Source organism: Cupressus sempervirens, chromosome 8, assembly GCF_028749045.1.
Source record: "Cupressus sempervirens isolate cs-2001-9-10 chromosome 8, ASM2874904v1, whole genome shotgun sequence".
NCBI classification, from domain to species: domain Eukaryota; kingdom Viridiplantae; phylum Streptophyta; class Pinopsida; order Cupressales; family Cupressaceae; genus Cupressus; species Cupressus sempervirens.
Genome location: NC_143125.1, coordinates 396,745,745 through 397,034,102, shown reverse-complemented (window position 1 = coordinate 397,034,102; position 288,358 = coordinate 396,745,745). Strand labels below are relative to the sequence as shown.

Genomic DNA, 288,358 nt, shown 5'->3' with positions numbered 1-288,358 from the left:
GGTGTCAAGTGACAGTTTTTCTCAGCACAAGAGGATATTGGGTGATAGGCAGATGGTGTCGAGTGAACTCAGCACATGAAGAAGCTGAGAAAGCTTGATACTAAAGGTAACTCGACACAAGAGGATTTCAAGTGAGCTTAGTCACCAAAGGAGGTGGAGCTTGAGATAGTGGATGTCGACCAAGCTTGGTCAACAAAGGGAAGGTGGAGCTCAACAGAAACAAGTAATATGCAAACCCAAGTTGATAGAGGAAGAGCTCAATTAAGGAGTGAACCAAGTGATTTATCTACAGACTTTTTGTCTCAATATTTCCACCATTAACACATAGAGAAGATAACAATGAAACTTGAAAGTATGAATTTCACAAATACTAAGCATACAATAATGAATAGAAAGGAGACAACAAAGAACCAACACGTGGATCGATAAGTATACTTGCTTGCTTGCTTGCTTGCTTTCTATTCAACTAGGTTAAAACTATTACAAAATTTGGAAGCATTCAGCTTCAACAAAAAAAAAAATAAGAACTTCAACTAATAAAACTTAATCTTAAACTTACAACACTAAAGGTTGCATACAATGCACCTAGAGCAATCACTGCTTCTCAGGAAAAACCAAAATGAGCTTACAAAATGATAGAGAGATTCAACATATGTTGTGAAACTGAACCTTCCTTCTATCCTCTGAACTTTGCATATTTATCCTCAATTTTGATCTATTGATCTTCTTCCTTCTCTACTCTATGCTCTACAATCTTCTCCTATGTCTCAATCCTTCTAACTAATTGAATAAAAATGAGATTCATTCCTTTTGTCTGGCTTCAAAAATGTTTCCCTCTCTTTTCCAAATTTCAAACTCACCTATCGAGTTAATGAGAGTTAGGCAGGTAGGTTGGCGTTTGGCTCTTAGGGAAACCAACCATGTCACATCAAATTTTTGACACTCCCCCTTTGTCTCAAGTCAAAAAAATAAAGGATCATTCCTAATCTAAATTAATTACACCAAGACTCTTTCTTAGGTGCACAAAATTTGTTATGCCCAAAGGCTTAGTAAATATGTCTACTAGTTGTTGCTCAGACTTACAAAATTCTATTTTGATATCTTCATTCTCCACCAACTCTCTGATGAAGTGATATTTGATCTCAATGTGCTTTCTTCTCCCATGGAAAACTAGATTCTTAGATAGTGCAATTGAGGAAATGTTGTCACAAAAAATTGTGGTTCCATCCTGTTGCCTTTCATTCAAATTTTTCAAGATTCTCCTTAACCAAATAGCTTGACATGTTGTTTCATTTGCTACTATGTATTCAACCTCTATTGTAGATTTAGCAACAATAGGTTGCTTCTTGGATGCCCATGAAATTGCACCCGATCCCATATGGAACATGTATCTAGAAGTGCTCTTCCTATCATCTAAACTTCCATCCCAATTACTATCAGTGTAGCCAACCAACTTGAAATCATTATCTATAGTATACAAAATCCCAAATCCCTTGGTACCATTCATATAACTTATAATCCTCTTTCCCACTTGCCAACGGGAATCCTTTGATGTTTCCATAAATTTGAAAATAAAACTTAATGCATGCATCATGTCAATATGAGTTATTTTCAAATACATTAAACTTCCAACCATACTCTTGTATGGTGTTGGATTCACACTTTTTTTGCAATCTTCCTTGCTCAACTTTAGACCTATTGTTGTTGGTATTTGGGTTGCCTTGTTGTTCTCATTTTGAATCTCTCCAAAATCTTCCTTGCATACTTTTCTTGAGAGATGAGGATGTCATCTTGTATTTGTTTTACTTCTATGCCTAGAAAGTACTTCAAGAGACCTAGGTCTGTCATTTTAAATTCATTTATCATTGCCTCTTTGAACTCACCAATTAAGAAATTGTCATTTCCACTAAAGATTAAATCATCTACATACAAGACAACAAACAACACCTTACCATTTGTTTCCTTGATGTAAAGAGTGGGCTCACTATCACTTTTGCTAAAGCCATTTCTCATGAGATATAAGTCAATCCTACTATACCATGCTTGTGGAGCTTTCTTGAGCCCATATAGATCTCTCCTCAATCTATACACCTTGTGTTTTTCACCTAGGACTTCATGACCAAGTGGTTGCTCCACATAAACCTCTTCTTTCAATACACCATTCAAGAAGGAAGACTTCACATCCATTTGAAATACCTTCCATTTGTATTGGGCTACAATTTCTATGATAGCATGTATAGTTTCCATTCTTGCAACCAAGGCATATGTCTCATCATTATCTCTACCATATTTTTGCTTGTACTCCTTGACTACTAAACATGCCTTATGCTTATCTATTTTTTATTTAGCATTGCACTTGGTCTTGTAAATCCATTTCACTCCAATTACTTGCTTCTTGGGAGGCAAAGTAGTTAACTCCCATGTTCTATTTCTTTCAATAGCATCTATTTCCTCATCCATGGCATTACACCATTTCTTCTCTTTCACAGCTTCTTCAAAGTAAATTGGGTCACTATGAGAAAATAATACAAAATTAACACTCTCATCATAATCTTCCTCATAACTTTCTTCTTGATATATCTCCCTTAGACTCTTGGTCTTTGTTGGCAATAGGGATGTGAAAGTGGGATCTAAATTTTCATTATTTCTACTACTACTATTTTGCATATTAGCTCGTAGTTGCCTTGAACTACTTGGAGTTGAAACTCGACATGTAAGAGGCAGCTTGTCCTTTTTCCTTTGTCTACAATCCATGTTTGTTGTTCCATCATCTTATTGATAACCAATGTCTTCTTCTTCCTCACCAATGCTTGACACTTTGCTTGAATTGCTTGAAGATTCATCAACCAAGCCATCCCATGACTGATTTTCAAGAAATTCCACATCTCTTGAAATGGTGATCTTCTTGGTGATCAGATCATACAATCTATAAGCCTTTAATCTGAGCTATAACCTGTGAAGATATAGTTCACACCTTTTTAATCCAATTTTTTCCTTTGTTCCTTTGGCACATGTGCATATGTTACACATCCAAACACTCTCAAGTGCTCAACTATCCATCTATTCCTTGACCATGCCTCAAGAGGAATCTTGTCACAAACTAACTTTTTAAGACACCTGTTTATCAAATATATTGTTGCTATTATAGCCTCTCCCCAATATCCAGTTGGGAGCCCTTTTGCTTTCATCATCCTTCAAGCCATTTCAACAATGGTCGTGTTCTTCCTCTTAGCCACTCCATTTTGCTATGGAGTATAATTGGTTGTAAGCTCCTCCTTTATGTCATTCTTCATGCAAAAATTTACAAACAAAATAGAGGTATACTCCCCTCCTCTATTTGACCTAAGGACCTTTACATAATGTCCACATTCTTTTTTAGCCAGGGCTTTAAATTCAACAATTTTGTCAAATTCTTTGGATTTGTTCTTCAAGAAATACACCCATGTCCTATGACTGAAATCATCTATAAATGTCATAAAATATGTACTCCCCTCGATAGAAGTAGTTTTCATAGGGCCAACTAAATCAAAATGCACCAATTCTAATGGTGCTCTAGCCCTTCTAGAATTACTAGAATTAAAGGGAAGCCTATGTTGCTTACCCAAAATGCAAGCCTCGCACTTATCACATGAATCTACAATGTTTGGAAAATCATCTACCATTCGTTTCTTGGACAACAAATTTAAACTAGCAAAGCCAAGATGTCCATACCTGAGATGTCAAAGCTTGGAGGGGTCTTCAATCACACTCCTAAGAGCTGATTGCTAATGTACTGATGTACATGCTTTCTTGGGAGGTGCAACACTGACTTGAGAAGAGAAGCATATCACTATCCTCAATGGGAAAATCTGGTTCTTTGTCATTTGAAATATTGTAAGTAATCTATTACACCCATCCTTTTCATGAATGACACACTTGTCATTTTCCATCAGCACCTTGTATCCATTTTGAATGAATTGTCCAACACTCATGAAATTGTGTTTCATACTAGGGGAAAAATATACATTTTTTTATCTCCCTCCTCACCTTGCTTGGTGTGGACCATGATAGATCCTTTGCTCACTATGGGAATGGTTTCATTATTTCCCATTTTAGTTTTAGACTTGAAAGTCTTATCAATGAAAGAAAATAAACTTTCATTACCACTCATGTGGTTGTTGTAACTATTGGCTAGGTACCATACCTCAAGGATGCCTTCTTCACCAATGTTACACATGATGAATGCTATGGGATTGTTTTCATTTCCCATATTCATATCAGCCACATATCCATTATGTCTTGACTGATCACCTTGCTTATTCTAGCATTCTACATTGCTGTTATTGGAGTTGTAATTCTTCTTACCTCATCTAGAGTTGTTTTGAGAGATGCTTGCTCCCTCTTAGTTGCTTGCTTGTCCTGAGCTTTCTATACTAGCATTCCTTTGACCATTCCTTCCATGACCTCTACTTCTTGAGCCTCTACTAGAGCCATTTCTTCCTCTCCCCCTATCTCTTGAATTCTCTTGAGCCTTAAAAGACTGCTCTTGGGAAGTTGTTGCTGACCTATTTATCCAATTCTCATGGGTTTGAAGAGTTCCCACCAACTCATCCATGGTCAATGTGGTGAGATCCTTGACTTCCTCAATGGTCATCACAAAGTTGTCATATTTTTAAGGTAAACTCCTTAATATCTTCTCCATAGTCCTTTTCTCTTCATACTCTTCTCCATTTTATTTGAGTTGGTTTATCAAAGTGGAGATCTGTGAGCTGAACTCTGTAATAGGTTCATTGTCCTTCATTTGAAGGTTCTCAAACTCTCTTCTAATCATCTATAACTTTACTAATTTGACCTTATCATTCCCCTTGAAGTTCATCTCAAGGATATCCCATGCTTCCTTTGAGTAATTTTTTGTTGCAATCTTGGGAAAGACTGTCTTTGTCATTGTTGCCTCAATCAGACTTAATGCTTTGACATCATGTCTCCTTGACTCCTTCAACTGAGTCTTCTATGGGTTTTTGAGGGCAGCATGTAGTGTTGGAACTATAACATCATTAAACCCATTGATCACAAACTCCTAGAAATCATTAGCTCCCATTATGGTTCTCATCTTCTTCACCCATGTATCATGATTATATCCATTAAAGGATGGTGGTCGCTACTATGTCTTTCCAGCATCTCCTGCCAGTCAAATATACCCAAAAATAATTGCCCTAACTTAGTGTGGATGTGGGGCCTTAAAGCTCTGATACCATGTAAATAAATTCAACTTCACAACTAAAATTTTGCTCAACAGTAGAAGGTGTCGAGTGACAATTTTTCTTGGCACAAGAGGGTACCGAGTGACAAGAAAATGGTTTTGAGTGAGCTCAACACACAAAGAAGTTGAAAAATCTTGGCAGTAAAATCAACTTAGCACAAGAGGATATTGAGTGAGCTTGGTCACCAAAGGAGGTGGAGCTAGTCACAATGGATATTGAGTGAGCTAGGTCAACAAAGGGAAGGTGGAGCTTAGAAGAAACAAGTAATATACAAATTTGAGTTGATAGAGGAAGAGTTTGGTTAAGGAGTGAACCAAGTGATCTATCTATAGACTTTCTATCTGAATATTTCCACCATTAACACATATAGAAGTTAACAACAAAACTTCAAAGTATGAACTTCACAAATACTAAGCATGCAATAGAAAATAGAAATGACAACAAAGAACCAACACCTAGATCGATAAGTATGCTTTCTTGCTTTCTTTCTATTCAACTAGGTTAAAACTATTACAAAATTTAGAAGCATTCAACTTCAACCAGAAAAATATTCAACTAATAAAACTTAATCTTAAATTTGTAGCACTAAAGGCTACATAGAATATGCTTGGAGCAATCATTACCTCTTAGGACAAACCAAAATGAACTTACTAAATGGTAGAGAGATTCAACACGTGCTGTGAAATTGAACCTTTCTTTTGTCCTTTGAACTCTAAATATTCCTCCTTTGTTCTAATCTATTGATCTTCTTCCTTCTCTGTTCTATGCTCTGCAATCTTCTCCTATGTTTCAATCCTTCTAATTTATTGAATGAAAATGAGATTCATTCCTTTTTTCAAGCTTCAAAAATGTTTCCTTCTCTTTTCCAAAATTCAAACTCACCTACCGAGTTAATGAGTGTTAAGTGATTAGGTGGGCATTTGGCTCTAGGGACAACCGACCATGTCACATCAAATTTATGACAATGTGTGTGCCTTAAGTTCACCCCTACAACTACTACATCCATCAATATGCCCAAAGTTTTGAGAATTGTCTAGATTTGTAGTAGAAATCATCCTCGAGAGGATAGATAAGCAATGATTTAGGCACTCAAAAGCACACATTCATATGTGGTAGCAATGGCTTCCATGGTGTCAAAAGTATCCAGTCCAACAACATATTACCCCAATGGTAAAAATCAACCTCCTTTGCAATTCCATTCACACAGTGGAACTCTCAAGTGATGAACTATAATCTATTGACGTACTTCAATCTTGTTTTCTATCAACGAGAGTGATGGTATGCAGATCTCAGAGTCCTTTTATTTAGGATTCTTTATCTTTTGACCATAGAGGAAGCTTTCAAACCAATTTTCCTTTTGAGGACTAATGTATAAGTAGCAGCACTATATGCCTGGATGATGTAGGCATTCAATGGTTTGAACTCTAGATGTACAAGATTGAACTTCAAGGTGAAAAATGTTTGAGATTGTATCTCAAGAGAGAAACCTACTTGTGATCCTAATGTTAATGATTACTAAAATGAGGCTTTTGTAGATAAAAATAATGAAACCAAATGACATCATAGTGAATATATATAACATAATTGTAATTAACAAACTGAGAGTTGGTGTCCCCAAGAGAAAAAGATATACATTTCCCTAGACAAGGAAAATATCTCATGTTAAGAAACATGTCTATCCAATAACAAAGAAAGGGTCTTCTTGAGAGTGTGGCCTCATAAGAGCCCAATCCATTATGGAAATGGCTCTAAACTTGCACCTCAATTTGCTAGACAATTTGATATTTTGAAAAGGATATGACCAATTGCTTACCATTTATCTGTACTACCTAGTTTATCACGTATCTAGGATGTGTATCATATTTTTTGTACTGAATAAATATATATGATCAGTCTCACATTATAGAATGGGATGCCTTGAAATTGGAGATAGAAAAAATAGCTAGCATTGGAACCCATTCGCATCTTAACATGCAAAACATGGACACTTTGAGACCAGTAGCTAGACTAGGTTAAGGTCCAGTGGGATTGTTAGGATGAGGTTACAACTTCATAGGATGATGCATCATAGTTGATAGCACAGTACCCCTACCTCTTTAATAAAATCTAGGAGTTCAATGCCTAGGGGTAGGGTGTAAGGCCCCATCCCAAACCCATCATAGCATTTGGCACATGTTTTTTTTCTAGTATTTAATACATTGTGTTTATGTTTTATTGACTTAGACTACATTAACAAATAGTTATAGCCTAGGATTTGATGCTTTACATCTAGGATTTGATGCTTTACATTATGATTGTGTATTTAACTTATGTTGATGTTATCATCCATGCATCTTGATTTACTAGACATATTTGATGGTATGGTTATCCACTTAACCCTTTTGATATCTATCTCATGATGAGACTATTAGGAATTTACTTATGGTTATTGAGATGATATGATTATGATAAATATAATGGATATATGCGATGTTTATGAGATCATGATTTTAGTTAATGTGATAGGAATATAAATTTAATGTGGATCTTTTATGTTGTATATTGGAAAATATTTAATTTAATTGTTTAGTTGAATGGTATTTTGATTAATGTGATCTTATGAATTCTACACATTGTTATGTGTGTTTGCGTTTGTAATATCTTGGGTTACTAATATTTGAATTGAGATGTATGGAATTAAATTCAGAGAAATAGAACCAAATGTTTGAGAAATAGCCAATGAAGATTACATCTATTTAAGAGGCAAAACCTCATTTTTAATAGTGTTTTATTCCTGAATGTGATGTTGCATGTTGGTGTGATTGTCATTTGTTATTTGTAAATGTGTGATATCTAGGTGAATAATTCCATGTGTGTTGTGATGTGTATTTGTGGTGTCACTTGACACAAGTGATGTGTATATATGACATGTCCACTTAAGAAACATGTAAAGCCTACCTTGACCATAGTACTCTATGAGAATTCACTTGTGACCCACTTTTTGAGAGGCTTAATATAGCTCAAATCTCTTGGAACCTGTACATAAACTAAAGGTGGGTTTTTGGGGGGTCATATGAACACCTAGATTTGATTTAGGCCTCTTTTAGCAAGTCCACTTATTATACCTATGAGTAAGGGTCATTTTTAACCCTAGGAAAACCCATAGTTGACTTAGGAGGCCTTCCAAAAGTTGATTTTCCTAGATGGATGAAAATTAACTTTTGGAAGCATGACCTTGGATAGGCAACCTTCCATTTTTGTTCAAGAGGCCCTTTTCCCTTTTTTTAAAGCCACCTTTTTAGTTGCTAAACATAGAACTTGTAAGGGTTTGGGAAGAGTGACCAACAAGAATCTCATACTTTCCCCAAGGGGGTTGTAGAAAATGTGTAGAGCCTTTTTAGTGGTTTCCTCCATTATTGACAAAGTGTTCACCCACTCTCCAACTTTGGAGACATTCTAGATGTTAGTGAAATTTGGAGGTGGGTTCTTCATCAACTTCCTTTCCATATCTTGGACCAAGGTTGGTCTCCCTCTAACACTTTGCATGTTATAGTCTTGATGCTAGTAGTAGATGTCAAGTGTTCTATTGAGTTTACTTATCTTGAAAAAATTAAATGTGCAAAGATTTTTGTGAGTAATCTTGTTGTTGTAAATTTTCCTTTTTTGTATGTGTTGTTATGGGGGTATCAAAACTCATCTCTCTCTTGGGAGGTAGAGATAGCCTTCAAGGTGAATGAAAGTGACTCCTTTAAGTGTAGAGTCTCTCCTTAAGGAGGAGAGAGATGCAACAAGGATGTATGGTCCCCTTGGGCCACCTTAAAAATTGGGGGCATAACGGGATTTTGGGGATAGCTATAAGAATTTTGGGGATAGCTATGTGATAGCAACTTATATTTTCTTTTGTCTTGTGATTTCAAGTGTTCTTATTGATATATATAGCTTTGTCCTCATTGAGATGTCCACCTTCATGTCATTGTGACAATTGAAGGTCATTATAAATCTTGGAAAGGAACATGGTGTTTTATGTTTGGGCATGTGCACTAAGTTAGTTTACAAAAAAGTGAACACCCCATAAAAAAGAAAATCTACAATAACTTGATTGGGTTATGAAAAACCTAATCAGGTTATTTCGAACTTACAAAAGCAACAAAGCTTGGTAACCAAGCTTGGCCTTTTATCATTAAATAATAACCTGATTAGGTTATTAAAAATATTTAGTTAAAAAAAACTTGATCAAGTTTTTCAAAACTCCGGCCATCTCATTCTAACGCTACCAAAAATGCAAACAACAGCTTGAAGAGAAGGAGAAAATACTAACCTTGTTTGGTTTTGAAAGTTTTATTGCCATTTTGAGGCATGGGCCCCCATAAATGTGGTATTTTTGTAAGTGTTTCTTTGATTTATGGTTCTATTTGTTATTAAATTAAGGCTTCTAAATTTTTATTTTTTTATTTTTAAATTTCAATATCAAATGCATCAAAGAAAATAAGAAAATGAGCTAGAGATGAAAGACCGCCTCCTGCACAAACAACATAATCAACACCCAAAGCACTAAATCCTCCATTGACTATTGGACAACCACAAAACCCTCCACCCATTGTGACACATCCACAAAACACTCCACCCACTATGACAGAACCACAAAACCCTCCACCCACTATGACAAAAGCACAAAACCCTTCACTCAATGTTTCCCTTAAATAACCATGGTCACATGTAAACCCTCTACACATCCCATTAGATCATGTAAATACTATGAAGGAGGACCTCATCAAATGTATTACACAAAATTTCTCTCACATTTCCCAAATAGTTAAATAGGTTGAGGTCATCTAGTCTTGGTCACCACTCAACCTTGGCAAGTACACTAGAACAAATAGCCAAAAGTGCAAATGAGGTGTCTAGGGAGGTCATAAAATGAAGTTTATGGAGGGATAGGTATCATACATTTAATTTCAATTGGTTATCATATAAGCAAGTGAAAGATAAGGACATAAAGAAAGGTGATATATGTGTGCATTTCACTTATCCTAATTTTAGCATCTCCCTACTAGAAATAACCAAAAAAAATCCTATTAATTGGTGCACTCACACTAGTATAAGGTTATCTTAATGGGATAGGTGGTATATGGTATTTTACCTACCACCATGAAATAAGTATGAGCTGCCTTTATTTATTTTTTTAAATATATACTATGAGTTCATCCTTGGAAAGGAGCTAAATAAATTACTTTGACATTTGTGAGTTCCAGGGAAATGCTCTATAGACAATAGACTTGGGGCCTGTAGGGTGGTACCAACGCATGAGAGGAGACATACAACACAAAAAACCATGTCTCATGTTGTGGTCCCAATAGTCATAAAGAAGTCTATTAATTGATAAACCCTTTATGGAGCTGCATCATTGATCAATTGCATCATTTAGCATGACACACAACTAGTTGGTAGAGTGGATGAATCGTTGCCTATGACAACTCCACCATCATTAGATGTGTCATTAAGGTCATCACAACCTACGAAAACTCCTTCATCATCACCTATACCACCATTATCATCCTCACTTATGCTACCTACACTATCATCATATGCATCATTGGAGTTATTGGGGGCCCAATTAGCATGTGCATTTGAGTTGCCATCATCTATGTGATGCAATAAATACTGAGACAAGTGAGGGTGGATTTTCATCCAATCATGTATATATTGTGGGAAGACTTGTTATGCATCCAAAGATGGGGATTTTATGCTCATAGATGATTTGATGATGATGGTATTTGGTGGAGAGGAGACACAATTTTGTTTAATTGAGTTTTCACATGTTATTAATTAGTCATCTAAATATCATAAAAGTAAATTTTAAAAAAATATATAGAATAAACTAGATTGATATGTAAAAATATACAATGCAAGGTGTAGTAAGTGGTATAAGAACACCACATAGTACTCATTTTGCTAGAGGTACAAGGCCAAGAGCTAGAAAACCTGAGCTAAAGTTTTTAAAATATTCTTTAAAGTACAATATTACATTGGTTTTGAAATATTGTTTTTTAATTGCTATGACACTAGCAATACAAATTTTCCCTAAATATTATTTGTCAATTGTTATTACATTATCCAACCCTATTTGGTCAAAGGCTCCTTGTCAGGACCATTTGGAATTTGAAACCTTACATCATATCTATTATTGCAACATGACATTATTTTCCTTAAAATATTCCAATTGATTTTTCTTGAAGCCTTCCATCCATCATATGCCTTAAGATATTATTTTCCTTTATATAGATTCCACCATCTACATCTATCAATCCTCCACCCCATCCACTAACACCCAAGTCTCCAAGGAGTTTTACAAGGAAGCCAACAGAAAGTCCATCTCCCGAAGTTGATGAGTCATGTCATCTAATTACATCATGTGAAGTTGCTAGTGCTAAAACCTTTCCATCTCCCACACCTATCATTCATCTCCTATCTCCCATAACTATCATCCCTCTTTCCTCCATCCCACTTATAGATCCCCCTCCATTTCCTACCAATATTAAAAACCCCACTTAGAGATCCCCTTGCATCCCCTACCATCATTGAAACTCTCCCATTCATCCAACCCATCCAATTCCCATCCACATCTCCTGCTCCTAGCATTACCCAAACCCCATCTAATGAACCTCATGAGTCCATCCTCCATATACCCATCCCCATAGAAGAACCTACCATTTTTTCAATAACTCCATTTGATGAGACCATCAAAACATCTCCTATCACACCATCCACTCTAAATCAATCCTATCAAGATTTTTTCTAGGAGCATGTTGAAATATTCGTTGGCATAAATAAAGATCCTACCATTCTACCCACACCATCTTAAGATCCTACTATCCCACATATTCACAAACATGATCCACATCTACCATCCACTCCATCTAAAGAGTGATCATCGTCTTCTCCATATCAAAATCCTACCATTATTCCTACTCCATCTCAAGAGATGTTATCCTCCCTCCATCCAAATCAAGATCTTATCCTTCCATCTCCTCCATTTCATGTACTTTTTGTTGAAGTTAATGAAAGATCAACCCCACAATTCTCAAGAATCACCTGCATGCAAACACGTGCCATAGAAGAGAGAAGCAAAAAACTATAAAGGTAGGAATTACCAAATCCATAGACAAAACATTATTGATGAACAAAAAGATAAATTGTTATAATCAACAATGAAATTGTCTTAATTGAATTATTGTTTACAATGAGATATCATCCTTATAAAGGAGATTACAACCCTAAAAAGGTCTAACCTAGGTTGCATAATAATAATTAATAAAAGAATTAATTATTATATGCCTAAAGTTTAGCTTAAGCAAACTAGAGTTAATTAGAAAATATCTAATTACTCTAACACCCACCCTTAAGATAAGCTCAGGAAGTAGCTAAAAACCTAGAAACTACTACTAAAAGTAGATTTGGGTCCTAGCAAACAAGGCATGATGAGGTACCCAAGCACAACCAAATCTCTAAAAAGAGGAGAAATAGAAAAAACCACATGGGAAAAACCCTACTTCAAAAAGAGATGGAATAACATGTTGAAAGAAACTAATGAAGAACTAAAGAAGCCCCCAAACTAGGGAATGTCCTAGAAGATAGGAACAAAAGATGATCATGAAGAACACCACTAAAGCATGTAGAAGTTGCAAAGCTCTGTCAAAAGTAGTTGTTGATCTAAAGAACCTCCATTGAAATAGAACTTGACCAGGTAGAGAAGACCATAATATGCATTGAATTAGGAGGCACACAAAGGCAAACAACTAAACTCAAAGATACAAATGACATGAAACATCAAAACCTAAAGAGTTGATCAATCAAACCAAGGAAGCGTGAGAAATAATAGATGAACAACCCCCCCCGCCCCCCCCCCCCCAATGTAGTCAAGGGTGAGACTACAAATGTGTGTACTAAGGTGATCAATCTCAGACACATCATGAGGCTAATGTCACAGAAGGGACACTCACTGGAGAAAGGAAGATGGAAAACAAAGGCAAAACATCAACCCCCATGGCACTTTAATCATGAGTAGTGCATGTACAATAAGGCACAAGATATGGTGAATTCCAAGAATACAATAATCTCTATGAGTGTCCTCAGATGACACTACTCAAATCATAAGACAAAACAAATGAAAATAAAAATATAGATGCAATATGGCACTTTATCTCAGTGTGTTTGCAAGAATGCATACAAATGATGTCTAAAATAGACTAGAAGAGACATAAGACTAATACAATAGATGGTACAAGTCATGAAAAATCATCTGAAGCAACAAAATCAATCCTTAGACCTAAAACAACCAACATATCCACTAGAATGTAAAAATGCAAAAGGTTGAATAGAATGTGCCTAGAGAAGAATTTGGAAAAATATCTAGCATCACTGGAAAGAGCTCGAAAAGACCTTCCAATGATATAAATAATTTTCAAATCAAAGAGTGGATGCTCAAGATATGTCTCTCAAAGTGTAAAACTTTACCCCTGATATTGAAAGTAGAAAAACCCATTAAAAATGCATCAAAATTGAAAAACATTTGTATCACTCTGACAAGCTTGGAACCAACTTTCTAGTGATATCTTGTATGTAGAAAACAGAGTCTGTATGCTCAAGATGTGAGGGAAAAAGTGAAGGTAGGTCCAAACAAAGCCTAAAGAAGTGATAATTTCATTGATGCAGTATTGATGTGGTGCTGACGTTAGCAAATGATGAACCCAAATTTGATGGTCAAATGACCGTCGAGGCAAAAAAAAGCCAAAAAAATAACTCTTGATTTTGAAAAAAAAATAAGGATGTTAGAAACATCATTGTCGCCAAATCAAAGGGCTAGTGCCAAATTAAAAACTGGTGGCCAAAAAAAATATGTAGTTTTGCAAATACAGTAGCAATTTGAATCACCTATTTGGTTCCTCAAAAAACACCAAATATAAAACCCATGCAAATAAATATTCATAGTACCATGCATGGGAATGGGTCCAAAAAGTGCATGTCTCAACACAAAAAAAAAGAATATTAAGTTGACCTTCTTTGAAAATCAAATATTAGACCGAATTATATCTAGAAGACACAAGTGAAATATTTGCATTGGACCAAAATGCCACCGATGTTGCTACTTTTTGTAAGATTTATACAACTTTGGAAGTTTGCAAAGGAACTCAACATCATTTAGAAATAAAACTTCCATCCATTGAGGTGAGCATGCACAGCAATATCCATGTCCTCCATTGTAGTTCTTTCCAATTAGCCCAGTTGAGTGAGACCGCAGGTGCAATAGCAGAGGGTGTTCTGAGATCCCACCAGTGAAAAGAAATCCAAATCCCAAACAATCCTCTCTCACTCCTCTTCACTAACTAGAGGTATCGTGTTTGAATCTCAATCATGTGCATTCTCTAGAGAAATTATGTCCATTTCTCTTTCTTCTTCTTAGTCATGGCACTCCTTGTGGAGAAGATGTTGACAGGGAGGGAATACAAGGTTAAAGATTTGTCATAGGTTAACTTTGGCCGAATGGAGCTTGATCTAGCCAAAGCAAACTCATGGCTTGGAAGGTTGATGGTTCTGAGCATCAAATTGAAGATAGCGGTAGAGGTGCGATAGAGGTGGGCTACGGGAGGTAGGTCGGGCATGAGTGGCAATTAACCAACCAGTGAGAAGGGTCATGGGACATCAGATTCATGTGTAGAGGAGCTCCACTCATGTAGAGGATGGTAGCCATCCCAATCCAAACAAAAGCTCCAACCATGCATCGTTGATCACAAACATGACTAGCCAAGAAAGGCAGGCTTGTGCATGAAGAGGAGTTGGAAATTGTCGTGAAAGAGGAAACCATGCCTAACAACCTCTGAATGACCCTGTGCCTCCAAAATGATATCCTCCTCCTTAAAAACAACGCGATCTATGGGCAAAGACAACCAAAAAATTGGAAATAAAAATTACCACCTTGGCCAAGCAAGCACAACGACAAACCGAACATCATCAGTAGAGGCTAAAAAGTGGTAATCTAAACTCGAGCACTTCACAAGTATGACCAAGAAGAATCCCCACTCACGGATGTAATGATAGTTGCTTTGAAGCCCATGTCTTTAAGCAAGGCCATAGTTTGTACCAGCAACAAGCTCAAGAATGAAATGTTGTCTCCAAATCGGTTGGCAAGGGAGGTGGGTGCCAAAAGAGTTGAGTCTACCAATTGAAGGTAAACAACGATGAGCTACAGATCCAAAAACAAAACCACCATGACCATATCTCCCCAAAACTGCTACACATCCTCACTATGGCATCCGAAAAATAAATGCTTCATACTGCCCTCCAAAACTAAAAATAAACGTGCCAAAAAACATGCAATGATGTCAGTCTAAAACACCATTATCACTCACAAGTGAGAGTTGTAGAATGGTCATCCCTCTCAGCTCCAAAATCGCCAGTAAAAGGTGGCAAGAAAGGATTCCATGTGGTAATGTAAAAGGTGTGCGGTCGTAGTTGACGGGTGTTGAATCCAAGCATTAACCGCGAGAAAGCCAAGCTCCATAAACAAACAGATAGTCTCCAATGATGATGGCACAATCCAAGAATCAATTGCAGGCATGTAAAAAAAAAGTGCCTCCAACAGCGCATTATCATAGACATGAGAAAAATCATAGATCTCGAGTGGGGCAGGAACATGAACCCAAATGCCGCCACAGAAATGAGCAACGACAACCCCAGCTCACATACGAGCCATCCAAACCTAGAGTAAGAGCCGAAGCACAAAAGGTGGCGGTGCACTTCCAAAAATGTCCCCTAAATAACAAAACTTCCCATATAAGTTCCAAAATTTCTATTTTGGACAAAGAAGACGAGGGAGAGCACACGGTCATAGAGTAGAGGGTATGGAGGAGGTACTAGGTTGACTACACCACACATGCCGTTGTACCATCCAATCAAATGCTCACTAAGAACCTTTTCAAAAAATGTGTACAAGAGTTTTGTTTATAAGAAGAAAAAACACAAAAAAATCCTACAAATTATCTATTGGAAAAATAAGATAATACCTACCTCAATTTGTGTGCCTAGGTCAAAATGATCTAGGTGCAAAAACATTTTGTCTTAGATTTCAACATCGTCCAAACTGAACATATTTTATATGGAAATGAGGGTTTTCAATTGCTTTGAGCTCAATGATGATGTCTATTTGGATTTACAATGCTTCAAAAAGTAGGTCTCCCTAGATTCAATACAAAACACTTATGAAAACTGAAAGCCTCTAAAAGAGAAAACTCATATCTAAAAACTGATGCCAAATCTCTCGAGAATAGAACAAGGGCATGAAGATCTGGAGCTCTGATATCATGTTGAAGTTTATGAAAGATCAACCCCACAACTTTCAAGAATCACCTACATGCAAACACTTGCCATAGAAGAGAAGCAAAAAGCTATAGAGGTAGGAATTGCCAGATCCATAGATGGGGCATTCTTGATGAGCAAAAGATAAATTGCTATAATAAAAAATGAAATTGTCTCAATTGAATTATTGTTTACAATGAGAGATCATCCTTATAAAGGAGATCAAAACCCTAAAAAGGTCTAACCTAGGTTGCATAATAATAATTAATTATTATATGCCTAAAGTTTAGCTTAAGCAAACTAGAATTAATTAGAAAATATCTAATTACTCTAACACCTTTATTACCACCCGTCTAGACTATTCCACCACTTTCACTCTACCCCCTCCTTTTACTTACAATCACACATGGTGAACCACTTGCAATAGAAGAAATGAATTCCATATCTCCTATATGTAGCCCACCCAATAATGGGCTCTCATCTTTTTCTCAAAATAAGAAATATCGTAGCTTGTTTTGAATGCTCAAGAAATGGAAATATCAAGGTAAAGGTTAAGGAAAACATGAGAAAGGTAACATGGATCCCATCCATATAAAAGATCATCCATGATCTTATGGTCTTAGCTACACATCCAAAGGATCTTCATCGAGAAATGTTGGTACACTACATCCAAAATCCAATCATACATCCAAACCCACCATCTCATCTTCCCATCATTCCTCTAAGATATTTTATGCCATCCCCATCTTCAATCATTACAACCCAAAACAATCTATCATATTCTTCCTTCCTCCTTTAAGACTCTCTTTATCAAGATTAAGAAGACCAATTCACAATCTTCCCATTAAGGACATTCTACCAAGTTCCCAATGCAACTTCTTTCTTCCTTGTTCTCCTCTATGGCTTTCAAAAAACTCAATCTTAATATCACCTATTTCCTATCTCTATTTTCCTTCTCGATCTCTTTGCTTTCACATTTACACCTTGTAGCCTTTTTGAGCCCCAATTAGGCCTCTTATCTTATCTTTAAACTATCCTTCCAATATTTTTAACACCTTGTATAAGCTCCATTGGACATCCTAGAACCATTGGTTTGGTTCCTTTAATCACCCATTACAAGAATCAACTCACTATTATCAACTCTCTCATGCTAAGGTATACAAAATAGTGCTTATGATGAAGAATTATCAATAAACATTTAATGACATTCATGTCCTTCTTGTGACTTCTTGACCTCTTATGGCCTTCATATCCTTCTTATGTCTTCTTTCCATTTATAACATTTTCTCTTATTTCTCATAATGCTCTTTACTATTTTATAGGGCTTATCAGGGACTAAAATTTCTCAAGTTGTTCATGTCATGCTTTCTGCCATTAAATTTGGCCTTGAGAGCTATGTGGTGTCATATTTTTCACTCATATCAAGTTTACAATATTAATTGAACTCATTTTTTATCTTATTTGTTCCTCTTATGTAATTTTTTTTCTACATTAGGGTACCCCATATAGCTCGAGGTCAAGAGAAAAGTGAAATAAATTAGCGAGCATGCCCAAACACAATAAGGTATTAAATACAAGTTAATTTTATATTTTGAAATTTATTATGAATGAAAGTATATACATCTAGTCAATATTGATGAATATGTTTCCTTGTTTGTTAAATATATATAGAAACAATTGGATTTTATAGAATTGATGAGTGCACCTAACATTGTTGATGTTCAGGACATGGAAGAGATAAAATTTTCATATTTTCTTTTAAACGAATTTCATCATTGTGTCATAACATGTTATGTTTTTTTATTTAGGAAATTTTCAAAGCTACCTCATTAGTGGTGCTTCCTCCTACAAGTATAGGACCAGCATCTAAAGTTATGGTATGCATTTGTTCTATATACATATTAAACAATTGCATTTACAAATGAGTACATGTATTTTTTATTTTATAGTAATCATCAGCAATTTTAGGTTATTAACATGTGTTAATTATCTATTACCTATTACAATACCCTTTGTGACTTCCTTCAAATCCTTCATCATTTCATATTTTTAGGAGTCTCGATCATCAAATATGGGGTCAAACACTACAGGGGTTCGAGGTATACATGTAGATTCTTAGTTGAAGCCCTCTTGTGATCTCATTTTGGATTTCTTGTGAATATTATAGAAATCCCTAATACCTACATCTACAACTCTAACATTTTCATCACTTACCATGCAAGTTGTGTCTCATACCAACACATATTCATCATTAGTTGTGTTTCCTACTAGAATGGGAGATTGAGCTCAAGCTCTAGTATGTATTTGTTTTTCTACTCTATTTAGGAATACCTTACACATACATCTACAACTACAACATTTTATAAATTACCATACAACTTGTGCATCATACCAACACTATTTCATTAGTTTGTTGTGCCTCCCATCAACACTAATTCATCAGTAGTTATGCCCTCTATCAACATAGGACATCCATACAAGGCTATAATACATATTCCATTACTATTCCATACATTTTTGGTTTATTAGTATATGTTGACTTCTACAAAATTTGCATTCATTTTCTATTTCCTCTTACAAGCACCTTCAGGACTACCCATCGTCTCTCTACCTAATCATTTTGTTAGGACTCCTTGTCATCCATGAAGGAGCCCATTACCATTATCATTCAGTCCAAGTGTGGAACAAAGAGATTGGATAATCAACAAATCAACTACCAACAAAATATAGCCCAATATTTAGCTATTTTCATATTATTTGTAGACAAGATATTTGAGATAACATGTTAATTCTTCTTGTGCAAACACCTAGTAAGCCACACATTGTATCAAAGAGGCTCAATTTTAATGATCCAACCTAGTCATATACATTGATAGAGATATATATATATGTGTGTAATTGTGGTCATTACATGACATTTATATATATTCAACTTTTGTATTGCATATATTCAACATTTGTATTGTACACATTTGACATTTGTATTATATGCATTCGACATTTGTATTTGTATTATATACATCAACAATGATCTATGAGATGCCATATTTTTGTAACCTGTGACACTATATTATTCATTTTGATATCAATTAAACCTCAAGTTCAATCCAACTTGTTCGTTGTGCGCATGTAAAGTTTTATTTCATCTTACTTTCTTGAAATTAATCAAACACATGAATGTGCATTATTTAGTATAAAAAATATAACATGTTTTAATAAAGTTAGTGGCATATGAATAATGTAATGAAACTCATATGTAACCTATTTTGATGTAATAAGACATGAAAAGTAAAAATATGTAATAATTTTGCACATTTGTGTCAAATTATTAAAATTAGATAAGGTGATGCAGGGGAAAGCATGGAAGCACACCAAGAAGAAGAAATCCTCAACTCTCCAAGTGAATACAAGGAAGCATATGATGTTGATCAATTTGTGTTTGTTGTGTTTTGTAAATAAGGAGTGTGTTTGTTTTGTTTTGTAGTCAATAAGCCCTTAACTTGTGGTTTGACCCCCATTTGGCATGCCTATAAGCCAACCTGGAAAAGGATCGACCAAGGGAAATATGCGGTCTTATAATGTTGTTTATAATTTGTTTGTGTTTAGGTGTTATGTCCAAAATGTTTTATAAAAAAAATTTCAAACTTTTTCTGTTTGTCATCTTTTTGGCAAAAGTTGCAATAAAGCAACTTTACATCTTTTTCTTAAATAGTGGAAGGCCAAAAGTTTTTTGGTTGTGTGAGGATGTGAAAAGCCTCAAATCATATTTATATACCATGAAATGGTTGAATCAAATCAATTTTGGTGTTATTGAATCAATTTTTTTATGTTTAGAATATCAAAAGACTCAAAAACTCTATTTCTGTCTTGAAAATTTGTGTTCCTAGCCTTGGTATAGAGTTGTACAATACTTTCATAGCTTTAGACTAGTTGGAATGTGTAGAATATAACCCACATAAAGTTTTAGGTGGTTTGCATCATTAACACAATTAGCCTTAAAAAGTCACCAATGTTGTTTAGTGACCCTTAAGGACACTTCCATACAGTGTGCTCAATAACATTCAAGTGAGGGTAGCAATACCATTATCCCAACTAGCTAGAGAAGATGATTTAGTCCTAAGATTGGTTTAAAAGATACACAACCTTGCTAATTTGAATTGAGCAATACTACAACTTTTGACATTAGGAGAGAAAGGGATACTAAATCCAAACAAAGTTGGGCCTCCTAAAACTAAGATAGGTTATTGTAGGCCTTGACAACATGATTTTGTAGCACTTGACCATTCATCGATACCTTGCATGAGCTCTGATATATGTCTTCTCAAAGATCATTGCCCAATGTTGCTTAGTGACCCTGAGGGACACTTTGGTGTAATGTGCTTGATACTTTGTGGCCAAAATGAGGGTGCCACTACCATTATTCTAGCCAACTAGAGCTAATGGAGAAGATGATTCAATCCCAGGATTAGTTCAAAAGATACACAACCTTGCTAAATTGAACTGAGCAATACTAAAACTTTTGGCACTAGGAGAGAAAGGGATGTTGAATCCAAACAAAGTTGTGACTCCTAAAACTAAGATAGGTTATTGTAGGCCTTGAAAACATGATTTTGTGGCACTTGACCATTCGTCGATACCTTGCATGAGCTCTGATAAATGTCTTCTCAAAGATCATTGCCCAATGTTGCTTAGTGGTCCCTTAGGGACACTTTCATTCAATGTGCTTGATAATGTCTAGGGCACTCTTTGGCTTAAATGAGGTTGACACTAGAATTTACCCATCCAACCAAAGCTAATAGAGAAGATGATGTGGTCCCAAGATGAACAATTTGAAAGATACGCAACCTTCCTCATTTAAATTGCATAATACTCCAATTTTTGGAATTAGGAATTAAAGGGATGCCAAATCCAAACAAAGTTGGATCTCGTAAAAATGAGGTAGTTTATTGTAGGCCTCAAAAATGTGATCTTATAGCACCTAACCATTTCTTGATACCTTGCATGAGCTCTAAGATATGCCCACTCAAAGATCATTGCCAAATGTTGCTTGGTGATCCTTAGGGACACTTTTGTGCAACATGCTTGATGACTGTTGAGGGACTCTTTGGCTGAAAAGAGGTTGGCACTAGCATTTACCTAGCCAACTAGAGCTAATAGAGAATATGATTCACTCCCAGGGAAAATAGTTTGAAAGAGACACAACCTTTCGCATTTGAATTGAGCAACACTGCAACTTTTGACATTGGGCAAGAAAGGGATGCCAAATCCAAAAAAAAGTTGGATCTCCTAAAATTTATATAGGTTATTGTAGGAAGCAACAATATAATCCTGTAGCACCCGACTATTTGCCAATACCTGACATGAGCTCTGAGATGTGTCTTCTTAAAGATCACTACCCTATGTTGCTTAGTGACCCTTAGGGACACTTCCGAGCAATGTGCTTAATAATGTTTGTGGGACTATGTGGCCAAGAAAAGGTTGGCACTAAAATTTACCTTGCCAACTAGAGCTAATGAAGAACACACTATGCTCTCAGGATGAATGGTTTGAAAGAAACACAACCTTCCTCATTTGACTTGAGCAATACTTCAACTTTGGCATTAGGCGAGAAAGGGATGCCAAATCTAAAAAAAGTTGGTTCTCCTAAAACCAAGATAGGTTATTTTAGGACTTGAAAATGAAACCCTATAGCACCTAACCATTTTTTGATACCTCATACAAGCTGTAAGAAATGCCTAATTAAATATCATTGCCCAATGTTGCTTAGTGCCCCTTAATAAATAGTAACTAGCTAAGTCATTTCACGTTCTTGTCATTGTAGGCATGTAGTAACACTACCACCATATTCAATTGGGTAGGTTTACCCTAGTAATGGTAGCTCTTTGCCTCTAGCCACCCCAGAATGATTACTAACATACCCTACCAACAATGTCCCTTATGTTCTTTAAGGGCAAAAAATGCCAATCTTTTACATATTATTTCTTGCAAATTAAGGCACATGTATAGAATTTGTTTGAACGTATGGTTATGTTAGGGCCCTCTACAATATTCTAAGTCAACTTTTCACAAAACTCATTAGATGCACTTAGTAAATAGTGTCGAGATAAGTTATTTCATGTTCTTCTCATCATGAGGGGCATCAATGACACTTACACTATATCTAATTGGGTAGGTTTATCCTAGGCATTGTACCTCTTAACCTCTGTCCATCCTAGAATTCTTGTTGACATACCCTAGCAACAAATTGAATCACTTGTACATGATGTTGTACTATTCCCATACTTACCACAAACAAAAAAATTTCCCAGATAGAGAAATTCCTATACAATTTTATTCAAGTATGATTATTGATGACATATATTTAGAGCTAGTTATAGTGACATTGAATATCACACTGAAAGATAGTGATAAGATTGATTCTAGGAATCTTATGACCTAATTGATTAAGCATGCCTTAGAAATCTCTAATATTTATTTTGTCTTTGGTTTTGATTTGTGTCATCTTTATCAATTGTAAGACTAAACCTATTTGGTATATCTTGACATTGGTTCATTAATTCAGCATTATCAAGCTCATTTGTGGCAGTACAGTCTTCTTACATATCAAGGTCCATGTCTTGAACAACCAAATTTATAACCATATGTCTTTAACAATGATCATACCAATATATAACCATGAAATCAATGAAAAGGACAAAAATCTCATTGCAATTTGTCTTTGATTTTGATTTGCATCATCAATATCAATTGTAAAACTCAATCCATCTCGTATATCCAAACATTGGTTCATCAATTCAATAGTATCAAGCCCATTTGTGATAGTAATGCCTTCCTATATATTGAGGTCTATGTCTTGAACAACCAAATTTATAACCATATGTCTTCAATGTTGAGCATAAAAACATATAACCATGAAATCAACGAAAAAGAGAAAACGCATACAACAATTTGTCTTTGATTTTGATTTGTGTCATCAAGATTAGTTGTAAGACTAGATCCATCTAGTATATCCTAACATTGTTTCACCAATTCAACACTATCAAGCTCATTTGTGACAGTAAAGCCTTCCTAAAGATTGAGGTCTATATCTTGAACAACCAAATTCATGTTTGGTCCAAAGTGTGAAACTCAGGCTATAGACATTTTTTAGAGTTTCCTATTTGATCCAATCATTTATTTTGTGAAATCAATCTATTTTTGGGTAGTTACTAACTTATTACAATAAGATGGATTATAATTAACCTATATAATATGACTCTAACATAAAACATGCTAAAGAAAGTTAAATGCAGCTGATCACCAAGTAATTTGGAAGAGATACTCATGAAATGATATCTAAATATGCACATGTTACATCTCTTAGTTATTTTTTATACAAGATTTGGCATCTAAATATGCACATGTTACATCTCTTATCATTTTTTATACAAATTTTGACATCTAAATATGCACATATTACTTAGATCTTATCATTTTTTAATGCAAATTTTGGCATCTAAATATGCGGATAATTTTGAAGTTACAATGTTTTTTATGAGATATATACAAAATTATCAAAATTATTCTACCATATGTAGAATGATTAAGCTAGATACCCACAATCAATCACATGAACCTTCTGGATCATCTTTAACCCTTGTTTTATCAAGTATCACCTCATGATTAGATTCATGAACTTTCCACAACTTCTTGTTAAAAGGTCTACCATGCTATTGTATTAATTTAATATTTGTTGCAACAATAAGGTTAGAGTAATGAAGAATATGTCTGTGTCTTATATTCCTCAAACAACGAGGTGCTAGAATTCTCAATAGGGTACCTACATTTTACTATAAATATAATTTAAAGTCAAAATCGATACATTAAACATGATAAATTGACTTAAATATGTCTTTGTACCACTAGACGCAACTATACTACCTTATAAGCCATGTGGTTATTACATTGACATATCCTATTGGATACTCAATACCCTCACCATCAATGACTATAGCTATCAGTTTCTTTTTGGCCTCAATATAATGACATAAAAAGTAATCAGTTCCTTCTTTGTTATTCTCACCTCTAATAACTCCATCTACATGACCTTCATTATATGAAGTGATAAGTTAATGTGCCAAAATTGAAATGGATGTTAAACTAAAATGACACAAAAAATAATTTTAACCAAGTACTAAATTGATAAAGTACCTAGTTTAACTAGGTTAGATACATGGTCAAAATTTATTGATGCTTCAACTTGGTTCAATTGTAGTGTTGTATAGAGTTGATATGAATCAATTGGATGCAAAGGTCTAGAAGACCATTGGTCAACCCACTCTTTTGATTCACATTCATCCCATAAAAGATCCATACAACAAGAGCAAAAGCATGCAAACTTTCTAATATGAATAGCTAGTGGTAATGCATTTGAACTTCTAAATAAATACATGTCACTTGATCTTGTAAGTGTTCAACAATTTTGCAATTTTTCAATGTTAGGTTCATGTATCAACCAAAAATATCTAGAAACCATAGACTTACCTATATTACCTGGTCCCATCACAGAGTTACACCATTGCAAAATTATTTGTGCATTTTGTAACGTTGTGCCACCTTTGTACTTTAATTCTTATCTACTAAGATATCTTTTCACATATGCTTCAGCACCATCATGCTCTCCCTTTCCATGTTTCACCTCAGTGAAATTCTAAAAATGTTTCACTCCACTTGTCACATGCATCCTACTCAACTAATAGAAAATCCTTGTGTTCTTGAATTGTGCAGTACAACTATCTTACCATATTATTTGTCGATTCTATCTTACACCTCTTTTCCTTAAATTATCATAGAAAACTCTAAAATATCCTTGCACAAACTATGATGAATGATTTCAATCATCATTGATATAGAAGTGACACTCTTTTAAAATATTTATGTCCTTCTTTGTGCTATCATGTGCATGAATAAATGTTATGTGTACGAAAAATGACACTTCTATGGAGTGGTAATACATTTGTTGCACTTTATTTTGAGGTTTTAGTATATAGTTTTCAGCAAAGTCGACAATAGATACAATTGTACCAAGGAGGAAAGTGTCCTTACACAACTTTAATTTCTCATTAAACCATCCATCTCCATGTGTGTGACAAATGTACTCATAAACTATTTTCTCTTGAATTTTTTTTCATAAAATTAGCTACACATAGATCGTTTTTGACTAACTTGCTCCTTATTTAAAAAAATTCAGTCTTTAACACCAAATGTAACTAACTTGTACTTTCCAAGAGAAACTAGTGCCTAACCAATTTCATGTGTGCTATTTATATGTATGAATCTATAAAACTTTTGCAAACCACCTCATTCAAGGTAAAAACCTTTCAAACACATAGTTTTATAATAAATGCACCATCATCTCATTTGCATAGTACACTTGCAATAAATTCTCTCAATGACATAGGAGGTACTTATAAATCACATTCCTACAATATATCGTTAGTATGCAAAATACAACATATATAATGATAAACACCATAATGCATAGAAAACTCAACATAAACCCTACAATAACATGTAGAGCATATATGATTTATCTTAACGTAGAATAGTTTGATCATCTCAAAAAACTTGTGACTGATTTTAATTTGAGGAAATATTTGAAGAAACATTTCATAAATTTGTATTTGAGACATATCCTGATAATATTTTGCATGTGGCTCATAGTTTACTTTTCCAATTTTCCTTTTGACATAATCTCTTTTGTTTGGTGAAGCCCTTTTATTGTCACACCAAAAATTTTCAATTAATGTTATTAATTCATAAACAATGAGCTTATCCTTATATGAGAGCATGTCCTGGAATGACCAAAAAGAAGTATTATTAGGATTCTCAGGTTTCTCTCACCTCACTAAGATTTTGACTTAACATTGTTCTAGTTATCCTTAATGATTTACTTGTTTTTCTTAATATACGAGATTTTATCATTTCTTTTTTCCATTTTGGTTGATGTGAGGGCACATTGCTGACATTAGTATCAATAGTGTAGGATTTTGAACCAATAGATTGGTATGCATCGACAAGATTTTTGACAATGGTTCTTTTGCTACTATTTTTAGATGTTCTTAACCCCAAATTCTTATTGTCTCTCTAAATTTAAGTTTTTTAAGAATTTCAATAACAAGTTGGCATCTTCCACTTTGATTTAATTTTTCAAAATAGTTATTCCAAATAATATAAAAAATTCTTCTACAATTTCTTTCTGACTTTTTATCATGCATTGGCTTCAAAATATTTTCATGAATGTCAATAAGACTTTGGTTTTTAATGAATTATTCAGGGAGATGTTAATGTAGGTGCATGCTCAATATTTTCATTACTTACATGCATTCATCACGTCAAATTGAGATACTACATTAGGTGCATTAGGTAAAGTAGGTGTATTTTTCATAATCATTTCAAATGGGGTATGTTGAGCATTTTTGTTTGTCAAATTAGGTGTATTTGTCACATCAGTATCAATCAATGCATGCTCATGATTTTCATTTGCTACATTAGGTGCATTGATCATGTCAATTTGAAGTTTTATATATTTATCACTTACATTATGTACATTTGATGATGTACCTTGACATAATCTCCTCTACACTATCTTATTTATGTCTTTGTTGCCTAAATTGTAGATGTAAATTTCCTTACAAATATTAACATGAACACAATACACAATCAAATACAAATATTAACAAATTTATATCATTACTTTATACATTTAAGTAAAACAATATAGTAAAAAATAAGATAAACTTATAGTGAATGACAAGATACAAATGTAAAATAACATGGACATCACAAAATAGACCAAATATTTTCAAGCCTAAAAGAGTAAAAATATGCAGATCTATTGCAAGAAAACATGTGATGCAACTATGGGACCTCATGAGACACAATGAATTAGTCCATTTGTCATTGAAATGTTTATATATTGAAAATTTTCAATAACCCAATCGGGTTATTACTTCCTAATTACAATGTCCATAAGATCTCATAACCTAATTAGGTTTTACAAAACCTGATCAAGTTATGTAGAACTAGGAGAAAAGAGAGATGTGGGTTAGTGGAAGGGAGAGGGATTGAGAGTGAGGGAGGGAGGAGGGTTAGAAAGAGTTTGTGTCTATGTGTGTGTGTGTGAGAGAGAGAGAGAAGGGTAGGGATTAGATAGAGGTTAGGTGTTATGAGCTAGAGACAGAGATGAGGGTTAGGGGTGAGAGAGAGAGAGAGAGAGAGAGAGAGAGAGAGAGAGAGAGGTTAGGGAGGGGGGAGAGAAGGGTTAGGGAGGGAGGAGAAGAGATAGAGAGAGGGGTTGAGGATTAGGGGTTAGAGAGAGAAAGAGGTTTAGAAACAAAGAGAGGGAGAGAGAGAGAGAGGTAGGTTAGGGGTACTACAACATTTGGGGTCAAATAACAATGATGGTGTAATTTGTGGTGTTTTTTTTTTTTTTGCAATTGTCCCCGACACCATTATAATTGTGACACCCGCATGATTATAAACAAAAATAAATAAAATACAACATTAGTCATTCATCATTTGTTTTTATTATGGAGAGTTTCATGTAAAAGAGGGTGGAGAGCTCTAAACATTGTCATGCCCTTGTGATCTCTACATTTCATTGCGGTGCCCTTGCTCTATGATTTCATTGTCGTGCCCTTGCTCTGTGATTTCATTATCGTGTCATGCCCTTGCTTAATAATTTTGTTGTTGTATCATGCCCTTGCTCTTCTATTTCATTGGTGTCCCCTTGCTCTATGATTTTCTTCAAGGGATACATAAATGTTCCTTTCCTTTTCTTCTAAATAGGTATCTCTTTATATTTCCTTCTAAACATGTATATCTTGGAGATATTTTTAAGGTGCTTAGTACATGTTAGCACAAAAAAAAAAATGCATCCAACTACATACATATTCTAGAATCCAAATAATGAACAATAAAACTCACTCAAGCCGTGCTAAGTGACTTACCTCAAAATACTGCACAAAAATAATGTAGACCAAGAAAAATGGGTAGAGTTCATAAGAAATTTTACAAAAACATATCATAGCAAATATTTTTAGAAAGAAACAAGTCATAACCCAGTTAGATGGGTGTAGTTGTTGATTAGTTGGGTTGATTACAAATTCCTGTAGAACTGTCATCAGATTAGGTACAATATAATGAAAAATCAACTATTCCCAGCTAGCAGGATCAAATACAGTTTTCCAAGGTGATAAAATTGCATATGCAGATGTATGTATGTATGTATGTGTATATGTATGTATGTATGTGTATATGTATGTATGTATGTATATATGTATGTATGTGTATATATATATATATATATGTATATATATATATGTATATATGTGTATATATATATATATGTATATATGTATATATATGTATATGTATATATATATATATATATGTATATATATATATGTATATATGTATATATATATATATATGTGTGTGTATGTGTATATGTATATATGTATGTGTATATGTATGTATGTATATATATGTATGTGTGTGTGTGTATATATATATATATATATATGTATGTATATATGTATGTATGTATGTATGTATATACAAAGAGATCTTGTGGATTGTGGAGATCAGTGAAGATCTAAGATTTTGTTTTTGTGCCCTTATGATCACTGCATTTTGTTGTTGTACCCTTGTGATCTCTATATATGTATCTATGTATGTATATAAATAGAGAGATCTTTGTATACATACATACATACATGCATAGACACACACACACACACACACACACACACATGTGTGTGTGTGTGTGTGTGTGTGTGTGTGTGTGTGTGTGTATACATACATATACATAAAGAGAAGCTTCTCTAATCACCTATTGGCGGAAATATAAAGAAATGCATGTTTAGAAGGAAAAGAAAAGAACATTTACATAGGTACCTCTTCTCCCCTTAAAGAAAATTGCAAAGTAAGGGCATAGAGATCACAAGGGCGTGACAAGACAACAAAATTACAGAGCAAGGGCACATAGATCACAAAGGCACGACATGACAACAAAATTGTAGAGCAAGGGCACATAGATCACAAGGTCAAGACAACGAAATATAGAGATCACAAGGGTATGACAATGAAATGCAACGACAAGGGCACATAAATAAAATCTTAGATCTCCACTAATCTCCATCAATGAGATGACAGTTAAATGCAAAGATCAAAAGGGCATGACAATGAAATGGAGTGATTACAAGGGCACAACAATGAAATCTCCACCAATATTCAAAGCTCTCCACCCTTGTTCAAAGCTCTCCACGCTCTTTCACACGCAACTCTCCACAATTGATCAAAACAAATGGGGAATGATTTATGTCATGTTTTTTTTAATATACTCATGCGGATGTCACAATTGAGATGCAAACATTGGTATTGTGATGATGTCAAGGAAAATTGCAAAAAATAAAATAAAAATCCACAAATTACCCTGTTGTCACAAATTGTCATCATAATTTGACCCTAAATGTTGTAGTGAACTTAAGTGTTTTTAAAACTTTCACTTTGAAGATAGTTAAACCTATGGTTGAGGTTCTTACTATTAAAAGACAGTTATCTAATCTTGTGATTAAGAGCAAAGGAAGAAGAAATAAAATTTCTAATGAGATGAAGGCTTGCAACAAGTATGATTCATTTGATCCTAGTAGTTTTAGTAGCAAGAGAAGAGCTGATATTTCTAATGATACAGTTTGTTTTAGTAGTAAGTTTGGACAAACTTCTAGGATGATTGATGAAGAGGATTTGTAGATTAAGAATGCACATGAGATTTTATGTTTGAATTTCTTTAGATGTTAATAAGTCCTTATGGAACATCTTGTTTTTGAAACCTTGGGTGTCTAATGTAGGTGCATCCTTGGGCTATTGAAAATCTTGCATCCTTGGGCTATATTACCTCAAGCCCTTCTTATAGCATCCCCTTAGGAGAATTCATAGACTCATGGCTCACTATGATAAAGATTCCTCTTCTCCTCTCTTTAGGAACCTTAGTGATCCTATGATTTCTCTTGATCGTAATCCTTCTATGGAGCATGACTCTTCTCATTCATCTCATGATGAGGACAGGCTTTAAGGGTTCCTCTTGAACAAGTTCATAAGATTGCTACTGATATTGATAAAATACATGATTGACTCCTTTAAGAGAATCACAAAACCATTACTATGGTTACTTTTGATGCTCTTTAGAAAGTGATCTATAATGATGGACATGGATCTTTTGTGTGGTCTTGCCCACCTTTTCCACACTCACATTAAGCCTTTAACTCAAGCCACATCTAAAATAGGAATGGCTTCATGTATCACTAGTGTTGAGCTTACCTTGTCTCTTTCCAAACCTATCCCTAGAATTCCTTCTTATGTTGCTCCTATTGTGACTACTTATATTCAACCATTTAATCCTCCTATTAGTAGTCCTACTATTTCTTCTCTACCTATGAGTGTTCCACCTGCTTCATTTCCTATCTCACAACCTTCATACAATAGTGATCCTTACACTTATCCTAATCCTCCTACTATGGTTCCTAATGTCCCACCTATAGCACCTTCTATTCCAACTAATTTTTACACTCTTCCTAGTGTGTCAAATGTGTCATTGCCACCTATTTCCTCTATAAATTCTACTATCATGAGTATTGCTCAAATTATTCTTCCTTGCAAAAAAAACTTGCTTCCCTTACTCAATCCAAGTTTAATGTGCCTACATGTGATATGGGTAGTCCTATACAAAAATAATGCAAACTAGGAAAAATGGGTAGAGTTCACAAGAAATTTTACAAAAACATATCATAGCTGATACTTTTGGAAAGAAACAAGCCATAACATAGTTAAATTGGTCTACTTGTTGATTAGATGGGTTGATTACAAATTCCCATAGAACTATCATTAGATTAGGTACAATAAAATGAACAATTAGTTGTTCCCTGCTAGCAAGATCAAATATAGTTTTTCAAGGTGATAAAATTGCATATGCATCACTTGCATGCTAGGCATGAAGCACATTCCCCAATTTATAATGAATGGTTGGATATAAAGGCTCCATACACTTGCTCAATAATGGAAGCCAAGAATGTAACCATGTATGTATTGACACACTCTCCCTATGAGGATCCCAAGTATCTATTGTTATTGTTAATTTGGGCATCATTATATGATCTAGAATGTTATGAAGTACTGAAGCTGGTAGTAACTTCTCCCATGTCTCTAGAAAATGTAGTATATATTCGGGGTCCCTTGGCTCCCAAGAATTTGTAGAAGCTATTCTCATTGCTGGAAGAATAACTTAAGTGAAGAGTTGAGTGTAAAGAGTTGAAGAAGCCAATTTTGCTTCTATGTAAATGTTATAATCATGAGGCTCATTCCCTTGCAGAAGCCTCTACCACAATGACATTACCTCTAAACCATACAAAGGATGTTGAAGTGGTTCCCAACCTTGAAACACTCTTACAAGAAATGGCAAAGAAAATGTAGATGCAATACACATATTATAATTATGTATGTATGTGTGTGTGTGTGTGTGTGTGTGTGTGTGTGTGTGTGTGTACATACACACATATGTGTGTACCTATGTATGTATATATACAGAGAGATATTGGCACAACATAAAAATTGATCCAGCTGCAAACATATTCCAGAATCCAAATAATAAAACAATAAAACTCACTCAACCCTTGCTAAGTGACTTATCTCAATATCCTACACAAAAATAATGCAAACCAGGAAAAATGGGTTGAGCTAGCAAGAAATTTTACAAAAACATATCATAGTAGGAACAATCAGTTGTTCCTAACTAGCAGGATCAAATATAGTTTTCCAAGGTGATAAAATTGCATATGCAGATGTATGCATGTATGTATGTATGTGTATATGTGTATATGTGTATATGTGTATATATGTATTTATGTATATGTATGTATATATGCATGTATACATGAATGTATATATGTATGGATGCATGCATGTATGTATATATACATACATGTGTGTGTGTGTGTGTGTCTATGTATGTATGTATATATACAAAGAGATCTTGTGGATTGTGGAGATCAGTGGAGATCTAAGATTTCATTATTGTGCCCTTGCGATCATTGCATTTTTTTGTTATGCCCTTGTGATCTCTACATCTCGTTGTCATGCCCTTGTGTTCTCTATGTATGTATGTATGTATGTATGTATGAATATACATATATATGTGTATCTATTCATACATACACACACATATGTGTGTTTCTATGTATGTATGTATGTATGTATGGATATAAACATAGACATCTTGGCACAACAAAATAATAATAAAACTCACTCAACACACAACATGGTCATAGAGGTGATGGCAATGCCTATTGGTAAGTAGATTCCTCCTTTTCTCTGCCATTTTTCATGAGTTTATTTCACTTGAACTATTATTTATTAGGAAGAATTTTGTAATATTGGATTCATTTTATGTAGGATGCAATGAGGACATTCTTGGATGTACCTGTGTTAGATGTATGAGAATCACTAAAGAATTGTGATGAATTTCTTGTGAGCAATGAAGATGGACTTCCCCTGAGAGTAGCAAGAGGCAATAAGGACATTCCAGGTACTTTAAAGATTGATCCTTTCTTAAAGATTTTAGATGTTGATGAGGAATTTAGATTTTAGGGGGGGAGTGGGGCCAAATAAGCTTCCACCTTCATGTGGTTGGCCTTGATTAGTAGAGAATATTAAACTATTCTTGAAACCAAGTGAAGCTCAACATTAACCCATGATTTCATGACAAATAACTGTGTGAATCTCTTGGTTCCAAGCAATGTAGAAGGACTCCATAGTTCAATATGCAATCTCAATTCGAAAGCATATGACATCAGGTGGAGCTGAAAAATGCAACATGTTTGCATTTTTGTTAGAGGTCTTTAATTAGGTATTTTAAGTTATAGACGATCATTAACATTGTAACTTTGACTCTTATAGTCAAGGGTAATGTCCTCAACATGCAAGCAAATCAAGACTTTCTATGTGTTGGCTTGTTGAGGATATTCTCTTGGTCATAGCAGCTAGAGTTCTAATGTTCATGATGGTCTATAATTTTAAAAACTTAATAGACCTATTAAATAAATGAAATTGTGTTATGTTTTGTTAGCTCTGCCTATTGTCCATGCATATAAAACATAGTTGTATGTGCATTCTTGATTTAGAGTGGCAGAATCTTATTTTGGATATGATGGGAAAATGACATGCACCAAAAGATGGGAAAATGATGTGACTTTTGTAGGTTTGGAAACTTTTTTTGTACTTTAAAGATTGATCATTTCTTAAAGATTTTAAATGTTAATGGGGAATTGAGATGTTAGGGGGGTGGGGGGGGAAATGAGCTTCCACCTTCATGTGGTTGGCCCTGATTAGTAGAGAATATTAAACTATTTTTGAAACCAAGTGAAGCTCAACATTAATTTATGATTGCATGACAACTAGCTATGTGAATCTCTTGGTTTTAGGTAATGCAAAAGGACGCCATAGTTCAATATGCAATCTCAATTCATATGCATACGACATTAGGTGGAGCTAAAAAAACCCATTAGGTTTGCATTTTTGTTAGAGGCTTGCATAGACCTATTAAATAAATGTAAACATGGTGGGATTTTTCATCTCCACCTACTTTCTATGCATATAGAACACAACTACACTTGCATTCTCAATTCAGAGTAGCATTCACAAGTTTATCAAATAAATGGTATGATGTTAATGGGGAATTTATTAATGGAATGAATGAATTTTAGATGTTAATGGGGAATTTAGATGTTGGGGGGTGGGGGGGTTGGGCTAAATGAGCTTCCACCTTCATGTGGTTGGCCCTGATTAGTAGAGAATATTGAACTATTCTCAAAACCAAGTAAAGCTCAACATTAACTTATGATTACATGACAACTAATTGTGTGAATCTCTTGGTTTCAGGAATGTAGAAGGACACCATAGTTCAATATGCAATCTCAATTCATATGAATATGACATCAAGTGGAGCTAAAAAAAACCCAACAGGTTTACATTTTATTAGAGGTTTGCATAGACCTATTAAATAAATGTAAATGAGGTGGGTTTTTTCATCTCTACCTATTGTCCATGCATATAGAACGCAGTTGCATGTGCATTCTCGATTCAGAGTGGCATTCACAAGTTTATCAAATCAATGGGTATGATGTTAACAGGGAATTTATCAATAGAATGAATAAATTTTATTAATGAATGAATGGATTTTAGATGTTAACAGGGAATTTATATGTTGAGGGGGTGGGGGGTGGGGCCAAATAAGCTTCCACCTTCACATGGTTGGCCCTAATTAGTAGAGATTATCAAACTATTTTTGAAACTAAGTGAAGCTCAATATTAACCTATGATTGAATGACAACTAACTGTGTGAATCTCTTGGTTTTAGGAAATGCAGAAGGATGCCATAGTTCAATATGCAATCTCAATTCATATGCACACAACATCAGGTGGAGCTAGAAAAACCCAATAGGTTTGAATTTTTGCTAGAGGTTTGCATAGACCTATTAAATAAATGTAAATGTGGTGTGTGATTGTAGCTCCACTTATTGTCCATACATATAGAACATAGATACATGTGCATTCTTGGTTCAGAGTGGCATTCACAAGTTTATCAAATAAATGGTATGACATTAACGTGGAATTTATTAATAGAATGAATGAATTTTAGATGTTAATAGGGAATTTAGATGTTGGGGGGCGGGGGTGGGGGGGGGAGGGTGGCAAAATGAGTTTCCACCTTCACGTGGTTGGCCATGATTAGTAAAGAATAATAAACCACTCTCAAAACCAAATGAAACTCAACATTAACCTATGATTGCATGGCAACTAACTGTGTGAATCTATTGGTTTCATGAAATGTAGAAGGATGTCATAGTTCAACCTTTTGCCTATGGTCCAATGGTATTTTTTACATAGAACATCTGCCCACTTAATAAACAAGTCAATCATGTATAACTGATCTTCACTACTAAAAAAAAGAACTAATAATCCTCATTTGACAAGCAATTGATTTTTAAAAATATTTCAGCTACCAATCACAATTGTGATGGCTTGTTCTGATGGATAATTGTCTCTCCCACAACATAGTTGTCACATACCCATCACACTTGCGATGACCTTTTCTAATGAATAGCCATCACTTCTACAACACGACTATCACAAATCTATCGCAATTGTGATGGTATACTAAAAGCTTACACCATCGTAATTGCGACAGTCTACTGTCACAATTGGGATGACATGAAGATGAACTCTTGTCCATGCCCTTTTCCAAGTTATGTGGGTTTAATCTATTGCACTTGCGACAGACAAACATGCCATTGCAATTTGTGACAACAAAAGTCCAATGCCCATTCGACGAGAGCCAATTCATGGTACTATCACTTGGGCCATGGGTAGACATTGGAATTGCGATAGCCTGCCATTGCAATTTGGGCCCAAATGTAGTAGTGGGGCTAAGGATTAAGGGTCAATGAGAGAGGGGGATTTAGGGGTTAGGAGTTAGATAGAGATAGATAGAGGGGTCAGGGGTTTGAGAGGGAGAGATAGAGAGGGTGTATATATATATATATATATATATATATATATATATATATAGAGAGAGAGAGAGAGAGAGAGAGAGAGAGAGAGGTTAGTAGTCACTGATAAAGGGGGTTAGGATTTAGACATAGAGATGAGGGTTAGGAGTTCTACAAAGAGGTGAAATATCTATATACAAAGAGAGACAGGGTTAGGGGTTAGTCTAGAGAAAGAAGGGTTACAGGTTAGATGGAGTGGGTCTTGGGGGCTACTAAGAGAGTGAGGCAGAGAGGTTATGAATATATGTGATTGCATATACAAAAATAGAATAAAAAATTTAATCATATATAAATTTAGTTATATAGTTATAAACATATATAATATTTAACTATGTATTAATTTAGTTAAATATTTTATTTAATTATATATAGAGATAATATTTAACAATAACTATATGTAATATTTAATAATATATTAATTTAGTTAACTTATGATAGATATGACTTGATCGGGTTATCTAAACATGACAAAAGAAATTTTCTTTAAGAACCCCATTGGGTTATTTAAACATGGCAATGGAAAATTTCTTTAATAACTTTATCAAGTTATTTGAAAAGCTAAAACTCGATCAGTTTATAGCTTGGTAATACCCTTAGAACTTGACCCAAAGGCTTGGGAGCTCATTTTCCTGCCAATTTCAATTCTTTAGACATTTTTTCATCTTCTAAGATGAATTCTCATATTTGCCTTCATTAGGTTTTCAAACGATAAAATGGGAATCTCTAAAATCACTACCATGACCTCACATGTCTACTTAGCTTTTTAAATGTATGAATTCTTTCTTTTTTTGGACAACATTAACATTGCAAACTTTAAGTAGTTTTACCACCATCTTCATAGTCCTCATAGAAACGTGTCTAAATTGTTTCAATTATCTTTTATTATACTTAACCAAATGCAAAAAAATTACATGTTATTGTTCTACACTTGATTCTATACAAAAAATATATATATATTTAAAATTAATTCTTTTGATGCAAGATATGCCTTATACACGAACAAGTATCAATGGTATGATGTTAATGTGGAATCTATTAATGGAATGAGTGGATTTTAGATGTTAACGAGGAATTTAGATGCTGGGGGGGGGGGGGGGGGGGGGTTGGGTGCAATGAGTTTCCACCTTCACGTGGTTGGCCCTGATTAGTAGAGAATATTAAACTACTCTTGAAACCAAATGAAGCTCAACATTAAACTATGATTGCATGACAACTAACGGTGTGAATCTATTCACACCTGGGCAAAAGGGCTAATGAAGAAATCACTTCGGTTGAGGGTCCGAGCAAAAGAACAAGGCAGAGCTCGAGGAAGAGTGCAATGAAAGTCGTTGCTGCTTCGGCTGCTGATACCATTCAAGACTGCAGCAATTGGTAAGGAAGCTGCTAAAATGATCTTAGAGCTGCAATAGTGGCTCTGGGTTGGGTTCTCTGGTTTTGTTCCTGTCTGGTGTTGGTTATTGGTTGGGGTCTTTGGTCCTGGCTTTTGGTTTTTCTTGTTTAGACTGTTAGTGGTTCCAGGTCCCTGTAAAACCTGGTTTAGTTTGTTTTTGGACTTTTCTAGTGGTTTCAGGTCCCTGTAAAACCTGATTTTGATACTATTCTATAGTTTGTTGCAAGTTTCTTTTTCCTATTGGGCTGTAATGCTTTATCTTTCTGCTTTTTGTTAAAGGGTTTCGGGGTCCCTTCAAAACCTACTTTTACCGTAATCTAAAACTGTGTGAATCTATTGGTTTCAGGCAATGTAGAAGGATGTCATAGTTCAATATGCTACTATAATTCAAATAGCTTTAAAGTTTTGGCTCCTTTTGCCTATGGTCCCATGGTATTTGGTACATAGAACATCTACCCACTAAATATATAGGTCAATCATGTATAATTGATCTTCACTGCTGCAAAAAAGAACTGATAATCCTCGTTTGACAAGCAATAATTATTTTTAAAATATTTCAGCTACCCGTCACAATTGTGATGACTTGGTCTGATGGATAGCGATCTCTCCCACAACATAGTTGTCACATATCCATCGCACTTGTGATGACCTTTTCTAACAAATAGTCATCACTTTTACAACATGATTATCGTAAATCCATCACAATTATGATGGTATACTAAAAGCTTATGCCATCGTAATTGTGACGGTCTACTATCACAATTGGGATGATGTGAAGATGAACTCTTGCCCTTGCCCTTTTCCAAGTCATGATGGTTTAATCTATCACACTTGTGATGGATGCCTGTGTTGTTGCAATTTGCAATAAAAAAAAGTCCAATGCTTGTTTGATGAGAGCCAATTTGTGGTATTGTCGCTTGAGCGGCATGTAGACATCACAATTGTGATGGCCTGCCATTGCAATTCAGACACAATGTAGTAGTGAGGCTATGGGTTAGTGAGAGAGGTGGATTTAGGGGTTAGGAGTTAGGTAGAGATAGATGGAGGGGTCAGGGGTTTGAGAGGAAGAGATAGACAAGGTGTGTGTGTGTGTGTGTGTGTGTGTGTGTACAAAGAGAGAGAGAGAGGTGGGGGGTTAACTATCAATGATAGAGGGGGTTGGGAGTTATATAAAGAGATAAAGGGGCTAGGGGTTTGATGAGAGAGAGAGGGCTTAGGGTTAGTCTAGAGAAAGAAGGGTTACAGGTCAGAGGGAGTGGGTCTTGGGGGCTACTAAGAGAGTGAGATAGAGAGGTTATGAGTATATGTGATTGTATATAGTTATAAATATATATAATATTTAACTATATATTAATTTAGTTATATATTTTATTTAATTATCTATATATATAATATTTAATAATAAATTTATGCAATATTTAATTATATATTAATTTAGTTAACTTATGATATATATGACTTGATTGGGTTATTTAAACATGACAACACAAATTTTCTTTAATAACCCCATTGGGTTATTTAAACATGGCAATGGAAAATTTCTTTAATAACCCTATCAAGTTATTTGATAAGTTGAAACTCAATTAGTTTATAGCTCAGTAATACCCTTAGGACTTGAACCAAAGGCTCGAGAGCTCATTTCTCCTCCAATTTCAATTCTTTAGACATTTTTTCATCTTCTAAGATGAATTCTCATCTTTGCCTTCATTAGGTTTTCAAACAATAAAGTGGGTATCTCTCAAATCACTAATATAACCTCACATGTCTTCTTAGCTTTTTGAATGTATAAATTCTTTCTTTTTTTGGACAACATTAACATTGCAAACTTTAATTAGTTTTACCACTATCTTCACAATCCTCATAGAAATGTGTCTAAATTGTTTCAATTAACTTTTATTATACTTAACCAAATGTAAAAAAATTACATGTTATTGTTCAACACTTCATTCTATACAATTAAAAAAATACATTTTTAATTCTTTTGATGCAAGATATGCCAATAACTTTTAAAAAAATATTTTAGCTACTTGTCGCAATTGTTATGGCTTGTTCTAATGGATAGTTGTCTTTCCCACAATATAGTTGTCACATACCCATCACACTTGCGACAACCTTTTCTAACGAATAGTCGTCACTTCTACAACATGACTATGATAAATCCATCACAATTGCTATGGTATACTGAAAGCTTACGCCTTTGCAATTGTGATGGTCAACCGTCACAATTGGTATGACATGAAGATGAACTCTTGCCCTTCCCTCTTCCAAGTTATGATGGTTTAATCTGTCACACTTGTGACAGACACCCGTGTCATTGTAATTTGTGATAACAAAAGTCCAATGCCCGTTCAACGATAGCCAATTAGTGGTACAATCACTTGGGTGATGGGTAGACATTGTAATTGCAATGGCCTATCATCACAATTCGGGACCAAATGTAGTAGTGGGGCTAGGGGTTAGTGAGAAAGGATGATTCAAGGGTTAGGAGTTAGATAAAGATAGATAGAGGTGTCAAGGGTTTGAGAGGGAGAGATGGAGAAGGTGTGTGTGTGTGTGTGTATATATATATATATATATATATATATATATAGAGAGAGAGAGAGAGAGAGGTTAGCGGTCAATGATAGAGGGGGTTAGGAGATATACATAAAGATGAGGGTTAGGGGTTATGCAAGAGAAAGAAGGGTTACAGGTTAGAGGGAGTGGGTCTTGGGGGCTATTGAGAGAGTGAGATAAAGAGGTTATGAATATATGTGATTGTATATACAAAAATAGAATAGTTATTATTATTATATATAAATTTAGTTATATAGTTATAAATATATATAATATTTAACTATGTATTAATTTAGTTATATATTTTATTTTATTATATATATATATATATATATATATATATATATATGTAGATAATATTTAATAATAAATATATGTAATATTTAATTATATATTAATTTAGTTAACTTATGATCGTGTGTACAAAAAGTGTCACACTTCTATAGACCATTATTCTTGAGAATACCCATGAAAGATGGCATCTCCAAAGGCGGCTTATAGCTCTCTATCTATGACATGCAAAGGCTATGAGATGGTGGATCTCAAATGAACCTAGCTATAAAAACCCTTGCAAGGTGAACCATAGAATGAGAGATTCAAAGAGTAGAGGCAAGAATGCTAGCATCCAAGAATCTAGAATGAAATGCAAGCTAACAAAGAGAACTAATCTAAAGCATAAAGGAAACTAGTCTAAAAAGTATTGCATACTGCAAGTAGAATGAGAGCTAAGCTAAAATGCAAAAATGCAAGAATGCTCCAAGTCTCCAAAATCACCAAGAAAACTTGCAGCATAAAAATAGAATGAGAGACTAAGATTTTTGAATGAGGAGAGAGCCCTCCCTTTTAAAGAAAATTGGACGGTAGAGATTAAGAGGAAAAAGAGGCATAATCAAGGGAGGAGAATGCATCTTGAGTGATCCATGCACTCATGCATCTCAACCAATCACAATTAATGGTTGAATTTTGAGAGGGTTTGAAATGTGTGGAGGAGAATTAAAGTTATTTTTAAAATAGAAGATTCCTCTCACATAGAAAATTGTGCATTCGTGTGTAGATAAAAATGTTATTTTATTTTATTTCTAAAATAGGAATAATGCTTTATGTGTGCAGAATTAGGATAAGAGATGAGTGGGGAATTTTACTTAATTTAAAGGGGGACATGTTCTTTTAATTAAATATGAACTTGGGATAAAGTGGTCACACCATAGATTATAATTGAATAAACAGATTTTTGAGGATTTGATCAACGATAGCCAATGGATAAATTATGCAAAAATGGTAGAAAGGGGGCTCATAGTCTAGATGACCATTTTTGGGTTATTATATTTTCTCCTCTTTGACTAATGTGTGTTCAGTATGGGAACAAATTATGTCAAAGAATGAAGAAGCCAAGAGATAGAGAGATCTCACTCTGAAGAATGAAGCAAAAAGAGATAGCAAGTCCTAAATATATAGTCTGATAGTGATAGTATTAAATACTAGGACAAAGACAATATAAGAACTCAAGAAGAGTACTAACACCAAGAAAAGTAGATAGATCAACAGAAAATAGATAGTTGTAGAAGAAAGCAATTTGCGACAATGATAGAATATTCATGCCCCCTCAGGATTGAAATCAAAATGAGATGAGGAGATGCATAAATAAGATAGATTTGATCAAATTAGAACAAAGAAAATTTCATGATGATAGATAAGAGATTAAGACCAAAGAGTGACCACCAAGCAATTAAGTTATGCCCCAGTTTGACTAAGTTTGACCAAGAAAGATAAAGCACAAGAATGAGGTCAAAGAAAGAAGAAAAATGAAATGAGATGAAATATAAATGAAAGTAAAGAGTGGAAGAGAGTAGAAATGATTAAGAAATGATGATTTCCCCAAAAATATTCAAATATTAAGCCTCAATAGGTCAACCAACTACATAGAAGAAGGAAGAAATTTTGACTAGCAAGATGAACACAAATTTGGATTTCGATCCTAAAAATGGATCTAGGATGTCAAGATTAGAAAAGATAGGTCAAAAGCATAGATGTGATGGTAAGATAGAAAAGAAGAAAGAAATAGGAAAGAAGAGATAAGATAAGATCGAGAAGAGGAAAGAAAAGGATGAACGTAGTTAGATGACATGTCCATGAAAAATAAAAGAGAGAGCTCTCTCAACATGCAAAATGCAAAGCTAAGCTAGAATGAGCCCTAGAATGCAAACTAGTATGAAAAAGTGCAATTGCAAGGGTTACATAAGCAAGTCCTAGTTTTTATCATCGAGCCTTATTAGGGACATTGAAAGATCATACAATCATCACTAGCATAAACTATGATGAATGAACATGATCTATATCAGATAAAAATGTGGGAATCCAACCTATGCATCAAAGACATATAGGTCAAGATGACTAATGCAATTAGATTCCCTAAGTTAAGTATAACAAGATTGAACCTGTATCAAGGCATAAGCACTAGGATAACCCCCGAGTGTGGTTTTGCAAAAATAGTCAAGGATAATACATTGTAAGTCAAAGTATCAAGTAGGACAAGCATGAATTTTCTAAACACCTTAGACTAACAAAGTATACCCACAAGCAAAAAACAAGTAAAACATGCCTCATGTCCCCAGTCTTCTAGTCCATGACATCTCAATTGTTTAAATGTTTAAGTGTGCGTGTTTAAGTCACTTACTATCTGAAAAGTGTTGAGAAATGCTTGATGTTAAAGGAGGTAATGTTGAGAAACACTATTTTGTGAGTTGGTAAAGAAACCCTAATGCACAAGGAGAGCTCAATAGGCTAAGCACTTGTGCCCTTGAGACGAGGACAAGAAACAATTCCAAGCTAGGACATGTATTGTGGAGTGAGTGATTGAGACTAATAGACATAGATGCAAGGGTCTCAAGGAGTGCCCGTTTCTAGGTTTTCATCAAATTTTTAGAAATTTTTTCATTTTTTTTTTTGTATTTTTTGGTGATTCATCAAAGTTCCTATTGCTAGATTTTCACCAATATGATCATTTTATCAAGACATTTTATATTTTTTAGGATTTTTTCAGCATCATATATGATTTTTTTTTTTTGGATTTTTTAGATTGATTTAGAGATTACTAGTTCTCAAGCAAGATCACATAAAATGTCCCAATATCTAGCAAGGTGCAGAACAATGTAGCATCAAGCTGGTGGATAAGCAAATATGCATAAGAAAGGAGTATGTAGCAAGTGAAAGTGGTCCTTAAGGACTGACTCCTCAAGAGTACCCAAGCTAGGGAAAGATAGCCATATAAAGCAGGTTTTCGATAAGCAATGGAAGCTGAGAAAGGTAGCATGTAGGATAAGCAATGGAAGACAATTAGCTAGATAGCATGAAAGCATATAGTCCAAGAGAGTAGACATGTCAGGAGGCCTAAGAACCATTTTTTTCTTTATTGTGATAAAGACCAAGGGGTCAACTAGATAGGATATTGATTGGACAGAGCGATAAGAATAAAGCTCAAGATGGAGGCTATGAGTGAATGAGCAAGAACAATAGATAATCTCGTGGATAAGATAGCCAATACACAAGGATAGCTCAACATTTTCAAGATCAAAGAGAGAAGAGAGGATAGATTGATGATGGAAGAATTACGAATGATACCTATTTATTAGGTTTTCATCATGCTACTTATCCAAGGTGTTACAAGAAGTGGTTTTTACCATACAACATATTCATTTCTCTTTACTTTTGCTACTAGGGTGCAACAAGAAGTGGTTTTCACCAAGGCACTTTTTTTCTTTTTTTTTGGTTTTTTAGAAATAGGTCAAGATTTTTAAATTTAGATAGTACTCCTATAGGAAGGATAAGTCATGATAAGACAAGACCATAGAAAGGTATGCTCAAAGATGTTGATAGGGTGATGGAAGGGATACAATAGTAGGAAGAGTATATGGAGGACAAGAGTTCATGTATAGCAAGTGTAAGCTTTAGAGGATTTCATGGGGGTAGGTGAAAAAGTGGGAAAGATCAACATTGACACACACCTTGAAGGGTGTTGGAATGATGGAGGAATCATGGAGGAAATAGATTGAGGTTTAGATGTATGAGGTAGCAAATAATTTTTGGAAGAAGATGGACTAGTAGGCTTTGGAAGCCTTTTTATGAAGATGTTTGGAAGAAGATGGAGTGGAGGCCTTTGGAAGCTTGAATGCAAACTTTGATATATTCAAGTCATTCAAGAGAGACTTGGGAATCCATATAGCTTTAGATTTTTCTTTTTCTTTTTCTTTGGATGCTTGAGAGCACATATCTTCAATGATGGATTTAGGAACCCATATTTTCTTTGATTGAGTGGTCTCTTGAATGCTTTTTCTTTCTTAGCATTCACATGTTGATTAGATGGGACACAGTGATCTTCATTTTTCAATGGATTCTTATGTTTATTCTCACTTTCAAAAGACAAGGGATTTGTGGATGAATAAGGTTGATATGACTAGTTTAGATGGATAGATGGGTGGAAATTCATCAAGGATGAGTGTCTTTGTTGATCTTGAGGTGTGATGAGAGAGCTAGGAACGAAAAATGTAGAAGATGAAGGAACATATGGCCCCAATATGGAAGGAAGGTTTGAAGGTTCTAGCCTAGATGGATAAGGACCAAGGATAAATTTAGGAGATGCAAATGGATAGTGGAAAGGGATATCAACATCTTTAAAGTGAGCAACACGATCAAAGCCATCAATATATTCATGAGTAGATTTAATAAGAGAAATGCATTTGATAGGAGCATTTGGAGCTTGAGCCCAATTTTTTGAAGTGGATATGGCGAAGTAGAACATGAGGGGACACTTTGATCTTGACAAGTAACTTTTGATAGCATAGGAAGAGAACTTTTCTCATAATTTTCAATAAGCTCAATAGAAATAGTGGAAGTGATGTATTCATCATACTTAGGAGGTGGCAAGACATAGGATATAAAGGGGTGACATATTGAAGGAGATGATCTAGTGCTTGATCTTGATCTTTCTTGGCATTTATAGATTTTTCTTCTTGAGAATCCTCTTGACATGGAGCCACTTCTAAGAACAAGTAACAATATGAGGTTTGCATGATAGGATCTTCAAGAGGTAATGGTGGATTAGTTGAAGTAGAGATATTAGGCATAACATTGCATGCATGTTGAGGATTTTTAGCCTTAGTAGCATTTAAAAGCTTTTCAGCCAAGTGAAGGTTAGCTTGAGTTTCTTTTAGAGGTAGCCCTTGAGGATAGGCTTAGTGTGTGCAAAAAGCATTAGGTTCTTTATTTGATGGAGGCCTTTTGGAAAGCTTTGAAGTTTTGAGAGGTTCATGAGTGTTGGAAGAAGTGTAAGATGCAATGGAGCTACTACTACATAGGTTCATCAACATAATCTTGCTCAAGAGAAGTATCCTTGCCACATGAGTCACTGGAGGAACCAAGATCAACAATCTCATCATCAATGAGATCTTGCACTTTATGTTTCAGCTCTATAAAATCAATACTAGTGTGGTCATCAGATAGATGATAAGCACAATAATCATCCAAGAAAGGATTTCCATAGGAGCTAGACTTAGGCAACATGATGAGCTTGGTGCCATGAAGTGTTTGCAAAGTATCATCATAAGAATCTTCCAAGGAAGCAAAATTTCTATTAAAATTATGTCTAGGATCTTCTTGTTGCTTCTCGAATAAATAGCATGCATCCATACCTTCATCATTGTGTTGGTCGAAGATGGGTTTGTCATGGAAGTTTAGAATAGACTTCAAGGAGGTTTTACTTGCTAGCTCTCTAAAGAGGTCTTTAGATCCAAAAGATGAAGACATTAGATGTCTTGAGGTAGATCATGTAAACCTAGAAGAAAAGGATGACCTTTAAGAGGGTGGCTCCCATGTATGCAAAGGTCTTAAGAAAAATTCATGTAAGGATGAAATCTTCTTTTCTAACATTTTCTCAAATTTAGACTTCATTTCTATCATGCACTTAGAGAGATGAAAGTAAGAAAGATCATTTGTCTCTTCTAGATCTTTGTATCAAGCATATGGATCTTGAAACTCTTTAGTGGCATGGAGGATATCATGATCATCTAGATTTGGTTAAGGTTTGGTAGCACAAGGTTTGAATGTCATAGTGGTAGATAGATAATCAAGCATGAAGGAGACTAGAGGAAGATAATAAAGTGACACAAGATAACTTTGTGTCTGAATTAGAGAGGTAGAGTATTCACTTGCCGATATAGTAGAGAGAGATTCAAGTGACTTTTCAAGCAAGGTGTTCAAGAAACTTACAACACTAGTAACTCAAGTCAAGAGCTAGGCAAGAAGCCAAATAGCCAAATAGATAGAGCAAGTGGGGTGACAAGTGAACAACTTTCCCAACCCAAGAGTGTAGTCAAGAAATCAAGGTAACCATTTCAGCAAAAAGATACAAAGACCTACAACACTAAGACCAAAGAGTCACTTTAAGCATGTTCAAGCACTAGAGACATAGAAAATAAAAGTCAAATGATGAGACTCCCCTTAGCAAGCAACACAAGAAAATGTTAGCACTTGATGTTTTGACTTGGTTGACAAAGTTTAACAATAGTTGATAGCATAGCAACTTTGGTATTCAAAAGAAAGTTTTTTCCAAGCAAGATAGTGACACATGGAGTAGTCTTAAAACAATTAAGAAAGGGACAAAGAAACCTTGTACGATACAAGAATATGTGAGGTCTCAAAAGAAAGTCCTATAACTATCATCATGTGCATATTCAAAAGATTTCCACAGGTCTAGCACATTCAAGAACACATCAAGCAATATCTACCTAAAGGAAATAGTTCAATACTCAAGAACTTGGCCCATACTAAGTGCTCCTTCTCCTCACACCAAATGGTTTCCCACAAGATATATTGGCTTTGTCATGGAAATGCCATAAGCATAACCAAGGAAACATAGATGGCGAGTGTAAAATCTTGGGGTGATCTAGATAGTCCACTAGGAACAATCCTTGCACCAAGAAATTTAGTAGAAAAATAAGGTAGCTAATAACTTAGAGTGTTTAGAAAAGGTTTATATTCATAACACTCCTCTTGCTCATGATATAGGACACCTCACCTTGCAATGAGTAAACAGTCTCACGATCACAAGAGTACCTTAAGCATTCCTCCCTAGTGATCTCCTGATGGTTGCAATCCCACAAGCAATCACACTGGGTAAGACAAGTGCAACATCTACTAAGGTTTTGTGTCTTTAATAGCCTTGAGATTATAGTGGCTCAGAATAGCCAGGTTCGCTTGTCCCCACTTGGGTTGTTCCTCTTGATTGCTCAAGAGCAAGCCCATTAAAGGATTCTAACTACCACAGACTGGATCCACTTTCAAGAGTCAAGATTTATGATTCATCACATGGGTGAAGAGCATAGTCTCCTATCTTGATTATTTCCCTTAAACATGCCAAAAAATTTCAATTACCCCCTTGCTTTTGGAGTCCAAAGGTGAGTCAAGATTTCTAATTCACCACAAGAGTGAAGAGCATACTCTCCTATCACCAAGGGATTTCAATCACAAGTTTAGTGTGCCTATGAAAATGAAACAACTAGTAATATGTCACACATAAAATGAAAGAAATACAAGAAAGTGTTTGGTTTTTATGCATTAGGTAACCCTACAAGCAAATGTTAGTAGTAGCCTTTGTGCATTTGAAGCTTTGACATGTGTTCTTTTTAGCAATGAAATGAGAAACTCCCTACAAAACAACCAAGGTTAAGGAATAATAACCAAGTAAGACCTACAACACAAAGTGGTTAGTTTCCTCAAAGATCCAAGTTATCTTGCAACCAAGTGTATGTAAAGAAAGTGCAAGCTAATCACAAAATGATCTCTTTTTTACTCTTTGCTTTTGACCTAATCAACAAAATTGGACTTTTATGCTATCATTTTAGATCTAAAAATAGAAATGAAAAGAAGAGACCCCTACTAAAAACCATAGAGCTTTCCAAAAATATGAGAAATTCATAAATATCTCTTCATTTATGCCCTCAGGACCCATTTTGTCAAAATAGACCAAATTTTGTAAATCGAGTTATTGAGCCCTAATATGATCTCTAAATTTAAAATACAAAGAACTAACCCCCTATAAAATTTAGAGACCTTTCCAAAAATGTAAATACTTCTTAAAAAATCATTGATTTGTGACCAAAAACAACTTTTTATGAAAAAAATTGTACTAGATGCAAATCAACTCAAAATAATCTGAAAATTGGACTAAGACATTTTGGATGTATCCCCAACTTGAATTTTTTTAAAGATCCATACACAAAGTGGTTTGGAAGATATGCTCAAATCTTTCAAAACTAGTGTTTTGGCCTTCAAACAAATCTGCACAAGGTTAGCCTTAAAACCAAAGTAATAAACTTGGAAAACCACTTGAATAGATCCAAGAAGTTGCCATTAAAAACCAAAAAGGATAATGTAACCAAAATACCAGCAAGAAAATAGAGCTAGAAACTTAGTTTTAGCCCCATGATGGGCACCAAAAATGTGTGTACAAAAAGTGTCACACTTCTATAAACCATTATTCTTGAGAATACCCATGAAAAAGGGCATTTTAGGATGTGGCTTATAGCTCTCTATCTATGACATGCAAAGGCTATGAGATGGTGGCTCTCAAATGAACCTAGCTATTTAAACCCTTGCAAGGTGCACCATAGAACAAGAGATTCAAAGAGTAGAGGCAAGAACGCTAACATCCAATAATTTAGAATGAAATGCAATGCAAATGCAAGCTAACAAAGAGAACTAAGCTAAAGCATAAAGGAAAGTAATTTTAAAAGTATGCCATAATGTAAGTAGAATGAGAGCTAAGCTAAAATGCAAGAATGCTTCAAGTCTCTAAAATCACCAAGAAAACTTGCAACATAACAATAGAATGAGAGAATAATATTTTTTAATGAGGAGAGAGCCCTCCCTTTCAAAGAAAAATGGACAGTACAGATTAAGAGGAAAAAGAGACATAATCAAGGGAGGAGAATGCATCTTGAGCGATCCATGTGCACATGCCTCTCAACCAATCACAATTAATGGTTGAATTTTGAGAGGGTTTAAAATATGTGGAGGAGAACTAAAGTTATTTAAAAAATACAAGATTCCTCTCATATGGAAAATTGTGCATTCATGTGTAGACAAAATGTCTTTTATTTTATTTCTAAAATAGGAATAATGCTTTATGTGTGCACACTTATGGTAACAGATGAGTGAGAAATTTTATTTAATTAAAAAGGGGACATGTTCTTTTAATTAAATATGAACTTGGGATAACGTGGTCACAACATAGGTTATAATCTAATAAATAGATTTTTGAGGATTTGATCAAAGATAATCAATGGATAAATTATGAAAAAATGATAGGAAGGGGGCTCATAGTCTAGATGACCATTTTTTGGTTATTACAATGATATATATGACTTGATCGAGTTATTTAAATATGATAATGCAAATTTTCTTTAATAACCCCATTGGGTTATTTAAACATGGCAATGAAAAATTTCTTTAATAACCTAATCGAGTTATTTGAAAAGTTAAAATTTGATCAGTTTATAGCTTGGTAATACCCTTAGGACTTGACCAAAAGGGTTGGGAGCTCATTTATCCTCCAATCTCAATTCTTTAGACATTTTTTCATCTTCTAAGATGAACTCTTGTATTTGCCTTCAGTAGCTTTTCAAATGATAAAGTGGGCATCTCTAAAATCACTATCATAACTCACATGTCTTCTTAGCTTTTCAAATGTATAAATTCTTTCTTTTTTGGACAACATTAACATTGCAAACTTTAATTAGTTTTACCACTATCTTCACAGTCCTCATAGAAATGTGTCTAAATTGTTTTAATTAACTTTTATTATACTTAACCAAATGTAAAAAAAATTACCTGTTATTGTTCTACACTTCATTCTATACAATTAAAAAAATACATTTTTTATTCTTTTGATGCAAGATATGTCTTATACACGAATACATATCAATAGTATGATGTTAATGTGGAATTTAGTAATGGAATGAATGAATTTTAGGTGTTAATGGGGAATTTAGATGCTAGGGGGAGGGGGTGGGGCCAAATGAGTTTCCACCTTCACATGGTTGGCCATGATTAGTAGAGAATATTAAACTACTCTCGAAACCAAATGAAGCTCAACATTAAGCTATGATTGCATGACAATTAATTGTGTGAATCTATTGGTTTTAGGCAATGGAGAAGGACATCATAGTTCAATATGCTACTGTAATTCAAATAGCTTTAAAGTTTTGGCTCCTTTTGCCTATGGTCCCATGGTATTTTGTACATAGAACATTTGCCCACTAAATATACATGTCGATCATGTATAATTTATCTACCACTACTGCAAAAAAAAACCAATAATCCTCATTTGACAAGTAACAATTTTTTTTTAAATATTTCAGCTACCCATCACAATTGTGATGACTTGTTCTGACGGATAGTAATCTCTTCTACAACATAGCTGTCACATATCCATCGCACTTGCGACAACCTTTCCTGACATAGTCGTCACTTTTGTAATACAACTATCATAAATTCATCACAATTGTGATGGTATACTAAAAGCTTACACCATCGTAATTGTGATGGTCTATTATCACAATTGGGACAACATGAAGATGGAATCTTTCCCTTGCCCTCTTCCAAGTTATGATAGTTTAATTTGTCACACTTGCGACATTCACCCGTTCCATTGTAATTTGTGACAACAAAAGTCCAATGCACGTTCGATGAGAACCAATTCATGGTATTGTCACTTGGGTGATGGGTAGACATCGGAATTGTGATGGCATGCCATCACAATTCGAGCCCAAATGTAGTAGTGGGGCTAGGGGTTAAGGGTTAGTGAGAGAGGGGGATTTAAGGGTTAGGAGTTAGATAGAGATAGATAGAGGGGTTAGGGGTTTGAGAGGGAGAGATAAAGAGGGTATACATGTATGTATGTGTGTGTGTGTCTATATATATACATACATACATACATGCATATATATATATATATATATATAGATATATATATGTATATGTATGTATAGATACATATGTGTATGTATATATACATATGTGTATGTATATATACATATGTGTATGTATATATACATATGTGTATGTATATATACAATATGTATGTATATATACATATATGTGTATATATATATGTATATATATATATATATATATATATATATATATATATATATATATATATATATATATATATATATATATATATATATATATATATATATATATATATAGAGAGAGAGAGAGAGAGAGAGAGAGAGAGAGAGAGGTTAGCGATCAATGATAGAGGGGGTTAGGAGTTATACAAAGAGATGAAGGGGTTAGGGGTTTGATGGGAGAGAGAGAGAGGGTTAGGGGTTAGTCTAGAGAAAGAAGGGTTACATGTTAGAGGGAGTGGGTCTTGGGGGCTACGAGAGAGTGAGACAGAGAGGTGATGAATATATGTGATTGTATATACAAAAATAGAATAAATTTTTTTAATTATATATAAATTTAGTTATATAGTTATAAATATATATAATATTTAACTATATATTAATTTAGTTCTATATTTTATTTAATTATATATAGATAATATTTAATAATAAATGTATGTAATATTTAATTAGCCGATAGGCTTTATCCTTGAGGTTTCTTACAACTGGATACTGTCTCACATCTTAAAACAACTATCTGAATACCATTTACCAATTCAAAACCATAGTCAGAAAACCATTTGCTAATTATATATCAACATTAACTCTTCTTACCAATTACGTGCCACCAATCAAATTAAACAATTTGCTATTGTCTCGGCAACATCTCAAATTATGTCCATTATTTACTGTGCTCAACATGCATACTTCCACAAAGTTGGGGAATGCATTTAATACAAAAAAGCATCCACTTCAATTGGTACCAGCTCTTACTGCAGGGCCGTCCCTATCTCAATTTTTATTATCCCTCCCACCTAACTTGATGCCACCCGCTGCCTCATGAGAAGTGGGAGATGGGCATGATGTTATATCAAACCGCCTATTTGTTTGTTCATGAAACCATTAGCTATACCAATGTTTGCCAAGGATTTGGTGCCAGGTGTCCTCCATTCTTAGTGGTGTAATGAACCAAGAGCCGGCAGATCGGGAGGTATCCGATAAATAAATATCTTCCATACTGTTGCGTGGGCTGTTACATGGCAATTTACCCTCTTTTGACAATGTCAAGTCTTTTAACCACCCTCGCGAATAGTTGGGCCCAATAAAATTGATGTATTTATGTAGCGGCCTACATTTAAGTTATTTGCAATTATGATAACTGTGCAATTTTTGCCTTACATTTCCCACTGTCAGAGATGTTTTTGTTGACTTCTCTGCTTTGCATTGTCAATCGCTGGTGCATAATTAAACTTGTCTTCTTTAATGCAGTGTGGTTGGGTTCAACTTTAACTCTGTTATCTGAGTGTACATTTACACTACAGATGTCATGACAATGGTAGTCTGCATTCAAATATCAAGGGATGTATGACATGTTGACACTGGAAGTCTACAGAGTGGTAGAATAAAAAACCCTATCTTACTGTGGTATAGACGCAGCATTTTGTTGATCACACTATCTAGATTAGAAGCTATTCATTGTATTTCCCAAGTCATCTACATCCCCAAGTTCAATTAATTCTATTTTAACTTATTTTTTCTATAACTTCTACTTTCAAATAAATATTTTCCCTTGGCTTCACACTTTATTTGTTTCAGACTTTAAGTATGTCTTACAGATGTTTGTACTATGCCATATGTATCAGACTCGTGGAGAGGAGATACGTGGGAGCAAGTGGCAATTTTTGAAGTAAACAGAGGGAGATTTTAGGGGTTAAGCGAAGCAAAAAGGTATGTTGCCCCTATATGCATCCTTTTTTTAACTTATTGTTTTATATTTTTACTATGAAGGTATTTTTTACTGCATGTTTTACACTTTTACTTATTACAAATAAAAAATGAGATTAAATGGAAGTCTACCATGTTAAATGGAAGTCTCAGCATTAAACAGTAGAGTTCCATACACTTTGCTCTGCACCCTGTTCAATTGCTTCATTCCCTTAAATGCAGGCTCCGCCCAATCTGGCATGTCCCTTATCTTGACAATTTCTTCACCTTCTGCAAGGGGTTTTTCCTTCAAAGGGGGGACATGAACTTCCTTGTAACCTTTCTTTGTTATCCTAAGGAACCTAGAGGTAGCTCGCACCTTTTGTTTCTCATCAGCAACTCTCCTTAATGTAATGATATGCTATCGAGATCTAGCATTTGACATTGCCCTTTCAACCAACTATTCTCCATTTCTCTTTCTACCCACTATTTCCTTGTCCTCTCTCCATCTACGCTCTCATCTCTTAATTTCCTAGCTTCCTCGCGAATGCTTCACTCTAGATTCTTTTGCGGTTGCTTTGTAGCTAGCAGGTTTTATATTAAATTTTAAAACTATTTCAGTTTTGGTTGTATTTCACTCCCTCCTGCTTTTGTTTCCTGCGGTTTTATACTGCCCTCTCTCATCAATTTCTTTCTGGGTATTTTTTTCTCGCCATGATGTGTATGCATTTTTTTTTCAAATCCATTTACTAATGCGTGATCATAAAAGTATTTAGATGTATGGTGGATGGTCGTCTGTTTACCTTGAGACAAGAAGCCAACTTACCTTATTCTACACTCTGCTTGCCATGTTAACGTCAGAGCATCAAGGTTAACAGGGTTGCATCTTATGATAGATTCCTACAGGAATTATCTTTCCACATTGGCCATCCCAATTGGAACATAGTGCATTTGTTCTGACGTGGCATTGAAACTAGGAAGTAAACGATATGATCACTTTACGTGGCTGCAACACTATGGCTTGGAGCTCTAATTAAAATAATTGCTTACTTGTTTTTTCTACCATTGACATACATTAGTTCATTAAAATATTGTGAATAAAATATTATATCAATATATTTACGTACAACCTTCTTTTCTACTTATCATAATTGGTAAGCCAACACTTTTGTTTCTATAACAAAATTGTAACTTACTTAACCATTGAAACATCATATTTATTCATATCACTTTATTTGAGACATTTCATAAACATATTTCTTCATACTAACTTTGCAAAACATAGATATTAATAAAATAATACTATTTTGTTCATTTAATTTTTAATTATCTTAATTTAGTTTTGACTTACAACTTTAAATTTTCAATAGTTATATCAAATTTTTTTACTCAATAATCATTTTTTAGTCCTTTCGAAATATATATATATATATATATATATATATATATATATATATATATATATATATATATATATATATATATATATATATATATATAACATTATATAACATTACACTTGTAATCAATTTTCTTAATCTTTTTTGTTTTTAAGTGCACCTTTTAATTTTTAAATAAAGTTTATTATCTTAATACTCCTATTTAATTTTCCTAATCCTTCTTGTCTCTTAAGTTCAGATGAATACTAAAATTAAAAATGATCCTTAAGAGAACCAATTATATAATAATAAAACTTATATTAGAAAATTATCATATATTTTAAATGAAAATCTATATACTAATATATTACTATTTAACTGCAAATATAACTATGATACTAATTTAAACATTATTAATTCTTCAATTTAATGTTTTTTTTAATTCCTTTTTCAATATTGTTAAATTTATAATTATAATAATAAAAATTGTATTTACTAAAAAAGTTAACTATATTTATGATCATTCATAAAAAATTATTTAAACTTTTTTTTCTTTATAACTTTAATTTTGTAAGTAGAAGAAATTTTTTCCTTTATAACTTTAATTTGGTAAGTATAAGAAAGATTAGGGTCTATATGATGGTTAGTAGCATGATAGAGTTACTATTTTGATTGGGGTTACATTTTGGGTTAGGAGTAGGAGGATGATTAATTTTATGAGTATAGTTGTGTTGAAGTTTCCATAGTTGTTGTCATGGTTAGAGTTCAGGTTATTTGAGAGTTTTGGAATATGATATTGTTTAGAATTTTCAGATTTAGGCTTTATATCATGATTATAATTATGGTTATGGTTAGGTTTGTGATTAATATTAATATTTAGGGTTAATGTTTGTAAAGGATTAACATTTTTTGTGACTTATTTATTATTATAATATCACCTAATTATGTTATTTTATCAACTTACATGTGTTTGCTACTTATTCAAATGATATTACCCACTTATGTGTACATTTGTTTTTATTTGCAAAGTTTGAGCTTCAATTTACATTCACTTTTATTGACAAACACAAATGAAAATAATATCTAAACAAATATGACAATATCATTATGTTACTTTCTATAGTTTTTTATGCTTCTTGAATTACACAAACTCTAACTTTTAAACTGTCCAATTATGAATACTTCTTCTTATATATTATCATCATTTACATTTTACGTATAAGTGTTTGTTGGCTAGGTGCACCACAAATAGCATTCGAATTTTTATTTTAGTAATTATAAATCTCAATCCAACATTTCATTTTACTGTGCATTCATGCATTTAAACTTATCTTTCTTTATAAAAAAAAATCATGCAATTTACTTATAACATATGGATCAAATTATTGACCATTTAATAATTTAATCAAGTTGCTATTGATTATCTTTTTCAGCTATACCATTTGTTTCAGTTTTCATGATCATGGCAAATCCTCTCCAACCTCACCATGTAATAGACATATCGAGCAACACATCAGAGGTCAATAGTCCACAATCATCTATGGGATCTAATGCATCTGTCAATTGGAATGGGTATCCCCAAACTGAAATACAAAATCTTGCAAATTATGCTTCTCTAAATTGTGTTGAACTATATGCACAAATGAAAGTGGAAAGCATGCATACATGTGATGTTCAAGATTATGAGATCATTAGAGTTGAGGAAGTTTTGCAAGAAATCTATTGACAACAAGTCAACTTTTATAGTTATAGTACTTATCTGAGGAAGATTTATGCCGACGAGTATTACCAACAAGGGAATGCACCCATTATTCGTCGTGCATTTCAACGCTATCTTAATCATCCATAGAAAAAACTTCACTTGTGTTGTCATCTATTTGTGTTTATTAGTGTTCCTCTAGCATAACTCTTTTAAAATGAGGGTTTTGAAATTTATTCTATTACTGGTTTTTACGTTTCCACCTTATGTTCCTCCTCTATTATATCATATGTTGATTGAAGTTTAAGTTGTACAAACTTGGATATACTTTGAATACAACTATACCTTTCATATATCTCCAACTGTTATTGACTTTTCTTCTTCCTTTACCTTTCCATATTTTAGATTTATCAAAGAGATCCCAACTTGTTCAATTACATTAAGTAAGCTATAATGTCTAATAGACAACTCATATACATTTAATTGTAATGATTTTTTTTCATGGTACAATGTTGTATACCAAATTATGTTTACCATATCTTTCTCCATCTTTCTACAATCTTTCCTCTCTTTTTTTATGTTTGTCGTTATTATTTTTTGCAAATACATCAAATTTTACCCTCACTCTAAAAGGATATTATTCGTCGTTGCATTCAACACATAGATGAAACCTCCCTTAATACAATGATGTATATATATCTAAGTTTCTCCAACTATGCTTCCTTTTACTATGAAGTCATACTAATGTTACTTTTTTTTTTTTTTGTCTTATCTTTGTAGTAAGAGACCACTATAGGTACAATTTACTTTCCCTCCTACACTTCACCATAGATGTGCTTATAACCATGTCAAACAAATGTACAACTCCTCTTTTTCTACTTTGACACTACGTACCTCTGCAAAGTGATACCATTGTGTATTACTTAGATCCACCCTAATAATGTAATGTGGGCTATTAAGATATTGACAAACACATATTCTTGTAAATTTACCTTCTTATTATTTTGCGAGGATGCTTGTAATTCTAAACAAGATAATGATATCCCTGTCTCAATTTATAGGGAAAATACTATCACTCCAAGTTATGTCTCAAACACTAACGGAAGATGCAATCAGACTTATCAACAATGACAACCTACAAATGCAACCACATCTCCAAATATTTGGCATTGCAATGTTTGGACAAGGAACTCAAGCAAAAAATAGGTACAAGTTAGAACTCTCTGATGGACTTCACCTACAAAAAGAAACCTTGCCAAGAAAGTTTAATGAATTGATAACTTTAGATAAGGTCCAAAGAGGTTCTATAATATATGTTACGCACTATTCAATTCCAACCATTTGTGAGTCAAAGTAAGTAAACTTCTACTATGATTATTGTTAATGAAACCCTACCAGTTTTATGATGCAATTATGTAACTTTATTAATATTATTTCTTTACCTACATTTTTAGGTGGATTGTAATCTCCAACTTAGAGGTTCTATGCACGAAACATGATATCATTGGTGTTCCCATCTTCTTATTCAAGGAACTAGAGAAAAAGGTAAAATAGTCTTATGTTAGTCCATTGAAGATGGGGACAAATATTGAACACTTTGGCACATCAACACACATGACTCCTACTAAATTGATGTTTGGCCTTGATGCATCTCGACAAAAAAAATGTCGCACTTTAACAATCACTCCATTAAAAAGTCTGAACCCATATCAAACATTGTGGACTATTAAAGGTCGTGTGACTATGAAAAAGGAAAAATACCACTTCAAATCAAAGAATGGTAATGGTCATATGTTTAGTTTTGACATTATTGATACTGAAAAGATTGAAGTGCGGATAACTTGCTTCAATGTTGTTGCAGACGTACACTTTGAGAATGTCCAAGTTGGTAGTGTTTACAAATTGTCTGGTGGTACCATCAAATCTGCAAAAAAATTCTACAATAAGTTGAATAGTGATTTTGAAATTACTTTAAATGAAGATTCCCAACTTTCTCTATGTGAAGACTACATCTTAATTCCAACACTTCGATACACTTTTACACCCATTTAATAGATTCTGACTACAAATACTAATTCTACACTTGATCTTATTAGAATTGTCATTTATGTGGATCCTGCATCTACAATAAAAAGGCATGATGGAACTGAGGTTGTTAGAAGGAGTCTCAAGATGATTGACATTTCTACATCCACTATCAATGTAACTTTGTGGGGAAACGCAGCAATGAAAGAAGGTGCCCAACTACAAGAAATGTATCATCTCCAAAAGTCAACTATTCTTGTTGTAAAAAATGGTCATGCGGCAGAATACAATGGTAGGGTTGTAAGCACACTTGCCACTTCATAATTACTTATAAACCCTAATATTGAAGAATCCAACCAACTACAGTCTTGGTTTTTCGAACATGGCCATAACCGTATTACACCAACTCCCACTCTCCTAGATCTACCTCAAATTTTAGCACGAAAAACTATTACTATGATTGAAGAGAAATGTCTAAGTTCCTCAAAACCTCTCCAATGCATTATCAAAGCAACCCTTGTTTTTGTCGTAAGGAAGAAATTTTGTTATCCAACTTGTCCCCTTCTCATATTAGGGAAGCAGTGTAAGAAAAGGGTTGAACAAATTAGTGATAGCAAGTGGTCTTGCCCAAAGTGTCTCACAACATTTTTAGAATTTGATTATAGATATGTACTTCAAATCAAAATCGAAGACCATACTGGATCATTGTGGGAAACTGCTTTCAATGAAACTGCAACTAAACTCATTGGTATGCCTACAAAAGAGCTCTATATGCTACAATTCAATGAAGATGAACCTGAGCGTGCAGAGTTTGTTATACATACTGCTCAATACAATTAGTTCTTATTCACAGTTACAAGCAAAATGGAAACATATAATGGTGAATTGCATCTCAAATCAACAATTATAGAAGTTGCTAAGTTAGATTTCTTAATGAAGCCAACTTACTCTTCAATGAAATTATTCCTTCCATGTCAACATCCACTGAATAGATCCTGCATTACACATGAAGACACATAAGTAACATTTTTTTTAAAGTTCTAGCCATAAGTGCAAATAACCCTTTTGCAAAAGTATATTGTATTTGCATTACAATATTTTGTCACTCTTTACTATCCATTATCTATACTTACCATCTTCTCTCTTTTTTATTGACTACTATCCCCATTCTATCTACACGTTAATAGGGTTTGAAGTCCCCTTCAAAACTTTCCTTTTCCTCTTCTTGTAAATTGAATATATAGTTGTTGTTTGTTGCTCATATCTATAATGTTATGGTTTTTTACTGACATCTTTTTGTTTCCATAATTTTTTTTTTATGTGAAATCTTATACATGTTCTCTATGCTTGATTTATGGTTGCACACTAATATTATTATCTAATATATAATATGATTTATAATACTAGATACATTACAAAACAATAATCAACACTTTACTCCTGGAAATTTTAGGAATGACAAAAATAATCAAACAAACTACTACTAATACTTTTTACTCTACTTAAAATTTTCACCTATACAATTTGCTAGGGAGGACTGATACTCTTCTTTTAATATTGTATTTTATTTATATTTCCTTGCTTTTTATTTGGATAGTGGTAATAGAAATACATTGTTCTCATTATTATACAATTCAGGAAATGGCTCCTATTGCTCCTCATTCAAAAGAACAACCTATCCATACTAACAGTGTTGCTATGCATTCACGGAAGAGAAGTCGCTTGTATTATGCATGACATAGAGAATAAATTAGAGCACGTTGTTGCATTCAACGCTACCAACTTTTACAGTCAACACCAACCCAATCATTCCCCCACTACCCCCAAAGTTCACCAAGTTCACTTACTCCACAACCTTTTATTAATATAGCACCAAATCTTGTTGAGCATAATGCTCATTGTCAACAAACAACAACCCACATGGATTTCCACTTATCATATATATATATATATAGATGCATCACACAAATTTAGAACTAGGATAGATGCCCTCTCAAAACTACAAACATGTACTATCTGTAAGGAGTGCTACCCTGGTATGAATGTATGTACATCGAATGGACTTGTAACTTGTAAGAGATGTTTTTTCTAAGAGGGGTATACATCGCTTCTCAGAAACCAACAACATGGACCCCTCTGAGCAGCCAATTGTGTTGAAGGTTCTCACCCTTACTCCCGTATTGCAAGTAACACATGCTCATGGTGGGCAATACAAATATAGTGGCCACACAATTAGTTTCCCCCAAGATATACAAAAAATTACAAAATATTTACCACGTACAATTGACCAACTAGATGTGTTAGTTGTTCGAAGACTTAATTCAATTGGCAAGCATTATGATTGCTATGTTAGTAGAAGTCATGTTCACAATGCACTCATGTATAAGATCAAATTTGACCCTTATTACAAAGATGTACAAATTGAAAATTTGGCATTATCAATGCTCCCTAATTGCAACATAGATATTTCACCAATGCTACATACGATTGATGATTGTAGTGAACCTTTATATTCTACAGATGCACCAGTAGAAAATGTACAATGTGATATGGAATGTGACTCCCAAAATTCAACATCATTTATGATGAGCCTACCAAAAAAATGTCGTCAACTCCAAATCATTAAAGATTCTTTACAAATAGAACAAGATACAGACGACATGGCAGTTTGGCCACCCATAAACTCAACCCCTATTAATGAGTACAATACAGAGGGGTTGTTTGACATGGCCTTTCCCACACTTTTCCCAAATGGTACTGCACTACCCATGCAAACTCAAGCTAGAGAAGTGGAAATGCATGAATATGTAGTGCATCTTATCCATTACCATGATAATAGGTTTGGCCAACATCCACGCTTTACATACTTCCTATTGAATCTTATGATGCGTCATCATAGTCAGTCTACTGCATCTATTTTTATTAAACGTAAAGTTGAAGACAATACACCAACCATAATTGAAGACCGTCGCTCTCACTTGAATAATCTGCCTAACAATCAATTGGCAGAAGAACTGATGCACTTTGGTTCTACCTTACGAGGGACAAGAGCATTCTGGAATGCACATCACATAGAGTTGACAAGTTTAATTACCTAAATAGGCTCCCCAACATTTTTCTTTACGTTGAGTGCAGTAGACACTAAATGTCCTAATTTGAATAGTGTAATTTCCCCAAATATTCCATCTTCATTGCTTACCAACAAACAACGCATTGATAATGTGATTAATAACCCTCATACAACATCATTATATCTACACCAACGCTTCACAATTTTTCATGAAGAGATAATCGAGAAGCTCATGGATGCAACTAATTATTGGTATCGCTCAAAATGGCAGGGTAGAGGGTCTGCGCACGTACACGGTGTCATTTGGGTAAAAAATGCTCCAAATATGGACACACTTGATTGGGAAGATCTTGACGCAGTAGAACAAGTCAAATTTTTTTTTGAAAAATATGTCATTGCTATGAACCCTCGCTCAAAATATGAAATAGACAACATGCAAAATAGAGCTCCAACAGATGATCCATGCCTTCTAACTACAACTCAATTAACTTCTGTTGGTCCTTTCATTGATTACGAAGAACTAGTTAATTGTGTTCAAAGGCACACTCGATGTACTAAGAGAACGTGTTTACGTAAGAAAGGTAAAGACATGCAATGTAGATATAAAGCTCCATGGAAAGAATGTGAACAATCATCATTACACCTTAATGAATTAGGACACGTATGCTTTGAACCAGCTAGAAATGATGAGAGGTTGAACATTCATAGCCCAGAAATGTTATCAATATGAAGAGGGAATATAGATTGTCAACCTATTACATCTTGAGCATTAGTTCTAAGATACATTGCAAAGTATGCATCAAAAGTCGAAAAAGAATCTGAAAACTGTGTTCAAATGTTAGGCAGAATTTGTTCAAATTCAAATCTTAGCGACAATGCTGGCAAAGCATATCAAAAATTTTTGGTTGAAATTGTTGCTGAAAGAGACATTAGTGCACAAGAAACATGTCACATGCTTCAAAAATTACCTCTTGTAAATTGCAATCGCAAATTTATGACTTTGAATGTAGGGAGAAAAGTGTTGCACCGCCTAAAACAAACAAATGATGGTAGCAAAATAGAATCCAACTACATACAAGCCTACATGAAACGTCCAATTGACCTTGAACAACTTACACTTATTGAATCAGCCAGATCATATTCATATGCACCTTCTCGAAAAGGAACCAAATGGAGAATAAGAAAGGAAAAAGCAATAGTGCAAGTTTTTCCTAAATTTTTTTCAATTCCAAAAGAAGACTCTGAACATTTTGAAACATTTTGTTGGAGTGAATTGCTTTTGTACAAACACTTTCGTGAGATACACGTAGATATAGGTTTGGACAAAGATGACATTATTGGAAATTGGAATCTATTACACACAAAAACATATAAAGTTTGGCATGTCAATCGTACTGGTCTGGTTGAAGATGTCATGGAAGAGGATAATGAATCAGATTGCGATGTAGATATACATGCTTCATTACAAATGAATGAGTGGGAATTTTTGTCCCAATTGGGCCTTGCCAATAGTTCTAACTTAAATGCCCTGGACATGTTGGGAAAATGTGACTTTGACAAAAACCATCCATGGGAAAACCATAATATTCCCTTGAATTTGCATGATTGTTCCATTCAATTTATACATAGAAACAAGATGGTTGGTTTAATTCCCAACTCATCCACCTCTACCACTACCAACAGTTATGATTTATCATGTCAACAACAACTTGCACTTTCAATCATTATAGACCACTCCACATCAAATCTCTCCATGCAACCTTTATACATGGTCATACAAGGAACCACTGGAACTGGAAAATCATACCTTATTAGTTGCATAAGAAATGCACTACACAATTCAATGTTCAATGTAATAAACCCACTCCTTGTTCTTGCACCAACAAGTATTACAACTTTCAATATCCATGCATCAACCATACACGCAACCCTCAAAATTCCAATTCAAGAAATGAAATCACTGCAAGGACAAGCATTGACAAAATACCAAGAAGAGATGAAAAACATCCGTTACATTTTAATAGATGAGATGAGCTTCATAGGCCCCAAACTACTACTAAAAATTGATTCCAGACTACGTGAAGCTATACCCCAAAAACAACACCTTTGCTTCGGTGGCATGTCCATGATTCTTGTAGGAGACCTAGCCCAACTTCCACCTGTTATGGACAAACCAATCTATGCATCTCACAATAATGCAAAACACTTGTGGCACAATTTTAATATAGTTGTAACATTAAAAATGATATTTAGACAACAAGGTGATGATCCACTTCAAATATGATTTCGTCAAGCACTACAAAATATGCACAATGCAGAACCAAATTTACATGATTGGGAGTTGTTAATGACTTGCATAAATAAAAACCTCACTCCAACTGAACGTATTGACTTTGACCAAGCAACACATTTGTTTTCTACCAATGAACAAGTTTTGCTCCACAACAAAAAGATGTTAAAAGAACTAAATGTCCCTATTGCACTTTGCACTGCAATAAATGCACATTGTAGGCTTGAGGAATTTGCAGATGACAACCAACTACCTAGAGAAGTTTTACTATGTAAATTTCAACGTGTTATGCTTACAAGCAATCTTTGGATCGATGTTGGTCTTGTTAATGGATCTCTTGGAGAGGTCAAGGATATAGTGTATCCAATAGGCTCTAAACCCCCTCTATTGCCTTCATATGTTACTGTAGAGTTCAGTAGCTATACTAGTCCACCTTGGGATCCTAGAAACCTAAAAACTATTCCAATACAACCAATTTCCTGAGGGAGTCATACCCAAATACCCCTCACCACAGCTTGGTCTATAACTATACACAAATCACAAGGTCTTACCTTAGGTATGGCTACAATTGACATAGGTAAAACTAAAAGACAAGGCCTCACCTTTGCAGCAATCTCTAGAGTCAAATCCATCCATGGCCTTCGTGTAGAGCCTTCCTTCTCTTTTGAGCGCTTTTGTAAGATGCAAAAAAACCCATACAATATCATTAGAAAGAAAGAAGAAGCACGTTTGCACACAATGTCGCATACAAACCACTTCTATGAAGAAACTTCTACATTGAATGGTAATGTTTGGCATTCTAAATCTTTTTGTTTTAATTTTATTAGTTTCTTTTTCTAACTTCCTAAGAAATCCATTACACTTTGTACAGGTTGACATTTGTTGGATTCTAACAAGGAGTTCACACATATCAAATACTTAAGAAAATTTCAAGTTTGTCAACTTACTTTTGGATGATTTCAATTTTTCAATAATTTTGAATTTTTGATAATTTATTCATATGTAATTTTCTTATTTATTAATTCCATTTTCCTTTTATGTACAAGTCTTTCCCACCTCGTCAAAAATAGGACTCCATTTTCTTCTATATTTAGAATTGAAAAGATATTTCAACAAATGTACATTACAATTGTATATTCTATGTGAACCCTCTAAAGATGTTACTCATGTATATATGCCTTTGTTCTATATAAATCTACTCATATGTACTTTTCTTATTTATTAATTCCATTTTCCTTTTATGTACAGGTCTTTCCTGCCCCGTCACAAATAGGACTCCAGTTTCTTCTATATTTAGAATTGAAAAGATATTTCAACAAATGTACATTTCAATTTTATATTCTATGTGAAACCTTCAAAGATGTTACTCATGTATATATGCCTCTATTCTATATAAAATATCAATACTTTGCCTTCAGTTTGAAATCTTTTCTTAATTAGAAATTTGTTCAATTTTTCTTTTCTACTAAAACCTATCGGCGTACCCCTTGCACCTCTTTTGGTGCAAGTGCTAGTTATATATTAATTTAGTTAACTTATGATAGATATGACTTGATAAGGTTATTTAAACATGACAACACAATTTTTTTTAATAACCCCATTGGGTTATTTAAACATGGCAATGAAATTTTTTTTTAATAACTTGATTGAGTTATTTGAAAAGCTGAAACTCAATTAGTTTATAGCTCGGTAATACCCTTAGGACTTGACCCAAAGGCTTGGGAGCTCATTTTCCCTCCAATTTCAATTCTTTAGATGTTTTTTCATCTTCTAAGATGAATTCTTGTCTTTGCTTTCATTAGATTTTCAAATGATAAAGTGGGTATCTCTAAAATCCCTACCATAACCTCACATGTCTTCTTAGCTTTTTGAATGTATAAATTCTTTTTTTTTTTTTGGACAACATTAACATTGCAAACTTTAAGTAGTTTTACCACTATCGTCACAGTCCTCATAGAAATGTGTCTAAATTGTTTCAATTAACTTTTATTATGCTTAACCAAATGCAAAAAAAAATTACATGTTATTGTTCTACGCTTCATTCTATACAATTAAAAAAAATACATTTTAATTCTTTTGATGCAAGATATGCCTTATATACGAATAGGTACCAAAATTTTGGGATGTAGTCACTTCAATAATTCAAAAAAAAAAAACTCATAAGAAAATTACATGAAAAAACACTTCTTCTAGATAGTACTCTTAAGTATAATCCTACCAAAGGGATTTGGAAAATATTGAATATAACTAGGTCTTTTTGTTGCACATAGAAACATCTATGTTATGTTTAAAAAAAATTAGGATCTATTTTTCCTATGTGCAAGGTTTGACCCACCTAATCTTATTTGTTTTGTAAAAACTCCATTAGTTTAGAAAGTAGATACAAAGTACTACAATTTATATTTTTTATACATCTTGTCATTTTGAGTGGATGACACTAAAATGTCTTATCCATGTTAAGGTTTACCTAATTTCAGAAAAAAATGTATCCACTTATACCCCCTTTTTTTACACCTTCTTGGTGCACTTACCTAGTTTAATGGTTGCAAATTTGGAAGTTCTATGTTTTGTGTGTTAATAGTGTGTGTATTCTAGTTTGGTATCCAGTTCTCCTAGCTGGGGGAGGCCTTGTAAAGGCCTAGGATGGGAGGTGAGCTCTCCATGACATAACATTTTATGTCTTATTGCAACTTTATATGGACATTTGTCACGATTGGAGTGTGAAGTTGTTGTTTACATTTCCCCTTGTTTGGAAATGAATGCCATTTTGTAAATATAATGTGGGGGAGTCTCCCATCAATTTGTAATTTCAATTTTATCTATGATCTTGTCAAAGGAAAATGTCCTATTTCCACAGGTTGTTGTTAATAAAAAGGGAGAGTAATAGGCATAAATTTTCCTTTGTTTTATGTTTATGTCCATAAAAGAGAGGATTCCTATTTTTCTGCTTCAAAGTTAACATAGTGTAGTTATGAAAAGAAAAGGATATTATTTTCTGTTAAGTTATTGAAGTTTAAAGAAAAGACCATTATTTCTTGTTTTAGAAGACTTTAAAGTTCAATATTAAATATTGATTCTAAAAAAAAGAAATGAAAATTATTTTGATTTCTATTTTTTAAATATTCAATTTTTTTTCTGTGATTAACAAATGAAGGAAAAAATATTATCATTCTATTTTTTCAAAAATAGATATAAATTAAGGAAATGATTCAATGTGATAACCAAAATCTTAATGCGATTCTTTTCTTTTAAAATGTTATAGAATAAATTTCTAATTTATAGATTAAAGATTAAATTTAGTTTAATCTAGATAATGTCTTTATATAAATAAAAATAATAAAAGGAAAGAATCAACTACAAGACTTAATATCTTTTAAAAATAAAATAAAAAATAAAATAGTCATGTATAACCGCGTTATCTAAACTATCGCTGCAACTAAATGGATGGTAGAGTAGTTTTCAGGACACACATTTTTATAAAGAGACACGTGATAGCATAAATCCATTTCCACTTAGAAATGGTAACTTGATTAACATATCAATTCCTTTCTCTAGAATATTATGATTAAGTGACTTAATTAGTGGAGAGAGTAGGTATGTGATTTAAGATTTGTTTTTCTGTTGGACGCTTAATATTAACTATAAGCAATCATATTTATCCAAGCTGGTAGAGTTCACTTAATTAGTAATTTAACCATGGCGAGGAGATTGATATATAAAAATATATATTACTTAAGATGGTTTTATGCTAAAACTGTGATCTTTTTAATTATTTTAATTGTTAATGAGTAGAGTGTGATAATCAATTTTAACAATTTGAAGGGTTGATGTTGTGATTGTGGATATTACTTCTAAATAAAAATCAAATATGTTTAGAAGACTATTTATTGGAAAATTAAATTTTAGAATGAAAATAATTTAATGGAGCATACAAAAGAGTATAGTTTCATGAAATATTAAATGGTAAAATTGAATATTAAATATAAAAATACTTGGAGTAAGGAGGTTTATGGTTAAATGCTATTTTAATGGGATAATTTAGAAGCATAAGTTATCTTGATACCATAGTTCATGTTATTAAGTTAGAGCAAATATAGTAGACATATTGAACTCAATTAAGGAATTTATTATATGAGTTATTGAGGCATTAATAAGTCTGGTTGTACCTAACATCACTTGGCTAAGTGTAATCATTAGACATGAGAAAGATATAATGAGTATTTAATGCTTTAGGTATAATTGTCTAACTGAACTACTAGGACTTTATCCATCTCTCCCAAAACATAAATATGCATACTAATAGAGTTAGGACAACCCTAGAAGAAGGTTGACTATCTAAGTTGCAATGATAGAACAACCGTGCAAATATATAGCCATGGTGTATTAAGACATTTGTTCACAAACTTAATCTTAGAACATAGCATCAAACAAGCACTTTAAACTTTAGTGTTCATTTTGGACATGATAATAATTTCAATTTCTTTTTCTTTTTCTTTTTGGGTCCATTCGGTTCGTGGAATTTAAAAAATCAAGATTTTTACAAACTTTGGTTTAGCCAAATCAAGGTTTTGCAAATCTTCATTCTGATTTTTAGGATTTTACTTGAACTGTTTGTTTCACTCGAAAGATGCATGTGAAGACACGTTTTTATGCGTAAGCTTGGAGTTGAATGCAAATTTAAAAAAGTAGTCCAATCTATTGTTTTTACACTCCTTGAAAAACATAACTAGGTTTTGATTTTCAATTCCTACTTGCTAGTAGGAAATTGTAAAACCTTGGTTTGAGAGAAAATTGGAAGTCCAATATGCTAATTCCATTTTGTCAATTTTGAAACAAAGGAAAAATTTACAAATCTCATCTTATAAAACCAAACGGACCTTAAAATTATTATAGACGAGACCAAATTAAAATGAAGCGATACATAATTTGTGCCGTCTAGAGTAGCTGAACGATCTATGCAACCCAAGAGTAGAAAAGTCTGTAGCGAAATATTCCTGTCAAATTGGAGAATTCCATGACAACCAATTAAACTTGGAAGTAGTTGCACAGGAGACTGCGATTGTTTTTCAAAGCTCGAAGGCTGAAGGGGAGATATTCTATTGCCATGAAAATTTAATATCAAAAGATGGCGTTCTCGGCCAATCCTTTATCGTTAAGCCTTCCAGAGGGCGCTTTCGAAGCGTGGATTCGAGAAAGCGGATACCTGGAAAGGATTGATCAAGGGGAAATTGTGGATGGTGGAACTGGTAATAATTCGTGGAGTATAAACATCATAAACCCTTTTGGGATATTGACGGCAGAAGATTTCAACAGGGATGCAGTGCCGTGGGCTGCAGAGTTCTGGGGTACACCTCAAGCTTATTCACGCCCCACCAGCTTCATACACTTGAAGCTGCGAATGCAGGAGAATGTCAGGAAATATTTGCGCAATTACATTTATCTTTCCCTTTTCATCCTCGCCTCTTTCTTGTAAGTCTCTTTACCGTCTTATCTTTGTGCGCCATTCAATTGGTTTTATTTTGAATATGTACAAAGTGTAGAAATTACATAATATGGAAAACGCAGTGCTCCCTATCAGGCCGGACCTGGCAAAAACAATCTGAAAAAATTAAACTGACGAAATGTAATATAGATGGTACGGACACGTCAACACACAAAATCGTTTCACAATTGCAGAGTGAGCTGAAAATATAGAAGGTGTCTAAGAGATGGGTTAAGATTTGTAAAAGATGCATGCTTAGTGTTTTTGACTATGGCATAATCCTGCGATAAAGTAGTGAATAATATATTGGCAGGAGCTCAAGGATAAAATAATGTATACCACATTTTTCCTCGAAACTAACTGACTTCAAAGCAATGAAGAAATCTAGAGGATAAATTGCTTATACTTGGTGACTTCCAGGGAATAAAATGAATTCCGTTCACTCCTTATCATTGCAATGAAATCTTGGTCACCCACATTAGGGTCAAGGGGAGGCATGAGGGACAGCCCCAGCGTGTTGGAGAGTATAATTTGAAAACTCTTGACTTGGCAAAGCTTTATGGTACGAACCATTGCACCAAAACCCGGAGGTGCTAGTGAAGGCTGCCCACCAAGATCATAACATCCCACCATGCTCTGTAGTCCAGACTTTGGGCTGGATGTGCGCCCATACGGTGGGCCCTCCCCTAGTCATATGTGCCCCAGACGAACACTGCAATGCCGGCGTTGCCACCCTCTCTGAGACTCGAACATGGGTGGAGGCTTTGATACCACATGGTACAAACCATTGCACCAAAACCCCAAGGTGTTAGTGAAGGCCGCCCACCAAGATCATAACACTTTACAACTCAAATATGATTCCGATTTGTCAATTACTCAGCAAATTAATAAAAAAAATTTAAATTCTTTCAAAAACAAAAATTTATGCACAAATGAAATGATTCTATAAAACATTGGAAATTGTTTTTCTGTCCAATTTGAATGAAAAAGAGCACAATATTTCAACAACACACGAATGTTACAGCAGTAATATGGTATGTCTCATAATGATCAAAAGTCAGCGTAAAATATTACAATTCTATAAAGTGACAAGAATTTACAAAATTCTCTTCCCTGCATATAACCCTATGATAGATATTGATGGGGTATTTCTTATTTTTCTAGAAGGTGATGACTCCTCATGATCATCACCATCCTCAGCTATTGTGTCATCCAATCTAGTGCCTTTGCTTTAGCCTTTGCTAAAACCTCCTTTGCTTGTCTCTTATAAGTAACAGTCTTGTCTTTCGTAAGCACATGCTCCTCATCTTTGTATTTCAATTTTTAAACAAATCAATGTCATCGAAGTCAGTTGCCTCGTGACTATTTGGGCCATCTACCTTTTTTGAGCAAAGCATTTGGTTGCATTGTGTGAAGATGATGTCATTCAGGTGCTCTTGTGTCAATTTGTTGTGCTTCTTTGTGAATAACATCAAGTACCAAATGCGCTCATATGTAGAAGCCTTAAAAGGTTGGGACAAATTTTAGCAATGTTTAGCAATTTGCAGTCCCTTCAATCCTCTTCAGAAACAGAATGTGCTTGCCTCTGAAATCAGAAAATATGAAATTCTGAATGTTCTCATGTTCCAGCCGCCGGGAATGAGAAAATAGAAAGTTGAAACCTCACTGGTGGCTCACACAGAAGATTACAAATGTTTATGTTTTTCTTTTCAGGTATTTCAGGGTTGGATATGGGGCATACAAGAGATTCTGGGACCTCCATGCCTCTTTTAAAACCTTTGTTTCTTCATGAATTGATTTTTTTCCCCCAAAACATGCACATTTGTCATTTTATTTCCAACATGCCCAGAGGTTTAGGGCTACAATACTATTGTCAGCGTTTCTTTCCATTTTGAGTTGTTTGTAGGATGTTTTGGGTTTTTGAAAAAAATTGAGATAGCCAGGGAATGTCCCCTCCTGTCCTACCATTTCAGAAACTCAATGTGGGACAGGGATGTGTCCTGGTGGGATATCGAAATCTAACAAATTTGGTCATTTCTTGTCAAATATGGTTTATATAGATAAATTAGATGTTAAAGCATTATAAAAATGCTAATATAATTTTTTGTAAATAGAACTTAATTTTTTCATTTTTTATTTATTTTCACCTTCAAGGGTTGATATAGAAGACAATTGGTTGGCTCCAAAATATTAGGTTGCTCCTTCATGAAGCATGGCCTACCATTTTAGCGGCAGCTATGTGTTGTTTTCCTAAACCCTGGTTACTATATAGATTAAAAGAAATACCCTCCTTTTGGTTTAAAATTGAACTTCTAATAGAAATTTATTCAATGTAAAACATAAGAAAATTAAAAAATACCTGAAATGTTAACCCCCCAAAAAAGTGTAGTCCACCTTTGTTCTAAAAATTTCTGTCTCTGATTTTTGATTAATTTGACACGTGGAAGAATGCAGCACACAGAGGATTGGGAGGATGTTGTGTGCTAGGGGAAACCCTAGCCACAATTTTCAGACTGTTTTCATTGTCCTGAGCGGGCTTCTCTGGGGTGACTGCATGTGGACTTGGCTGAGGGTGTGAGCCGTGGGTATAAGGGCTCCTTTGGCAGTGTTTGAGGGAAGAAGAAGGAGTTTCTGCTGTTTGGGTTTGGGATTTAGCAGTGTTGGCTTGGCTTGGTGACAATATTTTTTTGTTTTTCTGGGAAGAATTCATTTCTCCATTGATTGTGTAGGGCTTATACCCTTGAGCTTGGTGGAATGGGCTTTCCTTATTTCTGCTCTCGATGTGGGTTTGAGGCCTCATGTTGTTAATGGAGGGGCAAGATGCATCTCCGAGTTTGGCAATCTCTGGTGCTGATGGTATTTCAAATCCATCTCTTTCTTTGCATGTGAATGTTGTGGCCCATTTGCGTAAGACTAAAATTGGTGATGGTTCCTCTTCTCCAAAGCGTGTTTCCAAAATTGAGAAAGTGAATGGGTGTTTCGAGAGATGCCAAGATTTACTAGTCTCATTGGCCTAGTTGGAGATAGTTTTAGAAGATGTCCCTTGAGCAATCATGCATTAATTTGCATGTTCATTAGTCTTCGTCTTTCATTGCTAGTTTTGGAGTATTGGGTTTGATGTACTTAGAACCCCGAAGGCAATATGGAGATAATAAGGATTGCTAACAATTACATCCTGATTGTGTTTTCATGCATGACAAATATGAATGAGGCTTTTGAAGGGGTCCTTATTTTTATAATCAGGTTGGTATTTTTATTAAATTGTGGCATGTGGGGTTCAACTCGACGGAGGAGCTTCCCTTGGAAAAATAGTGGTGTTTTTCATGCCTTGGAACTACAACTAGAGCCCCAAATAAGGGGCCTCCTAAGAAATCTTCTAAGGCGGGGCATAAAAAGACCAAGAGAAGGTGAAGTTAATTTGTGAGACTTCGCTGGAATTAGGGTTGGTAAAAACCAATGATTCCCATTTCTCTTAGTCTCATAAATGATTTTTCTTTCCTTGAATATGAGGGGTATGAATGGCACCCCTAGGCAAAAGGCTATTTGTGAGCTAATTGGTACATATTCTCTTTATATTATTTTTATTTAGGAAACTAATTGACAGCAGATGGGATGTTGAGTAGAGCCTTGTGGTTTATGTTAGTATGTCAAACTCCAAGGTAGCTCTAGGGGGTGGCTTGTGTGTGGTATCCAAGGAAGCTGGTTGTTGTTTGGTGGACATTTAGTTGCTCTTCTCTTTCATTTGTGGCTTCTAGTATGGAATTAGGGGAAACTTGTGTTTGTATGAATATTTATGCTCCTATTGATCTCTTGGGAAAATCTCAACTTTTGATCTCATGTTAGATATGTTCGACCCTTTTTGCCCCCTCTCCTTTGGATTATTGCTGGTGACTTTAATGTGATTTCTAGCCTGGAGGAAAATGAGGTGGCATAGACAGGTTGAATTCTTCTGCTAATATCCTTGGGGACAATATGGATCTCTTGAATTTAAATAAGGTGAAGATAAACAATGACATCTTGATTGGCAACAATAGGAGAAGTAGAGTAAATGCTATCTTAGAGAGGGTTGATAAATTCCTTGTTTCTTGTCTTTGGATTGGGGATAGTTGTACTACCAGTTGAAAGATCTTAGCTTGTAAGCTCAAGAAGTGGAATAGGTAGTGCTTTGCAAACCTCCATTTCAATAGAATGGAAATTGAGGCTTGTTTGGATATCATCATTCGCCAAATTTGGGACGAATGACTAACTTCTAATTCGAGTAGAGAGGAAACAATAGCTATTGAAGGGCTAGAGGAATAGGAGCTTCAAGAGGAGATTTTTTGGAAGCAAAAGTCTTTTATTGACTACCTTCAAGGAGACAAACATATTGCTTAGAAGTGGTGTAATGTTCTTCTTTGGGAGATATTTCTTGGGAGGCTTCTTAGTTCTTCTTAGCTCTATTTACTAGGGATGCCCCCCTTGCAAGTATTGATGAAAATCCTATTTTAAGATACATCTCTTCTTTAGTTTCTAATGAGAAGAATGAGGCTCTTATTTGGCCCATCTTGCTGCAAGAATTGGAAGAGATTGTGTTTGAAATGAGAAAAAGTAAAGCCATAGGCCTGGATGGCTTTCCAATGACTTATTTTAGAAGTTATGGGAGATTATTAAGCTAGATCTTTAAGAGGTAGTGCAAGAGTCTCAAAGAAATAAGCATATTCTGAAGTCCATGAATTCTACTTTTCTAGTGCTTATTTCAAAAAGGGAAGGAGCTAATAGTTTGGGTCATTGTATACCTTTTGCGCTTTGCAATATTGTTCACTAAATTATCACCAAGTTGATTACAGATATACTCAAACATTGGCTCAATATTTTGATATTTGATGAGCTTGGTCTTTTGTTGCTGGTTGACAAATTATTGATGGGATTGTGATGATTCTGAAGCCATTCACCCTATGAAAACTACTAAGGAGAAAGCCATGTTCATCAATCTTGATATGGCTAAAGCATAGGGTTAAATGGACCTTCTTGCTAAAGAATTCTTTTGGCTTTTCGATTTGGCAATGAGTAGATTAATTGGATTGTGAGTTCTGTTACCTATACTTCCTTCTCGGTTCTTATTAACAGAGAGCCTTTTGAGTTATTTTGAGATTCTAGGGGTTTTTTGTAATGTTTTGACCCGCTTAATGACTCTATTAATCTCTTTCTGTGATTCTGGAAGGTAGTACAGTGTGGAGTATGGATGTACGGGTGCCAATTGAAGGCCGTACGATGGCTAGATGATTGGACGTAGTGATAATTTGGAGGTGACCGTAAACCAAGGATGGACAAGTTCGTACAATAGGACGAGAGGGCCGTACGATAAGCCTAATTGATAGTATAGTGGGACTATGTGTTCGTACGGAGGGTGGGGGCTGAGTCCGTGTGATGTGAGGAAAATGGAAGGTGCTAAGAATGGCCGTACGGGGGTTGATTAGCAGAAGAGCCGTACGGAGAGTGGAGTGAGGAAACAAGATGGTACAAAGTGAGGAGGAAGATGTGTGGAAGAGTGAAGGGCATTGCCTGAAAGGGAGGCCGTATAGCGTACTGTGGGGACTGGAGATAGGCAGTCAGAATTCGTAGGTGATGGATAGAGAACTTTGCAGACTAACAGATTGTGTAAACAAATAACAAGAATTAATGTAGATGAATAACAATTGGAAATACATAGGACAAAAGAGTAGATCAAACCAACATAATGGATATTCTCAATATGATGGTGTTCTGACTTGCCAAATCCAAGCGAAGTGTTACAGGTGACAGAATAGGGTGAGGGTTGAATCCCATCGAAACCAGAACAAACCAAATAGGGAAGGTCTTTCACTTCCAAAATGGCCAACAATATAGAACTTTAATAGGAATTCGTAATACATAGAAAATAATCCAAATTGCATACCTAAAGACTACCTCTAAGCCATGCTTAAATACCCGTCGAGGAAAACTTTCTGAGGGTGTACAAAGATAGCCGAAGATGACACAAACTACGGATACAAAAATAAGAATGGGTCCGAGATACAAAAAATCAATCGGCTCGTTACAATAGTTTGATAAATGATTTATTTTATAACGAGAACATTACAGTCCTCCCGTCCCAAATTTTGTTTGTCCTCAAGCAAATGTAATGTCGGGTGCTGGAGAATGTGCTCACCTTCCCATGTCGCATTGTTCAATGGAAAGTGTTTCCAACGCACCAAATATTCTTTCACCGTGTGGTTGCGTAGAGTCTTCTCACGTACTTCGATGATCTCAACTGGTTCCAATATGAGCTTTCCTTCTTTATTGAGCGATGGAAGGTCTGTGGCTACTGTGACGTTCTGCCCTACAGCCTTCTTCAGGCATGAAACATGGAAAACGTTATGAATATGGCTTCCCTTTGGAAGTTCTAGTTTGTACGTGACTTCACTAACAATTTTTCCTTTCCCTTTTCCTTCAATGACAATTGTCGGTATGGCTGGAGCCGGAGATAGACCAAATCCCCTACTTCGAAACTCCTCTCCATCTTGTGTCTATTGGCGTACATCTTCTGTTGATTTTGTGGCTGCTGTAGGTTTTCCTTCAAGCATCTCAGTATGTCTTGTCCCTCCTAAAGCCAGTCCCTCGCTCTTGGTGCACGACTCTCACCTAGAACTGTGTCAATGAAGGAGAGGGGTTCGTACCAGTATAGAGCTTTGAATGGTGCCATTTTGATGGACTTGTGGTACGTGGTATTGTAGCAATACTCCCCTAGATGTATCCATTTGACCCACGCCCGTTGTTGTGTCGAAACGTAGTTCTGAAGGTAACCTTCGAGCCACTTGTTCACAATCACTGTTTGTCTGTCTGTTTGAGGGTGGGAACTAGTACTTGGTGACAATTCTATCCTTGCCAATAGAAATAGTTCGGTCCAGAAGATACTGATGAATCGCCCATCCTGATCATTGACAATGTTTCGGGGTAACCCATGCAGACAAAAACTTCTCTAAGAAGTAGATCGACAACTTGTGCAGATTGAAAATCTGAGGGGATGGCGAAGAAGTGTGCATACTTTGTCAATCTGTCAACCACCATGAAAATACAATCCTTTTTGTTCACCTTGGGAAGCCCTATTATGAAATCCATTGAGATACTTTCCCACTTATGTTCTAGAATTGGCAAAGGTTGTAGTAACCCGACAGGTAGAGTATGTTCGGATTTGTTCTGCTAGTAGACTGCACACTCTCTTACATACTGCAACACATCCCCTTTGAGTCCTTTCCATGAAAACCTCTCCCGGAGACTTCTGTAAGTTTTGAGGAAACCCGGGTGTCTTGCCAAGGGCGAGTCGTGTACTTCCTTCAAGATTTTCTGCTTCAATTTGGATTTTGGCACCAAAAATATTCGGTTCTTATAGTAGATGATGTCATCCACCACTCTGTACCAATCATCCTGAGTGTTGCCATCCATTAGTTCATAGGCAAATGTGTTTTTGGAGTATTCTACCAACAGATGTTCGTTCTAGTTAGCTGAAATCTAGTTTAGTGAGTAGATGGCGGGTTTCTTTGAGAAGGCATCTGCAACCACATTGTTCTTCCCTTTCATATATTCAATGTTAAAATCAAAAGCTTGAACTTTGCTTACCAATTTTTGTTGCTTTTCGTTCAAGTCCCGTTGCTCTAAGAAATATCTCAAACTGTTGTAATCTGTACGGACGACAAACTTAGCACCCACTAGATACTGCTGAAACTTGGTTAGTGCATGTACGATGGCCAACATTTCTTTGTCATAGATGGAATATAAGCGTTCTGCTTGTGTAAGCTTCCTGCTCTCATAAGCAATGGGGTGTCTATCTTGCATTAGTACTGCGCCAATGCCTTCTCCGGACGCGTCACACTTCAAATTGAATGGTTGGGTGAAATCGGGTAATGCAAGTACGGGACAAGTGTTCATTGCCTCTTTTAATTTATCAAAAGTGATTTGTGCCTTTTCGTTCCACTGGAAAGACCCCTTTCTTGTCAGATCCATTAAGGGTGTGCTGAGCTGAGAGAATCCTTTAATGAACCTCCGGTAATAACTGCATAGGTCGAAAAATCCTCGCAAATCCGTGAGTGGCTTTGGGGGAGGCCAATCAAGGATAGCTTGAATCTTCTCCTGATGAAGTTGGACTCCATATTTACTAACAACATACCCCAGGTACAATATTTTTGTCATACCAAATTCACACTTAGAGTGCTTGGCGAACAAAGACTGCTCCTCCATGATACTTAGGACTTCATTCAGATGCTTCAGGTGCTCCTCCCATGCCTTGTTATAAATAAAATCATCAAAAAACACTAATAAGTACTTACGCAATTGCTTGTTGAAGATGCAATTCATGCATGATTGGAATGTAGCAGGTGCATTTGTCAATCCGAATGGCATGACCAGAAACTCATAATGTTTGTATTGATAATGGAAGGCCGTTTTCTCTACATCTTCCTCCCTCATGCAAATCTGATGGTATCCGGAATGTAGATCTATTTTTAAAAAATAGACCGTGCCATGCAATTCATCCAGCAACTCATCTATCCTTGTAATAGAATATCTATTCTTTATTGTTTTTTTGTTCAACGCACGGTAGTCCACACACATGCACATCGTTCTGTCCTTTTTGACCAATACCATAGATGATGCGAAAGGGCTAGAACTGGGACGGATCCATCCTTTCTCTAGCAATTCTTGAATCGTCTTTTCGACCTCATCTTTGAATTTCTTGGGATGGTGGTATGGTGTGATTATGATCGGCTTGGCTCCTGCTTCCAACTCAATAGTATGTTCAAACCCTCGATGAGGTGGTATGCCAGGAGGAATGTCCATGAAAACTTTATCATATTTACTCAAAATATCTTGGAGTTCATCATCTTGTGGAGGTGTCCGTTGTCCTTTTATAGGTTCCGTTGAGATAAAACAGTGTGCCGCCCACGCGACGTCATCACGCTGAAAAATTGCCTCCATTCGACACGCAGAAATTTCCTTCAGACCTTCATTTGCCATTCCCTAGAGGACAACCTTCTTTCCATCGACAACAAAAGTGAAGTCCATCCGTTTGAAACTCTGAGTGTATTCATCAAGTGTTTGCATCAACTGTATACCTAGAATAACCTTGATGTCATCAAGGTCCACTATGAAGAAATCGTTAGTTACTGTGTGATTCGCCATTGTGATACTTAGCTGAGGAACAAGGTGCATGCAGGGAAGAAGAGTCCCTCCGACAACTTTGACTTGAAAGCTTGCGTGCATCTCCGTAGGTGGGCCTCTTCATTTCACCAGAGATGAGTTAATGAAGTTTAGAGTGGCTCCACTGTGAAGCATCACCATAACCCTTTGTCCTTGAAGGGTTTCTCGTACACACAAAATTATGCACCTCGGGCTACCGGCTAAGGCAATAGTTCCTCCGCGTCGTACCAAAGCTGCAATTCTTTCTGAATGATTTAAACCTAAGTCACAAGGTTCGAGTTCGAGTTCAAGTTCGCCAACTATAAAATTCGGATGAAGTTCGACAAGTGTGAAAAATTCAGAAAAAAATTCGACATCAAATTCACCTTACATAAATTTAGTGTTCAAAAATATAATAATATATCTATAAAAATATCAAAATAGTTTAAAATCTATAAAATATAAACCATACAAAATCATTTAATATAAAGAAACACATAATTTGTAAATCCTAAACATTTATAAATAATTTATTTAATTTAAATGAATTGTAATAAACTTAAAAATATTAATAACTTTTATTAAGTTAAAAAACTAATTAAAAGTTTAGATTTTTTAATTTTATATATTTTTAATTTAATATCTAAATTAAATATACTGAAATATTACATCTTGAATATCAAATATTTATGTTGAAAAGAAATAAAAAGTATTAAAGATAAAGCTAATAAAATTTAAACACTAAGTTCTAATAAGAATTTATAAAACTTAATTATATTTGATGTTTTATGAACACTATTACAAAAATTAGAAAAAAAACATCTTATAAACTTTTAAAAACAACATTCACTGTGATTAAATTCCTAAAGGGAATACTTGAAAAAAATGAAACTAAAAACATGTCGCTGCTTTTATGAGGACAAAGAGGCGGTCAATTCTTTGAGAAAATCTGCTGACGGGTCAAAGAATGGAGGCTTGTTTGCTGAAATTGCTCCTTTCACGACGCAGAAGAAAAACAAACTCAAAAATGAACAATCGGCTGTAAAAGAAAATTTTCCCTAGCTGCTAGTTTTTGTGGCTGAACAATCTCTCATTTCAGGCTTGTTTGGATTCGCAGACTCACGCTCTAGTGAACCAGTGGAATCAAAACCTAAACAAAAATGTTTAGAAAAATACTTCACGAAAAAACCAGCCGACTGCCATGCGAATTTGACACACATTTTTAACGAATTTTCTACCGCTTCAAGATGTTCGCCGAATTTCGAACTTAAAAGCAGAAATTCGTCGAACCTTGTGACATAGATTTAAACTGACCATTTTGGTGTCATTGTGAGGTTGGTTGTCTTTGGCCGACATTTCTTCCTCTTTGTCCTCATCATCGGATATGACCTTACTGTAATGAATCTTCCCTTTTATGAGGCATTTGTGGCCAGGCTCCCAAGGTCCCTTGCAATTAAAACACAGTTTCTTCCTCTGGTGTACCTGTCTGGTAGCCTCGTCCAATGACGGCTTCCTGGGTGGAGGTTTGTCCCTCGGAAACTCCGGTAGTTTGGAATGTAACTTCGAGAGGATGACGTCGATAAAGATGCCATACTCCGTGCTTTATTGATTGCCTCCGACAGGGTGGCAAGATTGAACCCCTTTACCCAACCTTTTAGAGGTTCTATCTGTTCGTCTATGAAGAGCACTACCTATCTTCTTTCGGAAATGTCTGTGACCAAAACAGAAAGTTTTTGAAATTCTGCAATGAACTGATCGACCGATCCAATTTGTCTCAGTTGTGCCAAATCTTTGAAATTGAGTTCTGGATCTTTACCATCAAATCGCTTTATCAATCTCTCCGTGAATTTTGCATAAGTATTTATTTGATCATGCCCTAAAGTGATGGTGCCATGATGCCACCATTCATGCACAACTCCCTCCAAGTGCAGCGCCACAAATTTGATTGCTTTTTTTGGCATAAGATTTAGTTCAGAGTAAGTATCGACCTTCATTACCCACACTTGTACAGATATGGAACCAGATCTGTCAAATGGAGACAGATTTATTTTACTCAACTTTCTTCTGAGATCATCATTAAAATATCCCCTATTTCCGCCTCCCTAATATCTCATTCTCAGATCCGCGTAATCTTTGTAGGATATATCTTCCTCAAGATTTGCATTCTTCCAGTCTTCTCTCAGTTGTTCTTGCATTTTTTCAAAAGTTGGTTGTTTCCCTCCATGCGGTGCCTCCGTCCGTGGGGGAAAAGACGGCATGGAAGGCCGAGAGCATGCTGGATGAGGGTTTGATTTACCCGACACTGAGTCCGCGCTATGACCATTTTGTTTTTTAGATATTTTATTGTCCGCCAACTTCTTGAGAGTCTCTTCTATGAGCTGTTGAGTATCAGTGATTTGTGCCTGATTCCTGGCAAGTTCCCTTAGTAGTGCCACGAGTTCGGCAGCTATCGGTTCTGGTTTGGCAGCCATTTTTGTAATGACCTTGCTCAAATCTGATCCCAAAATGCTGATAAAGGTTCAAGAAAACACTTTGCATACAAGGGTCATATGATAGATATAAAATTTCAGTTTGCTTTTATGGCTCTTTCCTTCACTTAGCATCAATAAGAATGCTTGCAAGAAGACTCTGAATTGACTAAACAATGACCTAACATGAATGTGCAATTAATTTTGGCAATATACAATGCATATATATGATCTAAACATGAGAAATGAACACTTACAGCCAACTGACATTTTTACAAACAGTTGGTATGCAAACTAACTAGCTGATAAATAATGATATTCAATTGCTCAAATGACACCAGCAACTATTATCTCCTTAATTGCAATGAAATTTCTAATACAATGCTCATGAAATATGGCCAAGACTTTTAGCATTTACATGGATTACAAAAATGATAATGTTGGTATAATGCACACCTACAGCTGAAACTTATAACACCTAAAAAGCAATGCTAACAAAGGAACCTGGTTGTAGATGGCTGTAATAATTTTCTCCAATGCTACCTTTTCTGCTTTGCTTTTTTCGATCTGTTTTTTTTTCACTTGCTTTTTCGGATTTGCTTTTTCGAACTGCTTTTTTTGGATCTGCTTTTTCGGATTGCTTTTTTCAGACCTGCTTTTTTGGACTGCTTTTTTGGAGTTGCTTTTTCGGACTGCTTCCAAAAACTCAAACCCTCAGGTAGTTTGTGTATACAAATTAAGCTCAATTTGAAATGGCTGAATACCACTTCCAAAGTGCAACCCTTCAGAAGGTCTTTCACTTCCTCAGTTATGCAATCTTTTGAGAGGTATTGTTCTTAAAGATTATGTTGAATATTTGCAGACTATCAAGCTCCACAAATGCTCATAGAAGATGTAGTTGAGTTAACCAAATCCTGTCTATCCAAATGGGAGCCTAAGCCCTCTATTTATCTACTCTCCTAAGAAGTTACTAAGAACTTCTAGAAACATCCCTTTCTAAGAAGTTACTAAGAACCTCTAGAAACATCCATTATAAAATCCCATTATAATGCATTTTTTTAATAAAGTAACTTTATAAAATAAAAAGTGCAACTCAACTTAGAATTATAACATGTAGGCCCAATATAAAAAGTAATGATAAAATATAAATAATATCTCCAAGAGCATAATAAACCATCCAATCCCCAAATAAATGACAGAATGACTCTCTCATCACAACCACCCGTCTACGAGAGTCCGTAATAGACTGATCCGGCACACAAAATGATGCCAGCCAAAATGGGGACATTACAGTCCGCCCTTCCTGAAATTGCTTGTCCCCAAGCAATGGCTGAACAACAAACCAATCAATCCACCTGGATCCCAAATGTAGTCATGAACCATACTATTGTTAGTCAACATAGGCTCCAGTGACAACCTCTAAAATATAACCGAGAGGAAACCATGAATAGATCGTGAACCACTACGCAACTGAACTCCAAATCCACTATTGCCATAGTCAGGAACCCACGAGGCACAAACTCTCGAAATATCAGACCCCAAGTAGAGTAGATCACCCAAACTGTCAACATAATAGACACCATCCACACAACCCATTGTGTTATGCGGAATGCACACTCCAACTCTGCTACAATGGTGACCACTACCACATGAAACTGCACCAAATACAGAGAATGCACACACTGTACATCTACTGCAGTTAACACAACTCTACAGATCACTGGTCACTGTCTCATAGTGCCACATGAAACTGCACCAAATACAGAGAATCCACACACTGTACATCTACTGTAGTTAACACAACTCTGCAGATCACTAGTCACTGTCTCATAGTGCCACATGAAATTGCACCAAATACAAAGAATCCACACACTGTACATCTACTGCAGTTAACACAACTCTGCAGATCACCGGTCACTATCTCATAACCATAACACCCATGCACTGCTGATGGTGAATAGTCATTACACGGTAGATAGCAAAAACGGGAGCCCAAACCAAACCTGTTTGCCATCAACTCCTCAACACATGGATCAAAAACAAACCGATGAACATATCCTACAGTATAATGTTGGTAAAAAGAACCAATCCCAGTCAAAGACTCATCCTGCAGACGTTATACGACCAACTGTGACTGATCATCGGCTAAGTCAGAGGATGATATAGCCAAGGGCGCAGAATCAACAACAACATCACTAGTCTCTGTGCCCTCCAAGTCAAACATACCACAATGCTCAGCTGCAGCGCTCAACTCAGCTGAACCTGCCTCAAGTGGAAACGAACCAAATATGCCAATACTAGTGTCGTGGACAGATATATCCTCATCTCCATTGCCTCTATCAACCTTGACCATGGACATCCTCGAATCACCAAACACCACAGTTTGTGACTGTACAAAATCTGGTAAAGATTGAAGTCGTTCTAACTCCATGGTCACCTCAGCTAAATGAAACTGTGGCTCCTCGAAAGCCAACTATGTACTCTCAAGAAACTCAGAAGTCACCTCGAGCTACTGAGTAAGCTCACTCACCTCATCTTCCTTGACCAATAATGCGTCATATGCTGTACTGCCCCACTCCATAAGATAATCTCTGTCAACTACCAATTGCATATAATTCTGTCTCAAAATCCAGATAGCCTCCCACAAAGAGTGGATCTCTGTCAAGGAAAGATAACTGCCTCCCTGCTCATCACTAGTAGGAGAACCCCATCCATAAACTGCTAACAACTGACGAGCAGCATCGAAATGCTCGCAAGCGATAAAAATGTCTCGCTCGCCAACTCTCAGCTTACTAGACATATGATTGTGTTGACTGGTCGAACTCCTATCCTCTATCCCTTGTACACTGTCCAAAGGAGTAACCTCAGAATAACTATCATTTGTAATATTGCCATCCAAATTCTGCAGACCAACTGCTGAACTCGTACCATCAAACGGAGTGACTGAAGCATCAACATCAAAAACCTCCGTATCAAAAGAAACTGCTGAGGAGACTAAGTCCTCAAAACTGTCCACAACATCCCCCTGGGTGTCATCTGTAATAATCAGATCCTGGGACTCTTCTGTAAACTCTATCATATTTGAGAGATCATCAACCCATTCCAACAAGAATGGTCGACTGGATACATGAACAATGCCCAACACAGGTGTGTAAAAACTAATTCGAGCATCAAACAAGCTACTGGCATGGATGAGAACTACACCTGGCAAACTACTAATCAAGTCCATGATGGTGCAACAGATACTACTACCAAAGAATGATAGATATCTCCGGTAAAAACGATCCCAAGTACTAAGATAAGGATCCCAACATCTAATCCATGAACGGAAACCAACTGGCAATTCAAGTAAACTTCTCACCTGAGTAAAGTGAACAATACCAACTGACTTCACGCACCTATCTACAATCTTTGAATCCGGAGTGTGAATGCTAGACATACTCATATCATCATTAACATGTGACCCGATTGTAAAAGAAAACTGAGTCCCTGCTATACGCGCTAACTCCCGAACTGAACTCAGCTCAAGACAAAGCTCGTCCACATGTCTCTCAGAATCCTGGGGAGCCAATTGAGTACACACCAAGGAATTTTGAGTATCTTCTAGCTCATGAGAAAGCCGGTCAACCTCCTCCTCCTTCTTCAATGCATCTAAATAGATCCTTGCAAGATTAAGGAGATGATTGCAATCTGAAAGTAGGTGTATGTAACTTACCTTCATTGCCTCCATGCCTTCCTTGATCTGCTGTAAGTTGTCACAAGAAGAACTTGTTGTGACTCCTTTTTGTCTCTCCTGTAGTTGAATCATCCAAATGTGATTCTCAATTAATCCATGCATCCTGTCATGATGAGATAAAGCCGCGACAATATCCTTGTCCCTTGTCCTTACCTGGCTTGCCAAACCAAGTGAAGAGCTACTAGCCTCTATCTCATGTGAAGAAGCATCCAACTGTGCCTGATACTCATTTTTTGCAAAGTCCTGAATGCTCACTTTTTGATCAATTGTACTATCCTCAAACATGACAGTATCCTCAACTGCTATAACTTCATCCAGCCCAACTGTACTGGAATCACTGTTTGTGTCAATCACGCAATCTAGTGTGCTTGTGATATCACCTTCCGATGCAACTGGCTCAAACTGCACAACATTTGTAACCCCTTCTGCCTGTGAAGATGATGTAGATAAACCATTACTTGAAGATGTGCTAATGTCTCCCTGTATTGAATCCGCATGTCTGTTAAACTCCTCATACAAGTTTCTGCCTGTCATAGGGAAGGTACGATCCTTAGGCCTATCAATCAGGCTCTTTAACCATGTACGTGCCATAGGTGACAAATTCCTCTCTTTTGTCCAAACATAGCATAAGTCTTCTGCCAAAAGTTTAGAAATTTCATCCTCCTCCTCAAACAGGATTGTGAACATGATGGAGTGCATTGATGCCAATACCCTGCTGGGATGAAACTCGTCCATAATATTCCAAATTGTATTAAACATCCTGCGAATGTCACCAATACAACCTATTGCCAGCATAATATTTTCAAATTTACACCTTGCAAATACTTTAAGTAATCTTGCCCTCATTGTGAAATAAGGGTCCCAGATGTTGTCCAACTTTTTGAAGCTTTTTACCATGGCATGAAGTACCTCTCTCATAATCTGATCGTCATAAGAATCAAGGCTAGCTATTATCCTCATGATTTCACTAATGCAAGAGAGAGCTGTAAGTCTTATTACTTCATCATGATGTCTCAATAATCAGGGCTTAACCAACGAACCAAATGCTGGAGATAAAGCTGTTTGCATAGCATCGGGTCTTGACTGATCAAACTTGCCTAAATAAGTTTCCAACTCCTCCAAAGTTCTTAGAAGGTCCTCTGTTCGCTGAAATGGACAATCTAAGTTCTTCTTTACATTGTGCATTCTTTCTTCCAAATCCTTGTCTCCTGTTAAAGCCATACTGATAATTGAATTCAATCTGAAATAACCCAATCAGGTTGGCAGGAAACCGCTTTGATACCACTATAATGACCCTGCTCAAATCTGATCCCAAAATGCTGATAAAGGTTCAAGAAAACACTTTGCATACAAGGGTCATATTACTGATATAAAATTTTAGTTTGCTTTTATGGCTCTTTCCTTCACTTAGCATCAATAAGAATGCTTGCAAGAAGACTCTGAATTGACTAAACAATGACCTAACATGAATGTGCAACTAATTTTGGCAATATACAATGCATATATATGATCTAAACATGAGAAATGAACACCTACAGCCAACTGACATTTTTACAAACAGTTGGTATGCAAACTAACTAGCTGATAAATAATGATATTAAATTGCTCAAATGACACCAGCAACTATTATCTCCTTAATTGCAATGAAATTTCTAATACAATGCTCATGAAATATGGCCAAGACTTTTAGCATTTACATGGATTACAAAAATGATAATGTTGGTATAATACACACCTATAGCTGAAACCTATGTCACAAGGTTCGCCGCACTTCTGGCTTGAAGTTCGAAATTCAGCGAACATCTTAAAGTAGTAGAAAATTCGTCAAAAATGCGTATCAAATTCGCATGGCAATCGGGTCGTTTTTTCACCAAGTATTTTTCTAAAGCGTTTCCTTAGGTTTTTCAATCTGCTGGTTCAATGGAGGGTTAACCTACCAATAAAAAGAAGCTTGAAGCCGTAGCTTGTTCAGTCGCTGAAACTAGCAACTAGGGCAAAAAAATATTGCAGCAATTGTTCTTTTTTCAACACGTTTTCCCATCTGCGTCGTGAAAGGAGCGAGTTCAAGCATCAAATTCATCAATCCGTTGGTAACATTTCACGTCGCTTCATCCTGCATAGTAGCATCGATTCTATTCAAGTCTTTAAGAGATTTAATCGAAGTCTATAAAAACTAAGTAATTTTAAGTTTTACGATAGGGAATTAAAAATCAATAAAAAACTTAGTAATTTTAAGTTTAACGATAGTGAATTAAAAATCAAATATTATTAATTTTTAGTTTTACGATAGTGAAATAAGAGTATATAAAATTTAAAAATATAAATATTTTATTAGTTTTTTTTGACTTATAAAAGTTACGAATATTTTTAAGTTTATTACAAATCATTTATATTAAATAAATTATTTATAAAGTTTTAAGAGTTATGAATTGTGTTTCTTTATATAGAATGATTTCTTATGGTTTATATTTTATAAATGTTAATCTATTTGATATTTTTATAGATATATTATTTATATTTTTAAAATATTAAATTTATATAAGGCGAATTTAATGTCAAATTTTTTTCGAATTTTTGCCCTTGTCGAACTTCATCCGAATTTTATAGTTGACGAATTCGAACTCGAACTCGAACCTTGTGACTTAGGCTGAAACCTATAACACCTAAAAAGCAATGCTAACAAAGGAACCTGGTTGTAGATGGCTATAATAATTTTCTCCAATGCTACCTTTTTTGCTTTGCTTTTTCCGATCTGTTTTTTTTCACTTGCCTTTTTGGATATGCTTTTTTGCTTTGCTTTATTCAGATTTGCTTTCGAATTGCTTTTTTCGGACTTGCTTTTTCGGATTGCTTTTTCGGACCTGCTTTTTTGGATTGCTTCCAAAAACTCAAACCCTCAGGTAGTCTGAGTATACAAATTAAGCTCAACTTGAAATGGCTGAATACCACTTCCAAAGTGCAACCCTTCAGAAGGTCTCTCACTTCCTCAGTTATGAAATCTCTTGAGAGGTATTGTTCTCAAGGATTATGCTGAATATTTGCAGACTATCAAGCTCCACAAATGCTCATAGAAGATATAGTTGAGTTACCAAATCTCGTCTATCCAAATGGGAGCCCAAGTCCTCTATTTATCTACTCTCCTAAGAAGTTACTAAGAACTTTTAGAAACATACCTTTCTAAGAAGTTACTAAGAACTTCTAGAAACATCCATTATAAAATCCCATTATAATGCACTTTTTTAATAAAATAACTTTATAAAATAAAAAGTGCAACTCAACTTAGAATTATAACATGTAGGCCCAATATAAAAAGTAATGATAAAATATAAATAATATCTCCAAGAGTATAATAAACCATCCAATCTCCAAATAAACGCCAGAATGACTCTCTCATCACAACCACTCGTCTACAAGAGTTCGTGATAGACTGATCTGTCACGCAAAACAATGCCAGCCAAAACGGGGACATTACAATTTGATCAACATAATGTGTCTTTCTCTTCTGGCTATAAACTCTCATTCACTGTCCACAGGCTGGCAAGATTGAAGCGCTCTGATACCACTGTAATGTTTTGACCCGTGCAACGGCTCTAACAATCTCTTTCTGCGATTTTGGAAGGCAACACGGTGTGGAGTATGGGTGTATGGGTGCCAATTGAAGGCTGTACAGTAGCTAGATGACTGGACGGGGTGACATTCTTGAGGTGATCGTACACCAAGGACAGAGAAGTCCGTACAGTAGGAAGAGAGGGCCATATGGCAAGCCTAATTGATTGTACGGTGGGATTGTGTCCCTACGGAGGGTGAGGAAGGCATACAATGAGGGGGCCGAGTCTGTGCAATGTGAGGAAAATGGAAGGTGCCGAGAATGGCAGTACAGAATGGGCATTCGGGGGTTGACTGGCAGAAGAGCCGTACGGAGAGTGGAGTGAGGAAACAAGAAGGTACGGAGTGAGGAGGAAGATGTGTGGAAGAGTGAAGGGCGTTGCCTGAAAGGGAGGCCGTATGGTGTACTGTGGGGATTGGAGATAGACGGTTGGAATTCGTAGGTAATGGATAGAGAACTTTGCAGACTAACAGATTGTGTAAACAAATAGCAAGATTTAATGCAGATGAATAACAATTGGAAATACATAGGACAAAAGAGTAGATCAAATCAACATAATGGATATTCACAATATGATGGTGCTCCGACTTGCCAAATCCGAGTGAAGTGTTATAGGCGACGGAATAGGGTGAGGGTTGAATCCCATTGAAACTGGAACAAACCAAATAGGGAAGGTCTTTCACTTCTGAAATGACGAACAACAAAGAACTCCAACAGGAATTTGCAGTACATAGAAAATAATCGAAATTGCATACCTAAAGACTACTTCTAAGCTGTGCTTAAATACTCATCGGGGAAAACTTTCCGAGGGTGTACAAAGATAGCCAACGACGACACAAACTACAGAAACAAAAATAAGAATGGGTTCGAGATACATAAAATCAATCGGCCGATTACAATAGTTTGATAAATGATTTATTTTATAACAGGAACATTACATAAATTGGGGTTTGACTAAGGCAAACCCCTCATCAACAACAAAAACCCATTTTTATTAGAGGTTGTAGATATTGGATTGATGAATAGATTGCTGATTTCATTATCCTTTTCGGCTTTCTTCAGAATTGCGAAGTCAGAATCAGCATTGCACACATTCTATTAGGGCCGTAGTTTGCCCCTAATGCTCCAGTTCGCCCTTGATCATCCAGTTTGCCCCTGATCATCGAGTTCGCCCTTGATGCTCTAGTTTGGATCTGATGCTCCATTTCACCCCTAATTAGGGAGGGCGACCTTGACAAATCGCCAAATGATTTCTGGGTTTTGTCTGTAGTGCAGTTTTCAATCAAGATTGCAAGAATTGATCCTTGCAGAGGTCATTTGACAACTCGTTTATAGGTTTGTATTTCACAAGGCAAGTTTTTCGTTCCTTCTTTGTTTCAATATACGTTTCTATTTTCTTGCACTTAACTCTTATATGGCATATTTACTTAATCACTCTTCACAACTCTTGCTACATTAGCGTTCTAAGGACTATTGCATTCTTTCTCCAACCCTATAACCATTAGATCTTTGTTTGCATTAGTACTCCTTTATCACTTGGTTGGCGCTAATCTTCCCAGATCTAGTTACCTTAGAGTTGGGATAGAAAGGATCAACCTCCTTAACTTCCTTTTGAGGTACAAGGTTAATTTACCACCCCTTGATCTGTGAAGTAGTTGTGACCTATTCCTATTGCTTCACATTTCACCCTTGTACATTGTGGTGCACCCACTTGTGACAACTCTTTCTTGCATTTTGGAGTTAGATTTTGCTATCTTAGATTGATTTCTCTCTTCTTTGTGTATATAGATCTAGTCTTGTTTTCATCAGTAGCATTTGGCTAGCTCTCTTTTTCATGGATATTGCAACAATGAGTTTGTACTTTTCATGCTTGATTGTTCATATGTTTATTGGATCTTTTATACTCTTCAATGACAATGATTAGTTTGATTTATTTTATATGTGATTCTCTATTTCTTATGTTCCAAAAGTTATTCTCCAAATATCATTCTATTATCTTTGACCTTAAAAATATCCTTCTATCAACTTATCCTTACCATATGATCTTCCTTTTCATGGAGATTAGTGGCAGATTGATATTGGCCCCTCTCCTCTTTTAGGCCTTGACTATTGGGACACATTTGTTGAGGATGCTTCTATATCTTCTTTCAATCCTCCCACCTCTGTGGACCTTCCTTTAACTCACGATTCTTCTTCCCTATGCTGTGCTTTATTGATAGAGACGTTGCCTTTATTGATAATGTTGCTATTTGGGATAAACCTTTAGACAATGATGTTCACTATTCTCTTCCTTGTGAAAAAGTTATAGGATGATGATTGATGCCTTTTCTTTTCAACATGACAAGATTGACATTCCTTCTTCTAATACATATCCTAGCGATAGTTTAGAGCAAGAAGAAGATATTATAAACACTTTTATCAATGTGACCTTGCCTTCATTTGATACTCCTAGTAAAGCGGAAATATTAATGGACATCCATAATTCCTATTCTAAAGATTCCTTGGAACAAGAGGATACTAGCCATCTCCTTAATGTTCTCCCTTCTAGTGCAAAGTGTGTGGAGATGCAAGATCATAATCAAGTTAATGTTGCTCAACCTCTCCTCACTATTAAAGATTACCCTCTTCTCACCATTAAAGGTTGTCCTCAATTAACTGTTAAGGGAAAATCTAGTGATCCTTTGGATTATAATATGGCGTCTCACACCTATCGTACGAGGAATAATTCTTAACCTACTACATTTCTTCTGCCTTCTCAACCCGTTCTTCCTCCTTTACCTTGTCTTCCTCAACATCCTAGGTTGGATTATGACCTGGTGTCGCAATTAGGTAAAACCCCTGCCAAGATTTGTCTTTGGGAACTTCTTCAGACATCTACTACATACTATGAAGCCTTGAAAAAAGCTTTGTCCAATCTCTCTGTTCCACCTCCTAATGAAGATAACATCAATGCTTTCTTAGAATGCATGTAACTACTCTCATCACACCTTAAATTGTGTTACTCATGAGGATTTGCCTTCTAAAGAGATTCAAGATTGTCATGACCCTCTTATGGTTGCAGTATCTATTAATAAAACTACCATACGAAGAACTTTGATAATGGCTTTGGTTTGAATATTTGTAGTATAGATATGTTAAAGGCTATGAACACTGATCTCTCTACTATTCAACCAGATAACGCTCCCATTTGAGGATTTGATAACATTGCTAAGCAAACTTTTGATATTATAACATTGCCTTTAAACGTTGGTTTGGTGATATTGGATACACCTATACATGTTATGCTTGGACCTCTCACTTATAATCTTCTCATAGGAAGACCTTGGTTGCATTCTATGCATGTGGTTCCTTTTACTCTTCATCACAAGCTTAGATTTGTTTACAACAACCTTTTATATACTCTTCAAGCTGATGATGCACCTAATCCTTGTTTAAATGTAGACTATGCCTGTGTTTCTCCACCTACTTAGGAAGTGAAGAAACTTGAAATCAAAGAAGACCCTTCTTCTTCCTCTTTATTTGAAGATGATTGGGGTACATTGGCTTTTAATCCAACTTTTATTGGAGAGTATAGAATTAAGGACCTTCCATTCATGAGAAATCGAGCCACTCCTCTCTTTACTAATCTTGTTTCTACTTCTAGTCATGATAACCCTATTAAACCTAATATGCCCTTAGTTAATGGGGAGCATAAGCAATCTTTCAACACCATTTCCGCTCATACTTTAGGAGGTGTGCCACAAAATGATACTTCGTCCACATCCTCTCCTTTATCATCTTTTACTAATCAAGGGGTTGTTTTGCCTATACTTCTTTGTGCTAAGATGATTACTTGACCTAAATGTAGAAAGAAACGTAGTCAAAAACTTATGCATCTTTCGTTTTGTATGTATCATTGTTATTACGATCACTCTACTAATGATTGTCAAGCTTTGCATTTTAAGATTCAATAATTCATTAATATTAGGTTATTCATATGTCTTCTTGTGATTTGTTTTATTTTAATTTGTATGACTTTAAATAGCATCTAGGTCCCTATTATGTTGCTCCATGCCATGTTACTTTGCTAGCCTCTCTCTTGGGGGCTCATTGTCATGCATGGTCTGCTTTGTGAGTAGCATAATAGATCCTCCTTTTCTCTTTATTCCTACACTTGGGGGGCATAGGAACTTTATCCATATTTTTCGTTCTTTCAAGCATCCACTATTTCCTTTGGTTGAGTGTCATTCATTTATCATGTTACATCCAATCTTATATTATTAGCAAGTGGGTTTTCATGGTAGATAGATCACTTACCTTGGAGACTCATAATAGTGTTATATCCTTTTGAAGGATTTACTTTTTCACTTTTGACACGGTGTCTCATTGCACTCTACCCTTCCATGACCTCATAGGAGTTGTGACCTTGTTGGTTTGGATCGGGTATTGCTTGTGGATACTATCTTGATGCTGAAATTGCTTTATCCTTCTTCATCACTTAAGATGTTAAAATAGGCAATTATTTTCCCATTTTAAGGGGGGGCATACATGGTTCGCTTATTTTCGTATGTCTTGGATTTGGTTGACTAGCATGATATTCACACTTGCTAGATCATTTGACCTATCTTTACACATTCTCAGGTCACTCTCATGGGGTAGTGAATATGGATTCTGAGTATGGCTTGGGGTGCTTTAGTCCTGGATAATTAGTATGCTTTTTAAGTTATCCTCAAATCTATGCATTGCTACTTCATCCCTTCTTTTTGCACATTTTTTTCCCTTTATGAATTAGACATAATCCTAAAGGATGGATTCTTTGTGGGAAGAGAGCATCCTTAACATCGGGTCTCTCTCTCTCTTCTTTGCACACACATATGCTAAATCTTGTCTATGGGTAATGCATAACAATTTGCTAAGTCCCATACATGGGTAACACAGTCTTATTGGACCATTCCATGGTGATATGAAGAATGTTGATCTATGGATGGTCCTTCCAATGGGTTGACTAGTGGGTTACCACCCCATTAGAGTATTTCAGTGCCATTGTTTGCAGCAACTCTTTTAAGCGATTCACAATATGGTGGGCACTCTACTGGGCGAAATAATCACTCCTCTTCTCCTTTTTCTTTTCAGTTAGTGATTTCTCTCTTACTATGATCTGGGAGTTAGCAAATATTCAATCCCTTGGGGGCTTGATGGATTCTTTGTCTCCTTGATTATGATGAGAGTATCTTATGCCATGTGCTCTACTTTACCAAGAGTTTGGATTGAGTCCATACTCTCGCTAAAGTGGGGGCTAAATGTATTGTCTTAAATTGTAAGCAATCCAATTTAATGAAGGTTTAACACCTATTTAATGCGAGATAATCATCTCCTTACACCTTTCCTTTTTTCTTCCCTTTTTTGTCCTTTCTCCTAGGTGGAACTGGGGTAAAACCTAATAGATCCTCTTTAAAGCTCCTATTTTCATAGCGTTAAGCTCAAGGCAGGGTCTATCCTCTTAGGTCCTCCCTTCCCTTCATTTAATCACTTGGAATCTTCTATCCGCACTGAAACAACTATATCTTAGACTTTGTCTTGACTTTAGGGATCCAAGACCTGTTTTGGGATCTCGAAGGGATTCTGAGGGTTCTAGACCCTAGTTGTCTGGGGCACATTGCGCCTCTCATGGGCCAATCAGAGCCACAGTGTGCCCCTGATTGGGCCCTAATTTGGGTCTTGTGTCTAGATAGCTTCGGGGTGTTAATTCCTATGCAGGTTGACCTTCGGGAGTTAGTCAATTCTGAGCTCTATATAAGCCCATCCATTTGCTCCATTTCTCATCCATCAAGTTCATGTTCAAGCACTCACGCTCAAGCACTCAAGTCTTCAAGCATCAATCAAGCAATTTTGCCATTGAAGATCGAAGATTCAAGCATTTGAAGGAGTTTATCTAGCAAGATCTTCTTCAAGATCCTTGTTGCATGAAATATCCCAAATGGATATTTGCCCGATTTTATCTCAAGATAATTTTTAGAACATAAACATATGAATATGCATTATAAAGAAACAATATAAACCAGTAGATTCTCATAAAATACCTGTAGAATATGTTATTGCATTATACATCAGCAATACAATAACTAGCATTCAAAAATTCAATCCTAAACACGGTTTTACAGCCAGATTGGAATACGAAGAAAATAACTTGTAAGCACATGTGAGACACCTAGTGTGACGTCTCCATGGACAATGGGTTTGTGTCCACTGTCTACCGGCACAAGGGTTTACGTCCTCAAGGTGGATGAAAGCTAAAGCTTTCCAAATACTCTCTCAAGAGAGAAACTGAAATCGGAATCATAAACCAAGCATCAAGAAATGAGCTTTTGCTCCTCCTTTTAAAGACTCAACTTTTGACTCTTCATCTTCTGTATTCTTGTCCCTGTCCCTCATGCCAACTCATCTCTTATTCACTCTCCTTTAATTAAAATTGACTTAATAATCTTGTACTAAGTCCCCAAAGGTCAGATATTGGATTGGCCTATCAGTTTTGATGGCCTAGAAAAAGGGGACATTATAGTCCTCCCCTCTCGAGATTGTTTTCCTTCAAACAACTGTAAGCACGTGACCACGATACCTGGGTCTCATATCAACATCATGAATAATGCTTTGACAATCTACTGCACTACTATGATATGAACAAAGGACTGAGAACTGCGAAGCCATGCACTGTCTTCCCATAAAAACAATACATCAAGCGTGCTAATGCCAGGATCCCAAACCATGTTGTCATGAGCATTAGATATGATGAGATAGAATTGTATCAAGGAGCTATGTGTATCACAGTAGATGGTGATTACCTGACCTAAATTGTTGATGTAAGAAACAAGCTGCTCAATAGCTGAAATCAACACCATGGGCTCATCAAATACCCTACTGTTGTTATCAATATAGAGAACCCCTAAGTGCATAGGTGCTATGAGTAAGAATGAGGCTGAAAAACCATCCCTTATGATCAAAACATAATTCTCATCAATCCTCCACCAAGATCTATTTAATGGCTAGTGTATGAAATCCATCCAACTCATAAATAGGTTGGAATCTGGAACCATAAATGTGCTGATCAAAGGATGAACGACTGCAGTCAATTCCCCACACCAATCCTATGACCAAGATTCACCACTAGGAACTATATCTAGATCCAAAATTCTGAAGTCAAGATCATCCTGTTCATGACAATCAAAAAAAGCTCCCTCATTTATCTCAAAAAGGGGATTATTGGAAGTCCAATCAGCATCTACTTCAAACAAGGGGTTGTCTACAAGCTGAATGTGATCTGAAAGTTTGGCACTTGGTCTTTTGGGACAACTCTCCAAGTCATAAGTTTGCTGAATGGTATCAAGTTCATTAACTACTTCTTGGAAAAACTCCCGCCTCTCTTTGCTCTCATGCTTCCTAGTGTGATTTGTAACCCTAACCTGATTTTCTGCTTCATGAAGAGCAATATGTGTATCATCAGATGCCTTATGATCATACTTAAGCTCCTTATTGAGCTCCATGATCTCATTCTTTCCTTTACTCAACTGATCAACATATTTTCCAGCAACCTTAAGAGTATAATCTCTGTTAGAAAGCAACATAAATAATTTGATTTCATAGATTCAAGGGCTGTTTTGACTACTTGCAAATCAGCAACAAGCAAATCTCCTTCCACTCCCTTTTGAGCCTTCCTATGGAGATCCTCAATCATCCTGTGAGTGCTGTCATAACAGACCAAGGATGCCACAACCATGTCTTCACTAACCTTCAGCTGGTTTTTAAAGGCACGCATTACGTTATTGTCATGTTGACACAACTCATCGTGTTGTAGTGTCATCTTGGACTGTTCCTCTAAGGTAATACCATGTGTATAAGAAACACATAGCTCATCACACCTCTCAATAATATAATCATAGGTCTCAATTTCCTTGTTTTGTTGATTTGTATGCAAAGACAAATCTGTTGCTATGTTATCATTCTCATGCGAAGGCTTATCAAACAAAGATTCCAACATGGTATTACCTTGAGCAGGACGAATCTCATCAAATTGTTTGCCAACTTCATCAAACTGTTTGTCAAGAATAACCTCCAAATCACCAACATAGAAACTTGTATGTTCCTTATCCATCTTCTTCCCATCGCTGGTCTGAATCACTTTACCTGCCTCACTGCTATAATTTCCGTAAAGCCTCATAGGAGTTCCTTTAGTAAACACATGGAGATCAACTCACTATCCATCATGAGATCCTGAAATTTGTTGATTCTATGCTTAATTCAACTCTTCCATGAGCTCGAAGGCTGTAGATGAGAGCATAAACTTGAACAATCCTTTGCAATATTTATGTTCCCTCCTCCAAAAAGCTATTAAGGTTGACTGCAACATCTTGTAGATTTCAACGTTCGCATAAAAAATTGAGGATATAATGGTTGTTTACCACATAGATCGATTGATTAATGCACACAGACAATAGATATGAATAGCAGAACTTCTTATTATTATTCGCATAAGCCAAGACATTACATTATGCTTGATGATATCTGATGATTACAATGCTTCCCCAAGAGGCTATAAATACTTTCCGAAGAACCTTCCCGAAGGGGTTCGTCGGCTACATGACAATTACCGAAGGGCCCATCGGCTACATAACAAGAACTTCCCGAAGGGACCCGTCGGCTACATAAAAAGAACCTTTCCGAAGGGACCCGTCGGCTAATACACAATTTCTATCAACGACATCATCCCCCCCAAAAAGAAAAGTCATCTCCTGACGACTACAGAACAAAACTCAAACAACTAGTTTCCAAAACACACTGTCTCCTTAGTCAAGCTGACCTTGATAGCCACTTGTGCTACTTTCTCGACTTCCAACTCTGAGTACATTGAACTGCCTTCAACTGGATGATCAACTCCTCCCGAGCTCTCCATGCATCCACCAAGACAGCTTCACGTCCAACACCTACCCCAAGTGCCTCTAGTGCACAGAGGCTCCATGCTTGTAGCAGCTTCAGGTTTTATCAACTGGTCACACTTTCCAGGACTGATAACCGCAACGACTGGGGGTCTAGGGGGCAACACCCCTGGCGGGGTCGAGGGGTAGCGCCCCCACGGGGTCCTGAGGTAGCGCCCCAAGCCAAGACCAAATTAGCACTCCGAAACACACACAAAACTGCATGGAACACACTATTTTTGCAATTTCTCCTAATCCCACACTTTTTTTGGCAACTGCGGGTGCTTCCCCTTCCCTATGGCATCATTTGATACTCATTTTGAGCATTCTTGACTTGTCGACGTTTTTTTTTTTTGCTTTTTTTTTTAGAAAACCTCTTGTCACCCTTCTGTGCTACCAATGTACAGCTACACCAAACATCCTGCCACCGTATCGACTCCTTCCTTATGCAATATCCTGTAACGTCCTCCAAAGTCTGAATGCAATAACAGGTAGAAGCCGTATGCCAAAACCTATAGAATCAATTCGCCACATTATGCAAAAACTGTACCCCATATTATGCAAAATCCGTACGACGACCTCAAAACCATACAAATCTGTACAACAAATGGAATCCATACGCATTAGTATCCAATTAATGTTTCAAGTATATAATGAAAACTTTAAAATCCATATGCCATGCTTTGTCTCAGAAATCTGTACACTAGGGTTTGCCTGGGAAATCCATACGTCAAGAAAGTCCATTTGTGAAGTGCTCTGCTAAATCCGTACGGTACTTAGATTTTTATAACATCCGTATGGTGAGGTAGAAAACTATACAAGAACAGAGGCTTAAAAGCTGTACGATGGCTTATCAAAAATTGACTATAAAAATCCGTATGGTAGCTTCACTCCATAACTTCATACGGTGACTCCTAAAAATCCGTACAATGTCTAAAAACCGTGCAACAACCAATCCTCAGAAAATCTGTATGGTAACCTTTACTTAGAAACTGTACACTGCATCCTCATTTTAAAATCCGTACGGTACATATCAGACTTAATGCTTTTTTGTACCCAGCTCAAAACCTCCAAAAAATCCGTACAGTGGGATAAAATCCGTACGGTACCATCCTTTAGAAAGCCGTACGATATCTTTTCCATTTTAAAATTTTTTTTTTTGAACTATGTACAATATTTACATATGTACAGTACTTATAGTCTTCTTCTCTCAGTTGTTCGTCTATGGAGGTGCGTTACTTCTTTCATGGCAGACATTCAACTTCAACCTATTCACTGTGTCGACAACTTCCTTTCTGTCTAGCTCCGTTATCAACCACTTCACGAATTGGATATGGTCAACCCACTTAACTTTGAACTTGCCTGGCTTGATTTCATTCTGGCCATTTTACTTTAACACCCATTTCCCCGACTGAAACCTGTTCAGTTTCAAGTGCTTATTGTGCCATGCTCTACGCCTGTTCTGTGTCACCTTCGTAGCCCACTCCTGCAATTGTTGCTCATCAAGTTTATTTAAGGTACAAGATCTCTCCATTTGGTTTTCCATATCGCCCGGTTTTGTTTCTAAAGCTCGATACCATGGACTCCGTCAGCTGCCCCTTCTGGCTGTCAATAACACATCCACTCCGTACTGCAACTTTTATTAAACCCTTTCGCTTTGTTTCCTGTGCGGACCGTATGATGTGTCTTCCTTGTTGCTGGCACCTTTCTGCTATATCTGTGGTTCGACGTAATACTTTCTTCTTGCGCGATCGTACAGTGGAATCTTTCCTCCTTTCGAGTTCGTACTGTATGTTCTTTCCTTCAGCTTCAATCATACCCGCGTTTCCTTCTTCGGCTTCTCTGTGTTGTTTCGAACATTCATTTCCTTCTTCGGCTTCTCTGTGTTCCTTTGAACATTCATTTCCTCCGTCGGCTTCTCTGTTATCCTTCGAACATTCATTTCCTTCTTTCTTACCTTCGTCGACTCTTAACATATTACAACTCGGAAAGAGTTCGTTGTCCTCTATCTGCCATTGGTAAAGACTGTGTACTAAATCCAGATCGTCGTCTGTCAATCCTCCTTCCAACTGCAGGACTCCCTCTTTATCTGGTTCCATATTCTGCCTCCTTTCATCCTCTTCTTCTTCGAAATCTGACGACAGAGCTTCTTCCCCGACCATTTGAGTGTGTAGATCGATGACGTACTTCCGCCCTTTGCTTTCAAGTGATAAAGTATTTTTCTTCCAATCGTGCTTCGCCTTGGCTTGTATCAGCCACCCTCGGCCTAGAATGGCATCATATCCTCTCCGCTTTAGTGGGATCACGACGAAATCCAACAAGAATGGCATGGTTCCAATCATCACTGGTTGTGCTGTTAGGACTCCCATTGGCTTGATTCCATGTTGATCGACCGTTAGCAGCTGGAATGTAGGTGGCCATAATGTCGACTGTCCCAACCTTTTCTAGGTGTCTTCAGGCAACACATTGACACCGGACCCTCCGTCCACAATCGTTTTTGTCAATACAGTCCCGAGAATTCCCATTTCAACGACTGCCGGATGGCGTTCGGATGAGAGGGCTAATAGCATTGGATCTTCTGCACTTGCGCCACTGTCCTCCTTTTTGTCTGTTGTACTTGCTCCACTTTCCTACTCCCTTCCATGTTCTCCTGGTAGTTTAGCGGTGGGAACAATGTTTGTGAGTGCCGATCGGAGCTGAGGCATAGTGAACAATAGATCATTTATCCTGACGGCTACCTTGGCTTGCAATATTTGTTTTACAATGTTCTGTTCTGCGCAGTTCCGTACAGAGGTACTCGGCGTGTCCTTCAGGTGTGCCATTTCTACCTGCGTTGCTCTTTGGATCTCTGCGCGGGCTTCCTCTAGTCTCTTCTTTTCCTCCGTCGGATCAGGGTAGAGCTTCGCCTGTTTCCGAGTGATTGCCAGAACTTCTTCCTCGTCTATCCTGACAGTAATCAAGTTTACTCCAGACTTCGGGCACTTAGCATCGTCATGATCGCCAGGTCCACACCATCAACATAGAAACTTCGGTGTGTTCGCTGTTGTGCACTCTCGGGCAAAGTGACCCCACAGATTGCATGCGTGGCATTGAACTATTGGCCGACCATTCGCATCATACTGAATTCGACTCCTTCCGCCATTATTGTTGTTGCCGCTGTTGTTGTTTTGCTCTCTGCTATTATTCCTGTACCCACCTGAAGTGGCACCATCAATGTTTGCATTTCCATTCCCTCCTGACGTGGAAGTTGCCTGTGTAAGAAGCACCTGAGACCTTCTGGTTTTCATGTTAAAGGGGCATTCCTTTGTCAAATGGCCTATGATCTAACAAATGTCGCAGAATTGGTTCTTTGGACAGGATCCTTTAGTATGACCGTTGGTTTTACACTCTGTGCACCACAACTCACTGCTCTTTGTCTCCTTCTGTAGGGCGTGAACCTTCTTGCTACTGCTTTCATCGTCGCTGCTATCTTCTTCGGAAGGCTCATCATCATCCGAATCAGATGAGCTAGTCTTTTTCTTCTTCTTTATCTTCTGCTCACTTTCGAGGTTCAATGCTCTGTTATAAGCTTCCGTGTATGACGATGGCGGCACAATTTTCATTTTCTTCCGCAAGTTTGGGCATAGACCTTCCACAAACCACCTTTTTTGAAGTCCATCCATCAGCTTATTTTCCATTTTGTTTATCAAATCTTTTAATTTCCTGGCGTAGACGCGGACAGTTTCGTTCTTCCCTTGCTTAGTGTTGAAGATCTCTTCTACAATTTCATTATCATCACACAACAGTTGAAATTCGGCTAGAAACTCCTTTTTAATGTTATTCCAACTGTCCAGCTTCTACGGATCTGTACTAGTAAACCAGTCAATTGCCATGTCCCGTAGGGTGGCCGGAAATTGTCTCATCTAGTCGTCTTCATCAGTTATTCCATTTGCCCTCCAGATCGTTTCACATGTTTTGCAATGTCGAATGGGATCGATGGTACCATCGCCATCGAACTTCGGCAGTTTCTCTTTTGGTCCTGTCATCATTACTAGATGTTGTGGGTTTTGTTGTGTACTTGTGCTGTTTTGCACTCCCGTGCTGTTCTAAATACCTGCGCTATTTTTTATACTTGCCCTGTTCACACCCGCGTTGTTCCGCACACCTGCGCTGTTCCGCACACCTGTGCTATTCTGCACACCCGCGTTGTTTTCGACACTTGTGCTGTCTCCAACACCCGCACTGTTTTCAACACCCGTGCTGTTTTTGACAGCCGTGTTGTTTTCGATACCTGTGCTATTTTCAATACCTACACTGTTCCCAACACCTGCGCTGTTTTCAACACCCGCGCTGTTTTGTGAATAAGGTTTTTCTGAAGCTGTCTATTTCGGAAGTATATCTCGGACGAAGAGTTCACTCCACACTCGTGCTCCCTCGGTACCCCGAGCCATGCGAGTTGATCCCCTTCCGTCTGGATTCTCTTCCCTTGGCATACATAGTTTCAGAAACTCCTTCCTTATTTCTTCCACCAAATCGAGCTGCTGTCGGGTCTCTTCCAACAGCTTTTCAGTGCTTTTGTGGCCGTCGGTAACTTGCTGAAATCTCCGTCTGCATTCTGCCTGTTGTGCCAAAATTAAAGTTTCCTGCGCTGTGTGTAATTCATCCTTTTCCTTTAACTTATTATTATTCTTGTTCAATTGATTCGGCATTTAATCTTCATTTGCCTGTCATTGTACCAGGTCCATCGGGCAACGGTGCCAAATGTTTACCGCATAGATCGATCGATTAATGCACACAGACAATAGATATGAATAGCAGAACTTCTTATTATTATTCGCACAAGCCAAGACATTACATTATGCTTGATGATATCTGATGATTACAATGCTTCCCCAAGGGGGTATAAATACTTTTCGAAGAACCTTCCCGAAGGGGTCTGTCTGCTACATGACAATTACTGAAGGGCCCATCGGCTACATAACAAGAACTTCTCGAAGGGACCCATCGGCTACATAACAAGAACATTTTCGAAGGGACCCGTCAGCTAAGACACAATTTCTACCAACGACATTCCATAAAGCCTCATAGGAGTTCCTTTAGTAAACACATGGAGATCAACTCACTATCCATCATGAGATCCTGAAATTTGTTGATTCTATGCTTAATTCAACTCTTCCATGAGCTCGAAGGCTGTAGATGAGAGCATAAACTTGAACAATCCTTTGCAATATTTATGTTCCCTCCTCCAAAAAGCTATTAAGGTTGACTGCAACATCTTGCAGATTCCAACGTCCGCATAAAAAATTGAGGATATAATGGTGTGCATGCTAGCATTTACTTTCCCTGATGGTACTTCCTAATTCCAAACAAGAAGCAATATAACAACTTAAAAATTAAATTGTTGCATTCAAGGTCAGTCGTAATGTAAATGGTTCTCTTCTCTGCCATAATATCTAAAATCTTAATTTTCTTGGCAATAGCAAGATCTTTGTTGTCATGTAATCCCTCAGTTTTCCACAATCAATTGCAGAGCTTTCCTCAACACATCATCATTAGAGGCTGCTATAGGTGCTGTTATTCGCATAATCTCGCTGAGACATGAAGCAACTGCAAGCCTCACATCTTTACGTGGATGTTCCATGAACCCAGGCTGGACCAAGGTTACCATTGTAGGCTGCAAGGCCCAATTTAGGAGCCTACAATCTGTCTGCTCAACTTTGATCAAATACATTTCTATCACCTCCAACTTCCGAAGAATGGCATTTAATGAAGTCATGGAGTTTAATTCCAACCCAGCCATGTACAACCAGTGATAATCTAGGCATGCATTCACACTGCAAGAGACTGCACAGAAATTCCAACGTCTTTCTTCTTATCTAACTGGAAACCCCAAATAGAAATGTTTGTTCACTTTCCCTGTACACTGTCTGTGCCTTCTATCTCAAAACTACAATTCTGCAGTCTGCCCAGTCTTGATAGTCGACATTGAATAGTTTTTCTCCTTGTATAATAATGTCGTATAATGCCTATTTGATTAGTTGCAAGTAGTCCCAGTGGAGTCATAAGAATAATATTATTCCTTCTTATAATACTTGTTATAAATTTCAATATCTAGTAAAACACATGACATTCATCTTTGATTAGAATACGGACCACAATTTTTCAAAATAGAATGAAATGATTTCTTTGTAACTCTCCTGAAATTGTAATTTAGTCTTAAAAATTGTATATCGTGTCTCCTTCAACCATATGCGACAATTTGGCACTCTGGAGTTACAATTATCAAACAGATTCGTATTTCTTTCTTGGAAGCTGAAATGACTTTTTTGGGGCCCAATTTAGCATCTGTCAGACTTCACCATATTGAATCTTCTTATTTTGGCAAAAATTCTATGATGATGATTCCTGCAGCTTCTGAAAATTCCTCCTAACATCTATATCTCCTTCCTCGCTGTACAAAAATTTCTTGCACTATACACAACTGGAATGGATGTTTCATTAACTCCCAATCATCAATTGACTGTTCTTCTGTCCAGTTTAAGCAATGAATCTCTGCAGTGTATGGGCGTTTCCTGGAATCTGAATATCTTTCTTTCAAAGATGTCTTGTGTCAACAATTGATACAATTCTCTGTGCTCCAACCCTCTTGAGTACATACGTTATAGGATTCTAAATGGGTGCCGTTACTTTCAAGATATTCCTTATGAGTGCAAGTGCAATCAAATAATGCTAAGCCGTTACTTTCAAATGTTTAACAGTTCCGTAACACTAGACTTCACGACAACACCAAATTTCTTATTCACGACATACTAAACTGAAGAGTTGCTCCAAGCAGAGACACTTGAATCAATCGATGGCAGTTATTAATCCTTCAACACATAAAAAACACAAACGGTTATAGAAATGAATTCGCCTCAATTCATATCAATTCATATCTCCGTAAATGTGGAGTTGCGGAAAACATTTTACTTCACCAGATCGAAACAAATTTCCTACAACCGACCCACTGCATACCCCTAATAGCAGCCTATAGAAATTGGCAGCCAATGGAGGGAAGTTATTAAAATCTCCGACTATAGTTTCTTTCACAAGAAAATTAATCTTCCTTCAATCCATCCTTATTTGTGCACAATATTCTCCTAGTCGGATTTTACACCAAATTTTTCCTCAAAACAATTCTTAGAGTTATCTAAGATTGCTCTACAATACCTATCTTCCACTCTGACAACTCCCAAAATGGTAAGTACCAAAGTTTTTAACTGATATGTGTTATTCTTCTTGTGCAGGAAATCTGACGCTGCAAGAGACTTGAATTCTTCGATCAACAGTATTTAGTGGCAATGCTTGAAGCAAAAACTTATATGTATCTATTCACCCGTCTAGGAGCATCTCACAACAATAGCAAGGTTTCATATATGACAACAACCAGGCTCATCTAATGTCCTTGATAAATAACACCAACACTCGAGCCTCTTGGAAGAATACCAAATAGCTAAGTTTGATACCCATCACTGGCCAATACAAACTTTCCTTGCATATGTGATATGGCTATCAAATGCTTGAGCTCAATTAAATAGTCACATTATTGAGCCTCCATCTACCTTCAAAAATTATTTGCAGAAAATGATTTCCAGGCTGCTTTCCCCAGTGTTGCTTTACTCTCAGGCTTGATGGCAAATAGTAGTGTGATGGCCACACAAACAAAAGCGGTGAATGGAAAAAATGAGCACAACACTAAAACTCAAGTCGATGCAACTTGGTATACGCACGTTTACAATACTCTGCTTCTAAACCAATATTCCCAATCTTTTAAGAAGACTGGTTTGCATCCAAATAATATTCAGAAAACTCATGACAATAGAATATTTAGAATTAATTTTAACATCACACCTGCCCATGAATAAATGATGTGCATATGGCTAGACTATAGGAAAATATATCAATTCATTGTGCAAAGCCAGAAATAATTAACTCCCACAATCTTATTTTCTGCAATATTTGTCTTTGAGCTCAATTTCAAAAATGATAATCTTTTAGGTTGGCTAGATACATTGCTTTGATAATTAACTCCGGTCTGCAAATGATAAACCCTTTTTGTACAGATGTTTATGATGAAAATCTTTGATCAGACCCAATAGGGTGGCAGGGTCGATGCTCTGATACCACTGAAATATCCCCAATGGATATTTGCCCAATTTTATCTCAAGATAATATTCAGAACATAAATGCACGAAGATGCATTATAAACCAACAATATAAACCAATAGATTCTCATAAAATACCATAGACTATGTTACTGCATTATACATCAACAATACAATAACTAGCATTCGAAAATCCACTTTTAAACACAGTTTTACAACCAAATTGGAATACTAAGAAAAGAACCTGTAAGCACATGTGAGACACCTAGTGTAATGTCTCCACGGACAATGGGTTTGCGTTTACTGTCTACCGGCACGAGGGTTTACGTCCTCAAGCTAGATGAAAGCTTTCCAAATACTCTCTCAAGAGAGAAACTGAAATCAGAATCATAAACCAAGCATCAAGAAATGAGCTTCTGCTCCTCCTTCTAAAGACCCAACCTATGACTCTTCACCTTCTGTATTCTTGTCTCTGTCCCTCATGTAAACTCATCTCTTATTCACTCTCCTTTAATTAAAATGACTTATAATCCTGTATTGAAGTCCTCAAAGGTCATATATTGGATTGGCTTATCAGTTTTAATGTCCTAGAATAAGGGAACATTACATTGCATCTTCCACATACATTCATCTTCATCTTCTTGATCCAAATCAATTGGTGTAGTGAGCATACTACATTCGATTCAAGAGATCCTACTATTGTAAGGTAAATTCGTACATTTTCTTTACAATTCTGCAATTCAATTATTTCAATTTAAGGTTAATTCCTAAACTGGGGTTTGAGTAAGGCAAACCTCCATTAACAACAAAAGCCCTTTTTTATTGTAGGTTGTAGATATCGGATCGACAAGCAAGTTGCAGATCTAAGTACCCTTTTCAGCTTTCTTTAGAACTATGAAATCAGAATCAGCGTTGCACACATTCTATCAGGGCCGCAGTTTGCCACTGATGCTCTAGTTCACCCTTGATCATCTAGTTCAACTTTGATGCTCCATTTTGCGCTTGATTAGGGAGGTTGACCTTGATAAATTGCCAAACAATTTCTAGGTTTTGTCCATAGTGCAGTTTCCTAATGAATTAATGGGAATCAGCCCTTATGGAGGTCGTTTGACAACTCGTTTATAGGTTTTTTTTTCACAAGGTAAGTTCCCATTCCTTCTCTATTTCTATACACATTTCTATTTTCTTGTACTTAACTCTTATATTTCATATTTACTTAATTGCTCTTCACAACTCTTGCTACATCAGGGTTTTAAGGACTTTTGCATTCTTTCTCCAACCTTATAACCACTAGATCTTTGTTTGCATTAGTGCTCCTTTATCACTCGGTTTGCTTAATCTTCCTAGATCTAGTTACCTTAGAGTTGGGATTGAAAGGATCAATCTCCTTAACTTCCCAGTGAGGTACAAGGTTCAACCACCCCTTAAAGTGTGAAGTAGTGGAGGCCTATTCCTATTTCTTCACATTTCACCCTTGCACAAACATATATTATCTTTTTTATGCACAGCTACAATATGTGAGTACTCGCTTTGGTTCTGTTGTATATGTCCTACTTCTGGCATCTCTTGAACAATCTTTTCAATTTCACTCTTTTGCATATGTGGGTATCTATAAGCCGTAATGTTGGGTGATTGGATTCCTGGCACTAGTTGTATGGCATGATCGTGATCCCTTTTAGTGGGAAGTCATTTAGGAATCTCCCAAAAAACTACTGAGTGTTGATAGGGTTATTTGATTGATAGGCTTCCAATGAACATAATTGGGCCACAAATCCACCTAGCCCTTTCTTTACCAACTTATGCATTTGATGATAGTTTACCAATTGTGGAGTTTTTGCATGCATCCTTCTTAGCTCCACCATCTTTTGTTCTAATTTAAGTCTCACGAACAGTTCTTTAGAGTTTATCTCAATTGTTACTATGGTATTGAGCCATTGAACTCCCAAAACAATTTTTGCTGCTTCCATTGAGATAACATACATTGGGCAATCGAGATGACAATCTCTCATGGATAACTTAATGCTATGACATTTTACAGAACAACTAATAGTACCACCATCTGCAATCTAAACTTGAAACTTTGGAGCTGGGTGTATAAATCAATTCAGACGTGTAAGCAACTTTTTGTTGACAAAGTTATGAGTACTACCTGAGTCTATTAAAACAGTTACTTTCTCCTTTTAAAAGAAACCCTCTAGTTTGATTGTTTGTGGGTTGGTGAAACCAAAAAATGCATGACAAGAAATGATCGGTTGGGAATCATCTAATTCTTTCTCGCTATGTGATAACGATTATTCCTCTTCTTCCACACTCGGACCTTCAATATATAACAACTTACTTTCATTGCATTTATTTCCTCAACTGTATTTTCTATCACAATTAAAACATAAACTGTTCACTCTTTTAACCTAATCGGTTGAGGATGAGAAGGTGTTGAGAAACCTTTCTCTGTTATCCCACTAACCACTTGCTTTCTTGAATTTAAATATTTCCCCCCTACCTTACGTGCTAAGACAAAAGATTCATCTGCAGAGGTAGGATTAAACATGCACACCTCATGTTGAATGTGGTCTTTGAGACCTCCCAAAAACAAGTCATTCAAGCTGTCCTCTATAATTGTATCCACTCTCAATTACAGATTTTGAAATTGCTGAATGTAATCCCTTACACATCCTATTTGTTGAAGTTTAGCTAGTTGGCTGAAGAAGTTGTTGGTCACACTATTGCTATACTATGACTGTAGCTCCTTTGTAAAAACTGATCATTGGACCGAGAGACATTTTCTCTATTGTTGATTAAATAGCCATAGATATCAAATGAATTGCTCTAAGGATTTCTTAGTAAGCTTTTCTCCTCTTGGCATTTGATGCACATCAAAATTAATTTTCATTTGATTTATCCATGTTTGTGGATCATTGCCAGCAAACATGGCATATCTACTTTTGGTATCCAGGTCTTAGATCCCAAATGAATATTACAATTTGAATCACCATTTTCTAGCCTTGATGATTCACCTTCTCTTCCCGAGAAATCCTTTCTTGATCCATTCTCTATGTTGGATAGATCTGCTCCCATGCTTTGTGTACCTCCTTGCATTCAATATTTATCTCCCTTGGCTGATAAGATTTTTTCCTTAACCTTTCTTATTTCATCAATAGGACAAATATCCTCATTTGTTCCCCCATCCTTATCAGGAGTTTTACCAGGTCCCATCGTGATAGAATATAATGATTTTGCAATAAATGACAAAAATAGAATATAGATGATCTGAAAATTTCATAGTAGACTTTTCAATAACTTTCTCAAAAACCCTTCAGAAATTAGGAAGAATGGCATTAAGATTTGGAAATTATGTGATTTTCAATTATTTTGGGATCTGAAAATTAATGATTTTCAATTATTTTGGGCTGAAACCTTAGTTTTACAATAACTTACTCAATTCAACTCCATTTGCATTATAAATTGGCTTGAATATGCTTGAATATGGAACCCTTAAAAAATTTAAAAAACATTCGCTCAAATTAGAGAGGGATGCAATTTTAAAAATGATCTCCAAAATTGATGAAAAAACCTTTTTCCCTGGTGTGAAGTTAATGCTCTGATACCATTTTTAATGAAATAACTTTCACAATAGAAGAAATAATATGAAATATGCTTTAAATACTTGATAATAATATGCCATTTTGAGGGGGCAATTTCCTTATCCACTTCAATGGGGATATGTCCAATAATCTTCAATAAATTAAATCTCCTCTATAATACCCTCTTAGGCTCTTATGCCTAATATAATACCATGACCGACTTAAATATGTACATATAGGTGCAAATCCTATCAAACAAACAAACAATGTAATTGTGATAAATTGACTCAATTAGGAGTTAAGGTAGCCATAAGTTGACTACTCACAACCATATGTACACTCTTAAGATTAAGGGCATAGAAAGACCTATGATGTGGAATATTTTCAAAAGAGAGCTGAAACTTTCTGAGGGCTAATTTTTTGGATTTGTAACTAGGGATCAGATGCTTTTTTCTGGTATGATTCTTAGGATTGTTACCTCTTGTAAGGGGCCACCCTTAATGTCAATTGTATTTGTTGGAGGTTGGCAAATGCTTGGAAGAGTGTAATGAGTATGAGAAATCACCTAATAGAAAAACACAATGTTTGTAGCAATGTAACTTCGGTGTATATTAAATAGACAACGCAATGTTTTTAACTAAGTAGATTCATCACATATAAGAACTGTATTCTTTCACCAGTAAACTGTAACTACAACAGCAATTAGATATCTCAGGTTTGACAATTATGTTGTTGTGATATTGCTATCAGGATTCAACTGTGTAGTTTTTTCAAGTCAAACTCATTGACTCATGTTTCATGAGTAGTGGTTTTCAAGAACCCATTTCTCATAAGAATGACTGGAACACTTAACACTTGTTGCATCTAGGTGATGCTCATAGAGATGAAGCACTGAGACTTTCCGAGAGTTCATCCATCCGAATACTACTCAAGCTCGAGCACGCTTAATGATGGAATTTCCTCCATGGATAAGCCCGCTCTACTTGCAACCCCATTTGCAAAACCTTCAACAAGTGTTGTGCCTTATGAACCATTCTTTAGAAAGCTCCATAAGCTCATCAATTATAAGTAGGAGATATTTTCCACAACACGTCAAATTGTGACATCGCTATTAGGATTCAACTGTGTAGTTTTTTGAGTCAAACTCATTGACCCATATTTCATGAGTAGTAGTTCACAAGAACCCATCTCTCATGAGAATGAATGGAACACTCAGCACTCATTGTGTCAAGGTGATGCTCACAAAGGCAAAGCATTGGGACTTTTCAATAGGTCACCCATCCTAGTACTACAGCACGAGCACGCTTAGCTACAAAGTAACCGCCATGGTTAAACCCACTTTGTTTGCAACCCCATTTACAAAGCCTTCAACAAGTGTTGTGCGTTATGAACCCTTCACTAAAAAGCTCCTTAAACTCATGAATGGATAAGTAGGAGATATTTGCCACAACAAACTACTCATGGAACATGGGTCAATGAGTTTGACTCAAAACACTACACTGTTGAATTTTGATAGCAATATCACAATTTTACCTATTGTGAAAAATATCTCCTACTTATCAATTGATAAACTTAAGGGTCTTTCTGGTGAATGGTTTATAAAGCACAACACTTGTTGAAGGTTTTGCAAATGGGGTTGCAAGTAGAGTGAGCTTAACCATGGAGGAAACTCTGTAGTTAAGCATGCTTGAGCTGGAGTAGTACTGTGATGGGCGACCTCTTGGGAAGTCCCGATGCTTCACCTTTGTGAGCATCACTTGGATGCAATGAGTGTTAAGTGTTCCATTCATTCTCATGAAACAGTTTGACTCAAATAACTACATAGTTGAATCTTGATTGCAATATCACAAATTGACTTGCTGGGGAAAATATCTCCTACTTATCAACTATGATAGTACATTTCAATGACAATGCCAGCGCTCAGTTTAATGTATCATACCAATGTTTGCTGCTGCAAACAGAATAGCAGATCTAAAAAGCACTAACAACTGATATGAACCTCCAAACCTAGCTACAACTCCACCAAGGATGACTGAATCCAGATACTCTTCTGCCTTAATCCGACATTACATCACTAATGTAAATGACTGTAACTTAGGTTCAAATTGTCAGTAGACCCAATACTGCCCCTGTGGCTTTTAGAAACCCTGAGACAGCGCCTCCAATGATGACTAGTAGCAAGTACAGTCGTGCTGTGACAATTCTAAGTCCTGTACAACATCTCTGATACAAACTCCAGCAAGTGTGACACTCACAACTTCCTCAACATCTCAGTAAATCGCAAATACTGTTTTCAGACGAGATTGGCCAACTGCTACACTACATAAACACCAGTTTTCCACTTTTATCTCAGATTTGAACCCTTCCTGGCACTACAATATTGGCAAACAAAAGTAACTGTTATTTTCTGCTGTATGTTCTTACCTTGAAACTGAAAGCTCACCCAATCCTCCTGACTGTGTCTTTCAACAAAGAAGAGGGTTTTCATCCTCCAAACCCAAGAATATAGATCCTTCAGACAACATCATATACTTTCAAGCCTCCTGAAAAAGAGCCCTTAAATCTTTTTTTTTCAATGCTCTTATAAGAGCTCATTCACTCAGCTTGCCTATGTGGGATAAACAAAATCACTTTTTGCCTTTTCCTATTTTTCAGGATTTTCCCTTTTACCCTATTTTCTCACGATCCCTATTTTTTCCGTGATTGCTTTTCCCCATATTCTTTCACGATGCTTTTTCCTTTAAGTCCCCAAACAATTTATATCTCCAATGTGTTATTAAATAAAGGGGAACTCTTTTAATTAAATATATCCCACAACTATAGAATAAACATCAATAAAGTTAAATATTTAAATTTAAATTCATAAACTAACTTTCCTAATGCATAATAAATCATATCAATAATAAATAGATCCTTTGTCAATATTAAACATTTACCATCAACATATCACTGCAACTAGAGGTCCCAACCATAGTCCAAAATTGTGCTGATAAGTGGCCAATATATCAGTTTCTCGCAAGAAGTTTGGAGTGGCAAGAAAATACAAGGTTTTCGCACCAAAATCTCAGCCCAGAAGTTGGCGATATATCGCTGAGAAGTGGCATATTACTCCCAAGAAGTTGAAAAAATCTCATGGGCAGCCCAACGAGATACCATTTAGTGGTCCATTTTAAAATTTACAGCCTTTGGAGGAGAGGAAAAGGGTTTGGTGGAGAGAAATAGTCATTGGAAGCCATGTACATTGATTACAAGTGGATTTGAAGAGATTTTTCAAGAACCGGTTTAAAAGAGGGTGGTTTTGCACCGAGATTGGATGACATCGGGAGGAGGGCAGTGAGAGTGAGGACACTTAGGACACTGAGAGTGAGGATATAGATGATGAGTCATTGCTAGTGCCAGCACCAACTATATCTAGGATGGATATTGAGACAACTACAACTATAGCCACAATAGACTGCTAGGGCTAGACCCCCTCCAACTCCCATAGTTTTTACTAGAGCTACTGGGAAGAAGGGGAAGATGTAGACTAGTTTTATATTGTACTTGACATTTGTATTTGTTGATATTTTTACAATGACAATTTACTATTTTTAGTTTGCTTTAGAGTTTAGAGTCTCTGACTATGGGTGCTAGTCATCGACATTCCACATGAGGACAAGATTTTGCTACATATTACATTTATATAATATCTGGATCAGCTTGTTTGGTTTTCGTACTCATTTACTGACTCATTAGATACATCTCCTTATTGAATTATGCAAAAACAATGCATTTTAAATTAAATTAAAGTCATTTTAAAAATTCCCGATATTTTTCGAGAAGTTACCAATTTATCGCCGATATTTGCCAAGACTTTTTTTTTGCCTTGCCAATAAGTGGTAGAGGACGAGATTTTGAACTATGGTCCCAACTATGTCCAAAATGACTATAAATAGTAAATATGCCCAAAAATGCCTCTAAACACCTCAGAATCACTTGCAACCATGAAATTGCATAGGCCAAATACCATCAAAATCCCTTGAAAGTTCTGGTTAGTTTGGGAGACAATGGAGAAATAAGCTAATGACAACATCATACAACACGTGCTTGAACAGGGAACATTACACTCTATTTTGTCTATGTTTCCACACCTTCAGTCCCTTTGTAACAATTTGGTTGATGCTGCTTTTAGTAGGGAAGAGGACTTTAAAGTTGTTCAGGTGATGGGTCAAGTTGAGGTGGACCACTAGAAGGATCCTTACCAATGGTGTCTAGGAGATTCTAAGGAAGATCATCAAGAGCTAGCTAGAATTTTGGCTAGTAGAATATGTAAATCTTTTAAAGGGAGAATTGAGATAGATTCTAGATTGGGGTCCTAATCCAAAAGGAAAATTATCTGTTGTGCCGGGTTGCATGGAGTTGGATAGACAGTTGTATGGAGGGGTTGGTATTCCCTGGTGGAAATAGGTGTGGAACAATTTTTTTTGTGTCCCAAGTGTAACTTCTTATGGTTGGTAGTTCAAAACAAATGCCCCACCTAGGAGAATTTGAGGAAGAGAGGCTTTTAGGGACCTTTTGTTTGCGTTCCTTGTAGCACTAGCAAAAAATGTATTTCACATCTCTTCTATCAGTGCCCCTTCTCTAATGATACTTGGCACAGTTAGTGAGGTGCTTGGAATTTTTCTTGTGTTCCCTCCACTTCTTTGGTTAAACTTTTGTAAAGTTTTGGCAGGCCTTCGTCTAAAATCTATGTAACCTCTTTTCTACATGTTGCTTGGGTTATTGGCCTTTCTTTTATTATGTGTCATTTGTGGCTTGAAAGGAACACATGATCTTCTAGGATTCAATTTTGTGTCAGAAAGTTAGCAGGGTCCAAGAGACTATCATTGGAAAATGTGATCTATCAGATGTAGTGGATCATAGTGATTCAACTATTGTAAAGAATCTAAATTTGATTGATAATGGTTGGGGCTCCTTTGTGGATGAAAGGTCTCAACAAGCGAAAATGAAGATCCACCACGAGGGGAGGTAGTGTTTATTATGGTAAAGTAATGAATGTGTTATTAAACAGAGATCATATATGATCTATATATACAAGTATACACAAGAATGTTTCTATAATAAACAAAGAGAGAGAAATAGAAACATTCTGAAGATAGAAAGAGAAAGTTTCCATATTGAACACAGAGAGAATATGGAAATATAGAAGAAGAGTGACTATTAGAAATAGAAGTAAATCCACGGAAGAGAAACAAAAATAGAGAGATTCAACTCTAATACCCTCCCTTAATGGTCAATTTAACCTCAAAACAAAACAAAAACTTTGCAGGAGAATCCACAAAAGGAAAAAGGTAGACTTGGGCTAAGTAGAAAGGTGTAAAAGGCAGACTTGGGCTAAGCAGTGAGTTCTGCATGTTCTGAAATATTGGTTTGAGGCTAAGACCCTCCCTGTTACCACTGTTCAAAAGCAATGTGAGGCTTGCATTCTTGGAACACATGACCAAATATGTGGCCATTGTTGCACTGGATTTGCTTCTTCATGGAGCTATTTTGAGAATGGGCAGATGACTAAGATAGGCCCTTGTCCTTGTGAAATGATCAAGCTGAAAATGCATGTTCAGAGGACGATGAAGGAGTGTTGCTACCAAACTGTTGTTTCCAAGGGTCTTGCTGCAGAAGTTTGGTTCACAAATTTGGAAATATGAGGTCAACATTAGTTGTAGTAATGTTGAGTGTCTCAATAAAGTGCTTGTAGGATGGTAGTAGACTTTTTAGAGTAGTGACCACCATATCCTCTTCCTCCATTGTACAGCCAATGGCCTCAAGCCGATCTCTGATGTCATTAATCTTTAGAAGATGTTCTAGTAAGGACATATGCTCCTCTATATTAATAGAGAATAGCTGAGTCTTTAGAAATAAAGCTCTTCTTTTGTCTGATGTCTCACAGAGATCCTTCTATATTTTCCATATCTCTCCAACTGTCTAGCCAGATGACACTTGAGGCAACTGATCATCAGTAACTGAAAGCTTAATGAGCATAATCACTTCATGATTACACTTGTCAAACTTCTCTTGAGTAGCATTGAGTGTGGTAGGAAGAGTCTTGGTACCCAAAACAATCGCCTCAAGGCGATGGTACTCAAAGATCATTATCATTCTCTGCTTCCAGGTGTTGTAGCTCTTTCTGTTGAACTGCTGATTGCCTTCTAAGAGAAGATTGGTAAGAGATGCCATGACATGTTTTTTATGCAAAAAACATGAATATTTGAAAAGGCACGAACTTCAAGATATATTGAAGGAAGACCCAAAAAATTGGAAGGACATCCAAAAGAGAGCTCGGAAAATTGAGAAAGGATCTGAAATTAGATTTTGAATTCGTTGGCTCGAAAATTGAGACACAAAAAATGACGCATCTAGGAAAAATAGAGACCGACCCTTTTGAGATCTGTATAAACCCACCAAGAATCTTCAAAAGTTTTTAAAACCAGCACATAAAAAGGAGAGTTTTGAAAGAAACCCTAGCCATTTTTGAAAAACCAAAAAATTGATAGATAAGACTGAAAAAATGGACAAGGAAATAGTTCTGGTCGGAAATCAATGACAAAGGGTTTAAAAAGATGATACTTTAAGCCGCAAAAATGCCTTTGAAAACGTGGATCAAGCAAGGAGAAAAAATGCAGGAAAAAAACAATAGCCTGCGGGTGTCTTTACAAAAAGATAACGCCTTTGTAGACCACGATCTTGTAGAAATAGGGTAAAAAATTGTGTGTGCAAGTTGTATAAACAATTTGCCCAACATTTAAAACAGATTGCATACGAAAAGCGACCAGTAATGGTCGAGATTTGTAGAGAAAAGCACACGATCCAAAAGGGAAGACATTTGAAAAACACCATTAAAAAGAAATGATGCCCAAAAAGCCTACTCGTGTTTGAAGAGAAGGACATTCTTGCAAAAAATGAGCACACCTAGGCAAAGGTTTTCAAAAATCGTACGAGTCTAAAAATTTCATAAAGAAATTAAAGATTTTCAAAACCTATTTTGAAAAATAACTCATAAAATTTCAATAATGAAATTATTATTTAAAAAAAGAAGCTTTGATACCATATTATGGTAAAATAATGAATGTATTATTAAACGAAGATCATAAATGATCTATATATACAAGTATACACAAGAATGTTTCTATAATGAATGAAGAGAGAGAAATAGAAACATTTTGAAGAGAGAAAGGGAAAGTTTCCATATTGAATAGAGAGAGAAAATGGAAACATAGAAGAAGAGTGACCATAATAAATAGAAGTAAATCTATGGAACAGTGACAAACAAAAATAGAGAGATTTAACTCTAATAGTATTCTCCTTGTGAACGAGTTTTGAAAGTAAATACTAATGGATCTGCTAGCGAGAATCCTAGACATGCAAGGTTAGATGGCATTGGCAAAGATAATATTGGTGGCGGTGTGTTTGTTTTCTCCATTTATAAGTGGAAGCATACAAATAACCTTTATGGAGGCCCTGGCTCTTCTTTATAACTTGAAAGAGGATACCCGAGGATGGAAAAACATTACTTGTGGATACAAATTTTGGTGAATATGTTAAACAAGCAATAATTGGAGAGGGTGTTAATTGGCATTTCGCCATAGTGGCTAAGCAAATACTGAGTTTGTGTAGTTTGTTGGATTATGTCTCCTTTTGTCATATTCCTAGAAAGTGGAATAATGTGGCAGATTGGTTGGCTAAATGGACTTCCGAGAATTTAGACAGGTGTTATGTTGATGACAGGAGATTCCTGTCCTTGGATTATTTTGAGGCTTTAGATAAGCTAATCTTGGAAGACAAGAAAATGTAACTGGTTCTTTTTGGGAGTCCCTTGGGTGACTTCTTTTGTTTAGTGTGGTTGACCTTGGGAGGCCGTAAGGCCTCTTGCTTTATATTCTTGCTTTGATAATTTTTACTCCCTTATTGAAAAATATATCTATCTCTAAATGTAAACATACACGAAGAAAGACACAAATAAAATCAAGTCTGGTTTTTGAAGAAGTTGGGCAAAATTCAAGAAATGGATACCAAAAACGTTTGGTCTGCATTTTGTCTGTAACTTGTTATGTCTATATGTAAACAAGAGCCAAAAATGATATACATAAAAAAATGGTACCATTTATTTTAGAACTTGGAAAATAGCATGACAAATAGGGTGTGGTGTGATTATTTGAGATTAAAACCTGGGTACTTTGAGTGTAATGCTAATATACCAACATAATGTACCAACTTTCACAAATTCTGTAGGACTATGGAAAACTTGAGCTTTTGAATTATTTTAGAATATCCCACATCTCTATAACTACATGTTATAGCCTCCATTCATAAGGACTTTACAGGTTAGTTTGAGTTTAAAAGCCAGCATTTAGGAGTTTTTCCTAAGTTGCCGGTTCGGATTCTGGTTCGGATGCGGGTTCGACATTCGGGTTCGGAATTCGATCAAAAAATTTTGGGCTGGGTTCGGGTTCTTTTTGGGTTCGTCCGTACAAGAATTTTTTAAAAATAAAATAAAAAATATATATGCAAAAATATGTTGCAGCATACCAATTCATACACCACTATGCTAATCTAAAGCAATTTAGCAAATTCAACCACCACATATATTAATGATTTGTTCGATTGGCATGACAAAATATCAAAATATACCACCATTATACCATATGAATGTTTCAGTTCAAAACTTTAGTCTTTAAAACAAGAATATCAACATTACTAATCACTTAATAAATAATCAGTCATAGGCTCATATGTGATCAAATGACAAATATCAATGTATCATCAAAAATCATCGAAGAATTCATCATCATTAGGCAGTTGCTGATTAGAAGCACAATTAGTGCCACTAGCATCAACAGTCTTAATCGTAGTCTCAGCCGTAGCCTCAAGATTAGCTCCATCAGTACTACTATGTATCTCAGGATCGCCATCTTCAATCGCAAGTGCATCAAAGTGGACTTCCAACTCCGCGGCCTCTGGTTCGACATCCCATTGTTTTGCCTCCCCCTTTTTATACATATTCTCTTTGTGAGTTGTGAGCCTCAAGTTTGAATGCACAAACACCAAGTTATCTGCTTTCTTGGAGTTTAGTCGGTTGCGTTTTATCGAGTGGATGAAGGAGTATGTGCTCCAATTCCTCTCAGATGATGATGAACTAGCAACCTATCAAGATTTGCAAATTTACCAACAATAAACTAGAAATTAGAGTTTTGAATATTTAGTATTTACTATTTACCAACAAGAAACTAGTAATTAGAATGTTAAGATTAAAATTTAAAAAACCAACTTGTGATAAAATTTTGATGGCAATGGGCTGCAAGTGTTGGTATTTTTGACCGTGGTAGTACCACCATTTATGAGCATTAGCATTGTTCTTGTCTTCAAGAGCCTCAATACCACAATCATCGGTGCTCGCAAAACTCATAAATTCAGATCTCACTGCAGGTCGTAGGTGCTCAGGAAAGAGTCTTCGAAGGGCTGCCTTGTACCCTTGAGCAACTTCAGGATCTCTGTATGGGGGAACTCTAGTGGTACTCCCCTTGAGGACCGATTGGCTATAGAACCTGGGGCTCAATGCAAATGCAAGTAGATGCAAAGGGGTAGTCATTTTGTTCCATCTCTCTATCATGATTAACTGTAGCTCCTTGAAGAACTTTTCATCAGGATCTTGCTCTTTCTCATTTATGATATTTCTAATGTCCTCAATCATGGAGTCAATGCCATCATATACCTCACTCAAGCAAGGCCTATCCATGTCAGTGTATCGGATCATGCTCAATATAGGCTCTGTGATCTTTAGAAGGTACTCAGCACGATCCCACCAAGATTCATTTAGTATCAATCCCCTTATGGTAGTTGCTCTATCACTATTAGATTGCCTCCATACGGTCCAATTAGGACTAGTTACCATTCTAGTCAATGCGTCTTTAACCTTGATAAGGCGCCTCAAAACAATGGTGTTGGAGGCAAAGCGGGTCTCAGCAACCTATTTTAAAATCAAAACAGTAATAGATTAAAAATTTGAAAACATAGAAAGCTTACTAAAGTGGCTAGATTTATAAAACATGTTTAAATTTTAAACAATTCAACTTACCTTCAAGAGCTCCAATTTCGAGAATTGTCTGAATATAGCCTGCGTCATATGGTGGTTCGTGACAAACATTTGGATCTCTTGTGCCTCTTCATACATTTTTTTTATCCACTCAATCTTAGTGCCAATTTTTTTCAGCATGAGGTTGAGTGAGTGCACTGCACAAGGTGTCCAAAAAATGTGTTCATATCGCTCCTCAACCAATAAGCCGGCAGCCCTACAATTCTTCGCATTGTCAGTTATTACTTGAACAACATTCTGAGGGCCAACTTGCTCGATAGCTTGGATGAGAATGTTTGCAATGAAAGGACCATCCTTTACCTCTCCTTCACAATCCACTGCTTTTAGAAACATTGCACCTCTTGTAGACACTGCAAGAACATTCACCAAAGGACGGTTCCTTGCATCTTTCCATCCATCTGATACTATTGTCACCCCTGTTTCGACCCATGCATCCTTGATGGGCAGCATGGCATTCTCTACACGGGCCACCTCATTATCCAATAAAGTGGTGCGTACCTTCTCATACCCAGGGCCCTTGAACCCGCTTGGAGCCACATTAATTGCCCTCACCATGTATTGCCAATACGGTGAGCGAACAACATTAAATGACAATCCATTTGCATAAACACATCTGGCTATGGCTTGATCAGCAATGTCTCTAGCTTCATTTTGGAATGATGATTCCAAGGGTCCCGCCATTGTTTTACTTACAATTTGTTGTTGAGGAGGACGCATGAATGGATGGCCCTCTGCAGGTGGCTCACTAGGAGTGGTAGTTGAAGACATAGATGATGTTTTCCCTTTCTTTAGAGGCCTACCACTTTCCAACGGATGTGAAGCATTTGCCCTCCCAGCAGCTTCCTCTGCTTGCTTCTGCTCTTGAATATATTTGTTTACGATGTGATTTGGAAGAAAAGTTTTAGGTAGTATCCCGTTTACTCTTGGCTTCCCAGTGCAAAATTTGATGCCTTTTTGAGGAATAAAGCACAAGTGTGCTTTTACTCTACTATAAGAGCTGCTAAATTCCTCCTTGCAATGGCTACAAATCCACACGTAACCTCCTCCACCCGGCATTGATCGAATCATTTGCACATGTTTCCAAAGTGGGGAACATCTGTCGATTTTGAAGTGGGGATTATTGCCAACCAAATCACTTCCAGCCATGATAGAATCTACACACAAATTTAAAAATTACACAATATGTCAATACATAAAACAAAAAATTAAATATGGAAAAAACTCATTTATCCACTCAAACTAAACTGTAATAGATATCAGTAAGTTCACAATGAAAATTTAAAAACTAGGAACAATTTGTAAGAAGTTAGAAGTTATTCAATAGTCATAATATAATTTTGAAATTTTCTGTAGAGTTGTAATTTTATCTTTGCCAAGGGTAATTGGACACTAAGGAACTGCAGTTCTCACTTCTCATATTTGGGGGCTTAGAAAGGGTCCCATTCTACTGTGTTTGGCACATGATTTTGTTGGGCCATTATTGTATGGAGCTTGGTTTGGCAATTTCCATGTGGGAATTGAACTCAAACCTTGTTAATGACATTTGATCACTTCACCACTCAGTGATACCCCACACATTTTAAATTTTAAATTTAACTTTAGACGATTAAACACATTTTCTTTAAATCTACCTGCTATTGAATGATACCAAGGCCAGCTCAGCACATGCTTGCAGGATTAATATAGTACTTAAAAGTTAAAATTGATACAAGGTTGTGTTGGGAAATATTTTTCTCTAATCTTCTCACCACATAACAATTACAGCCACAAATCGACATATTAATAGTAACAGCCTATTAAATAAATTTTCAACCATACACAATTCTACAGTTGAATAGCATTCTCTTATTGGATAGCTTAAAAGCAACATTACAGCTACAGTAGTATTCTTGGTACGTCTGTCTAACAACTGTGTTTCCCCCCAGCTTTTGTTTTCAAATTCAAAGTTTTCATTAACACTACAAGCTATTAAAAAGATAGGAGATTAGGAGAGTTTATGTATATAATATATTTAATAAAATCTAAATTAATCACAATCAAACAAAGCCGAGAGAGCTTGACCTGGTTTTATCTCATCCTACTATTTTCATTCGTGCAAAACAATTCATTGGTTGTTAATAGGGATCTGGAGTAGTGCAGATTCTTTTAAAGACCTACCTCTTTTTTTATCGCTGGAGTTGGAGAAGAAAATTTGAACTCTGAACACCGCCATATAAAACAAACCCAAAAACAAGCCGCAGTATAAAGAAGTTTGAACGCAAAATATGGTTGACGGCGTCATTTTAGGGTTTTGTATAAATATTAAATGGTAAAATCGACTAGAATAAAGTAAAACGCGTTTTTAAATGATTAAAAAGTCAAACGTTTTTTCAACTTTTTCGCTGTATGCCCAGATTCGCCCGAAATTCGCTGTCATTCCATCCGGGTTCTTTTTTGGACTCCAAAATTCGCTCGAAATTCGATCAAATTCGTCCAGGGTGCGAAATGAAGGACACACAGGGAATTTAACAGGAAATCTGCGAATTTGAATCGAACCAGGACCGAATTTGATTTCATGCGAATCAAATTTCGATTTTGCCCCTTCAGGAGCGAATCCGGTAACTTAGAGTTTTTCTTAATGACAATAGTCAATTTCTTTGTGAGGATAGTGAGCTATTATGCTAGTGATATCAATCAAGTTGTTTGACTGTGTTCCCATGCCATTCTCAAACAAAAAGGAGACACTATCATTGTGACCCCTACAGACTCTTCCGACTTTAGTAGTCCTGAATTGCTTCTAGGGGATTTATTAATGTCCAGTTCCACTATGATATGGAGGGAACTATTTGCCATTGCATTAATTGTGTTATTTGTACCATTGTTGGGGATCAGACATAAGTGGAATTGGTTCATGTGTGACACTAGAATTATATTGATATATTGTTGAAGGAATTAAACATTTCTTTTGTGGCATATCTTTTTACCAAGTGAGGAGACCCATGGAATAATTTCAGAGGAGTCTTTGGAAAGTTATATTTGTATTGCTTTTCTTTTTCCTCATGGTTTGTTCAATTTTCAAAGTGCAAGTCTGAATTGATAATCTTTCAAATAAAGGGGGAAATCCTCAACACTCTTAATGAAGTGTAAATGGGTACTTGAACTCCAAGTTCCACTGTAAAATTAAAAAACTCTGAATAGTACTTCATTTTTAGTAAAAGTCTTTCCTTGCCTATATATGGTTCTACTTTCAAAGTCTATTAGTTATCTGAATGCTCTTTTCACTTTGAAAATCAAAGATAAACTTGTAATTTTAATCAGGTACAAGATGCCAGTGGCATTGTTGGGTTTGGTTTTAGTGTTTGCACTTTGGGACATGCTGAGGATATTTAGCAATAAATGGGGTCTCCAGAAATATCCCTTCTTTCACCAGATGCTTGTTCTCATTGCAAAATTAGGTAAGTTTGCTCTGTCATTTTTTCTTACTATGTCCTCTTCTTCATTTGACTATGAGTGAATATTAGCTGTACCATGAAGTGCAAAATCTACCAGTATCTATATGTTTCTTGCAAGATCTACTCAAGCTTAGTCCAAGGACATGGGGATTTCTCTGGTTTCCTTTGATTGTTAGGTTGATTTCAAAACTGGAATAGCATTCAAATATGTTTTGTAAAATTGTGGTATCATGATATTTTTCAGCATTCTAACCCTATTTATGTGGATACTTTAACTTTGGACACATATTCTTCTTGGTTACTTGTTTGTTAAATGAGCAGAATGTGCTCCTACTTCTGGCCTAGTGAACTTATCATTTGAAAGAAATTTCCTTTCTACAGAGCCTTCTAATACTTCTTTAATCTGTTTACTCTATTGTGTTTTTCCCTCAAAACCTATAATGAATTCTAAATTTAATTATTTTGGTAAGTCAAAAGTACATTTCGCATGCCATAATTTCACATTTATGATGCTGTTATGATATTATGCCATTTTTAGCATCGAAACACCAAAGATTGCAATACATAAAAGTTAACCCAAATATTGATGAGATGCAAAATCCATCAGTAGGAGGGTTGAAGGGGTGCATGTCTCTGATGGTCTGGCAGTGGAGTTGGGGGTGATCAAGCTGCCCTACCAAAAACAGAAGGTACTGAAATATTCAACCTGAGGAGAGTTTTGTAGGCTAATGAGCAGAAATATGTACAAAAGCAATATGTTTTGATAATTTTTTAATGGATATGCCATTAAATTTTGCATATGGCTGTGTGAACAATATGAGCATATGTGCAATAGGTTCCGTCTTTTCCTAATAGAAATTCTGTCAAAGCTTCAAATACGAACCTAGTAGGATTTTGAAAATGTAAACTTGACAAATGACTATGGGCCATACCATGCTTGAAGACAAACGTACTAAGAATGAAGTAATTCATCTAGTAGTAGTGATCCTGTAGAATTCTGTTCTCTAAAGGAAATTCGCTCTTTAGTGGATGGTTGCTAGAAGATTACCTAGTGAATAAGATACTAATTGGGAAGAGGAAGTAGGTGGTTGCTTTTACAATAAGAGTTTAGCTTTACATTAGTCGAGTCCAGGGAAGCACTATGTTATGACAGATATGCTGTCAAATTTGCAAGCATACTTGTATGCTTTTGTAATGTCCCCATCTTGATGTTTATGGGACACTACTTGATTTACGCATTTCCTCCTTGAAATGATTATTTTATTGATCAAACAAGTAATGAACAGTGTAACACAAATGCAGATATAATGTTGACTACAATGAAATGTTTATTTCTGACATATGAACCTTAATATGCTTCAAGCATGCAGTTCACAGTATGAGGCTATATCTGATGTATCAATATAAATATGCACAATGACCTGTATGGCTGTCTACGACATTCGTATGTGATTCCCGCTGCAATTACAGGCTTATACCATGTACTCAGGCAGAGATATATACCATCTCTGATACTCTGGAATCGATTATGCACTGCTTTTCTGATGTATGGGCAGTCTGTGATATATCATTAATGGATGGACTGTGCTACTTTATTATAGATGCTATCTCTGATATGTATAACTGTATTACTTGCATAGCAGTTGCTATCGCAACCTACTATGCTCTGAGTCTAGTGTTTTCTACACGTTAATATATCAAATATCAATTCTACACTCCCCTTGGTGAGCCAATCAGCTTGCATTTATATGTGCTTAAAAATATAAAAGTGCGTGGGTGTAAAGACATCACCATCATAACAAATTTAGTTTATTGTTTACAATAAATATTCACAATTTTGTGAAATAATCATGCATGATTATGTAGCATGCACTTAATTATAACATAAGCAACGACCAGTTTAACTTGTAGAATATATCAAATTGAAAAAAATGGAAAGGAAAATTACACTAGCATGCTAAACTATATGTGTGTGTGTGTGTGTGTATTCTAAAGAAAAATTAATCTGCAGCATTTGGAAATAGGTTTTAAGAAGGAACTAGATATGCATTTCATTGTTAACATCTTATTCAAAGTACAAAGAAAGGAAAGATTCATACTGTTACATTTAGCAACTGATAACCATTTGTCTTTCTTTAGTCTCTTTTTGCATCATAGGAGGAAAAGATATCACCGGGGCATTTATCTTCCCAACCATGGATTGTTACCAATCCCCTTCCTTTCTCACTTCCTACCGAAGTGGGCCCGACGCTCCACAAGGATTGGAACATGGTTATGTCAAGTCATGTAGGAATTGGTGTAAGACCCTACAACCACAGTTGCTTACACCCTATAGCTGCTACTGACTTGGTACAACTCCTGACTAGTACTGTATCCAGAATCGTAAGAATTGACAAACACTAGTACATGGTTAGTGCACGTTGGCCAAGGGTTCACTCTACATGATTATCATGTTGTCATTGTCTCACCCTATTCGACTTGCACCCTTAGAGACACAATAGGTTAATGGTAAGCTCAAGGGCAGAAAGGTTATTCCTTTTTTGTTCTCTATATGTTCCTACACACTTGTCTCATATGAACGTTGATCTTGATGGAACTGAACTCTAAATTTTTGCCAAAATTTAGAGTCCCAAATACCACACCAAAGAGAGAATCTTCAAATCTTACCCACTAGTTATATTCAAACAATATGCTTCAAAACACTAAAACTCATAATCAGAAGAATGTGAAAAAGGAAGCCAGTTTGATGCCTACACTATTCCTACAAGGGGTTATAACAATAACCAATGATTTGATGGATTCTAGTTTAGCCCAGTGTCAAAAGAATTTCCTTTCTTCATCTTCAGCCTACTTTCCATATACCCATGGGCCGGTCCAATATGCCAGTGCATGTTGCGTGGGACTGTTGAATGCTTATTTTGTAGAATAGGGCTCATAGTTTACTTACCTCAAAATTTGCTTGTTTACTGATTCCTATTTGGGCGCAATGCAGATGTGGAGTTTACATGCAGCAGTGATATGTTATGATATGCATGAATCAGGGAGCAAATTGAAAAAGTCAATGAAGCAGGAAATTGATGCCAGGAAGGAAGGTTTCTCAGCTAATATAAATATTAATGATTACAGAGGTGCTTTACCGTGGAGTTCCACTTTCTCATTTAGTCACATCGGCAACCAAAAAATTCTGATAGCATAAATACTTAGAAGCAAAACAAAGCATCTTGTGTGGACCCTAGTAGTACCAATCAAATTGTTAGTGAAATAGGATCGATTACTATATTCTGTAACTTGTAATAGCACTTGTAGATATTTTATGTGTTTTCCAAGTTACTATATGAATAAATATATATGTGAAATAAAGAGGCATGTCTCTTTAACATATTAACTTACATTAGTTATATTAATAACACAAGTTATATATATATATATATATATATATATATATATATCACTCTTAATATAAGTTAATTATCTCATATATAATATTTGTCATATATTATATATCTCATATATATAATATAATTTATCCGATAGAATTATAACATTAACACTCCCTCTTAATGAAGAAGGATAAAACACATAGATATTAAACCTTAGGTAATATTTCAAAAATAATACATATAGGAAATCTTTGATCAGAAGATTTCTAGAATATGATATCATGTAAGTATTGGCCCATCCGAATATCAACATATGATATTCACCAATTACTATTTGATATCATATTTGGTATCATGAGCATTGGCCTATCAAAATATCAATCAAATGATATTCACCAAATACTCTGAGTAATGGCCTATCAGAACATCAACTAAATGATATCCACCAAGTACTCAATGTGGTAATGGCCTATCAGAATATCAAGGCAAGATATACACCAAGTACCGAAAATATATCTATACAAGCAACTTGTAGATAATCAAATTAATGATATCAACTGTCTAGTTGTTGATTTATAAGATAAAGCCTTTACATGAAACAATTTCGCAAAATTGAATCATGGTACAAGCTATTGTAAGGACGTCACTTTACAACAACTTCTCCTAATACAAGTGATAATCATTTAAAAGTCGTCACTTCTTCATGATGTACACAGGGGACAAGCTCATACATGTATGACATCAAAAGTTTGCATGAAGTCTCCATGAATACTGTCAAGTGGTGTTGTCACAATATTCACCATAAAAACATATCAGAGAATAAGGTTTCTCCCTCTTAGTTTGATATCAACTTTTCTGACCTCTTAGCATAAGGTTTTGTCTGATGAAGTATCAGACTTCCTTTGAATCTATTATCATCCTTCTAACCTCTTGGTAGCAAGTCATGTCATGCTTCCTTAGGTCAATGGTTATCATGATAGCATAAGGCCTTCCAGTCTACATACATGAGACTTTATCCTATGAATCATAGTCCTTTAGCTATTATAGTTTTTTGACTAGTGGAGAATCCATCAATCAAGGTCTACTCCTTCTGAATCAAGATCATCAAAAGTTTGATTTAAGCGATTTATATTTTCTGCTCCATCTCTTTCTCCAAGGTTGCCTCTAATGAACTGTTAGACTCACTCTTATAATTTCAATCATAAAAAATATTTGCTTCAAGAAACTCACATTATCCAACCTAATCATCAGATGATTCGTGAATCTTAGATCACAGCTTCTTTGGAGCTACTATCATAAGATTGAGTTTGTACAATATTTGGTAGCATGCCTAATGTACCAATCTTCTTTTCCTGCAAGAATATCCTCAAAGACAAAGGAAAAGATCAAGGCAAATAGCTCTTTAGTATATATTAAACATAAAATAAAATAAATAATAATATAATTCTCAAATATAAGATCTTTCCAATATAGATAATTATTAACTAATTTCATTCCCTTTTATCCTACTTTGAAAATGATCTCCATTATTCCAATATATTTTATCTCCATAATATATCATCATTTTTATTTTTTTTTATTTTTCAAGTATTAATTTTGAGCATAACATCAAACTAACTAAATATCACCATGATATCCTATCAATAATGCTATCACTAATATAAGGAAATAAATCTCCTAACTAAAAGATAGCCTTTTTAATTAAGAAAAGATATTACCTTTGATATTACAACCATTATGTTACTTACCCACTATAATTTCGGGTCTTGGTTGTCCTCACATTTTATTCGGCAGTCCTTCACTGATGTATAGAATAAATTTAGGGTTAGAAGCCCAAGGATCATGTTAATATCGTACGCTCCTCCCCGTTGTTATCACCTGGTACATCCCCCTTCTTTAGAACCTTTCTATTATTACTCAATGGTGATTATTCTTCCCCATGGCGTGATATGCACTTTTCTTTTCTTTTTTACAAACACTACCAATAATCAACAATTTGACCTTTCACGAGATCTCAGACTAGATGAAGGAATTTATCCATGTAGAGTGACATTCTTTTGCCAACTCAATTTCAAAACATCAGGCAAAATGATCTAACATCATTAAGCCCAGTCTACCATTAGCGGCCACATCCAATCAGATCCAATCTTGTGTTGCAACCTCCAAATACACCCGTTGGTGATTCCTTTCTGGATAGCGACGCATCGAAGACAGTTGATCACTGTCTACTAATCAATGTCTAACACCAGTAATAGTGATCGTGGAGAGGAATTTGGTGTTACACCATTGCCAAAAGAGTTTTGTGATCTCTAATGGCGAGAACACTTGGGACTTCAATGCTTTGCATCAGTGTCTACTAGGGCAGTCATCATAATGACTTTTAATAGAAATCATTTACTCTATGGTGGTTGTCCATCCCTTGCAACAAAGTTTTCAACGCTACGCTAGAAGCATGGATGTTGACGAATAGACTGAAAATAGTCTCGACATCATATTGTAACCTAGATCTTTTTCAACCTCAATATGCGTATGCAATTGTCATGGTGGTTGTAGATTAAGAAGATACCATATCACAGTCCTCCTTTCACTGAACGATCTTACAAATCATTTGACTTGGTCAAATGCTCCCTTGGCAGTCCCCCTTCATAGAAGAGCAAAGATTTATGACCAATCTCTTTATGTCATGAGTGGCTTACTTCCAAACATGTACACTCAAATGGTGGCCATAAAGAAGGATATGATGACAATCCCTACAATATCGACCATAATACCAACGTTGAAAATATCACCCGTGTCAATATATTCATTAAATCAAACATCGATGACATTGGATCTTGCATCTGTAATCTGCCGATATCCATTTATAACGTGGAACTTGCGACTGTACTGGTACAATCTACGTGGATTTTCACAGTTCGTTTCATTCTACATGATGGTCGATCCTTGTCAACGATCTTTGTCAGTTGCTTGGTCAACTTGTTATTGGATTATTCTATGTCCTCATTTGTGGATGTCCTCCGTAATATTTCTCTGCCAATACGATTCTCTGATGCCATTAAGTAGCATGTGAATTTTTAGCACTGCACTACATTTCATTTCATCCAACTTCCATCGTAGTAAGCAAGATAATGTAGTCAAACGTTGTATGGAGAATCGAGTATGATAATAGATCTCATGCCAGTTGTACGGTTTACTTTGAATAAAGTAATGTTACCGTCTGCTCCATGCCAGAAAAGTAATGCTAGGTAGCTGAAGTGTGGACAAATCAAGTCACACCAAAGATAATGCAATAGCAACTTAGGTGCTTTCGCAAAAACAAAATCATGTGGAAGACGATTTTTCAATTCACTTATGGCAAACCATCTGGGTCTTGCATTCTCCATGGCTTCTATTATTACACTTGAAACCTTCTCTGATACCATGTTAGTGAAATAGGATCGATTACCATATTCTGTAACTTGTAATAGCACTTGTAGATATATATAACCATTATAATATGTTAAGGATATATTACTTGTGTTATTACTATAACTAATGTAAGTTAATATGTTAATGTGACATTTCTCTTCAAGAGACATGTCTCTTTAACATATTAACTTACATTAGTTATAGTAATAACACAAGTAATATATCCTTAACATATTATAATGGTTTTATATATATATATATATCATATATATAATATAATTTATCCGACAGAATTATAACATTAACACAAATCGATCCCAATAGACCCGACAAGAGCCTTCCTCCTGAGTAAATCAAATTTAGGACTGAGATGGTACATTGGCAAAGAAATAACACAAACAGAATAGAAGGAGATTCTCTAATTTGTATCTAGGAAATGATGACTGGCAGAGATTTTGATTCTAAGTTGCAGGATTTGACGATGAAGTATTGACCCCAAAGATCTATATCGAAGATTAATAACACTGGCATTGTTGAGGTATAACAAACACTATACTAAGCATTACAAGCCAGAAAGACCATTTACGGGCTCAACAGTTGAGGAACAATTGACTTGGGACTTCATGAATCGATTCATATAGCTGCATGTTGGAGAGTCGAGCAAAAGAAGTGAGTGAATTCCAATTAGAACGACAACATCATACCTTTAGAAAAGGATGAATATATTTATAGTAAAGAATGAACTTTTATCTTCATAAGTTTGATAGTGTGTAAGGCCATGTGCAATCAAAGTATGGAGAGCAATTGAAGTGACATTCGTCCAAATATTCTTAAACTCTTGTGATCATGACAATGATAGAAAACATAACTATCATCCTTGATCATAAACAAGGCCTTCAACGAAATACGATTAAAGATGGTGATAGGAGATGTTGTAAAAGTTGAGAGCATACATAACGATGATAGCTAAACTCTAAGGAGGGAATTGCAAAGAGAGAAGGATGTTCAATGACTAGTAATTGGGGCAGATGATGTATATCAACCATTTTTGGTCTAGAGCATGACAACCCACTAGGGTGTATGTGCAACGAACAAAATGAACTATTGCCATTATAGATTAAAGTTGGATATAGCAAAAGATTTGTCAAAAATGTCATTGAAGCCCGCGTAGGAGTATGAATATTATACTGAATGCCAATCAATCTCTCCCACTGAAATATAACAGACAATGAAGACCCAATCGCCAATCATAAAGATAGCAAGGAATCTTCAATGATATACAAGGAACACCCAAAAATCTCGAAGCGTTGTCTGTGCGGGATGAAGGAATGCAACATTTGAATAGCTTGAAGGAGACTATGCAGAAAACACTGATCGGGAATAATGTGAAGAGCAATTATAGAAGATCCAATAAACCTTTTAAGTATTGAACGATGGTAAATGATTGTGTCAAATATTAAAATAGCGACTAATCCTATCATGTATTAAGGTAAAGGTTGATAATATGAGTATGTGGTGTGGTTGAAAGAGTTAAAAGGATATGAGTAAAAATCTAGAGATGATCAAAGTATTAGTTATTGGAAGCTACGCATTTTATTAAGGGAAGTATGAGTTTTTTATTGAAAAGGTGTGATTTTTTAATTTTAATTTTACATTCCCTTATTATCAAGATATATATAGGGGAAGTCAAAAAAAAGAAGATAGATATTCATATTCGGAAGAGAAAAGAAATGTATTCACTTGCAAGGAAAGTTATAATTATTAAGGAAGATGACTTTTTAAATATGAATTTATCTATTATAGTTCAATATTTAATAAAAGCTCCTTTTGTTTATTTTTGAGGCAAAGAGATTCCAACTAAAATGTTGATTTGCCCTTTATGATCAATAAAGAAATTATTTAATTATTCTGACAAGGCTTTATTTTTTACATTGGGTATTATTCGCATCCTGTGTTCAACAACAGGGAACAGTGTGAAACACAAAGTTTTTGCATCTCCAGCTAATCGGACTTCCTACCTAAGAAATTAAATTCCTTTTGGCTAGCATAGAATTGCATATAAAAAGTGTCTTTTGCAGAGCTGCGAAGTAGTTGATGATATTTTGGATAAATATTGTCTCATAAAGTTGTACGTAATAGTCTTCATTATGCTTGACTCTATTGCCCGAATGAGCAAAGGCACTGGTCATTTAAATCATTGGAATATAATTATCGGATTTATAATTGAACTCAGAAACCTATATACTTCCTTCTTGCAGTTTTCTAATCAATTATTACCAAATATTATACAAAACATTAAATCAATTCAAACATTCTACATTCTACATTATTTTGATTGAGTTCAAGGATTTTGCTAGTTGGAGAACTCACAAGGTTAAATTTGCTATAGAAGAGCTTTGAGCAAGGTGATCAGGTCCGAAGTGAAGTTTTACCTGCCTAGGTGTAGCGAAGCTTGAAGCACAGGGGGATATGAATTATTCCCTTTCGTTGGACAGAACTGATTTGAAAACCTATTGGAGAACTGGCAAGCTCTTGGATTTCCAATCTGTGATTTTGGGAACCAATATACCTTCTATCTAGGTGCTTTATATTATTTGTTAATGTTAGAATTAAGCCAATTATAGGCACGTGGTCCATTCAACATGGAGCTGCACTCTCAAGCCCATGTATTTAATCAGGGTCCTCATCACCTAAGGAGTACATGTGCTTGAGCTGCTTGCTCACGTTGTGCCGGTCCATGCTAAATGGCTTATGGAGGAGTTCTATTTTCATCAAGTTGAATCTTTACAACAGTTCAAGTTTAATCTAGTAGAAGTGAGTTCCTTTATTTAATTGTTTTAATTTGACATCAGGGTTAAACTATCTCTTCTAACCTCTGTTTCAAGGTGGAGCTTGAACCCTGTTTATAAGCAGCAAGACCACCCACTTGGTCTCTTTTTTTTCTACATTATTAATTTCTGAGAATCATTCACTGTATCTTTCCTTCTCATTTCTCTAGAAAACTGCAAGTGTTATTATCATTTCAGTTATGGTTTAGTTCAGTGAGTATCAGTTGTAGCCTGTAGGCATACTTGAACAGCAAAATGATTGGTATAGATTCCTTTACCTTTCACAGTTATTCCTCACTGATATTTTGGCAGAACTTTAGAATAACGCGGTCTAGATAAATGTCAACATCTAAATATTTTATAGTCTGAGACAACATCTATGTCTTCAGAACTTTGCCAGAATGGTATTGACAAAACTCGCCACTCAAAAAGACAAGCTACTTGACAGTACGGAAAAAGAAGAGAGCCTTTTCTTCTATTTATGACCCCAAATTCCAATTGGAATAAACTAAATCGAGAAGATTGTAGAAGCGAAGGAATTAATGATTTTCTGTTCTTTCTTGCATGCAAAGCTTCATTTCCTTTTTTAGAAGTTATTCTGAAATAACAAATACTTTTCAGTTATAAATAGGACTACGTAAATAATGAAAGTTTCATTTCCTTTTACTAATTATTCTGAAACGATGAATGCTTTCCAGTTATAAGAAAGATAACATGAATAATGAAAGCTTCATTCCTTTTTACAAGTTATTCTGAAATGATGAATACTTCCCAGCTACAAAAGGGTTACAAGAATAACTCCTAGCTTCATTTCTAAGTATATCAAGCAAGAACTCAGAAACACTTAACATGGCTGGAATTACTTCTGTTCAATCTTGTTCTCACGTTGAGCCAGCTACAATCTCTTGTCTAGTGCGAGTTCTGGAACCTGCACTATTACTTCCTTCTAACTATCACCATGCTCAAGAGCGACAGTGGCTCAATGTCATGAGTTCTTTCTTTCTTAAGAGAAGCAAGAAAATGAATGAAGAATCCCCCAAAAAACTGTTCGTGGACATATATACTTCTAGAGACTCTCCTTCACAAAGCTTCAACGAGTTGGCTTTATATTTACACCACCCTTCATTGTGATTGATAGAAAAATGGCTTCCGAGCATATCTGCGAGAGGTCATTTAAATTTTAAAAATATTTTTCTTGCTAAACATTCAAAAAATTTATTGTTTATATTTCAATGCTCCAAAGATGCCAAGAATCCACCCTACAGTGTTCAATATTATGCCATTTTAGAATTTTAAATTCGAAGTTCTTGCCATAAGAATAATAACCCGACCAAAGAGCAAGCTAATCATTGAATTGATATTTTAATATCAATTGCTTAATAATTATTATGAATTGGTTAAATGTTTAAAAGTATCTTATTTTTTTATTAATATAAATATATAGGTATATATATTCATAATATTCTCACATAAATTTGCATTTACATATATGTAGTCAATTATGAACCATGGTACATTGTCCATTTATTTATGCACATGTAAATGCATATTTATATGTATACTTATACTATGAATATACATATATACCATCGTTTGATAAGATACATAATGATATTTTTTAAAGGAACATTGTCACGAAATTATCATTAAAAGTACCAAAGGAAATATGGTCAGACATGGTGCATGTTAGAGACAGTGTAATCTAACGACTCCAAGACTACCATCAAAATGATTGAGAAACATCAGTAAACACTTTGCTCTCAAGATCCTAAATAGGGACTTAAGCCACAAAGGTTGCACTACCCAATTCTAGACAATACTTACTAGTCTTCTGTAATCCAACTAGTCATTGATCATAACCATATTACACTCCTCTTTCTAGATGATATCTTTCCCCTTTTCCTCAGAGGCCAAGTCATTCCCACATCTTCTTTTGCAAACAATAGTAGTCAGTTCGAAATCTTGACATCCTAACATTGTTATGCATACATAAATGCAGGATAAATAATTATATTACTTCTGATAAGAATGAAATCATCATGTCATTACATAAATAATATTTGAACTAATGCATCATGAAAACACGAGACAAAAGCAGTTTCCATGTAGAGCATCATTTAAATCAAAATCACTATTTTTAACATCAATTACCATCTAGGGCATCATTTTTGGAAACCAAAACTATTGTTTTAACATCAATTACCAACAAGGGCATTCAATAAAACAAAACCATGGTTTATAGAAATTGGATATCTTTTAGGGCATCAATTCAATAGAAATCCTTTTTTTTACAGAAACCGGTTACCGTTTAGGGCATCAACATAACCAAGCATCAAAAGTATGAGTAATCAAGAGGGATGTGACAGATTATTGGCAGCAATGCAACCAATCACATAATTATCATGAACCATTTAGTGTATTTGATTGCATGGTTTAATCATTGATCGGCCAACTCAATCATATATTAATTCAGCCTCACGATGCATGGTGAATATCAGATGATATCATGGCAGAGATATGTGTATGCATATGTGATGCAAAATGTGTTTAATGCAATATGGTGATAATGAGCATTGATGCATGATGTGAATTCTACATGCTTTGTTGATAGACATCCTTTGCTTAAGGATATACAAATTGGCATGACATCTAGGTACTTGGTTTGGGAAATCACAAGTGCAGATATCACAAGTGCAGATTATGTATTGATTGCAGACATGTCAATTACTACCAGTCTTTGTTGATAGGAACATTGACTATTATTACATATTTTTGATTAATATCATTTCAACTTCATATGTTCAAAATTGGGGGATACAACAATGCCCCCCTCTTGGAAAATGCTTGCTCACAAGCATTCTTACAATGTCACGGTGATTCTTGGATTCCAAACTTGTAAATGCCATCTCTGCGTATTATAGGTTTATTGATAGGAATGATAATTCATTGTGATTGAGCTAAAGATCTAGATAGTCATTCTCCATGGGTTACATGTTATCTTATCTAAAACACAATGAAGGTAATGCTTACCTTGGATGAAAGTTATGAAGTATAACCCCCCTTCTATCAAACTTGAACATTTTTTTTTTTATTCTATGTCTCAAAGAACAAATCTTCTTCTAAATTGCATCTCTTGGTACTTTGAATAGCATGGCACTATGAATTATTTTTTTCCACATAGTTCCCGATTCTTCATTGATGGAAGATGCATCTAGATCCTATAATCTATTTTCATCTTCACTTTGAAGCAACTTAAGCTAGTTTTTGTTGGACTAGCTCCCAATGTTTCCTTTCGAGATTCGTGACATGGCTTAACTGTCTCCTATGTTCTATAAGTCTAGTGTTTATATTAGGCATTGATAGGTTGATCTTTTGCTGCAACTACAACCCTAACTTTTAATAAGTGGTATCAAAGCTTGGTCATAGGTTCAAATCTCCTTGGGTAATGTTGAGGAGGGGATTGTTGGACTAACTGCCAACGTTCCTCAGGATTTGTGACACAACTTAACCGTCTCCTGTGTTCTATAATCTAGTTGTTGTATCGGGAATTGACAGGTCGATCTTATGGTGCAATGGCAACCCTAGCTTCTAACTGTTTCTTCATACACCTTAGAGAGTGAGTTTTCATATGTTTTGTCTACTTCAAACAAAGGTTTTAGGGTACGTTGAAGATTTATTTTGCCATTAAACTCGGATTTATCTGTTTGATTTTGAGTAGCCTTTCGAGTCACCTACTTCTTTGTTGATGTGCTTGATCATTGTGCCCTGTCTTCTTGATGATGAGATCTCTTCCCTTACTTTGCAATGATTTGGAGTTCCAAGTCTTGTAGATACTCGTCTCTCCCCATTTACCAATTGTATTTCATCTTTACATACTTTTGATGTCATACATTCCTAACTATTTATATTGAATTAATTTGATTGGAGGCAAGAAGTAGTTCCCGATTTACCTTTATTGGAGATTGTTACTTAATTTTAACACATTTTAAAATTCAGTTCTAAAAAATGATCAAGTGAAAGTAAAAGTACACATTTTTATTGCTTCTAGCTCATCTTGTAACTACTAAATCATATTTCATTCAGAGTGAAAGAATAGAAAATAAAATGTCCTTGTATTATTCATCATGATAGATACAATTGGTATTTTCAGAACTGAAATGAAATGGTTGCTGAAAGTGAATCCTCTTACACAATTGACCGTGAGAGTAGCCCTAGTACTATTGATAGATATTCCTGCTCTATGAAAATGCATAACATAAAGGAAGAAAATAGAGTAGGAGAGGGTCATAGGGCACCAATCATTGCTTGTAATGGCTGGTTGTGTTGCATTCTTCCGCTTCTGCCTGTTCGCTGCCTCAAAGCACGTCCTCTCCAAGCTTCCAAATCTTGCATTCATGAGAAGAAGTGTTAGATCCAATGAATCTAAGCAATGATAAAGTGTCTCACCTCACTTACAAGCATTCATACTACTATCATGCTATGCATCTTCATAAAATAAGAACATCTACCAGCAGAAACAAAAGCAAACAATCACATCAAATGTTTTATTACTAACATGTTTGTTTTCTGTGCAGCATACTATCTCTAATAGGTACATGGATATAACCTAGGCTCCCATGAGGGTTATTGAGCCTGGCATGCCCATTAGAGGTAGGATCACTTGAGGAGCTGATCAAAATGGTACAACAAGATAAAGCATAAAAAAGACAATCATTTATGAAACTTTTTGCTTTTACATCCAACTATAGCTGGAGCATTTTTACACCATATTGGATAAAGCATTGAAGGGATAAAATTACATTTTGTTATTTTGAAACCTTTTGTTTTAAAGTATAAACAAGTGTGAGAACATGGCCAAGTGTAAATCTTGAATGCATAAGAGTTTGAGAATTCATAATAACATTCAATGCTGAACTAAGAATGGGATCAGATATTCATTCATAATATTTCTGGCAGTCACATTGAAATGTCTAAGGCACAAATGGAATATGGGTACACAAAAAGAGTCAAGATTTATGCAAATAACTGGCTGCCATCAGTATTCATGCATCATACAAATGAAGATAGAAAAAACATCAGAAGGAATAGAGTTGCATAAAATTTGAGGAAATCAAACAATGAAGGAAGGATAATGACATGTTTGTGCATGGCGACAATATTTTGAGCTAATGGTGAACACATCAAATCCTGGTAACATTAGTCACAATCCATGTTCTTTTAAGCCTTGTCATTAAGAGTTCCAAGTGCAGTATGATATAAATGAGCAATCATATCGAAGGTATCCAGCTATAGCATTCCAAGATGGGTGGACAAAAGGATTTTGTAGAATTCATCAAGATACAAGAGTTTTGCATTCGCCAAGTAATAACAAAGACTTGCAATAACATCTGCTGATTAGAGAGCACAAGTCACAAATAAAGCTACAACCAGTATATGGTCATATTGTATATAAAAGGGCTACAGAGTGCAATTACAGCAAAACTGGATGTTATTCAAGTCAGATGTATGTATTTTTCTAAAGGAAAAAGGGAAAACAGTTCATTACTTGGTAACATTGTTCCTGCATTCTGCAATAAGTCTCTATCAAATAGAGCGAAAGTAAGTTCCAGATTTGGAAAAGATAGCTCAGCAAGTCTTACAATAAAGATTTCTACATCACTCAGTGACCAAGAGATCACGCTTTCCTATAGCATAATGCTTAGGAGTTGGGACAGATCAAATCCAGGAATGTCATCTGCAGAAAATAAGTCTTGAGAAAGGAAGAAATGATCACGAAGTTCATGTATCACAAATTTGAAGCGTTTTTCCCAGAAAACAACACCTGAGGTTTCAATGAAATAAAAATGGACACACGTGGAGTATTAAGAATGCTGAAAATAAACTCCAGGATGGTGTCAAGTACTCAGAAGAAATAAACATGTAACAAGCAAAGAAAGCTCCACATTTGTTGTTACAGTGAAAAAAGTAAGACCACAGCCAGTTCAACCTTCATGAAAATGCAGTAGATCTTCATTGAAAGCAGCTAGATCCATGTATTTCAAAATACCCAAACGTAAAGGATGAAGAAAGCTATGCATTAAAGGAAGGAGTAATTATCAGAAAGCGTGTTTCCAGTCAAGAAACAACAAGGGTTTCCAAAAGAAATTCCGAATTAGTTATCACTTACAGCAGCAAGATGAATGGCATCAAAAAATTGCAGAAAATACAGCCACGTTTTGCGTAGAAACAACCCAGTAGCAGCTTCAACATCAAGAGGTAAAAGTCTCCAAAAATGCATGACAACAACAAAGTGACAAGTCCCAGCAAATAGAAGAGTCACAGCAGGCGAGAAAGCTCCAGATTTTCCTTTATACAGCAAAAAAAACCAATCATGATGTCATCCGTCCAAATTTCCAGTAGCGGCTAAGGATAAAAAACCCTAAAAAAATGTTGAGATGCCCAAGATCCAAGCACGATATCAGAAGCATGCACCCCATGTTGGCTCCTTATTTAACAATGATTTGAACTACCTTTTGTAATGCCAGAAAACCTAGGGATCAGCTACAAACCATTATTGGTATTCTGCAAATCAAAACAAAAGGACCAACTAACAAGACATCAAAGTCTTCTCCACTTTGAACTCTACAAAATTCAGGCGGGTTTACCTCAGGAATTCAAATCTATACTCTTCTAGTCAAGATTTATAACACGAATTCCAGTGACAACAGATTTATGAGCCTTTTTTCTTCTAATTCAATGATCTTCAGATATGGTAGACAGCTATTTTACCAAAACCCTAAGGCTTATTAAATCAAGTACAGGCCAACATTTTCATGCTTAGTTAACAAAAATATAAAGATTGATTGATAATTGTATTCTGCATTATGTGAAACATTCCACTTAGATTAACTCACAAGGATGGCCAGTGCCTTATCCATTGGGCTATAACTAACAGAGACCACACAACTACTGCTCATCCTATCTCAACACTTTGTGTAAAGATTTATCTATATTCACGTCCAAATCTCATACTTATCATATCTTCACTTAAAACCACGGTGTTCTTTCACTTTGCATTAAGCATTTACATAATCCGTTAGATGACTAGCAAAAGCAAACTGAAATATAATTCAATGAGAATTACAAATGAAATTCAATAAACTTTGCTATCAAAATTTTAGAGAACAAAACAAAGACAAGAGAAGAGAGAAGATTTGGGATGAAATCAGCTCTCAGTATTTGTATTCATTTGCTTTGAAGTGTATACAATTCGGTGATTCTCTGTCAAAAATAACTCAAAAGACCAGCAACTGTAACTTAGTATTCAATTTTGGAATTGATTTATAGTCTGCATGGACCGACTCAAAATTTACATATGCTCATGCAATAAAAGAAATTCGGGACTCTCCTCTAGCCTTGAGAACTCATTTATATAGCATGAGTTGCAACAAGCTTCAGGCATCGAGGGAAAAGGACAGCTGTCCTTAGAACAAAAAGATTTACAAAAAAGACAAAAACTTTCACAATTACAGAAAAAACAAAATTTGGTGTTTGTTTGCCTTTTGTAATAGAAATGGCTTTCTCATTGATTTTCTTGTGGTGGGGCCAGTTCTGTTGTAGCAACTTCTTGTAAATCCGCTACATCTGATGATTGGTCCTGCTCCATCTGTTGTTCTCCAAGTTGCGGGACCACTTGGCTCACACGTGATGCATCATGCTCTGATATCTGAATATTTATCACAATTGGTTGCTCTTCTGCCATATCATCAGTTTGAGTGGCCATGTCTACTGTTGCAGTTTGTTACTTCTTTTCCATCTTTTTTGTTTGAACTGCCTTATCAAATAACTGCACCTTTTCTTTGGCAATTGATTTGTCCACATTTTCTCCTTCAACTGCCATTTGCAACAACTGTGATGTTGGGGGATAATCAGCTATCCACTTGTCAAAAAGTGCATCATCAGGCTAGTTGAAGTTCAATATTTCTTTTTCTTTCTTTAGGACATCTTTGCCTATTCTCCTTATCTCAGCAAAATCTCGTTTGAAAGAATTAAAAAAAATTGTACCTGTACAACTTCCTCGGTAGTTCTAGCAAACCAAATGTATTTTTCATCATTTACCACCTTATTAAGGCTGCTGCACATCAATTCATTTAATTCCTTGGCCTATTCCTCCTTTCGTTTTATTTGACCCATACCTTTGAGTGCACAAGGAAACAGATCAAAACTTGTACCAAGATACTTCAGGAAGCAGTTATTTATCCTTCTTTGCAACAAATTTCTCTTATGATCAAAATTTAAGAGATCATTAGCTTGATCAAAAGTTATTTCAATTTGTTCATTGGAAAAGTCAATGACATGACAACAAAGGCTGTGATGACATCATCCCTACTGATCCATTTGTTCAGAATTGGCCTTAAGGTTGTCTCATTATTTATCAATTCATTCCATCCTGTACTAACTTTGGCAATTCCAAGTAAAATAAGGGCCAACCGACCTTGTCTACTAGATACAAAATTGTATCTCTGATTCTATCTTCATGTTTGATACCTAATTCCACATGTAGTGACCATATTTTTGCTTTTTCTTCTTCAAGCTCCTCAGCTGAATAAAGTTGTGGTTCTTGAGGAGTACTTGGGATTTCTACAATTGGAATGGTGTTAAAAGGTGGTATTGGGGGAGGGGGGGAAATTTTGAGTGGGTCAAATTGTGTGCCTACCTTTCTTTTCCCAAATTGTTTCTCCAATTGTGCTATCTTGTTTTCCAATTGGTAGATCTTCCTCCCTCTTTCATCATAGGCTTCCAAAACCATTTCAAAATTTTCATTTAGTTCCAAGAATTTGTTTTTATCTTTGGTTGCCACAACTACACCAAAGTCAGCCATTTCCTTGTTTGTTAAGGCCACCTTTTCACTGTCTACTTCTTCAACTTTGTAGACCATGAGATAGCCTATATGCTCAGAATTTGAGACTTCCTGAATTCTGGCCTTGTCTCTCTTCTGAATGGACTACATGACCAAGGCTTTGTGGTCATCGCTGTATTTGACCCCTTTATGGGCTTTCAAAACCTTGTCTTCAGTTTTAAATTGGGTCTCCTTTTCCTTTCTAACTACATAAAAGACCATTGCATTAGCAATGTCCTATTCAAACAATATCGTGATTCCTAAATCCTTTAATAATTGCCTTCCCCCCTCAGGGGATATCTGTCCAAACTCTTGCATGAGGTTGGCCTTGACCTCCTCTTCAATATCAGAGTCCTGCTTATCAGGTTGCTCTATCTTGATCTTCTTACACCTTGCCTCAAAATTGTTTATATTGCTTCTCCACAAAAATTGGATGAATGCTCGACTTAACAAAACTTTCATCATCCAAAAATTTATTTGATGCTTGCTCCACCACAGGATCAATTTCTCTTCCTCTAAAATCCTTCAACCCTTTAGCATGATCCTTGGGTCTAATCAATTCTAGCAATAATTGAGGTATCCTAGGATTATTTCCAATTTATAAAATCCTCAATTTGGAAGCAAAGTATTTGTCAAATCTCACAAAGCTGACATCAGTGACTTCCCAAGTCATATCTGCACTCCATAATTGAACATGTAATTTTTCTCCATCCTTTTCTAACTCCAATTTCATCTCCTTGGAGAAAATAGAAACACCCTTGTACAAACATATGTATATCAACATGGAATACCAATAGAAGGTTTCTCTACTTTGGCTTTGCTGATACCTATCAATCCATTATGGATTTCCTCTACTAAATATGTGGCAAAGTCAAAAATTGAGCTCGTACCATACTACAATGTTTGAGCAATGATGAAAACTATAGATCCTTGGATGTGATCTTGCCCATCCATCCCAAAAAGTCTTCAGAGGGAAAAGTACAATGCTTGTGCCCTAGGGTTAAAGTATTTCCTTGGCAGGGGCTCCGGGGTATTTATTGTCACCAATGGCAAATGACCTATCTTGACAAAGTGTTCTTGTAGTGGCTTGTTCCTTAACTATACCCTTTGGGTGTCATACCTAGCTTGTAAATCCTCCAAATCGATCTTCTTATGCACTGCATGTTTAGGGTTTAACCTAAAAACTTTCTTAATCACCTCAGGTGTAACCCTAAAAAGATTATCTCTAGCATGATTCTTGACTATTCTTGACATTGGGTCATATCTTTTCGCTATCATCGTTAGGAGGTCATCATCGAAGAAAACACTAGCAACAACAAATTTGCCAATGTCGAATTGCCAGACATTGCTTAGAGGAGTGTCATGATTTCTCAAAGACAACCATTTTCTAAACAACTCCAAACCTCCGGTAGATGTCTCTGCATCTCTTAGCCAATTTGCTTTATCATACAAACCTTCATTGATCTGCAACCTAGGGTTTTTTTGGAACTAATTCTTTCCCTTGAGCTACTTCATTAGTGGATTGAGGTAGCTGTTCTAGAAAATCGTCGTGTACATTCCTATGTTGGTAGTCCACTTTACCAGAAAAATCTAATCGGAGGCATTTTTTCAACACAATTTCAGAAAGCAATCTCTTAGAGGATATATGTACTTACTAGTAAAAATTTGCTTACTTCAATGACAAATCCGTCTGCAACACTACATTGCTTGAGAAAACAGAATCTGAGCTCGAGTTTTTTGCTACGCCTTTGAAATCTTAATTGCTTGGTAATCAATACGAATTGAATTGTCTATTTTATGCATAATTCTCCTCACACGAACTGGCATTGATCAACATTAATCGTTCCAACAATCAATTCTTGTGCAGAGCCAAAATTTTGAAATTTGGCCGTCGATTTGGCAAGATCGGATAGTTCTGTTTTAAACTTGAAAGGCCGCATGACCTTTTTAGCAAGTTGGACACGTGTCAATTAGTTGCTTAAGCTAAACTTCACGCATCTTCAAAATGTGAGAAAGTGACGATCGTCGATTTGAAATTGATCAACGATCCTGAAAGATCTCAGTTGTTGCATTTCTTTTTGAATTTGGGCCCACTAAGACGTATTGCAAGCTTTCTTTCTCGCTTTGACTAATCTTCTTGCAACTTCAAAAAGTGAGAATACGACAATTGTCGATCTTCTAAGATCTGACGATTATGACAAAGCAATACTTTTCCTTATGTGTTGTGTCTACAGCGAATTGAAACTCGCCACCTAGAACCTCGTACAGTTAGCAACCTTTTGGCAACTCATAGCATGGGTCGACCCTACCATTTCCATGTGTCGTTACGTCGCTTTCTTGCTTTGGCTAATCCCCTACTATTCTATGGGCCTTCATTTCTATCCTGTTACCTATTCGGCAACTAATCTAGTTTTGAGGATTGTTCGGAAGGAAGAATAGAATAGTAGGGCCATCGGTATTAGAATAGTAGGGCAATCCCTTTGTATCCTATCGGGCTAATGATCGTTTAGGGATAGATCAAGATAAGGTCATAGCGCTCACGCCCACACTGCTTGCTTGTTTTGTATACATACGGTGTGTGGCTAAGACAAGGATGTTGGTTGGTTCTATTTGCCTGTACCGGTAATCCCTAGTGAGTTACTTGTATACAAAGGGAACTCTTTAGTTCCTAGTCACCACTTGTAACCCCTATTTAGGTCCTATAGGCGGGCTTTTGCCCATAGCCCAAAGGCCTATTGCCTTGATGGAACCTACAAGCATGGGGACCTATGGCTATTATTCCATGTGTGGCCTCAAAGAAACAATAGGGCTCCTGTTACCTCATGCCTCGGGCGGGCCTTATGACAACTCATTCTGACACCTTCCTTTTTGCAGCGCACAATTGAGTCATGTCCACATGTTGAGCACTCACATTTTCACTTTGGCTATCCTTCGTGCAACTCCATAAAGAGAGAATGCGACGAGCGTCGATCTACATCTGATCAATGGCTCTAAAGATGCATTGTTTCATACTACTTGAAAACTGAAAAGGGGGCCCACATGGACATGTGTCAATTCGTCACTTTCTCGCTTTAGTTTATCTTCGTGCATCTTTGAAAAGCGAGAAAGTGACGATTGTTGGTCTGCCTTAGATTGACGATCACAAGAATGACTCTCCTTGGGTTAAGGACTTAGAATAAAACAGTGGGCGGGCTAACCTTAGGCATATCTGAGGTTGAGAAGGAGTTATGCACTAGGGTAAAAGGATTTTCGCGAAATATTTAAAAAAGGCTGCGCAAAAGCATACAATAAAAGGATTTTCAAAGGTTTTAGGGCTTTATTTAAAAACCTTCCTACGCATATTTGAAAATGTGAACAAAATTTTAGAGACCTAGGGCACAATCAACATTAGGGCAATACAATTAGGGGTTTTTTTTAGGGCATAATCAATAAAAAGACACACAATCCCTAATTGTATTGATGACAACTAGATCTTTCACTACAATTTTGTAGAAAAACTTAAACATGTAAAAAACCAGGCTAACACTGTTTATCGTACTGGGTAAAGAAACTAATGCACATAGACAATGAGCAGAAATAGCAGTAAGAATAGTAGAACTCCTTATATTATTTGCATATGCCAGATATTACATTATGCTTATGATATGATGATTACAATGATCCTGAAGGGGGGTATATATACATCCCGAGGAACCTTCTTGAAGGTATCCGTCAGCCACATACAACATTTCGGCTACACAGTAAGAACCTTCCCGAAACACACATCCCGATACACAAGAACCTTCCCGATACTAATGACATACATCTTGATACACACCCTGTCGGTCGATATCGACGATATATGTCCTGATATCGACGACATACATCTTGATATCGACGACTTACATCCTGATACTGACGACATACATCCTGATACTATATTTACTGACGACATCATCCCCCTTAAAAAGCAAAGTCATCTTTGGACGGCCACACAACAAAACTCAAACAAACAACTAACTACATTTATTCATAAAAACAACGTAGACATAGACATCATGAACCAGAAGGCTGTGTCTCAGACTGTGAAGACCGACCGCGTCGAAGCTGATACACTTGTTCTGTCTGAACCTTAAAATCAGCTCTGATCTGAGAGTTCTCCTCCAAAACTTCTTTCAGCATCAATGCAACCTCATGACACTCGGCTTCTTACTGATCATGAGCCTGCTTTGTTGAGTCCTCCTAAAGAGCTTCTACCAAACGCTGCTCCGCTGCTGCTACCTGCTGCTTCCCTCGTGCACTTTCTTCGAGTTGTGCTAATAGGGCTATCCACTTTACTTCCCATGCAATCTGCTGGGTGGCTAGTCAGTCGGCCATCTCCTCCCGAGCCTTCTCCATCGTCTTCCGAGCTTCCTGCCCAGCCTCTGCCCTTCTTCGCTCTGTAAGCACCAACTCTGTCAGGGACTTGCTCTGCTTTGTGATGACAGCCAGGCAAGAACGAACATCCTTATCCTACTCCTCCGCTACTGGTACAGGGTCTGACACCTCCTACACCCCTTCATCTACTTTCTCTGCTGCTGCTGCACTTTGATCCTCCCACCCCTGGGGAAGCCGGTACCTCGAGTAACACTTTCCACGACTGATAACCGCAATGACTGGGGGTCTAGGGGGCAACGCCCCCAGTGGGGTTGAGGGGCAGCGCCCCCGCGGGGTCCCAGGGCAGTGCCTCGGGCGCCCTCCCTATTGTGATACAGGGCAGGGTCGAGGGGCAGCACTCCTCGCTGCCAAGACCAAATCAGCATTCGAAAACCCACACAAAACTGCATGGAACAAACTATTTTTGTGATTTTCTTCTGATCCCACACTCTTTTTGGCAACTGCTAGTGCTTCCCCTTCCTTATGGCATCGTCCATTACTCATTCTGAGCATTCTTGATTTGTCGACATTTTTTTTTAGAAAGCCTCCTTTCTTTTCTGACTGTTTCCTTCTGAGAACATGTCTGCAAAACCCAACCCAAAATAGCTCTCCCAAGACGACGACCGTTGCTTGTGCATGCCCGTACGGTGGTACTGTAGCTGTGGTTTGGCAAAATAAATCATAAACTTCCCCTCTTCTAGCCGTACGGTGACTGCAACATGTTCGCAGGGCATACGTACGGTTTCCTTCTTTAATTGCCATACAGTGGTCTTCTACATTTTTGGACAATCAAACTTCCATTGTTCTTCTTGAGCATACGGCCTCTAAGTTTCCTTACTGGCGTACACAATGCCTCAGATGTTTTTGAAGCAAGCCGTACAGTGCCCATAGAGGATTTAACCTTCGAATCCGTACAACAGCAACATAAAACTTTAACCTTTGAATTCGTACTGAAACAAAGCCGTACAGTAGCAAGCAGGCAGCTAATTCTTCAAAATCCGTACGGTGTCTAGTTAGCCTTCAAAGTCCGTATGCCACTCAAAGGGAAAAATCCGTACACCAAGCTATATCAATCAATCCGTACATCAAGTTCATCGTACGGTGTCCTTTAGGACACCACAAGTTGCTGTACGGTGCTAGATAGAAGATGCACCTTTCAAAATCCGTAGGGAGCAAACAGTTAGCTTGAAAATCCGTATAGCAAATTGTAAAATCCGTACAACCTGGAAAATATGTACAGTAGACTGGAAGGTCCATACGTCAAGCTGGGGAATCCATAAATCTACAAAATTTCAAATCTGTACGCTACCTCCCTCCTTGAAATTTCCGTACGGTGCTTGCTAGTTTTAAAATCCGCCATGTACTTGGAAGTCCGTACGGTGAATGAGCTTAAAAGCCGCATAGTGACTTTCATTTTTTAAATTTTATTCATTTATTTTTTATTTTTTCTCTTTTTTTTCTTTTTTTCATTAACTCTGTCTTTACTTATCTTACATATGTACAGTATTTACAGTCATTCTTTTCTCAATTGTTCGTCTACGGAGGTGCGTTACTTCTTTCATGGTAGACATTCAACTTCGACCTATTCACTGCGTCGGCCACTTCCTTTTCGTCGAGCATCCACAACTTCATCACTCCATTATCACCAACTTCCCGTATCTTGTATGGTCCTACCCATCTGACGCTGAACTTGCCTGGTTTGATCTCATTCCGACGCTCGTACTTCAACACCCACTTTCCAGGTTGAAACCTGTTCAGTTTCAAGTGCTTATCGTGCCATGCTTTGTGCCTATTCTGCATCAACTCCGTGGCCCAGTGTAACAGGACTTGCCGAGTCAGCCTCGAACTCGGCGAGTCAGAGGCAGAGTCCACCTTTCCGAGGCAGAGTGCCTCTTGACTCGGATTCTGCCGAGTCCTGTCCAAGTCCTGCCTGACTCGGCGAGTCCCGATGCCAAGACTCTCGTCGGCGGGTAACAAGTAAAAAGGCAAAAAAAACATAAAATGCTTTGTTTAATTGGATTTTTTTGGTTTGTATAACATGTTATTGACCTAAAAAGGTCATTCCACCATTTGCTTGTGCTCACAAGAGAGAGGAAAGAGTTAGAGAAGAATATTGGGGTTTTGAGAGAGAAATCAACAAACTGGTTTGGTCTCCCGTATTGATTGCTAATGGTTTGTGCATCTTTCTAGCTTGCATTAAAGCATTGAGAGGAACTTGAGGGAGCATTTGGAGGAGGTTTCTACAAACTTGCATTTCCATTGTTTGTGCAAATTTGAAGAGGTAAGCTACAAGTTGTTGTTGCATTTCTTTGTGTTGTTTTATACTATGTTTTAAACTTTTACATTCATATTTTTAAAGTATTTTCACTTCTCATTTTGTTTAAATTTGTTTGGTCTCTACTCTCTACTACTAGTCTACTATTTTTTTACTTCTCATTTTGTTTACATTCATATTGCAGCAGGCTGACAGCGAACAATAACTTATTGAAATTTGATATAATGTCTTAACAACAAGGTGAGGGAAGTGGAAATAGGCCTCCATTTAACCCTAATGCAGACCCAAGTGCAATAGCAAGGGATAGGGCTTGGAAACATGCCATCCCGGGGCACAAAAAGGGAGTTGTTACATGTTGGCATTGTGGTGTGGTATATAATGGGGGAGGAATAAATAGATTGAAGTATCACCTAGCACATATACCTAGACGTGATGCTAAAAAATGCAAAGATGTACCCCAAGATGTTATGCGAGACATCCAAACTCTTCTAGAGGAAAAAATGGAGCAAAAAGAATTGAAAAAGAAGCAACATGAAGAAATGGCACAACTAGCCGGAGCCCAACAGGGGTCTTCTAGTTTTCGCTCTCCATTATCCACTGCTCCACCTACGGATACCACTGCTTCTACGAGTGTGAGCATTGGGCCTCGCATTCGTAAGCAAAAATCGACACTTGATTCTATGTTTGCTCCACGCACGGCTCCAGGTTCACAGCCATCGCTTGAGGGCATGGGTTGGAACAAGGATAAACATGATTATGCAAAATTGGCACTTGGGGACTTCTTCATCTACAACAACATTTCATTCAATGCAGCAAGGTAATTATTTATGTAAATTTAAATTTAAGTCTTCTCTTGCTTTCAAAGTTACAAGTTTCAGCTTTCAACTTTCAGCTTTCAATAATATGTTTATTTTGTTTATTTTAATTTGTATTTTGTTTTCAAATTTATTTATAATATACTAATTTGGTTAACTTGAAATTTTATTCTATTTGTTTTAGGTCCCCTTATTGGCAAATTGGAATCGATGCTGTTGCTGTTTGTGGTCCGGGGTTCAAAGCCCCTAGTGCTGAAGAGCTAGGAGGCCCTATTTTGAACCAAAGGGTGGCTGATGTACAAGTTGAAATCACGGAGCAGCGTGAGGTGTGGAAGGAAAAAGGTTGCATCATCATGACTGATGCTTGGACTGATAGAAGGAGTAATTATACTTAGAGTCTTAGACATTAAAAATTTAGAAGTAGAACTTGTACTTAAGTGATTAAGTTTATAGATTTTGAATTTATAAATTATGATTCATCATTAATCATTATACTAATTTGTTTCTTTTTCTTTAGGTGCCACGGTTTTTTTGAAATCCATTGATGCCTCGGGAAAAACAAAGAATGCTGAATATCTTAGTGGGATAATGGATGAAGTGATAAAGGATGTAAGTGAGGAGAATGTGGTGCAAATAGTTACTGATAATGCAACAAATTATGTTGCTGCAGGAAAGCTTCTTATGGAGAGACACCCTCACCTATTTTAGACCCCTTATGCCGTTCATTGCATTGACCTCATGTTAGAGGATCTTGGTAAACTCCCTTGGATCAAAATAGTTATAGAGCGAGGAAGGAGTGTATGCAAATTCATATATAATCATACATGGGTCCTCAACCTCATGAGGAAACACAATGAGCAAAGGGAGTTGTCTCATCCAAGGGTCACTAGATTTGCAACCAACTTCCTCACATTGAAATCCTTGCTTGATTCAAACGGAGGTTTGAGACGTATGTTTGTTAGTGAGGAGTGGCTTGCATCCTCATATGCAAAGACCACTGCAGGGATTGCTGCAGCTGATCATATTTTTGACGAGCCCTCTTTTTGGACACCTATTGCTGATATTGTGGAAGTAATTTTCCTTTTTGTCCTCATTTCAACTTTATTTTGTTTATGAAATTATGTTATAAATTATTGTTCAGTTTTTAAAGAAAAAACTTATAGCTGATTATTTCTTTTCCAACTTTCATAATGATTGCAATTTGTAAAGCCGCTTATTGTTCTCCTACGAACAACTGATGGAGAGAAGCCCTCAATGGGCTACATTTATGAGGGCATGGATAGGGTGAAGGAGGCCATTTGCACTTTTTTTTGCAGGGAATCGAGATAGGTATGGGCCTATATGGGATGTCATTGATAGACGATGGCACAATCTACTTCACAGGCCTACACATGCAGCGGCCTACTTCCTTAATCCAGCATACCAGTTCAGCCCACATTTCAAGGCTGATGATGAGGTGTGGAGGGGCCTCTACGATGTTATAGAGAGAATGTCACCTAATTCAGCAGTTAGCACAGATATAGTCCGTGAGATTGAGCTATTTAAGAAAGCTCAAGGGGACTTATTTGCATGAGAGTTGTGCAAAAAAAATAGGACAGCATTGATGCCTAGTAAACACTAAAAATCTTTGATTCTAATTTCTACATCCTAATTTCTAATAGTAATTCTATTACCATCTTAATTTGATAAATTCAAAGTTATTGATATGATTCAAAAATTTCTTGTTTCAGATGCATGGTGGGAGATGTTTGGCACAAAGGTGTCAAATTTACAGAGGATTGCGATTCGCATCTTGAGCCAGCCATTTAGTGCATCAGGATGCGAACGTAATTGGAGTCTTTTTTAGCACATACACTCAAAGAAGCGCAATAGGTTGGCAGTGCAAAAATTAAATGATCTTGTCTTTGTTCACTACAACCTTCGCCTTCGCCATAGACAGATCCTTGGCATCAATACAACTCCGATTGTATTAGAGAATGTTGAGATCCTCATGCAGAGTGGAACACAGAGGTCGATGATCCTGTCTTCAGTGATGAAGATGTGGAGTGGGTAGATCAGGTGGATCGAGAGGCTAAGGCAGTAGCGATGGCAGTTGAAGAGGCTAGAGCACGAGGAGACAGAGTGGACCCTGAGGCTAGGAGTGATGGATCCGAGGCTGATGACGAGGATTATGTGTGTGAGGAGGATGATGATGATGAGGATGAGGAGGAGGTTCAGGGTCAGCCTCAGACACCGGCAGAGAGGATGGCTCTAGAGTCTTCCATGACTTATCTTAGGCGCACTCGTAGGAGGGCATAGAGGATGGCTCTAGTTGTTATTTTGATATATGTTTTGAACCTTTGAATTTGATACCATGGATTTTGTAATCCATGAATGTTGTAGACATTTGAGTCTTTGATATTGGAGTGACACTATGTTTATTACTTTATAGTTTATAACTTTATATTGTGGTTATTCAGTTTTTTTCCTTCAAAAATTCGCTTTTATACTTATGTGATCTATGCAAAATTGTGTATGTGTATTAAGTAGGTTCTATTTATATCAATTATTGTGTATTTGATGTTAATTGACTAAAAGATGCAAGAAACAATCTTAAAATCCTTAAAAATCTTTGGGTTTCATGAGTTTTTCAATTTTCCGAGTCCTTGCCGAGTCCGGTCGCCGAGTTCGAGTCCAAGTTAGATTTTGACCTTTCCGAGTCAGAGGCGAGTCCGAGTCCCATAACACTGCCGTGGCCCATTGTGCCTGCAATCGTCGCTCATTAAGTTTATTTAAGGTACATGATCTCTCCATCCAATTTTCCATATTGCCCAGGTTGTTCCCGAAGCTCGGTACCATGGACTCCGTCAGCTGCCCCTTTTAGCCATCAATAACACCTCCACTCCGTACTACTGCAACTTTTATTAAACCCTTCCTCTTTGTTTCCTGTGCAGATTGTATGATGTGTCTTCCTTGTTGCCGACACCTTTTTGCTATATCCATGGTTCGACGTAACACTTTCTTTCTGCGTGGTCGTACGGTGGAATCTTTCCTTCTTCTGGGTTTGTATTGTATGTTCTTCCCTTCAGCTTCAGCCGTGACTGCCTTTCCTTCTTCCACTTCTTTGTATTCCTTCGGACATTCATTTCCTTCTTCTTTCTTACCTTCGTCGACCCTTAACATATTACAGCTTCGAAAGAGCTCATAATCCTCTATCTGCCAGTGAAAAAGGTTGTTCAATGAATCTAAATCATCCTCACTTGACTCTCCTTCCAATCTCAATACTCTCTCTTTATCAGGTTCCATTCTCTTCTTCCCCTCGTCATCCCCTCCACCTTCGCCTTCGGAATCCGACGACGCTGCCTCCTCACCTACCATTTGTTTTTGCAGGTCAATGACATATTTCCGCCCTTTGCTTTCAAGTGATAAAGTCGTGTTTCACCTTGGCTTGTATCAACCACCTCCGGCCCAGAATGGCATCGTATCCTTTCCGCTTCAATGGGATCACGACGAAGTCCAACATGAACGGCTGTGTTCCAGTTGTCAGTGGTTGTGCTTTCAGGACTTCCAATGGCTTGATTCCATGTTGATCGGCCGTTAGCAGCTGGAATGTAGGTGGCCATAATGTCGGCTATCCTAACCTTTTCCAGGTATCCTCTGGTAAGACATTGACACTGGACCCTCCGTCCACAATCGTTTCCGTCAACACAGTCCCGAGAATTCCCATTTCTACGACTGTCGAATGGCGTCCGGATGAGAGGGCTAATAGCATTGGATTTTCTACACTTGCACCACCTTCTTTCTCCCTTCCTTGCTCTGCTGGTAGCTTAACAGTTGGAGCTATATTTGTGACTTTCGTACAGAGTTGAGGCATAGTGAGCAACAGATCATTTATCCTGACAGGTACCTCGATTTGTAATATTTGTTGTACGATGATATGTTCTGCGCAGTTCCGTGCGGAGGTACCAGTCGTGTCCTTCAGGTGTGTCATATGTGCTTGTGTTTCTTTTTGAATCTCTGCCCATGCTTCCTCTAGTCTCTTCTTTTCTTCTACCGGATTCGGGTACAGTTTCGTTTGCTTCTGTGTAATGGCCAGAACCTCTTCTTCGTCCATCCCGATGGTGATCGAGTTTACTCCAGACTTCGGGCACTTAGCATCTTCATGATTGCCGAGTCTACACCATTTGCATAACAACTTCGGTGTGTTCGCCGTTGTGCACTCTCGGGCAAAGTGGCCCCACAAATTGCATGGGCAGCATTGAACTATCGGCCGGCTGTTCGCATCGTACTGAATTCGACTCCTCCCGCCATTATTATTGTTGCCGATGTTGCTATTGTTTTGACTGCACCGAATATTTCTGTATCCTCCCGACGTGGCACCCTCTGTACTAGTGTTCCCACTCCCTCCCGATGCAGACGCTTCCTGTGTTAGTAACACTTGCTGCGGTGCTCTTGTTTTTAGGTTGAAAGGGCATTCCTTTGTCGAATGTCCCATGATCTGGCAAATCTCGCAAAATTGATCGTTCGGACAAAATCCCTTTGTATGGCCTTATTTCTTGCACTTGGTGCACCATAGCTCGTTTCCCTTGGTCTCCTTTTGCATATTCTTGAACTCTCTCATCATCCGAATCATGTCCTTTTGGAGGGCGCGGACCTTCTTGCTGCTGCCTTCATCATCGTTGCTATCTTCTCTAGAAGGTGCGTCGTCATCTGAATCGGATGAACTATTCTTCTTCTTCTTTTTGGTCTTCTGTTCACTTTCTAGGTTCATTGCCCGGTTGTATGCTTCAGTGTATGTCGATGGTGGTATGATCTTCATCTTCTTTCGCAGCTTCGGGTGGAGGCCTTCAATGAACCATCTTTTCTGTAGCCCATCAGCCGACTTATTCTCCATCTTATTGATTAGGTCCTTCAACTTCCTAGCGAAGACTCGGACTGTTTCATTCTTCCCCTGCTTAGTATTGAATATCTCCGCTACAATCTCATTATCGTTGCGCAATATGAAGTCTGCGATAAACTCCTTCTTAATGTTATCCCAATTGTTTAACTTTTGTGGATCTGTATCAGTAAACCAATCAATCGCAACACCCCGTGAGGTGGCCGAAAACTATCGGACCCATTCATTTGTATCTATTATGCCATTTGCCCTCTAGTTCGTTTCACATGTTTTATAATGTCGAATCGGATTGGTGGTTCCTTCACCATCAAATTTAGGCAACTTTTCTTTTGGTCCTACCATTGTTATTAGATGTTGTGGGTTTTGTTGTGTACCTACTCTGTTTTGCACTCCTGTGTTGTTTTGAATACCCGCGCTGTTCTGCACACCCGTGCAGTTTTCAACACTCGCGCTATTTCCAACACCTACACTGTTTTCAACACCCGCGCTCTTTGCAACACACACACTGTGTTCAACACCTGTGTTGTTTTCAACACCTGCGCTATTTGGTGAAGAAGGGTTTTCATCAACTGAAGCTGTCTGTTCTGGAAGTATATCTCGGACGAAGAGTTCACTCCACGCTCATGCTCCCTCGGCACTCCGAGCCGTGAGAGTCGATCCCCTTCCGTCTGGATTCTCTTCCCTCGGCATATGCAGGTTCAGAAATTCCTCCCTTGCTTCTTCCACCAAATCGAGCCGCTGTCAAGTCTCTTCCAACAATTTTTTAGTGCTTTTGTGTTCGTCAGTAACTTGCTGAAATCTCTGTCTGCGTTTAGCCTGTTGTGCCAAAATTAAATTTTCTTGCGCGGCGCGTATTTCGTCCTTTTCCTTCAACTTATTCTTGTTCTTGTTCAACTGATTCGGCATTTAGTCTTCATCCATTTGCTTGCGTACTAGGTCCATCGGGCAATGGTGCCAAATGTTTACCGTACTGGGGTAAAGAAATTAATGCACACAGACAACAGATAAGAATAGCATAACACCTTCCTTTATTCTCATATGCTAGAAACATTACATTATGCTTATGATATGATGATTACAATGATCCCAAAGGGGGGTATATATACATCCCGAAGAACCTTCTCGAAGGTATCTGTCGGCCACATACAACATGTCGGCTACACAGTAAGAACCTTCCCGAAACACACATCCCGATACACAAGAACCTTCTCGATACCGACGACATACATCCTGATACACACCCTGTCGGCCGTACCGATGACATACATCCTGATACCGATGACATACATCCTGATACTATATTTACTGACGACAAACACCTCAATCATGGCGTTGAATCCTTACAGATCTCTAGGCAGTCACAACACAAAAAAAAAAAAGCAGAAATCTTCAGACTGGCATGCGAAAATGCCAGTAAAACTCAATGCCATGCCCCATATGAACAACAAAATGAAACATGGCAATCAAAATCCACTTTCTTAGCCTTTAAATTCTAGTTTTCTCACAACGACGGCTAGGGTTTTAAAAAAAAATTCTTTTGTCCTCTCCTTGTTCATGCATCAACAAAGTGAAATGAAACAATGTGTATAGGTTTTTGCCTTTTTGCCGTTTGCATATTGAGCTTAATTTTATATTTTTTTGGGTCCACACTGATATATTGTAGTTATTTATTAAAGTGGTAATACATGATTTTGTATTTAGATTATGTATTATTATTTTAATAAATAAAGTTATTAGTTTGTTGACAATATATGAAATTTTATTTGTTATTATGTCAATTGATATCTTATAAACCAATTAAATAATAATAAATTTTGAGTTCAAGAAAAGAATAATTAAGAGGGAAGCTAGAGTTAATTCAAATTAGAAGTAAGGTAGTCATTTTTTGAGCAAGTCTCAAAAGTAGAGGTGGCGTTCTTAATACCTAATTTTGAGGAATTGAGTTCAGTTTTGAATTGAAGATTGTAGTGACTTTTAGTGATGGCAAGTTGTAATCACCAAGTGTCACAGAGGCTATGTTAGGCCATGAGTTCTGATTAGTTACTTTTGAGTCTTTTTTGGAGAGATTTGTGGAGATTTGAGAGTTGTCATTGAGCGATTATCATGGAGACTTGGTAGAGGCACAGTTTGGAGGCCATTTGGCATGCTTTTCTAGTTCCTAGAGTCCTTTTTGGAGCAGTTTTTCCTGGTATCCAACACACACTTCCTGATTTTAGGGGAAGTGGTTGAGTTTGGATTTTTACATATACTTCTCTTTCATTTGTAGAAGGAGTTCAGTTTTTGGAAGAGAGACCTTTGTCATTTCAGGCATTGTGTTTGTTATCCTACTATATCAGATTTGTAGCATGCATTTTCAGAGACTTTGACAGTTTATACAGCTTATTTTGGTTCTATTTCTGGAGTTGTATGCTTTAGTAGTGATTGATGTCATTTTGTTGTGTTTCTTATTAGAAACCTTAAAATCATGTCTTATTCTGCGTCTTCTATATTTTGAAATCTTTTGCACAGGTCAGGGGTTTTATCAGGTGTTTTGAAGATATTAATCGTGATTAATTCCTTTTAATATTTTTAGGTTCTGAAATTCCTCTGAAATACTTATGTGTGAAGTGCATAATCAGGAATTGTATCTGTTTAGAATGCTGGAAGTTGTCAAATTGTGCTTGGAAAGATGTTTGTTAGAGTCATTAATTGGTGTATCACCTCACATTTTCTGCATTTTAAAGCTTTTTCATTATAAGTTCTTTCTTCATCCCTTTTCCATCCATGTTTTACAGTTTTCTTTAGATAGGTGAAATCATCAGAGTCAATCATATAGGAACCACCCTAGAACCCAAGGTTCAGTCAGGTTATAAGTTACCCACAACCTCTGGTTGATCCCATGTTGCTCCAAAATTGCTGATGTTTCAGGACGTTAGTGTTTGGGTATCTATTTTGGAGTTACAGAGATATCTTCCTATTTCATTCCTTGACTTGGTAGAGGATGTCATGTACTTATTAGGAGGTACGGAGCAATCATGGGTGCCACCATCATTGTATTTGATATCCTCAATACATGATCTAGGAGGTGGGATATGTGTAACCGTGGGAGCTTCATGGATCTAATTATTCTTATTTGTGATAGAGTTGTGTGAAAACTTGATTATTTCTTGTGAGGCTGTTCATCTTTTGCCATGACCGATCTTAGGGTAATGGTGCCTTCTTTTGATGTAGTCACTTCCAATGACTTTGCTAACCTTTGTTGTGTGGAATGGAGTTGTCAGATTTTTGTATTGTAATCTTTGATTGTCTGTTCTTCGGAATGTTCAGGTTTGGTGCAGCAACACCTAGTACAAGAGCACACTAGGAGGATCTCAGGAGATATATTGAGCAATTTGAGTCTTAAAGGTCATTTCAAGGCACAATGTATCATTTTGAGTCATGTTGATCCAATATGTAATACATTGCAAAAAGATGACAAAGTTGTCCTAGCAAGGTCCCAAGTTGATCATATGGTCAAATTTGTGCACAAGACCCATGGAAGGGTAAGAAGGTTGCAAATAGTCTTTTATATTCCCTTTTTATATGTCTACAAGGTCTATGGATAGTTTGAGGCCCATTTGTATCAAAATGCAGAGCTGCTTGTAATATCCAACTGGATATTTTCCTGAATTTATCACCAACAAATTTTCCAAAATACAGCAAATAATGGATATCACTCAATCCTTCGAAACTTTCTACAATTAATTGGAATACCTTTTTTTATATCTTCCCTGCTGTAAGGATCATGTGGCATTGAAATCCTTATAACATGAACAATGCACTGAGTAACTGCAAGTCTTACCTCTTTATGAGGATGTCTCAACAACACTGGCTTAACAAAAGGAATCACATCAAGAAGGATGTTTGCTTGTTTACTCTTAGAACCTAGCTGTTCTATTGTGGATAAACATTTCTCAATTCCGTATGAATCACAAAGTAATCTATGCTTTGATTGAGGCAAACATGCAAGTTTCCTTTCTATACTGTAGAGCTTTTCTTCAAGAATTTGTTCTTTGTCCTTGGTAATAAATTTTGGTAGCTGCCTCAACATGTTTGTGATAATTTTGTTCCTTGCAAAGGTATTCTTAATTCAACACCAGTTTTGATGACTGGAACCTTCTTAATCTGTTGGAATCAGTCCTGGACTTGAACTTTCAATTGACAATAGCAGTAGTCAGTGTAATAAATTTTGGTAGCTGCCTTAACATGTTTGTGATAATTTTGTTCCTTGCAAAGGTATTCTTAATTCAACACCAGTTTTGATGACTGGAACCTTCTTAATCTGTTGGAATCAGTCCTGGACTTGAACTTTCAATTGACAATAGCAGTAGTCAGTGTAATGTTGAAGTGTCCAGTAGTGTCTGCAAATGTTCTTACAGCTCAAGATAAATGAACAACAACAATTACCAGTTGATCAATAAACTCTGCAATTGATAAGCCTTGTGCGCAGAAGGAAAACGTAGACATCTTCAAATTGTTCCCAAGTGATATTTATGCTTATAATATCCCCTTGCAAATCTGGTATTAAGATTTCAGTTTAGTCACATTGGCATTTGGTCAACAAAATGTGTGCAAGGTCTGATTTGTAGTTTCTTACAAAAATAAAAATACTTTGCAAAGGAACTCTGACAAACATTTATATGACAGAGAACAATTACAAACACAGATATTCTTGTGTGAATAATTTGCCAAACAGCCGTACTGTAAATACAACTGAGGAAATACTTGAAGTGCATAGACTTGGAAACTGAAGTAGCTTCTCTTCAATTAACAATCACTTCATCAACAAGCATTTAGATAAACACTTGAAGGATCTTTTATATTGAAAATGTCCTCAGGTGAACAAAGGCATTTCGTTAATCAATTTGCATACAAACTTCAAATACATATTTGAATGCTACCTCAATGTGAACTGCTGCCGCAATCTCATGAACAACTTGGCAATTACATGAACAATTCTTATATAAAAAATGATCTTGAACAAACATCATGCTGTGCTGCCAGTATTAGTTCATAGGTCCAGGCCTCCCCAACACACTATGATAGCACATTAACTTACAACAGGTGTCATCCAATGCACAACTCTGACCCAATTATCCATAATCACGGATGAAAGAGTTCATATACACTGCTTGGGGTCATTCAGCAGCAAATGGTGTTGTATTATAGAAATCTCCACAAACAGATTGATCACATAGCATTTTATTAACGAATTTGCTCTGCCAAGACTTATGCCATCTCTGCTTTGAGATATAAAGAGATAGCTCATAAGAACATTAATAGCCAAGGTAGAGACAATTACCAGCAACTCCTCTCACACTGAATCATTCAGAATTTGTAAGGGCTTATCAGCAACGGAGTTCATATACACTGCTTGGGGTCATCCAGCAGCAAATGGTGTTGTATCATAGAAATCTCCACAAACAGATTGATCACATAGCATTTTATTAACGAATTTGCTCTGCCAAGACTTATGCCATCTCTGCTTTGAGATATAAAGAGATAGCTCATAAGAACATTAATAGCCAAGGTAGAGACAATTACCAGCAACTCCTCTCACACTGAATCATTCATAATTTGTAAGGGCTTATCAGCAACGCCCAGGTTATGTTAGACTGTGACAGAATGAACTGCCTGTGCCAAAGGAAGAAATGATACACACAGATGCAGACCATTAAGATTAGCATGTGCAAAGACTAGTGTCGTTCCAGGGCTATGAGTATAATTTTCCAGGCACTGTATCTCTTCCGTCAGGGCAAGGAGAAAACTGCTAGTACTCCAGCAGCATACCCTGATATAGTTTCATGGCCAACACTTCAGAAATTGCATGTACCAATAATGCCCACGGCAAAAGGTTTGAATGATGTCACAATATCAACCTTAATGTCGGCTATTAGACAAAGCCAATTGAATTTATTATAATCGCTGAACTTTAGAAACATTAAAATCTTTAAGAAACTCATTTTTAACAAACAATATCAAATTGGTCCTTGAGCCAGACATTAGCCCAGCAGTCATAAATGATACTTTTACTTCTAAAGTGGGGCCCCAATGAAGATGTTCAACTTAGATTATAATTTTCTATTCCTATAGAAATTTACAGTGAAGGCAACACCCATGTTTTCTTCAGATACTCCACCAATTCAAATATTTGTAGGGCCCAGAAGTCTTATTGCATATTCATCATACCTTTATGTGGCTTATGAATTCACTGCAGTCTCTAAATAACCCAGATAAGGATTGGTACCCACTGAAAATAATGCTCAAATCAAAATAAATCTTTATTTAAATCAGTCCTTATGGTAGCTTCTATATTTTGTCAAAGCCACACAAATTGATATAACATGACAATAGTTAGTTTCTACTTCCAAAAACATTACAACTTCTGTGCTGTGCTCACAACCAGTTTATTGAAAGGTAGCTCTTTTTTTGAATTTTCTAATTTTAAGAACCATAGGATAACAATGCCAGATTCAACTGTATCCTCCAGAAGCTCCCGTTAATTCACAAACACGATAAATACTGAAAGGGCTTGATAACTTTGGTTACACTGAACTTCACAACAAATTACTTTCCATTCACGGCAACAACAATAATCACTTTTCAATCAATGATGACATGACATGTGAAAATTATGACAATAATATTACAAATTATTGGAGTTGTGCCCAGATGAAGATGCTGAAGATGGCTTAATATTTTCACTATATTGAGATCCACTTGCAAACATTAGCCATGACAACCCAAATTACCATGCGCAACATACACTGCAACAAGCTTCTTTAATTTATCAAAACAAAACCATGCCCGCTACTCTAGAACATGACCAATGAAAGTGCTCCATGTCAAAATTTTGTGCATGAAACTAAAGTCTTTCTAAAACATTTATTTCACAGATCCAAAATAATAATTGCATCCTGCATATTCCTTCACTTATAAAATTGACCAATCCCTTCTTTCATTTCATGGCAAATATATATCAAGCATTCAATCTGTCAATTTCTTTTATTTCTTTTCTCATAGGCTGATAGGAAAACTAGCTCTGGTACCATTGTAATATCCCCAATCGGATATCTTTCCAAATATCTCAGATTAAACATATAAATTTTAAACAATATTTTCATTCCACAGATTCTCTATATGCAGTAATAAAACCAGAAAATAGTCATATAAAGTTATAAACAACCTCAGAATTGTTATTTAATTATAATAATCAGCAATACAATAACATAACATAATCCAATAAAAAAAACAACAGTATGGTGAGATTGGAAAACTAGAAAGGAACCTTCAATGCAAATGTGGACTCCGTCGCGAATCCACCACTAAAGATGAACTGGTTTTTTGTCCAATCCACCAAAACGAGTGAAGGTTTCTGCCCTCGGGTTCTAAATAATGAAAGATGAAAGCTTCTAAAGTCTCTCTAAGAGAAGCAATTTGAAAATCCAGTTCAATATCCAAGCATACCCATCAAGCTTTCTTCATTTAATGTCAAATGCAGTGACCTTTTAGTGTCCTCTGTCTATCTCCGTCTCCTTTTTCCTTTTAACAAAAAAAAAAATCCATTTTCCCACTTATGAAAATAATATGGCCTTATAATATATAAAGTGACTTATTAATTGGTATTTTAATTTAAAATTTACTTCATTAAAATAATTTAATCTTTAGGCATTAATATAAATAATCAAAAAGATTCAGATAACCATGATTGATGGCTCGTTAGAAAGTGTTGGAATATTTAGCAAAGGCAGAATGCTGAGAGGGGAGGGGGTGGTGAACCAGGATCCATAAGAACTTTTTACTATTTGAAATCTGATTAACCCTCATGATTTCTCAACTATGTTAACATGCAAGATCATAACTTCATAAACTGAAATGAATGTAAACATAACTATCCTATTTTATCATAAGCACATAAGCATAAACCATTTGATCATCACACATGACACAAAGATTTTGGTCACGTAGAAACCCTTGGTTAGAGGGAAAACTACGGTGGGAATGACACCCACAAATCCTTCACTACTGCAGCAAGAGGTTGCTTGTTAAGGCTTACAAAAGTTGTCACTTATGGTGACTTACTTTGTTAGGAGTAATACAACAGGATCTATCAAAATCTACCTTTCTTAAGGATTTTGCTAGACCATACAAAATGTGTGCACTCAATTAAGAGATTTACAAAAGGAAAGGATTTTTGTCTGCTACAATGATAAGAAAGTAACAGTGGATTGATCTTATTGAATGTAACTTACTTTGTTGTTTAGATCTCCTTTATTCTCAATACTTTATCACCTTCTATGACTGATATATCTAATCCTTTCCTCTGTTGCTACATGGTATTCTACTCTGCAGTAGATTCACCTCTTCATTTCTTCAACATATCCCCTTCTTATCATAACATTTAAGCAACACATTAAAATTATTCTATGTAGGTCCTTATAAAAAATCATTTGCTGCTTCGATCCATGACCTAATTAGGGTTTTAGAACCTTCTAGAATATGCCATTGATCAAGATCAGTGTTCTAGATCCATACTTATCATCTCGTTTGTCTTCCTTTATTCCATTGGTTTATATTTTGCCTTAGGATCATTATTTGTCAAAACTCTCTTCCAAAAAATTCTTTTCAAATATTCTTGTTGATCCTTGTAAACAACTTTTCCCACTTGGTAGAATTGAATTACATAGAATTCTATGACATTACAAACTCTTTTGTTCTTCTTGTATAGCTCGGTATACACTATGTTCTTGATGCTAACGTTTGGTTAAAACATACCTTGGTAATGCTTGCCTCACTCGGTGAAGCCTTTGCTCGGTACCCACATATTTGTTCGATGTATACAATACTTGGTTACAATTGTTCCATACTTTTGCTTGTGTTCTGCCATGACTCGGTTATTATACTATGGCGTGATAACCATATTCACCAACCAATATCCTCTGTACTCATTGACTGACCTTTTGCACTGACAACATTTGATGCATGTTGGAGTAATAGAAAGATCTCGAGGAGGCTCTCGAAGTCCAACTCTAGAGAACTAGAACCGCTGTCGACTTACTATAAATATCAAGTATCTTGGAAACCCTACTAAATCGCTCTAATTGGCCTGAAACTGAAAATGCATAGGCCAAATCTCACATAGATCCCTGTAAAGTACTGGTTAGCTAACAAGACCTTGGTGAAAAGGCTAATGATGCATCAGGAAATAATGAGCTAGAAAATGAGGACATTACAATTTGTTTTCATTTTTTTGTTTTGTTTTTTAAGTTGTTTTTAATTGTCCATAAGATCTATGTAATGTCCCTTTTTTTGTGACATTAAAAGTCGATTAGATGATTGAGTTTTAAAGTTGTCCAACTCATATCAAATTAAATGACAACTTAATCAAGTATTAAAATGACTTTGATGAGCTTAGTGAAAATTAAGTCATTTTAATTTAATAGAGGGGGCTACCCTAGAGACAAAGCAAAGCAATTCCAAGAGATAGGTAAGGGAAAAACGGAGAGATTGTCGTCAATAAATATGGTATCAAGATGTATGCCGTCAGTATCAAGGTGTATGTCGTCAGTATCAGGATGTATGTTGTCGGTATCAGGATGTATGTTGTCGGTAGCGGCCGACAAGGTGTGTATCGGGATGTATGTCGTTGTTATCGAGAAGGTTCTACATCAGTATCAGGAAGGTTCTTATTATGTAGCTGACATGTATGTAGCCAACGGACACCTTCGGGAAGGTTCCTCGAGATGTATATATACCCCCTTTGGGATCATTGTAATCATCTTATCATAGCATAATGTAATGTCTTTGGCATATGCGAATAATACAAGGAGTTCTGCTATTCTTATCTATTGCTTGTATGCATTGATTTCTTTACCCAATATGGTAAACATTTGGCACCGTTGCCCCATGAACCTGGAAGGAGGGAGGAATGAAGATTAATGCCAAATCAGCTTAACAAGGATTGCAATAAGATAAAGGGCAAAGATGGAATACGTACTGCGCACCAAAATTTAATTTTGGCACAACAAGCCGAACGTTGAAGGAGATTTCAGAAGACTGTCGACGGACATAGAAGCGTAGAGGAATTGTTGGAGGAGACTCGACAGGGGGTGGAGTTGGTGGAAGAAGCAAGGGAGGAGTTTTTGAATTTGTATTTGCCAAGGGAAGAGAATTCAGACGGAAGAGAATAAACTCGCACGGCTTGGAGTGCCGAGGGAGCACGAGCGTGGAGTGAACTCTTCGTCCGAGATACACTTCCGGAACGGACAACTTCGGTTGACGAAAACCCTTCTTCACCAAATAGCATGACTGTTGGAAGTAGCGTGGGTATACAGAACAACGCAAGAGTATAGAACAACGTAGGTACACAACAAACTCCTCAATTTTGAATAGTAATGGCAGGACCAAAGGAAAAGTTGCCAAAATTCGATGGTGATGGAGTAGCCGATCCGATTCGACATTGTAAAACTTGCGAAACGATTTGGAGGGCAAATGGCATAACAGATACAAACGAATGGGTCCGGTAGTTTTCGGCCACCCTACGGGGTGTTGCAATTGATTGGTTCACCGATGCAGATCCCCAAAAATTAACCACTTGGGACAACCTTAAGAAGGAGTTTACTGCCGAATTTCAACTGCTCCATGACGACAATGAAATTGTAGCCAAAATATACAACACAAAACAAGGAAAAAATGAAACAGTCCGAGTCTACGCCAAGAACTTGAAGGACTTGATCAACAAAATGGAGAATAAGCCAGCTGGTGGGTTACAGAAAAGATGATTCATTGAAGGCCAACACCCGAAGTTGCGCAAGAAGATGAAGATCGTGCTGCCGTCGTCATACACTGAAGTGTACAACCGGGCAATGAACCTGGAAAGTGAGCAGAAGACGAAGAAGAAGAGTAGTTCGTCTGATTCAGATGATGACGCATCTTCAGAAGAGGAGAGCAGTGATGACGAAAATGAAAGCAAGAAGGCCCGTGCCCTTCAAAAGGATATGATTCAGATGATGAAAGAATTCAAGAACATGTAGAAGGAGACCAAGGGAAATGAACTGTGGTGCACCGAATGCAAGAAAGAAGGCCATGCAACTGTTTGAAGGATCAGTTTTGCGAGATTTGCCAGATCATGAGACATTCCACAAAGGAATGCCTGTTCAATCTGAAAACATGAGGTCCTCAGCAAGCGTTCCTGACACAGGAGGCTTCCACATCAAGAGGGAGTGGGAACACCAATATGGAGGGTGCCACGTCGGGAGGATACAAAAATAATCAGTGAGGTCAAAACAACAACAACAACGGCAACAACAATAATGGCAGCAGGAGTCGAATTTAGTACGATGCGAATGGCCGACTCATAGTTCAATGCCGTGCATGTAATTTGTGGGGCCACTTTGCCCAAAATTGTACAACAGCAAACACGCCGAATTTATTATGCAGGTGGTGTGGTCCGGGAGACCATGAGGATGCTAAGTGCTTAAAGTCGGGAGTAAATTTGATCACCATTGGGACCGACAAAGAAGAGGTTTTGGCCATCACATGGAAGCAAGCGAAAGTGTACCCCGACCCGATGGAAGAAAATAAGCAACTGGAGGAAGTGCGGGCAGAGATCTAGAAAGCAACGCAGGCAAAGAAAGCACACCTAAAGGACACGACTGGTACCTCCACACAAAATTGCGCAAAATAAAACATTGTATGGCAAATATTACAAACTGAGGTACTTGTTAAAATAAATGATCTGCTGCTTACTATGCCTCAACTTCATACAGCACTTACGAACATAGCTCCAACTGCTAAGTTACCAACAGAACAAGGAAGAGAAAAAGAAGATGGCGCAAGTACAGAAGACCTGATGCTGTTGGCCCTTTCATCTGGACAACATCTGACAGTCGTCGAAATGGGAATTCTCGGGTCCGTTTTGACGGATACGATTGTGGACAGAGGATCTAGAGTCAATGTGTTACCAGAGGATACCTGGAAGAGGTTGGGACAGCCGACATTGTGGCCACCTACATTCCAGTTGTTGACTGCCGACCAACACGGAATCAAACCATTGGGAGTCCTAACAGCACACCCAGTGACGATTGGAACATAGTCATTCCTGCTTGACTTCGTTGTCATCCCGCTGAAGAGGAAAGGATACGATGCCATTCTGGGTCGAGGGTGGCTGATACAAGCCAGAGTTAAACACGACTGGAAGAAAAACACTCTCTCACTTGAAAGCAAAGGGCAAAAATTCATCATTGATTTACACACACAAATGGTAGGAGAATAAGCTCTATCATTAGATTCCGAAGAGGAGGATGAAGGGAGGCAGCGTATGGAACCAGATCAGGAGGGAGTCCTGCGGTTAGAAGGAGACGACGATTTGGATTCGGTGAACGGTCTTTACCATTGGTAGATGGAGGATTATGAACTCTTTCCGAGCTGTAATCTATTAAGGGTTGACAAAGGTGAGAAAGAAAAGAGAAATGAATGTCCAAAGGAATACAAAGAAGTGGAAGAAGGAAAGGCGGTTGGGATTGAAGTTGCAGGGAAGAACATACAGTACGAACCCACAAAAAGGAAAGATTCCACCATACGACCGTGCAGGAAGGAAATGTTACGTCGAACCACAGATATAGCAGAAAGGTGCCGGTAGCAAGGAAAACACATCATATGGTCTGCACAGGAAACAAAGAGGAAGGATTTAATAAAAGTTGCAGCAGTACAGAGTGGAGGTGTTATTGACAGCAAGAAGGGGCAGCCGACGGAGTCCATAGTACCGAGTGTCGAGAACAAATTGGGTGATATGGAAAACTTGAAGGAGAGATCATCTAACTTAAATAAACTTCGACAATCGCAGGCACAATGGGCCACAGAGATGACACAGAATAGACGCAAAGCGTGGCATGATAAACACCTGAAACTGAACAGGTTTCAGCCGGGGCAATTGGTGTTGAAGTACGACGATCAGAATAAGATCAAACCAGGCAAGTTCAAAGTTAAGTGGGTTGGGCCATATAAGATCCCCAAAGTGGGCAATAACAGAGCAATAAAATTATGGACGCTCGACGGGAAGGAAGTAGCCGATGTAGTGAATGGGTCGAAAGTCTACCACGAAAGAAATAACGCAGCTCCGTGGACAAACAATTGAGAAAAGAACGACTGTAAATATTGTATATATGTAAATATTATACATATGTAAGATAAGTAAGGTTAGTCAAAAAAAAAAAATAGAGAGAGAAAAGGCACCGTACGGTCAAGTGACCATACGACATCTTGGAGGAACCATACGGTGGGTATGAACACCGTACGGCTTGTAGATAGCTTGAAGAGTGGTTGCTTGCACCGTATGGCTTTGAAGAATACACATGGATGACATAGCACCAACCGATACGACATTTGTTGCAAGACTCACCTAGTAGCGTACGACATTACTTGTCTGGAGGCAACATACGACTCATATATCACCTTCACACTGTTAGGCGGACACCGTACGGACGTAGGAGGAAGTATAAAGATTGCCAGTAATCATCGTATGGCTCCAAGTGTATCACCATACGGCATTTGTTATACCTCTAGCACCGTACGTGGTCAGAGTAAGAAGTAACACCATACATAATCAAGGGAAGGAGTAGGGAAAAATGGAACTGTCATACGTTTGTAGCCTATATCCGTACGACAAGCAAGGGAAACAAACCAGAAAATGTGGAGCACATACTTGAATCCCGTAAGAACAAGGCCACTATGACCAAACGACATCCAGTATTTTAACCCCGTACGCTGGCAAGATAGGAGTTCGTATGGCACTCTCTACACCTGTTCCATATGCCATTTCCTTGCTTGTGAAGATAGCAGAAGCCAAAAGCCGTTAATGAGGACACTAGGGAAGGAGAAGAATTTGTGTGCACAGAGAGAACTAAGGAAAGAGTCTGTAGGAAAGGGGCAGTGGAAGGAAAACTTTGAAGGAGCAAGAAAAAAACGTCGACAAATAAAAAATGTTTAGAATGCATAACAGATGATGCTAAAGGGAAGGGAAAACATCAGTGGTTACCAGAAAGAGTGTGGGATTAGAAGAAATCGCAAAAATAGTGTGTTCTATGCTGCTGCAAGCATAGTGTGCCAGAGGTGTAGAGATCATAGAGCAAAGCAAGTCCTTGGCAAAGTTGGTGCTCATAGAGAGAAGATGGGCAGAGGTTGGGCAGGAAGCTCGGGAGACGGCTGAGAAGGCTCGGGAGGAAATGGCCGACTGACTTGCCACCCAGCAAGTTGCATGAGAAGTAGAGCGGACAGCCTTGTTAGCGCAACTCGATGAAAGTGCACGAGGGAAGCAACAAGCAGAACAACAATTAGCAGCAGCAGAACAACAGTTGGCAGCAGCACTACAGGATGACTCCGCGAAACAGGCTCATGATAAAAAAGAAGCCGATTGCCAGGAGGTTGCATTGATGCTGAAGGAAGTAGTGGAAGAGAACTCTTAGATCAGAGCTGATTTGAAGGGTCGAACATATCAAGTGTATCAGCTTCGACGCAGCCAGTCTTCCCAGTTTGAGACACAACAGTCTGGTTCACGATGTCTAAGTCTATGTTGTTTTATGAATAAATGTAATTAGTGTTTTTAGTTTTGTTGTGTGGTCGTCCAAAGACGACTTTTCTTTTTGGGGGGGATGATGTCGTCAGTAAATATGATATCAGGATGTATGCCATCGGTATCAGGATATATGTTGTCGGTATGGGCCGATAGGTGTGTATCGGGATGTATGTCGTTGGTATCGGGAAGGTTCTTATTATGTAGCCAACATGTTGTATGTAGCTGACGGACACCTTCGGGAAGGTTCCTCGAGATGTATATATACCCCCTTCGGGATCATTGTAATCATCTTATCATAGCATAATGTAATGTCTTTGGCATATGCGAATAATACAAGGAGTTCTGCTGTTCTTATCTATTGCCTGTATGCATTAATTTCTTTACCCAATACGGTAAACCTCAAAGACACAAGGATGTGTTATTAAAGAACATTGTGAGGCTCATTGTCGATATGTTTGGTTTACACTTTGTTTATTTTTCTCTCTTGTAGAGTTTGGGAGCTTTAAGCTCATGACTTTGATGGAGCTTAGTGAAAATTGATTGTCATTTTAATTTAAAAGAGGGGGCTATTCTAGAGACAAAGGAAATGAATTCTAAGAGATAGGTAGGGGGAAAACGAAGAGACACAAGAATGTGTTATTAAAGAACTTTGTGAGGCTCATTGCCGATATGATTGGTTTACACTTGGTTTAATTTTCTCTTTTGGAGAGTTTGGAAGCTTTAAGCTCATTTTCGAAACCTTTAGGATTTCTTGGTGGATTGGACAAAAACTCCATTCATTTTCTTGATGGACTCAATGATAGAGCTCAAATTTTCTTGCAAATTTTGACTTCCATTTAAGTAATAATACTAGAGTTTCAAGGGGATAAAGTATTGTCACATTCAAATACCAGTGCACAGATCTCCACTCAGGAATTCTTCCAGCATTATATACCAAAATATATCTCAGGCCTACACAATTCACTCTAGATAATGCCCAGCCTTAGTAATCTTGTTGCAGCTACCTAATGATTAAACTTCATTGAGATTCAGGAAAGATAATTATGATGATACACAACATGTGATCCTATAAAGAGATCATAAACTTGTCCAGCTTATCATTTTTTAACATAATGTGAAGATAGAGACAGCAGGAGATCAGACCGAAGGATGACTCCAAACATAACAGATTTGTCCCTTCTATATTTATCAGCTATACATGGTTCTATTGGGTCCAAGTACAACACCCAGCCAGCAACATGAATATCGATAGTAGATGGATACGCAATGTTGGGAAATAACGACAGGCAGATGGGAATATTTTATAGCACAAACGATATAGAAGGAGCCAACGTCTACAGTAACACATCGACAAAGAATTAACAGGAAAGACTGGGCCACCAGTGCACATCATGCCTGACCAAAGAAGGGTGTTTGAGCGTGAGTAATAGCGATCACGCAATGGAAATATACATATGCATTGAGTTCCTTTCAAACGCCTTGTTGTTCCGAATAATACATGTCATGCGATTATGTTATAAAATACAGGGGAGTTTTGAGTATGGCATAAGCCAAAGTAATTAATTGGCAATAAACCCGAGAATGAATGAAGAGATTCTGCCACCAATAATGCCATGACGACAGACACCTAGCGTCCTTGATATATCCGCAAATGAAAATGCTTTGTACTAGGCGGGAGCATCTGTTCTGATAATCTACCACGTTCATTTGCAATCTTTGAGTGTTGCCGTCTCACACAGTGATCTCTTGACTCGCGGGTTTGTCAAAAGGAAATGTCGTAACACATAGTTTGATCCACTTGTAACGAAGGCAAAATAGGGGTTTACGGCAGCGTTTGAAGTTCATCGCTCGAGAAATGATCTGCTAATGAAATATAACGCGATTAAGGAAAATGAAGGAAGATGCTTGTGTTTTGCCGCATCCTTATCTATGTGCCAACGAAATGGATTGGAAGCAAACGTGACAATATCCCAATACAATAGTATTTGACTGCATCATAAATTAAGGAAATAAAAATATAGCAGATGATAATATTATAAAGTTTGTTCGATGGAGTTAAAACTATGATTTCGAAAAATTAATTACTTTGGAAAAGATGTGACTTTATTATGAAAAGTCATTTTCTTTTATATATTCAAATATAAATATTGAGCAGTGATGAGGAGTAAAGGGGAGATAGATTCACACATTCATATTGAGAAGAGGCGTTTTATATTTATTGTAAGGAGGAATAAGGGTTTAGTATGATTTTATATTGAAGTTATATTATTTTATTATCATAAAATTATTTTATTTTAATAATAAAATAAAAATGTTCTTTGTTTATTATTAATGGTGTAGAGATTTAAACTAAGGGGAATCGTCCTTCATAATTATATTTTAAAATTTTGTATATGATTTTGTTATTAGATAAGTGGACATGGTCAATTAAGCATTTTAAATTTGATCATCATAGGTGTTGTGAAATATTTAATTGTTTGTTTCCACAGCTGTGTCCGGTTTGTCTCAGTGGAGTTAAAATTCAATCTAGACTAATTTAAGATTGCATCATAATTGGTCTGTCGCATCTAGATTATCAAAATTATTGGCAGTACAAGTGCATTAAACATCATGAAGTTGTATGTAAAAATTCTCTAAAGTTGACTCTATCGCCCGGATGAGCAAAGGCACTGGTCTTTTTGTTAAAGTCAGAAAATCAATATATTCCTCCTGCAAGCATCAAATTCATTATTTACAAAATTTATACAAAACATTCAATCATCAAGTATTCAGCATCAAGTTTCAGTTTCATTCTGATCAAGTTCAAGGACCTTGCCAGCTGTGGAACTTGTAAAGTTTAAATTCGCTATAAGAAACCCTTGAATTGAGTAGTTAGTGTTCAAGGTGAAGGTTTACCCGCCTGGGTGTAGCGGAGCCTGAAGTGCAGGGGAATCTAAGCGATTTCCGTTCGTTGGCCAGAACTGATTGTGAAGTCCTATCGAAGAAGTGGCAGGCTCTTGGATTTCCAATCTGCGGTTTTGGGAACCAACACTCGGGACAGAGTTCATGGTTGGGCAAATTTGTGATAGAGGTGTTTCATATCTGTTTGAAAATAAGATTGGAATGATTTATCATCATATTTAATTTCATATCTTATTTTAGTATGATATTTTATGATTTTCATATAATCTATTGGATAAAGATATATCAAGTTGCTAATAAATGATCTATAAATTTTTCTGGAACATTTGGAAAAAATCTGGAGCAAATATTTTTGGGGGATACTATAGTGGTATCAGAGCTGGTTTTTGTGCCAGTTTGTGTGGTTTCATGAGTAACAGAATTTAAGTCTTTGTAGTTTATTGGATATTGGGAAATAAAGGTTATTTATTTCAAAATAATATTTTGTTGAAGATTGTACTATGTTATTGTTGGCAGTGATTGAAGTTCAAAGAAAATAATCAGGTTAGACATTCTAATTGCTTTTACACTATTAGCTTATTAATAATTATCATGCCATTCAATCAATTGGCTTAAGATGAGACATATAATGGCAGCATTCTGAAGGTGGTTGTCTAAATTCATTTGGGCTCGATCCATGTTTTGGCATAACTCTCTAGTTCAGCATTTGAAATTTCTTAACTTTTCTGTTAACTTCAATATTAGCCTTCATTTTTGTTGGTAGTATACGCAAGGCATGTTGGGTATTCCCTATAGCACAAATAATAAGTGTATTGTGTTGACTATATCGGCAAGGGGGAACCGTTTCCAAGGTGTAGAGAAACAAAGATTGCTATTGACATTTCCATCTGAGCGGTGCTGCCTCTTTGCGCAGGCTGTTTGTTACTCTGATATCAGTATTTGTATTGTATTTTTAGCTTTCATTTTTCTAATTTAAAAAAAAACTGGGGTAATATTTTTAAAAACTATAGTAAGATAATGGCCATATGTCTGTGTTTTTAATTCCTGGAGTGGATTAATTAAAGTTTGGCAGAAGACTATTTAATAATTTAGTGAGCTAATAAGCCTAACGTTTATTTTTTGCGTGTTGGATGTGGAGATAATATTTATCAGTTTGGGATTCTTAATATTAAAGATTGTCAAGTTATAGTTGCCGTGGTAGAGAAGAGTGAGTTATTTGAAGAGTCAATTTACTAGACCCCTTATATGTTTGTGCAAAGAATATAATCTGTCAGTGATTCGTAGCCAGTTGTTCATCGGTGTTACTGACATATGAAAGGAAGAAAAGAAACATCTTCTGTGGACATAAGTGCCATCATTAACTGTTACACGAAACAAAGATTCTCTCATGTGTGAGCAGTTTTCTGCACTTGTTATTAGATAGATTTGACCATTATGTGAAGACTGGGCATGGTTGTCATCGCTGTCTCAGTAACTTGTAAGGACTTTCTATGTGCTCCTCTTGCTTTGTAGGTGTTGTGTTGAGCTCCTTTTAAGTAGACCACATGTTGGAGGTTCTTGTGGTTTATCTTGATTCATGGCTGCTGTGCTACAACTGTGTTAAAATTTAGATGTCTTCGGGAAATTCAATATGATCTTATTAATTCTATATTGTCATAACTGGGGTGCAGAGTTGTTTAAGATGGTTGCTTCATTGCATTGCACTACAGCTGGGTTTGAAAACCAATTGACTCTACATATTCTACCAACTGAAGAAGTCGGTATTGGGTTTTGAAGTTTAAATGACACGAATACTTCTTTATTGAGTTTGGGTATAGTTGTTCGGGTGCTAAAAATCATGGCAGCTTAAAGATTTGATCTTGGATGGCATACATATAACAATTCAAGTTTTGGTCATTAATATCAACAACCACGATTAATTGAGTCTTTTGATGCTAGGTCGATTCTTTGCATTTCCAGTCATCGTGTAGGACTGGCTAATGTTGAAGAGGAAGTTGTTATTCTGCTGAAAGGATTGATGAAGAGCTCGACTTTGGGGGTCGAATAGATTGTGTGGTTTCTGAGACTCCAAGCTTGAGGTACGAATAGAATGATTACATCAATGAGTCAACCATAGGCAATTGTCTAGACTGAAAGATTGGAAACTATTTGCTGGAGACATCCTTAAGATTTGTTTACGCACTTACCGAGCTTAGGATTACCTCTCTATCCCTTTCTACGTTCTTTCCAGAAAAACAATATAGTGGTGCATCGTATGAATATTCTTTTGTATCTGTTAATGCTGTATTTGTATTGAAATCTGATTATCAGAGAATCTTGTAGTGGCTAAAAAGGAATCTTGCAAAACCAGAATTGTATTAAATTTCCCAATCTTGTTATCTCATGCATTAAACTCCATTCTATTTGAGCAATGGTTCAACATTCCTCCTCTGCATAACTATTTGTCTTATGTGTGAAAGGTAAAACCATTTAAAAAATTAAGGGAGTGCAAAAACAAGTCAGATCCAGGCTGCATCTTATAGTGAGAATGAAAAATTGAAACTTTTCATCCAACTAAATTGGACAATTCAGACAGGGCATGCATCTCAGACTTAAAGTTGAACATTCCTCATCTGTATAAACTGTTTGTCTTATGTCTGAAAGCTAAAACCATTGAAAAAATTAAGGGAGTGCAAAAACAATAGTAGCCAGATTTGGGGTGCATTTTATAGTGGGGTAGAGCTTTTCTATAGTTAAGTCACTTTATTTTATAAAATGGATTTATAAAGATACTTTATGACTTAAAGTCATTTTTATAACAAAAGTAACTTTAAGTGACTAAAAGACGAAAATGACTTTTATCCCACATTGCCTAGTTGTTTGTACTTCCCCTCAAATCGAGGTTATAAAAGCAATGAGCTTCCTTGGGATTGACACCATGAAATATATCAACATATTGAAAGATAAATTGGTTGCTTAAATGTGATTGGCTTTCTTAAGGACAAAACCCCTTAAGAAGAGTTGAGAGGTTGGATGTAGCCCCAGTCCCTTATTTTACTGCATTCAGGCCCAGAACTAGAGGCAACATGTTGAGGTCGGCAATGATCACTCTTAAGATTATGGTAAGTTTTGCGTTTATACCATACGAATACAACATTCTAGGCAGGTTGAACATTCAAATACAGAGAGGGGTATTGGGAGGTTTACTTCATCAAACCACCATAGGCAGATTGAGGAAGGAGACATGACACTCGAATAGGGAGTTCCTTTGTCAGGCATTATATCGGCTCCATGAGTTGACAGGTCATGAAAGTGAGGGGTTGGTTGTAAACGGTGTAAGCCCAGATAGGAGAGGGATAGCATGTTCAAAGCCAAGAAACCCATGGTGCACAAGGCTTAGCTTCGAATCAGACTTCGAGGGAATGAATGTGCTTTTGAAGCAGTTATTGCGTGCAGCAATGTCTGAGGTTTATCGCGCCTCTAGAGCATACCGTAGGAAGTGTGAACAGATAGTCAACCTTGCGTGAGGAGTAATACAAAGGTTCACCATCCCTCCGGAAGGGTTCCAGCGTAGTCAACAGCTTGAGCAAGGGAAAGAAATGAACGATTTTGGTTGACAAATTGCTTTTCCGATAGAGCCATTTCAGCTAGACCCAGCTACGTCCAAGAGTGGTTGGCCAACACGTTGTCATGCTTAAGTTGGAGGACTCTCGTGAATCACACGCTGTAACTCCAAAATGAGTCCAACCCATAGATGAGGTAATACACATCTTGTTTGTGCTCATATTGTACTTACTCTATATTCTAAATCGATTTTTCTGGCAAACTGCATTACATTTCGAAGTATATTATATAGTGTCGTATGTATCTATTGTTAAAAACGTTGGAGGTTGGAATATATGGTTGAATCATTGGCAATAATCGACAAAATAAGAAAACAATGAGCTGCACCCACTGTTTGACAGAATACCAATTGACACCAATTCATAACTCAAAATCATTAAAAATACACAGTAGAACAACAAAGAATATTACAGTGGTATTAGAGCCACAAGACTTGCCAACTTGTGGATAAACTATTGGATAAAAGAAGAAAAATGTCATGCTAGGCATGAACAGGGAGCCATATAATTTTAGACACACCCGACTTGAATAGACAGGATCTTCAGACCAGATTGATTTTGAGGATAGTTATACAGTTGATGAGGAGCTAACCCTTGAGACGAGCATATAGATTGAACTAGTTAAATAGGCTGAATAGGTACAAGACACTCAAATGGCTCACAATGCTAATGATGAGGAATGGGAAGTGAAGGAAACCTTGCACGCTATTAGAGATGGATAGAAATAATATCGCTACTGCACTTCAGTAGCTAGCCTTGATACACAGAAGAGCATCGAGTCATCGCAGTGGAGATAGTAGTGTGGCAGGATCACCTCGGGCTGCTAGCGCCCTCACATGGAACACTGACAGACCATTGATGCTCATTTTTGTTGAGAATAATGTCGAGGAAGAGGTAGCCCAACTTGTGGTAGCAGGCTTACTTCCAGATAATGTTATGATTATGTATGATGAGTGAGATCTATTCCCTATACCGGTAAAGTAGAATCTGAACATTGTCCAATACTTTAATCAAAAAAGGGAGTCAAATAGGACACAACAGGATAGGAGGCCCAGGGTACAAAATAGGGACTTGAAGCATGCTATGAACAAGTTATGCCTCCCCATTTTTTATGGCAGCAGGAAGACATCCGCTAGAGCTTGGATTCACGAGTTAGACAGCTACCTAATGCTTAAACCCATGTCGGAAACAAAAGCCATTAGATTTGCCACAATGCATTTAGAGGGAGCAACATATGATTGGTGTCATAATGGGCTAGTCACCCAGGATCATGGTCTCATTACATCTTATGAGACTTTCAACTCTAAGTTGATCACTCGTTTTGACAGGATGGACATTGAGGTCTACTGTAGGGATTTGGCACAGTTTCGACAATGTGGATCTTTAGATGACTTCATTGATGAGTTTCAGATCTTGATTATGGTTTTGGATATGACAGAAATGCGTAAGATAATGTTGTTCACAGAGGGCTTAGAAGACAAATTTAGAGGTTTGGTCAAGGTCCTTAAACTAGACACCTTGGATGATGCTATTAAGATTGCACATGATCTGGACTCACCTTCTTCGATACTACAACTTTCTAAGAAACCTTATAAGGGGTCTACTTCGATCCAGAAGAACAAGAATCAGCATAAGACTCCGCCCTCGCACCCCCCCCCCCATGTTGGACTTTGAGACATGGATTGAATTGAGTAGGAAGAAGCTATGCTTCACCTATAGGGAACCGTGGATCATAGATGCCTTGGCAAGGGTAAAATACATTTTGTCGAGGTTCTTTCAAAAGAAGAGGATGAGGAGCAAGGAGGCAACGATGTTGATGGCAGCAATGAGGAAGGAAGTGAGGAGCAACCTCTTAAAGAGAGGAAGAGGGAATCCATTCCTAGACAATCCCCTATCATAGCTTCCCTTTCTAGCGATTCCACTAGTCACCCCTTTTGTTTCAAGGGCGTAGTTAGAGGGCAGCGTATTGTGTGCCTTTTAGATACAAGTGCATCACATAATTTCATAAGCACACACTTGGTATCGAAGAGAAGATTACAGGTTGATGATATACTCAAATTCGAAGTTAGGGTACCAGGAGGTGATAGATTAAGGTGCATAGGGAAAGTGCTAGGGCTTTTGATTCACTTTGATGGCTATCTTCAAGAGGCAGATTTTTATGTTGTTGATTTGGATGGATTAGATGCCATGTTGGGTAGGAAGTAGTTACAAACTATCGAAGGTATACAATTGATCATGGTAAGATGTAATTGGAATTCTTACAGAATGGTCAACAGGTAATTCTCAAGGCCATGCCAAAGGGTAAACCCAGAGCGATTTCAGCTCACAAGATGGAGGCTATTATGAGGCATGATGACATTGAGTGGGCGACACATTGTTTTATCTCCTCTAAGGCTACATTAGGTTCAAGCCACTAGTTTCACTTGCTTGATAAGCACAAGAGGATTTTTGAAGACATACCCCCAGGTATTCCCCTAGATAGAGGGTTTGAGCATATCATCGAGCTAGAGGATGGCAGCAAACCCATCATTGTCACTCCTTATCGTCACCCCAGGCACTATAAAGAGGAAATAGAAAGGATGATTAAGGAACTCTTAGACATGGGACACATTAGACCTAGCTCTAGCCCTTTTGCTTCTTCTGTAGTTTTGGTGAAGAAGGATGGTACTCTTCGCATTTGTATTGATTACCGTGCTCTCAATAAGAGGACCATTAAGAATAGGTACCCTATTCCTTGCATTGATGAGTTATTAGATGAAATACATGGGGTAGTCTATTTCTCGAAGATAGATCTTCAATCTGGATACCATCAAATATGTGATTGTGAGGAGGACATGCATAAGACAACTTTCCAATGCCACTACAAATGCTATGAGTTCTTGGTTATGCCATTTGGGCTCACTAATGTGCTGACCACATTTCAATCATGTATAAACCATATTTTTAAAAAGCAGTTACGGAAGAGCGTGTTGGTATTCTTTGATGATATCCTGGTTTTTAGCAAGACTTGGGAGGAGCATTTGCAACACTTAGATGAGGTACTTAGCATTATGGAGGAGCATTCATTGTTTGTGAAGGAATCGAAGTGTGAGTTTAGATTGCTGAGATTCTTTACCTTGGACACGTGATTGGTGTAGATGGGGTTACGGTACACCAGGAAAAAATACAAGCAATCCTAGATTGGCCGTCTCTAAGGAACGTATCAAATTTGAGAGGCTTCCTCGGCCTTTTTTACTTATTCCAGGAGGTTTACTGGAGGCTTCTCTCAAACACCAACTTCCCTCATCAATCTCACACGAAAAGGGGCATTCAGGTAGATGGATGATGTAGAGGTAGTCTTTGATAAGCTCAAGAAAGTGATGAGCACATGCCCAGTTCTGGCACTTCCCGACTTCTCTTGCCCTTTTGTCTTAGAGTGTGATGCTTCAAGGAATGACTTAGAGTGTGATGCTTCAAGGAACGAAATTGGGGCAGTTTTGGAGCAGCATAGGTATCCGATAGATTATGAGAGTCAAAAGCTCAAGGATAGTGAGAGATTGTACTCCACCTATGACAAAGAAATGCTAGCCATTATACACGCTTTAACCAAGTTTAGATAGTACTTGGTGGGTGACAAATTCACGGTTAAGACAAATCACAACAGCTTGTGATATTTCTTAGAACAGAAGGATCTGAATGAAAGACAACAAAAGTGGGTCAGCAAAACTCAGGCCTATGATTTTGATATTGAGTATGTTAAGAGTAAGAACAATATAGTTGCTGATGCTCTTTCTAGGAGACCTTCAGTAGTAGAGTGTTGTGCCATTTCAGAGATATCAACAGATTGAAAGTCCCAATTATTGGTGGAGTATTCTAAGAATACTCAAGCTTGTCAAATCATGGATGGGCAACTCCAGAACAACAGGTACAAGGTAATTGATGATATGATTTTTTTATAAGGATAGGATCTACCTCATGCCCAAGTCCAAGCTAAAGGTAAAATTATGAATGCCCTTCACTATGCACCATCAACCGAACACCTAGGTTTTTTCAAAACCTATAGACAGGTCAGAGAAAGGTTTTCATAGAAGGGCCTCAAGGACGATGTCCTTCAGCATGTCATAGAATGCCAGACTTGTCAGAAGAACGAATCGAAGCTCGAGTTTCCAGTCGAATTATTATAGCTTCTTCCTATTCCACCACATAAATGGGAGGGTATCTCCATTGACTTTATTGCAGGATTGCCGAGAGTTCATGGTAGAGATTCCATTTTTTGTGGTTGTGCACATAATGACTAAGTTTGCTCATTTCTATGCTATAGCGACAGACTGGTCGGTCTCTTAGGTAGCCGAGTTGTTTTTTCGAGAGGTTTTTTGTTTATATGGTCTACCTTGGACCATTATGAGCAACAGGGAGAGCAAATTTCTCAGCACTTTTTGGCAGGAATTATTCAAATTGGCAAGTATGGAATTGACACCTAGCACAAGTTACCACCGACAAACAGATGGGTAGACTGAGATAGTAAATAAATGGGTAGAGGGTTATCTCTGAAACTATGTAGTGGGGCAATAGAGAGCTTGGGTTAAATGGTTATATTTAGAGGAGTACTGCTACAACTACGACATGTCCATTCGAATGACACCATTTTGAGCTCTCTATGGCAACAACCCACTATCATTCGTAGATCTAGCCTTACAAGACAGTAGAGCACTGTTAGCTGGAGATTGGATACAAAACCAATAGGATATTCTTAGATCTCTTCGAAAGAACATCCTATAGGCTCAGAATCAACAGAAGATGTACGCTGATTGCCACTGGACAGAGTGGAGTTTTGAGTTAGATGACATGGTTTATCTTCGCCTCCAACTTTATAGGCAGAGCGCCTTGAAGAAGAGTGGATCCGAAAAGCTTTAGCCTAGATTTTGTGGTCTCTATCTCATTACCAGGAGGGTTGGTGAGGTTGCTTATGAGCTGGAATTGCCAGATGACAGCAGAATCCATAATGTTTTTCATGTGTCTTGCCTCAAGAAGGTGATTGGTCAACATGTAGTGCCTTCTGTTAGATTGCCCCTACTTGATGTGGAAGGAAAACTAGTTTTGGTTTCAGCCGAGGTGATTGAGATTAGAGAGGAGAAGCTGCGTAACAAATCCATTAGGGAGTATTTAATTCACTAGAAAGATTTCCCATATGAAGATGCCACTTGGGAGGGTGAATCAATCCTGCAACATCTAGCGTTAAGATTGTGTGAGGGCAAGCAATCCTGGGAAGGGAGGATTGTAATGTCCCCTCCTCTGCGCTAGGCCTTTCTAGCTCCTTGTTGGTCGATCTTTCCATCCAGATAGGTTAACGACATTAATCTAGAGGATGCCAGCCAGTCACAGGAATTTATTTGGTTTCGTTTGGGAAAATATTCAAGTTGAAGAGCTTTTCTATAGTTAAGTCACTTTATTTTATAAAGTGGATTTATAAAGTTACTTTATGACTTAAAGTCATTTTTCTAACAAAAGTAACTTAAGTGACTAAAAAACAAAAATGGCTTTTATCCCACATTGCCTAGTTGTTTGTACTTCCCCTCATATGGAGGTTATAAAAGCAATGAGCTTCCTTGGGATTGACACCATGAAATATATCAACAAATTGAAAGATGAAATTGGTTGCTTAAATGTGACTGGTTTTCTTAAGGACGAAACCCCTTAAGAAGAGTTTAGAGGTTGGACGTAGCCCCAACCTCCTTATTTTACTGCATTTAGGCCCGGAACTGGAGGTAGCATATTGAAGTCGGCAAGGATCGCTCTTAAGATTGTGGTAAGTTTTGCATTTAGTTATCTAGCAAGTGCAATTTATACTGTACAAATACAACATTCCAAGCAAGTTGAACATTCAAATACGGAGAGGGATATTGGGAGGTTTACTTCATCAAACCACCACAAGTAGATTGAGGAAGGAGACACAACACTCAAATAGGGAGTTCCTTTGTTAGGCATTGGGGAGTTGGCATCATATCGGGTCCACGAGTTGACAGGTCGTGAAAGTGAGGGACTGGTTGTAGATAGTGTAAGCCTAGACAAGAGAGTGGATAACATGTTTGAAGCCAAGAAATCCATGGTGCATGAGGCTTAGCTTTGAATCAAACTTTGAGGGAATGAATGTGCTGTTGAAGTAGTTATTGCGTGGAGCAATGTCTGAGGTTTATTGCGCCTCTAGAGCAGACCATAGGAAGTGTGAACAGGCAGTCAACTTTGCACAAGGACTAAATACAAAGTTTTACCATCCCTCTGGAAGGGGTCCAGTGTAGTCAACAGCTTGAGCAAGGGAAAGAAATGAACGAGTCTGGTTGACGAATTGCTCTTCCGACAGAGCCATTCTGGCTAGACCCAGCTACGTCCAAGAGTGGTTGGTTGGCCGGTACGTTGTCACGCTTAAGTTGGAGGACTCTCGTGGATCACATGCTGTAACTCCAAAATGACTCCAGCCCATAGACGAGGTAATACACATCCTGTCTGTGCTCATATTGTACTTACTCTGGATATTCTAAATCGGTTTTTGTGGCAAACTGAATTACATTTCCAAGGATATTATATACTGTTGCATGTATCTATTGTTAAAAAATGTTGGAGGTTTGAATATATGGTTGAATCATTGGCAATAATCGGCAAAAGAAGAAAACAATGATCTGCACCCACTGTTTGACAAAATACCAATTGGCACCAACTCATAACTCAAAATCATTAAAAGTACAAAGTAGAACAGAAAAGAATATTACAAGAAAGAATTCAATGATACATTCAATAGTGATCAGTTAAGGGATTTACAAAAAGAAAAGTAGGCAATTGACTCTATGTTATTTGATTACAATTGAAGTCACGATGTTCTCTCTAAATTAGAGGAATTAGAAATATATTTGTCTAAAACAGACCAATCAGATTGGAGGTTTATGTATTGGGTTTGGCATACATCAATGCTTGCTTAGGTTCAACATAAGTTATTGGAACATCCTTGTGAAGAGGTGAGACTTTCCATAGGAACTACAATGGCATTTACCTCTTCCTCCATAGGCAATAATGAACGAAGGATAGATCTAAATTCTATCTCTCCTTTATGGAAGTATGTTGATATTATAAGACCCCTTCTAGGAGGTGGAGGATTCTGTTGGAAATCTCAAGGTTGTGATGGAGAAAAAAAATATTCATATTATCGAGTGGTAGGCCATTTGTGTAGATTCCTTGAAAGAGGAGTTAAGAAATACCCTAGAAAAGGTGTTCCTATACCAAATGAAATAGTATCAAAATATATCACAGAGTATGAAGAAACATAGGGAAAATCAAGGGGATTGCAATGACCACTGAAGTAGGTTGACAATATATGGCCACTGAAAAAAAAAAGGGATTGCGATGGCCATCTATTAATATTGTGATAGAAGACCGCCGCATTTATACTACAATAACTGAGCTTGAAACTAAAATTCAAGCACTCACTCCATGCAAAAGAAAGGGACCTTTGGAAACTTCCTTACAAATTGAGAGTTGGAACATTGCTGACCAAGATATAGCAAGATACATATATGCAGTTGTGTTGCCTTTTAACTTTTTAAGTGTGTTGCATTCCCCATACTAGAAGAAGATGTTGAAAAGTTTTAATGAAGTTCCATGAGGGTCTAAGGGCAAGGGTTATGAGAAAATAAATAATAGCTTGTTAGATCAAGAGGTCAAGGGCATTGAGGATGCATTGAATGTAATGTCCCTTTTTCTAGCCCTTTATTTTTTGATGCGTTGTTATTTTTTTCCACTATGGTCCTGCAGGCTAACCAGGTCTTGATAGAGTTCAGTGCAGGTTTTGGCCTAGACACTTCCAGTTGTAGGCCAATTGGAGTTGTTTAGACAGGGTTTTCAGGTACTTACTATTTTTAGTAAGTCAGCAGGGTTTAGTCTTTTGGCCATTTTAGTATTGGAGCTAGAGCATCTCGCTAAGAGGATTACAACAAGCTATCAGACATGGTCTTTGTTTACCGTACTGGTAAAGAAATCAACGCATACAGACAATGGAACAGAATAGCAGAATTATATTCGCATATGCCAGACATACATTATGCTTGATAAGATTCATTAGTAGAAGATGAATTACAATGATCCCAGACGGGATATAAATACTATCCGCCGAACCTTCCCGAAGGAGTCCATCGGCCACAACCAGTCAGCTACAAACTATTTACCCGTCGGCTACAGAATACAGAAACACCGACGACAATCATTCCGTCAGCTACAGAAACACCGACGACAATCATTCCGTCAGCTACAGAAACACCGCCGAGACCATCTAGTCGGCTGACAGTGTTTTGAGCTCGATTGGATATTTATTTTAATGGAAAATGATTCAATAGTTATTTAATAAAGTGACTATTAAATTAAGACATATAAGTCACTTATTATTAAAAAAACCCTTTATTCTCCTAAGTGGAAAAAAGGACATTTTAAATAAAAGAATAAAAAATGAAGAGACAGACATAGGAAACTGAAGAGCCACAGCATTGAGCATTAAAAGAAGAAAGCTTGATCCATTTCAGCATGCTTGGATATTGGATTGGATTTCAATTTTCTGTTGGAGAAGCTTGGAAGTGTTTCAACGGTTTCAACTTTCATTTTCAGAACCTAAGGATGGAAACCTTCAGGCTCATTGGTGGATTGGACACAAACCCAGTTCATCAGTTGTGGTGGATTCACAATGGAGTTCACATATGGATTTACTTACTCTTTTCTAGTGTTTACCAATCTGTCTTTGTTGCTGCTTTTAAAGATTGAATCTCACGAACATATTGTATTGCCGGTTTTATTATACAATGACAATTCTGAGACTGTTTATATGAGTATTTGCTGGGTTTAATTATGAAAACTGCTGCATGCAAATATTGTTTTAAAATATCTCTGTTTAATCTTGAGAAGTTTGGGAGATTGTCCATTGGGGATATTACAGTGGTATTAGAGCTTGTAATCCTGCCAGCCTGTGAAGTTTATGAGAGATAGTTTTAGAAAAAGTATTTTCATACCAAAGTTGATTCAGAATTCTAGGTTTTTGTTAGACAATTTTAATGCTCATATGTTGAGGACAACTCTATCAAAAATGTTATTCATGATTCTGGAAAGAAAGCTTTCTGGTTGAATATGTTAAAGCAGATTTTGGTAGATAAATATTCTTAGTATTTGTGGGTTCCTATTCATAATTTGGCCAGAGTATAATAAACAGTGATACCCTAAAATCTGGAAAAGAATTGCCTTGAAAAGTTATGAAAATATTGACCTTTCCAAACCTTGCTGTGAGTATGTGCTGCTTTGCCTGAACACTTCGATGCATAAAATTATTTGAGCTTGTATAATAAAGTTTATTGTCGTGGGTTCAATTCTTTCTGAGATTCATTATCATGGGTTTTACTTTGCCAAAACTATTAAGCTCAACGATAAATTAATTGTGGGACCCATTTCCAAGCTCTTTGCATAAAGTTATAGTAAATGGGAAAGCAAAGCATTAATATTGGCACGGGGTCTGAAGTCGGCACTCCAATTCTTTAATTGTTATGATATTTATGTGAAGTTTTGCATAAGCTAATTACATAAAATCAATTTGGGAAAGAGTGATGTGCATCTCAAATATTTCAACCCAATTATGTTATGGAATAAATATTTAATTCGTAAAGATTAGGGAATGGGAATTAATATCTGGAGAACTCCAATGTTTGTTTTTTATTTCTGAATAAGTTAACCTTTGCCGTGAGACATTTCCAGATTATGAAGAATGCCAAAAGGTTATAACAATGGCACCTGGATGAAGATAATTGCAGTACGATCATATTGTGATTTGCACATACATATTTTCTATTTTGCCATTGCCATGAGGGGTATTTCTAGTGGCACTATAGTGGGTACTTAGTTATCTCAGCTGACTCCAAACTTTGAAAGATGGAACATTTATGGCAGATTGTAGACATCCTTGCCGTAAGAAGGAATGATTTTCTAAATGTCTGGGTGGTGCCTTGTTTGGGTTTAATTTTACTGAAATTCTGATTGTTACAGGGAGTCGTCGTTCTTATTGTAGTTTAAGTTAATGATTCACAATAGGTATGAAACCATTGGCTTCTGTTAGACATTATCTGGAATAGTGAATGGAGCTCATAACTGATTTTGGCTTAGTACCATGGACTTCTTATGCAGGCTGTAACCATTCCACTTTCAAAATTGACTCCTACTGTGCATAAAGTTTCAGATGGAGTCAAGGGAAAGAAAGAAAGGCATTTACAGTGTGAATGGATTCACTTGCCGTGGAAAGTAAGAGGTTGTTGAAGCACAACAATTTGCCCACCATTAGCAATTATCATTGTCATGGGTGAACAGAGCATCTGGATTCCACTAATTTGAGACTCAATCTGCAAATGGATTGCATTCATCCTCTCATATTTTGACGTGGCTTATTGGAGAAACTAATAGTGTTTTCATATAGCTTGAAGCCATCTTTTGCTGTCCAAGCCGATCTGAGACAAAGATTTATCCTCTGATGCTATTGGAAAAGGTCTTTGTTGTCAATTCTTTGCCAAGTGGTTGTTTTGGGAATAGCTTTGGTAAAGTTGGACATATGGTACATGTCTGAGAGCTCATTCTACAGTGGTGCCTGCTCGAATTTGTGCAAAATGCTTGATTCTTGGGGGGCCAATAAGCAGTTCTCAAATTACATCATGCCCAGTAATTATTCAGCTTATCTGTAATGGACTGCATTCAGTTAGTTGTGCAATAGAATAGGTATTCTGGTTTCCTAATATTGCAGTTTGTACTTTTTACTTGAGGACTCAGATTGAATACTGCAGAGAAAAGATTAAGATAGAGAACAAAGGTCTTAAATTTTGCAATCAGGCATTCAACATAACAAGTAAATTGTTATTTGTTGAGATTTCCTTATTGCTAAGTCTGCATGATTGATTTTTGTGCAACTTTATCACCCTCTGCAAATCTGTGACTATGCAACAAATGTCAGACAAAATGCTTCTGAGTGCAATCTATCAATTTCAAAAGTAAATGCAAATTGTTTGACAAATTTTGTGCGAGTTAAAAAGACAGAATGGAGCAGTGTTATTGCAGAGATTTACAGTGGAAGCAAGGGTAATTTTCAGTGCATCAGATTTGGTGGATGTAAATAAAAATAAAGAGAATGGAAAACTTTAAAAACAATCTTTTCTCGCAAGAGTTTAAGAATACATATGCCGGCAATCAGCTATCGTACTTGCAGAAAGAGCAAGAAGAGGGCAATTGGCTGTATATGATTGGCTTACAATTAAAGTCCATGAAATCCCTAGATGGTGTTCTTTCTAAATTGGAAGAATTAGATTCATAATTATTTAAACTTGATCAATCAGATTGTAGGCTCCTGAATTGGGGCTGCAGCCCTCAATGGTTGCTTTAGTCCGGCATAGGTTTACAAAACTTCCATTTTAAGATGTTAGACTTTCAGTTGCTAAGTGTCTCAGTGAGTTTACATGGATTACAGCTCCTGTATAAGCCTATAATGATGATGTCCTGAGAAGGATTCTTTAATTGATTGTGGAGAGATTTCAAGGGTTACATGATGAAAAAGGCCCTGCCTTTGTTAAGAGAGTTAAAATCTTAGAAATTATGACAAAGGTCTGATCATTTACTTTTATGATTGACCTTGAATGTGATGATTTGATTCTTCAAATGTTTCAATGCTTCTTGGCTGAAATCAGGAAGCACCTCTCAAACAATATAAGGGCTTTGTATGCACACAGTGATGTCCTTAATCCTTGATGAAAATGATGGAATATGCATGCAAATGCAATCAGATTTGTTAGCCATTTGGAGGAAGGAACAAGTTGTGCCCCCTATTGCTTATGGGTTCTCAAAAAGATTGTTTGAAAATAGAATTAAAGGTTCAAGGAGCACAATGACTGAAAATGAGCTAATATCAGTGGGCTTAAAGGTTGTAAAACATCCAAGAATGAGCAAGAACCAAATAAGAAGAGAACATATATGATTTATATGTCAAGAGACTTGGACAACTAATCATGTTTGTGGCAATTGTAAGAAAGATAAGGCAATCAAAGAAATTCAGACCAGCAATGAAGAGGACAAGAATCACATAGTTTTGTCCCAACATAGTAACACAAATTTTGGTGATGATATGAATTTGAATACTGCCAAAGGTATGGAATATTCAAAACTGTACATTGGTGATTTAGAGGTTGTAATTGACAAACACTCTATTGAGAATAGTAAAAACATGTTGGGTTCTCAAGCTGTTTCCAAAGAAGTTTATGGAACTTCATGTCATGAGAAATGTTGTGAGAAAGTTATCATAGCAGCATCCGTATCTTTACATACAAGTCAGTCAAATAGGGAGTTTTAGGCATATGATGAATCATGTAATTCTTATAGCAACAAATCACTTATATGAGAATTTAGAGGACCAATCAAAGATGGCAATTCAGGATGATGGTGATTTGGATGTCCAATCAGAAAATGCATTTCAATGACAATGATGACAAGCATGCTTTGAAGAACCCACTGAGAGTTACAAAAGAGATGGTTGTTGCAACTCTAGTATGTTATGATGACACTCATTGGTTTATTGAGGATCTTTACAAGAAGGCTCAAATGGAAAGAAGAAAAGGAGAATGGAAGGTGAATCTCTTGTTGCTGATTTACAGGTAGTCAAAGCAGCCTTTATGTAATGTTCTACAAATTCTGAGTCTTGAATCAGACTTATAATTCAGTTCTGAGATTGGCTGAGAATGATCTTCTTAATATTATCAATATTAAGTATGTTGTTGAAGGTTTATCTTGAATGTGGATTCAATGTTCTATTTCCAAACTGATAATATATAATATTGCAGACTTATTGATTGCTGGAAGTGAGATGCTTATAGGAGCAGACTGTTGTGAATTGTGTGTCCTCTAATCTGCATCCACAACCGAATATATACCTTGCTAGAGGGTGTGTTCCTTAAGGGGCATAACCCTTCACTTAACATTTAATAATACCTCTTCCTAAGTCAGCAATTTCAGGAGACTTAGTTTAGGATTTAACTAACTAAACATTAGTTTAGTCAAACACAAACAAAGACATCCCTAGAAAGTCGCTGGCACCTATAGGATAAGCAAGTATAAATATTAGATGCCAATTGTAAGATATATCAACACTAAGAGAGGTACGGTCTGTACTATCAGACTTGTAGGATTATATAGGTTAGAATCTTAACACTCCCTCTTAACCTGATAATCCTATAGAGAGATTTATATCTAGCTATCATCAATATAGATGAGTAAGCAAGTATTAATACTCTATATTTGTTTGTCTCTTATGTGGTATCATAGAACACATGTTACAAAGTCATATTACTTAAACCTATGATATGACAAATCACTGATACTATTGATATTATATAGGATAAATCTGAAGGGTAATCTCTTCATTTATCCAAATTATGATTTCATAGAAACTGGTATCATAACATGATCCTGAGTTTTAAGATCTACTAGAATACAGGATAAACCCGGAGAATACCAAGTTTCTTCTTTTATCCAATTTGTGACCTATGAACATAACAATGTCAACATCACAATATGATCTTGAACTCATCTAGATCTTACAGTAGATCTTTACTGTTTAGCACATTATCTAAGAGATCGTCACCTCTCATAATGTTTCATACGAGTATTTATTATTTTTTGAGATTGTCACCTCTTAAAATAATAAATACAAGTGAATACAAATGGTGGAGCCCATAATAGTCAATAGCCTGACAAAATAAAATTATTTTATTAATAAACAAAAGAGTACAAATGGATTACAACTCAACCATACCAAGTCTCCTCCTGAAATGTTCTATCTTTACTCTAGATAGAGGTTTGGTGAGTATGTCTGTTGTCTAATCTGTAGTACAAATGTATTCCAATTTTACAAAATTCCTATCTACCATATCTCTCACATAATGGTAAGGAATTTCAATATGCTTGGCTCTGTCATGGAAAACTAGATTCACTGAGAGCTTGATGGAACTCTGATTATCACAATGAATAATTGTAGGATTCATGGCTTGCCCAAATAATCCCACAAGTAACTTTCTCAGCCATACCCCTTCTCAAGAGGCCATCGCTGCTGCAATGTATTTTGCTTCTATGGAGCTCTGAGCTACTGAAGACTGCTTTCTGCATATCCATGAAATCATTGCTGATCCTAAACTAAAATAGCATCCTGAAGTGCTTTTCCTATCTTTAACACTTCCACCCCAATCTGAATCGGTGAATCCGTGCAAATCTAAAGCAACTTTCTCATATTTGAGTCTATAATTAAGAGTGCCTTGTAAGTATCTCATAATGTGTTTAACATCAACTAGGTGAATCTCCTTAGGTTCACACATAAATTGACTTAAGGCATGAACATCATAGCAAATATCAAGTCTTGTATTTACTAGGTACATCAGTGACCCAATCATCTGTCGGTAGAGAGTAGAATCTATTGGAGTTGATTCTGCAGCTACTTCTTTAAGTTTATGCAAATTGGTCTCCATTTGAGAAGACATAGACTTGCAATTCCACATTCCAAATTTCTACAAGATATCTGAAGTGTACTTTACTTGATTCGGTATGATACTATCAGAATTTTGTCGTACTTCCAATCCTAGGAAGTAATGGAGAAGCCCCAAGTCTTTCATCTCGAATTCTCTAGTTTGATCTTTCTTGCATTGATCTATAAGATGATCATCAACTATGATTAATAAATCATCAACATACAATATCATTATTACCATACCATCTTTATCTCTTTTATAATATAAGTTTGGATTGGCTTCATTCTTAGAGAATCCTAAGCTGATGAGATACTTATCAATCCTCTCATACCAGGCCCTGGGAGCCTGTTTAAGCCCATAAAGAGCTTTCTTGAGTCTGCAAACAAAGGCATTAGGATCATGGGTTTCAAATCCTTCTGGTTGCTCCAAATAGACTTCTTCTGAAATCTTTCCATTGAGAAATGTTGTCTTTACATCCATCTGATGTACCTTCCATCCCTTAGATGTGGCAATTGCTAAGACAACTTGAACGGTAATATATCTGGCAACAGGAGCAAAGGTTTCTTCATAATCAATCCCTTCTTTCTAAGAAAAACCTCTGGCTACAAATTTGGCTTTATATTTCTCAATACTCCCATCAGCAGCATGCTTTATTTTGAATGTCCATTTGGAAGAAACAACAAATTTTCCTTTTGGTCTTGGAACTATTTCCCAAATATCATTTTTCATAATTGACTAGTATTCTTTTGTCATAGCTTCTTTCCAGGCTGGATGTTTAATCGCATTAGAAGGATTGGTTGGCTCTGTTTTGGATAAATCAATCATATTTGTTGTATGACTAGAGAATCTTTTAGGTCTTTTACTTTCTCTGATTGATCCTGAAGGTGCAACAAAGTCTTGAGCTGCTTCAATTGTTTTTATGGCCCAAAGTGGTCTTTTCTTTGAACTTTCCTCAAGGCTTATATTTTCATCTTCAACCTCTTCTAAGTTCCCCCTCTGGGATTCGGATTCACTAATTCTTTCAGAACTTGATAAAGGAGAGGGTTCATTGGAGCTTATTACTCTTTTGAATGCAAGATCTTCCTCAAATATTACATCTCTGCTAAGTTCAATAGTTTTCTATCCAAGTATGAAAATTCTATATGCTTTAGAAGTTTCACTATACCCTACAAAGATACCTTTCCTCCCAGATGGTTCTAACTTGGTTCTCTTTTCTTTTGGAACATGAATGTATACAAGACATCCAAAAATTCTGAGATGACTTATATTGGGTTTTACTTAAGTAAATACTTCTTCAAGGGTTTTATCTTTAAGATAAGAGTGAGGGCTTTTGTTTTGAATATATACAACAATACAAGAAGTTTTTGCCCAAAGATAGTATTCTAGATTTTGGTCAAAAATCATAGCCCTAGTTGCTTCTATAATTGTCCTATTCTTTCTTTCAGCTACCCCGTTTTGTTATGAGTTATAAGGAACAGTGTACTCCCTCTTGATCCCTAATTCTTTACAAAATCTTTTAAATAAGTTTGAGGTATATTCTCCTCCATTATCTGTTCTAAGGGTTTTAATTTTATGTCCTGAAAATTTTTCAGTTAATGCTTTGAATTTTTTAAATCTTTGTAGGATTTCTTTTGATTCCTTGCATTTATAAAAATAAATCCATGTTTTCCTAGAGAAGTCATCTATGAACAAGATATAATACCAAAATCCTCCAAGAGAGGGAACGGACATAGGTCCACATAAATCTGAATGAATTAACTCAAGTACATTATTTGTTTTCCTAGTACTATCATGAAAGGGACTTCTAGTACTTTTACCCAGAGCACACCTTTTACAAATACTAGGGTGATCTTTATTTAATTTAAGTAATCCGATAACCATCTTTTCCATAGTTGATAAGGTTTTAAAGTTTAGATGCCCTAATCTTCTGTGCCATATTTTGTTTGAATCTTCTGCTTTGTGAACTAGGGCTTGAAATATTCAGTTCATACAAATATCCCTTTCTTTGACCGATTACTTTAGCTTTCTTGATGGAAAAGTTCTTAGCCCAAGTTAATACTTTGACATTCATGAATGCAACATTGTGTCCATCTTCTAATGTTGTAATTGAGATTAGGTTTCTTTTAATCCCTAGTACATAGAGTACATCTTTAAGAAGAAGAGTATTTCCTGTCTTTAGTTTCAAAGAGCAGCTACCAATTCCTTCAACTGAGTGTGCAGAGTTATCACCAATAGTAACTTCATCGTTAACTTTCTCTGATAAGGAGTCTAGAGTTTCTTTGTATCCCGTTATATGTCTTGAAGATCCACTATCAATTACCCATGCCTTATTTGAGATTTCATTTGATAGAGAGGAATACAAAACACGGTTCTCAGGGTCATAAGTCTCTTCTTCTCTAATGACATTTGTACAATTTGCCTGTTGTTTGGAATTTTCCGGAGTCCAAATTTTTCACATTTGAAACATTTTATTTTAGATAGGTCTTTCTTGGGCTTTCCATTCTTCTGATTTCCCTTTTTCTTCTTGAAGTGCTTTTTCTTGCCTTTATAAGAGTTGGCATTAAGAACGTGAAGTTTTTCGCCCATGGCTATACAGCCACGAAAATGCACTTCCTTTACATTGCTTTTTCCAACTTTTCAAAAAAAAATTCCAAGTCCTCTCCTTCGTAAGAAAGTGCATTTTCGTGGCTGTATAGACGTTGCCAAGTTTTTCATCTTCTACTTTTGGTTTTCCTCCTTTCTTTAGTTTTCTTGACTCTTCCTGAAGACAATCATTCTTGAGTCTATTAAAATCCGGAAGCTGATCTCTAGCAGTTATTCCTTGTGCAAATGTTTCCCATGATTCTGGCAATCCATCTATGGCCATGAGCGTTAGTTCAGTGTCATTAATGATAGTTCCTATGCTTGATAATTCATCTCTAATGCCAACAACTCTTAGGAAATAAGAGTTTATCGATTCTCCTTTCTTTATCTGGATGTGATTCAGTTGTCTTTTTAATGCAAGGACCCTAGTTGCATTGTTTACTTCAAATGCATTCCGTAATGCATTCATCATGTTGTAGGCAGTTTGGTGTTTCGTAAGCAAAGGTACAATATCATTCTTAACTCCATCCAAGATGATTTGAATGGCTTTTCTATTTCCATTGGTCCATATGGATTTGTGAGGCTCAATTGGTGGCTGTTTAGATGCTCCATCAACAAATTGTGTAACATTGTTTTCTTCAAGAATCATCAAGATTCTGAATTTCCATGCTTCAAAGTGTTTGATTCCATTGAATCTGTCCTCAGGCCTGATTGTATATGCCATTGAAATGGAAGACAACTGCTGAATATATAAAAGGTCTGATTACTGAAAAAATTTGCAGAGCCTTAGGTCTGATAACTTGGCTTTGATACCATGTAATGTTCTGCAAATTCTGAGTCTTGAATCAGACTTATAATTCAATTCTAAGATTGGCTGAGAATGATCTTCTTAATATTATCAATATTAAGTATGTTGTTGAAGGTTTATCTTGAATGTGGATTCAATGTTCTATTTCCAAACTGATAATATATAATATTTCAGACTTATTGATTGCTGGAAGTGAGATGCTTATAGGAGCAGACTGTTGTGAATTGTGTGTCCTCTAATCTGCATCCACAACCGAATATATACCCTGCCAGAGGGTGTGTTCCTTAAGGGACATAGCCTTTCACTTAACATTTAATAATACCTCTTCCTAAGTCAGCAATTTCAGGAGACTTAGTTTAGGATTTAACTAACTAAACATTAGTTTAGTCAAACACAAACAAAGACATCCCTAGAAAGTCACTGGCACCTATAGGATAAGCAAGTATAAATATTAGATGCCAATCTTAAGATATATCAACACTAAGAGAGGTACGGTCTGTACTGTCAAAGCTGTAGGATTATATAGGTTAGAATCTTAACACTTTAAATCTATAAATTCAGATTATTTATGTTTGTTTTTAGATAGGGATTATATTTTAAAGGTTAATGAAATATATGTTGGTCAATTAAGGAAAAAAAAGAGAGATGAAGTTAATATGCTTAACAAGGAGCTTAAGGATGCTCAGGAGGCATTAGATAATACATAAGTTTCTATTATGAAGCAGAAAATCAAATTGTTGCCACCAATCAATCTAGGGAACAAGAAATCAAAGGAAGGCGTGTGTTTTTCCAAGAAGTGATTAAGGAACTTGATAGCATTTAGTAGATTTACGAATCGGATAGCTGCCCAAAGAGATCAAGTAACAAAATTTTGTATCACATTCAACTAGTAGATAATTCTTTGTCTGAGGTGGATGCTGATTGGGCATTTGATAATCCACTTTTTTAGCTGAATGAGGAAGACTTTTGTTTTCCATGACGAAGATGGAAATGGTTATAAGATTGTGGAACCAAATGCAATTTCTATTGATGAATTTTGGTCACAAGATTGGAGTGGTGGGTCGATTACAAGAGTTAGTTATGCTGCTCTTTCTTTGATCAACTTATACTTGGTTCTAAATTTTGACTTACATATGAGTGGGATGGACTCTATGCTTAATTGAATAGATCTCAATTGAGGATTGATGGGAGTTATAGTTTGATCATATGGATGGATTTTCAGTCCTTTCCTTACTCATGACACCTATGTACCTAGGTGTTTTCAGACTGCTGACTACAGCATTAGCCTTTCCGCACCTTTGGTGTTGATTTTAGCTTTTGAGCAGTTTGATTCCTTCATTAGCAGTTTAGGATGGACAATTATGATGGATGGTATGCATTTCCATGGGAGATCATTCACAGATGTAGAGTTGTCTAATGTTGATAGCTTCTTGAGATATTTATATCTACTCATACCAAATAGCCGCAACAACGTGATATTGTGGGATCCTGGTATCGGCATGGTTGATGCAATATTTCAGCGGGGTATCGATGGGGGCCTCACAATTTTGGATATATTGCTTGTATTAGAGTAGCACGACGGATTGATGGAGCAATTTTCTTGAGGTTGATATTGTATCCAAATATTTTGGTCACAATATGCAGATGTTGATTGCTTGAGACTATAATGTCCCTTTTTCTAGCCCTTTATTTTTTGATGCATTATTGGCCCTTTCCAGCATGTTCCAATGGGCTAATCAGGTCCTTACAGAGTTTAGTGCTGGTTTTGGCATAGGCACTTCCAGTTGTAGGCCAATCGAAGTTGTTTTGATAGGGTTTCCACATATAACTTTTTATTAAGTCAACAGGGTTCAGCCTTTTGGCTATTTCAGTATTGGACATAGAGCATTTCGCTGAGAGCATTCCGACAAGCTATCACATAGGGTCTTTTGAGTTTGATTGGATTTTTATTTTAATGCCAAAAGATTCGATAGTTATTTAATAAAGTGACTATTACACTAAGTTATATATTAGTAAGTCACTTTATTTTTAAAAAAATCCCTTTATTCTCCTAAGAGGAGAAACGACATTTTAAATAATATATTAAAGATGACAAGACAAACAAGGAAAACTGAAGTCACAACAATGGGCATTAAAAGAAGAATGCTTGATCCATTTCAGCATGCTTGGATGTTGGATTTGATTTCAGTATTCTCTTGGAGAAACTTGGAAGCATTCAACTTCCATTTTCAGAACCTAAGGATGGAAACTTTCAAGTTTATTGGTGGATTGGATGCAAACCTAGTTCATCAGTTGTGGTGGATTCACAAAGGAGTTGGCATATGGATATACAGGCTCTTTTCTAGTGTTTACCAGTATGTCTTTTGTTGCTTTTTTTTAAGTTTGTATTTTGCGAAGTCATTGCTGGTTTTATGATATGGTGACAATTCTGAGACTTTATATGAGTATTTTCTGGGTGTAAATCTGAAAACTGCTGCATGCAAATATTGTTTTAAAATCTCTGTGTTTAATCTGAGAAATATGGGAGAATATCCATTGGGGATATTACGTTGAAACCCATCAGGGATTCATGGATTGAGATAGGAGTATCCATTGTTTTAGACGGGTGGAAAGATTCAAGAAATCATCTCTTGATCAATATCATAGCACTGTCCCTTAAAGTGGCAATGTTTTTAACATCAATGGATTATGAGGGACAAGTAATAGATCCACAATTTATTGCTGTTATTCTCATCTCTGACATTGAGTCAATGGAACCTACAACCGTTTTCCAAATCATAACAGGTAATGCCAAGAATTCAGAATTATAGAGCTGCTGATTTGTTAGTTGGACACCTTGTGTGGTTTACTCGCTCAATCTTATGCTACAAAACATTGGGAATAATATTGGGTGCATCATAGAGGTGTATGCAAAGGCTAAGCACATATAGATGTTCATCACAAACCACCACATCTCAAAGAATCTTCAGATTATTCTCAAATCAGAGCTATTGAAATAAGTGAACTTGAAGTGGTAATTTAATTGAGAAAAATTAAAATTAGTATTTTACATTTTCTGATTTTCATAATTTGTATTTTTTTTAAAAAATTGTCTCTATTTAATTGTATCTTTTTGGTTCCATTTCTATTAGGAGTTGTTGAGACTCATTTCGCATCTAACTAATCATCTTAAGATGACTCCATTATGGTAAATAGCAATAATTGGCCTTAATGGAGGCAAAGCAACATTGAGAGGGAAACAAAAATTAAGGATAGGAGATATGTTAGATTTGATTATAGACGAGTTCATAGAGTTTGTCAATGCAAGAGGTCTAAGAAGTAATGCTCTTCCTCATCGGTTTAAGAAGGATGCTCATAGTTGGTGGTACCTCCATGGCCAACGATTCCAATTGTTGCAGCCCCTCACAATCAAAATAATATCACAAGTTTTATTCATAACTTTAATTTAGTTCATCTTCATAGGTTGTTAGTAATTTTATAACTTTAATAATCTAATTTTAGTTGTCTACTTTGTTTTTTTCTTTATAGGTTCCTAGTTGATCTGCTTCAGAAAGAAATTGGAGCAAATATTCTTTCTTCCACTCAGTAAAGCATAATAGGTTGCAATCAAAGAGAATGGAAAACTTAGTATATGTACATTCCAACTTGCAAATCCTTTCACACAAGCAAAATGATTACAAAGAAGGGGAGTCAAAGATGTAGGATATAAATGCAGAGCACACAAACTTGGATGCTTTGACTTCTCAGCTCGCAGTTGCTACATTTGAGTACTTGGAAAATGAGAATGTTATTGGTGCAATTGATCCCATTGTCCTTGGCAGTTTTTGTGAATCAACAAATACCGATGAAGAAGAATATTTGGATAACAAATAGTCCATTAGATGAGTGAAACTTAGTATAAAGTTCTAATAATTGATATATATATATATATATATATATATAAACATGTGTTTGAACTAAAAAACCCGAACCCCTTTTCAAAACTTTGTTGCACTAGCACACCAGTTCTTTGAACCCATTTCTGAACCCTAACCTGTAACTGGCTGAAACAAAAATGAGACAATGCTAATTGCATGATTATTATTAAGTAATGATCAACCTTGTATAGGCTAATAGCTATACATCGCTGGAGTTTCTAAAAAGAAACTGAGGAAAATTGAGTGCAGAAAACATGAATATAACTAAACTAAACTGACAGAAACAAGGCTTTGAGAGAGCTGAAAATACCAGAAATGCCACCGCACGTTGGAAACCCCAAAAGATGAACTCGTGAAAAGCATTGTGTGGAGTGTGGACAGATAGGGTTTCAACATAGGTTGGGAAAATGCTCGATTTGCAGAGAAAACAGCTTGAAGAAGATAAAAGAAGGGTCTCAAGACAAAGGAAAAAGTGACTTGAAGTTAAAAAAATCGAACCTTATAAATTTTCTAGACCCCCAGCTAGGAATTTCGAATTATGGCTAAAACCTTACAAAAGTCATTAAAAAAATTCTTGCTTTGATACCATGAAACAAAAATGAGACGATGGTAATTGCATGATAATTATTGAGTAATGATCAAACATATATAGGCAGTTACATTGCTGAAGTTTCTAAAAACGAAGTAAGAAAAACTGAAAGGAGGAAATAGAAATGATTTAAATTCTAACTAAACTAAATTGATAGAATCTAAACTAATACAATACAATACTGAACATTAATATATGTAGATACTATTCTTAACACCAGCAACTTAGCTCTCTGGTATGGTCTGATGTTGCTCTGTTTTCTTTTTGTAAGTAGTTAATGAGCTTTTCAGTCCCTATGGGATTTGTCGTGCATAACTTGCCTTGTTGTTTGTATCTGGACCATATTTTTTCTGGTTCACAAAATCAAATATGAATATAAAGACAACAACTGTGATGAAAATCTCCATTCATTATTTTCTTTTAATCGCTTTGTGCTCCATATTGTTGCTCAGTAATGTTGTATCACAGAACTTGTAACTCTGCAATATTTACCCCAGTGTTGACTATCAATGAAAGGGATTTCGATTCATGATCCATTGTTCCTTGCTTTTTTCCATATATTCTCCAGTGTTGACTATCAATGACAGGGATTTTGATTCATGATCCATTATTCCTTGTCTTTCAAAGAAAGAGGTTCATTTATGTTGGCTATTAGTTGAGAATCTCAGAATATACATAATAAATGGAACAAAAACAATCATTAAATATCTTTGGCAATTTATAATAGATTTTTTATTTTTTTAACTGTAATTCAGATAACTTGTACCTAATTTTATGTTCCTTTGTATTTAAGATACCATTTATTTTTATATGACTAGATGTAATGAAAATGAAAATGGAAATATAGAAACTACAGTTTTTATGTTACCATGTGATAAGTATATAGAGTTTTTAATGGCATCAAAGTGTATTTACATTTGGGAACTGAATTTGTGCATGCAGCCACAACAGCCATAATGATTTATTGTAACATAGCGTTAGCCCTTTGTTGGGCAGGAATCTTCAGTTTGACAGGTAAAGCTTGACTATATTGTTTTAGTGGCTCAGATATTAATTGGTACCATATTGGTCTTTCCACTGTAGATCTCACTGAGAGTTTGTTGCAAATATATTTCATACCTGAAACTTGTATTTGTTTCTTCAGTTTTGGTCACCCACAGTTCATTGCGAAAGCTAAAACCAATTAATCACCAATTGAAAAAGAGAAAATCAAAGTAAAATGACTTTCAGGTGGAAATAAGAGTGCCCATTTAGTTTGATACCTTCCAGGAAACAATAAATGGTTTCGGACTCTGAAGCAGTATTAGGAGTTCATGGTTTTTCTCAATGGATCAAACTTGTCAATGATCTGTGTGTAAAGTAATAAGTTGTAATATTTTACAGCAAATGTCTTGTAGTCAATGTATTTTTAATGGTTCCTTTAGACAAAAAGCTAATGCTCAGTAGGATCACCTTTCTATTTTCGGTCTGGTTAGATTAAAAAAAAAAAAAATTCTAGCATGCTGTTTACATGATATAGTTAAACTAGGTCATAAATGCAGCTCTCTTTTTGAAGAGTCAGAGAACATATTTCTATTTAGATTCTGCCAATAATTGAGTATTGGCATTCTTTTCAATATCTAAAAAGATGGTCCTCTCAGTTCCAAAATGCTTTTGACGTAGCGTGCATTGTGTTGAAAACATGTAACAGGATTGAAGGTTTGTTTTCATGCACCAAAATGTTGTAGTTGCAATAATTGAGATTTGGAACCCATGAAATGCTTCCATGTGCAGGCTAATGAAAACAAACAAGAATTGGTGTGACCTAAGAGCTGCTTGGTGGGTGTATCATGCGATCAGTTCAACTTTTTTGTATTTAACTTGCTGTTGCTTTCCTCATCTGGTTTGGTATTGTTTTTTTTTTAATGATCTCTTCTTGCTATGGCCTACTATGCATTCTTCAGCTTAAAAAGCTTGTATAAACTAGCTAGGCAAGGGGCAGACAAACAAAGATGCAGAAAACTTTCAGGTAGAGAAATATAATTTTATACCAGAAGCAAATGTTGAAGTGATGAGTTAATGATTTTGCTTCACCTCTGACCACATAAGCTTAGAATAGAATAGAAGACTTTTAATGTCCATGAGGTTAAGGATAGCCTATGGGACAACAAACCCTTCAGTTTTAGCATTGTGAAGTGCTAACCTTCTGCAATTTAGTTTAGTATTGAGCTCTTCCATTTTCTCCACCCAATTTTTGCTGAATAAATATTGATATAAAGTGCTATTAAAGTACTTTTATAGCTGATCCTGATGTCATTCTGTGCTTTACAATCTTAAATAAAGTGGTTTTCTGTTTCCATTGCTCTTGTGTGCATTAATTAAACTCTCTTCTCATACTTCCTTTGGCCTTTTCTCCCTCCTTGTTTCACACTGAAGCAATGCAAGTTAGTCCTCAGCTGTGCAATGAAAATCTTTTACCTCCATGAGATACTGGCCTCTATATAGGCCTGTTTTTTAATCATCCATGCTTGGTTAAATATTTCAAATAAATACTTCTTTCTTCTAACCATCTTTTCCTAGTCTTGCAAAAAATTTCAACAAGTCTTACTTTTGTTACTATTTTTCCGAGTTACCAATTTGGATGTGGATGCAGGAAGTGGATACGAGATGCGATGTTTATTTATTTATTTTTGGTACGGATGCATTTGGAAACACACACAGATGTGTGTGTGTGTGTGTGTGTGTGTGTGTGTGTGTGTGTGTGTGTGTGCAAAGAATTAAACAAAGTAATAAATACAAGAACTTAGAAATGTGTGTGTGTGTGCGTGCAAAGAATTAAAGAAAGTAATAAATACAAGAACTTAGAAATATACAAACATACATAATTTGATAGTATCATATGATACTTCACCATTGATCAAGATTCAAGATATTTCATATGTCAATTAAATAGTTCAAGCTTCAAATTAAAACTTCATAGGCACAAATATTCATGTTTTAGAGTCCAAGTCCAAACTACAGAATAAAAAACATAGTTCGCGATTCAATGTTCACTAATTAGAATCATAAGGATTCTAAAGAAAATCTGGATCCTCCTCATCTCCAATCACAACAATGTCCATATCATTTGAACCAAGAATGGTTCCACTTGCGCTAGCTGAACCTGTGTGTCATGGACATGTCATCACTATCATCCATCATTGTAGTAAGATCATGAAAGTGTTGCATCCAAGTTTGCACACTCAAGGAGTACATCCTAAAGTTTGGTTGCCCCATCCATGTATTCATCATCATTACGTGACAAAAGATGCAAGTTGGTATGAATGTAGACCAAGTCCTTAGCTTTCAATGACCCCAACCGACTACGCTTCACTGAATGAATATAGGAGTATATATTCCAATTCCTTTCAGCAACATAAGAACTTGCAACTTGTATTGTGTTTACAAAATTAATTTTTAAAAATTAAACATTCAAACAAAAAGTAAATAACAATATGATAGATGTTAAACACTAGATTGTAGAATACAAGTTGTAATCTAAAAACAAAATCAAAACTTACTTGTGAGAGGATTTTAATTGCAAGAGGTTGTAGATGCTTGTGTGGCAACTTACATTAATATTTAATTTCTTTCAAGAAACCATACTAGAAATTAAAATGTGTAGTTTAAGATTATCAAACTTGATTAAAATTTTCATCTTTCGAAAGTGGAAAATATGAGAAATTAGGCTCTAGATTAATGATACTTGCAACAATTGCTACCAAATATAATTTGTTGATAGTTATTAATATTTACTTTAACACCTTACCAAAGAACCCAAGAGGACAATAACTAAACTATCAAATTAGTGTTGTTTGCAAAATTTTAATTACATTTTGCAAAATTGAGAAGACTTGCATTAATTAAAATGATTATCAAGGCACCATTTTAAAAAAAGGTTCGTATTATATGACACAAAACAAAGCTCCCATAATTTATAATATATAATAATATTAAATTACTCTCTATCTATATTTATATGATTTTGGATTTATGATTATATATTTATTTTTTATGTTAAGAGATTTTACAAATATATGCGTAGCTCCTTTCAAGCATTAACATTAGATCAATATTTAATTTCTTTCAAGCAACCATGGTAGAAATCCAAAACATTTAATTTCTACATGCAACCTCTTAGAAGCGTCAATATCTACTAAAATGCAAGCAAAGGTGTCGTAAAGAGTATCAAAGGATTCGTCAACAACCATGAGAAACATATCTAACTCTTTCAAGGAGGGGATCGACCCAATGATGAAGGGGTAGATAGGGAAGCCTAACCCAAATAAGCATCTTGTAGAAGAACTCCAAAGAAGGTTTGAAATCCCCATGCCAGGGCGTCATTGTCAAAGGGAAACAATTCTGCGAGGTTAGAAAATGCTTGGATATAATAGATTGCCTTTCTAGAACATGATCAAACTTGGCAAAAAAAAACCCATAGCTAAAGGAAAGAGTGTATTGAAGCTGAAATGAGAGGCTCCTAGTGCTTATAATCCAATTATCAAGACCAAGGAGAGAGGGGGAGTGTAGTGCAAAAAACCCTAAATCTACAAATGATTGCCTGAGATGATAGGTCAAAAACTACCAAATTAAACTATGCCACAATATCCTCTAGCACAATGGAAATATATCGTAAAACTGGAAATGGCACCACCTCAGCCTTACCAGTTCTAGCTATAGCCCTCTCTGTGTAAGTACCACATTTAATTTCTTTCAAGCAACCATGGTGCATGATGCTGGTGTGATTGCTATTGCTAGTTCTGTCCAACAAAATGTTAATGTCATTCCTCTGATGGAGAACTCCAATGCTAATCTTGTCCATATCTCTCTTGTTGGTTATGTTGTTGTTGGTCCTTGTCTTATTTCTATCTCAGGGTCTTAGGCTTGGATCTCTCAACATTAACATGATAAGGCTTCTATGGTGGAGGGGTGGGTCCCAATTATTGGAAAACACCATAAGAAGTCCCCTCATTTTGACATGACTCTGCATTCCCAAAAAAAGGGAGGCAAAGGAAAATCTTAGTTTTTCCTCGGAGGTTGTGGGTTCTTGGTTTTGAAACCCAGTGGGTAGTTTGGGCTTTCTTTTTATTTTTCTATACTACTAGTTTTGTTTGGTCTTGAATATTGTCGTCCTTTGCAATATTCCTTTGGTTTGTCTTGGGTGTCCTGTCAGTGTCTATTGGCAACATTCTATCTTGGAGCTTTTGTTGAATATCATTATGCTCTAAAGTTGTAAAGAGTTATGGGTCCCTTCAAAACCCGTTTTTACATTAATCGAAAAACAACACATAAACCCAAGAAATGGTAACATAAAATCTTATCTCGTCTCATCTATTCTATTCTATTATTTCATATACCATCATTAACATGATTACAATATAGGCTATGGGTTTAGATGACTTTCCTTCGCTATTTTTTCCAAAACTAATGGGAGATTATTGGCAATGATACCGACATGGCAACTAGAGAATTGTTGTCCTCAGGAGGGCTCTTAAAAGGACTAAACAATACTTTTGTAATGCTTATTTCTAAGAAAACAAGAGTAAACAAGATGTCAGAGTTTTGCCCTATTATTTTGTGCGACGCTATATAAAAAATTGTCTAAAATGTTGGTTAATAGAGTTAAGTCGTTTCTAGACAAGTTCATCCACCCTATTCAGAAAGGTTTTGGCTCGGGTAGGCATATAACTAGTATTGTTGTTATGATTGTTGAAGCTATGCACTCTGGCAAAAGGGAATAAAAAAAATATGATTCTAAAGTCAGATATATGCAAAGCCTATGATATGGTCTCATGGCTTTGGTATTCCTAAAAAAATATGGCTTTGAAGGAAGCACCCTCACTTTAATAGAGGCTTATGTTCATTCACCCAAATTAGTTCTCCTAAAGGTTTTCTCTCGTCTTCTAATGGGATTAGATAGGGAGCTCCCCTCACCCTCTATCCATTAAGGGCTTCAAACCCTCTTCTTCACCTGTGGTGATGCCACACTAACAATTTGTGGATGATACAATGCTTCTAGGTATGACTATTATTACAAAGGCTAAACAATGGTTCATGAATTTGAAAAAATATGCCTTGGTTTTGAGGTGAAAAGTGAATCTCCAGAAGAGTGCTATTATTTTCTTCAACACAAAATATACAATTTTGTATAGATGTCCTTCTCAACTGTTAGGTTGCTAGCTTTCCTTCCACCTATTTGGGCATGTTGCTTATTACTAGCAAGGGGAAAAACCCTTTGTAGGCTAGTCTTGTTGAAAGAACTCAAATTAAGTTGGCTTCTTGGAAAGGGGCTTTACTTAGTAATGCTAGTAAGCTCTAAATGTTAACCACTTCCATTCAAAGTACATAGGTGTATATTGTGCCCTTTTTCATTATACCTACCATATGGGTTAAAAAAACTTGATGGCATTAAATGATTATTTCCATGGTCTGGAGGTAAAAAAAGGATATATCATTGGTTGATTGGGTGGAGGCATGCTCTCTCAAAGAAAATGGAGGATTAAATGTTAGAAATTCTAGCTCTCTGAACTTGGGATCTTTTTCTCACCTGTTGTTCACATGTCAATTTTCCTAGTAGCTCAAATAGTAAATTATATCTATGTTTGGTAGGCAATGGATTTGGTCTGAGGACCCCTAGGTTGTTCCCTTGGGATGGACACCTCCCACCCATCATCCTTTCACTCAAGAATCGTAGTGGCATTCTCTTCTTTATGTTAACTAGGCCTTATGGAAGGAACATAACACTCACATCTTTAGAAAAAATATTCTAAATGAAAGGCTTTATATTTTTCTACTATTAATAATATCAAGGAAAACATGTGAAATATTGATCGTGTTAGACACAAGATGGATCTATCCTTGGACTTGGATATTGCTAAAAAGTGGGCTCTTTCCTCTTGTCTTGAAGGTAATAGATCTCCTCTGGGTTCAGTAGTAGTATCAAGTGGTAACCCCCCACCTTTATGGGTTGAACTCAATTTTGATGGCTATTCTATTGGGAGCGTTGGTCAAGCGAGTGGGATTGGTCTTATTAGAGACACATGTGGCAAACTCTTCATGCATATATAGTAATTTTGGGTGTTCAAACTATCCATGTGGCAAGGGTGGCAACGACTTTCCATGGGATAGATATGCTAATCAATCACATTTTAAATAAGATCATAATTGAGGGAGATGTCCTCAACATTATTATGATGCTTATGAAATCTCATTACTGGTGCTGGGAAATAAAGGACTTAATCATGAAACACATTGGTTTAATGACCACAATAATTGGAGTTAAATGCCAACACGCATAACATGAAGGCAATTGAGCAATAGATTGTTTAGTTGCCATGGTAAGATTTACAAACACCTTTCAAATTTAGTTCATGGTCCAAGCATAACTCAAAGAAATAATAGTCCCCAAAAATCTCCAAAATTTAATCCTCTACCTTCTTTCATCAAGTGAATCCTCTAAAACAAAATTAATAAATTGAAAACACCATTCAATAACCCTTAGAAAAATTATTGACACAACTCTCACAAAAATCCTTTGAAAACCCGTAGGAGAAGAAATGTAGAACACTTGGACCCAAAAAATGTACAAAATTAACCCCAAAATACTTTTGCTAAGAATTAATAATATCCTCAATAAATATTTTCCTCTCACAAGTAAATTAAATTGAAAATGAATAATTAATCCCCTCATAAATGAATTGAATGAGCCTTCCTTAAAACTAATTATCTTGTGTAATATGTTTTTGAATAATATTTATTCTAAAAAAGAAATACGTGTTATTTAGAATCTTCATAGATATTTACTAAGAGACCTAGATTTATCATTGAATTTATTATCATTCTTTAATTTTGAAATGGTCATGTTAATTATTTTTCACTACCTATGCAAACTTTTCTTAGTTTGTTTATCATTATTGATTATGTGAAAATTAGTACATTAGTGAGGTGCATTAATGCTTAAACATTACATGATTTTCACAATTATTATGTTTTGAGTTCAAATACATATGAAGAGTTGATGTGTAATGTTCAAACTTTTCAGTTACATGAATAAATCAGGAAACACACACACACACCCACACCCACACACCCACACACCCACCCACACACACATGCACACACACCCACTCGCACGCACACGCATGTGCACACACACACACACACACACACCAAGAATGTTGAACCAAAGAGGAATGAGATACACTATTTTTCATCATTGCTTGATTGCATTGGGCTGACTTGAAGGAGTAGATGATGTCCCCAGGTCCTTGCATCCTTACAGCCACCTATCGAAACAAAGAGAAAATGGGTTAGTCACATGAATGACTAAGCTTAGGAATACAACCCTAATCATTCCTAATTGATTCTTCATAATTAAAAATACATATACATGAAAGGAAGAGAAGCCAAAGAAGAGTGACAATCAGGAAGCTTAAGGGATCCATTTTTAATGCTAACTAGTTATTGAGTGTGCAAACACAGGTAACAAGACCACTTAGTTATTTAAGGGACGCATTCATCATGATATAAAACCTTCTAACTAATTAAGCTATGAAGCAAAGGAGAATGAGTATTTAAACTTTGAAAGAGACTTGTTTTGGTGTGAAACATTCTAGTCTAAGTTAAATAGCCAATAAGATATTAAGCACTTCATGGATCAGTTAGACATAAAGACATTTCAAAAAATCAAGATACTACAAGTGCACATCAATGAAAGATTGTTTTGTTTCCAGACAAGGACATAGAGAAGAAAAATATCTTTCATATACATAGGATGAAGCTTATATCAAGTATCAAGTGAAGTTCATGGTATCATATAAAGTGCAGCTCAACAATTATTAAAGAAAGGATCACTTGTCAACATGCATCAATAAAAGAAAAATCCAATACTGATAAATGAACAATGGCTCCTGCTCCCACCTGTGTGACAATTCAAACTACTTCTCTTCAACCATTGCTGCTGTGGAGGCTTCTCGTTCTTTTGCCATGGCACGGTTCCCTATCGCATCTCTTGCTCACGTTGCTCCTCGTGCTCCTACCCAGGTGTATCCTACTGCTGCGGTTTCCAACTTAGATGTTGATCGTGGAAGGATAACTGTTGTTGTTTCCCCTAGTGGGTCTCTTCGTTCGTCACGGGTTGCCCATCATTCCCTGCTTGATGCTGCTAATTCCCTTCACCCTTCGACTGCGGTTGTGGAGACTTTTTGCCCTCCTGTTGTGGATCTGGTCGTTGTCACAAGTGATGCACCTGTTGCTCCAACTGCACTTGTTGTGGATGCTTCTCAGGTTGCTATGGGGTGATCTGCTATTTCTTATGCAGATGTGATCACTTTTGAGGTAGGTATTAATGCTCCTTTTCTAAGGAAGGATGCTTATGTTCTGAGGAAGGGGATCCATTCGATTGTGCCTTCTGTTAGTCATTTGGCTGTACCCGTTAGGGCATGTAACTCGATTGTGCTTCACTTGATTCAGACATTGTTGAGGAGATTAACACATATGTGGTGGATTACTACTCCTACTATTTTTCATTTTAGGGATTTTTGGCCCTCTCTTTCAAATTTGCATGCTTGGATCTCCAAATATTGGGAACTAATCATTTCTGATTTAGTGCATATTTACTGTGTGGCGAGGGGTTTTTTTATTGTGGAATTTTCTAATGTTAATGACATAAATTCCATCTTGTGTCGTGGTTTCTCTTGGGAGGAAATGTTCCCCCCAATGGCCATACCTTGGCATCCGACATTTAATCCAACTACTGAATCCTTTAATAAGATTCCTCTTTGGGTAAGGTTGTTGAATCTTCCCCTTCACTTTTGGCAGGACTCGGTCTTTGAGGTTGTGGGGGATGTCCTTGGGGATTTCTTGTTGTTTGATTCGGTGTCCTCCAATGTCTATAGGGCAACATATGCCCACATCCTTATGGAGATGGATGTCTCCAAGGGCTCCCTACAATGTTGAAGTTAGGCTTCTCCAAATGGTTCTTGGATTCAACTTTTTGATCATTAGGATATTCCCTTTAGATGTAGGAAATGTCATAAGACCAGTCATCTTGCTGCGCGATGCTCCTCTGACAAGGTTAGATTGAAGAAATCACCTTCTTGGTGGTTGGGGGTTTCAGATGATCACTATACAATTTAGAAAGTATCCATGGATGTGGATGGGTTGGATAGCTTTTCTCATATTGATCTCACTTTGGCTGAGGATTCTATTGATGTCTCTGATGATTCAAATGATGTCCCTACGATGGTTTTGACTTAGAATGTTAATGTTGACCCATCTCCTGCTTTTGACTCTGTTGATTTGATTGTTGTCCCTTTGGCGGCTTTGAGTCAAAATGATGTTGTTGTCCCTTTGGTTGCTAACTCTATCTAAAACATTGTTGCTGGTGCTTCTCCTGTTGTGAGGGTTTTGCGGGTTAATGGGGATTGGCAGAAAGTTGCTGGGAAGGTGGAGGATGGTTGGACATTAGTTAAAGGAAAAAAAGGAAAATTCTCCAAAACTTCATTTGATGTCTTTACGATCTCAAAATATTGTACCAAAATGTAAATCTTGATGGTCTGTGGACTCTTGGGTTGTTTGCCCTCTTGTTGGGAACTTTGGTGTGTCCCCCTAGTTTGTCGAGTGGTTTTCCACAATTGTTTTAAGATCCTCATTATTATATCTTTCTTGTCCCTTTGTACAAGGTTTCGAGTCCTTTCAAAACCTATTTTTACTTAATCAAAACATGCATCAATAAAAAGTGTTTATGATAATTGCAACTCAAAGACAACATGGCAAGAGTTATAGCCATAGAGAAAGGAAGATGTAGAATCATAAGATGCTATAGATTGTGGACATTAGCATATCACAGAAAATGAAAATAAAATAGTCAACTTTCGTCTCATTTTCTCGACAAACGAGGATGAATATCAAGATACACTTTCTAGGTTATGTCCAGAGTAGGGCGATTGAGGGTTATACACGAGAAAAATCATCATAAAACAAAGCAATGAAGATATATTTGTTATTTTCTAAAGGTGACATTTTTTGATTTATGAATACAATTGAGATATTATGCACATAAAGAGTCCAAGCATTGATCTTATCTACACTATATGTACATGGAAAAAGAACAATTATCAACATGTCCAACATCATGAGGAAACAAGAATTGTAGCTCTCATTCGCAGCTCCCTGCATTGCCTGGGCCAAGTATGGCTCTTTGGGCCACGTCCGCTCGACCTGTTTCTTTTAGATCGGAGGTTAGGTTTTCTACTTTTGTTGTTGGCAGGAAAGCTGCCTCTTTTGCAGATGTGGTAGCTTTCAAAGGTGAAGTCCATGGATTGGGGGTTCCAGTTGTGGATCGTTCGAATTTTTCCTCTGTTGTGACTCTTGTCACTGTTTGCAACCCTATCCAATTGGAGTTGGAGGATGATGTTGCTGAAGAAATTTCTCAGAATATTGAGGATTTCTTTGAGAGGGCAACTATTTTCAGATTTTGAGGGTTCTAGCCTTCCCTTCTAGCTCTTCATGCTTGGATTTCTAAGCACTGGGACCCGTTGATTTCTAAATTTGTCCAAATTTACCTATGGCTAGGGGTTTTTTCATAGTAAAATTTGATGTTGTTGATGATAGAAGGGCTATTTTGTGTAGTTGCTTTAGCTAAGAGGTTTGTTATCCTTTGTTGGCCAAACCCTGGTACAAGGGTTTCGACCTTGCATCTGAATCTTTTTCTTATATGCCTCTTTGGGTCAAGCTCCTGAATCTTCCCCTTCACCTGTGGCTGGATTCAGTTCTTGAAGCTGTGGGAGATGCCATTGGTGACTTCCAAATGGTGGATTCTAAATCTTCTGATACTCTGCATACTACTTATGCTCACATCCTCATGGAGGTTGATACTTCAAAGGGCCTCCCTGAGAAGATCAGACTTGAGGTCCCTAATGGTTCCTGGATTCAAACTCTAAACTATGAAGAAATTCCTTTTCATTGTAGGGTCTGCTCTGAAACTGGACATATTGCAGGGTGTTGTTCTACAAAATTGAGGAAATCAAAGAAAAGACCTTCTTGGTGGTCTGAGGCTTTGGTTCAACATTACTCTGTCCTTAAAGACTTTTCTCCTATGGATTCCCCACAACTATGGTTGCTGCGGGTGCTTGTAGTTCTGCCCTGTTTAACCAGGCTACTGACCCATTGTTAGATGTGGATGTCGTGGGTGCCTCTCCCTTAGCGGGTCGGGACCCTGTGGAAATTTTTTTGGTGTGGTTTTGCCTATTTCTCTGGTTGGGTCAAATGTCAATGCTTTGGTTTGGGAGAAGGAGGCTTCTCTAGTGGAGGAAGGTTGGACGAAGGTCAAAGGAAAACGTTCCCAGTTGTCCTCTGATCGACTTCCTAGATCTCACTCTTTTGGGATTAAAGGGTCCTAAGTGGTTTTATTGAGTTTTATTTGGTGGTAGAAGTGTATTGTGTTATCTACGAGGCCACCCTAGTCTCCTTATTTTGGTTGGTGACTTGCTTCACCTCTGGTCTATTGTATCTTCTGTTCGAGCTCCAATGAAAATATTTTGATGTTTAAAGGGTTTCAAGCACCCTTCAAAACCTATTTTCCTTAATCAAAAACATCATGAGGAAACACAACATTATCAGTTAGAGATAACCATGTCAAGATGATTTAAGCAAATTAGTTCAAAACTAATAAGGGCTTTCAACATATGTAAAGGATATCTATAAAAAAAATAGTCATAATAAAAGAGGGTTTGGATATGTAGTAACAACATTGTATTAATGGAACATCAACAAAGAGGAACAAAATGTTTCAAATGAATGCATTTGAAAGTGACAAAAAAAATTATTTGCACAAAAACTTCCATACAGTCAAAACCCCCATGGTATCGTACAAACAACAAGCTTCAAAGAGCGTATAAAGAACTTCCAACACATATAGACAAAACCCTCACTAGTACATTTGGGCCCGAATTGCAACGACACGTCAAAATTGCGATGGTCACCTATTGCCCAAGCCACACCATCACGATTTGGCTCTCGTTAGATGGGCGTTGAACTCTTGTCGCAAATTGCGATCTCAAAGGAGTCTGTCGCAACTGCGACAAATAAAGTTGTCGTGCCTTGGAACAAGACCACGACAAGAGTTCATCTGTACACCGTCACAAATGTGATAGAAAGTGACACCAATGTTGTGGGAGCGACGGTCAGCACATGCTGTCGCAATAACATGGGTATGTGACAACAATTTGGTGGGATCGACGACTAGCTGTCTGAAGAAGCTGTCACAATTATAATGACTTGCTATAATAATAATAAAAAATTAAAGTTAGCTATGATGCTCTCATAGCTTGCAATAGATTCACACAGTTAGTTGTCATGCAACCATAGGTTAATATTGAGCTTCACTTGCTTTCGAGAATAGTTTAATTTTCTCTACTAATCAGGGCCAACCGTGTGAAGGTGGAAGCTCATTTGCCCCCCCATGCCACAACATCTAAATTCCAGTTTAACATCTAAAATCTTTAAGAAAGGATCAATCTTTAAAGTAGAAAAAAGGTTCCAGACCTGCAAAAGTGACACCATTTATCCATCTTTTGGTGCATGTTATTTTTCCATCGCATCCAAAATAAGATTCTACCACTTTCAATCGAGAATGCACATGCAACTACGTTCTGTATGCATGGACAATAGGAGCTGAAAAACCCCACCACATTTACATATTTAATAGGTCTATGCAAACCTCTAACAAAAATGCAAACTTGTTGGGTTTTTTCAAATCCACCTGATGTCGTATGCATATGAATTGAGATTGCATATTGAACTATGGCTTCCTTATGCATTGCCTGAAACCAAGAGATTCATACAGTTAGTTATCATGCAATCATATAAGGTTAATGTCGAGCTTCACTTGGTTTTGAGAATAGTTTAATATTCTCTACTAAGCAGGGCCAACCACGTGAAGGTAGAAGCACATTTGCCTCCCCCTTGCCCCCCAAAACATCTAAATTCTCAGTTAACATTTAAAATCTTTAAGAAAGGATCAATCTTTGAAGTACTTGGAATGTCCTCATCGCCTCCTACTACTCTTAGGGGAAGTCCATCTTCATTGCTCACAAGCAATTCATCACAATTCTTTACTGATTCACATACATCTAACACAGGTACATCTAGGAATGTCCTCATCGCCTCTTGCATAAAATGAATCCAATAATACAAAATTTCCCCTAAGAAATAATAGTTCAAGTGAAATAAACAGATGAAAAATGAGAGAGAAAAAGAGGAATATACTTACCAATAGGCATTGTCATCTCATCTGTGGCCATGCTACGTGTTGTGTGGGTTTTATTGTTTTTTTTGTTGTGCCAAGATCTCTTTTTTTATATACTTACATACATACATAGACAGTCACATGTGTGTATGTATGTATATATATACATGTACATACATACATACATACATATACAGAGATCACAAGGGCACATCAACGAGATGCGTAGATACATATATACATACATACATTAAAACATACATACATACATCTGCGTATGCAATTTTATCACCTTGGAAAATTGTATTTGATCTTTACTCAATCACCAAGAGATAATATAATCTGTAAGTACAGATTTTTACATACTTAGTTTGGTATGAATAGTTTCGATTGAATTTGTCTGAGGAGAGTGAGTCTACTCATGATGATAATGACTCCATGTATTGGGTCTTTAGAGGAGAGAGACTTACAGAAGATTAGATGTTGTTTATGGATACGAGATGATTCGTTTGTGATGCCAATATATCCTCCTCCATATTGAATTTCTATATCATCAAATTGCTAGATACAAATCACTAGACTTGGTCTTCTGAAATGGTATGGGCTACTTGGATGTTAAACTTGAACTGTTGAACTATACATTTAGATTAATGAACCAACACTTTGAATCACTAGTTTCATGTTCAAAACCTTTGGCCTTTGAAATGTGAACTTTGAATTTGATTTGTGGTGCATGGACTATTATGAACCAAAAGACACTAAATGTTCTTGGACACATCTAAAAGCATCTGCACAAATTGATATAAACCATTCAATCTAAATTACAGAGTCTTTCAATCTCAGTACTCTGATCCAAGCCAAGAGCCTTCTAAACATTGAAACCACTAAATTGCCTAGGACACTAAACTTATTGAACATATGAACATCCTTGAACCAATGGAACCATTTTGAAATAGGTTCAATGTGGTTCAAAATCCAAGAGGGACTAAGATATAAAACTCAAACAAGGGTTGTGTGCTATGGTGGGGTAGGAGGAAGATGGTTGTGTGAATGGCTGATCGAGAAAGTTGCAGAAAATCAAGGTGTCAGCTGCAAGTAGTTTCATTAATTTGATAAGGAAATCAACTTTGAAAGCAGGATTATCAAAATTGGCATGTCCATCCTTATGATGGATGTCTCTATCTTAGAATATAAAATTACCTCAAATGACAACCGACAAGTTATTAAATGTATGGAAAATCAAAAGAACATTCAACTATAATATTTTTGAAGGACAAAAATATAATAAAAATATAATTTGGTGGAAAAAGTCATGAGCTGTGTGGCTCCACATTGTGGCTATTCCATTATCCAACAGTGGACACTCTTCACATTAAATATGAAGATCTTGAAATTAAAAAAGATAACTATCAGAGATCTATATGTGTTTTAGTGATAACAAATATATAGTCTAATTTTAAGAAAAATAATAGTTTTAAATGTATATGATTAAATAAAATAATTAAGAGTACTAGTTGTAGCTATATAATTCTAGTATTACTAATTATGTTAAACAAAATGTTCAATATAACAAGTATGAAGTAACATAAATGGATTATCTGCTCGATCCTATTATGACCTAATGTGAATGCATCTGATCATTACCCGGATGATATTATGCATGAGATCTTTACTCAATCACCAAGAGATAATATAACATGTAAGGATAAATTTTTGCATACTTAGTTTGGTATTAATAGTTTCGATTGTATGCAAGGATAATTGCTTGTGTGAATTCAAGACATGATTGATTGATTTAATTTAGCACAAGTACTATGCAAGTGTGTATATATGCATGCAAAGTAGTTTACATAGTGAATTGATATTTATACATACATGCACATATGCATACAATCATCATAATCAATTATCCTTGAATCTGACTAAAGCTATTATATATGAACAAGAGATACATTTTTAGAAGGCAAAAAAAAAAACATTTACATAGGTACCTTTTCTCCCCTTGAAGAAAATTGCAGAGCAAGGGAATGAAGATCAGAAAGGCACGACACGACAATGAAATGCACCAATTACAAGAAACGACAACAAAATCCTAGATCTCTACTAATCTCTACCAACATTTAGAGCTCTCCACCCTTGTTTGGACCTCTCTACCCTCTTTCACGCACAACTCTCCACAATCAATCAAAACAAATGAGGAATGATTAATGTCGTGTTTTCTTTTCTTTTTTGTTTACAATCCATAATCCACAATCCACAAGATCCCTCTATACATATACATACATATATACACATGCGCGCGCGCACACACACACACACACACACACACACACACACGTACATACATAGATACATACATACATATACATACATATACATACATACGTATATACAGATATGAAAACAACAATGCACTTTCTAAGAGTTTACAATTGTTCAACAAAATTAATGTTTACAAGAAAATACACCTATGCTAGAGTTACAACACATTGTGAAGTTGATTTTAGATAAGGTAGAGGCAGATATTCAGTAGTTTGATAATCAAAATTTAAGGCACATGAGTGAAGTAGAAGGAGCGGCTTTAGAAAGAGGAGTGGCTTTAAAAAGAGACTACACGACAGAAACAACTACTACACAACATAGAGGATATTATGGGAGCCATTGGATAGAATCCAGGAAAGTGTTGCGGTAGATACTATGACATTGGAAACACCAGTTAAATTGGTCTAGTTGTTGATTAATTAGATTGATTACTTCATTATTATACGAACCAATGGTACTGTTAGTTATTATTTTGACATACATGAAAACATTATTATAAATACATACATAGGTGAAAACAACAATGAACTTTCTAAGAGTTTACAGTTGTTCAACAAAATCAACATTTTACAAGAAAATGCACCTAAAAAACTATTAGCTCAGAAGCAAGAACATGGTGTTGAAACAATACAGAAAGTGTTTGACATGAGAGGCCCGAAAGTGAGGGTGTTGACCAATCTTGAAAACTTGAATGCTGAAATGAAAGCTATCAATGATCAAAAACCTATACCGGAGTTACAATGCAATGTGAAGTTGATTTTGAATAAGTTAGATGCAGATATTCATAAGTTTCATAATCAAAATTTAAGGCATGAGAGTGAAGGAGGAGTGGCTTTAGAAAGAGAAGGAGAAGGAGCGGCTTTAGAAAGAGACTACATGACAAAAACAACAGCTAGACAACATAGAGGATATTATGGGAGCCATTGGATAGAAACTTGGAAAGTGTTGCGGTAGGTACTATGACATTGGAATCACTTCCAAGTGTCTTTGAGAATTTACAACCCAAATATCAAATGCTTATAAGAGTGTTTCAAGTATTGCCACAGTCTCCCTACGAGGATCCCAAGTATCAAATGCTTATAAGAGTGTTTCAAGGTTGGGAACCAATTCAACATCCTATGCATGGTTTAGAGGTAATGTCACTGTGGCAAAGGCTTGCAAGGGAATAAGCCTTGTGATTATTGCATTTACACAGAAGCATAACTTGCTTCTTCAACTCCTAACACTCATCTCTTCACTAAAGTTATTCTTCAATTCCTTGCATATGCAATTTTATCACCTTTTAAAATTGTATTTGATCTTGCTAGCTAGGAACAACTAATTGTTCATTTTATTATACCTAATCTGATGATAGTTCTACAAGAATTTTTAATCAACCCAACTAATCATCAACTAGACCTATTTAACTAAGTTATTACTAGTTTCTTTCTAAAAACATCTGCTATGATATGTTTTTATAAAATTTCTTGTAAACTCTACCCATTTTTCTTGGTTCGCATTATTTTTGTGCAGCACCTTGAGGTAAGTCATTTAACATGAGTTGAGTAAGTTTTATTGTTTTATAATTTGGATTCCAAAATATGTATGTAGTTGGACCAATTTTTTTGTTGTGCTAAGATGTAATAAGCACCTTAAAAAGGATCTCTAAATATACATGTTTAGAAGGAAATACAAAGAGATACCTATTTAGAAGGAAAAGAAACAAACATTTACATAGCTCCCTTGAAGAAAATCGTAGAGCTAGGGCACGGAAGTAAAATTGCAGAGCAAGGGCACTACATGGCAACAAAATTGCAAAGCAAGGACATGAAAACAAAATCGAAAAGCAAGGGCTTGACAACGAAATGCAAAGATCACAGGGGCACGACAACGAAATGCAGAGATACACAATGACAAGAGCACGACAACATTTAGAGTTGTCCACCGTCGCATACAACTCTCCACCCTTTTTCGTGTACAACTCTCCACCCTCTTTCACACACAACTCTCCACAATCAAAATAAATGGGGAATGATTTTTGTCGTGTTTTCTTTCTTTTTTTGTTTATACTCATGCAAGCGTCGCAATTACGACATGAATATCAATATTTCCATGATGTCGGGGACAATTGCAAAAAAAAAACATGAAATGACCACAAATTACACAATCGTCATGAATTGCCATCACAATTTGACCCCAAATGTTGTAGTGTCTTATGGGTATTATAAGAATAAGAAATAAACAAACAATTCATGAGACAAAAGCATGTGGCCTTGCCTAATAAATACTTACTAAATATATGAATCAAACAATCATTTTCAAATGATGAGAATGGACAAATGAACTAAAGAGTTGTCAAGCTATAGAAATCAAGCCATATCAGAGTCATCTTGTTTTTCAGATCACAAATATGTCAACAAGGAAGACTTGGATCTAATTCACAAATAGATTGGAGTCACCCAAAATAGAGCCACAAAAGTGATATTCAACATATAAATGCCAAGCAATAAGTTGCAATCATGAGCCATAAAATATACAAGAAGCGACAACAAAAATGAGTAGGCTCTTGAAAGCAAAGGAAAATATATTTGGTTTTCTAGTGAAGACCTCTATAGCACCTTTCAACCATTAAGACAAATCTGTAGTATTTAAATGCCAATAGAAGTATGCAAAGATATTTCCAGTAGCAACAGAAAACATAGATGGCAAAACAACCTTCACAAAGTCACAACCTAAGTTCATTCACATAGACGACTGAAGTTTCTTTAATAAACATTAAATGGGTGTTCCAATATTTACTGTGGTCGTGTTTGAAGAGTCGTGATTGAAAAGTAACATTTATTTTTTCATTCATAGATATCCAAGTAAAACTCCCAAAAATACAATAAAGTATGTTGTAGCCTCATCATCAGACAAGATTTATAGGGAAAGTCATGGTTGAATAGCGTTAGAAGTAATTAAAAATCCAAGGTATAATGATGGTGTATCTTGAAAGTGAAGAGGTAAAGAATTACAATTTTTTCTATCAATCTTCATTTGACAACCAAGTTGCAGGAATAGAACTCCAGTTTCACCTTCAAACCCTAGTCTCAGCATGTGGCTCAAGGTTTCCAAAAAATGAAGAAGTACAAAATGAAAATCATGCTAGATTTTTCTCTATTTTTCATGGACGAAACCTTTATACTTTATAAAATTCATTTTGATGGAAGCTATCTGGTCTGCATATGAAGTGAGCATATTATGGACTTGTATTAATTTATATATATGTTTTATAACTTTTTTTGATGAATAGACCTTTTCCATTAATTATAATACAAAAGATACATATTCACAAAAAGAGTGTCGGGGGATACAAGATCACCCCGCAAATTCAAACAACACAATGTCGGATTAACAACTATTCATTAGAAAAATATATATAACCAAAAAGAAGAAAGCCCTCAGGCTATAAAAGCAGTGCCAACCGAGGGTGGGTGTCTTTATCATCAGAACTTGAGAAGTCCTTAGGGTCGGTGGTTGGCTTAGGGGGAGCCCAACCATCATCAGTAGCAACAATAGTATCTTTAACCCCCTCTTGTCTGGGCAAAGAAATGGCTAAATCCAACTGAGGGAAAGCCCATTTAGGGTCACGTTGCGCAGATGACCAACCTGCGTCAAGGGGAACAGGAGGACCCACTGGGGACCAGCCCAAGCCCAACCTTCGTGGAGGCGAGGCCAAGTGGCGACAACCACCAAAGCCACTAGGAGAGTGGTGATGGGGCTAAGACCGAGGAGTATGCGAGGGGCATGTAGATTTGCTTCAGCCTCGCTGACGACCATGAGAAGTGTAGTCACCAGATAAAGCATCCGAAGGCACATAGGTGATCGTACATGGTGTATTTCCCTAGTGAGCTAATAACTCCTAAAGGTGAGCCACCTCCAGCGCGACTTTGTCAGTTTGTACTTGAATCTACATCATAACATTATTACAAATACGTGCTTTAGAGTACATAACAACATGAATATCAAGAAAGCTATGAGAGAATAAAACAACATTGCAATCCTTCCAAATAGTAAACAATATCTCCATTTTGAAATCATGCCAAATTTAGGCATATCTAAAAGGAAGCCTACGCAGATCTCCTAGAACAACCATATGCCAAGTGAAATCCTCTAGATGAGAAAGCTTGAAAAAATCATGAATCCAAAGCCAATACTTTTGGGCTCTTCCGCAGAACCAGAAAATGTGCAAGAAACTCTTGGGTTGGCCACAAAAAGGGCATATAGGGTTTGGGACTCCCAGATGTTAGAGCTGAGGACCCAAAGGCAAGCCCTAGAAGAGGAGGCACCAAGAAAAGTGAGCAATCTTCGACTCCGTAATAGAATGCCAGAGAGTGGTAAATCTATTACTCCAAGTCCTATGAGAAGAATGCAAATGTCAACACTGATTGAGAGTATCAACCATCAGAAGATGGGGCACCAGCCACCGATACCTTGGCTTGGTCTTGTAACTTGTCATAGGAGTGGTAGGATACTACGTCCAATCTTTCCATCATGGGCGAGATGAGTAAATACCAAGCTTGTATAACAAATTGGGAGGCACCATAGAAAGTAGAAGACAAACTGTCTCTTGATTTGCACGAATAAGCTTGAATTGAATCTACAGGTCCTCCCATGAGCGAAGGCTCATAGTAACCCAAGAAAATAAGTCCTTAGGAGTTTTGATACCCCTCTGAAACAAGCACAAAGCACTAGCTCCTTCTATCTTGGCTAAAGGAATGCTTTGAGCATCAAATAAGGGAGACCGCCAAAGGTTTTGTTGATTCATTGAGAGGCCATCTCTGAACCCATTACCTGCCCAATGAAGCCAAGGTTTGAGAGCTTCCCAGGCTTTCCAAATGCTCTTAACAACAGAAGTGCCTTGAATCTGAATAGGTTCAAGAGTCACAAGAAGGGTCTGAAAGCCAATCCTCTTCTAGGCAAGTCGGTTAATCAGGAAGCTTGAAGAAATGCAGTGCCTAAGTAAAAATTTTCACGCTTTATCTCCAATGAGGGCCCAAATGACCCACTTAGTAAAAAGGGAAATCCCCTTCTTGTGAGTGGAAAGCAACCCATGCCCACCAGAATCTTTGGGCAAACAACAATAATCCCATGCAACTTTATGAAAGTTGTGATGCACAACATTAGAAGCCCAAAGAAAGTCCCAAAGGAGACACTCAAGTTTGAGGTATGAAGCTTTGGAAGGTGTCTAACAAGAGGAGTAGTATACATGTATAGCAGCAAGCACTTTAGAGTGGATTTGAAACTTGCCCTCAAGGGAGAGTGGCTTAGTGATCCAATATTCCAGCTTCTTCTCAATCTGTGCAAGGACAACATTCCACAACTCCACTAGGGAGACTTGAAAAGAAAAGGGCATGCCCAAAAGCTTAAAAATTTCTCCATGTTGGACCCATTTCCACTCATACTGTTACAACCACAGAGGGCCTAGCAAGAAATATTGTCTGTAATAGAGGGTTTTATGCCATTAAATGGTAGACCCAAAGGCAAGACAAAATGTATCCAAACATTGCAAGGCATTGACAATATTGTCTTCATCTTCCACCAAGGAAGGAATTGTCTACAAAATACCCATTAACAAGCTATGTAGAGGACTCTAGAAGAGAGATACCACAGGCCAGACCCTAAGAGATGGCATTGGTAAGAAGAATCATTTTATAAATTTTTATCTTTGAAACATATATAAATTAACACTTAGGTCCATAATTGTTATATTAATCACTATATACTTTTACTGAATATATTTAATAATTCATTAAATAATTTTACCAATTATTTAGTGTGTATTAAATACTTAAATAGTGATAATTGATACAATAATTAATATATTTTGCATGATCATTGTAAAATTAATATATTATGCATTAAAGTTATAAAATACTTAAGTGTATTAATTATTTAAAATACAAAAAACTATTAAACTCACTTGCATATTTCTTTTGTAAATTTAATATATTAAATAGCTTAAGTTATAGAGCCCTTGATATGATTAATTATTTTTAATGCAAGGTGAATATAGCTAAGATAGGTTCATCTAGTATTCTATTTTTGAGACTTGGAGTATCTTCTAGTTTGACCTTAGAGTTCCATTTTCAACAAAGTAAGACTTTTTAAGTCAACTCCATGCTAGATGAACTTCTTTTTCACTTAGGGGTAGTTTGATTTTCTCATGCACTCATTCGGCACTTAAGTGCTATTTTTTGGCGAGTTATTGAGCAGTTGAGTCCAGTTATATATGTAGATCACTTGAGGACCCTTATTGAGCAGATTTTTATAGGTTTTTGGGCAGTTTGATATGCAGTATTTTTGGCTTGTGTGATGAATCCAACCTAGGGTTTTTTGCATTATTTTTGAGGAGATAAAAGCATATTTCAGTTGGTTATCAGTTTGACAGGTGCTTAGGGACATAATTGATGGGTTTCTTCACATATTGGATCAGTTTTGAGTCTTATTTTCGTGCATTTTTCTCATATCCGAGTTAGGGTTTTGAGCCCTATTTATTGTATTTTCACCTCATAATGAGGTCTATACTTTCATGCTCATATTTTTGCACATTGCAAATTTTTGAGAAGATTGTGGGAACACTTTGTAACAATTTTTTTTAGCATTGATTATACAAATTCAACGATTCCTTTTCATTGATTCTTGTGCAATATTGTTGATTCCTTTCTTTTATGTTGTGTTTATATTTCATTAAAGCTATATTCCTTATTGCATATTTGAATCTTGATACTTGTAATTGCAGGTCTTTGTTTGTGTTCTTGTTCTTTTTTCAAAAAAAATGGTAAAGCCTAGGTCTTTGTTTCGAAGAAAAAGATCCCAAGACCTTGCATAGAAACACTTTTGTAATTGCATGCTTGTCTAGGTATTGTGAATCATTCGTATTGTGGGTAATTTGTGTTGATTTAATTGAAATTGCATACAAATAATTGGTGTATTAGCTCATTTAGGATTTAGTACTCATTTTACCATTCATCTTCTTATACCTTTTCCCACATACAATTAAGTTTTTAGGTGGCCACTATTTAAGAACCAACTGGATCTAGAGATTTATCTCCTATTTTAGGATAACCCACCACCTGAAAGGTATCCATGTTTCAATAGGATAGCTAGGTATTTCATCTTGCTAAATGCACAATCTTGATTGACAACAACTCCAAAGAATATTCTTAGAAAGAATAGACCAAAAGAGGTTATATAGCATTGGCTCATCCCCTAAATGTAACCAGAGAAAACATGAAAGATATTAATATCAGAGTTACTAGAGAGTCCAAATAGAGCCCAAGCTTCAGAAGAAAAACTAAACGCAAAAAAAAAATGTACCAGAGTTTTAGCACAATTATAAAAAGAACAAATGTTAGGCTCATGTATAGGTTTCTTAACAGGTAATCTATGGAGGAGTAACCAAAAGAAGAAAGAAACCTTAGGCTCAATTGAAGAATGCCAAAATCTCTTGAAGTTAGTAGTCCAACTTTTGGGATCAAGGTGAAGGTTCCGTATAGAGATGAGGTGAGTGAACACGCCTTGGGAATTAGTCAACAACCTATAGATAAAATTGGCCTTGGTTGCATGAAGAGGACTACCATTCTTCCATTTGTACAAATCCACCCTCACCTTATCAAGATCCAACTAACTAGATAGTTTTAACATCTCAAAAGCTTCTCTAGTCATGGAGTTGGTCCTCTACTAGGTTTGGGGGAGATCGAATTGGTTCTGCAACTCTTGCTAGCAAATGAGCTCATTATTTAGGATAATATTTGTGAAACATTTTATGCCTTAATTGTTCTAGGATTCAACTAAACACCTTTGGATGAGAGCTAGGAGTTTGTTTCATAATAGAAGGCTCCACCAGATAGATCTCTTTCTATGAATTTTTAAATCTTCATTCATTACATCCTTTTTAGTGATAAATGCTTGGTGAGAATCCAACATTTACAAATTGATCTAAAAAAATTGGATCCAACCACATTAAGATCCATTTTTTGTGACAAAAGATCATTCAATTGCAATTTTTTCTAATATTTGGCATTGATGAGAGTATCTATGTTGATATACCCTCACCTTATCAACATCCAACTAACTAGATAGTTTTAACATCTCACAAGCTTCTCTAGTCATGGAGTTGGTCCTCTACTAGGTTTTGGGGAGATTGAATTGATTCTACAACTCTTGCTAGCAAATGAGCTCATTATTTAGGATAATATTTGTGAAACATTTTATGCCTTATTTGTTCTAGGATTCAGCTAAACACCTTTGGATGAGAGCTAGGAGTTTGTTTCATAATAGAAGGCTCCACTAGATATATCTCTTTCTACAGATTTTTAAATCCTCGTTCATTATATCCTTTTTAGTGATTAAATGCTTGGTAAGAATCCAACATTTACAAATTGATCTAAATAAATTGGATCCAACCACATTAAGATCCATGTTTTGTGACAAAAGATATTTGTTGTACTTGACACATAAACATCCTAATATTTCCTTTGTGGTTGGACTTATCTCTCGATTCTCCCATGATCCACGTGAGAGTCATTGGAAAGCTTCCAAACATATCTTGAGGTACATTTGGGGTACTACATGTTATACCATTGACTACACATCAGGGGATCCTCACATTGTTGGTTACACAGACTCAAATTGGGCTGGTGATATTGATGATTGCAAGTCTACTTCTAGATTTTTTTTTCTTGGTTCTGGTCCTATCACATGGTCTTGCAAGAAGAAGTATGCTTATGCATTATAATCTATAGAGGCAGAGTACAGGGCAGCTATGCTAGCTAGTCAAGAGGTTTTGTGGCTTCGATAGTTGATGACAGAGTTTGGATTTCCTCCTAATAGTCCCACCTTTCTATGGTGTGACAATCAAAGTGTTATACACATTTCTCGCAACCCAATTGAGAATTAGTAGACCAAGCACATTGAGCTTCACATGCACTTCATCATGCATCTCATTTAGGATGGATCTCTAAGCCTGGAGTACATTCCCACTACTGAGAAGGTTGTAGACATCTTCACTAAACCTTTTGCATCCTCGTAGTATCTTTAGCTACATTCTATGCTTGGGGTGAAGGAAGTTGTCCTTGGGGGGTCTCATTTATGGGTCCTTCCTTCCTTCTTTTCTTGCTATCACTTTTGGAGTAGGGTTTTTCCCATGTGGTTTTCTCTATTTCTCTATTTCATAGATATTTGGTTGTGATTGAGTACCTCATCAAGCCTTGTTGCCATGACCCAAGTTTTCTTTCAGCATTGTAGTTTCCTTGTTTCTTCCTGCATTGCTACTCATCTTAAGGTGGGGTACCTCATCAGGCCTTGTTGCGATGACCCAAGTTGTCTTTCAGCATTGTAGTTTCCTTTTTTCTTCCTACATTGTTGCTCATCTTAAGGTGGGGTGTTAGAGTTAAGCATTAATTTCATTTCATTTATTAAATTACATTTACTGCCTTCTTAATATTTCACTTTATGCACTTGCATTTCTATTTAATAATTAACTAGTAATTATTAAATGTCATTTACCTCTTAGGGTTTCCCTTTAAGGTTTATCAATCTCCTTCTATAAGGATTGATCTTTTGTATTTTTCTCTCATTCTTTCAGTCTAATAATCAATTTGCATATTCTCAGAGAAAAACCCTTGCCTCTTTTTTGTCTTTTCTTCTTTGTAACAAGTTCTTGCATGCAGGTGTTCTTCGGGTTTTATGGATTGGCATTGCTCGAGTCCTTCAACCATGACATCATGCACTAGTATAGCACAAAATCAAGCTATGTTCCTTAAAATATCGAAACGTAGGCACCACAGGATTACTTTTTGGCTGTAAAATGGGAAACTCCAAGATAGGAGGGTTAGCCCCCATTAGGATTGTACCTTTGGGGATATCAAAGGCATCTCCTAGAATTCTTTTTTCTGGCCTCCATGGTGATAACAATGGATAAATAACTAGCTCTCCTTCTACATCCTAGATAGCCTTCTCTACTAGTGTCTTTGGTCCTCCACCTGACTCTCTATTTCACAGAGGCAAATACCCTAAGCCATATGTTGCAATCTCTCACTATATAATGATGAACCTCCAAGTGGAACCCCTTGACTTTCGAGATGAATTGCACTATCAGACAACATTCATAGTGAGGATAGGGATAGATCCTTTGCCTTACCATCAACCTCCCTAGGTTGATCCTGAGTTGCATCACCTTGGCTCACCTACATTGAACCCCACTTGTATTTATGCAAATCATGGTGTGATAAAATCCCACCATGCTCTTTCTGCCCATGCTTCACTTGTATTTTCTCCACTCTTTGCTGCCTCATCCACTTTCCATTCCCCAAACTTTCACCATCCTCTTCACACCATCCTTCTTAACATGTCGCTACCATCTTTCACTCTTGTTGTGACTAGTCTTGTGAGTTTTCGATGATCTTAGTCTTCCACTCTACTTTTTCAAATGATTTATCTAAAGAAGGTGTGATATTTTTACCTCATTGTGCTTTGTTTCTAAAGCTCATACTCACCTATTTATGGCCAAAAATCAACAAGCATTTCAATTTTTATGTCTCACCACACATTCTATTGTTCAACCCATCACATCTAAATTACCAACCACACCAGACACATGTACGGTAAACAATGAGTTCTAGCTTTACTATACCAAATCGCATGAAATCACCCTCAAACCAATCAACACATCAACCAGGGAACTTTCTCATAAGACATCATATGACATCAATCTCTATAATCCACAAACACTCATTCCACACATAAGTACATATTTGTTACCCCCAAAAGTACACATATGCATTGCACAACGACTCTTTTCTACAAGGATGATACAAAATCAACATTCTTGCACAAAATGGATATTTACACAAACACTGACACAAAGTCTAAAAAAACAATTATGCTTTTGTTAAAGTCACGTGTTTTCTAGCAACTCAGTGATGTAAAAACTAGAGAAGCCATAATGAAACCATGACCTTTTCTTTGTTTTTTTATCATGGTGTTTTGATCTAATGATCCTGAGATTTTCAATAACACTAGTGTCCATTTATAAGTGTCTCCTCTCAATTAGAAGGCCATGTGTACCTCAACCGGTTTTTAGATGAAATCAACAATGAGGTCTCTTATTTTAAATCTACTAATTTGTGTGTGTACCATGTTTATTGTGGTAAGTTTGTGTTTGAGGTTACAATGTGTTACATTGATCTGATTAGGATCTAGGACTATTACAGAGGAATGCTAATTGATTACATAGAATTAATTTAAAACTTTTAATGAATCAAATTAACGTAAATGAAATAAGAGAACAACAAGATTAAGCTGATAAAAAAGACAATGAGAGAAAGAAGACGCAAACAATTTGATCTCCGAGTTCATCCGTATGGACTACGTCTCTGGGTCTGGCTCCAATAGGGGGACCGATCCGATTATCTCCAAAAATTAGGTACAAATGTTTACAAAGTCATTCTTTTGAAGTACAACAACATCACGCTGTTTCAAAGTACAGGAATAAACACTTCAAAAATCTCCCTTACTCTCAGCACTTCGACGTTCTCTCCTTTTTCTGAATCCCCAATAGTCTCCTAAATCCCCCCTTTTTATACATGAAATTAGCCAAAATAAGGCTATAACAAAATTATGTAATATTAGACCCTTCAATCAATTCCTCCCTTCGAATTAACCTTTAGCCATTTTTGAAAGATTTGGCTTATGTTAATTTTGGGGTCAAAATAGATAATAACCTTATTTTACTAAGGTTAGGCCGTCGGTTTAAAGGGATAAATTAAAACTGCGCTAAATATATTTTAAAGTGCTAAAATAGCACAACGGAAAAAACCGTTTTGGGGCAGCCGCCGGTCGGGGGTTCCAACCCCACCGGCGGCCTCCTTTGATTAAAATTGGCGCTAGCCAATGTTTAAAAACATATTGCCGCCAATATCTTTTGAAATCCATGCGTGGCATAGTGGAGGAAGCATGAGTTTTGGGAATAAATGTTCATGGGTTCAAATCCGACCATAAATTTTTTTATTTCCCACTTCGCTGACATCATGATGATGTCATCAATATTCATCTCTTATGCCGAACTTTAAAATGTCATAACTTTCACGTACGGGCTCCATTTTTGATGAAACAAACACCGTCAGAAAGCTCTCGACGAGCTCTTTATTTTGAAATCCATTGTTGACCACTTTGGAGATTATTATTTTTTCACCTTTTTGATGACCTTCGTTCTCGGTTTGACCAACCTTTGACTGACCATAACTTTTTCATATGGACTCCGTTTTTGTCTGTTCAAATTGCATTGGGTCTAGAATTTCAAAGAGTTTAATCTGATGTTGATTGTTGGAGTTTTGGAGATACTTCAATTTTGACAAAAGTATCCCCCGGATCAAGCCTTCCCACTGAGGAGCTTTCGGACCACCGAAAGTTTGGATTACTGAGAAAGAAGGTGAGGGTATAGTTCCCTCACTTTATCAATCTCCATCCATCTTGCCTTTCTTGGATGCATCCCCTTCAATCCCACTCGGAGGTATTCAATTGGTCCTCTTCGTGAAGTTCTGACATTCTTGTCAAGGATGACATCTTGTGGCGATTCTGACATGTACTCTGGTGAAAGGTCATCAACTGATGGAACCTGAACACTGACGTCTTCATCCAAGATCATAGGAGGCTCATACAACTTCAGATTCTCAACATTGACAACTGAGTAAATTTGCATGTACGGAGGAAGATTAAGGCAAAAAGCATTAGTACCGATCTTTTCCAAGATCTCAAAAGGACCATACCTGATAGCTTTGAGCTTCCTTCCTTCACCTTGCATTATTTCCTTGTTGATATGTAACCAAACTCTGTCACCAACTTGGAATTGGTGATCAATGCGATGCTTATCATGGCGAGCCTTGTATTTGCTTGGCTCTGCTCTAATTGTGCTTCTACTACCTGATGGATTGCTTGGACCTTCTGGATGAACTTTAAAGCCTTTTTTGCATCATGGCATCCATCTACAACATTGTCCTTCCCAAAAGCAAAATCCATTGGTGTCTTAGGCAAGTAACCGAAGCAAATCTCAAAAGGAGACCTCTTTGTAGAAGAGTGTGCCGCATGGTTGTAAGCATGTTGCACATAATGAAGACTTTCATCCCACAACTTAGGATATTTGCTGCAGTAGCCTCTAAGTAGATGCACAAGTGTCCTGTTCACTACCTCTGTCTGTCCGTCGGTCTACGGATGGAAGGTTGTACTCTTCTTCAGCTTGGTGTCCATGAGTCCCCATAAAGACGACCAAAATTCCCCTAAGAATCGAGAATCTCGATCCGATACAATAGAAGTGGGTAACCCAAAATGAACCCATACATTTTGAAAGTATAAATGAGCAGTCAGTTTAGCAGTAACTTGCTTTTTACAAGACATTAAAATACAGATTTTGCTGAACCGATCAACTACTACATACAAATAATCATGACCCTTCCTAGACATAGGTAAACCTCCCACAAAGTCCATAGATACACTTTCCCATGGACGGGATGGTACAGGTAATGGTGTGTACAAACCTAATTTCCTATTACTTGGTTTACTGGTTGCACACATTACACATCCTTTTATATACTTGGTGACAGTTTCCTGCATACGAGGCCAGTAACAATATTTCTGCAATTGAGCTAATGTCTTACTTACCCCGAAATGTCCTGCAATCAATGAGGTGTGTGCTTCACGGATTACATGTGCTTGTTCATTTCTAGGAATACATAATTTTTCCAAGTGGTAAAACAAATTATCTTGCACATAGTAATCTTTCTCTTCTACATGTTTACCCTGGATTAAAGCTGCATAGATATCCTTAAAGTTCTCATCATTAGCATATTGTTCCTGAAAACTTTCATGAACCATAGAACTATTCCGAAGGATTATCAAAGCATTCTTAACAGGAGGCCTAGAGAGCATATCTGCTACTTTATTATGGGAACCCTTCTTATACTTAATCACCAAATGAAACTGTTGTAGAAAACCCATCCACCTGAAGTGCCTACTTTGTTGCAACTTAGATTGTGAGTGCAAATATTGCAGTGGCTGGTGATCAGTGTGGATTACAGTTTCTTTTCCCGCTAAGTAATGTTTCCATTTTTTAACACTTTGAACCAAAGCATAAAGTTCTTTATCATATGTAGGATAGTTACTTACTACTCCTAAAAAAGTTTCAGAGTGGTAGCAGACTGGTTTACCTCCTTGCATGAGTACAGCTCCCGTGGCAAACCCACTCGCATCTGTCTCAATCTCAAATGGTTGATGTAAATCAGGTAGAGCTAGAACTAGTGTGGTGCTCAACTTTTCCTTCAAAGTGTTGAAAGCCTTCTATTGCGGACCTCCCCACTAAAAAGTTGCCTTGGTACTGGTTAATGCATGCAACGATGATGCAATGAAAGAGAAATTTGCAATGAACTTCCTCCAGTACTGAACTGCACCTAAGAAACTCCTGATTTCTGTAACTGTACTTGGCTTAGGCCATTTTACAATACATTCGACCTTCGCAGGGTCTACTTTCAATTGACCATTCCCTACGACATAGCCTAAGTACACTAAGGATGTCTTAGCGAATTCACATTTTGACATCTTTACATAGAGTTTTTCTTTTCTCAATATATCAAGAACTTTCTTTACATGAATTACATGATCATCCCAAGATTTACTAAATACAAGAATATCATCTAAATAGACTATGACAAAATCATCAATAAAGGGACGGAAGACATCATTCATGACTCTCATAAATGTAGTTGGTGCATTACAAAGCCCAAATGGCATGACCAACCACTCAAAAAGTCCCTGTTTTGTCTTAAAAGCAGTTTTCCAAATATCACTTTCTGCGATTCTTATTTGATGATATCCACTACGTAAGTCTAGCTTAGTGAAATAAATTGCATGTTTCAACTGATCAAGTAAATCATCAATTCTAGGAAGAGGGTACCTGTTCTTTACTATTATCTTGTTCAGAGCCCTGTAGTCAATACACATTCTCCAAGTCCCATCTTTCTTTGGAACCAACACAATAGGAGAACCACAAGGAGAAGTACTAGGACGGATAACTCCTTTCTCGACCAGCTCTTGAACTTGCTTTTTGATTTCTTCATTCTGCAACACTAATAAGCGGTACATGCCAATATTAGGAAGTGGTGCATCTTGCTGCAATTGGATCTCATGTTGTATCTCTCTCTTAGGAGGCAATCCTTTTGGTTCCTAAAACAAGTCATCATAAGCGGAAACAACTTTGACTATTTCAGCCTTATGTTTTGGATCACATCCCTTAAATGCCTCAGATGTTTCATCTTCTTTGGCTTTTACAAGCATCAACACAAAATTCTTACTAGAGTTGACTAACCTTTTCATTTGACCAGCATTGACTAATGCTAGATTAGTCTTAACCTTATGTGCCCGTACAATGTATTCAATCTTGTCTTTAAACAAATGATATTTATTTTCCCCTCTATAAAAGATAGCTTGACGATCAAACAAATAGGGACTCCCAAGTACAAGACCACATATATCTAAAGGGACTACATCAGCTTCTACCTCATCTACAAAGTTTGCTGTGATAGCAAATCTTAACTTGCATTGTTTAGTTACCTGTAACTGTGCATCATCGCAAACCCATCCAAGAGGGTATGGTTTTGGATGAGGTGTTGTAGTCAAGTTAAGCTTTTTAACAACTTCCTCAGATATCAAATTAACTTGGGAACCCGTATCGAATAATGTATCAACCTTATTATGCTTGATAACAACTCGAATGTGAAATAATGCATTCCTTTGCTTATCATTCTTAGGAGAAGATTCTTTACTTGTACTTGCACTTATGCTAGAAGAACTTGGAGCTAATGAAAGAGATATACCTTTTCCTTTACCTTGAATCCTGGTAGCAACAATCTTTGTCTCATCTCCGGAGTCAGATCCAAGATCTTGTTGAATTACAACAGCAGTTTTCTGTTTACCTTTGTTTCCACCATATCGCTTTGGCCTCTTTTCAGGATGTAACTTCCAGCACTTAGAATCATCATGCCCTTCTTTCTTGCAATGTGAGCATGTGGGTTTCTCACCCTCTTTCTTTACTGTTGCTGTCTTTTTACCCTTTCCTTTTCCTTTGGACTTTTCCTCAGACTTAGATGGCTTTTTATCAGACTTATCAATGAAAGTACCCTTACCCCTTGATTCTAAATGTGTTGCCTGGACACATACTTCATCCAAATTACAAGGATTCAAGACAAGAATAGAATGCCTTAGGTAAGAATGAAGACCACCTATATACTTGAGTAAGGTGTCCTGGGTATACAATGGGACATTTAATGAAATAGCCTTTTTGCGAAATTCATGGGTGTAATCCTGGACAGACTGACCTTTCCCTTGCCTAAAATGTTGCCAGATCATCATTAACTGTTGCATATGGCCTAGGGGGTAGAATTGTTTTTTTAAAGCAGTAACAAATTCTGACCAAGACAAACTAAACTTACCATGTTGTGAAGTTTCATCCCGAGACCTACTCTCCCACCAAGTTAGGGCTACACCACCTAAACGAAGAGTGGCTAACTGAATTCTGTCAACATCATCTACAAGGTTTTGAACTCTACAGTAGACTTCTACTTGCTGAATCCAATCATCTAGTTTCTCGGCATTTAACTCCCCACAATATTTTGGTAAGTCAAACTTTACATCCAACTTAATTCGAGGCTTATGTCCTCCTTTGAAAATATTAGAAGACTCAGAATGGGTAGAAGAAGGAGAAGAGGGGGAAGAAGGAGAAGAGGGAGAAGAAGGAGAAGAAGGAGGTGTCTTTGGTGGATCACGATCAGCTCCTTTCTTTTTCCCTTTGTCCTTTCGAGCTGTACGTCTTTGCATCTTCTCTTCTCTTTCTCGTACCAAGACCTCTACCATTGTCTGCAAATTCTGAAGAGTCTTCTGAATACTCTTATCTTGAGAAGCTTGTCCACCTTCGTCTGCCATTTGTGATGATGGTTTAGTCCTTCGTTTTCCAATCTCAGGATTGTATTCCTCAAGCTTTCCTTCGCCTTTCTCAATCCTGGATCTTGTTAACATTCAAATCTGCAATACTAGTCCAACAAAAGCTCTGATACCAAATTTGATCTGATTAAGATCTAGGACTATTACAAAGGAATGCTAATTGATTACATAGAATTAATTTAAAACTTTTAATGAATCAAATTAACGTAAATGAAATAAGAGAACAACAAGATAAAGCTGATAAAAGAGACAATGAGAGAAAGAAGACGCAAACAATTTGATCTCGGAGTTCATCCGTATGGACTACGTCTCCGGGTCCGGCTCCAATAGGGGGACCGATCCAACTATCTCCAAAAATCAGGTACAAATGTTTACAAAGTCATTCCTTTGAAGTACAACAACATCACGCTGTTTCAAAGTACAGGAATAAACACTTCAAAAATCTCCCTTACTCTCAGCACTTCGACATTCTCTCCTTTTTCTGAATCCCCAATAGTCTCCTAAACCCCCCCTTTTTATACATGAAATTAGCCAAAATAAGGCTATAACAAAATGATGTAATATTAGACCCTTCAATTAATTCCTCCCTTAGAATTAACCCTTAGCCATTTTTGAAAGATTTGGCTTATGTTAATTTTGGGGTCAAAATAGATAATAACCTTATTTTACTAAGGTTAGGCCGTCGGTTTAAAGGGATAAATTAAAATTGCGCTAAATATATTTTAAAGCGCTAAAATAGCGCAACGACAAAAACTATTTTGGGGCAGCCGCCGGTCGGGGGTTCCAACCCCACCGGCGGCCTCCTTTGATTAAAATTGGCGCTAGCCAATGTTTAAAAACATATTGCCGCCAATATCTTTTGAAATCCATGCGTGGCATAGTGGAGGAAGCATGAGTTTTGGGAATAAATGTTCATGGGTTCAAATCCGACCATAAATTATTTTATTTCCCACTTCGCTGACGTCATGATGACGTCATCAATATTCATCTCTTATGCCGAACTTTTAAATGTCATAACTTTCACGTACGAGCTCCGTTTTTGATGAAACAAACACTGTCGAAAAGCTCTCGGCGAGCTCTTTATTTTGAAACCCATTGTTGACCACTTTGGAGATGATTATTTTTTTCACCTTTTTGATGACCTTCGTTCTCGGTTTGACCAACCTTTGACTGACCATAACTTTTGCATATGGACTCCGTTTTTGTCCGTTCAAATTGCATTGGGTCTAGAATTTCAAGGAGTTTAATCTGATGTTGATTGTTGGAGTTTTGGAGATACTTCAATTTTGATGAAAGTATCCCCCGGATCATACATATACAAAAATTTTATACAATGTTTGGAATGATAAAGTATTCATATTGCCATGGTTGAACTATTGTTGATTGTACTATATCATTTTTTAGGCGCTTAATGATGATATTTAATATGCATCTCTTTACAAAAAGATGACAATTATTACATTCATGTAGCTTGCATTTCATTTTGGGTAACTCAAAATCATCCACAAGTTGGCACAAAGGGGGATATTCCCATATATTCATGAGCCTAAAATGTATATTACTCAAAGGGGTATATTACTAAAACTCATCCACAGGTTGGCACTAAAAATTGAAAGAAAAATAAAATAAAAATGTTAATAATAAAACCATCACAACGATTTTCATTGATCGAGTATCGTGGACATGTTCAACAACATCTAATTTGCATTTAGTTTCACTTCATTAACTCATTATATCACATTCTTCATTATTTAAATTGCATATAGTTATTTCATGAACCATTTTTAGTAGCCTTTGAATCTCAAAATTTATTGCACTTTAATCTCATTAAAATCATATTCGTAAATCATCTTCATTAGCATTCATTTTAGTCACCTCATGTTATCATTTATTTAATCCATTTAAATTTTATTATCATATTTCATTGCACATCATTACATCTAACTGCATCTTCATATTTTATCAAATATCAATCTCATTTTCATCACATCCGTAAACATATTTATATCATTTTGGTATATCCATCATAACATTATCATAACCATCTATCGTATTTTTCATATCATTTCCATCAAAATAAAGAAATTTATTTGCATCTACCAGATATATTCATTAAATACATCATGAAATTTGTAACATGTGCATCCATACATCACATTCATTTTTATATACATTTACATATCAAAAGCATTTTGTGCATCCATAACGTATAACATTAGGCATTTCTAATCTACACATCGCAATCATACATAGAACAAAAATATGTTGCATCATAAAAAACATACAAAAGTATTGATCACATCGTGCATAATCACAAATCTAACATCTCCATATAGATACAAAATATCAATCATATAGTTGCATATCACAAATAAATAATGTGAAGTCCATGGTATAATGACATCAATGATACCAAACTCGATAAAAAATGCTCATGATAGTCACAACTGGTCCATAAAAGTACAACATTGATACATTTTTCATCAAAACTTATATAAAATCAAGACCGATATACAAAACAATACTATCTACCAAAGAAAAATCATCATTGGGTCTTATCACCAGGGGTACTCGACTCATCCATCTGTATCTGATCTGGAGGTGCCTGATCCCTAGGGGCATTGTTGGTCATTTTCATCTACCCGCAAAAATTTCCATATTTGAATTCAAATGTAGTAGCGTTCACATATTTGAAAATTCAAATAAATAGGGCACGAAATACTTTATATTAAAACCTTATGTTATATTGTTTGGCTGTGCTTTTTCATCTTATGGGTCGTATTTCATCTGTTGTCAAATCAAAGATGATCTATGGTGAGCGTTTTCCTGCAATATGGAGATGAACAAATTTTAATGAATGCAGGGAAGCGACCTTCTTCCATGCATCCTAAGTGGGGCCTTGCTTCTTGTTTATTGGCCGCCACAGAAAAGGTGGACGAGCTATCAGGTGAGTTGGCATGCAACTGGATTTCTATTGGTAGTTGCTTTCTCACATTCTATCTTTTGTTAGACCTTCTAACAATGTGAACAAACAACATTGTGTCATGTGGATTGGTGGGGTCAAGTTTTATTTTGTGGGTTGCAGTGTGATTGTGTTGATGTGTCTAGCGAGCTAGCATACAGGTGGTTCCTGGTAGGTTGCAAGTACTAACAGGGACCACATGTTTTAAGTTCTATCTGTGTCATCAGATCTTCCCAGATTAACGGTTGTTGCATCCCTGCTTTATGAAATTGCGAGAACTTTAGACATTGCGGGGAAGCACCCGAAGGACACATGTCCTCATGGACCTAGTTTGAAAGAAAGGCAGTTACAGTTAAGGCTAACTATTATGTGGCATTGCGGTTAAGTTGGAAGGTTGGTGCGGTTAGTAGGTTACGTGGTCAAACATGTGAAGACCTAGCAAGGTGGAAAAAAGATAAAAGAATATTGATCCACGTGGTGCTTTTTGGTTGTAGAACTCGATTAACCTACTGGCCTTGCTGACTCATGAGCCAAAAACAAAGGGAAGAGATGTTTTCTTGCACGATCCAAGCTTCATGATCGATTCCAACCACTCTCCAATGAATGCCATGCCTGGTAAACGAAGGAAACATTGTACCATCTCTGGTTTTATCCATCTACTTGGTCAGAGTGATTTAATGGCATCGTTTCTATCTTCTCAAGGCCCTGTTTTGGAAAAATGTGGATTTCATTGCATTTGAATCTATGCTGAGATCGAGTTTTCTCCAGATCTATATGATTGTTTTCTACAATCTTAATTGGTAGTGGTTGAGTTTGGTTTAAGACAGAAAATATCTTAGTTATACCTAAGCTATAAAGACAGTTTTTGTAAATTTTGTTACGGTTGACTCTTCTCTGTTTTCTTGATATTGCTCTGCAAGTTCATTGTAAATTCCCTTTCCCTCTAAACCTATATGACATTCTACTTTATCTCCTCTAGACATTGATGTATTGTGCAAGACCTATTTGCCTCTACTTAGTGTATTGTGGATATCTACAATCTTGCATGATTGTATCTCTTTTTGACTTATGAATGATATATAAGTGAATTCTCTTCTTCCTTGTGTCATTTATTTGGGTTTTCTGATCTGCATTTGCATGTGGTTATTAGATTAAAACATGTCTAGATGTGTATTTTTTTGATGTCATGATGGTTCAAGTGTGCATGTATGAGTGGAGATTGATTTTAACACTCTATTTTGGTGCATCACCCCTTAGGTTAGAATAGGTAGATTTTCTTTCATCCATCCCTTCTCCCTTTTCCTCTCCAAGAGTAGTTAGGTGCACCCTGATAGAAAAGGAATTTGGCCTTCTCCGAATACTCAACCTCATAGTTCAAGTTCCACAGCTTGGAGGTTGTTTCCATGTTTCACAAGGTTTTCCTTAGGTAAAAACTTTGGACAGGGGTGCAAACTTTTGTGACAATAGGCACCAATCCCATCTCCCTGTGTCTTCTCTATAGAATGCTACCCACTCAAGATATTTGAGCCATCACTTATAATTTGTGTAACTAGTATAGTTGGTGCTTCCTATCTAGTGGTATCTACATGTCTACTAGGAGGTGGATGTAGAGGCCTTGGTCCTATGGAAGTAATAAATATTTGCAAAATACTAGCTGAATGAGGCACCTACGAACCAATCTGTGAAATCTATGTCTTTATGACACTCATCTGTGCTATAAGTTCTGTCAACTCACCTGATATAGGAGGCTAATGTACCTATGGTTGTACTTGTGTCTATACCTATGATAGTACTTATTGTTGTACATGTGGTTGTAGTGGAACCTGTACCTATCTAGGTGGATCATGTACCCATTGTCTCTATCTCCTCACAAACTAACTACCTTCACCATGCTCACCCACTATCCCTCCATCAAAATCATCTACAATCCTTCTAGGGCCCACACCACTAGTGGGACCTATCACACCACTACCATTGGCTGCCACACTATTCATACTAGCTATCATTGCTCCAATAACCACACCTTGCCATCCACAAAGCATCCTCAACATAGCCATTGGTATCCCAGACACTTTACCAACTAGACGTGGAGGTATAGCCATCCTCGGCGGTATCATAGGTGCCCGACTGTGACAAAGAACTAGAGCTTTGCCCCTAGACCTACCTCTACCTCTGCCTTTACCTCTTCCATGACTGTCACCCTGGTCATCATTATCCTCTCCACCATTTGAATGCTCCTTAATAGATGGGGTAGGCTCTACTAGATTAGTATACCTCATAAATGGATGATCTCTAAACTATCGTGCATACTTGCCATCCATCCCTGTATTTGGCACATCATCCTTGAGTGACCATCCTCATGGTGATTGTATCATATATATATAAGCCTCCCAAAATGCCCCATAATATAATGTGGGTCCCCACACTGATCTCTCTACATGTACATGAGCATAATGTGCTATTGCTTGTGCACTACATGTCAGTGACTGAACTATCTGAGTACTCTCAAGAAGCAAAATATCTTGATCAATAAAGTAACTCATCCCGATAAATAAAAAGGATAAAAGATATATACTATCTCGTCATCATCCTCCACCCAAGGCTTTGTATGTTTATATGGCCTCCACACAACCTTATCCATATCATCTATCATGTGTCTCCAATACTATGTCTTTCCTAGATGAGGTTGGATAATGACACCTAAATAAATATAGATGTATGGCATGGCATGTGGTCTCTTTCATACACAAATTGGCCAAGTGATTGGTAGATGCTCCCATATCCATATTTGTAAAACAATAACACTAATTAATAGAGTTGTGTCTCAAGAATATACCTCCTAATGTAACTCATGGTATATATGCACAAGAATACAACTCCTCGTGAAAACCATCTTGGTTGGCCAATCATGTCCTCTATAATACGCCCCATCCAACAGAACATCCATGCCCTCATCAATCTGGAAGGAGAAACCCTCCTATAAAACTTGCTAATACCGCTAACAGAGGATCATAATGCAACATCTAAAACGAAGGAATGCTATCATCACCAATATTGGCATCCCCAAATAATTATCTAGACACTGTACCATCTTACACTTTATCATAATATACTAGATCCCCTGCTATCAGAATCCTCAATATCCTATACACATCCTTAGATTTGATAGTCATCTTGCCTAATAGTAGATGAAAAGTATTGTGGTCCGAGTCCCACCTCTCGGCCACATCTATCAACAAATCCTAGTTCACTCAAAACTGAGGAATATGTACCAAGTATACCTGCATCTATATATTACCTATAGATCCTAAGCCAACAATCAGTTGATCATCTCAAGAGGCCAAGGATATAAGTTGTGAACGTAGAGCTTATGCCCTTGAACCTGTTTGCACAACATCAAAACAATCCAATGAGTTCATTGTTGACAATTAATTATCCTAAAATCTAGCTACCTAGGTACCGGTTTGACCCTGAATCAATCATTTGTCCAACTCTATATCTTGAGGTGGATACAACATCTTTTCCCCACTCTATATCTTGAGACGAGAACATTTTATCTTTCTGACCCATCTGATTGATCAAACATTTCACTTTGTGATTACACTCCTATGATTCAATTGACTTTATAATGACCTATCCTAAATCCGATGTCAAAATCCAACTTTGCATATGAATTGAGATCACATCACATCACATTTCATTTTCTAAACTGATAGCATCTATACCAAGCAAAACAACATTTGAATATGACATCCTAAATTGAAAGCACAATTACACAAAACCGATGCGCTATTAAATAACACGAAGGTATTGCAAAAATTATAAGCACTACTACATGTTGTAAATGCACTACAAAAATAATAGGATGCACTATTATACTATATGCGCTATGTAATTCCAATTTGCGCTACGACAAAACATATGAATTATTTTGCTGAAATACACAATATGTTAAAAACATACACATTATTCTAATAGTTAAATGTGTTATGAAAATAATTGAATACACTATATAATTCATATGCACTACCATACATTATGTATGCACTAAGAAATTGTGCAAATGTGCACAAGCTGTAAATTAGGGCATCCCATAAGCGCTAAAACACTTCTCTAATGAGCTATTAAATCTACTATATGTGCTAAAATGCTGAAACTATATATTTAAACATTCAATTCATGCTAGAATCTAAAAATCTCTCTACCTATTGGAAAAAATTAAGTCAAGGAGGTTTTTGATGACTTACTAGTGCACCATAGTTGGTCGGACGTTGATATCTGTGACCCCTCTTAAAACTATGCTCTTGTAATGGGATCACTATCCTCCCTAGTCTAGAGCTCTAAATGAGTGAAAATGAAAGGTGAGTGTGAAAATGAATAGGTAAAAAAGGTATTTTTGACCTATTTAAACCTAGTTAGGGGTATTTTTAAGCTATTTTGATCCCTTCTATCCTACTTAATGTACTAAGACCATTTTTTTCGAAATTGGTATTTTTCCATTGTGCTTATTCTCATTCATAATAGTCATCGTTGTTCACGTATATCATTTTCACTACTTTGTAAGATTTTTTAGAAATAAAATTGGAATGCCCATATCTTTAAAATCGCTAACTCCAATTTCATTTCTGAGAGCTAGCACATCTGTATCCAAATAAATAGCACCAATATCCAAGCAACATTTTCAAACATCTAAACATCATTGTAATGTGAATATCAGGATTTAACTGTGTGATTTTGAGTCAAACTCATTGACCCATGTTTCATGAGTAGTGATTCAACACGAATCCATCTCTCATGAGAATAAATGGAACACTTAGCACTCATTGGATCTAGGTGATGCTCACAGGGGTGAAGCACCAAGACTTCCCGGGAGGTCACCCATCCCAGTACTACTCCAGCCTGAGCGCGCTTAACTACAGAGTTTCCTCCATAGTTAAACCCAAAGCTTGCAACCCCATTTGCAAAACCTTCACCAAGTGTTGTGCCTTATGAACCATTTATTAGAAAGCCCCTTAAGCTCATCAATTGATAAGTAGGAGATAATTTCCACAGCAAGTCAAATTGTGATGTGAATATCAGGATTTAACTGTGTGATTTTGAGTCAAACTCATTGACCCATGTTTCATGAGTAGTGATTCAACACGAATCCATCTCTCATGAGAATAAATGGAACACTTAGCACTCATTGGATCTAGGTGATGCTCACAGGGGTGAAGCACCGGGACTTCCCGGGAGGTCACCCATCCCAGTACTACTCCATCCTGAGCGCGCTTAACTACAGAGTTTCCTCCATAGTTAAACCCAAAGCTTGCAACCCCATTTGCAAAACCTTCACCAAGTGTTGTGCCTTATGAACCATTTATTAGAAAGCCCCTTAAGCTCATCAATTGATAAGTAGGAGATAATTTCCACAGCAAGTCAAATTGTGATGTGAATATCAGGATTTAACTGTGTGATTTTGAGTCAAACTCATTGACCCATGTTTCATGAGTAGTGATTCAACACGAATCCATCTCTCATGAGAATAAATGGAACACTTAGCACTCATTGGATCTAGGTGATGCTCACAGGGGTGAAGCACCGGGACTTCCCGAGAGGTCACCCATCCCAATACTACTCCAGCCTGAGCGCGCTTAACTACAGAGTTTCCTCCATAGTTAAACCCAAAGCTTGCAACCCCATTTGCATAACCTTCACCAAGTGTTGTGCCTTATGAACCATTTATTAGAAAGCCCCTTAAGCTCATCAATTGATAAGTAGGAGATAATTTCCACAGCAAGTCAAATTGTGATGTGAATATCAGGATTTAACTGTGTGATTTTGAGTCAAACTCATTGACCCATGTTTCATGAGTAGTGATTCAACACGAATCCATCTCTCATGAGAATAAATGGAACACTTAGCACTCATTGGATCTAGGTGATGCTCACAGGGGTGAAGCACCGGGACTTCCCGAGAGGTCACCCATCCCAGTACTACTCCAGCCTGAGCGCGCTTAACTACAGAGTTTCCTCCATAGTTAAACCCAAAGCTTGCAACCCCATTTGCAAAACCTTCACCAAGTGTTGTGCCTTATGAACCATTTATTAGAAAGCCCCTTAAGCTCATCAATTGATAAGTAGGAGATAATTTCCACAGCAAGTCAAATTGTGATGTGAATATCAAAATTTAACTGTGTGATTTTGAGTCAAACTCATTGACCCATGTTTCATGAGTAGTGATTCAACATGAATCCATCTCTCATGAGAATAAATGGAACACTTAGCACTCATTGGATCTAGGTGATGCTCACAGGGTCGGAGTAGTACTGGGATGGGTGACCTCCCGGGAAGTCCCGGTGCTTCACCCCTGTGAGCATCACCTAGATCCAATGAGTGCTAAGTGTTCCATTTATTCTCATGAGAGATGGATTCGTGTTGAATCACTACTCATGAAACATGGGTCAATGAGTTTGACTCAAAATCACACAGTTAAATCCTGATATTCACATCACAATTTGACTTGCTGTGGAAATTATCTCCTACTTATCAATCTAAACATCATATCAACATCCAAGCACAATCAATCAAATAGGGGAACTCAAGCAAAATTTTCAAAACGAGGCTCTAAATGCAAAATTTTGAACATCGCCATATCAACATCAAAACTTTAAATCATCAACAATCAAGGTACTCAATCATCGTGTCAAGCATCAGAACCTTAAGTCATAAACAATTAGGTACTCAATCATCAAATTTAGAGTTAAAAAAATCAAAAAAATCATGACATTCTTTGAACTAACATGCTTCACATTTCAGCTCAAAGAGGGGAATTTGTAGACACCCTAAAATTGACAAGACACACACACACACTTATCAATAATATGAGACATAAAACAAGAGCTCTTTAGAGTGTGAGCCCCTGCCTATTAGAACAAGGTCAAGTATAAGAAAATAAAATATTAGAAAGAAGAAAATAATTTGTAATTTGTTAGAATGACTAATTCACATAGACTAGACAATACAATGGTTTAAATGTTTTGTTATTGTTATTATATTATGATTATATAGTAACAATTTAATGAATTTATGAACAAGTTATTTATTTAATCATAATATTACTATCTTGAACTATAATTATATTTGTTTTGTTATGTTGCATTAATATATAAATATTATCACATTTAAGTAACATAATTTTACATTATTAACAAAAAATTATAATTATAACAACTATTATATTGTAACATCTATTTTTTAATTATGATTTAAATATAACACATAGTCATTTAATTGTACACATATGATCAAAATAAATACTTAAAATTAAATTAAGTATCAAAATTCATCATTAATCTAAATTAATAATATAGCTAATCTAAATAAAAACTTTAAATGTAAAATAATATTATTCTTTAAAATGAAAAAACTAGTTTTTTATAATTTTCATACTACAAGTATTTTTATATTGTTTTAATTTAATTTTATATATAAATAAATAATCATACATATAGTATTTTATATTCATATTTATTTCATTTTTTATTTTTTTTTATAGGTAAACGGTCAAAGCCTAGGTTATTTATTATTATTATTAAGATTCATTATTATTATGTGTTAATCATCAGTAGATTCAAACCCAAGACCTCTCCGATGAGAGGCTCACAATTTACCGATGCATTGTAGGCTCTTGCCTCATATAATATTTTATTTTATGTATATGTATTTATAGTGTTTTAATTTTATTTTATATTAATATAAATTACTAACCCATTTAAATTAAATAACCAATCTAATTTTTTTTAAATGTGATTCTAAGAATAAAAACTATTCCTAAATTTAGTAAGCAATTTAAGAGACAAAAATTTACTTTCATTCAATTTTTTTAAAACTAAATGGTGTTAAATGTTTAATTTTTTATTATTAAATCGCGTTCATATAGTTTTTTGAAACGTGCAAAAACAGTCACAGCCATAAATAAAAGTATTCGTAGTACATTTTTAGGTATTTAATCCATCACTATCTCTCCAACAAATTACATTTAATTGCTTCTGTCCTCCTTAAATAACTGAGCATCCATGTGTCCTGTCATACAAATTTCCCCTTATTTTGTTTTCATTAAAAATGTTAAAAACTTGAGCAAAATTTTCATCAACCAATGAGAAAATAAGAAAAACAGCTACAGAAATAATTTTAAAATAATCACTAGTTAAACCTTAGGCTTGTCGTAGGCTTTGAGTTTTATGTTATACCCAAAATTAATGAGATTGTGCATCCGAGAACATTAGTTCCCTACCTTTATAAAGGCATGGACTAATAATGTTCATATAAACCATGAATACAAATACTCAATGTAATGAGTATATCACTTTGACTGATGCTATACTTCAACACTCCCTCTTAGCAAGGGAGAAGTGACAAAAAAATATTTTATGAGATATCAGTATCAAGGATATCTATACACAATATATTATTTGACTTTAACACTCTGAAATGGTGACTTGTCAAATAACTACAATCACAATGTTATAAACACTATCATAACATATATTATGATCTCTAATTGTCCAAAACAATATCTAGAGTTGTCATAATGCATTTGTTATCAATAATCTCTAATTGTCTGAAACAATGTCTAGAATTTTCATGATAATAGGCCTATCATTTGCAAGATTGTCATCTTACAAAGATTACCGTTTGTTTGTTCGTTATCATGGTGTCTGGAAAAGTCTGACCTAAAGAACCATTATAAGAGGTCTACCATTAATAAGATTGTCATTTTATAATGGTTACCTTCTATTTATATATGTCAATGAAAGATTGTCACCTTTCATTACATATCATATGTAAAATACTAACCACCATGAACCTGGTCAGAGAGCAGTAGAACGAGTTTTCACCTCATGCTCTCTGATAGAGGAGAGTGCATTATAAAGAATTTCTCTTAGAACTTCTACTCAAGGAGAAGATATCATCTACAAAGGATTGTATCTCAAAATTTCTCCCTCTGAACATCGATCCTAGGAAGTCAGGTCCTGTAGTTACTTCCTCAGAACCTCTATTTACCCAAGGATTATCGTCGAACTAATCAATCCCTCATGATATATATAGGAGTAGGCCCATCAACATCATGCAATCATCCACATGTATTTCTAGACTCCCTCTGAGTATCAATCTTCTAAGCTCTTGCATTGCCTTTGAAGAAGTATTATACTCCCTCTTAATGTAGAAGAATCTCATAATCTCAATCATCAAAGCTAATAGCCTAATTTTATCCATCTTGATCATTAGGGTCTTTAGAACTACTATCATTAGATTGAGTTTGCATAATTTTTTGGTAGAATATGTAAAGTAGCAACCTTCTTTTCCTGTAAGAATATCCTTAACCATAAAGGAAAAGATCAAGGCAAATAACCCTTATAGTATGTATAGAATTACAAATAAGAGGGAGACTACAAATTAGATAAATGCAAAAGATACAAGTACTTATTTGCTCATGAGAGTGATGGAATATCTCCTTTTCTAAGGATGGTTCAAGTGAGAATGAAACTATGTAATATTATCCCCCCCACAATGTAAAATTTCTACTTGCTCTTTTCATTCATTGAAGCTCCAAACATTCATTAAGCTTAATAGTAGAAGTTAACACAAACTCGTCCACAATACACTAATATCTTGATTGAGTATGATTGTGCCACTTGAATGACTCTACAACTCATACGTCAAGTTTTATTTATCAAAAAGAGACTCATAGATAGTTTAATTAAAGTCACAACTTTCTTATGATGTACACAAGGGGTAGGCTCATTCACATAGTTGCATGAATTACGGTCCTCTTGACTATTACAATTTATCGATCATTGAAAATTCCATCACAACATTGGTTTACTCCCTATGAATCAATATGATTGATATCACTAACGGTTGACAAAACCATATCCTCTATCTACTCCCTCTTTTTCAAGATTGCTTGAAATGTCAATCTCGTTATGAATCTCAATTTTTCTGCAAGAATATTCTCGAAGGAAAAGATAAAAAATACTAATAATTTTTATAGTACATATAGAAATATGAATAAGAGAGAGACTACAAAATAAATGAGGTAATTTGAAAAATGTAATAATTTCAAAATACTTATCTTTTTCATCTTGAATTCCAAGTGATTATCTTCCTTCTATTAGATGAAAATATTAGTAACTCAAAATAGTACTAATAAATTATTTATTTAACATATTTATACTTAACTTCTTAGTAGTCCCCATTGTTTCCTTCACAATAGAGACTTACTATATTATTTCTTAATCAAATATTGATAATTTCTTACTACAATCTCATGGGCCAATGACCTTTTGATAGTGTGGATCCCTATACTGAATAATTGTAGGTATTTTGTACGAAGAATATGCCTTGTGTAATTTTGACACTATATGGTCAAATACTCCATCCTTTCAATATATAAATTCACCATACTTTATAGCCTTATATATTTATCGCCTTTTGTACCTTCCACATCACTCTTATCTTTTATCAAATCCTTATGTTTGTTGTTCATTTGTGCAACCCCTGTCTAACTTGATGCTCCTTTTTTATTTGTTTATTGATCTATACATTCTTATCATTGATAACACTGACACGCATACTGCATGGTACAACTTGTTGACTTGGAACTCGATGGAGTAATTATTTTTGTTTCTTAATAGTCATAAAGATATTAATTAATTTACAGATCATTGTGGAGCCTCTTCCTTACTCCTAATACCATATTATTGCTTTTCGTTCAACACTTGATTCACTAGTTCTCTTCTACAATTTGAACTTTCTCAATCTTGCAAATGCTCAATGAAGATAATTGGTATGACTGGCAATTTTTAGATAATTCAAAAGGTGATGACAAAGGGAAAAAAGGAAAATATTAAGTGTAAATCTAAGTAATATCTCCCTCTGCAAGTATTACTTCCACATCATGAAGTACAAAAAGGTGCATATTATTGATATCATGCTTTCACAATTCCAATGGCCCTGCCAACTAAAATGGGGATAAAACCAATGTAAATTGCTTTGTTTCTTTCATCAGTCCATTTTATATTTTACTCTGTGTTGGGATTTTCAAGTGACATACGTTGGTATCCCTTACTCAATTTGAACCCAAATTTTTTGGTCAAACATTTTCATGTACTTTAAGAATTTAATGTTTATGCCTCAAAGTGATTTTCAAGCATTAATAACTTCGGTACTTTCCCACTGTTGAATGCTCATCTATATCCACCTTGTACAATGTATTTTCCAGATTTACAAGATGAAATTGTGATGCAACAAATATACTATGTTGAGTGTCAAATCTTCATATCTAACATTGCAATTGATATAGCCCTCTATAAGAAAATCGCAAGTGCATTAAAATTGCAGAGATTTGAATTGTATGTAATTAAGATGACTCCAACAATATAAGCCTCTGTTCTTTTCTAGTGTACTCACCACGGAGAAATTTTGCAACACTTCTGAAGAGATTATGAGGATGTATTAACTAGATGAAGGTACTATAGTCTTCTTCTTCTTCAAAGTTCCCTCTCTTCCAATTTTGTATCGGTACTGAGAAATAGAAGACACCACCATATATTAATAATGATCTCCGTTTAGGATGAACGAATAGAACTCCATGCATATCTTCCCTATATTCCTAATAAGGCACTATCCTTCGGTGGCGATTAGGTTCACTGTGTGTCCCTCACTTTATGTGCCTATGTGATGTGGCGACCCAAGGTTGTATATTTAAAATTGGATATGTAGAAGTTTGCATGCTTCTGACACATATACTACTTCCTTGATGTAGGCTCGGCATTGAATTTATTCTACTTTAAACCAATTTTCTCTTTCTTGTCCACGCAAAAATTCTCATGTTACTCTAAGGATGATTCAACCATCTCACATTTACAAAAGTTTATTGTTGTCCAATCGATATTCTTATAAAATAATATGTCTGGTAGTGTCGACTATATAGGATGATAGATTTATCATTGTAGTTGATCATAGAAATATATATTTATCTTTGTGCTTTAGGTCTTGCTCAGAGTATTGCCTTTTCTAACATTTGCAATCAGGCTTTGATGTCATGTTAAAGTAACTAAGATCATTTCTGCAAATGTATAATCATGGTCATTATAATTGATGATGTCCAAATGCAGATTTGGATCTCATATAAATATGCGAGGAGACATGTCTCTTCAAGAGACATAAAGAGACATGTCTCTATAGTTATTCACCATTTAGTTAATAAATAACTATATTTATAACTCACCTTTAAGCATATATATAATATTAATATATGAATCATATATGTAATATTATATTATATTATTATATAATAATATATAATGCATAATATATATTATATTACACATATAATATATATTATATATAAGCTACTTATCATAAGGATAATTTATCATCAATGAGGAAGCTCTGATAAAATTAATCCAACAAAGGATACAACAAAGTCATGTCCTGTAGAGACGTGTGGTGGTGAAATAATTACATTCAAGAACTTCATAACACGATAGTCTCTTCTAATCATAAGAGCCCAATTATTTAAGTGAAGTGTGTGGGTGTGTGTGTGTGTAGACACACACACACACTTATCTATAATATGAGACGTAAAACAATATTCATATAAACCATGAATACAAATACTCAATGTAATGAGTATATCACTTTGACTGGTGCTATACTAGTTCAACAAAATGGATTTCCCTTTATGGATTTCTTATCTTTGGTGGGCCTCATTTGACATCCCTATTGAGACTATGATAAACCTAAACCCTACCCCCAACTCCTTTTGAGAATCTATAAATACAAGGCAATTCAAGATCAAAAGGACCCAAGTTTTATGCATCATTACTAGAGACATACTAGATCTAAGAGATGTTAAGTCATCTAGCATCATAATCATAGGCAATTGTAGATTTTTATGCATCATTTAGCATCATTTTAAAGTATTTCATATCTACATCTTGTTAGTTCATTCATCTATATAGCTTTCATTTAGCCTTTTCAAATATTTAAAATATCATTATTATCTACATAATAGCTTAATCCCATTCTAGGATTATCACTAATATACCTATCTACGAGAAATTTCAGCAGTTGTAGCTAGGGAGACATGAGGCATTCTTGAAAGGTTAATTTAGTAGTTGTTTCTTGGGTCTACTTTTGTTATTAGATTTACTATCATTTCTAAAAATTTCAAACCAAAGTTTCATGAATATGTGTTTCCTCGTGTACACTATCACTTTAAAATCACTAATTATATTTTGAGATGCTCTACACTCTCCTCCCTCCAATATTTCATCACCCTTGGAACCATTCAATTGGGACTTTGTCCTATTTTTAGGTGGCAAGGGGGTTCACTGGTGAGGTTGAGGATCTAACAAGGAGAAATGTGAGGTGAATTATGGGAGGAGGAGAAGGAGGTAGGGGAGGTGGAGTAGGGATAACAACTATTGTGTAGTTTATCAAGGAATCTTCCTTGTCACAACTTGTCCTCAACATATTGATTCCACCCTCCAAACCATACTAAACTTATTGTTCACTATCCTGCTTGGACATGGTCTCACCCTTCTCCATAGACTCCCCATCATTATTCTTAACCCCACCCAAGGGAGATCCCTCATGCCTCAAAGTAGCCAAAGTTCAGTCCATCAGTTGATTCCCTATAGATGACCAATTGAAGGAAGGTTGAATAGGTTGATTAGAAACCACAAAGATGGCAACCAAATTAAATCTCCATATGATCCTCTCAAAGTAAAGTTGCTAAAATTTATTCATGCTATGCATAGGATTGGTGGATAACTCCAGACCAAAGTCAAGAAAAGAGGAAGGAGGTAGGGATTGCAAGGCTTCAAGCTTATAAGCATTATCCATCTGGGGAGGGGGGACCTCATATTGATTAAAGGTTGCTTTGAGATAATCAAGTTCCTTCACCAACTCATTGGAGATTATAGGAATTTGAACATTCAAGAGTGTAACAAGGGTAGAGTCTTCTTTGGAGTGGGACTTGTTAGCCAAGGTTGGATTCACAACATATGAGGAGTTGGGTTTGGCATTGTTAGATAGATACTTTACCTTGTTATATTTTGATCCAAGAGATACTTGTTACTCATGTTATTTTTACATTTGAGATGACCTGATGATTAGATGTTATATTTTGATTTCCAGTATCATAGATGTTAGATTACTATGTTGTTCAGTTGGTCATATCTGCATGATGGTGCCTTTTTGAGATGACAGTATGTTTTATGATGAGATCTGGTTATCAAGTATTTGGACATATCCTTTGATTACATTTATATGTTGGATTTGATGTTATGGTTATTTACATCATTCTTGCTTTGTGATGCTTTCTGTGAAAGTGAGTGATGTACATGGATTATTATAGTATAATTAAATAAATGGTTAAATTAGGTCATTTAACGCATTTATTGCTTTGACTATGTTATTATATGCAATTTCACTTCATCTTGTGTGTTAGTGTGTAGGATTTATATCCCTGACAATGGCACATAGAGTTAGTGATTCAATTGTTCATATTTGACCAATGTCATCCCTATATGGTTGATTTATCCTATTTAATTTTTTTAATTAAACCCTCTAGTGATTTAATAAATCTAGACTCATTTGCATTATCTGATTAGACCCGTGATCATCTCTATGCATTTAGAGGTTCGCATTTGATGCAAAAGTTATTAAGGAATTTTGCGATTTTGGGTTTTATTTTATTTTATTTTATTCCCAATAACTTTGTCGTAGATGACTTCCAATTACTTAGAATAGCTTGTTTTCATTTGGGTTGATTTAGGGTTCAATGAGGTGACATGGTTATTTACCCTAATCGATGATTCACTCAAAAAGTGAATAAGTATCTAAAAAGGAATTTGATTCCTCACTTCTCACATTCTGAAATAAGAAGATTGAGAGCAATTTCCAAATCCTCTTTTGTAGGATTGTGTTTCTGTTTGTTGTAGGAGCTACAGGAGTGGGACTTTTGTGAGATTGGTCTAGTTAGATCTATCTTGGGGAGACCTTGGTTTGCCATGATTTTTGGCAACTTTTGCGAGATTTTTATTTTGTTGTTTAGATTCTCATTTTGGCCCTTTTGGTTGTCAGGTAGGGCTCTCTTGTTTTGTGGTTTCAGCTTCATTTCTACTTCCATTTTTTATAGTTGTTTATTAGGAGGTTGAGAACTAGTGTTCCCCTCCATTTCTAATTGCTAGCTCTACCTAGTTGGTTGGGTATGAGCATTTCCCTGATTTTTGGGATGGGGGTTTGGGCTTTTGCACCATTATGCTGGTCATTTTTGCATATAGTGTTAGAACCCAATTTTTATTGGATTTTTGTGGCTCATTCATTCTTGAGTTGAATGGATTTTATTTTTGATGATTTTTGTCAATGTTGAGTTTTTGAGGCTTTCACCTCGATTTGTGTACCACCTAGTTTTCTCAGGTTTATTGGCATGGCGTTGATCATGGATTTGGATTATCTGTAGGATGTTAATCTGAATACTTTTGCATTTTTAGGTTACATTGGGATGTGTGTCACATCCATACACCTGAGCTTGTTTTTGGTTGTGTGTTATTTTCCTTGTGTTCTAATCCAGCCCTTATTTTTATGATCTTTGTGATTATCGTGCACCCACACATGAGCACGTGCACATGCATTTGTCAATTATTACATAACAGTCTGGGATGTTACGTGCAGGGATGGCTAGGGCCTTTGAGGCCTCGTGATGCTATTACTATTGGGAGGAACCACATATGAGTTTAGTTGTTTGTGTACATTGCAATGTTTCTTTTCGCATGGTTTTCATATATTGATATGGATTAGATGGTTAGCTATATTTTCATCTGGCATTCCATGCTTTCGAGTGTCCAAGTCTCAAGTTTTTGGATCTGATACTCCCCAGTGTGGAGATTCTAACTCTATCCTTGCCCTCTAAATGTTCGTCGAAATGTTTACTAGCATCCCTAGGTGATGGTGTTTTAGTATTCAGCGATATTGATAAAGTATCACATGCCTTAGGGAGAAATGTCGTATGATATTGGAAAGTTTAGCACGGTAGTGTTGAGTTCTATCGTACGATACTACAAGAGTATTAAATGACTATAGCCAATATTATTGTGTGACCCCTAAAAATATCACATAGTAGTGGTGATAAATGTCGTACAATACTAAACAAGTATCACATGGTTGTTTGATAGTATTGCTTGGCTATTGTGAGAAATATCGCATGACTATAGTGCAAAGTATCACATGGATCTATGAGAAAACATGCTCAAGCGACCAAGGGGCACTTTTTCACTTGAAAAAAACTTTTTTAGAGTTGACTTGGCTACCCTTTATGAATTTCTCAAACTCTAGTGTTTGACCTTTCAAATTCAGGGTCTCTCCGATTCGAATGCATTTTGTGACCTCGATAGCTTTGTTAATTTTTTTGGTTTTGGTGTCGCTTGGAGATTTGTTGGATGCCTTTTTTTGTGATCTTATGATTGGTTACATGTTGATGTTGTTTAATTCCATTCTTTAAAAAAAATGGCTTTTATTTATCCTTGTTCCAAGGATCTCTAAGTGGGGCATTACATTTTATGGAAGCACGTAGATTCACTACTATATTTGGGTCCATTTTTTGATGATAGTTCATTGTATGAAGTGACGTTACAATGTCGGGTGACCAACTAAACTTGTTATCTCTAAATAGGTGTGAAATGTTTTGACAAAATTGACAGTCATCAAAATACTAATGCTAAATGTTGTTGAAAGGATACAGGGAAGTGAAAGACATGAAAGAAAATTCACCATTGTCGCTTTTGTCAGAGGTATGATGTGTTTTCGTTGATAGTCTAATGATATGTAGTTGAATTTATCAATGGGGATTTTATTGGATGTATAGCATCCTATTGTATGTTGCAATGAAAATTATTCATTTGACATTGCAAATATGATGATATGCTAATAGTATCATTGAGTTAGGCAAAAGATTTGCCAGTTAACGATTTCCTTTTTTGTTATGATATGATATTCTCCTTCCATAAATTAGTTTTTAAAGTTTGACTTAAAATTTTCATAAATATTCTAAAATAATTCGCAAATGATGAAATGAGGATTGTTCATTATAAAAGTGGCATATATCCATCTTAAAGTCTCAATATTGGAATCAAAATCAACTTAAAGACTTGATGCGGGAGCATCCTTGGTGTAAGAGCAATCTTGCATCACCCAAAAATATTTTATTTTCATTTTTTTTCTATTTTAATAAGGACTAGTAGATGGGGTGGTTACTATTTATGGAAACTTGCTATTTTTAGTAAGTTTTTCCTACAAGTTCAAAATGTTCTCATTTTTTATATGAAGGTTCATTTTTGGAGTTATAAGTCTACCATAAAAATCCCATTGCTCCAGCTTAAATATCAGAGAAGTTATTGCAAATTTTCAATTGAAAATTTTGTAAAAAAATCTTTAGGCTCACTATTGAAGGCCTTAGAGTGCCCAGTTGAGGTCTAAAAACTCGATAGAAGGGGGTGCTTGCATTGTTCCAGGCCTATAGATCAAGAGCTAGCATTTTTGAAAAGTGGTTATAATAGCCAATCGAAGCAATGGTTCGAGGGTTATGGCCTTCCGAAGTTGGGCTACCAGAAATATCTAAAATAATTATCAAAGATGTATTTGGCTAACTCTATATGTATTGTTAGGGTTTTTTGGCCCTTGGTATTAAATTTCATTGTCTAGAACCTTCCCAGGTGGCATAAAATTGCCTATTTAAGAAAAGCCCAAACATTGTCTAAGGCAACTCTGGGTGATAGTTCACAGCTTGTCTTGCAAATTATTGTAATGAAGGTGCCCATGTGGGTTAGCATATTGTACTTGTGAATTCTATAATACCACATTTGTGGCACAAATAAGAAGTCCATATTTTGTTCTTGCATTTGTTGTTGTTTCTTTGTTTCTATTATGAGTTTATGGTGTTGAGGGGAGCAGCCTTTGTTAAGACTTTTACACAACAAATTGACACAATTCTATCAATCTCTTATATAAATGTCTTTAAGTTGTTTTGCATTCCAATAATGAGAACTTAAGCTCAATATTTGCTAGGTGTACAATCAACACTCCTCATATAACCATTTGTGCGCTATTTTAGAACATTTATGCAATCTTTGACTCAAATTTTTGAAAAATGGTTTGTGGTTGGATACTATTATACCATTACCAACATGGAAATCATTAACTGGAAAAAAAAATTCCTAACACAAGTATAGTATGCAGAGGTCGTTGCATTTTGGAAAAAGAGCACTAGCATGATCTAAAAGATCAAAGAATATAGAAAAATAAGAAATATGAAAGCACATTATGGATTTATTAACATTTTCATTATAGAAAAGGAGGTCCATGTTACTGATGTTCCAGTTATACCAAAAAGTGTTGCTATTATGCTTTGGCAAGGGTAGGTGGTTGCTTCCATGAGACATAATAGCATGTACATTGTATGACCAATTACAATAAGGTATGTAAATGGTTTCCTGAGATAAATTTGATGCAAGAACTAGTCAGTTGTCAAAACATACATAGAACCTTTGGAACAAGCATTTTTCCTAGGCTTAAAATATACTACTTGTCAAAGTTACTATAATTATGCCACAACAATACATAAAAATAAACTTCCTCTAATAAGTGTTATGAGAGTTTTGGAATGTGGAATCCAAATTAGTGCACAACAAAAGAGTGATCTTGGGTACTTGGGGAAGCATTCATATTTTACTTCATTGAATATTTTCACCAGTAGACTTCTAAGCTTGATTTCTCTATAACAAAGCATTGTAGGGTTTGAAATCTACTTACTAAATTTACCTGTGGAAGTTTTCTCTCACAATGGATTTCTAACATAAGGATAATGTTAAGGTAATGTTCTTGAAATAGTTTCTTTTTGTTTAAATTTCTAAGTTATTATCTCATGCTATACATCTATTTCATTTTGAGCACTATGTCAAGTAAACAAACATGTGTAAGCTAATTTGATAAGAACAACAACATTTCATAAGACTTACAAATGAATATGTAAGATGATTTTTAAAATTAGAATATCACTGGCTGAAAATTTGAAGATAAAATTATAAGACTTATAGATGAATAAAGTATTTTGGATTTCCTTCATCGTTTGTTTCCAATGGAGCCCTGTGCCAAAAATCAACAACAAAGACTTGAGATTCTATTTCAAAGGATAGATGGAAAATCCCTACAAGCAACACCCATTACAAGTATAGTGATGCTTATCTTTTTTGCTCTTATTTTAGAGTATAAGAAAACCACATAATTAGAAGAAAATTTGTGGAAATTCCTTGTTTGTACTATTTGCAAATTATAATTACTAAGTGATAAAGTTACATACTTTTGATTATGGGTGCACAAATAACGGATGCAAAAAGTTGATTGATTGGGATAGTACAAAAGTTGAAGCCAAAAAAATCACTACTCTTTCATCCATACAAAAGATTAATTTCATTAAATGATATACCAAGAAATTCTAAAATGCATAATAAAGAGATTTAAAATATCAATAATAAGGAGAGAAACATACCTTAAATTGATAAGGTTCCATGGAAAAGGAGTTCTCAAAATGAAGAAGAAAATTATTCATAGTAGGATTATTTGAAACAATGGTATCTTATTAAATTATAGAGGATACATTAAGAGGTGGAGACATTACTTATTACCAAAGGAGTTCATTGTGTATACAAAACACCAAGCACTTAGTTTCCTCAATAGCCAACATAAACTAAGTCATAGTGGAGGCTTTGGAGGCCCATGCCTTCACCATCAAGCACAAGAAGGGCATAACCTACAAAGTAGCTAATGCACTTAGTAGAAGAAACACAATTGTTTCTCAAATTCAACTAGAAAGTGTGGGAATTAAAGCATTCAAAGGCATGTATGTAGAAAATCCTAATTTTGGAGAAATTTATAAGGATTTATGGAGTTCTGTTATAGGTATCCTATTGAATTATCTTATTTTCCAATTCAAGACAAACTTCTCTTCAATGGAGGGTAACCTTAGATTGATGTCAAATTTTTTGTGCAAACATGCATGATTTGTCAAAGAGCTAAAGTGGGGACTACAAATGCATGGCTCTATCAACCTTATCCAATACCATCTAGGCCATGGGAAAGCGTAACAATGTATTTTTGTGATGGGGTTGCCAAGAAAACATAGAGGACATGATAGTGTGTTTGTGGTAGTTGATAGATTCAGAAAGATGACTCACTCCTTTCCATGCAAATCAAGCAATGATGCTTCCCATATAGCAGATTTTTTTTTCAAAGAAGTTATAAGGATTCATGGGCTATCTCTCAATATAGTATCAGAACATGATGTGAAGTTTGTGGAATACTTTTCTAGGTTTAAAATAAATTATTATGACATTCAATGATCAGCTAAGATTGGAGTCTCTCACATCTTCAATATAGTATACCTCACACCATTCAAAGGAGATAATGAAGAAGTTGAATCAGGGAACATTGCACATGTAAAAAACATCAAGGAACTACCATTGAAGGAATCTCCAAAACTAGAGAAGATACTTGACACCAAAGTTGTGCAGAAAATTAGATGAAAGAAGTATAAGAACTATTTGGTCAAAATCAGAGCCTATTCAGATGTGGATGTTGTGTGCATGATAGAGGAAGACATAAAGAAGCTCATCTCTATGGGGCTTAAGATAAATTTTCTCGGGGTGTATGGTGCAGGGACACCTACGTGAAGAAATTTTATTTGCATTTCACCTCCATAAGTAAATAACTCCATCATGCATATTAAAATAGATCACTTCATGTTTTCAAGTCCTTTGATTTCTTTATGTTGTAATAAAGGCCTATTTTGTAAGGCATTGGCATGATTTGGCATACCTATAAGCCATTATGGTCAAGTTTCCAAATTTGCCTATAGGCATGTAATTAGATCAATTAGTTCATAATTAGTGTCCTCTAAATGTCTTAGAAGGGTAACACAAATAGGAATGCATATTAGTTCAATAATGTTGTCATATTGCAAAAGTTGCACTTTTGTAACTATGCAACTTTGGAAACAAAAGTAGACTAAGAGTCTTTTGGCTTTAGAAGATCACAAAAAGCCATGAGACACGTATATTTATACCAAGAATGATCAAATGAGATTAGTGTAGAAGTTTTTAGATCACTTGTACGTTGACAAATACCAAAAGCCCAAGAACTATGTTTCTCCTATGAGTTTTGTTGATCACAAGCTTTGCACAAAGGTGTATGGATTACAAGAAGGTTGCAACCACCATGCATATTTGAAGTTTCATGTTAGATCTAATTTGCAACAAATTTGAGATCTTTAAATGTCACTATGGGAGATAAATCAAGATGTTTACATGATGCATATAGGTGTTGTGTTGTGGATCCTAAATAGACTTGTAGGTTTATTTGGTGTGGTTTCCCCCCAGATTATTTTTACGAGGCTTTGGGGGAAATCCCCCCAAGATGGTGTCAAGGGGCAGTGCCCCTTGAGGGGTCCTAGATGATGTATTCTAGCCCTAATTTTGTAAGCGGAGAAAATCTTGTATAAAATGGCTTAGGGTAAGGGATTTCATAATGTATGATGAGATTGTAGCTTCTTGTGGCAGTATTGAGCTATAAGGAATTGTGGATTGTGATCACTAGATAATAGTAATATTGGACTTGTTGTCAATGGACATAGCCCAAGGATTGGGTGAACCATGTTAAATCCTTGTATCTTGTTTTCTCCTCTATGTGATTTATTATTTTTTGATATTGGTTATATTTGCATGTAATTATTATTTATGTCTGTGGTTGATCCTAATGATAGGGAAGTTGGAAAATGATCTTGGAAGGCAAGATGATGCTGAGATGATGTTGGCAGAGGGTTGACATGATGTAGAATGCTTGGATGTAGTATATCATCCAGATTTATTCATTATTTCATCTAACATTCATTTACACTAGCATTTATTCATTCTTTAACATAAACAAATAACATTTATTAAATTTCAATTACATAAAAAAATAAAAAGAAAATTATTACTTGCACTCCTCAAGGATTGTGCAAGTTCCTTTCCTTTTCCCCAAGCATCCATCTATGACAACAATATTATTAACACTATCAAACTTACTCCAATACACTCAAGAAAATAATATAATAAAATAACATTTTTCTTCTATCTAACTTTAACAATTGCAATGATGTTTACTTGCCAGGAAGAAGAGTTAGGAGTATCAATATCCTTGTCTATGCCATGTGACTACAAATCCATGTGGCCTTGAGACAAAGATCAAATATAAAAATGTTAGCCAAAAAACTTAATCATACAATGTTGTAGAAAAATGTTTTATTATTCATAATTGTGCTAAATAAATAATCTTTATACGGTGTATTGACTTACTCCACTCAATTTATGAGATTGTGAGGGATGCTCGAGAAAGGGGATTAGGTTCTTGCATATGTTAGCTAAAAATGGAAGCATTTTAAAATGGAGCACATACTCACAAATTTATACAAGTTCATTGTTTATGCAATTTCAGTATGTAAAAAGAAATGTGGATGAATATCCAAAAGAATGTGAGTATGTAAAAACTAATTACTTTTTCATCTCCAAAACCTAAATATGACAAAGAAATAGTTGCAATACTCATAAACAAGGCACAATAAAATGTGAACTATACTTACTTCACTATTCAACTTGTTGAGGGCAAAGGAAGAATATTCTTGAGCTCTGATTAGAAGAAAGAACTTTCCCACATCCAGTTGCATCCTGAAAATGAATTCCATCAATACTGCAATATGAAAAGGAGTGATTTTAATGGAAGATAAACAAATTTAATAAATTATATCATAAAAGTGTAAATATGGAGTGTCATATACCTTTGGCAATAAACCATGTTGCTTCTATGATAAGGAAGTTCTTATGCTATTGATTTATGATAGCATCAGTCAGATACAAGAATAAGTTATTTATTGCAAGTCTACACATATGTGAATGTATGTATATTAGTTCATTGTGTGAATTGATATACATACACTCACATACATGTCATTATTATATACTGGCATTGTGATCCTTTACATAGAGTGGATCTAAAGACATATTAACGACTTGTAAATTAAGTAATCATACTTGATTAGAATCGGGTCTCTTAAAGATAGGTTATGAATTATATTTGTATCTCTTCAGCAAGAGACATATGGTTAATATACATGTTTACCCATCTTATATATTTTGGATTGAATGTGTGTGTGTGTGTGTGCGCGCGTGTGTGTGTGTGGAATTGTTCTCTTCTAATCAACAATATTGGAAATCAAGTTTCATACGTTTAGAGAAGTTAAACAGGCTACAATAACATTGTGAGTTCAAATCTACATTTATTAGAACATAATTTGCAAAGTAGAAATCACATATTAATATACAAATCCCTTCATAGGTTGCATCAAATCTGCAAATAGTCATTGTTCATCAGTCTGTTGATTTTATGAGAGATTGAAAGGCATGTTGTGCACTTGATTTTATTTCTATTCTTTCACCGTATTACATAAAAAAAAATGAGCACTATCAAAACAAAATTGGTGTTGATGCGTAAAGATCATTTAATCATAAATGAATTTTTTGAAACTCGATCATTCTCTCTGTGTTAAAATAGTGCAAGTTTCTAGCATATGTAGGTCATTATCTAGAGCTGTTGATATAACTTAGTTTTAACCAAAATTTTAAAACTCCTCATTCTACTTACTAAAAACCTTATTCCACGGATGCAAACCATCTTTGTACATAGTGTTACACTATAACTTCAAAAGAATGAGTCAACATTTTTCAACAAATGGTTTCAATATGAATGTTTTGTAATAAAACAAGCCCCTTCACCACTAGATATCGATTTGAATGTGATGTCATTATATACAAGAAGTGCCTAGCTATAAACCTCAGTTCATAGGATTTCCCTCAACAAGTCTTGTTCAACTATGTAGTATTCAAGACTTGAGTTTGTTCAAAACTTGAGTTGGAAAATGGGTATCTAAAAGTGCATGTAGTTTTGGAAGGTCTTTGGAAAGTTTTTGAGAAAGGAATTTAATTTAATTGGTGGAGGCCTAATTGGGCTACTAGGCCTAATAGGCAAGGTTAATGGTGTTTTCTTAACAATTGAGTGTGTAGGACTTTGAAACCTGGTTGTTTGGATTGAATTGACTTAGTTGAGACCTTAAGAACCCTTGGTTGTTTGATCTATATGTGGTTAGAGTTTTAGAAGGTGATTTGTCTTATATAGAATAGTGGATCCTAGGAGTACTTAACCATTAATAAGTCTAAGAATGAGAATGGTTGGATCTAGTATATTTTCGAGCTTCAATTTGTTTTGAGAATAGTTTACTTTCTCTACTTAACAGGTCCAACCACATGAAGATGGAAGCTCGACTGCCCCCCTCACCCCCTCTCCAACATAACTCTAAATTCTTTGTTAGCATCTAACACTCATTCATTCTTTCATCCATTAATAAAATATAACATTCATTAATTATCACGTGAAGTCAACATCTAACATCCAAAGCTAACATCTAATATTCATTCATTCTTTCATCATTTATAAAATATAACATTCATTCATTAACACATCATACTCATTGACACATAACATTCAATAGCATTCATTTGTGTTAGCACATAAAATATTCTATTGTCCAACATCATTTTGTCTATCCTCCACCTCATCTTGTTGAACACCCCTTGGAGTTGAAACACAAATGGTTGAGCTAATCAAAAAATCATTACAATTAAATTGGTTTAAATAGATTAAGGATTGATCGCATACCTCTACATGTCATTTATGTCATTGATCTTCTTCTTCATCCAACTCATTATTATGATCACCATTTTTGGCATCATCATCATTCTCATTTTCATTATCATCATCATCATCACCATGACCATGACCACCACCACCACCACCACCATCATAATCATTGTCATCAATGTCATTATCATCAGCATAATCTTCTTCTTCATGAACATCTCCATCAAGATCATCATAGAGAAACTATCGATCATGATCATCTCGTACATCATCTTCTACTTCTTCAATATATTCTTCTTCTATTACATTATACTTGAATGATATTCCTCTTGGATCATTTCTAACAATAAACGACCAACCCAATTTATGTGGAACCTCTGAGTAAAGTACATGTTCACATTGGCTTGGAATAACATAGGGCTTATCCCTAATTGACTCAAATGACCTTGTATTAACTAATGTAAATCTATTTTCATGTTCAATAACAATTCTACTAGGACCATTTTCATTGAGTTGTAGCATGTACCATTTGATGATAAAGAGAACCATTTTGAATTAATTGAAGTCACACTCAAGTATATCATCCATAATATCATAGTATCGATTTTGAGACTCTCGAGGATATATGTCATTTCTAGATGAAATATTAGTAGCCTCAAAGATTGCAATTATCTCATAATCACAAGTTTTCTTTGTGTCATCCAAATCTTTGATGTAAAATTTATAAACCATTGCACCACATAGCCCTTTTGTGTTTGAGTTGCAATAATATGTCAAACATGTAAAAAAAAATGCATCATAACTTAATAAACATACAGGTCATTAATAAATTTATATGTACCTCACGACCTCTTAAGCCATATGCTAAATCATTTTCCTTTCATGTAACATTGTAATATCTATTATAATAAGATTATTTAACTAATGAAGACACACATTCCCATGTTACTGTGAAATCAAATTATTGACATCGTTCAATCCATACCATGTTATCCAATCAAGATTGTTTGCAAGATATAAATACAATGCATCCTACTCTTGATCAACTGTACAAAAAATAAATAGATGACTTAGAAACAATTTATTTTGAAGATTAAGAATTAATTAACTAAAATAATATATTATATTTACCTTTCACTTTCCTCAATCTACCTTTCCCCATCAAGTACTCCCCTTTCAATTGGTTACTCGAGTTCGGACCCCAAATGTGATCTTTATAGAACTTTATTGCAAGCTTAGTAAGATATTCAGTAATGCACACCATAGTCTGATATACCATATATCCCTCCAATCTAGGACCCTTACAGTGTTATCTTTGTCAAACCAAATCCTTCAAAAATTTCAAGTGCCTCTCAACCATCCACATTGACCTAGTGCATATAGGTTTACACATTTCAATCTCCTCAACTTGGTGCATGAGGTAGTGTGCTTGTGCATTGAAAAAAACTGAAGGTAGATATTTTTGCATTTTACACATTAGATAAACAATTTCTCTCTTCCAATATTATATTGTCTTTATGAGTTTCTTTAGATGACAACCACCTAGAAAAGATTCAAGATATAAAAATATATAGGTACAAGACTTTACAAAATTATATACAATATATTGCATAACAAGAAAAATAAATCACAGATATGATATACCTATACAAAAAATTAAAAAAATATCACTGCATACCTCATGTATTTTCCAAGATCATATATGACTTGCTTGACAATATTGTCGAAGTGTTTTGGGAGACATAGAGGTAGCATGTACTACAATAATTATAAATTGATTATTTTATTATTTTCTAACATAATAGAACAAAAACTACATGCAGTTTACAAATATATTGTAAATACATAACAACATGAATTACCTTGATGAAGACATGCTAATCATGTATTTTCAACCTTGGACCAAATTCATTTTTCTTTGATAAGAGGTTGTTTATGTTAGCAGAAAATTCTATGAGAAATCACATTTTTTGTATGACTTCTTTTATAGTATTGATTTGCTACTTCATTCATAACCAAGGAAGGACACTTATATTGATCTCATCTCTATGGGTATTTGATTGAATGAGATCTTTCATTGCATAACTAGATTCATGAATGACATTACAAATTTTGAAAAAGTTCTTTGTCACATCTTCCATTCAATATTTATCATAATGTTTGTTAGATTCTTTACAATATGCATAGTGTCAAACAAATGCCAACTTGTAGATGCATGTAATAGGGAAACATATAAAATTGTTTGGGATAACTTTTTAGTCCCTTTGCAAGTTGGTCATTGATGCCTTGATGACCTTCATGATCATGAGTTGCATCATCAGTAAACAAAACACAATAGAAAAATATAAATTCTAAATATAAACTATTAGGTGGAATGATATTACCTTGACAATTATTTCTTTTATATTTCAACTTCCATAAGTGAGGTGTCACCCTTTGTGGCTTTGATGTAGTGTCATCTTTTCTATTGAAAATATATTTTTGGGACTATGATACTTATGATTCCCATGGAGGAAGTGCCTATACTCATCAAACTCCTATTTTTCTAAAGTTTTTGAATGACAAGCCTTCATCTTTGAATCACAAACTACACCTGTAGATTTTCCCTTTGTTTTAAGTCCTACAAGATAATGATAAAATTAGACTAAATATGTTAATTTTCATAATTATAATTATCATGCACAACTAAGACACTTTAACATACCACTAAAATGTGTTAGCCTTGGGGCATCACGTATTGTCCATACAAGCATCACATGAATTTGAAGTTGTCTTTGTCCTATTGGTCTAGAGATGTCATACATAGTGACACCCTTCTATAACTCTATCAACTCATCAATAAAAGGCTCACTATATACATTCATATCTTCAACTTGGTACTTACCTAGTTGAACGAACAATATTACATAATTATTGTGACCATTTTATTAAAAATTAAATTAAATTGCATGTACATAACTATTATATGAAAAAAAATACCTAGAATAATCATTGCCAACATAATGTTTTCCCTCTTTATTGACATCCATAGATGAATGTTATTGTTGATAACAAAAGTATACCACATTGAGTAAACAAATATTGTCTCTTCAAATAGATTCAAACTATTCGTTGCCAATGAAACCCTAAGATTATGAGGTTTTTATTTAAAGTGTGACCACTTTTCCTTATGTCCCTGAATGTTGAACCATCCATAGGCATTCAAATAAAGTCATCTTGAATTCTATTTTGTGCATGGTAATATATAAATTGAGCCAAGCTACTGAACCTAAATAACTGTTGCATACATGGAATAATGAGAATATAACAAAGAACCCTATGAGGCACATTTTTTGTTATTTGATGTGTTTGATATCTACTCATCTAACATTCAAGTCATTCTTGTGCAAGTTCACATTCTTTATGATATATAATATGATCATTGAAATATGCATCTATTGTTTGATATTTCATTCTAATATCTTTCATAATGATAGATAATATGCAGTATGAGTGAGATAGTATATGTGATGGTGGCAATAAAATTCACCTATCAATCTATAACAAAAAATATAATTTGTTTATATAAACAATATTAATGACACATGATTCATTCTTTATTAACTATAATGACAAATATGACATACCTTAAAATATATTACATTTTTATGATGGATAAATCATTCAAAACCTTCAAGTTCACCAACAACAATACAACAGATTAAAGAGTTGTTTGGGACCCTTTGTGAAGGGTTGTGTCTACCTTCTCAACTAGAGGCATAACATGAACATCAATGTCATCAGCATGATCATAATCACCTATGTCGATATCAAATGTGTCATGAATCAATGCATCTGTACCATCATCTTGAACTGAATTTTTAGGTGCATGATCATCATCTACCATGGGAACATTATCTTCAACTTTGATATTCACACCTCCATGTTCCTTCACTTCTATATCCATATTATCTATGTTGTGGTGGTCCATATCATATTCCCTAGGGAGGTTCACCTATATAAAAATGATCAACATAAATAAACCATGATCATGATCACATCATCAAGAGATTTATCATCTCTATAAATTGTCAAAATTATATAATAAATAATTTACCAATGGATGATAATTGAACCCCCCTTCAACACGACCATGGCGGCTACAATGTCTCTTAGCTATTTTGAAAGTTAACTCTTCTAATCTTTAGGCCCTTCCAATGTTTGCATGAACTAACATTTTCCATCACCTCTTCATTTGAAGTTAGACCACAATCTAGAAAGTGTCTTCCTATTTTCTTATTTTCTTATATTATGTGACATGATTTGATTGGATATCAAAACTTTAGTCTATAATTGTCACAGACTAAGAAAAATGATGTCGCAAGTACACTAGTCATCTTTGACCTAGTTATATATGGAACTTAAAATATTAGTTATGAAATGGTGTTTTAGTATAATATACCAAATTTAATTACTTGAACATATCACAATTGTAAAATGAACTAAAACCATTGATCCAAAACCACCTTAGACATGAAAAAAGAGATGACTAATTTATATAAAATAGTTTGATTCAAAGAAAATTTTATGTCAAGAACTATGTCAAACTCTAAAAGACCAAGGAAAAGAAGAATAACATCATAATTAGACACTACAATTAGAAATATACCATGCAATAACAAGTTTTATTATGCAATAGGTCTATAAAAAATTCAAGAGCTTGGATGTGCAAATGCCTGTGCTATCTTTATGTTCAACCACTAAGCTAACTAACTAACTAATTTGTTAACTAACCTCACTATTGATAGTTGAACAGATGTTTCTCTTTCATTCAAAAACCAAAACCTAATTTAAATAATATATTTATAATTAAATCAAATTATAGATTTGGAAAAAACTATTAACTCAGAAATATCATCAAGAATCAATACTCGTATTAAAACAAAGAACAATACATGTGATCAATTTGTTTTTTGATAAACTTTCTAAGGACTTTGTCATAGATTACAATGGACACCAACATTGATATGGTCACAAATTCTATGAGGGAGATAGAAAATATTTCAAATTGAGGGCCCATGTTTATGATGAGAGAGAGAGAGAGAGAGAGAGAGAGAGAGAGACAGAGACAGAGAGAGACAGAGAGAGAGACAGACAGACACAGAGAGAGAGAGAGAGAGAGAGAGAGAGAGAGAGAGAGAGAGAGAGAGAGAGAGAGAGAGAGTTACCATCAAAATGTAGAAAACTATCTCAAATCTTAATCAATGTTTCATATATCAATAGATCACAGTTACTATGATTTGAAACTTGATTAAAATATTAAGATTAAAAAAAATCTAGAAATAATATCAAATTTATTTATATTTTGAATCAAAAAATATCATATCATTAACTTTAAATAAACTATGTTATAGACAAATGTATGTAATCAAACAAACATATATGTGAATGATATTATTATATTTCTAGGAACATAAATAGCACCAAACAAGTTGTTTGATGTGTTTAGGGTCATCATGTTGTTTGATGTGTTTTCCTTTGGACCCAATAAGGTCATGTGAACCAAGAGTCAAGTCCACCAATCAATGTTGATCAAAGGCCCTAAGGCGAAGCCCCAAGGTCACTCTTCAATAATTTCCATCAACATTTGGAACTACTCCTCTACAATAATCACCATTTAGTAGTTGTTAAGAGATTATCAAACAAAATGAAACAATTGAGAGCTTAGTTTGATTTTTTTCAAATGATCATATGAAACAAAATGAGTGTGTGGGTAGAAAGAAACTAGAAAAACATTATGTATAGATAAAGGTAAGAAATGGATGATTTTGTAGTACTTAGTATAGACACTCAACATTCAGTATGCACATATCATCATTCAAGATCAAATGGGTGTGTGGAATTATATAGATAGTGAATAATATAGGAGGGAATTGAACATACTAGGGAGATCCCAAAACTCACACTTGTTGAGGTCCACTTCAACAATGGCCCTTTGTGTAAAATTGATATTTAAAACATTTCTCATGAGATAATGTGTTATGATCTCTTCATCAATGGGATAGAACATGATCCTAGAAGGTAGTTGTGCATCATTATTATCATGACTATAACCAAAGTTATGAGTCCTCATTATTGAATTCTGTTCTCAATTTTCCCACCTAGCCTTTTGCAAAAAATTGATATGTGGGTTGTGGGGAGATGTTGTGTTGACTTCTTATATGGGTGTTAGGAGAGGTGGAAACAAAGGATGTAATGGGATGTGTGGAGAGGCACAGATTAAAGATGAATATAGATGAAAGTAAGTGAATATGTGTGTTGTCGATAATGGTAGAAAGTAAGTGAATGCAAAATTAGATCACAAGGGAACAAAAAGAGAATGTGAGACTATAGCTAAGATCAATAAGTGGTTATTTGGATTACCTATTATATGTAAATAGGAGGCAACAAAGAGCCTACCATTAGAACACCACATTAAATCTATGTAAAATAAGGAACTTCATTGTTTAGTGCCTAGTCATTCATGAGTATTTATATTCTTACACACCATGGAAACATCTTAGCTATTTCTCATCAAATCCCACCTATATTTATAAATGAAAACCCCACAAACCTAATTTAAAAAAAAAAACATATTCAAGGTTAGGGGATATACTAAATGAATATATCAACTCCATGGGAATAGGTGTATCTTATATGTGGGGTAGAGGGTTTGTTTTGTGCTACAACTTAGTGTTGATAGGAAGTCATCCCAAAAATATTGGGGCCATAAATTATGTTGCTCAAATGCAACAAGAGTTATAGTGTTTAGAGGGCATCCCTGATGGTGTTTTTGCATAGATTTTTAGCAGTTCCAAGTATTTTTATTTTTAAATAAAATCAAGTTTCAAGCTAGCTAATTTCATTTCCAAAACACATAAATCAAGTTTCAAAAAATTTCATTTTCAAATAACATAAATTAGGTTTTGAACAATTTCATTTTCGAAACACAAAATTGAAGCAGTATGCATCCTTACCGAAGTAGTGTTAATGATGTGTGGGCTTGGAGCATGGGATGACTTACATGCAAACTTGGTGCTCAAACCCCACACTAGCCAAAATGTGTATTTTCTGTATGGACAATTGTGAAAATGAATGTCTCTGTCTTTTTTTTTAATGTTGTGTAACTGTCATAATTTCAATGCTCATGTTATAAGTAGTCAGTATTCCAACAATATTGAGGGAGTGATTGAAAAAAAAAATCATCCCACCATCTGAAGCAGACGTTAGAAAGTAGGTCCAAATGTAGTAGTGAGATTGATTTGATTACCTAGGTATCCCAAAACACTTGCATCCTTTCATGCTATATAAAGCACTTGGAAACATACCTAAAAGGAAGGCCAATGTCTATAAGTATTCAGCACACATTGTTGATTACATCCATTCCTAGGAATCACATGAAACTTCTTTAGGTTTTTGTTGGTGGGTGTGTTGACATATATGCAAGAATAGAGAGTGAATGGCCATGACCTTAATGAAAGGGGTGGGGGGGAGCTGGGGGGTGCATGGATGTTTTTGTGGTTGTGTTTGTGCTCATGCTTGTGGTTGTGGGCATTGACCTTGAGCAAGGTGGTTTTGTACTCTTATTAGTTTGATTTCTGGCAGTCCACATTTTGTTGTAAGAAATTTGTTTGATTATCAACGCTTGATAAAATGGTTTTTTGTACTTAATTTTCTCAACTAGTTTGGTGTTTGGGAGGGCAAATGATATCTTTGTAAAAAATATTTGTATTATTTCCTCATAGTGGGTAGTCTCGCACTGAACTAAGGTTTTCACAAAGAGTTAGATATATGATTGGTGGTCGATGTTAGTAAAGAACTTCTTTCAGTTATAGTCCATCTACATTTTACTTTATGTTATATTAATAAAACTATAATTTACTGATTGTATAAAATAAAATAAATAGTAATCTTATTTTAATTAATAATTAATAAATTAAAATACATTTCTAAATTACAATTAAAATGAATAAATAAATATAAGTTCAATATTCAAGTTATAGATAGTTATATAATAATAATTAAATAATTAAATTAATAATAACTAGATAAAAATAATACATATGCTTGTGGCAAAAAAAATGGATTGCATAAGCTTTATCCTACACACAAACTAGAAATCATATTCTCTTAAAAAAATGTGAAATAATGTTCGCACCCAAAGATTAATCTCTTTAACTATTTTTGAAGTCATTAATAAAATAATGAAGATTGCAAAAGAGAAGCTCCCAAATTAGTCAAATCAAAGAACAATGCCACAAAAACCCAAATCCACCCCCATTCTCAATAGACCCCTAATTTATTTGCAAAGGAAAGAGGGTTTTGCCATGCAGACAAAACACTCACAAGTCATCATTCTTATTTTTGAGGAAATGGGGAATATTCATATCAAAATTAAATTAAGAGTTCCCTGGATTCTTTACAAAATCTCCAAGATTGTGGATGGACAATAGTTCAAAAGAAGCATTCTGGTGTTTTTTTTGACAAATAAAAAGGGAGTTAAATGGACAGGGGTGTCATGCCCAAAATATAAGGGCAAAAACACACACAAAATTTTTTTAAAATAAAATTTTAAAAAAAAAAAAAAAAAAAAAAAAACTTATTAACTAAGGTCATAACCCATCATTTATTTTAATAAAGCAATTAATTATGAGAAGAGAATACCAACAACCCTAAAGGTGATCTAACTGACTAGACCCTCTTTTTAGCTTGATCACTTGAACGTTACTGCAATTTTAAATGTTTACTTTAGGCTTCATGTCAATCAATTATCCTCTTTCAACTTCATTCTAATTCACGTTTTAAGATTTGAATCCAAAGTCCAATCTACAGTTTTAGAATAAAGGTTATGAATTATCCTAGGATACTAATAACATTAATTTCATAACTAAAATTGAATGAATGAAATCTAAACTAAAACATACTATGACAATTAATATTTATAACGTACCCATTAACTTTCCTTACCAATGGGCACAAGAGTTACATTAATTAATTATTTACTAACCACTTAATTTTGACTTAAATTTATTAGGAAAAGACTTTCTAAAGGTAATACAATATAATTAATATAACTACGATTAGGTATTAAAATAAAACAAGCTTACATAACTTACCAATCTTATCATTTTAAATTGACAATTAACTCCAACATACTTATACAGTCTAATTAATTAATTTAAGGTTCACTATAAGGTTGGTGACTATAACAAATTCAATGAATCTATATTTTAATCTAAACTTTATCCGAATTATCATAATTTTAAGTCCACATTAAAATCAATCTATAAAGCTCATCATAGAATAAAGACTAATTAATGAAACATTAAAATTGTTTTAAGTTACAATATTCAATTTCACGCAAAGACTTTTTGAACTAATTTAATATTCTAACATCTGATCACTACCTAATAATCAAGACTAATCTTAATTTAAATTAAACATACATCTAAAACTAACTAAACATAGATATTAATTAGGATGAACCTTGACTAAATTAAATACTACTAAGATAAGTTAACTTAAATTCAAATTTTAAAGCTAACACAATTTAGTACTAAACTAAACATATTACAACTAAATTTAATATGATTAAATTAATTCTAATCTAACTAACTTCAAATTTAAAACAATATCTTAAACTAACTTAATGATAAATTAACTAAGCACCAACTAAACTATAATTAATAAATTTAACTACGTACAAAATAGCTAAAACAATTACTAACTACCCATATACTAACCTAAAATCTATCACTAACTAATTTAACTTAATCACAACTACCTAAATATACTAACCTACCATCTATCACTAACTAACACTAACATACTAACTATGAACTAAAACATCCTAGCATGCTAAATAACCCCCACCCTCAAATCTAACACCTACCCCTCAGTACCCAACATGGGGGCCTGCCCACGCGCTACCCAAGGCCTGCGCGTGGCAGGACTGTCCCCCATCCTTGCGTGGGGGACACATCATGAAGAGCGACCTGCAAAATCATGGCGGCAAGGGAAAGGTACGAACGCTTCCCTAGTTTTTAAAGAGACAACTTGCTTGCCTTCCCTTAGTAATCTAAGTTAGCGCATGAAGTGGAGTGTGGTGATTGAGGTGAGTAATTAAGGTAGGTTTTAAAGTTAAAAGACTTCATACGTCCTTCCTTGCACCCCCCCCCCCCCAAACTGATGCGACCACCGTACCATGTTGTAGGGTGATGAGATTTCGCCACGCCTAGCATTGAAATGGAAAGGCTTAAACAAGTTAGAAATGGGGTAGAACAGTTATTGCAAAAAGTTGATTTGGTGGAAATTAGATGTAGGCTTAGCTAGGGTATTTGCTAGAAGGCACTAATTTCATTTTGCCAATGGAGATTGTGTGTGCTTGAATGAAACTATATATATATATATATATATATATATATATATATATATATATATATATATATATATATATATATATATATATATATATATATATATATATATATATATATATAATTTTTATTTTTTTTATTTTTTATTTTTTTAAAGAAGCATCTAGAGGGAATATTCTCTGTAACATGGGGAAGTTAAGTTTCATCTTAGTCCATACATTTTCCAGAGAGTGATATTAGACCTGGAGGTGCACAATATGGAAATCAATGTATATTTTTCTTTTGCAATTATATTACCACAATAGGTGTATGCATTTTCTTATGAATTTCTAATTCATTATTACCATGAATCCTCAAATGGCCATGCATTTCAATGAAACCACATTACATGAAATAACCATCTACATTTTTATTTAACTATCTAATAAAACTGATGGATCAACATAATGACTAAACTAGTCATAAGGCATTTGAGACAATAAGAGAGATCAAAATGATAATGCTCCATTCCTTTTGAAAGGAGTATCAAAATACACAAAGTTATTTCTCTATCATGTTTTCAATTTTATCTTGGATATCTTGACATAATTCTTCCTACATGTTCTTGCAAATTTATTTTCAACACAATCAACCATGAACTAAATCATTTCACACTTGATAAAGACATCATACATTTACATGGATTAGTAATATCTCTCACTACCATCCATATGAATAGAGGCATCACCATACATCACAAATTTAATCATACATAATTTGAACATCATTGTTGCATCCTATCTTTGATACACATTCATATGACAACATAGAATACGAAAATTTTAAGAGAAGTAAATTTACTCAATCACTTATCTTATTATCAACCTGATTCAAGGCTCAGCCGGGAAAGAATCAGGAAGAAAACCCGGCTTCATTGCCATAAATAATAAGGTTTAACAATACAATTTACAATAGGATCTCAATCCCAATTTTCAATAATTTCATCAAATTTTCTTCATGATCCAAATCAAGGAGTTTGTAATGTCTTCTAAATCTCATTTCAAGAACCGTGGAGGAAACCAATAACTGATCAGGTGACAACCAAGCAGAACCAAAAGAACATCAAGCATGCATAGTCATACATGGTTTACACAATAAGATTCACAGTGAATCAAGACTAGGGAGAGGTGGATTCTTCCAACTGGAGAAGTCAAGCACAACACCAATTCAAATGCCCAATCGGGGCCAATAACCAAGAACTTCCGTTCTTCCATTAAACTTGCCATACTCATACCAGGTTTGTGCTGACGGGTAGGGGCCCATAACACCCTACCCTTTATCCCTCTTCTCATCCTGAGAAGAGACTCTACACAGGTTGGAGTCCAACTAAGCAGACCTCTCCCAAAATTGGTCACTTCTGCCCTCTCCTAGGGTGAGTAATACCAAAACACCCATGCAAGGAAACTCAAAATTGCAAACATAAACAAGAAAGGAAAACAACCAAAAGAAACAAAGTTTACAAATCTTCCCAACATACCCACAACCATACAACAGTAAAACAACAACAAGGTAACAAGAACATGAAACAAAACACAAAAATCGAATAATGAAGATGGGAGTTTCCTACCTTCTCAAAGAGGTAATGGCAATGAACAAATTTGATTAGAGTATCCCTCCTTCCTTCAAGCTTCAAGAAGTCTTCTCTAAATGTAGAGATTGGGTAACCAAACCACCAGACCAAGGAAGGCCTCTAAATAAGCCTCCAACTCAACCACCCAAAAGGAGCAATAACTATTTCCACCCACTAGCCACACTAGAAACTCCTAACTCAACCTACAACTTGGTTAAACCCTAAAAGGAGGTGGGGTAAGACAACTCATGACAACCACTTGCAATTTTCGCACAAAGGCAAAAAGGGACTTTTTGAGTGCCCTCAAAAGTCAAAGCTAGGGGCTTAGGGGTTGGAAAAGACCCCTAACCCATACCCACACCCATAGGTTAGAAAAAAAACATGTTTTAAAGCCTTAGGGAAGAGGTTAGAGTCAAAATAAAAATCTAGAAATAAAATAGGTCCATCTAACAACTCTAACTAGCAAATTAAGTACATAAACATTTTACGAGTGTCAAGCGACACTGAAAGAACATAATTACGAACAATAGGGTTTTTAAATTTTAGCACATGGAGATCAATTTTGTTCCTCCGTAGGGTTCCTCGGCTAAATATCTGCACACTCATTGCACCCATCAGTAGTCCCGTAAAATCACATGTATATAAACGTATATGTATCAGAATTTTTCATAATTTAAAACATACATCAATAAAGTTTCTTCATCCTTTATAATTCTTAACCATTTGAAATATCTTAAATCACATCTCAATCCTACATCTATTGATTTTGTCAACATACATATACATGAACATTAAATGACAATCATCAAATATATCTGAAAATAACATCACACAACATGAAATAATAAAATATGTTCTAAGCATCAGATAATGTCTCGACATCTTGAGTCGCAGATAAAAAAATAAGAGTAATGTATCACTATGCTACGATGGGTTGGGGGCGAGGCCTCACATCCTCCCCCACTAGGCATGAACTTCCTCCTGGAGTTCATCAAAAAGGTACAGGTACTGAGATCGCATCTGCGCTGCATCCTCCCATGAAGCTGTGACCTCATCGTAACAATCCCATTGGACCCTAACCTAGTCCAGCTCTCGGCCTCGAAGTGCTAGGGTCTGTCGGGCAATAATGCGGATAGGCTCCAGTGCTAGCTGCCCGTCTGACTCCACCTATAAGGCATCCCAATCAATAATATGAGACTCGTCATAAATGTATCCTCTAAGTATTGAAATATGAAACACATCGTGGATGCGTGACAGGCTAGGTGGCAAAGCTAAACGGTATGCAACAGGTCCTATCCTCTCAAGGATCTCGAACGGCCCAACAAACCGGGGTGCCAACTTAGAGCCCTTTCCGAAATGAATCGGACTCATGAGTGGTCGTACCCTCAAGAACACTCGATCACCAACCTGATACTCTTGATCTGTCCTCTTCGCATCTGCATACTTCTTCTACCTATCCTGTGCCTCTTTCAGGCGCTGTCTAATCAGGGTCACCTGCTGCTCCATCTCCTTTACTAACTGGGGACCAATGGATACTCGATCCTCGATCCTATCCCAACTCAAGGGTGTCCTGCATAGTCTCCCATAAAAAGCCTCATACGGCGGCATACCTATGGAAGAATGATGCCCATTGTTATAGGAAAACTCAACAAGATGAAGGTATTCCTCCCATTTAACCTGATGGTCCATCACGTACATACGTAGCATGTCCTCCAAAACCTGATTCACTCGCTTGGTCTGGCCATCGGTCTGAAGATGGTACACTGTACTAAAATTGAGCCTAGTGCCCAAAGCCGACTGCAACTCTCTCCAAAATGAAGAAGTGAACAAAGAGTCTCTGTCAGATATGATCTTACGGGGAACACCATGAAGTCTAACAATGTCCCGCAAGAACACCTGAGCTATGTCTCGTGCTGTAAATGTAGTACGCACGGGTGAGAAATGGGCAACCTTGGTCAATGTGTTAACTATCACCAAAATGGCATCATGGCGACGAGATGACATAGGAAGACCAACAATAAAATCCATAGATATAGTGTCCCATTTCCACACTGGAATCTCATGCGGCTGGAGAAGCCCGCCAGGATGACGGTGCTCTGCCTTCACCCTCTGGCACTCGAGGCATCTCACAATTATGCTAGCAATTTGCACTCTCATGCCTGGCCAATGATACAACTGCCTCAAATCTGCATGTAACTTCTTAACATCGGGGTGTGCTGCATAAGGTGCTCTGTGAGCCTCAAGTACAATGAGCTCGCGCAAACCCCCAATGGAAGGTACATACATACGTCCCCTATGCCGCAAAAGTCCATCAAAATCCAAGGAAAACTCTGCAAACTTCCCTTCCAAGGGTCTCCGAGAATGTACTAACTGACTTACTTCTGCATAAAGCTCATCAGCTGATAAGTGCTGCAAAATTTGCTCTCTGAAGTCAGTGCAAGTAGTCACAGATGAAAGTTCATGGCACCTTCTTCTTAGGGCATCTGCAACCACATTCTCCTTTCCCTTGATGTAATGAACATCAAAATCATACTCACAGAGGAACTCCATCCACCTTCTTTGCCTAGCATTAAGGTTCGGCTGAGAAAATATGTACTGCAAGCTCTGGTGATCGGAATGAAGCTCGAACCTATGACCCAGAAGGAAATGTCGCCATCTCACCAAGGCATGAACCACTGCCGCTAGTTCTAGGTCATGAGTAGGATAATTGAGTTCACGAGTCTTCAACTTCCTAGACTCAAAGGAAATAGGTCGTCCTTCCTGCATAAGGACTGCTCCTAAACCATCAAAAGATGCATCGGTGCACACCACAAAATCTACAACAGGATCTGGTACTGCGAGAATCGGTGCACTCGTGAGGGCTCTCTTAAGCTCTTCAAAAGCTCTACCACACTTCTCCATCCACTCGTACTTCTTTCCCTTCCTCTGAAGAGAAGTGATGGGGTGTACCAACCTAGAGAATCTTGAAATGAAGCGTTGGTAGTAACCTGCTAGCCCCATAAAGCTCCTCACTTCGGTAACACTGGTGGGTGTTGGCCAATCTATGATAGCCCTGATCTTTGATGGGTCTACTGAGACACCATCACCTGATATGACATGACCCAGATAATGTATCTCAGGTCTGAAGAATGCACACTTCGACAAGCTGCCAAACAACTGATTCTCTCTCAACCTATGCAATGCCTGTCTCAGGTGCTCTTCATGCTCTCTCTCATCATGAGAATAAATCAGAATTTCATCAAGAAACACAACCACAAACTTATCCAAAAATATACGAAATACTCCATTCATGAGGCTCATGAATACAGCTGGAGCATTCATAAGGCCAAAAGGCACCATGATGAACTCGTAGTGGCCATACCTAGTACGAAAAGCTGTCTTGGGGATATCACTATCCACAATTCTCAACTGATGGTAACCCGACTTTAGGTCAATCTTTGAAAATACTCGAGCACCCTGCAACTGGTCAAAGAGATCATCGATTCTGGTAAGAGGATATCAGTTCTTGATGGTCACCTTGTTCAATTGCCGATAATCAATACACAACCTTAGTGATCCATCATTCTTCTTGACGAAAATCACCAGTGCACCCCAAGGTGACACACTAGGTTGTATATGCCCCTTCTCCAAGAGTTCTTCCAACTGAGCCTTTAGCTCACTAAGCTCATGAGTAGTCATCCTATAAGGTGCTCTCGAAACTGGCTCAGCTCCTAGTACTAGGTCTATGTGGAAATCCACTGCCCGTGGTGGAGGCATACCAGGAAGCTCTGAGGGAAACACATCTGCAAACTCCTGAAGGATTGGAAAATCATCAAGGGATGGCTCCCTTTCTGATTCTTCCTCTCGGTCACTGATAGTGATAGCAAATAACTGACAACCCTTTCGCATGCACCGTCTAAGCTGCATAGCGAAAATCATACGAAGGGACACTGGCCTCTTCACTCCGAAGATCTCCCTAGAGATACCATCATTATCCACACATTCCACCCTCTTCTGTCGACAATCCACCTTGGCGCTATGGGCACAAAGCCAATCCATGCCAAGGACAACATCATAAGAACCTAGAGGGGTAATGCGTAGGTCAGTCCTAGTGGACATGTCTCCAATCTGCATCTGACAACTCCGCACCATGGAACTAACTGACACTCTAGCTCCTGAGGCTAACTCTACCTCCCAACTAACATCCTGTCTAACTGCCACTAGCCCGTAACGCTCCACCACAAATGGAGATATAAAAGAGTCAGTAGCTCTGGAATCAAATAAAACTGCAACCATATGGCCCTGTATAATACCTGTAGCCTCAATAACTGTGGCCTGATGCTCAGCCTGGCGGTTGTCAACTGCTGCAAAAACTCTATGGGATCTACCCATGTCACCAACTGTCGGCTCTGAAAAAGCCCTGCTATGACCATTGGATGCCTGTCCCTGCAGACACTCCCTAGCTATATGATCCATGCCACCACAAGTGTAGCATGGTCCGCGAATATAAGATCGTGCACCCTGTGACCCAGACTGCTACGGGCCTCCTGATCTGCTAGAGCCACTGAACCCTCCCCTAGAAGACTGTTGAGTCTTCATTGACTGAGACTGTGGAATCTATACTTTCTGCTCCTGCCTAGGACCCTGTGACTGCCACTGCTTGGGCTTAGAGCCCTGATAACCATGAGAAGGTTTCTGCTGCTGCTGCTAGGGTTTTGGCTGCTGAGACTGTTGGCCCCTAGAGGACCCTACTATATAGTTCTGATTCCCTTTCCAAGGGGGTTTCTGCTGGAAGGAGCTTCGGTTTTGAGGCCGATCCTGTGACTCCTGCCTACCTCGAGTATCCTCAGAAACTAGTGCTATCTCCACTGCCTGTCTGAAGGTGGTAGGGAAGGCCATCCTAACTGGGCCCTGAAGAGAGAAATTCAGACCCATGATAAAGTGATGCACCCGTAGTTTCTCGTCCTTCATGTATTCCACATAGGGAAGGAGCTCGAGAAACCTACTCTCGTACTGAGCCACTGTAAGGCCTCTTTGATAAAGAGAATGGAACTCCTCTATCTGCTTCTGTCGAAAATGCTCTGACAAGTATCTCTCTCGAAATCTTTCTAGGAAATATTCCCATGTGAGGGTGTCCATCCTCACTCCACCAATGATCTCCTCCTGATGCCACCAGTTGGAGGCATCCCCTCTCAACTGATGAACTGCTAGTCGTGCTTTTAGATTACTCCCATAAGGGCGTAACCCAAAGCACCGCTGTAAGCTCTGAAACCATGCCTCTGCTACTGAACCCTCAGTGGTACCGGTAAACAATGGTGGTCCGAGTCGAATCAATTCCTTGATGTCATCCCCTACATGCCTAGGAGGTCTGTCAAAAGGGGGTTCTCTCTGGTGTATGGACTCTTCCTCGTGATCACCCTGACCCTCTATCTGTCTCAGTGGGGGACTCCTAGTCCTCTCTGTGACTCTGGGCCCGCCTCCTCCGGGTCCCTCTGCTTCCACTACTGGAATCTGCTGGACTGGCTGAACTATAGGTACCACTCTCTACTAAACTACACCGATCAAAGTCTGGAGTGCATCAATTATGTCCTGGTTTGGGTTCGGTGGTGGGGGAGGTGGTGGTGGTGATGGAGGTGGTGGTGGTCCACCCTCCTGTCCTGCTCTACCACCCCCAGTCTTATGACCTCTGCCTTGCCGGTTACGAGTAACAGGCGGCATCTACAAAATTAAAATTTTGAATTAAGTTTAGGAAGCATAATGGTTTAAGGTTCCTAGTGTTGAAACAACCTGGCTCTGATACCAAAATGTCATGCCCAAAATATAAGGGCAAAAACACACAACAAATTTATTAAAAAATAAATTAAAAAAAATAAAAAAAACTTATTAACTAAGGTCATAACCCATCATTTATTTTAATAAAGCAATTAATTATGAGAAGAGAATACCACCAACCCTAAAGGTGATCTAACTGACTAGACCCTCTTTTTAGCTTGATCACTTGAACGTTACTGCAATTTTAAATGTTTACTTTAGGCTTCATGTCAATCAATTATCCTCTTTCAACTTCATTCTAATTCACGTTTTAAGATTTGAATCCAAAGTCCAATCTACAGTTTTAGAATAAAGGTTATGAATTATCCTAGGATACTAATAACATTAATTTCATAACTAAAATTGAATGAATGAAATCTAAACTAAAACATACTATGACAATTAATATTTATAACGTACCCATTAACTTTCCTTACCAATGGGCACAAGAGTTACATTAATTAATTATTTACTAAACACTTAATTTTGACTTAAATTTATTAGTAAAAGACTTTCTAAAGGTAATACAATATAATTAATATAACTACGATTAGGTATTAAAATAAAACAAGCTTACATAACTTACCAATCTTATCATTTTAAATTGACAATTAACTCCAACATACTTATACAGTCTAATTAATTAATTTAAGATTCACTATAAGGTTGGTGACTATAACAAATTCAATGAATCTATATTTTAATCTAAACTTTATCCGAATTATCGTAATTTTAAGTCCACATTAAAATCAATCTATAAAGCTCATCATAGAATAAAGACTAATTAATGAAACATTAAAATTGTTTTAAGTTACAATATTCAATTTCACGCAAAGACTTTTTGAACTAATTTAATATTCTAACATCTGATCACTACCTAATAATCAAGACTAATCTTAATTTAAATTAAACATACATCTAAAACTAACTAAACATAGATATTAATTAGGATGAACCTTGACTAAATTAAATACTACTAAGATAACTTAACTTAAATTCAAATTTTAAGCTAACACAATTTAGTACTAAACTAAAGATATTACAACTAAATTTAATATGATTAAATTAATTCTAATCTAACTAACTTCAAATTAAAAACAATATCTTAAACTAACTTAATGATAAATTAACTAAGCACCAACTAAACTATAATTAATAAATTTAACTACGTACAAAATAGCTAAAACAATTACTAACTACCCATATACTAACCTAAAATCTATCACTAACTAATTTAACTTAATCACAACTACCTAAATATACTAACCTACCATCTATCACTAACTAACACTAACATACTAACTATGAACTAAAACATCCTAGCATGCTAAATAACCCCCACCCTCAAATCTAACACCTACCCCTCAGTACCCAACATGGGGGCCTGCCCACGCGCTGCCCAAGGCCTGCGCATGGCAGGACTGTCCCCCATCCTTGCGTGGGGGACACATCATGCAGGGCGACCTGCGAAATCATGGTGGCAGGGGAAAGGTACGAACGCTTCCCTAGTTTTTAAAGAGACAACTTGCTTGCCTTCCCTTAGTAATCTAAGTCAGCGCATGAAGTGGAGTGTGGTGATTGAGGTGAGTAATTAAGGTAGGTTTTAAAGTTAAAAGACTTCATACGTCCTTCCTTGCACCCCCCCCCCCCCCCCAAACTGATGCGACCGCCATACCATGCTGCAGGGTGATGAGATTTTGCCACGCCTAGCATTGAAATGGAAAGGCTTAAACAAGTTAGAAATGGGGTAGAACAGTTATTGCAAAAAGTTGATTTGGTGGAAATTAGATGTAGCTTAGCTAGGGTATTTGCTAGAAGGCACTAATTTCATTTTGCCAATGGAGATTGTGTGTGCTTGAATGAAACTATATATATATATATATATATATATATATATATATATATATATTAAAAAGAAGCATCTAGAGGGAATATTCTCTGTAACATGGGGAAGTTAAGTTTCATCTTAGTCCATACATTTTCCAGAGAGTGATATTAGACCTGGAGGTGCACAATATGGAAATCAATGTATATTTTTCTTTTGCAATTATATTACCACAATAGGTGTATGCATTTTCTTATGAATTTCTAATTCATTATTACCATGAATCCTCAAATGGCCATGCATTTCAATGAAACCACATTACATGAAATAACCATCTACGTTTTTATTTAACTATCTAATAAAACTGATGGATCAACATAATGACTAAACTAGTCATAAGGCATTTGAGACAATAAGAGAGATCAAAATGATAATGCTCCATTCCTTTTGAAAGGAGTATCAAAATACACAAAGTTATTTCTCTATCATGTTTTCAATTGTAGCTTGGATATCTTGACATAATTCTTCCTACATGTTCTTGCAAATTTATTTTCAACACAATCAACCATGAACTAAATCATTTCACACTTGATAAAGACATCATACATTTACATGGATTAGTAATATCTCTCACTACCGTCCATATGAATAGAGGCATCACCATACATCACAAATGTAATCATACATAATTTGAACATCATTGTTGCATCCTATCTTTGATACACATTCATATGACAACATAGAATATGAAAATTTTAAGAGAAGTAAATTTACTCAATCACTTATCTTATTATCAACCTGATTCAAGGCTCAGCCGGGAAAGAATCAGGAAGAAAACCCGACTTCATTGCCATAAATAATAAGGTTTAACAATACAATTTACAATAGGATCTCAATCCCAATTTTCAATAATTTCATCAAATTTTCTTCATGATCCAAATCAAGGAGTTTGTAATGTCTTCTAAATCTCATTTCAAGAACCGTGGAGGAAACCAATAACTAATCGGGTGACAACCAAGCAGAACCAAAAGAACATCAAGCATGCATAGTCATACATGGTTTACACAATAAGATTCACAGTGAATCAAGACTAGGGAGAGGTGGATTCTTCCAACTGGAGAAGTCAAGCACAACACCAATTCAAATGCCCAATCAGGGCCAATAACCAAGAACTTTCGTTCTTCCATTAAACTTGCCATACTCATACCAGGTTTGTGCTGATGGGTAGGGGCCCATAACACCCTACCCTTTATCCCTCTTCTCATCCTGAGAAGAGACTCTACACAGGTTGGAGTCCAACTAAGCAGACCTCTCCCAAAATTGGTCACTTCTGCCCTCTCCTAGGGTGAGTAATACCAAAACACCCATGCAAGGAAACTCAAAATTGCAAACATAAACAAGAAAGGAAAATAACCAAAAGAAACAAAGTTTACAAATCTTCCCAACATACCCACAACCATACAACAGTAAAACAACAACAAGGTAACAAGAACATGAAACAAAGCACAAAAATTGAATAATGAAGATGGGAGTTTCCTACCTTCTCAAAGAGGTAATGGAAATGAACAAATTTGAGTAGAGTATCCCTCCTTCCTTCAAGCTTCAAGAAGTTTTCTCTAAATGTAGAGATTGGGTAACCAAACCACTAGACCAAGGAAGGCCTCTAAATAAGCCTCCAACTCAACCACCCAAAAGGAGCAATAACTATTTCCACCCACTAGCCACACTAGAAACTCCTAACTCAACCTACACCTTGGTTAAACCCTAAAAGGAGGTGGGGTAAGACAACTCATGACAACCACTTGCAATTTTCGCACAAAGGCAAAAAGGGACTTTTTGAGTGCCCTCAAAAGTCAAAGCTAGGGGCTTAGGGGTTGGAAAAGACCCCTAACCCATACCCACACCCATAGGTTAGAAAAAAAACATGTTTTAAAGCCTTAGGGAAGAGGTTAGAGTCAAAATAAAAATCTAGAAATAAAATAGGTCCATCTAACAACTCTAACTAGCAAATTAAGTACATAAACATTTTACGAGTGTCAAGCGACACTGAAAGAATACAATTACGAACAATAGGGTTTCCAAATTTTAGTACATGGAGATCAGTTTTGTTCCTCCATAGGGTTCCTCGGCTAAATATCTGCACACTCATTGCACCCATCAGTAGTCCCATAAAATCACATGTATATAAACGTATATGTATCAAAAAAATTCATAATTTAAAACATACATCAATAAAGTTTCTTCATCTTTTATAATTCTTAACCATTTGAAATATCTTAAATCACATCTCAATCCTACATCTACTAATTTTGTCAACATACATATACATGAACATTAAATGACAATCATCAAATATATCTGAAAATAACATCACACAACATGAAATAATAAAATATGTTCTAAGCATCAGATAATGTCTCGACATCTCGAGTCGCGGATAACAAAATAAGAGTAATGTATCACTATGCTACAATGGGTCGGGGGCAAGGCCTCACAAGGGGATTCTTTGAAAGCCAACACAAATTGTACCTTACATTTTGGTCTCAATAGAATGGCTCTTGGAATTTCTAATAGAAATCCAAGGATGTCTATTGAGTAAAAATATTCTAGACAAAAAGTGGAAATAAACCCTAAGGAGAAGGTGGCATGCTCACCCACAATTGTTTAGACAAAGTTGAGTATGAATATTAGGGGTTTGAACAAAAGCCTACAAAAAATGCATACTTCAATAATAAAAAGTAGAAATATTGGTGGAGAATAACAATGTTACCCTTGCTTCAATATCAAACCCTAGGAGGGTTTGAACTCCAAACAGTAATGCCAACGATGAGAAGGAAACTTTAAAATGGTTGTAACAAGTGACAAATATATTGGAGGTTGGCATCACTATAGAATGCATGATATACTTGCATGCTAGTACATCCCTTCTTCTTCCATTACCAATATTGTTGCTTGGTTTTTTAGAGACTTTTGGCAACTAGCTAAGTATTACTATCCTTTCTGATAATTTTCTATGCATAGACTATAAGGACAAATGCTTAAAAAATTCTTTTCTAAATGGTCCAATATATTTTTGTGAGGGTTATTGTATAATTTTTTTTAAATGGAGGTCAAATTTTGATATTGTAGATCTTTCCTTTGAATTGGTTCCTTCCTAGGTAGTTGTTAAAAACTTTCCTATGGAATTATGCATAGTAAAATTATTAAACACATAGGTAGTTTGATGGGAGAAACCTCAAAATAAGATATGTAGAGAAAAATGAGGTCAGATGTTTATTAACTTAAATTTAGATACACAATATATTAACCCGTTGAAGATCATCACCAATTGTTCAATGTGTAATATGAAACTTACTTTAATTAAAAGACATGTATACGATATATCAATCTATAGACATGAATCAAAATTAATATATATGGCATTTCTTATAACCTTGCAACATGAACATCCAATTTGAAAATTAGATATCTTTATGAGGTTAGGGTCAATTTTAATACTAAATGAGGATTTATTATTCAAGAAGCCAATAAATATAAAGCCAGTACCCAAAGTAATTCTGAGAATACCGTATTTTCTATAAAATAGATTAATGATAAGGATAAAGAATCTCCCCTAGAAACAAAAATAGAAGGATAAATTATTGAAAGAGAGGAAATCTATTGTGAGCTGATTAATCCATTATCGGATGTAAAAAATAAAAAGGATAAGGAGAACCCAAGGTCTTGTGAAAAATGATTAATCAATCTAGATACAAATAATGAAATAGTCATCATTGAGCAAACTAAAATGCCATCATATTCAAATGAATTATCTCCCATTGATTAGATAAATGACAATCCTAGAAACAACTACAAACATTCAGCAGATCTAAGTAACTGCAATAAGGAAAAATTAATGTGGGAAACATATTTTTATCCCTTAAATATTTAAGAAGGGGTAGACAAATTATATAATGATATTTTTAACATGGTAGTAGGGAATGTGGCCAATAAAATGTTCATGGAGTTGGAAGATCTAGTTTATTGTCACCAAAATGTAGATCATTACACAAGGAATGAATCTATATATATCCATGCTAAGATTGTACATAAAGTAGAAAAGAATATGGGAATTTTTGGAAACATGATGATTGTCATTACTATTGTGGACAATGAAGTTTGAGAAGTATTAATTCAATGGCATGAGTTTTTTTTTAACTAGAATCTCAGAAGAACCTATTCATAAAAAAGGAAATTCTCCAAAGAATTGACATAACTACAATACCTCAAAGAGAATTACACAAGATAATACTAATATACATGTAGTCCCTTTATAACATATCAGGTTGTCCTTCAATTTTGGATAGGGAACAAGTTATTGAAGATTATGGAAAAGATTTTTTTTTACCAAATGGAGAGTAATAATATTGAATTTTTTGTTGAGATTTTGTGTGTCACACACATTGCATAATATTGTTTATATTGTATTATTTTATTTTATTGTTTAATGTTGCACCTAGGACCACATAGATGGACATGCAAGATGGAGAGATTCCCATGGAATATTCTTGATGAGTTGTATTGTGATATTGTGATAATATTTGATGTAATTAATTAATATTAGGGAAAATAATTAAATTTCCAATGTGGTCCAATGGGGGTTTGGTAGGACATGGTATTAGTACATGGTTTGCATAAGTACACCAAGATGGTGTGCAAAAAAATGAACACCATGGAAAAAAAAGTGAAAAGTGCACATAATGTGATTACGTTACGTGTACTTTTCATCAAATTTTAAAGTTGGAATTTGGTCATTATTGAGCCAAGCAAATAATATTGAAAAAATATCAAAATAAACATAACATGATCACGTTTTTACTTACTAAAAATGTGATCACATTTTTACTTACTAAAAACACGATCGCATTTTTAGTGGTGCAAATAAATTTTACTTTGCTCGCAAGTTGGGCCATTTTTCACACCCAAATCTGCAGAAAGCATAGGTCGAAGTTCAAAAACAAGTACAAACATTATCAGTTTTGGCTCCCTCAACCTCAAACTCATCTTGTTTGTCGGTAATCTTTGATGGTGCCTCAATGAAAAGATTAGTTATCTTTCATTTTTGTATTTTATATTGTATGTAGTATTATTTTAGGATTTTTGTATTGATTTGTGTTTTTTATAATCATTTGATAATCAGATACATCTAGACCAAGTAAATGCAAAGGATGCCACCACGGAAGAAGCAAACATTAACCCTAAACAAAAACCACAAATGAACCACAAAATCCTCAAGGCGTAGCCTCAAACACACAAAACCCTCAATGGCTACCCCTCAATAGCCACAACCACGTCCAAAGCCTCCACCAATCCCATTAGATCATGTAAACTCCAGTCAAGAAGACCTTGTTAAACATCTCATAGAAAATAGTGTTAAGATAACTAATTTGGTTGGTAGGTTGAGTCTTCTAATCTTGCCACCACTCCACCCTAGAAGAAACATTAGAAAAAAATGGCCACTAGTGCATATGAGGGGACTAAGGAGATGACTAAATGGGTTTCATGGAGGGATAGATGTCGCACATATTATGCGGATGGGTTATCCTATGATTAAGTGAAAGATAAAACCATAAAAAAGGTGACATATGTGATCTTTTCACTAATTTTGATACTATCCTCAACCTAGAGGAAACCACTCCTTGATTTCCTAATTCATTGGTGTGCTCATAGGGGGATAAAATTAGCTTTTTTGGGATAGGTGGTATATGATGTTTGACCAACCACCTTGTAATAATAATGAGGTGCCCTTATAAGTTTTGAGAAAATTATATTGTTAGTTTATCCTTGGTGAGAAGCTGAATTAATTTGATTTCCACTAGATTTAGGGTAGAGGGAGGGGATTTGCACAGGATAGACTCAATGCCTATTGATCCACCAAACCAGAGCAAAGGAAGTGTCTAGCAAAAAAATGTTGGATTCATGTTGTGCTCCCACAGTCGTGAAGGAATCTATGGACTTATAAAATCTTCATGCAGTTGCATCATTAACTAATGTCATCATTGAGAATAGCACATAACTATCCTTGGGAGGGGGTACATTAGATGCATCATCATCAGATGCTCCACCAAATTCATCGCAACCCATATTTCCATCTCCTCCGTCATCAGATAATCCATTTGGCTCTACCTACAACCCATTAAGCATGTGTGTCAGTTTCCATGGTTTGTGTGATGAGCTAGATACTAATGCAAATGAGGATGGATCAACATCTCATTCATGTCTACATTGCAAGAGAAGATGTTAGGCATCTACAATTGTGGACGTGTCCCTTACTAATGATATGATGACAATGGTGTTTTCCAAAGGGGTGAAAAAGGTTAATTTCACCTAAAATTGATAAAATTAAATATATTTGTATTTAAATAAGAATATATTTTGATACATGATATTCATTTATTTGACAAGTTTTGACTTAATTCATATTGTAGGGTGCATTGGGTGATAGAAGCACACCCTATAGTATTCATTTGAGAAGACATACATGGGTAGCTCAAACACCTAAGGTGAGCAAAAAATATTCATTAGAATAGAATAATACTTGTTGGTTTGGAAATATTAATTCATAATATATATATCATAGGGCTTGTCTGTGAGTCAAGCATCCCAAATTGATGATGTGTTGCTTTTAGCCATAGTATCATATCTTGCACTCTTCTTGTTTACAATCTTAATATAACTCATATACTATCATATTTATTATCTAATGTTACTTATGTTTTTTTTAGGATACCCCACCTACCCTGAGGTCATTGGGAAAGAGGAAGAATTCATTGAGGACACCCAAACAAAGAAAGGTAAATAAGTTCAATTCTACTATACTTGTTAAAATAGATTATGATTAAAGATGATAGAATTTCTAGTCTATATTGATTAATGCACTTGATTCGTCTATTGTAAATGCATGTAGAAACAAATGGGTTTCACAAAACTAATGAATGCATTAGATGTCATTGATGTTTAGGAGAGGGAAGAGGTAACATTATCATAATTTATTCTAGTCGCATTCTTGTCTATCCAAAAACATTAGAAATCAGGTTCCTTTCTTTAAGCGGATGTCACATGTTATGACTTTTCACACATGAAATGGTCATAGCTACATCATCATCAGTGGTTCCTCCTAATACTTCTAGACCACCATCAGCAGTATGCATTATTTCTCTAAACATACTTTAAATATAGGAATTTAAATATGATTACATGCATTTGTAGTTTCAGACCAATTGTTGTTTACTTGAAAGTGATTTATTATGTTTTACCATTTTGTTCAACTATTTAACATATATTTTATTTTATCATATAGCTAAACACCACAATAGTTTCATTAGCTGATGTACCTCCTACTAGCACGAGTCCCAACTCTATCTTTGGTATGTATTTGTTCTTTATTCAATGCCTCTTGTGTTTTTTGGTATGTCTTAATTATAACTGATTATGCATTAATTTTTTTAATCTGTGAGCCCTCCTCCTCATGAAAAGCCCATTATGACTGGTGGAATCTCTACCTATCCACTTTACTAGGAGCCTCACCCTCTCAGTTTGGAACCCATTACCCTCATCATAAAGCCCTGGTGTAGAAGAACGAGATGGGGTAATCAATACTTCAACAATCAATGCAAATTAAAGTCCTCTTTTTAGTTAATTTGGTATTGTTTTCGGATTAGATATCTAACTTAGCATTTGAATTGTTATTTTATAGATGCAGAGCGAGCCACATAGTGTTGTGAAGAAACTTCATTTTGATGATCCTAGTTCATCATAGATTTTCATACATGCATATTATGTAAATACATTGTTGTGGTTATTTAATGACCATTTTTTGTACATATTCAACATTTGTAGTGTGTATATCTACCTTCATGTTGGCAATGCCACATTTTGTAACTCTACTTTTGATTTGGAATATATGATATATTTTGACATGTACTCTTGATAATTGATCATGTTTGATTGGACATGAAACTTTATATTTGATCCTATTTATTCATTATGAAAATATGTGTTTTGACAATGAGTTTTCACAACAATGTGTTTTGATATTTGATGTCATGTATTATTTTTTAATTTAATATTTGCAATATGTTTGTAATAAATATACTAATTTTTTAGATGTATAATAGAGAAGGAAAACTTTAAAAATGAGGATTGTGTTAAGCTTAAGAATGTTGAATAGATGAACCAATGTCAGGATATACCAGATGCATTTAGTCTTACAACTAATCTTGATGAAACAAATCAAAATCAAATACGAAATGTTGTGAGAGTTTTGCCTTTTCCATTGATTTCATGCTTATTTATTATCATGCTCGGTGTTGAAGACATGTGGTTATAAATTTGGTTGTTGAAGACATGGACCTCGATATGTAGGAAGGCTTTATTGTCACATATGAGCTTGATAATGTTGAATTGATGAACCAATGTCAAGATATACCATATGCATTTAGTCTTACAAGTAATCTTGATGACACAAATCAAAGTCAAAGACAAAATATTGTGAGAGTTTTTCTTTCTTCATTGATTTCATGGTTATTTATTGTTATGATTAGTGTTGAAGACATATGTTTCTAAATTTTGTTGTTGAAGACATAGACCTCAATATGTAGGAAGGCTTTATTATCACAAATAAACATCAATTCAACTATTTTTTTAGCTTTAGATGAGCGGGGAACCCTAGTGACACCCTTTTTTTGGCCATGGAGTCTCTAGAATAATCGTGACCACCATGCACCAGAATTTCCCCAAGGTGCACTAAGAACATTTCAACTGTCATCTTCTAAGGGTCATAACTCAAAGCTCACAAGGGTTATCAAAAAACTATCAGATGGTAGAGCACCATGTTGATGAGCCCTACAATAACCTATCTTATTTTTGAGAGATTCCAAATGGATGTGATTTTGCACAACATTCTTGTTTGATGCCAAAACTTGCAGTGTTAGTGAATTAGTGCAACATTGTATTTTTTCAACTGTTCATCATGACATCGATTCAACTATTATGTTAATTCCATATGGGCAAGTGAACTCTATTGACACCCCTATTTGAACCATAAAGTCTAGAACAATTGCAACCACCGTGCACTGCCATCTTTTAAGGGTCATAACTTAAAGCTCATAAGGGCTATCAAAAAACTATCAGATGGAAGAGGACCATGTTGGTGAACCCTATAGTAACCTGTCTCAGTTCTTAGAGATTCCAAATGTATGTGATTTGGCATAGGATTCTCACTTGATGCCAAAAATTGCAATGTTGCTTAGTGAATTGGTGCAACTTTGCATATATTTCCAATTGTTTATTGTGGCATCAATTTGACTATTTCATTAGCTATATATGCATAGGTGAACCCTAGTGACACCTTTGTTTCAGCCACAAAGCCTCTAGAAGAATCGTGACCACCATGCATCGAAGTATCCCCAAGGTGCACTAACAATGTCTTAGCTATCATCTTTTATGGGTCATAACTTGGAGCTCATGAGGGTTGTCAAAAAACTATTAGATGGTAGAGGATCGTGTTGAAAAACCCTATAATAACCTATCTTAGTTCTGAGAGTTTCCAAATGGATGTGTTTTTGTACAATATTCTCTCTTGGTGTCAAAACTTGTGTTACTTAGTGAATTGGTGCAACATTAGATATCTTTCCATCTGTTCATCGTGGTATCAATTTGACTATTCTATTAGCTCCAATTGAGAGGGTGAACTTTACTGACATCTTTATTTTTTCTATGGAGCCTCTACAAAATTTGTGACCACCATGCACCGAAGTGTCCACAAGGTACACTAAGCACATTTCAGCTGCCATATTCTAAGGGTCATAACTCAGAGCTCATCAGGGATATCGATAAAGTGTCATATAGTAAAGTAACATGTTGACAAACCCTATAGTGACCTATCTTAGTTATAAGAGGTTCCAAATGGATTTGATTTGGCACAACATTCTCACTTGATGCCAAAACTTACAATATTACTTAGTAAATTGGTGTAATATTGTATATCTTTCCAACCATTGGTTATGTCATACATTTGACTGATTTGTTAGCTCTGGATGGGTGGGTGAGCCCTAGTGATACCCTTTTTTTGGCCATAGAGCCTCTAAAACAATTGCGACCACCATGCACCAAAGTCTCCCCAAGGTGCACTAAGCATATTTTAGTTTTCATCTTCTAAGGGTCATAATTCAGAGCTCGTGAGGGATATCAAAAAATGATAAAATGGTAGAGGATTGTGTTGACAAACCCTACAATACCCTATCTCAATTCTAAGAGATTCCAAATGGATGTGATTTGGCACAACTTTCTCGACTGATGCCAAAACGTATTGTGTTACTTAATGAATTGGTGCAACATTGCTTATCTTTCCAACCATTCTTGGTAGCATCAATTTGACTACTTTGTTAGCTCTAGATGGGCAAGTGAACCCTAGTGACACCCTTGTTTCACCCACAGATCCTCTAGAACAATCGTGGCCACTATTCACTGAAGTGTCCCCAAGGTACACTAAGCACATTTTAGTTGTCATCTTCTAAGGGTCATAACTTAGAGCTTGTGAGGGTTGTTGATGAATTTTCAAATGGTAGAGGACCATGTTCACAAATCCTAAAATAACCTATCTAATTTCTAAGATATTTCAAATGGATATGATTTGGCACAACATTCTCACTTGATGACAAAACTTGCAATGTTACTTAGTGAATTAGTGCAACATTGTATATCTTTTCAATTGTTCATTGTAGCATCAATTTGATTATTATATTAGCTCTGGATGGGTAGTTA

At 36.0% G+C, this 288,358-nt stretch overlaps 3 protein-coding genes across 3 annotated transcripts; 2 read left to right on the top strand and 1 right to left on the bottom strand.

The window, feature by feature from the left end:
* Positions 1-68,387: 68,387 nt before the first annotated feature.
* Positions 68,388-198,195, top strand: PRA1.H (prenylated RAB acceptor 1.H). Its single transcript, XM_089797889.1, is given in 5 exon segments — positions 68,388-68,961; positions 122,026-122,162; positions 197,490-197,561; positions 197,692-197,750; positions 197,752-198,195. Coding segments are annotated over 5 exon segments (648 nt in total). The 5' UTR covers positions 68,388-68,617; the 3' UTR covers positions 197,788-198,195.
* On the bottom strand, positions 117,399-121,431 carry LOC149542958 (uncharacterized). Its single transcript, XM_089796525.1, has 6 exons — positions 121,416-121,431; positions 121,092-121,308; positions 120,886-120,926; positions 118,711-119,882; positions 117,904-118,602; positions 117,399-117,623 (listed from the first exon to the last, which is right to left on the bottom strand). The coding sequence occupies exons 1-6, from the start codon at positions 121,429-121,431 to the stop codon at positions 117,399-117,401; spliced, it is 2,370 nt and encodes a 789-aa protein (XP_089652651.1).
* LOC149542957 (uncharacterized) lies at positions 147,367-150,436 on the top strand. Its single transcript, XM_089796524.1, has 5 exons — positions 147,367-148,140; positions 148,323-148,519; positions 148,656-148,747; positions 149,913-149,964; positions 150,135-150,436. Exons 1-5 carry the CDS (start codon positions 147,791-147,793, stop codon positions 150,434-150,436), a joined length of 993 nt encoding a protein of 330 aa, XP_089652650.1. The 5' UTR covers positions 147,367-147,790.
* Positions 198,196-288,358: the final 90,163 nt, after the last annotated feature.

Bases quoted from the DNA above. Each gene is read 5' to 3' on its own strand.
- LOC149542957 (XM_089796524.1), top strand. From the start codon at position 147,791: ATGCGAGACATCCAAACTCTTCTAGAGGAAAAAATGGAGCAAAAAGAA. The intron at 148,141-148,322 runs GTAATTATTTAT...TATTTGTTTTAG, and splicing joins ATTTCATTCAATGCAGCAAG to GTCCCCTTATTGGCAAATTG. The intron at 148,748-149,912 runs GTAAGTGAGGAG...TCAAATTTACAG, and splicing joins TGGATGAAGTGATAAAGGAT to AGGATTGCGATTCGCATCTT.
- LOC149542958 (XM_089796525.1), bottom strand. The intron at 119,883-120,885 runs GTAGGTCTTTAA...ATTTGTGTGTAG, and splicing joins CTCCAGCGATAAAAAAAGAG to ATTCTATCATGGCTGGAAGT. The intron at 117,624-117,903 runs GTTGGTTTTTTA...ATGTATAAAAAG, and splicing joins CCATCAAAATTTTATCACAA to GGGGAGGCAAAACAATGGGA.